Genomic DNA, 288,358 nt, shown 5'->3' on the forward strand with positions numbered 1-288,358 from the left:
TGTTCCCCTTGTAAGGGGTGTGTTGTGGAATCCTTATTGCTGTTTTGACAGTAAAGGTTTGCATGACATATTGAACCAATTCTCTGTGGATTTTAATTATCTCTTTGATTTGAACTATAGCTCCTCATCCGTCATATTTTCAATGGTAGGATGAGGTGTATAGCAGGCTCATACTGGCCATGTTGCTCTTGGTCTACCTAGTGCACTGAACCTGGTAATGTGATGCGTATGTTTTAGGGACCCTTTAAACCAGAGCGCATGCTCTTGGTATGTTAGTGGAATTTCAACATCCTTGAAAGGAATGTATTCCTCTGGGGCTTCAACTTCTGTAGAAGTAAAACACTTTTGTTACTGGATTAGCTTCAGGGAAGACTATTCATGAATAGAATAACTCTGTCTGATGTTATTCATGTGCCTCTTTCACAAAAACGACCCTACCACCTCCGGATGGTAGGCCATTTCTTATAAGTTTCATAGTGATGGCTTTCCTTAAAGTTTCTGGAATTCTTATAGCATCCGTGTTGGTCTCTTGGAAACCTGTAAAGTTTAAAGCTTGTATGGCTGCATCTGCTGTCGCTCCACCGGTTGCGATGTTGTCGCCGTTAATCGACATAGTTTAAAGAAAGTGCAGAGAAAGGAAACAAAGATATGGTGCACGATATTTTGGAACACTGTATCCTTCAACGTTGAAAAAACCAAACACTAATACATACGATTTTCGTCCTACTCAGTTATGGCGGATATTTTATCCCTTTACCCACTCCAGATGTCTATTGGAGTATTTTACGGGAAAAGGGGGTCTCTTAGAAAAGCACGACTCAGTTACTTTAGTATCTAGCCTTAGATTAGTGCCTTACCAAATGTTGGGTGCCATGTAGTGTAGTTCCTATATTCCCAATAGGTTCTGCGTATTGGAATAATATATCCTATAGATTAGACTTAGGACTGAGGGCGACTGGGTCTCTATCGAATACACTAAACTTAATAGTGAGTGTCAGCTAGCTCAGAGGTCACTAGAAACTTTCTTGAATTCACAAGAGGGGATTTGTTTCTGACAACTGCATAAACATGACAACCTTTGTTCCCCAAGAATAAGATATATATCTCTAGAGTCGCAGAAACAATAGATAGGTATTTCACTCAGTCAATCGTGCATGCTTCGTTTCAACAGAGTTGCAGAGAAATAGAGAGACGGGCGTTTTCAATGAAAAGGTTTATTGAACAGTCTTCTTTCGCATACAAGAGAAGTGAACTGCTACAATCATTAAGCAGACTGCAAAGTATAATGCGTACAGCGAGAATAGTATTATAAAATCATACTCTAAAAACATTGTATGGTTTCTAAGCCATATAAAATACATACATAAATAACATTGACTAAAATACTTAACAAGTGCTTCTAAATACGCCTACCCCAACGTACCTAATCTAAGTCTAGTACGCGGGTAGAAGTAAGTATTGTGTAGCATAGGTTTAGTTGTTTTTGCCAAGAATCTACCGAAGGTTTCTCTAGGTTCTAATCAGCTCCATACCTTGGTTTAGAATGAAGGAGGTCTGGTATCTCTGTCTCAGGACTCGATTTACCAACACCCCGCAAGGGGAGCTTGGAAACACTGAAGCTGGATTCTCGGCCAGAGAAGGGCAGCCTCTTGTCAGTGGGTCAGCTGGAGGGTCTGCTTCCTTCGGCACTTGCTGTAGCGAGCTGTGTCAGGCAAGTAGATAGTCGAACTGCTCTGAACCACCGTAGTTTGCCATAGCAAGTGAAGGTATATTTATACCTTGAAGGTGTTTAGGAATGCCATAGATTGACGTAAAGTTTTACATAATAACGTCAGGAAAGAACCCCTAGGGAATAGTTGTTCTTTGCAAAGTACATGGGTTCTTGGACAAATCAATATTCAAGCAAGGGGAACTTCCCTAACTGCTTAAGCCGATTTTCCAAGACGTGACGTGACGTGACAAGGTAGCGTACTGCTGCCAGGAGCGTTTTGCGCGCTCGCTGATTTTCGCATTTTTAAAACTATTTCTTTTGTTTTAGGTCTGCTGGCACCCTTGGTTTTAGCTCCCCCTCACTTGCACGGTAATTGTGACCTCACCGCCGCTTGGCGGGTCCGGTGCCTGGGGTGGGTCGCCATCTTTGAGTGGGGTAGAGGCGCTATCATCCGCCAGCGCTTTACTGCGCATGAGCCAGCGAGGGAACGCCTACTTAAGGCGAGTCCCAGGCTCTTCTCGCCCAGACAAGGTAGCGTACTGGTGCCAGGAGCGTTTTGCGCGCTCGCTGATTTTCGCATTTTTAAAACTATTTCTTTTGTTTTAGGTCTGCTGGGACCCTTGGTTTTAGCTCCCCCTCACTTGCACGGTAATTGTGACCTCACCGCCGCTTGGCGGGTCCGGTGCCTGGGGTGGGTCGCCATCTTTGAGTGGGGTAGAAGCGCTATCATCCGCCAGCGCTCTACTGCGCATGAGCCAGCGAGGGAACGCCTACGTAAGGCGAGTCCCAGGCTCTCCTCGCCCAGACAAGGTAGCGTACTGCTGCCAGGAGCGTTTTGTGTGCTCGCTGATTTTCGCATTTTTAAAACTATTTCTTTTGTTTTAGGTCTGCTGGGACCCTTAGTTTTAGCTCCCCCTCACTTGCAAGGTAATTGTGACCTCACCGCCGCTTGGCGGGTCCGGTGCCTGGGGTGGGTCGCCATCTTTGAGTGGGGTAGAGGCGCTATCATCCGCCAGCGCTTTACTGCGCATGAGCCAGCGAGGGAACGCCTACTTAATGCTCCTCCCCTAGCGTAGCGGGATCGCGTAGCGGGCGCGCCTTCGCGTGGCCGGAGTCGGGCCAGAGTCCTGCCCATCTGCGCCCGTCCACGCTAAGGCCGTGCGGGACGCTGCGGGTAGGAGGACTGCATCAGGCAAGACATCTCTACGTGAGTCGCGATGCTCACATATTCCAGAGAGAGTTTATGGTCCATCGGCAAGGCCATTCATCGGTGTAGGTCTCCACCTGTTCATCCTCTCTGTGGCCCATACCATTGCCCCTGTAATAGATGGATGCTTGACCTCTCGGGGTCTATCCACAGGAAGGGCACGCTAGCTGCCCCCCGTGCTAAGGGCTTGGTGCCCTTTTTGCGGGTACTGAATCTGAATGCGAGATCAGTGGCGAAACACCATCAAGACATCTATGACCCAATTAAGGATGAAGCCCCCGACGTCTTTGCCATCACAGAAACCTGGCTTCAGGACGCGGATGCGCCCATTATCAATCTAGCTTGCCCCCCTGATTATTCCATGTACACTCTGAATAGATCGACGGGATTTGGTGGTATAGCCCTTATAGTCAGGTCCTGTTTAGCCTGTAAGTGGAGTGGCCTTAACATCGCCGGCTGTGAAAGCGCCTCCTTCAAGATCTCAGTCAGCCCCCAGTTTACGTTCTCTGGGATGGTTGTCTACCATCCTCCAGGTAGCGATGTAGTGTTCAGAAATATATTTCCCGACGCTGTTAGTACATTAGCCATGGGATGTGCTAACTATTCCATCTTGGCCGATCTGAACCTACATTTTGATACTCCGACCAACCTGACGGTACGCAGTATCCTTGCTGACTTAGAGGCTCTTCAGCTCTCACAGCAGGTATCTCAGCCCACCCATGTAGGGGGACATATTTTGGACCCCTTTTTCACCAACTTGGTTGAGACTAAGGTTATATCCATCTCCCTCTAGGGTGGACAGATCATTTTCTGGTGACCATCCAATGCCCTTTACCTGAGACCCTCCCCACTCCTTCGGTTAGAAGGGTATCTAGGCGGCATTGGAATAAACTTAGGTTGGATGACCTTCACCGTCTCCTAGCGGTAGAGCCTCTGGGCCCATTGAATGATGTGGAAACGGGCTATGATCACTTCTGCACTTGGATTTCCAGGGCCTTGGACTCTCTGATTCCTATTGTTTCGAGTAAAGTCAGCACCAGAGAGTCGAGCCCCTGGTATGACAGTGCACTACGTGCCTTGAAGGGTATTTGTAGACGGGCGGAGAGAGCATGGCGGAAGTCTTATGGGGCTGATTTGAAAGCCGCATATGTTACCTCCGTCAAGATCTACCACCGGGCCATTTGTCGAGCCCGGGCGGCATTCTACGCCGCTGAATTTCGTAACAGCTCAAACCCGTCCAAGACCATATTCAAGGCCGTGAAAGATCTCTTGGCGAAGAGGACTTCCTCTGTGGCTGTGGGGTCTATCTCCGACTGTGAGTCCCTGGCCTCTTTCTTCTTGGGAAAGGTCCAGGCTATCTACCGGGCCTTCCCTAGTACGGGGCCTGACCTGGGAGTCTCAGATGGGGCTCAAATTCACCTTACCCTGTATTCTTTTCCCCCACTACTTCTGGAGGGGTTTGACAAACTTGCCTTGCAGGTTACATCTGGCTCTCCGTCGGATCCAGTAAGACCCGCTCTTTTTAGAGAACAGGCCTTTTTGGGACACTCTGCAGTATGTTCCCTAGTTAATCTCTCACTGGACTCAGGTGTGGTTCCAACTAAATGGAAGCAGGCGGTGGTTTATCCAATCATCAAGAAGCCTACTTTGGACCCCTCGAAGCCCGAAAGTTAATGCCCCATTTCATTGTTACCCTGGCCGGCGAAGATAGCGGAGGCTCATGTCAATCTGGCCCTGTCAGAACATCTTGTCCGGACTAATGCCCTAGACCCCACGCAGAATGGTTTCCTTTGCTGGGCACAGCACGGAAACTGCCCTCCTCGTGATGGTAGAGCATCTACGAGCGGTGTTGGATGCTGGTCAGACGGCGGCGCTGGTACTATTAGACCTCAGCGCCGCCTTTGACATGGTTTCCCACAGCATCCTATTGCACCGGCTAGAGGAGATCGGCGTTGGGGGTCAGGCCTTGCAGTGGTTCCGCTCCTTCCTCGACAATCGTTCTTTCTGTGTGGCCATCCCTCCCTTCAAGTCCAAATTCCAGCCGCTGGCCATGGGGGTTCCGCAGGGATCCTCGCTGAGTCCCACGTTATTCAACCTGTACGTGAGACCGCTGGCTGAGGTCGCTAGGCAGTGGGGCCTGACTTTGGTCTCATATGCCGACGACACTCAGCTGGCGGTTACTCTCAGCGGGAATGCAGAGCAAGATGCCCCCAGGTTTCAGAATGGACTGAAGGCGGTGGCCAGCTGGTTGACGGCGAACTGTCTCCAGCTTAATGCCACCAAGACAGAAATTATGATTGTCGGAAAGAGAGTGGAACTATGGGGTGACCAATGGTGGCCGTCAGAGTTGGGACCGACTCCGACTCCGGTGTCGGAATTAAAAAACCTGGGAGTCTGGTTGGATGCCGGTCTCACTTTCGTTGGCCACACCAAGAAAAGAGCAGCGTGCTGTTTTGGCCTCCTTCGGGGCTTAAGACCTGTCCTTAAATTTTTCGATGCCCCAACCAGGCAGCTGGTAATCCAGGCCACTGTCATCTCTCGCCTGGATTACGCCAGCTCCCTCCTGGTGGGGGCCAACCTGGCAGAAATCACCCGCTTACAACGGGTACAAAATGCTGCGGCTAGAGCAATAGTCGGCCTGCCCAGATTTTGACCTGTTTCAAATGTCCTCCGCTCCTTGCACTGGCTTCCAGTGAGGAAGCGAATCCATTTTAAGGTCCTTTGTCTGACCTTTAAAATTCTGAAGGGAATAGGTCCCCAGATCATGTCTAGCTTCCTGTCCTTTTATGTTCGTACACGCACTCTGCGTTCCCAGGGCCAGGCTCTCGCCGTGGTCCCTAGATTCAGGCTCTGTCGTGCGGGTGGACGCTCCTTTGGTGTCAAAGCTGCAACGATCTGGAATTCCCTCCCGGTTGAAATTCGCCTGCTGGAGGATCTTATGCTTTTTCGGAAAGCTATTAAAACATTCTTGTTTTAGTCATTCTTTTTAGTGGTCTTTCTCTGTTCTGTTCTTTGTTATGCTATGTCCTACCTTGTCACTGCGCCAGGACGCTCCTTCGCTGGAGCAGCTGTGCGCATAACAAATACCGATAACATAACATAACATAACGTTTGGTACGGGTGGAAGTAGCCATCCCTGTATTTGGTCTGCATGGGCTATGTCTAAATAAGGGGTTGATTTCTATGCCTATATAAGGGCAATGTGAATTGTACCTATATAAAGGCATGAATCAGGAAAATTCACTTGAACTCTAAACACCACATAACAGGAGATTAGGGGCCACAGTCACCCAGCAGATGGCCCAGCTACTAAAGAATTATCCTCTGCATCACTCATACTGTACCCATGAGTCAAATACCAAGCAAAAGACAGCAAGCTTCAAGTGTATACCAAAGAAGCAATCACTATGTAATCCAGAAAGGTAGTGTCAAAAACAACAAGTAAACCAGCACAGGCAAATACTCCTTGATAACCCCAGCTTGATGCTTGGTGATGCCATTCTCCCGTAGTGTACTTCCGTCCGCAGAAAGACAGGTGGAAGTGCTGGGACATGCACACAGCAAAGCCCTGAGGAGCAGAAATCTAGTCAGGCAAACGCTGCCCAACTGCCGAAAACAAAGCAAAATCAGCGTGAAAGTGCCAAGAGTGCCTCGCACCCTGCAAAGGATGTACATCAACTAAGAGAACAAAAAACAAATCCCTGAGTTTGTCCTGGGATATCCCGCAAGCCCCAGACGCCACCAAGATCGCATATGCCTAGTATATGTCAGCAGTCCTAAAACAAAACAAAAAAGCAAACAAAAAAAAGACTGCTATAGCAGGTCTGCCAATAATAAATACAAATAACATCACAATATACATACCTGTAGCCAAGATGGTAAGCAGATGCAGAAAAAAGAAACAGGAAGTCCTTTCCCTGATTTGATGTACTTGTACTCCATGGGAATGCGGATATCTTGGATTGGGTAAGAAAAGTTATGTTTTATGGAATTATGTTCTGCTTGAATGGAGATAAACTCATACATAAGGACTTTGAGAGGAAGATGGACAAGGAGGTGATAGGTGTATTATCCCCAAGCATTAGGGAATTAGTAGCAGTTAATTGCCTGCACACTAGTTATGAGTTATAGCCAAAGGCAAGAACACAATAAAATCACGTTGTACAATCAACTAACTGAGCTATTATCATCAAAGTTATTCGATGTGGTAAGATGTTAAATATGGAAGTCTGGCCGACATACAGCTATGGACCTGATTTTAAGTTTGACAGACTATACGCTATCCGTCTTTCCAGTAATGTTCACAGCACACCACTTATCACCAAATATATCACACAATAATTTTCACAAAAACATAAGACAATCCCTTGGGCTCTTGATGATTCCTTATTACTTTTCAATTTATTTTCTTAACTCCAATCCCTTAAACCAACACGTTTCACCGTCAGGGCTCAACTTTGTGTTACTTGTTGGGACCTTCTTGGGAATTATGCTTCACTTTCAGTGAGGATCTTTGGAGTTTCCATCATTTTTAAATCGTATATATCAGTATCTGCCAGCACAGAATATAATGTGCGGTGAAGGATTTTCTAATACTGCCGCCTTGACTTCCTGAATATTTATGCCTCAATCCAATAGATCGGTGAATTGCCGATCTTGATTTTTATGTACGGTCCTTCCACCGCCGCCTGCTACTCTCTGTCTCCGCCTAAAGTTAGGTGTACTGCTCCACCCGAGTACAGGCGACTCTATCGGTCACGGTGATGTAGGACATTACACCTGCACCCCAGGAGAACTACCGGCTGTAAAATTTAGAGGTGGCCACTAGCGCAGAGATTATCTTGTTACATTGACGGAAACTGCTGTCACAGTTGCTTCTATCAGTTTAACAAAATGATTGGTGGACAGCCACTGTCAGTTTGGACAGCTTTTCACTATACTTTTCTCAAAGTGGGAGTTTGTTTTAGATCAACAACAAAAAAAATGAGATTTGAGTTTTCTTCCTGATTATTTTTTTTCTGTCCCTCACTGCCAGGATTTCAGTGGATGGATTAATGTCCTTCACAGACAGCCCCAATTATGTCAGGCCATCAGAGGATGTATCCGTTGAATGCCATTGTGTATACTGTCAACGGAAACGTAATGATCTTTTTTCTTAAATGAAACGGACAAACCAAGGGGCAGTTTTATAAGAACTGATGCAGCGCTGCATATCAGCAGAGATGCGTCAGTTAATTTGTGTCACGCAAAAAAAACCTTGCACCACCATGGATGCGTCACATTTACAATGTGGCACACTGTGGTGCAAGGATTGACAGATGCGTGACGCATCTGTTGGCATAAAGGAAACACAATTCTGGAGTCATGTCGCAAGCATGACACAACTCTATCAATGCTCAGGAATGCCTATTCCTATTATTCTGTGTCACTCCTTACGCCTGCTTCAAGCAGACGTAAGATTTTGACGCAGTGTCTTCGTAGAAGTGACTCAGTGAAACCTTTTAGATTTCACTGCGTCACTTTTGCGAGGCTTTCTTGCATCAGAATGCCCACCCAGCATACATTATACCTGACACAGGTATATTGTAGATCAGGGCTTTACAACGTGACGCATCTCCCTAGATGCTTCACTTTGTAAATGTATCGCAACGTGGCCCATTGGTTACCCCGCCGCTGCGTCACAAAAGTGATGCAGCGGCGGCATAAAAGTGTTGCAAGGGGCTTGTAAATCTGCCCCTCAGGATTTGCCGCAGAGGGTGCTCTGTCAGGTTGTGACAGAGTACCCTGTCTATCAAACTCTAAATCTGGTCCTATATCTCCTACTCTTTCCCTGATTCCCTCATTTCAGGCATGCTTTTCTGGAGGTATAGAACATCAGGAGGCTCATCAGATTTCAGTAACCCGTGTGAGACTTTCCCAAATTCAAATGTCTTAATTTCCCCCTGAACCGTAACAGCTTTATTTCAGTTTAGTCGTGTGACTCTGTAGTTTTCTCTACCTTGTTGAAGTCTTCCAGTACAGTGAAGTAGCCCCGTATGATTATTGAAGCCACATGCCTTTTGATGTATCCGTGCATGTGGCACTCATTAATACTGCAGTCATGGGAAGATCTTATATTATAAAGCCCACTTACTGACTTTTAATTAAAAATCAATTTAGAGTTACTGCTCTTGTTTCTTGAGCAGGGGCACTCTCCTAAATGTCACAATTGCCCTTTGTGGTTTCCAGTGACAATCCCCAGTGTTTGTGTTTCTACCATAGCTAGTGTTTTAGATTCCTAAGGTTTTCAAAAGTAAGAAAACTACAGCAAATATGAATTTAAATGTTCCTGTTTACATTTTATTTACCCTAAGGTCATTTAGAACACAATTACTTTTATTGGCAAGGTGTTTAAAAAATGCATCCCATTCTGGCGGCATGTAGGTGCTGCGAGCAGCCTGTGGAATATTGGATGTTAAATCAAAATGCTTCTTTCATGTTTTTAAATTCAAATGCTTCAACATGCTGCATTAAATTATTAGAGCTCAGAATAAAATTTACACCACCTAGAGTCATAAAGAAATTGTAAATATCAGCGTAAATTGATTTATATTTAATCATAACTGCTATGTACTACTTCTCTACTGGCTTGCTAAAACCATAGGTGTAACCCAGACAAGGTTTTGACTTGATGGCCTTTCTGAAATACCGGTGTTGAATTAAGCCCTTATCTGCATTCAGTTTTGTAGAAAATTCACAGGTGTAAAATGTCACATTTCGGCTTTTCTTTATTTTTGGGAATTGTGGGGCATATTACCAAGGGCATTATCGCCGCATTAGCGGGACTTTTTCCCGATAATGCGGCGATAATTTTATCGCCCTATTACCAAGCTGTCGCTAACACCAGTTAGCGACAGCTTGTAGGCGATAGCGGGAATTTAGGGGCCCACTTTGCATGTCAGCGATAATTATCGCTAATAACATGCAAAGTGGGCGTGTCAAGATGTTAGCGACTGAAAAAAAGCTAACACCTGCTAAAAGCAGTTGCTAGCCATGTTATCCAATGGAAGGTGGATAACATGGCTAAGAGCATTGTCACGATAATGCATGAATATCGCTGATTTTTCAGCGATATTCATGCATTTCGCATGATTTTTACCGCTTTTGAGATAAACCTTGATAATATCAAGGTATCTCAGCGGTAAAAATCCTCGGTGCTCAGCGATATTTTTTTCCCGCTAACCAAGCAATAGCGATAATTATCGCTATTGCTTGGTAATATGCCCCACAATACTTCTTGCATATTCTCAGAATGTGGGTCTACTTATAGGTACATTCACAAGTTAGACTTACCACTTACAACTTGTTCATAGAGTTCTAATACAAGTGATGCTGTTACTTGTCTGAAAAACTTGGCAAATGGTAGTGAAGACCCACAAAGTGATGACAGTGTGGGCGTTTTCTACATTTACATATACCCTTACAATTTGTTAAGAGCAGGCACTGCATCACTAGGTGTCACTTGAGGCTGCATATAATTATGCTCAGCAGGAACATTTTACCCTGTATGTGACTTTGGCAGAGATCCATTGATGGCCCTTATTTCCACTCATTCTAAACTATATTATCTATGTTTGCTATACTCTGTTGTAGAAAGGGCTCCTTTTTGACATAGCCACCCCCATTTTGGCTTGGTGTTCGATGCCATTGTGACAGAAATGTACTGGGTTCTTGCAATCCAGGGGCCTTATTTATGAAGGCCTTGCGCCGCTGGTGCGTCACTTTTAACATGGGAAAAAGTGACGCACCTGTGGCGCAAGGCTTTCATAAATGAGGCCCCAGGTCCCCAGTGCCAGATCTCTTTCCATAACATGGTACAATAGTTCCTCCAATTGGCAATATATCTTGAACCCCCTGCAGGTCCCTTCTAAATGCAATCCCTGGTACCTAGGGCAGACAAACTAAAGATGTAGGAGGTATTGTGCCACCCAAATAGCCCCCTCACCACACTCACAAAAACTGCCATTGCATGCTGCTTGACATGGTGCAGACAAAAGTGAAGGCAAAATATGTCACATCTCCAGTGTGCCATGCATGCAGACACTGCATATAATATAAGTAAGTCACCCCTATAGCAGGCCTTACAGCCCTAAGGTAGGGTGCATTATATTACATGTGAGGATATATCTACATGAGCAGATATGCCTCTGTGATGTCCTTGTTGGTTCTTGGACATTTCCAGTGAACTGGGAAGCCGTCTTGAGTATATTTACTGGGCACTGGTGAGGAACACACTAATTACAGTGATGGATTTTTAATACATGGACTCAAAGGGTACCTTAGAGGTGCCCCCTGATAACCTACCAACTTCTACTGTACTGGCTGGATAGTGTAGCCCAACCTACAAACACTGACAGGTTTCTGACCCCCTTCAGGTGAGATCCCATGAAATCTATGCCTGCAATGGCCAGAGGTTTTGTCAGCTCCTCCAAACAAGGTGGCTAAGTTATCAGCATATCAAGGTAAGAGGCTTTAAAGGCTGCTGCTGCCTTTAATATGTGACCCAGGCATACCCAGACAGGTAAAACGCCAGGACCCCTACCTCGGGCCATTTGGCACTAGGACAGGTGAGGAAATTTGCTAGTCAGATTGGTGTTCCCTATCAGGGTAGTACCACCCCAGGGTGGGCTACCAGATGTGAACAGAAAACTAGAATTCCACCCCCGTTTTTGGTGGAATTAAGCTTACTGGGTCATGGTTATGCCCTCTCCCCACAGAAAGTGGTGATATAGTGTGTGCAGTCTCCGTAAACGTAAGTAGCCCATTGGCTACTTTCTATCACCCCCCGAACACCCCTAAATTGAGTATTTAGGTGGCACCCCTGATTTTTTTCTCGCAAAATGTATTGGGTTTTGTAGTTAATACAGTACATGATATTACTACAGCAAAGCACTTCATATATGACCATGCATTTTTAACCATTAACATATATCATATACAATGTCAAGATGCAGATCATTAATAGCCCTGTTAGAAATACAGAGTATGGTGTTCGTGCTTTGCAGTGTATATTGTTTGCTGTTATGTACAAATGATGGCAGTGGTTTCAAGAAAATAGCCAGTACCTCTGTTGAGTTTGCAAACGTAATCTTACTCAGTCTTAGGGTGTGCTCAGTGTAAACACTGTGCCACCAAAAGTGTTACCCAGTACATGCAGAAAGCTTTATCCAGACCCTTAATTTGAGAAGTTAACAAACAGAGCACAGCACAATAAACATTTCCAACTGACTATTTCGTCAGTAGACAATTTAATTTCAAAATTAGTAATAAAAAAACAAACAGTGTAACACAGTCTTGAACATAAATGAATCAGTTCTTGATATGTTGACACGTAGATAAACATACACACAGCAGACACATGTTTCGTCATTTGACGACTTTCTCAATGCTGTTGATAAAAACATATAGGGCCCGATTCACAGAACTAACTTAAGACAAAATCCTAAACTTACTACCATTTTGGTATTCACAGAAGGCACTTACTCATTTTGGTCTTCACAGAAAACACTTACTCATTTCGGTATTCACAGAAGTTAGGAGTCCTAACTTTAGGACTCCTAAATGCCTTCTGTGAATACGGAAAGTCTTAAAATTTGGATTTTCTTCAGTTTAGTAGTAGTAAAGTTAGGAATCCTAACTTTAGGACTCCTAAATGCCTTCTGTGAATACCGAAAGTCTTAAAATTAGGATTTTTCTTAATTTAGTAGTGGTAAAGTTAGGACTCCTAACTTTAGGACTCCTAAATGCCTTCTGTGAATACCGAAAGTCTTAAAATTAGGATTTTTCTTAATTTAGTAGTGGTAAAGTTAGGACTCCTAACTTTAGGACTCCTAAATGCCTTCTGTGAATGCCGAAAGTCTTAAAATTAGGATTCTTCTCAGTTTAGTAGGCCTTAGACAGTGTGTTGGGGCACACCTAGGAGTAGTAGCAGGTCCATGAGGTTATCATATGTTCACTTGACCCACACACCAAACCCAAGTTCAGGGAGGGGTCAAGGACAGCCAAGCAGTATAGCACAGTTTCACTGACTTCCCAATACGTTCCTCTAGTAATGTTGGTTTTCATTAACTCTGTGGGCAGATGACAATGTTCTTTATTGCTGGTCCTGATTTGTGCCTACGTAGGGGAAGACCTCTGTGGTGATTGAAGGGCTGGACCCGGGTGCCACCTACTGCTGTACTCACTGCAATGCACCTGTCTGCTTCAGGCCACCCCTGACGTTTTTACCTATGGTTAGCAAAGAAATTGGGGAAGTTCAGGACATGGCACTGGTAGGTTCAGATGGTCATAGCAACAAAAGAATATTGCGGTTGCTATGGGGTGAGAAGAAAGACGAAGGGGGATAGGTTAGTCAACACCCCTAATCTAGAGGGGTAGTGGGTGTATTACAATTTGGGAACTGGAGCCCTCAAACACCCAGTTGGGTGTCATGCTTCATCATAGGGCTTGCTCCTCATCAGGCCAGCGCTGCAGGGCCTAACGGGCACCCTATGAGGGACTCTTTGTAGGAGATCTTTTTCCCAAGCTGTATGGGTGAAGTGCATGTGAGGGGCCTTGTGATGTAGATGTGAAGTGATGTGTGGGAAAATAAAATGAGGTGAGATGATGCTCCAAAACAAGTTTAATCTGTGAGCTCACTCGTTTCAATTAAAACCAACAGGGAAAACACCATCAATTATAATGGTCAGATGTGCCTAGGTGTGCGTAGTCATGGTCAACATGTTTCTTGCCTTATGTATAAATAATCACTCAGCAATTCTTAAGGACCTAGAGAAATGCACTATCTAACCAGTGGTTGGTTATAGAAATGAACCAATCACTCAGTCGACCTAACAATGACGTACCTTGATTGATCAAATAGTAGGACCAACCTAATGAGATAAAAACAAAGGCAGGAACATCGATATATGAATAAGGTATTCACATACAGTAAATAAGCCTCCTAACAAAAGGTAATAGCATGCCACAAACACAAATGCATGAGTGGTTACTGCAATACAAAAAGTGTTTGGCCGGACAGACATAAAAAGCAAAGTTGTGGCACACGTAACATACAAAAAGCATTGAATTGTCATCAATGGTGACCAACCACTGTAGAAAATGGCTTGATAAAACTCTACCAATTCGGGTTCAAGGCACGCCTCATCAACTAGTAGGCAGAGCAACAAACGTTACTAATGAGTTAATGTCATGCTGGTTTGGGGAGGAAAGAGGAAGATAAAAACACACAATGGGTCTGGAAGATAGCAACTAGCTGCCCGCATGGGGCATTTTGCAAAAGCTGAGTGACAAGGGTCATCAATACAGGAGGGGGAGACAGGGTTCTCATACTTACAGTTCTCCTGGAAAACAGGTGCCAGGAACCTACCCCTCATTCTGCCTGGTCGGGAGGAAGGAAGGTAAGTGAAGCCAGTAGGAATAGGTAACCCACTTCCAGTCAGTGGAGCAATTGAACTAGAAGAGCTTGGGCAATGTGTGCAAGTGTGCGTGCTGGTACGTTTCAAAATGAGTGGAACATATGGTGGCCATCTTTGAAGGTTTTGATAGACATAGCCATAATAGATTAATACGCCAAGAGGCATGAGATGTTCGTGAAAGGTTGTAAGGAGTCATGTCAGTGTGTTAGCCCAACAACAGTATGTCATTGCGGGGCACAGTGAAAAAATAAACCAGTTGAAGAGAGATCATACATGTAAACCGGCTGTGTAACATCAATGTTACTGGAACAGGGGTGACGGGTAGCAGAATCTCTGGTCGAGGTGACACCCAGGTGATATATCACAAAGGGAAGGTGAATTGACATAGGACATAGGACTGCATAAGTCCAGTGTGGAAGCAACACTGGTGCATGAACAGATGTCCGATTGGCTGTCGAAGCACATGGTATGTAGAGGATACACTAATGACACAGGGGAGTACCTGCTGAGGGTGACACAATACAGTGGGAGTCCAGAGGAGCAAATGGTGAGTGGTGGCGATTCTAGTTTTTCACCTCCCGCCACACAATATTCTCATTCAGTCATTCACTGTCACAGGACAGTTAAAAATCCAGCATTTCTCCTTCCTAAAGAGTCCTTGTTTGTTGAGATTGTGTCTTAAGACGCAACTGCAACATCACCCTGGATTATGATGATGTGGCATCACAACTGACACATAACTTGATACAAAGGGATTACCCGGTACATAGCATTAACACAGGGAGAAAGAGGGCCAGGAACAATAAAAGGCAGGCTGTACTCAAAACGACACCCAAACGTAAGGAGGACTTACAGACCTGTGTATCCACATTCACCCCACATTTTAACAGGATTAAACAAATCATTAGCAAGAACTGGGGCATTTTACAGACAGGGAACCTGACACTAGCACCAGCCAGGTCTCCATTCAAACATACTATCAACCTAAAGGAGCTTATGGCCCACATATGTTCCCACAGGCCCGTAGCCAGGAGTGTATGTTTTGTGGGGCCTGGCTTCCAATAATGACAAGACAAAAAAGAGGTATCCTGGGGGTACATTCAAGTTCTGATATTTGTGGAGAGAATAGGGCAATAAGTGTAGGTCTTAACGCATTTGATGAATCATTGCTGCTATTCTACTCAAATACATAGAGCGTTTTCAAATAATGGTACCTTATGAAGCAGAATTGACCAGTGATTAAAATTATAGGAGTGTGAAGATGACTGACTTGCAGGTTTAAGTACCTTCTTTTTTGAGTGCAATGCCAGGTTTCTAATATTTCTTATTTAAAAGCAATTTTCGCGGTTACTGCCCTGTGCATGTGGGTATAGGAGGATTTTAATAGCCATATTAAGATGACAGTATAGCTTTCTGATTGACAGCACCCCGTACTGCCCAGTCAGTAGATAGGAAAAAACCAGCAGGTTCGAAAGTATGAAATCCCTGCACCCGATACGTGCTGCTGAGACAGTGGCCCTCTATTGTTGGATCTCACAGCCTCACTATTTAGAAAAGATCCCTTACAAGAGTTGTAAATATGGCAAAGTGATGAATAGGCCTCATAATGGAAATAGTGGTTGCTTGGAAACAAACACACGCTTTCTTATACAAGACTATTGAGTATTCCTGCACAAATAATATGTGCGCACTCGCAAGACAATATTGGTTCCCCTTAAAAAGGTTATCAGCAGAAACACAAAGTGCAAGTATAACTAAACCATTCCAAGATGGCACTGACAAGTCAGCAGGCATCTACGGTTCTTATAGAAAAGGTGACATCAGCACGTCAGCCTAGCACGTATAACAGGAAGACGCCTTTGGTGCAGTTCCACTTTGATTCTGGCAAAAGAGTTCGCAGCGGCAGGGAATCCGAACGGCGGCATCCACAATCCAAAGCCGGTAAGGAGATAGGAGGCTACTATAATTAGGGGCTTTGTGTAGCTCATAGAAGCATATAGTATAATACAGTTGCTCTTTAGATAAAGCCATGGATACCTACAATTGGATTTCTCTTACTCCATCTTCTTAGACTAAATAGGGCACTATGGTTAGATTCTTAGATATCTAAATAATAGTGACCTAGGATGGCACATAGACCATTGTAAAACAGCACCATAAAAGTACTAACTTTCTGCTTGCATTGTAAATATGCAACCATCTACCATCTTATGGATGGTAGCAATAATGACATCAGATCAGCCTAATAGATTACCTATGGGCTGTATCTGCTAACTCACAGTAGCCCCTGGTCATTGAATTGGCAGAAATGAGTGTGAAATAAAATAAGGAGAGTAAATATTCCAGGGCGGACTTGCTTTGAGGGTTTATATAGAGAGATTCAAAAATCTAGACCTCATTGCTAGAGTGCATCTTATACCTGTGCTCTGTGAGTAATGATAGTGAGAACTTGAAAATCTAAACCTCCTTACTGGGTGGCCTCTTATACCTGTACTCTATGAATATTGATAATAAGAGCTCAAAAATCTAGAACTCATTTCCGGAGGGCCTCTTATACCTGTACTATCTTATAGGTGGTGCCTTTAATCTCTACATGAAAACCATAAAATTAGGATGTCACAGATCCATAGTACATCTTCTTTAAGAGCAGTGAGCTAGCTAATAGATTTATGCATAAGCCATCTGTATCCTCCCAAGGGTAGGTGTTTAACTGATTTTCCATATTATCTCTTCATTCAGGCCTTCCTTAACCGAGTTAAGGGTAGCAATCCATAATGTTTCTCTCATTTTGCATATGTCTGTATCACTTTTGCCTGGTTTGGTTTTTACCTTCTCAAGGATGAGCCAGCGTAGATCTTTCTCTGTATGTGCCTTCTCCATACAATGTTGTACAAGAGGTGATGTTAATTTCTTTGTTTTGATAGCTGATCTGTGCTCAGAATAGCATAAGTGGAATTCTCTTCCTGTTTCCCCAACGTATCACTGATTACAGGGACAGAGTATGAGGTAGATCACATTCTGACTCCTACAATTGGTGTGATCTAGTAATTTACACATACGTCGTTTGTAGGTCCATTGCTCAGTGACTATAGCTGTTTCACAGGCCACACAGGTGCCACATCGGTGGTTACCTTGTACTGCAGGAAGGCCTGTGATGGACCTATCTGGAAGGGACTTTTTTGGTGGATCTCTGGAGTGAACAAACTTATCTTTTAAATTGGCATTCCTACAATACGCCAATATGGGTCTTTCTAATGCTTCCTGATCTCCCCTGACATTAAGGATGTTCCGATTCTTGTCAAGTATCTTTTTGATCTTAAAATTTAAGGGAGAGTGGTTGATGACATACACTCATTTTTCTTTCTTCTTACGCTGAGGTCCTGTCAGCAAAGCTTTGCAATTGGAAAATCTGGCCCTCTAAATGAATTCTTGACTAAGCGCTTGGGGTAGCCCTAAACAGTAATCTCTGTTTGAGTTATTCCCCATGTTTGTCATGTTCTGCTATATTTGAGCAGTTTCTTCTTACTCTCAGTAATTCCCCAAACGTGCCATTGTTAAGGTGCCATTGGTTAGACTTTATTAGAACTTCAAGGGGATTGCAAGGGGATTTTTGGGTACTGGCCTACAGTCATTTCCAGAAATTGTGTGCATGTTTTTATTTAAAAGTGCATTGGGTCACTAACATTGCTCAAAACCTGATAAACCTTCAATTCAGCCTAAAGACTCTCCTAGCTTATCTCCAATTGCCCTCTCGCTCTCTGATTTTGCTCCTTCTGGGCACCCTTTATTTCTCTATCATCTTTCCTCTTCAACTCTGTCTAATCTGCCTCTCTCTTCCTTTGTTGCCCGACCTCTCTCTGATTTCCTCTGTAAATGTCTCTTTTCCTTCTACTCTCTCATGATCTTCCCACCTCACTACTTTTCACTGCATCACTCTCTTTTTCTCCCATTCTTTCTCCAACTTTTTCAATCATACCTTCTACATCTTGTACATCACTTACATACCCCTCACTTGACCTTCCGCGTTCTCTCCCTCTTCTAATTTGTCCAATTTACGCACATTGTTTCTCCCTGAATATATATTTGTGCTTTCTAGTTCCTTCTCACTTATACGAGTTCTCTTTCTCTCTGTGTGTTACTTTTGCACGGACTCTCTTGTGCTTTGCTATATCCCTTTATCAATTTATCCCTCAGTTTTTTTTATCCCCTTGTATCTTCTTTTTCTCTCCTGCTTTTCCCTAGCACCTCTTCTATGTCTCACTGTTTCTCCGTTTTACACTACCATCCACATCCCCTTGACTTCCTCTCCATTTAACCCCTCTCCTCATCGTATGCTCCACCTGCATTTCTATTACTATTATTCGTAATTTTACCCCAAGAAAGCTTTAGCTGCAAGAAGTGACAGTGATTGATAGAATAAAACTGATATAATTAGGAAGGGCATTCCTCAACTCTTAATTGTATAAAACCACAATGCAGCACACGATTTCATTGGAGTTCCCTCTCCTACGCAGCCTTTGTCACTGGTATCTTATGAAAGTGTGATCTGGTCGGGTGGCACTGGTGACCTGCTTACTTTTAGGAGACAGCTCAAAACTTGTCTTTTCCGGACATAACGCCCATGCCTGCTGTAGTGTGACTGATGTGAACTCTGACTTCTTTTGTCTCAAATTGGTCCTGTAGCGCCGGGACACTCTGTTGAAGTAGCCACGCGCTTTATAAATACCACTTTTCATTTAATTTAATTTCATTATAAACAGCAGCTGTTCAGTACATTAAATGGACTCAAATATGACACTGCAGTGAAGCAGGCCTGTATCCCTTAACAAATTGTGCAGGGTCACCTTTTATTTCTTACTTTACTTTTCTGAGTACAGGTACACAAATCCACAAAATGATTATTGGAATGGACAAAAACAGTGACACGGCCTCTGTATATCCAAAAGCAGCAGTAAGACCTGCAGCGGTTGGCAAGAAAAGGCTGAACTATTGAGCACTTCTTTATACAGGAAATGGATCAAGGAGCATAACAAGGTAACAATAGACTTAACTAGACACTCATCCACCCAAGTTAGTTGTTCAGTATAGCAATATAGCAAACTCTGCAGCATTCTGATGTTCAGTTTAAGGACAAACTGAAGCATAGAGTCTCCAGAAATTGCCCATTCTTGGAATTTTCAACCATGTTAGATATATTTACTTGACAAAAAATCCCAACCTTACTGAATACAATATCAGCCCTCTTGAGACATCTCAATATTCTTCTAAAAAATGTATGACATCCCCTTATGAGAAGGGGTTAAATAATTCCACAGTGGCTTTCTTGGGAGAGGTACGCTGTCCCCTTGGAGGTTGAACTGTCCTGCAGAGAAGGGTCAGTGTTAGAGAAGTAGTTATACTGAATGTGTGGCAGGGCCTGCTAATAAGACTTATCAAAAAACATTATAATGGATGAGTGAGCTGGGAAGGGGTGAGGCAACACGTTAGATCATGGAGAAACAACACAACAGGCGGACTGTAGAGTAGCAACAAGAGAGCGAGAAAATCAGCAAAAGAGAGAAATGTGGAGCCCGGAGACACGTGTGAGAGAAAGCAACACAAGTGTTTGTTAGGGGAGAGAAGCACATGGGCAGAGAGAACAGGCAGGTGAGAAAAGCGCACAAAGGAGACAGCTGTTTAATACATGCACTGTCATGGAGTGCTTAAACAAAACAAAAGAAAAGTGGTGCCCTAAAAACAAATAGAGAAAGCCTAGAAACTAGCCAATCAAAGAGCTGGGAAAGAGGTAATGTTCCATGGGAGGGACAAACATAAGATTAACAAAAAAGCCATCAACTAAAAATTAGCCAAATGAGAGTGACAGGAAAGCCAAACCAATGGTAAGCAATTGACGTTGCCAAACCCCTGCATGTTTCTGGTAACCCCACAATAAGGGGCACATTACGATGGAGGATTTTCCGCATCCTCCGGGCCGGCGGAAGCCACCGCGGGCCCGGCGGATGCGGAAAAACCTCTGCGGTCCCACCAAAGACCCACCGCCACATTAGGATGGCTGGTGGGTCCTGGTTTCAGTCCGCTGCTTTTCGGCAGCGGTTGGCTTACAACTGCGGCGGAAAAGTCTAATATGGTGGCGGTGTCTCAGACACCGCCAGCCATATTAGGATGTCTGGAGTTCAATGCCTTTAGACTGCGGCATTTCCGCAGTGCAAAGGCATACGGATTCTTGTTTGGGGGCCTGTTGCGGGCCCTCAGGGGTGAAGGGGGGTAGGGACTGCACATAGGGGTACCTATGGTACCCCCCTGCATTTGCGTGCAAAGAGCGGCAGGCACCGCGCGGTGCCTGGGCTTTGTGCAAGCAAATGCACAGCTTTCATTTTTAACATTGCGGCTGGTGCTGCTTCAAGCAGCACCCGCCGCAATGTTAAAAATAGAGGATGTGACTGCCAGGGTGGTGGTCACATCCTAATTGCACAGGAGGGAACGCCGGAGCACATGCGGACGTTCCCTCCTACTCAGGGCTCACGGACGGATGCAAGTCTGTCCGCGATCGTAATGAGTCCCTAAGTCTTTCGTAACTATACAGCTAGCACTGTCTAGTAGTCTTGACCTAAAAAGCACAGAAGGTGCAAAACAATACTTCATAGATTTTAGAATACAACATATCAAAATCACAAATTATACCTCCTGATAATTAGATTTTTGGAATAAAATGCTTATTTTGGTGTTTAGTGTACAAAAATCTGCATGTTCCTGTAAATACTGGGTGGGCATGTTTTCCTTGATAAATATCACCCTATTTGCCTTGATGATATTTATCACAAAACGCATAATTGTGTTATGTGCCATAACAAGTGGTATTCTTGTATCACTATTAACTGGGCTGCTCGTAATGAAGGCCCCTTGTAAAGATTTGGTAGCAGGGATATTAATCTAACAAGCTATATTTCACATCAGGCTATAGCTGGAGAGGCAGTAGACTGGAGCAGTGACAGTCACATGAAAGACTGATTCTGACCCGACCCTACTTAATTATCAAAGGAATTATACAATGTGACACTTGGTAGAGTTTTTCATTGGACATGGCTTCTAAAAGATGATAGAATCCAGACCATGGAAGCCACAAGAGGTATGTATGGCATTGGAAATTTCATGAAAGGGTTTGTTGGTTTGTGAGCACAATGACTATGACTGAAACTCTTGTTTATCATGCCTGATCCAAAAGGTGAGAGGGGAATAAAGATTCAATGTGCAGCCTTTCAGCTGGAAATACCAATCAGTGTTAGTACTCCATGACGAACACTACTGCAAAACGTCTGGTGGGAGTCAGTGCTTGAAATGAAAATATAGAAGTGCAGGTACTCCTTTTTCCAGAGTACATACTTGTTGCTTAGAAGTGCCAGAACTCTCCCATTACAATGATTGGAGCCGTGCTGATAAGTGCCAGATCCCTTGCAATATAAAGAAGTGCAAGTACTGAGTGCATGATCGTACCTGCCCATTTAAAGCACTAGGGGCCTGACTATTAAAGGCAATGCAGCACCAAATGAAAAGAGTTTGCAGAGTAATGGTCTTCTAAGGAATATGGATTTTGTCCAAATGAAAGTATAACAGTCATGCTTTGACGTGCTGATGCATTAAAATTATAAGAGCCCAATGTAGAAGCAGAAGTACTGCTCCTTTAAAACTTAATAGCAGCCCTGCTGAGAAGTGAAGTTAGCATCCCTAGCTGCCCATCAGTGTGCCCAATACCCACTGAGGAAGAAATAGTGGGGGAAGGAGTTTAATAGTAGACATGGCATAAACTTACAGTACTTGGCTTCTCCACTTTTGATTGCCAGTAACATATTCTAATATGTAAACAGCACTATATGTTATTCTTTCTAAGCTCTGTATGGGCCTGAGTCATAAAGGTGAAAAACTTTAATAATTGGCATGAATACAGATGAATTACTTTAAAAAAGCTTTCCAGAAGTACTCTTGGAGTAAGTTTGTGAAGTCATGTTTTGTATACCAGAATATAGTCATATATTTTTCACACATAATAAAAACTAGCAAGTACAAACAAACATGCTAACATCTCACCCTGATAAGGAATGTATTCCTGCTGCTGACAAGAGTAAATCTCCCCAGGATACAAAATGATCCGAAATTGTGTTCTGACTACCTACATACATGTACGTTTGTGGATGTTCAAAAATGTCATTTGGGTTCCAGCCCTGGATCACCCAGTCACTATGCACAGGAAATTTACTCACAAGGACTTTATCATTTTATGAGACCAGTCCAAATTTCTGTGAAGTACAACGTTTGCATTACACTTGTAGAAAAAGATATATGCACATGCAAGTAAAATTTACAAGCCCAAACTGAGTTCTGATTAGAGACCCATATGGTCCCTGAAATAAGAAATATGACACCTTGGCACTAAAGTGAATGACTGAGGATCAAACAATGAAGTGCAATGAAGAAGCCAGTATTAGAACTCAGGTTGTCAACCTAAATATTGAAACATGCATGTATCCTTTTCAAGCATGTGTGATGTTACAAAACTACATCATCATAGTTGAACATAATTGTTTACTATTTAAAAATACTCTGATATGTGTTTTAGTGTCAAGGGTGTATTATTTGAAACAGTGCATATAGCTCCCTTGCCTTTCGGCTTTCCTTGGTCAAATGTGTCACACAAACTAGACCAGTGAGTGTCATAAATCGTTCTCTGCTGCTAGCAGGAACAGATAAGAAATAAAGCAGCACAGCTAAAATGCAGAAATGAAATTGTGTTTAATGTTTATCCCAGGAAAGTCTGCCAAGGTCATTTGAGGGGCCAAACATTTAAAAGGGATGGCTGGGCCCTCACAGGCCCCCTGTAGCTAGATTCCTGTGTCCCCGCCCTAGTCCACGCAACAATAACCAATCATCTTTATGGGGCTTACCTCCTGTCACAGGTCACTCTGCATGTGGCTCATGCTCTGTGTGGCAAAAAAAGAGAGAGTTTTCCCTAATAAACCCAGAAAGGACTGGGAAATGTTGTGACAAAAAACAAGATTCCTTTCTGTGTATTCTAGTTTAGATCTTGAATATAACTTGTAGAACCAGACACCTTCCTAGAAAACTATTCTGTCCGCAATTACTCATATACCAATCAAAACATAACATAGATTATATCAAAACCATATTTATTAAAAAAATGACTTGATATAACAATTTCTTACACATAAAATTTCATACATATTTCATCATAAATCACACAAAGTACTATTCAACACATCAATATGCAGAAAGTCAATTAAAAAAGCCAGTTTTGTCGACGCGTTTCGGTGCTTTGATGATTGGAACACCTTCCTCAGGACTATGTTAAAAACATCTTCATTTTAAAAAAGTATATATAACATTAATTAGTATACAGTATATGAAGTTTTTTACAGAAAGTTTTTTTCTAGGCTCATACAGTGTCAAAACCACGAGTAATCAATTCATCTTACATTTATAGCATTTTTCAATTTGCGATACCAGTCTTGATCCTGGAGTTGAGGTAGCCTTATATAATCTCCTACAACTCTGCTTTTTTCGTCAAAGGATCTGTATATACAATAATATTAAATTTAGAATTATGATACATCTATAGCTGTAGTGCATTGTATCTACATCATGACAGCCAAAGTGTCTTGCTTACTTTATAATTGTTCGTAGGGTCGTGCGAGTTAATGGATAAACTCCACAGGGCTTTGTTTTTACAGTTTATGCTGGTTATGTCCACCTTCCCACTCCTTGATTTATATTTGGGTTGTTGTGGTCGTCTTTCCTCATTTTACTTTGAGGCGAGCCTTATCATCTAAATAAACAATAAGAAGAATTTTATTAATTTTGTGGGCGCTGTGTATGGATTACTCACAAACAAGTTTAGAGTTGTGTACTATTTTCCTTTACCCGGATGTACAAAAAAGTGCTGAGAGTTTTTTATTATTTACACATTTGAGAGAAGGGAGGAGACGCCTATTGACTTCCCCTTCATTGCTATTTAGTGTTCTATTTAAGTACATCCAGTGTATACAAGGTCTTTTTAACATTAAGGGCTGGTGGCATACAGATAAGTATTAAGGCATGCTCTCTCGAGTATTGTTAATTTTACTCGATCTAGTGTTCAATCATAAGCCACTGTAATAAGTTGATGGAATCCTATGTGGTGCCAGGATTAAGACCAGTAACCCAGCCCCCTATCATCGTTAGCCCACAAAGTCTTCCTACCTCGGTTCGCGCCAGCACGCACCGTCTGCCCGGTCTCCCTGGTATCCAGTCTCAGTATGAACACTGTGGCGGTGCGGCTCTATTTATGTGTGCAGTAATTATATTTAATTAGATAATTATCTGCACCTTAGTCTTGTTAACTCAGAATACGTTCTCTCAAATGTGAGCGCCATATTTGTAGTTTTAGTTGGTGCGTGTATTAGATTTTGTACACATTTGAAGACGGACTAAACGGAAGACTAAACTTTTAAATTGTCTAACCTCCCTGCCTTTTCTAAGCATATATATATGTACTTTGTTTTCGGGGCCCCGTTAAAAGAAATCATGAAGTGGGGATGTTCGATTTTTTACTTTTAAATAATGTCGGGTGCCGAAGGATACACAACCGCTAACGGCGCTCGAGCACTCTATTCTTCTATCAAATTATTTTTATATTGAAGGAATATTATCTTATTTCATATTGTTAGTATTAGTTTGTATTATTCGACATTATTACAAATTCACTCGCGCAGGCGTGTACACTATATTGTCTCCAAATGTAGGTCCGCCATTTTTGTAGTTTAGTAGTTTACAGCTGCCGCATTGGAGCAATACATTAAGATTCATGAATTTGTTACTATTTAGTACAGATTTATAGAGAGAGGACGCTCGTGTTGTTGGGATCTGTGGTATGTAAACGAACCACCCAATGGACTGTTATGGACAATTTATACAGAAGAATCCAAATTCAGGATTAATTCAAAATAGGGCTCTATCTAGTATGTATATACGAATATATGTTAGATCTTATGCGTTTACTGCGTACATATGCCCTATGTGCATTGAAACTGACCTTGTATACACTGGATGTACCTATATAGAACACTAAATAGCAACGAAGGGGAAGTCAATAGGCATCTCCTCCCTTCTCTCAAATGTGTAAATAATAAAAAACTCTCAGCACTTTTTTGTACATCCGGGTAAAGGAAAATAGTACACAACTCTAAACTTGTATGTGAGTAATCCATACACAGCGCCCACAAAATTAATAAAATTCTCCTTATTGTTTATTTAGATGATAAGGCTCGCCTCAAAGTAAAACGAGGAAAGACGACCACAACAACCCCCATATAAATCAAGGAGTGGGAAGGTGGACATAACAGGCATAAATTGTAAAAACAAAGCCCTGTGGAGTTTATCCATTAACTCGCACGACCCTACGAACAATTATAAAGTAAGCAAGACACTTTGGCTGTCATTATGTAGATACAATGCACTACAGCTATAGATGTATCATAATTCTAAATTTAATATTATTGTATATACAGATCCTTTGACGAAAAAAGCAGAGTTGTAGGAGATTATATAAGGCTACCTCAACTCTAGGATCAAGACTGGTATCGCAAATTGAAAAATGCTATAAATGTAAGATGAATTGATTACTCATGGTCTTGACACTGTATGAGCCTAGAAAAAAACTTTCTGTAAAAAACGTATAAAATCCTCATATACTGTATACTAATTAATGTTATATATACTTTTTTAGAATGAAGATGTTTTTAACATAGTCCTGAGGAAGGTGTTCCAATCATCAAAGCACCGAAACGCGTCGACAATACTGGCTTTTTTAATTGACTTTCTGCATATTGATGTATTGAATAGTACTTTGTGTGATTTATGATGAAATATGTATGAAATTTTATGTGTAAGAAATTGTTTAAATCAAGTCATTTGATGAGAAACCCCTTTTTTTAATAAATATGGTTTTGATATAATCTATGTTATGTTTTGATTAGTATATGAGTAATTGAGGACAGAATAGTTTTCTAGGAAGGTGTCTGGTTCTACAAGTTATATTCAAGATCTAAACTAGAATACACAGAAAGGAATCTTGTTTTTTGTCATGCTCTGTGTGCCCTCTCACTGAGAGAACTAAATAACTCCAACTATTAACCAACTTTAGGTGGGTCCAAAAGTCACACACTAACTGCAACACCAGCAATTGTATTTACACCATCACCCGCCCGTGCAAGCATGGCAACAAGGGCAGTTAAGGTCAGCATTATGGAACATCGCAGCAATATCCGATTCAATAGACTAACAACAAAACTCTGCCAACACTTTGCTGAGAAGGGACATGCACCAGACATTTTAAGGTGGACTGTGATTGAGGCCCACCCCAACCTCAACAAACAAGGACTCTTTAGGAGGGTGCAACGCTGGATTTTTAGACTATCCTGTGACGGACTGAATGAGAGTATTCCAGGGGGGAGGTAAATGACTAGATTCTCCTCCACCCACCGTTTGCTCCTCTGGACACAGGTACTCCTCTGTGTCATTAGTGTATCCTCTACATACCATGGGCTTTGATAGCCAATCGGACATCTGTTCATGCACCAGTGTTGCTTCCACACAAGATTCATGCAGTCCTACGTGCTATGTCCATTGACCTTCCCTTTGTGATGTATCTCCTGGGTGTCAGCTTGACCAGAGACTCTAATACTCGCCACCCCTTTTCCAGTAACATTGATGTTCCATGGCCGATTTACATGTATGATCTCTGTTCTTCCGGCATATTTTTTCACTGTGCTCCGCAATGGCATACAGTTGTCGGGCTTAAATACTGACATGACTCCTTACAACCTTTCACGAATATCTCACATCACTTGGCATATCAATCCATTATGGCTATGTCTATCACATACTTCAAAGACGACCGCCATATGGTTCACTTATTTTGAAACGTACCAGCGCGCACACGTGTACACGCTACTCGAGCTCTTCCAGGTCAATTGCTCCGCCGACTGGGAGCAGGTTACTTAAGCCTACTGGATTCACATACCCTCCTTCCTCCCGACCAGGCTGAGCGAGGGGTAGGTTCCCTCAGCCTGTTTTCCAGGAAAACTGTCAGTAAGAGAACCCTGTCTCCCCCTCTGGGATTGATGTCCCTTGACACTCATCTTTGGCAAAACGCCCCATGTGGGCAGCTCATTGCTATCTCCCAGACCCATTGTTTATTTTTTATCTTCCTCTTTCCTCCCCAAACCAGGATGACATTAACTCATTAGTAATGTTTGTTGCTCTGCCTACTAGTTTGTGTTTATCTCATTAAGTTGGTGGTCTCGCAGATTAAACTTGTTTTGGAGCAACTCATTTTATTTTCCCTCACATCACTTCACATCTACACCACAAGGACCCTCACACGCACTTCACAGATACGGCTTTGGAAAAATATCTCCGACAAAGAGCCCCTCATAGGGTGTCCATCAGGCATTGCAGTACCGGCCTAACGAGGAGCAAGCCCTATGGTGTAGCATGACACCCAACTTGGTGTGTGAGGGCCCCAATTCCCAAATTGGGATACACCCACACTACTCTAGAGTAGTGGTGTTGACAAACCTATCCTCCTTCCTCTTTCTTCCCGCCCTATAGGAACTGCATACTCTTTTGTTGCTTTGTTGTATTAATTAGGGCCTGTAAACTGGACCTACAAGTGCCCCTTCGCCCACATTTGTATTAATAAAGGTTCAGAGGGACACCATGTGTTCCGGCGTATACAATTAGGGGTTCGAGGGGAAGTCCACATTTGTAGTACAGCCACTGGATTTAGTAGTGACCTTGCAACATTAGCAATACTTCTGAATGTCCATTATGGGCACCACCCTTTTAGATCTATTCTCTGGCTCAGTTCAATCCACCCAGGCCTATGCAGGAAATCAGCAACTGCCATGGCCCAACCATTGCAAGATAAGCAGGGCACGGTGCCCCCTGCACAACACACTGCAGAGTCAATCCTTCACCATGCGTGTAAGCCCACCTATGCTGGGAGGCTTTCATATCATGAGGTCCATGCCGTTGCCGCTTGAAAACAGGGCACTGCCATTCAGGTCCAGCCCAACTGCCAGCTCAGCTGAATTCAGGACCGGCCACTTGCCGCACCACTCGGGCCCTACTTGAGCACAAAGGATCCTGTCACCACTCCTCCTTCGTGTTATCAGCCACCAGCTGTACAATTGCTGCGAGGCCCACTATGCATCCGCACACGTCCACCCGGGAGCCAGCCCCTCCTGATCCAGCTTGGCCAGGCAATCAACTAATGGCCGCCGCTGCACCGGTGGGATCCCCAGGTCTGCTCCTCACATGCATGTGCTCCTATTGCCCCTCAGTCAGGTTCTCATCTGCAGTGACTGCTGTGTCTGTCTCCACTCAGGTAAGACCCAAAGGCTAGCCCACAGCCTTGCTACACCACAGGGTCAGGAATACCGGCCAACCTTGGCTTCAGGTCAGGGGTCTCTGCACACCCTCAACTCCAGCAGACAAAGCTCTCCGCCGCAGCCACACACTTCGGACCGCGTTGTTCAATCAGTGGTCCACCATGCCACCAGTGGAGTTGTATGTTGGTGTGTCTTTGAGTCCACTCATTTGCCACAGAGTCTGCAGTCATGGTATTTCACACATCTCAGCAATGGGAGGCAGTGGGACACAATTTCTAGGATGGAAGGCTGCCACAATTCAAGAATATGACAGGATTATTAGGCCCTGGGGCTTTTCCGCTATGAGTCTGCCATCTTTGACAATCAGCCACACCCCCTAGGTGGTCCCCTGATGCCAAGAACTCAGATTCAATGTACCACAAAAAATAGGACAAAGAAGAGCTGTGAGAAAATGAGAACTGAAGACTTGCTGTGGACTTTTGGAGCCTAACCCTGGCTGCCAGCCTGCCGGCCTGCTTGCCTGCCTGCACCAGTCTCGACAATCGAGACCAATTGACGTGTCCTACAACTGGGCATCTGCCAAGAACCCGAAAGACTGCCAGCCCTTCACAACTTGCCAGCAATCTCCCTTGGAGTAGGGAAGCTACTCCCCTGCAGGCCGCAGGCTCCAAAGATGCCAAGAGCGATACACTGCGTTGCTGTTCCTTGACCTGCCCGATGCAGCCACCGCCCAGTAAGAGGTACCTGTGCCCCAGAAGATCAGATCTGTCCCCCACCAAGTGAGCAGAAACTAGGACTAACCAGAGTCACACTGCACCAATACCCGGAGTACAGACCCCTTACAGCATCCAATGCTTGTTTGTGTCCAGCCGTCACTCTAACCACATCAAGATACTACGGAGGAAGACTATGACTCAGAGTAATGAAGAGTACCAGTAGGTAATTGAGTCAGTAATCATGAATCGAGTTTTAGCTGTATTGTTCCCTAGAAAGCTACAACTTGCAGTTACTTGGTAACACTGCTGTTTCTCTTGTTCTGTGTAGTTGAATTGTACTGCTCCATTTTTCAGGTCCGGCTTAGAGGGAGATTCAGTGTCTCACCAGCGTCACATATTCAACAAAAGTCTTAAGTAAAAATACCTATATTGATATGCATCCATAGATCGTGTGCTTTTCCGACCAGCCTCTTCATCCATTATTCTGTGAAACGGGTATTCACAATTGCTTTTTCCCACAACACTGTATAGTATAGGACAATGGGCCATCCATTTCAGCCACTGGCTGTCTGTTAGAACTAGGGGTTTCTAGTTGGCAGAGGTAGGTAGCTTTGACCAAATAGGGACCCTTGCTTCTAGTCAGGGAAAGGGGATTACACTCCTGGATAACGCCTGCTCACCCCCTTGGAAGCTTGGCATGAGCAGACATGCTTATCTTAAGCATTTGTCAACACATACAGTTATACAGCAAAAACACTACAGATGGACACCACACAAGTTTTATACAAATACATATTTTTTATTTAGACTTAACACAAGACCATAAACTACAAAAATCCACAATACTGTAATCAATAATAATTCTTCAAGATGGTAGGGATAGTTCAAAAATAGGTGATGATGGTGCCGAAACCATGGTTCCGTAGGATGTCACAATGACGATGGACTCTTGACCACCCACGTTGACGATTGGCTTCACGATGATGTCGGCTTCGGAGTTGATGCGGCACAGCAGCAGGCGTTGGGCCTACGTCGCAAGTCGGAGCAGTGTTCACGGCTCCGATGTGGATGACGGTGTCGCTTGCCAGCGTCGGTGTTGCAGAAATCCTTCTGTAGCGGCTAGAACAGCAAGTTCCAGATGCAGGTAAACAGGAGTGGTGAAGACTGGTATCTCTGAGACTTCGGTCAGGAGGCAAGCTCAAATCAAGCCCTTGGAGTAATATTCTGCAAGATGATGAAAGTTCTTAAAAAGTTCCTTCTCCTTTCCTTGGCAAAAAAGAACCCACTGCACTCCAACCCAACAAACAGCACACTGGTAGAGGGGCAGTCCAAACTCCTGCAGCTTCCTTGGTTCTTCTCCTCTGCAAAAGGTGTGTCTTGTGTTCCCAGAAGTGATCTAAAGTCCTTGGGTCTGGGCCCCAATAATTATACTGTAAAATCTTTTGTCCTTTGAAGGCAGAGGGTCCTGTACCTAATCCAAACCAGTTCTGTGCAGTCCTGGAGCACTTTGTTTACATGACTCTAAAAGATGTATTTCATCATCCTGAGTTCAGGCATACTAAATTCGAATTTCTACTGTGTTTCCTGGGTCAGTTAGGATTATAAGACGTTATAATCAAATTGCCCATTGTAACCTTGCAATAGTGAAAAACTAAAATGTCTGTAATTCACTATCAGGACATGCCACACACACCAGGGCATGCCCTACCTCTTACATACAATGCACCTTGTCCTAGGGCCTACCTTAGGGGTGTCTGATATTTAGAAAAGGGAGGGTTTAGGGACTGGAAAGTGGGTGCACTTGCCAAGCCAACATGGCAGTACTAGACTGCACACAGGCTCTGCAATGGCAGGCCTGAGACACACTTTACAAGCTGCTTCTGTGGGTGGCACAATCAGTGCTGCAAGCCCACCAGCAGACTCTGATTTACAGGCCCTGGGCACCCTGGTGTACTGTACTAGAGTCTGACAAGTAAATCAAATAAACCAATCATGGAGTCACTAATCAATACATCAATTTAACATAAGGAGCACCTGCACTGTGGAACTGAATAGCAGTGGCACAGTGCCCAAAGCATCTAAACCAGCAAAACATATAAAAAACAGAGGAGGCAATAAGTGAAAAATGAAAGGGAGACTCACGTCAATGGTACCAGGTCTAACACTGTCTTTAATGGTGAGTGATGGGCTTTTGCTTGATCTCATGTGCACATCTGCCTAAAAAGAAGCTTGCTTCATTGTCAGATCTCGTTGGCCAATATGTATTATTTTAATGTTTTTTCATTCCATTCATTATCCTTTTCCTGTTTTTCAATTATGCTTATGCACTTAAACTATAACTTCTGTTTGTGCAATTCAAATCCAGTAGGAACGTTTATTGCACCAGTAATAATTATAATTTCCTGTGATGTACATTAACATTACAAAGGGCTTTTGTACATATTCAAAGCACCCCTGCTAGCAGTAGGCACTCACATTCATCTATTATAATTATGCACAATGATTCTTTTTTAAATTTAAATATCTAGTTACAAGCATTTGAATGCCACACTTAGTTTTTTTTTTTTGCCGAATAGGATTGCAAGAAAAAAGTAAAAAAATTATGATCAACCATCTATTCGCATCGCCTTTGCTTGTTAACTTTGGCCTCCATTGCCCCCTGTTCTTCGTCCACATAACTCTCCCGCAATTTGAAACACCAACAGCGTAGGAATAAACTATCCCTACATGATGTAAAATCTAGATGCAACACATACCATATTGTTCACATTTTAGAAAATGCCACAAACATTTTAAAAAGACATAGGGCCTAATGTGCATCAAGCAAAATACTGGTCTCGAACGGGCCCATTCGCTGAATCAGCCCCTTTGCATCCAGAATTTTGCTATTTGGGTAGGGATGCATCAACCCAAAAGCAATTAGCAAAATAGGTAATCGTAAATTATTTTGATTGCCTATTTTGCGAATGCAGTTAGGAAATCGCAAATTGCAATTCCCCAAATGAGATGCATTATGTATTCGCAAATTTCATTTTTGCAATTTGGAATCGCAAATTACCATCAACTTAAAGTTGAAGGAAATTTGCATTTCTTTTGAAAAGTGCTACAAAATGCATTTTTCAAAGTGCATTGTGGTGCACACACCTGCCTATAGGGCATGTGTGTCCACCACATGTGCATACTTACCTTTTTAGGGGGAGCATCAGGATGGCCTTCGGGCCCCCTTGCACCCTTGTAATTGCATGCACAATTTGCGAGTACATATTTGGTACTCTCAAATTCGCTAATGCAGTCCCATTCATTCCTATGGGCCTCTAGCCCTTAAGAATGAATGGCAAACCATTCCTTAATAGCGAATCCCAATTTGTGATTTGCTATTAAGGAATATGTAGAAATCACAATTTATTTGGAGAAACCTATATGAATAGGTAATTTGCAACTCCTTAATAGTGATTCCTTAATAATCGCTATTAAGGACCCGCAATTCCTACCTTTGATGGATGTGCCCCCAAGTTCCTACATCCTTCCTAGTAAAATAATTCCTGACAAATATTGTAACCAAAATAGAGGTGTTATTTGACTTCTTAACGAATTATAGGATCCTGCACAGAAATAAAACTAAAGGTTTCGGATATCAAAATGAGCAATATTAACAATGGTAGAATAATGGTCAGTGTATTTACACATTTTTACCCTTTTTGCTAAACTAAATTGCCATCTTTTGTGTGATGTTTCCACAATTTTTGCCCTGTCAGTTTTGCTGGCTTTGGATTTCTGTGTACTTAGCCCTCGCTAAACAGGAGAAAGTGCCTCTGCTTCCACTGTAAACACATCAAAATTGGCTTATCCGTAATTGACGCATTTAACTTACTTATAAATCCCTGTTATATGGAAAAGATAGGCTGTCCTGCTATCAGCGTTTAATTTTTGTGTATTTCAGTTGTTTACAGGGCTAATAATGGATTGAAAAAACATAAGAGTGCTATATTCAAATGTTTTAAAAAGCAAATTCCTGGACACCGTTGAGGTCCTTCACCTACTCCTCATTGAATATTATGAGATTTTAGAGGTGGTCACCTGTCTAGTAACTTGTGAAACCTTCATAATATTGACTTACACCAGATTACTTTGTAGCCCTGCCTTCAAAGGAACCTGATACTCGATGCCTTAAACACACTTGCTACTGCTTTTCGGCAGTCTTTGCCAGACTACATTAAAGCAGGGTTGCTGTTGTGTGGACGTTCATAGCTGCCAAGAGTCCCCATGTCTTGGCAAATGACTCACTTATAGTCAGTTCTGACTTTTTAACAGATATCACATTGCATTCTGGACTTGAAATGTTCTTGTAAACATTGTAAGGCAGGGCTCAAAAACCCAGGGAGTAAAGTGCAGTTGAGCAAAAAGCCAGGTTTAACTGCAGGTATCACACATGGCAGGGAAACACTTTGCAGCTATGACTTTTCTTTGTATGTGGAATACCTTTTCCCTTGTGTTCAACACTATCCCCTGTGCATGCTGACAGCACTCTTTTCACAGGTATCTGCCAATACACATTCCAATGTTTACAGCCTAGGGTGATTAGAGGTTAACATGGTATCAATACTGACTTGTTAGAACAGGGGACTGATATAGAAAAGGGTTTTACCCATTCTGTGTCTGTAGAACAATGTGGTAGAACACATTGGCCAAGATACTAATCAGCCAGCCATTACACTAATCAGTGAAAAAATTAAATGTTGTAAAAAAATCACATATGACTTCATTATTCCAAGTTTTTCTACAGTATATGAAATAATAGACCAGACCTTAACCATGTGTCTAAATCCTACACCGTTAACCCCTTCACTGCGGCGGCTATTCCGCCGCAGTGCTAAGGGGGCGGGGCGGCCACGCGGCGGCCGCATGCTGGTGACGGAACCGCTCCGTCATCAGCCGCGGTTGGGCTGTGCTCATGACGGAGCGGTTCTGTCATGGCCCCGCCCACTCAATAGAACGCACCGCGCAGGCGTGAAATCACCATCACGCAGGCGCAAAATCAGCGCCGCGCAGGCGCTTCGGCCGGGCCATGACAGAACCGCTCCGTCATCAGCACAGCGCCACCGCAGCTGATGACGGAGCGGTTCCGTCATCAGCATAGAAAGGGTTAAATCAAGTGCGCGAGCTGAAGGAAATAAAAGAAAGGAGGAACAATATTTTAATGTCATCCCTAAACAAGTTACATTGCATTGGCCTCTTCATAAAAAAATGACACAATTTCTCTCACCTTTCTTTCTTGGAATTGCGTTTTAGTTTGTGGTTGTGCAGGTGTTTTTATATTTACGCTGATCAGGGCTATTTTCCTTTCAGTGTAGTTTTATCAATTACTACAGGTCTTAAATCTAAAACAGAATGGTCTTTGTATAGACAATATACTCCGGGGCTTGAAGTTAAATGCTACTTGTGGACTGGAGGACCTATTGTGCCATTCAATACAGTGCCAGGGAAAACATGGTTTCAGGACTTCCCTGTGTAGTGTCTGACTGCAGTAGCTTCGTTGCAAAGACTTGTCAAACAGTGGTGTAACATAAAATAATGGGGCCCCACTACAGATTGTGAAGACAGGTTTGTGAGTCTTCCATATCTCACAGATATTTACTGGCCTATGGTGGTACGATACCCTGAAGGGTTTGTGAACTCCTGAAGGACTATTGCTCTCTTGCGTCATAGGCCTGCTTTATGATCCTTCTGTCAAAATCACCCTTTTCTTAGGTGGAAAAAGTTGATTTTAAATATTAAGTATGTCACCCCTAATCACACCATGCTGTCTACACGGTTGAGTGCATAATTCTTAAAAGTGGAACATGTTTGTCAGTAGGAATGGCATGACCCCCCAGCGGCTAGGACCCAGATGACATTGTCAGTCATCAGATTGTAACTGGCAAATAGGAAACATCTAAATATGGATTATATACCTAAATCTTTCACTTTTGACCTGTACCACCTACAGACTTAACTATTTATTTTATATTAAATAAACATCCAATATAATGGTGAAGTCAGATTTTAATTTAATATATTGGAAATGTATCTTTTTTAAAGTACCTTTACCACACCTGAAGCTGCTGGTGGCAAATTAGCATTAGCTCTCCATCTATTACCCAGCCTGTACTTGGCTTGAATGAGGGGTGAAGGGGATGTCCTTCTCCCATAGCAGAGACAATGACCTGGGTACGCAGATGTGCTTTCTTCCCCTTGCAGGAAGACCAGTCAGGGTGGACTCAGTAACTAGATAAACTGTTGCAAGAAAATGTTAGGTGACACTTGGCCCAGCCATATCCCTATAGTAAGGCTCAAACAAAACCCAGTTGGAGGAAAGCTAAACCCAGAACCTGCTTTGAGTGGGCACAGAGAAAGAGACTTCTCATTAACCTTGGAAAACAGCCCTGGGTTGGTGCACAGGCTCTACACAAGTGAAGAAGGGATTCCCAATCTTGGACTTTGAGAATGAACTGCACTGTGAGATTTTGTGGGTAAACAGGAACTCACTTAAAAACCGGGTAGGTTTGGCACAATAAACCTTATTCCCATTGGTTAGTGAGGGCCCAGGTTGCATCCCCACCAACTAGTTAGAGCCAGGCATACATGTGGCATCCTCAGCTATCATCCTTATAACACTTTACACATCTACAGAAAATCAGAAGTGGACTGGGCTTGCTGTCTTTTATCTAACAGGTCACTGGATATTCTCCTCCTTGTAACTAGAACAAAGAAATTAACTCCAAGAGTCATTTGGCAGATCTTTGAAGTGGCTACAGCTACAGAACAAGTTTCAAGAGGCCTTTTCCCTGCCTACCCAACTCACCAGTGGCACAGAATGGACTTTGCTGTTGGCTTCTTCCTGGCACCCAGAGAACCTCAAATGGTCTCCCATAAGGCACAGTGCTCCTAAAAGTGCACTTCGATGGTTGTTTGGGCACCAGTAGAACATTTTTCACCAGAGCTCTAAAGCCTCAACGGGACCCGCCAGTGAAAGTATCTGACTGGAAGCTCTACCGTGTCAGATTGAATTCAGCCTCATCAAGGCTCCCAACAACTCAGATAAAATAAAACATCCCTTTTTGTGTTGAGACTTGAAAGCTTTTCAGCAGAAATTCTCTAAAGCTCCATGCCTCCAGTGGTGCTAACCTGCTTGAAATATCTGGCCTTTAAGATTCTATGGCAGCTGCTACAATTTCAGTGGCTGCCCATTCATAAGATTTTCTCCTCCAAAAAGTGATAAAGTTGTTTTCTGCAATTGGACTTTTAGGACATTTCAACACCTTTCGTCCGTGCCGTGACAACGTGCTTTTCTGAAGTGAGGCTCAGAAACTTCTTTGAACTTTTTAACTTTCATAAATTTCACCGGGACCAATTCACTTGTATCTGACCGGATCTCCATTGCAGAATGCCTCAAGCGGCACCTAGGTCATGGTCTGCTACTCCCAAAGATGCTTGGCCCTTTGTATCTTTTGGCTCTCCCTTTGTATTCAACATTTAAAAATGCATAACTATAGTTGCCTCATTGATTTTTTGTCATTTTGGTGTAATATTGTTATGTAGATGTAACTCTATTTCAGTGTGGGATTTTTATTGCTTGATAGCTTGACCTTCTTTCTGTCTTGGTGCTGCAAAAATGTGTTACATGTTACTCTAGGCTAAGACTGTTGTTCTGTGCCATAGCTATCAGGGGGGTGAGCTCAGATTAATTTAGTGGCTTTGGAGGTTTACTATGACATGGGTGTTATTTTTTCTTGAGGTGAGCTGTCACCCCCCCAAATAATAATTCACTTAATAATATTGTAATCACAACATGGAAGCAACCACTACATCTAAAGGATAAGCATAGTAAAATATGACCAATTTTACGGAAAGCAAACAGTCGTGAAAAACACAAAGGGGCAGATTTATGTCGGGCTTGCGCCACGTTTACGCCGCCGTTGCGTCACGCAACGGCGCGGAAATGTGGCGCGTCCCTGCGACCTATTTACAACATGACGCATCTGGGCAGATGCGTCACGTTGTAAAGCCCTGCGCCACATGAAACCTGCGTCAGGTTTCATGTGGGCGTTCTGTCGCAGGGTGGGCGTTCCCTCGTAGGAAAGCCCCGTAAAACTGACGCAGTGTAATCTACAAGATTTCACTGAGTCAGTTTTATGACGCTGCTGGGTCAAATCCTTACGCCTGCTTGAAGCAGGCGTAACCACGTTATGTATGGGTGGCCTCTGGACATTGCTGGAGTTGCGTCGCACTTGCGACACTACTCCAGCAATGCGCCCGTACACCACAAGATGCGTCACGCATCTGCCCTTCCTTGCACCATGGTGCGCCGCATTTTAAATGCGGCGCATCTGTGGTGCCGCAAGGAGGGAATTGCGTGATGCATCAGTTCTGGCGCATCCCTGCTGATTTGCAGAGATGCGCCAGAACTCATAAATCTGCCCCAAAGTAGATTGAATCCATATGAAAACCGAACCTCCGGACTGAGACTAAAAAGAAAGGCATGGAATCCCAGGATGTCTGCCAAAAATCGGAAGGCAGCGCCCATGCCCGGCTGTTGTGATTTATTTGTCCCCACTCAATTGTAGGAAGTTTTTGGGATAGAAAAGAGGTGATATCATTCATGCATTGATACAACACATCAAGAGAATGAGGCGCATTATGATAAATTACATGTCATTAGTGTAATTCGTGATTTTACCTCCATGAAGTACAATCGGCTGTGCTGGAGAGATTGTCCAGGGTCCAGGTAAAGGTGAATCCTTGAGAGACACCGTGTCCTATGGCCTTGAAATTTGACTGATATGGTGGAAGATGAGCCTCCTGAGGTCTATTTTTCGATGGCAGATTAAAGAAGTAGCAAAAGATCCAGTGACCCTTGCCTACCACCTAAGCACATGATGCAAGACAGACATTAACTGGGTTTCAGTGCCATGGGCAGTGTGAAATCCCGATTTTACAGGATCTGACACCTAATGGCACTCAATGAAGCTAGAAATCAGTTTTTGTCATATTTTGCAGTGGTTTGCAACGGGAATGTTAATAATGATACATTTCTCAGAAAAGATGGGTCACCATTGGCCTTTTTTCAAACAAAGAACCATCAGCACCATTTTCCATTTATCTGGCACCCAAGCTGCAGAAAGAGATCTGATACAGATAGCCAGAAGTAAATTGGCAAAGGCAGAGGACATGCATCTCCAAATACAGTAAGGAATTGGATCCAATGGCAAGCTGGAAGAGATAGAATTAACTATTTCTAAGAACACCTTAGGTTCAGTGGCTTAAATTCAGACAAGATAGGTACATCATTGGACAGCATCAAAACCCGCCCGAACTACATCTAGCTGTATACTAGTCCTTCACCAATTATGAAAGGTGTAGCTGTTTGAGCCAGCCGCCAGAGATTTTAATGATTTTTTCTCAAAGAAGTAATACAGCTTATCAAAAAAATATGATCTCTCTAAAATCCAACACTTTCTCTACTGTTGTTAACGTTGTAACAGTAAATCCAACCACTTCGAAGCCTAACACTTTCCCTTCTATTGCTCAGGTTGGAGTGGGAATAACAATTCAGATGACTCCAAAGTCCTACACTTTACATCCTGTTGTTCAGGTTGAGTGAGAATAGTAAATCTGACTTCTCCAATGTTCAACATTTTCCCTACTATTGCTCATTTTAGATTGGGTGTAGTGAATTTGAGCCTTCCAAAGTCTAATTCATTTTTATTTGATGGTTTTATGCATTTTATTTTTAAACTATTTTGTAATTTAGATTTAAAAGTTATTTAACTTTACATTTTGGTTTATGTATATTTAACATTTGGATTATTACTGTTTGTCAAATTGTTTGTTTAATTTTAATTATTGTATATGTTTATTTTAATATAACATTTAACCCTTTCCACGCTGATGACGGAACCGCTCCGTCATCAGCTGCGGTGGCGCTGTGCTGATGACGGAGCGGTTCCGTCATGGCCCGCCCGCCGCTCATGCGCGGCGCGAATTCTGCGCCTGCGCTGAGCGTTCTATTGAGTGGGCGGGGCCATGACGGAACCGCTCCGTCACAAGCACAGCGCAACCGCGGCTGGTGAAGGGCCTGTTCTGTCACCAACATGCGGCCGCCGTGCGGCCGCCCCGCCCACTTAGCGCTGCGGCGGAATAGCCGCCGCAGCGATGTGGTTAACATACAGCCTTTTAATTATTATTAAGATATTTTATTCATGCTGATGTAGTAATTTTAAATATTTACATGGTACGGGCCATATTTATAATGTAGTTGTGTCTCTTCTGCACCACACATCAGGGTGTATGCATGACACAACTACTAAATGCAATTTATAAGCTATGCAAGGCCACCTTGTGTGGCACTAAGTGGCATGATAAATTTAGAGTAATGAAATGCAACACAAATCAGTGTGTTGCGTTACACTGCAGGCAGGCATTCCATGGATTTTGGTGCATTCCCAGCGTTACCATAAGTGGTAGACCTGGGGATGTGTCAATACTGCTACGCATCCCCAGGGGAGTCAGGTCGAAGATAAATGTCTTTAGTTCTCCTCATTCTTTCCTCTTGAATTCTTGCACTCTGCAGCACACATAGAAAGAGGAAAATGCCTCAGGGGAATATTTTGTGCAAGAAGGTGTCCCTTCTTACACAAACACACTACTGCTTACAATATAGGGATCCTGGCACCATGGTAGAAGAGTGTCTGCATTGGTGCCAGGCAGCATATTGTGTGCAAATAATGGGAAAAGGCAGAAATTTACAGCATTATGTAAAATACTGCACATTCCTGCCCTTTCCCTGTCACACAGTGCAGAGCAGCAAGATTGCTTGCTGTGCTGTACTACGTGACATATAGATAAATGTGCCCCCAAGTTTAATATTTTTACATGCATTTTAAAGTATATATTTTTGTTTATTTTTACATTTATTTAATGTATTCCTATATGTTCTAGATTGCATTTAAGTTTTTTTTTAAATGTAATATCATTTTTAAATTATATATATTGTTAAAGATAAAATAATATAAAATATTTCAAATCTAGTATCCTTCCCTATTTTTTGATGATATTTGATACACACTGTTTTTGTAGTAAATGTTTTTGTATTTTACTCAGAAAGAATGGAAATATTTGTGTCCTCAATATTTTTTGACAATATTTTTTACTGCAATAATTTTGTTAGTGATAATATGTCATAGTAGAGGTAGGTGACAAACTAAATGTTGTACAATTGTATTTCAATACTACTGAATCAGATCTAGAGTCATGCAACCTAAATTAGTGCTTTAATTGCATGTTTTCTTTATAGAACCCTGGAAAACCAATGGAGCAGATTTACCATTATTTCACACAACACAACGCTTCAAGGCAACTTGCTGCACTACGTTGCGTGAACGGTAGAGGGTAGAAATGTTCCATATTTATAAAGATATGGGACATTTCTATTGGTTGTATGATACAACCACACATTCCTAAACCACACATTCCTTAACCACGCAGTCTTTACAATGAGTGCATCTTTACTACGCATGCCTTTATCACGTGTGCCTTTACAACAAATGTCAATGTAAAGGCATGATTATATGTGTGGTAAAGATGCCACCCCAGCCCCCCCTGTCCTGAGCCCTAGAATTCGGCCAGCCTGTGTTGTCATCTCTCTGCCCCAGCACCTATTAACTATCCCAACCCCCTACCCTGAGCCCTAAAATCCGGGCCCCTTGCCCAAAAAAACTACCCAGGCCCCAGCACCCTTGCCCTGAGCTGTAAAAACTTGTCCCCAACCCTGAAACCCTCCCTCCCACCCTGATCTCTAAAATTCGGACTCCTGCCCTAAAAACTACCTAGCTCCTTGCCCTGAGCCCTAAAACCAGCCCACACTCCTTAAACCTACCCCCACTTCCCCCTGACCTCAGCCCTCCTTCATGCCTTGATCCTTACGGTTCCTCTCCCCACCCATCTGCTCCGACAGCTAAAATACCAACTGCCTTAACCACGCGTATGTGTGGTTAAGGCAAGAGTTGTTCCGCTTCCAGAGAAATGGCACACATGCTTAAGCCCGCATTGTAAAGGTCCATACCCATTTCTCATCTCTCCTTGCATTGGCATACTGTGTGCTGCCTAGTGCCAACACAGGCACTCTTGTACCATAGTGCAAGAGTATCTGCATTACCCTTGCACTATTGCTTGTGTGCAGGACGGAACATCGTCCTGAAGAAAAATAATACTTAGCTGTATATTCCTCTTCCTTTGTGTGCTGCAGAATGCAACACATGTGGGAAGAAGAATAATGAGGAGATGTAAAGATATGTCTCCTCGTAACACCTCTTGGTGCAAACCCAGGTTTACAAGTCTTTGTTAATATGGGTTTGTGTCAAAATATATGGATGGCTGCATGGACACGTCCATGCTCCACCAATGTAATGTCTACCTGATGCAAAGTAAAACAAGGCAACGAGATGCGTTTCGTTGCTTTGCTTTTACTAAACCATGCAAAGTCTGGCAAATGCTATTTGCATGGCTTTCTAATTCCAGTTAAGGAATTAGGCTCCTTGTGACGACTTGTGTCAATCAAGGACAACGTAAGTCCTTAGTAAGTCTGCACCTATGTTTGCAAAGCAAAGCACATTGTATAAAGATGCGAAAAAATGTATTATCATAGCTCGTTGGCAATCAAGGTGCAATTGGTGAGAGTCAGAAGTTATGCCCCCGAGGCTTTAATGGGGACACAACAAAAGTAGTTGAAAATAAAGTGAATAGGAAGGATCAAGTGTAAATCAATTTAAGCCAAATTCATGTGTAATCTGGGCCTTGGCTCAGTTTAGTGACGAAGCCAAAAGTCAATTATTCTATCCAGAACTCTTTCAATTCTTGCTAATATGTGCTCGTGGTATTTAGAGTTATTCAGCATAGCCGAAGCTATCTGGTCAAGTCCTTCCAAGTGTTCTTACGTTTCCACGTAACCTCAAGTGGATAGACAAAGGATAGTTAACACTCGGAGTCCTGTTCACGAAGCTGTGGCTGCTCATATGCGAGGGCTTTCTGCAGCTTCTGTTTCAGTCGCCAGCCCTGATCCCGGTCAGAAGGATCATCAGCAGCATGCACTAGCAGTTACGGTCTGGGCCTCCAAACATTGTAAAGGAGCTCGTATGCTTCCACTGCAGTGCTGTGCACTGGCTGCTATGTGCCTTGTGACATGGTGATGCTGCCATCTTGATTTATTAGGATGCTGCCCCCACACATCCAAATCACACATTGATGCTCACTGACGTGCTGCCTGTATTGAGGCAGCCCTGTGGCTTCCTTTGAGGCATCCCTTTGCCTGTTTATAACTTCTGCATAGTGGGGTCCATGCGCCATGCACGAAATTTAGCACATGCCTCAGTGAAGGAGGGAAAAGTTAAAAAAGTTCTGTATTCTGCCCCCGTCGAAGAGTGCGTACATTGCATAAATTAAAGCTGCATGTGTCGACTTCTATATGTGCATTGTTTCTTGTGCATGTATACAATCTCTATTACAATTTGCACATGTGCAAAGTACACCAGGTGAATTGGGTCTGGTGGAGCTGATAACAGAGGGGGGAATAAATATAATGCTTATGCCATTGAAGAGTAGGGACGACTGTAACATTCCTCAAAGTAATATCTTTATGATCGCAGACAGCTTGTTTTTCATTGTACCATTCTGTATAATGTATTTCATAATCCTTAGCCATACTTGAAATAAGGGCTTTGAAATATTGCTTTCAGCATTATAATGGCCTCTTTCTTTAACAATATATATCTCCACTCGCTCTAAAAGTTTATTCCGTGGAGGGATACAATTTGCCCTGACGCTACATAATGTTCCATTAACCTTATCTCAAGTATATTTTCAGAGCAGATGACAACATTAAGAATCAGGACTAACGCCCCGTGATATACTACTTCTCCCCATGTTGTTTTTATGTTCAAACTGGTAGGGTAGTACTTTAATTGGTAATTGCTTCAGAAGAATGTGTAATTATGTGAGCAGTCTAGTAGTTGGGTGTGGGTGGAGCTAGGAGGTTGGAGGAAGAGGAGGAGCCAGGGCAGGAAAGGGTTAGTTAGAGTAGGGACAGGGACGAGTGAGGAGTAGATTAATAAAGCTCCTGTTGAATCAAAGAAGGTGTCTGTGATTATTGGCCAAGACACTACAGCTGGCGACGAGGGTGGGATCCTGTGACCTGCCATCCCTGAATGAACAACGAAACGTCCTGTCGCGGGCAGCACGAGAAACGTGGTCGCCGTCGCGACATGTGTGCCCCCAAAGAAATCGCCGCCTAAAGACCAAGGCCAGGGGTAATTGTATCAGCTCTGCGATTCACTGATCGCGTGGAGCCCTGCCTGACCAGCGTGATCGAGCGCTGGAAAAATTGCAGCCGAGCGCTACTTCGCGGCTAAGTTTGGAGCTCACCCCAGATGCGTGCAACTTGGCACGGCGTTGGAAATGGCCCGAGACTGAAGAAGTAAAGTCGGGAGCCCACCCCGATCCTACCTGGATGGTCCAGCAAGTGCGGGTGTGTGGAGCGTTGCCACTTTGTTGCTGCCTGCAGGACCGGCTATTCGGTGAGTCCCGGTGACTGAATCGGCGTGAGGGGCATGAATGAAGCTGATTTCTCGCGGGAACTGAGATTTCCTTAGCGGCAGCCATCTTGGAACCAGGCAGCCAATAGGCCAACCCCTCTGTGCAGATTGCAAGTGGCCATTTTGAGGTCAGGCAGTACAAGACATAAGCAAAACAAGCATTGGTAAATGCAAAACAAGCATTGTCGAAGACAAGAAGCAAGCAAACGAGCATTGGTAAATGCAAAACAAGCATTGGTAAATGCAAACAAGCATTCGCGAAGGCAAGAAGCAAGCAAACGAGCATTGGTAAATGCAAAACAAGCATTGGCAAAAGCAAGAAGTAGACAAACAAGCATTGGCAAAGACCAAACAAGCATTGGCAAAGACAAGAGGCAAGCAAACAAGCATTGATAAATGCAAAACAAGCATTGGCAAAAGCAAGCAAACACGCATTGATACATGCAAAACAAGCATTGGCAAAGGCAAGAAATAAGCAAACAAGCAGTGGCAAAGAGCAACAAGCACCAGTAAGTGGAGAAGTGTCAGTGATACACCTGTCCAGAAATGTCGAATCCACCACAACAGAATGGTGACGGTGCAGCAGCAACTGTGCCACCTGCGACTGGAGTTTCGCATCTGCGTCCCCCGGAACCACTGACTCTGGTTGCTGGAGGAAGCATGGGGCCCAGATGGCAAGAGTGGTTTGAAGATTTTGAGGATTATATTGAAGGATCAAAAGTCACGGGAGACAGAGACAAGCTAATTGCACTGCGCAACCTGGTGGGAAAAGAAGTCTGAAAAGTGATCAAAGATTTGCCGACAGACGATACAGGACATATGACAAAGTGCGAGACGCTTTAAACAAAAAGTTCTTACACAAAAGAAACGTGGATTATGAGCGATACATCTTCCACCAGGCCCGTCAAGAAAAGGAAGAGATGATGAGCACCTTCCTATCTAGGCTACGCCGACTGTCTCGGTATTGCAGCTTTGACGCATTCTCAACGGAGGATGCCATTCGATTGAGAGTCATTGATGGGTGTCACTCAGAGACACTTCGAAGGTGGTTGCTAAGGAAAAGCCATAATCTCGATGAGATTGAAGAGATGACCAGGGTGCATGATCAAGCTGAATAGCATGCCAAAAGAATGGAGACAGGGCATAGTGAGAGAAGAGAACAAGCATATCAAATGCAAGCCCACAGCACTCGCAGGAGATCAAAAGATTGACAGAGAAGGTCCCGACCAGCGTCCCATCATCAATACACAAGAGGCAGACGTTATGAGTCTGGTCGGAGAGACAAGAAACCAGATCGCTCAAGAAAATACTATCGATGTGGGTACGACTTCCCACACCTAGATGCATGTCCAGCAATGGGTCAACAATGTCGAGAGTGAGGACGGAAGAATCACTTTGAGGTGATGTGTGGAGTATATAGGAAAGAAAGAATGAGTGAAGCTACAAGGTCGTCTCGCCCGGATACAAGGCGACATCATGTGAAAGCAGTACAGGATGAGCAAAGTCATTCTCCGGCTCTTCCCACTCCAGCAGGGAGTCTCGCAAGTCCCAATGGATGAGAAGGTCGCCGAGAAGGTCGCCCTCGAGAGAATCTAGATCGGCGTCTCTGGAATTGGAATATACAGATGAATATGTCAGCATGGTAGCAGAGCCGGATCAACTAAAGAAATATCCTCGATTAGATATAAGTGTGGGAATGCATGCAACCAAGTTTGTTCTAGACAGCGGGGCGTCGCTAAACTACATCCCTGTGACTGAATACAATAAAATGAAGCCACCACCCCCACTGAGTCCAACGCATGTCAGAGTGTATACCTGGATGTCAAAAAAAACCTTCCCTGTCTGGGCAAATTTGCAACGACACTCAGGCATAAATCCACTTCGGTGCCGGCCTATATTCACGTCATCGAAGGTCCAGAGTCTTCTCAGTTTGCCCACTGCGGAGCGCCTCCGGTTGGTTGAGATATTATACCGAGTCAGTGATGAGCCGGACATCATAAACAAGTTCCCCAAGTTGTCCATGGGGCTTGGAAAAATGAACAAATGCCTGATTCGACTTCACATTAACGAGCAAGTGCGCCCTGTGGCACAACACCCCAGGAGAGTGCCTTTTCATCTTCAGCAAGCGGTGGAGGATGAAATTCAGGAGTTGTTAAAAGCAGACATTATTGAAAGAACTGACAGCCCCACACCCTGGGTATCACCTGTCGTCATTGTACCAAAGAAAGGCACCCCTGACAAGGTGCGTCTATGTGTGGACATGAGGCTTCCCAACATGGCCATAGAAAGAGAGAGTCACCCAGGACCTCATTTGAGTGACATGATATCTGCATTAAATGGAGCAAGAGTATTCTCCGACCTTGATTTGAACAAGGGGTACCACCAGCTAGAACTACATGAGAAGTCGCGATACATAACAACATTCGCCACTCATCTGGGTTTGTTTTGATACAAACGGGTGGGTTTTGGTATCTCCTCTGCGGCAGAAATATTTCAAGAAGTCATTCGTCAGACCATCAGACACATACCAAATACGCTGAATTATAGTGATGACATCTTGGTGTATGGGTCAAACACCCAGAAACATGACAAAGCATTAGATCGGGTATGCCATGCTTTCCTGGAAGCCAACCTTACCCTCAATAAGGAGAAGTGTGAGTTCCATCAATCCACTCTCAAATTCTTCGGACAGTGTTCTCTGGAGCCGGGATGAAGTCTGACCCTGAGAAAGTTACAGCACTCAATGACACCAAGAGCCCTCAGGATGTGAGTGACATTTGATCTTTTCTGGGCATGGCGAGTTATTGTGCCAAATACATAAAAGATTACGCCACCATCAGTCACCCCCTACGAGCTCTCACCAAGCAAGAACAACCTTTCGTTTGGACTCCCCAGTGTGAGCGGGCATTTCAAGAAATTAAATAAGCTGTAGAATCAGTGGACAATTTGGCCTATTTTAGCCCCAAGAGGAAGATGGAGATAACGGTGGATGCCAGCCCAGTGGGACTGGGTGCAATACGGGCTCAGTATGACAATGACACTGATTAACGACACATTGTGGCTTACGCCAGCCGCAGCCTATCAGACACTGAGAAGGCGTATTCCCAACCCAAAAAAGAGAGCCTGCCGGTTGTATGGGCCTGCGAACATTTCCATTTATTCGCCTATGGCAAACATTTTACCATGGTGACTGATCACCAGGCGCTCGTTGCAATCTTTGGAAACCCCAGAGCCAAGATGCCACCCCTAATTGAACGATGGGGTTTGCGCTGACAGGAATACACCTACACAATAATACACGAACCGGGGAAGTCAGCGAATCCCGCGGATTATATGTCCCGACATCCTCAAGCATCCCAGGTCTCACCTCCCTCAATAGCGGAAGAATACATACACTTTGTAGTGGGCCTCGCCCGGCCATCGGTGGTTCCTCTGGAAGCGATACAGGAAGCCACTGCACAAGATAACATCCTTCAGAAGGTTGTGCGCCGACTGCGAAGACATGACAGTGGAGACATGACAGTGAGGACGAAAGGAATGATCCTCAAGTCCACCAAGAGATGCAAGCGTTCAGACATATCAGTGAAGAGTTATCTGCCACCTCAGAGGGGCTCCTACTGAGAGATCATCGGATCGTCATCCCGAGGCAGTTTTGTCAAGGCGTTATCAAGTTAGCCCACGAGGGCCACCATGGAGTGGTCGCGATGAAGAGAGCTCTACGTGAACGGGTGTGGTTTCCACTGCTTGATCAAATGGTGGAGCTCACCTTAAAGGACTGTCCCCAGTGTCAATTGGTTAGTCACAGAGATCCTCCAGCTCCTCTCCAAATGACCAAGCTACCCAGTGGGGTATGGCAAGAACTTACCATGGACTTTTATGGACCCCTTCAATCCGGCAAATATGTCCTGGCAATAATGGACGAATACTCGAGGTTTCCAAAAGCACAGTTTGTATCCTCCACCAATGCCTCCAGCACGATTGCTGTGCTAGATGAAGTATTCGCTGCCTGGGGCGTCCCCAAGGAACTCAAAACAGATAATGGTCCTCCTTTTAACGGACATGAATTTAGTGAGTTCGCGAAGCACCTCAACTTCCGGCATCGCAAGATCAAGCCCCTGTGGCCACAGGCCAATGGCACTATTGAACGATTCATGGCCACTTTAAAAAAGACATTTCAACAAGCTACTTTGGACAAAAAGGACTTGCAAGTGGCTCTCAATGAGGTCCTGATAGTGTATCGGACGACCCCACACGCCACCACAGGAAAGTGTCCTGCCAGGCTCATGTTGGGGCGACCCATTCGAATGAGGATCCTGACCTGGGAAGGAGCGTTGCGACCAGTGTCTCCAGCATGTGCCCATCAAGAGCTGGTACTGGCTGATCGAGCCGGCAAGAGCAAAATGAAAACCTATGCAGACACTCGGAGGAGAGCCAAATCTCCATCCTTTCATGAAGGAGACTGTGTCATGGTTAAACAAGAGCAGCTAAAGAAAACGGACTGTAAATTCAAAGATGAACCTTTGGTAATTACTCTGCAAAAGGGTACCATGATTACTGCAGAGTCAGAGAATAGACGGATTACCCGAAATGTCTCGCACTTTGAAAGGTGCACCCCTGCCATGAAAGAGGTTCTTGACGGAACAATAGACCAACGAGATGCAGAGGGACCTGATCAAGTAGTTGCAGTACAGCGACCCGAAACTCAGATTGAAGCAGCATCTGGGGATCTCGGCGTGAGTCTCCCTCCTGGACGGAGCATTCAAAAGCTCAAGCAGCTAATTGAAGAACTCTGATCAAGTCAGTTATTTCATTTGTTAACAAAGGGGGAGATGTGATGATGTGAGCAGTCTAGTAGTTGGGTGTGGGAGGAGCTAGGGGGTTGGAGGAAGAGGAGGAGCCAGGGCAGGAAAGGGTTAGTTAGAGTAGGGACAGGGACGAGTGAGGAGTAGATTAATAAAGCTCCTGTTGAATCAAAGAAGGTGTCTGTGATTATTGGCCAAGACACTATAGAATGGTCACTGTAAGACTTAGGATACTGAGAGATCCCAAATTCAGCGAGCTAGCACATGACGCATGGAGATGGCGGATGTACTGGGCTTAATATAGCTACAAGTTAATTTATGGAAGAATAGTAAACAGGTACAACACAGTGGGAAGGCATTAGTATATTCGGTCATGAGGGATATATGGGTTGCTAAATTAACATAATCTGGGTTATTTGAAAACGATTAATATCTGTTTAGTCAACATTTCTCTTTGCTTTGTCTATATTTCTCAGTTCTCAGTCACCTTCTTGTCTGAGCTGCTTCTTTCTAACAAAAAGACTGGATCGTCTGAGATTATTTGTCATTTTAACAAGAAGGTGTATGCTTACTGCACTGCTACTAGGAAAATAATACTCTTCAAACTATCAGAATTTGTCCAAATAGATCAGCGATGCTGTTACTCAACAAAGAAAATCAGAGTCAGGCTCTAGCATAGTAATCAGTGTATTAGGCAAAAAAAGTTCACAACAGTACGAAAACAATCCAGACGAACACAGAAAAACATTTTTACATCGATTCCTCACCCAAGTTCCCTTCAGATAAAATAAGGCTGTTGTTCATTACATTGTTTGAACAACTTCAGTAGTCTCCTGGAAATTAAGCAGTTTGCCTGCACCCAAAGTGTATAATATTCAGAGGAAAGAGAGCACCCAGGGCCGTATTACAGAGAGTGCCCAAAGGGCGAAAAGGGTATTTGCATCTGCTTTGTGTGTCCCTGGGGCACTTTGGTATCACAGAAGGGGCCTTAGACACTTGTGTGTCCCCTTCTGTAATACCGATAGTGCCAGCTCTATCTGCAGGGGGTGTTCCCTCATTTGCATGGGGAAATCCCTTTTCTTCTGCACCCGCGCCATATTCCGTCGTAGGCGCAGAGGCAAATAAGCTCTTTTGAGGTGCACTGACAGTGCACCACCTAAAAGGTAGTGAACTGTCACTGCGCCCCCTGAGAGCAGCCCTCTGCAGGGAGTAAACATATCCTTCAAGGGGGATCTCTAATCCCTTTCAAAGTACAGGTGGGTTGCCACCTGCACAGAGAGAATACAGCCTTAATATGTACAGGGAGCACTTTCCCTTTTTGAGCCTGGCACACTTTAAAACAGGTGCTCCAAATGCAAATAGGGAAAGTACATCCTATTAAATTAAAGGTGCTGCCCCCAGGGCAGCTGCAAACTCGCTCTGTCCTGAGGGCAGTGCATTCCTGTGAAATGGAGAGCGGCTGCTTTGAAGCCGCTGTATGTTTTCACTGTGCAGGCAGCACCTCTTGCAATTTCAAAGGGGATTAGAGATCCACATGCAGGTGAGTCAAATCAAGTGATTGCATCCACCTGCAAGGGGATGTCTGGGGGTCCATATGACCACCTTTCTTCACCCCAGAGGGGTGCTGACCGTTCGCCACCTTTGGTGGTGAGCATCCTGACAGGTTTTTTGCCTCTGCGCCAGCGTCTGTATACGGCGTGGGTGCAGAGGCAAAGGGATTCCGCCATTGGCATGGGTCACGCCCCATGCAAATGAGGGAATGCCCATTATAGCTAATGCTGGTTATTTATTTGCGCTAGCGCTTTCAGTATTACAGAAGGAGCAGCACAAGTGTCCCCAGTCCCGTCTGTAATACCAAAGTACCCTGGGGGCACACAAAGTGAGCTTAAAAGCCTGTCGCTCCCTTGGGGCACTCTCTGTAATATGGCCCACGAAGCAGCTGTTTTAAAGCCTCTCTATTTTTCACAGGAATTTGCTGTCCCAGGGCAGCACAAGTTTGTGGTTGCCCTGGAAGTAGCATATTCTATGTAATAGGATGCACCTGTTTTAAGGTGCGCCAGGCGAAAACAGGGAAAGTGTGCCTTAATACATAATATGGCCCAGCTGTTTTGTCCCTCTACCTGCAAGAACTAGCACCTGTGGTTTCATCCTTAGAATTTTTAAATGCAGATGCCCTTTGCCATATATAAGCAAGGTTTTCGTTGAGCTACATTTCTGATTCAGGTTAGACCTTTATTCTAAAACACCTCGATCATGGTGAATATAACTTTACAGTGGAGTTCCACTTTATTGCACAGTCTATGGAGTGGTTTCCAAAACAATCCTGTTCATTGACTTGCATATCTTGGAGTTTGTCAGTGAGCTTTTGGGGCAAATTAATTTAGACCAAGTTGCACTAGTCCTGTTTTTCCATAATTAGTCATTTAGTATGCTTCATTTTCTGTTGGAGAGGAAGAACGTGTTTGTAAGACAACAATGTTTGGATGTTGATTCATTTAAAACAATGCCAGAAATGTAAGCCTATGTTTCTCAAACTTTAAGTTGAAATTGGGGTTGTTCTGAGTGTGAGAGGCCTCGTAAATGGGATCCTAAAGTTTTAGCTCTGCATAATAGAAGGATTTCAGTGCAGCGTCACAAATATTTCACTCGCAGATGATTGGATCAATTTAGGCATTTTTCGTAGCCTAAGAAAGATAGAATGCAGAAATTCATAACTGTCACATGAAATACAGTTTATAGAAAGTGTAGAATCATTTCCTTACTAGCATGAGGCACTGTATCAGATTGAATCCACGAGAATGCCTATGTTTCTCACAGTTGAAGAGATAGCTGGATAGATTCTTGAAGTGGCAGGGTGCAGACTGGAAGAACACAGTGCCAGTAAATTGTTTAATATGCTGGTGTTTAACTGGAAGATTTTTGGCCACCCTCCAGCTCACCATTGCTAATGCTGAGATACTGTTGAAGTTTTTTTTCTGATGCACAATTTTGGGTTACAATTTACATGTGCAAATCAATAAACTTAATGATACATATAGTCGTAACCAATGAATTAATATTTTTGCACATGAAATTATTTGATTTTTTTCAGAATTATGATTAATAATAAAGTATTGTTATGACATATTTTCATGTGAGACACCACTATTTTAAAATGTATGCAGTTTCTGGTGTCCCATCTTGCTCCTGTCATTCCCCCTTTTAATCACTAACCCACTGCAAGCCATCTTTCCCCACAGTCTCCACGTAGCATAGAAATGTTATGACAAAAAGGAGGAAATTGTATTAGAAAGTTGCTGAGGAAGCAAGTAGAAGATTCCTTTACCTTAAGAAATGGGTAAGAGTTCAGAAACTTTATTAAGTATGTGGGGGCGTGGCTGAGCCGAGCTGCAAGATGGCCGTTTGGTAAAGTGGCTCTGCCGGCCGTGCGCAAAATCGGTCATATATCCAGACTCAGAACACCAATCCTGACCCCAAATGCATCAGACCATATGCAGACAACAAAGCGGCGCACAATGATGTGATTTTTGGCAGTGGAGTGAGCGTGAAGGTAGGAGAAAACAACATCACAACAAACCTGCTGCAGGCGGCCGAGAAGCGTACTGCGGTGCTGACTGGCTGAGGCGCCCACGGAGAATGTGCACGCTTGGTGCTGCTCCGGAGCCAACCTACCCTCACCAGACCTGTGGGCTGAACTTGCATGGAAGCAGACGCCTGAGCAGCTGATGGGAGTGGCTGCGGGGAAGTGACGGGGCCCAGGACCATGTGTGAGGCCTACCGGCCTGCGCCTGAATGAGTGGCGAGCCCGTGGCTGTTGCTTTCAACTCTCGCTTGCGGCCTCGGAGTGGCTGCAATGGAGCAAGTCAGCGGTTGGGTCTGTGTGGACTCGAGGTGCCCCCGTGGTGGAGTCTTCTCCCCTCCCCCCCAGTGTAAAACGGAGTCCACTGAGCCGTGGCACCGGCGCTGCCTGCGAGACAGACCTGTGGTGCGAGCTGGACTATGCTGTGACAGAACATGAATAGTGGGACGGCCCAGGCGAAGCCGGAGAAGAAGAGACACAACGGTGCGCTGAGGCACCGCAAAGAGGAAACCGACGCCATGGAGTAGTCGACAGCTTGCGGAGATCGTGGTCCCGGTGCCGCATCTTCGGCCACTGGAAGCATCGCTGAGTAATAGCAAAAACTGAGCCATCACAGCCCAGAAACGCTCCCCTGGTATGCGCTACTCCTGCAATCGTGTCCCGAGAGCGGGCAGTATTGGGGCATGAGACAAAGCTTGGCATTAGGGGGTGCGGCAATAGCCCTGTGGCACTGATCTGTATGGGACTGGGCCTGAAAGTGCTGTAGCAATTGCAGGCCTCTCCACTTGCTTACGACTGTGACAAAGTACTTCTGTTGAATGAGTTGAGAAATAAAGTAAATAAAGTAATTTCGGCAGCACAGTCGCCCCCCCCCCCCCCCCCCCCCCCCAGAGACAGCAGGCCCCGGGGCACAAGAAGTGAGTGGCATCATAGTGAGGATGTAACAGCATTACTCGTACGGCCCTGGAACAGTAAGTAACAGCTGAGATATCGAACTCCAGGCGGCGCTGGCGCTGAAGCAGAGCGCGTCCAAGAACACAGATTATGTTGCACGCAATACCTTGAGGACCGAGCAGGAGACCTGGCTGATACTCGCTGATGGCCATACCTGCCTCTACACCAGATTTTTTCCACTGCTTCTGTGGGATTGGTTACTAGGCTTCAGGCTGGGGTGGCGTATATTAGTGACTACTTTCAGTTGGGGCAGCAACACCCTGTCTTGCAAATTGCGACTACATTTTGTGTCTAGCATTGACTGCTGCATCACTGCTCAGTTTGGTGTTGGCCCAGCTACCAAACTAATACCCTACCTTCAACAACACCAACTCGAGGTGACAGACTCCCATGCCCTGATTGGCAGAAGCTGGGTGGGAAGTCACAATGGGCAAAACTGACAATAAACAAACTAAACTGCAATTTGAAAAACGATCCGCCAGGCTCCACGACAGTGAGCAGGCATCAACAACGTTAGTGCCAGAAACAAAGTTAGAAATGAACCAAGATGACATTATCAAAACTATGCTATGGGAGGTAAAGTTTAGTCTGAAAGAAAGAGACTCCAAATGTGATTCATTGGCGGGGCGCATGAACCAGGTCTCCCAAAAGGTCAACAAACACGAAAACAGACTAGAAGCATTTGAAACCCAAGTATCCGATTCAGAGGACCATCAAGTAGAGTCCCGGGAGCACCTCCTTTGCATGGACAAAGTGTTAGAAGTCATAAAGGCGGCAAATGAAGATCTCGAAGCGAGAACTAGAAAGAACCAAGTACGTATTACGGGCATATCAGAATCCATGAACATACCATACATGGAAAAATACGTCGAAGGCCCTCTACAAGACCTATTTGTATCTGACCTACCGCCCATGTTCCTGATGGAGAGGGCCAACCTCACTTTCGGACCCAGGCCTCCTCCCGGCGCTGTACCCCATCCAATCCTGGCCCATTTATTAAAATACAGGGACCGCGACACAGTTCTCAAATTGGCACGTAAACGAGTGGAACAGCAGTACCAGGGCAATGCAATAGCACTCTACCCAGACTTCACGCAGGCGGCAAGAGTTCATTCCTGTGAAAAAACTCCTTCAAAGATCTGATACCAAGTATGCAATGCTGTACCCTGCGAAACTCCGGGTGCAGACCGGGGGCAAGCCCATGATCTTCACGGAGTCCAGTGCTGCTCTACAGTTTGCTAAACAGCATGTTAAGAAGCTCCAGGAAAACGCCAGAGAGACAGTTACTTCCTCACAGAGCCAGCTAAGTGACAATGATTAATCAATGTGGCCCACTGACTTTGTTCTCAACATTCTGTTTAGTTTAAAGATAAATAGCATCTGTGGAAGATTGACTTCATTTGGTTACTGTCTGCCGGATCTGTACATTGGTAGTTCCAATTATGCTCGGCCACCCTGTTATCATGTAAGGGGGTAGTATGCCGGTAAACCCGCGCCCCCTCTGGGATGATTCCCTTTAGCCCCATGTTCCAAGGGTACAAGTTCATAATGGGATGGTTAGTTGGTAATACGCAACCTGATTGGGGGTTGGTATGGGAGGGGCGGTGGAAGGAACGGGTTAATGTTTCTAGTTATTTGTTAAAATGCATTTTATTTCTCCGACTGCTTGTCTTATATACAGGGAAGCAGCTGCTTAAATCCAGTAGGATAAGAGCATTCCAGGTAAACTTCAAAAGTGTAGTACTTAGTGTATGCATAGGATTATACAATCCCAAGTCTGTCGTACTGCCATTGTGAAATATTTTACATGCTGTGCATATAACTGTCCAAATTAAATTGTATTACTTGGAATGTACGTGGTCTAAATGACCATCGCAAACCTAGGTTGGCGCAATCATACCTCACTAGACATGCCATAGATAAGACCCACCTAAGAGTAGCGGCACGCTCTAGACTGATATCCAACAGATGGAGTGAGGTACACACATCCAGGTACTCCAATTACTCACGTGGGGTGGCAACATTGATTAGAAAGGGAATCTCCTGGCAAACGGTGAAGCGATCAAGATGGCAGATACCTGTTATTATTGGGGAAATTGTTTCACCAACAAGTCATAATCGCAAACATATATGGTCCCAATGTGGACCCACCTTTTTGTAACAGTTATGGCACCAAATACAGTCTCAGGGAGACACAACGATTCTCCGGCAGGGAGATTTTAACACTGTCCTCTCACTGTCGGATGACAGAGCTGGACTCTCACGCACAATTTATTGCAGATTATAATTTACTCGATACATGGAGGGTATTCCATCCCAATGCCCGTGAGGGCACATGCATCAAGCAAAAACACATTGCATGGTCCAGGATCGAGTTCTTGCTCACATCCTGGGATTTACACTCCTGGGTCACAGAGGCCGCCCACCAAGTCGCAGACTCTCTGACCATGCTCCGGTCACATTAACCCTCTTGGTACCCAAGCCCGATATACAGCCGTTCACATGGGGCCTTCCTCCAAATGCGCTGCTAGACACAGCCTTCCGTGAAGGCATCAGAACATAAATCACAGAAAACTTTAAACATAAACAAGCACCATGTGGTAATCTGGGTCGCATTGTTGTCAGATGTGTGGGCCTCAACTATCATGGTGCATGCAAAGTAGGCATACATGAAGTCACACTCAGAAAGTTGACACTGCAGTTCACCACAATATCCCATTGATGAATGACCATGTGGAGCCTAACACATCTGGCAATGCGAAAGTACAGCAGGGAGGATCAGCTTAGTAAGGCTAGGGTGGCCCAATGCCTGACACAAGTACACATCACAGCAGCCACTCATTTCACACAGCACAGGATAGCAACACACGCACATCACATGGGTCACCGCTGCCACAGGCCCTGTACACATGCATCCACTCCCAGCTAAAGTCACCCTCCCCTGATACTCACCACCCCTGCCTTGCTGCTGATGCTCCTTCAGACACTGCCAAGATGCGGCCCATCAGTGGAGTCATGCTGCGCCGTGCCAAACGCCCTGTCCGTGGTAGCATCTCCAAGGTCATCTCTGCCTCTTGCGTTGCCAGCCGGCTGATGTCGTCCCACCTCTTGTGACAGTGGGTGTGTCGTCTGTTGGAAACCGCCAGGGCTTGCACCATTTCTGCAATGGCCCTTCACAGAGCCTTACGCTGGTGTGCCTAGAGCTGCAGGTTTGAGAGAAAAGAAGGGAAAACGAACAGTTACATAATGTCAGATAACAACATCAGTACAGTAGCAATACACAGACTCAGGACTCATTGTAACCTCCCTCCCTCCAAATCTGGGGGATCCCTCACAAGGGCACTCTGCATGGCCCAAACATTTGTGATTGCATGCACACGTTGGGGCGTATAGGGTCCATGATAATCTCACAAATGCAGGATGCCTCAACACAATATGCATCAACAGAAGTGTGTAAGTCTGAAATTATACAGGGCACAGATGGGGCATATCTACTATTCAGTGTGAAGGAACAGGAGCATGTAAGTCTGGTGATGTTTTATTGTTTGGGTGGGCAGGCACTGAACCTACTCTGTGGGTCACACTGACTCAGACTAGAGGGGCACACTGAAATATTCACACAAGCTGTCCTGGCACCTACATGGCTAACATCCGTTGGCTCTGTATGGCTGACAATGTAACACACCCCACTCACACATACAAGTACAGGCATAGAAAAGAGAGAGTGACATTGGGACACACACACTCCCTTGCCCTGGAGACAGCTTGTCTTTCGGTGTCTTACACAACCCCATACCCTCATGCATATACTGCAGCTGCACAACTACAAGTCAGAAACCCCCCTGCCCTACAGCTACCTTCATGGAGACTTACCCCTACATTGGGACAACCAAACAGCCTTGGGTACTGTGCCAGCACCTCGTCCACAAGGACCTCCAGCTCCTCACTTGTGAATGGACTGGCACGGATCTTCTCTGTCCTTGCCATCCCTGTGGACATGGAACACATGTGGTGGAAGTGAGTGGTCCCAGGCAGCAGCATGAGAGGGTCCCAGGCAGCAGCAGGAGAGGGTCCCAGGCAGTAGGCTCTTCAGGCAGCAGCAGGAGAGGGTCCCAGGCAGTAGGCTCTTCAGGCAGCAGCAGGAGAGGGTCCGCAGCAGGCTCTTCAGGCAGCAGCAGGAGTGGGTCCCAGGCAGCAGCAGGAGAGGGTCCCAGGCAGCAGCAGGAGAGGGTCCCAGGCAGCAGCAGGAGAAGGTCCCAGACAGCAGGCTCTTTAGGCAGCAGCAGGAGAGGGTCCCAGGCAGCAGGCTCTGTGAGCAGTGGAAATGTGAGGCTCACTCCCACAGATTTATAGCCCCCTGGGGTCGTTTGGAAGCTGTAAAGCAGCAACAATTGGTTGTCCAGGTCTGCCTCTTTCAAAAGTATCCAATGACCGCCTCCGCAGTGGCAGAGCACACCTTCTGCGATTTTCAAATCTGCATCATGCCACCGCAATCATCGCTCCCATTGGCTGTAGGCAATGCTCCATGGCAGTGACTCACCGCGAGTGCCTGGGGTGCGCTACCATGATGGTGCATCATTAAAAAATATCCAATTACCGCCTCCGCGTTGGCGGAGTACACCTTCTGCGATTTTCAAATCTGCATCATGTCACCGAGGTCATCGCTCCCATTGGCTGTAGGCAATGCTCCATGGCGGTGACGCACCGCAGGTGCCCGGGGTGCGCTATTGCGATGGTGCATCATTCAAAAATATCCAATGACGGCCTCTGCGGTGGTGGAGCAGGCCCACTGCCATCTACACATGTCCTTATGCCAATGGGTACCGCACTTGTGAAGGGGGTGGTGCTGGTGTCACACCGCCGGGGCCAGGCGGTAGGTACCACGATTCATGCGGCGGAGCATGCCCACCGCCATCTACAAATGTCCATATGCCAATGGGTACCGCACTTGTGAAGGGGGTGGTGCTGGTGTCACACCGTCGGGGCCAGGCGTTAGATACCGCCATTTTCGTAATATTAATGGCTATGTCCATCGTGAACACTGTATCAGTACCAAGCAGCAACATGGTGAAAGGCACCTCATTGTACATGCAATGCCATTCTTCCATGTCATCCACAAGTGAACGCACGTTCTGTGTGACACACTTTGGTCTGTGGTCCCTGCCATGTTAGTTATTCATTTGATGGTTGATGAGGCTTGACACTCTTGAGCTGGTGTCAATGATGTTGAAGAAATGAATGTGTTGTAGGTCAGTGCTGACCTTGATAAGGCTTGTGTCACTGTATGGTATCGTACCAGACTGGTGCTTTCACATCAGCTCATGCACAAACATAAAAATTTTCCTGCTACTGTGATGAATGTGTGGATGGATGTGTGCTGACTTTACATGATGCATTGAGGTGTGACAGGTACAGCAGATGGGTATGATACATTCATGGTAGTTTCAGACACATTTGCGGATGTTACAGAACCTGGCATGCACATGTGACATGTGTGGTTCAGTATGTGTGCATTCACTTTCACCAATGTGTTTGTGGCACTCGTGTATTGTTGGTGGAGAGGTGTGCCCTCTGTGTGTATCAAAAGGCCACCCATGTAACCTGGTGTGCCATGCATCTCTCAAGCAGTCTTTGTTTTTCCATGACATCCTTGATGGAATGTGCTGTGGCCATCTCATGATGGTTGTCACTGACATTTTCAAATTCACATCTCAACTAGGAGGAGGCCAAATCTCCTACGTCACCTGACAGTGCTGGAGGACATGGAGAATGTTGCAATAATTCGGAAATTCCGCCTCGACAGACCAACACTGAAGATCCTGTGTGATTTTTTGGAGCCCCACCCTCCACCTTGCCGTCATTATCCAACTGCATTCACACCGACATACAAGGTGATGGCAGCTCTCCACTTTTTTGCAACTGGTTCCTTCCAGGAGACCGTGGCTTGCACTGGAGGGATGTTGCAGCCCATGTTCAGCCAGGTGCTGAGGGATGTTCTTGCAGCCACGAGGCTCTATAGGAATTGCTACATTCATTTTCCTAGGGGAGCAGAATTGGCAGGTGTGAAGGGTGACTTCTATCCCCTTGGGCGCATACCACATGTTGTTGGTGCCATCGATTGCACCCATGTAGGTCTGGTGCCACCACAGGCAACAGAGCACATTTATAGAAACCGTAAACATTATCATTCTATCAATGTGCAGGTGGTGTGCCTTGCGGACATGACCTTTTCCCATGTGTGCGCGAGATTTCCTGGCTCTGCACATGATTCGTACATCATGAGGAACAGCATGGTGCCACGGATGATGGAAAATCTGCATCCCGAGCATGCTTGGATTGTGGGTGAGTATGCCTACTGATATGGCGTGCTGTGTGTTACCTGCTGCACTCTGGCTGTGCAACAGTGCAATGGGTGTTTGTCATTCACAGGTGACTCTGCATATCCCAGTAGGCCATGGCTGTTGAGCCAGCTAAGGAATCCCAAGACCCCGACTGACATCCGGTACAATTAGGCCCATGGCAGGACCCGACGTGTAATTGAGCGGACTTTTGGCGTGCTGAAGTCAAGATTTTGCTGCCTTGACAGGACAGGAGGGGCACTGGCATACTCGCCTGAGAAGGTAAGCAAGATAGTTGTGGCATGCTGTATGCTGCACAACCTGGCCATCCACAAGGGGATCCCCCTGCTCCTGGACGATGGTGAGGAACCAAGGCCACCACCTGCTCAAGGACCTCAGTCCTGTGATGAGGAAAGTGGAGAGGAGGAATGAGTTGACCTGCACCAACAGCTCATCAGCCGCTACTTCAGTTGAAGGTGGGTGAGGACGTACGACGTGTACATTGTCTGGTGTGGTTGCTGTTGTTGTGAAGGGCTATGCGCAGATGTATGCTGGCCTCTATTTGTTCACACCTGCAGCCCATTGTCTTGTATGCCAGTAGTGTCTTGTGTATGTTTTGTGTAGTGTTCTGTCTGTGATGCCAGAATGACACCAGTAACTGTGGTTCTGTTGTGTCTTCCTAGGTGCTTCAGAATAATCCTGCCCTACATTCAGTACATCATTTGGACACATCATGGACATTGTCAGCACTGTAAATATTGTACTAAAAAAGAAACTGCACAAAATCTGGTGCGTCAGGGATTTTATTTAAGCATAGGCTGAAAATTTGTTCCGTTTGCGGAATTTGCGGATTTTCCGCGATTTCGCGATCCACGAATCTCGCAAAATCGCTGTAAATTCCGCGAATTAGCAGGGACGAATTTTCAGCCAAGCACTTACAGGGTTACAGCAGCAGGTGCAAAAGTTGAAGCTAATTTTTTGTAACCTTTTACAAAAGGGTTACAAAGAAATTAACTTCAACTTGGGCACCTGATGCTGTAAGCCTGTAAGTGCTTCCTGGCGCCTCGTTGCCTACTTGCAACTATTCTCTGACCCTGCTCTGACCCTTGAAGCAGGGTCAGAGAATAGTTACAAGTAGACAATGAGGCGCCCGTTACGAAAATTAGACCTCAACAGGAAGCACTGACAGATATAAAAACAAGCATTTGCAATGCAATAGGACTCGCATTAGGAAAGTTTGAGCTATTGGTCTTGTAAATGACAATTTTTTTTTATTTATGTGTTGGTTTTGAAAATAGCTAAATTAATAGCTTTGTCATTTACAATGCCAAAAGTTATAACTTTCGCAAATGTGACACCTATAGCATTTATAATGCAACATGTTTTGTATTTACGTGACTTAGATGTATTGATATTACAAATTACAATGGCTTTTCATTTTTTTAAATAATTAATACTTAAATAAAAGTGATTTTAATTTATAATGGCAATAGCTTAAACTTTCGTAAATTACTTTTCTGAAGATTATGTTCAGTGTATTTTATTGTGACGCAAATCCAAGAACAGAAGTGAAATATTAACATCTTTTTGTGACATTTGTAATAAAGCTTGAAACATTGAGAGAACATATTTGAAACAGTTGTTGTTGAATGGTTCCGCAGATTGATGCTGGGTTGGCGCTGAGTGGTGCTGTGGTGGTGCTGAGTGGAGCTGTGGTGATGCTGAGTGGTGCTATGGTGGTGCTGAGTGATACTGGGATGGTGCTGAGTGATGCTGGGGTGGTGCTGAGTGGTGCTGTGGTGGTGCTGAGTGATGTTGTGGTGGTGCTGAGTGATGCTGTGGTGGCGCTGAGTGGTGCTGTGGTGGTGCTGATTGGTGCTGTGGTGGTGCTGAGTGGTGCTGATGTGGTGCTGAGTGATAATGTGGTGGTGCTGAGTGATAATGTGGTGGTGCTGAGTGATGCTGGGGTAGCGCTGAGTGATGATGTGGTGATGCAGAGGGTAGAAAGGCACAAAAAGCAGCCTAACAAAGGGCAGAAGGGCTGAAAAACAAGGGAAAACAAGTCTAACAGAGGGCAGAAGGGCACAAAAAACAGTCTAACAGAGGATAGAAGGGCAGATAAACAAGGGAAAAACAAGTCTAACAGAGGGCAGAAGGGCACAAAAACGAGTCTAACAGGGCGCAGAATGGCACGAAAACAAGTCTAACAGAGGGCAGAAGGGCACAAAAACAAGGGAATAACAGAGGGCAGAAGGGCACAAAAAACGAGTCTAACAGAGGGCGAAGGGCAGAAAAACAAGGGAAAAATTTGTCTAACAAAGGGCAGAAGGGCACAAAAACGAGTCTAACAGGGGGCAGAAGAGAAGAAAAACAAGAGAAAAACGAGTCTAACAGAGGGCAGAAGGGCACTAAAAACGAGTCTAACAGGGGGCAGAATGAATACCGCCCTGCGTGATTGTCCACAAAGATGCCACCTTTTTGTGCAATACCTCTACTCAACTGGAGTACTTTCTACTGTCTAATCAGTGCTCCCTCGTTGGCTAAATGTATAGGGGCAGATTTACAATAACTGGCACATCCCCAGGGATGCACCAGTTATTGTGCGCCGCAGCTCCGCCACCCAATGTGGTGCACCATGTGGCAAAAATGGCACAGATGCGTCACTCATCTGTGCCGTAAAAGCAGCGCATTGCTGGAGCTGCGTCGCAAGCACGACGCAGCTCCAGCAATGCTCTGGGGGGCCCTATCTCCCCAATGCTGCGTCAAACCTTGCGCCTGCTTCAAGCAGGCGCAGGGTTTTGATGCAGCATTGGCCTAAAAGTGACTTAGTGAAATCTTGTAGATTTCGCTCAGCCACTTTTAGGAGGCGTTCCTGCGCAGGAACCCCCTCCCCTGCGCCGGATCGCCTCCTGATGGCGCAGGGCTTAACAACGTGACGCATCTCTCAGATGCGTCACGTTGTTAATACCCAACACCAAGGCGCATCTTTTGTGCTGCTGCTGCATCACAAAAGTGACGCAACTGCGGCGCAAAAGAGTTGCAAGGGCTTGTAACTCTGCCCCATAGTGCTTTTACTACACTGTAGCTGCATAAAGGGCCAGAAGATGTGTCTCCAGTGACCATGTGTGCCTATGCCTTTGTTACAGGCACACATGGTCACTGGAGACACATCTTCCGGCCCTTTAAGCAGCTGCAGTGTAGTAAAAGCACTATACATTTACCCAATGAGGGAGCACTTACTGGATTAGCCAGTAGAAATGACTCCAGGGCAAATCACAAAAAAATCCGCGATTTCGCTGGAAAATTTGCGAATTTGTTGAATTTTTTTGCAATTTCGTGGGAAAATCCGCGAATTCGCAAATTTTGCCCATGCTTAATTTTATTAGGAAAGTGGACATGTGATTTGTGCGTGAATATTTACATGAAGGTGGGAAATAAGCAGTGAGTTGACAGTCATGGTCGATGAGATGCAAGAGTAGACACCACATGGATGTGGTGACCCAGTCCAACAGACAAGTGCCATTGCCAAAGAAATGTGGAGAAAGACAGTCCAAACAGTCAATGCAGTGGGGAAGAGGGTTGCCATCAGGGCTGGCTCCTTGACTGGCGTGTGGCAGGTGCTTTGCCTCCGGAGACTCCCAGGCTCTTCTTTGCACGCCCCCTTGATCTTTTTGGCAGTGGGGGTCTGCTGACTGGCCAGCGGCATCAGGGGACTCGCCCCTCTCTGTTAGCGCAGGGGAGGATGGTGCATTGTCATTCTGCGGCACAACAGGAGGGGGCGGAGGTGCTGTTTGGGACACAGGCCTGTCCCTCTGCAACACCACTTGCTGGCCCATGAGGTCCACCATCTGTCCAAGGCGGTTGTCGATGGACCTCATCAGCAGGATGAGCTCCCTTAATAGTTCATCAGACTGGCCACTTTGTCCCTGGACCTCTTGGTATGCCTCCACAACTCTGGTGAAGTGATCCAGGGATGGTGTCCACTCTTCCCGAGGTCTGGTGGTGACCCTGGCCCTCCCACCTGCCCTGCTGCCACGGACCTGTTGCCTCGCCACTGTGGGTCCACGCACACTCTCCCTACCCTCCACAGTTGCTTGTGTGGCCTGGTCATCCCCTGGGACCGGGAGGGTGCTGCAGGTGGTACTGGTGGTACTGATGGTGGTGGTTGTGGTGGCGGTGGTGGAGGCACAGACCGTGACTGCAGGGGTCTGCTGTGCTGTTGTTGTTGCAGCAGATGTGGTGGGGAGGATGGGGTCTTGGGACCTCTGGGTCTGTGGCACACCAGATGGGCTGGCCTGGAGCTCATCGTCCAAACTGTCATGGGAGTCAACATCTGAGAGTCCATGTACCGGGGGTGGAGACTGGCTCTGCTGTTAATTGTCGTGGTCCTCAGCAGTGAGTTCTTCATCACCTGTGGATTAGATGGGGAATGGTCAGTGTTGTGCACTGTGCAATTATTGTATCATCTGCATTTCATTGACTGTCTGTACACTACACAATTATGAAGTCTCCACTAGTATTATTGATGGCAACACTGTGCGTAATTTCATAGTTCAGAGGAACATCATTTACTCATACATGCCAGGTGTCAATGCATTGCATGCAATTGTTGCTGTGTGTAGGGATGCAGGTCACACACACACATACACATCAGGAAGAGTTAAGATGGCTACCTACCTGTAACTCTGTTTGTTGAACAGTGCAATGGCTGACATATGCTCCTGGGTGGGGGAGGCCTCCATGCTGATGGAGTGTGGGACAGGAAGCATGCTGGGAGTAGTGATACTGGCCTCCCACCCCCAAACAGTGCTCCATCACAAGATGGCTACCTACCTATAAGTCTGTTTGTTGAACAGTGCAATGGCTGACACATGCTCCTGGGTGGGGGAGGCCTCCGTGCTGCTGGAATGTGGGACAGGGGGCATGTTGGGAGTAGTGATACTGGCCTCCCACCCACAAACAGTGCTCCAATACAAGATGGCTACCTACCTGTAAGTCTGTTTGTTGAACAGTGCAATGGCTGATACAATGCTCCTGGGTGGGGGAGGCCTCCATGCTACTGGAGTGTGTGACAGGGGGTATGCTGGGAGTAGTGATACTGGCCTCCCACCCCCAAACAGTGCTCCAATACAAGATGGCTACCTACCTGTAAGTCTGTTTGTTGAACAGTGCAATGGCTGATACAATGCTCCTGGGTGGGGGAGGCCTCCATGCTACTGGAGTGTGTGACAGGGGGTATGCTGGGAGTAGTGATACTGGCCTCCCAGCCATAAACAGTGCTCCAATACAAGATGGCTACCTACCTGTAAGTCTGTTTGTTGAACAGTGCAATGGCTGATACAATGCTGCTGGGTGGGGGAGGCCTCCAAGCTGATGGAGTATGGGACAGGGGGCATGCTGGGTGGAGTGATACTGGCTTCCCACCCCCAAACAGTGCTCCAAAACAAGATGGCTATCTACCTGTAAGTCTGTTTGTTGAATAGTGCAATGGCTGACACATGGTCCTGGGTGGGTGTGGCCTCCATGCTGATGGAGTGTGGGACAGGGGGCATGCTGGGAGTAGTGATACTGGCCTCCTTCCCCCAAATAGTGCTCCAATACATATTTCTCACGGCTGCATTGCTTTTAAAACTATTTGTACCTGATTATTATCATAGCGCTCTATTGCTCGTCACCATCATTGCATTGCTCGCATTGCCCTAAAAGTATTTTTGTGCCTGATTTGTATCGTAGCACTCTATTGCTCATCACCTTCATTGCATTGCTCGCATTGCCTTAAAAGTATTTGTGCCTGATTCGTATCGTAGCACTCTATTGCTCATCACCTTCATTGCATTGCTCGCATTTCCTTTAAAAGTACTCGTGCCTGATTCGTATCGTAGCTCTCTATTGCTCATCACTATCATTGCATTGCTCGCATTGCTTGGTAAATTAATTAGTGCCTGATTGTGCCGGTGCCACTGCCCATAGCTATATTCCTCATTGTGCCCCAATATCGTCCTGTTTCGCTTTTTTTTTGCTGCCATTTTTTTGTTGTGCCTCCTAGCCCGTCTCTCCACCCCGCTCCCGCCTCCCAGCTGCTCCTCCCTCGCTCCGCCCCTCCACTATCCACTTATGACGAAGGCATTTGGGCGCAGCGTTCACTCGCAGCAGACGCACCCTATGCGCGCCGAAGGCATACCAAAGGTAAGCCCGTCTATGCCCGTCCGCGCCTGGACCGCGTCCAGCGCCAGACCCCCTGTTCCCCGTAATATCCAACCCACCCGCATAATGTACGACACCGCAACCCTCTCTGCACTCACCTCCGGCCAGCTCCCAGACTGCTACCAAGCCGTCCAGGACACACCCATGGGCCCTTCACCTGCCACTCCTGCAAGTTCGACTGCATCAGAACCCACACCAAATCCACTAACGCCAAACAGAACCCCGACACCAACCACCTGAAGTGCATCCTACTCAATACCTGCTTGGTCCACAAACATGCCACTGAACTATGAAACTTACTAGACACCACAACTCCGGACATTGCCTTTCTTACAGAAACCTGGATGAACGCCTCATCAGCGCCCGACATCACCATAGCCATCCCGGACGGCTACATGATCATCCGGAAGGACCGCATCAACCAAACAGGAGGAGGCATCGCCATCGTCCATAAGAACACCATCCGCATCACGACCAGTTCCGATGATAACCTCACAGCCGCCGAACACCTTCACTTCCAGATCCACACCTACCCTAACACCACACTCGGAGGCACCCTCATTTACAGACCCCCAGGACCCCGCACACAATTCAGCGAAGACATCGCAGACTTCATCAGCCCACACGCCCTCCCCTACGAGGACTATATTCTACTAGGAGACTTCAACTTCCACATGGAAAAGAACAACAACAACACCACCACCCTTCTGGACAACCTCGCCAATCTCGGACTCAAACAACTGGTAAACACCCCCACCCACTACGCCGGACACACGCTCGACCAATCTTCTCCTCCAGCAAGCACATCTCCTTCAATCACGCCATGGGTCTCCATTGGACGGACCACAGCTGCGTTCACTTCAACTACAAAAAGACCTCAACCCACCACCACCCACAACCAATCCCCCGCAGAAACTGGAACAAAATTACCACCGACCAGCTCCTCACATCGCTTTACCAAAACCCTCCTGCCAAATCATTAGACCCAAATTAAGCAGCCATCAACCTCACACAATGGATCACCCACAGCGCTGATGAATTAGCACCCTTGAAAAACCATCAAAAGAAGCCAGGTAGCAAAAAAGCCCCCTTAAGAAATCCAAGAAGATCTGCCGCACCCTCGAGAAAGCCTGGCGAAAAAACCCAACCACTGACAACATGACCACCTTCAAGAACGCCACCCGCAAACACCACCAGCTGATCCGATCCACCAAGAAATCAGCATTTAAGGATCGACCCGACAACAACGCCCACAACAGCAAGGAACTATTCAACATCGTCAAAGAGTTTACCAACCCCACCGCCGGCACCAACAACATCAATCCCTCAAAAGACCTCTGCGACTCCCTAGCCTTGTTCTTCCACAACAAAATCGCTGACATACATAACAGCTTTGGCGACCAGTCCACCCCACTTACCTCCGAACCAAAACACCCCTCCAACAACCTTTGCGCTTGGAACCCAATCACCAGTGAAGACACCATCCGCTTGATGAACTCCATCCACTCCGGATCGCCAACCGACCCATGTCCCCACCACATCTTCAACAAAGCAAACTCCATCATCGCCCCTCATCTCCGAGAAGTCATCAACTGCTCCCTCAACACCGCCACCTTCCCGGAAAGCTGGAAACATGCCGAACTCAGCGCCCTCCTGAAGAAACCCACAGCTGACCCCACCGAACTCAAGAACTACCGCCCCATTTCGCTCCTCCCATTCCCTGCCAAAGTCATTGAGAAAACCGTAAACAGTCAGCTCGCCGCCTTCCTCGAATCTAACGGCTCCCTCGACCCATCACAGTCCGGCTTCCGAGCCAAACACAGCACCGAGACCGCCCTCATCGCAGCAACAGACATCATTCGAACACTACTTGACAACGGAGAAACAGCTGCCCTCATCCTAGTGGACCTCTCCGCAGCCTTCGACACAGTCTGTCATAACACCCTTATACAATGCCTCAGCAACGTCGGAATACAAGGAAAAGCATTGGACTGGATCATCTCGTTCCACGCCGGAAGAACCCAGAGAGTCCGCCTTCCCCCTTTCAGATCGGCGGCCACTAAAGTCATCTGCGGCGTACCACAATCATCACTCAGTCCCACTCTCTTCATTGTATACATGAGTCCCCTCGCATCCATGGCGCGCCAACACAACCTCAACATCATCTCCTACGCAGACGACACCCAGCTGATCCTCTCCCTCACCAAAGACCCAAACACCGCCAAAACCAACCTACACGAAGGGATGAAAGAAGAAGCCGAGTGGATGAAGAACAGCCGTTTAAAACTGAACTCCGACAAAACGGAAGTCCTCATCTTAGGATCATCCCCCTCCGCCTGGGACGACTCATGGTGGCCACCGGCCCTGGTCAATGCACCCAAACCAACGGAACACGCACGTAACCTGGGCTTCATCCTTGTCGTAAATATTTAATTTACCGTCTTAATTTCTATGCAGGTAAGTACTTAATCAATAATAACTCAATCGGAAAGAAAGAAACAGAGTCCGTGGTGTTAGAGTTCTTAGGGGTTTTATTCCTTAAAAAGGAATCGTTCCGGAACTGGATATCAGGTTCCTGCAACCACAAAGGGTCCAGGAAGGGATAGAGCATACTTTATTGACATTATATTACTTTTATACTTAATATACATAATAGAAGTCAATGCAGAAGGCGTAACAGCTGGGAGAAACAAGATAAAACACACATGTGGTCATGATACGTAATTAGGAGGCGTGAACTAGGCGTGAACATAGAAGTGTGTGCTAGAAACGTCACAGGTAGGTGCCATAAGTGGGTGGCAACAATAAGCAGAATCTTGCAATGTCAGCAGAAATCTGAGGCCAGGATGCGCGCGCAGCTGCATGACGTGTAACTGAGGTGAAGCTGAAGGGTGCAGGGGACTTGACATTTCAACTAGCGGAAAGAGACAGGAGTCTGGCATGTCAGATCAACTTGTGCTTCTATCATATTTGATATCTGATGTTTAGGAACTGAGCTATCTGGGCGGAAAGGTCTCTGGAGCAGAAGCTATTCTATACTGACTGTGAGTGCGTGTATAAGCGCCTAAGTGTCTGCATGAGAAGCGTGGGGGCATGGGCCTTCCATGGTAGCGTGGTAACAGAGGCTATGAATTACTTGCACAGAGACAGTAAGGCCAGGCCCTTTTGCTCTACAGCTGGGGGAATGTTTACTTAAACTAGTAGGCAGGAATGCATCTTCGGAGAGGAAACAGATAACTTGAAGGTTGAATTCATTCTTGGCAGGCAGCAGGCTGAGCTAAGCGCGGTGGGCCGCGCTGGAAGTAAGGCAGAGTTCACAGGTACGGGGGCAGCCTGGGCAGCCTGGGCAGAGGTTTTCAGAGTCAGAAGGCAGAAAAAGCTCGATGGCAGAAATTCAGGGCCTACTTTGCCAGAGCTGAAAAACGTGTAAAGTACACCACAAAAAGACGTTGGCATGGCATACTTAGGAACGGACTATTCAACCCATTCAGGGTGGGTCGGAAAGAGGACATGTTAACGTTGGACGCAAATGTGTTTGCGTCTTCATAGCTGACACAGGAGGGAAGTCACCTGCACTTTAAACTCGTACATGGAGACGGTGGGGTACACGATAGGGAACATAACTTGGCCAAAAATTTATATTTCCTCATTCCCTCCTTGTTCCCTACGGACCCTTCATGATATCTCGATCATCATGAATTGATCAGTCTGTTCTTGTAACATAATTTGCTCGTCTTTCTTCCGTTGTCGGTTTGAGAGAAAACTGGAATGTTCAATGCACGATGTGGCGCACAGTCCACATATCGCCGGCCCACACTGTAGGCACAGGCAGCAACTGAATACTATGACAAGGCCAATGCCTAGGAAGGATAGGATCTTCCATCCCCAAGCGGACAACGTTGTCCAGAACCAACCGGACCAAGTCCAGGTGCCTGGATTCTGATGTATTAAACTTGCAATTTTGTGAAGACGTGTAATAGCTTTGTATACAGATGGCGCGTTTTCTGGAATGAAAACACAGCAACTTGACCCGATGACCTTACAAGCTCCACCTCTATCTGCCAAGATGACGTCAATAACGAGACGATTTTGAAGGACAACAATCCGCATAGCAGACTGCCCCTCTGTTAAGTTACCTAGGGCGGAGGCAGTTTCATGTACTACTGCTTCAAGGGTTCTAGTTAGTCTACGTATTAATTTACTGTTTTGGACGGGACCTGTGAAGAAAAAGAATCCTTTATTAAAATCTGTGTATTGCTCCCATGCCGTTTCAGTATAATCGACAATCGGGAGATCTCTTCGGAATCTATCTTTTACTAGATTTGTATTTCTATGATAATCAGGAGGAGCTAGGAAAACAGGGGGCAGAAGGAATGCAATGTGACAGGTACCATCCCAATCTGGAGGTAAACGTATGTATGCGGTATGGCCACAAACAAAGTAGGAATGACGTGTAGCTCGAAATGAGGACCTACCCTCATCAGTGAATTCGACCACAGTAGTACATTTACTATGACCTAAGTGTACTGAACCTTTCTTTCTAACACAAAGATGACCAGTGACTGGTAATACTGACATAGCGGGAAGAATGGGTGCAGCTTCGGACTCAATAGTAAGGATCATGAGGTTAACTGTGTAATTTCCTAATCCATATACTTCGTTTTCTAGATCAGTTCCTATTCTAACGGATCGTCCACTTTTATCAGGGTAACAGACGTCGAACAGAACTGAATTCAGGTTTCCCCAAACCCAGCCCCCTTCGCGGGTAACAGCAATATCAGAATCTAAAGAATTAATCAATCTACTCCATGCACCACAGGAGCCATTGTGAGTGAACGGATACGGAAAGAGGGGCAGAACTCCCTTGTATTTCTGATGGGGAGGGAGTCGACCACATATCCAACAGTTGGTAGCATTACTCGTCTGATGGGAGTGATGTAACATGCTAATGAATGTATTGTTGCGCAGCGCAAGTCTGTAAGATAATTTGTGAGGGGGTAATGTACTAAAAGAATGTTCAGCAGAAACATTGTAAGCAGATTGTTCACGCTTGAAAATAGGGTAATAGATAGGAAGCAGTATACTTGCAACAATAATCAGAAGACTTAGAAAAAACATAATTAATAATGTCCCTATACAGTGACTACGCAGTGATTTGCAATAGGTACGTTTCTTGAATTGTCTCTCTCTCTCTCTCTCTCTATCTCGATCTAGGGGATACATGTCAGAAACTATTTAACTGATTCACCTAGGGGAGGACTTAAACAATTAAACTGTCTGACTTGCTAGATCGAAGTTTCTGTTTATACTCCTCTTGGGGAGTTTTCTCTCGTTCGGGTACTTTAAAGTCACTAGGTTTAATACAGTCTTTGGTGGGGGTGGACGAGTCAGGGTCTGGTTTCAGTTCGTTGCATTGTTTAATATGACTCGTGTGGACCCACCCCTTTCTGCCCTCCACCTTCACTGCGGTCCTCGTAGTAAGAAGGACGGTCTTCGGCGCTTTCCAGCGGGGCTCCAGCGGACTTTTCCTGTCGAAGTTCCTAATTAAGACCAGATCGCCAGGAAGGACATCATGCGGCTTTACATCAGTGTTGTCAGGAAAGGCTGCGGCAACCTGTGAACAACATGATTGGAGTGCAGACATCAAGGAGGCAAGGTAATCTGTCAACATGTTACAATCAACATCAGTAATTTTCTTAGGAATGGGCGTCCCCCACATATTCGGTGGTCTGCCAAAGACCACTTCGTACGGGGATAGTCCTGATCTCGAATGGGCAACCATTCTCATATAGAACAGTGCAACTGGCAGGGCGACTATCCAGTCGACCCCTTTCTCCTGGCATATTTTGGCAAGGCGGGTCTTAAGTGTCTGGTTGTGCCTCTCTACAAGGCCTGCTGCTTCGGGATGTCGGACACAATGGAATCTCCACTGATATCCTAGCAGAAGGGAGACATGCTTCATGAGTTCGGATGAGAACGGCTGTCCGTTATCTGAGTACACGACACGAGGCAAGCCGTATCGTGGGAAGAATTCTCGAACCAGCTGCTTGGCAGTGGTCGGGGCAGTGTAATCTGAGACTGGGTATGCTTCGGTCCAACGAGAAAGTGCACAAACAACTACAAGGACATATTTGAATCCTCGACAACGGTCCATCTGGATATAATCCATCTGGAGGACTTCAAAAGGGTGATCGGGAGGATGAAATCCACCTTGCTCTACAGGAACGCTTTTACCTGGATTGAACTGACAACAGATCATGCAAGTACGCACTTTCTGTTTTGCTGCTGCTCGTAAGTGTTTGTTGTACCAGAGATTCTGTAAACTGTCTAACATAGCTTTTTCTCCTAGATGTGCAGGACTATGTGCTGTGTTTATCATGATTTGGACCATTGAGTCGGGGAGGAACCATGTAGATTTTCCCTTTGTGACCCATCCTTGATCTGTCTGGATCCCTCCTAGTTCAGTCCATTTCTTTATTTCATCTGGAGTGGCATGTGTCTGAATATCGATTACGTCTAGGGTGGGATCCCTGACTGACATACACTGAGTTGGTACTATTGTCTTTGTCACATCAGTAGTCTGGGTGTGAGTCAATGCTGTATGTTTTGCTGTCTGGTCTGCCAGGTCATTACCCTGGGAAACAGAATCTGTAACTTTAGTATGTGCTTTACACTTCATAACGGATATGCCTGAAGGCAGATGTATTGCTTCTAACAGTGCTTGAATGAGGGAACCGTGCTGGATCTTGGCACCATGAGAGGTCAAGAAACCTCTTTCTTGCCATAACATGCCGAAGTCGTGTACGACTCCGAACGCATAGCGGGAATCAGTGTATATGTTAACATTTCTGTTTTTGGCTAGAATACAAGCTCGGGTCAGAGCGATGAGCTCCGCCGCTTGAGCAGACAGTGTGTCAATACGGTGTGTTTCTTTAACTTCAGTTTCAGTGGTCACTGCATACGCGGCCACTAATTCTCCTGTACTTGTTCTCATGCATGAACCGTCCACATAAAGTGTCAGGTCTGGATTTGTCAGTGGAACATCTGTTAGGTCTCGTCGAGGTTTTGTTACTGTATTAATGATTTCTATACAATCATGCGGGGTTGGATCTGTCATAATTGTAGGTAACAATGTTGCGGGGTTCAGAATGCTACAGCGTCTAATTTCTATGTGTGGCTGGAATAGTGTCAATTCATAACCTGTCAGTCGTGCTATAGTCAAGTGTTGAGTCTGGGTTCTGTTTAAAAGAACCTCTACAGAATGTGGAACTTGAACTGTTAATGGATGACCTAAAACAATTGAATCACTCTGTCTGATTGCTAATGCTGTTGCTGCTACTGACTTCAAGCACGCAGGGAGTGCCTGAGCTACTGAATCCAGTGTACTTGAAAAATAAGCGCAAGGCTTATGTGAATCTGCTTGATCTTGAGTGCGGACAGACAATGCTGTACCCTCACGTTCTGTAACAAAAAGTGTAAAAGGTTTGCTGTAACATGGTGTCGCTAGAACTGGTGCTTGGCATAAAGCTTTCTTTAATTCTTCAAAAGCCTGTGTATGTTCCTGAGTCCAAGGGAGGACAGTCGAAGTCGCTGCCTCCTGTGTTGTTAACTGAATGAGTGGTTTGGCTAGAAACGCATACTGGGGAATCCATTGTCTGCAGTACGAGGTGAGGCCTATAAAGGCCCGCACTTCCTTTTGTGTCTGGGGTTGTGGCATATTTACAATTAACTGAATGCGATCGGGAGTGAGCTGTCTCCCCACTTTGGACAGCAAGTGACCCAAGTACACAACTTGCTGAACACAGAATTGCAGCTTCGAAGGAGACACCTTGTGTCCCTTGTCGGCCAGAAAATGTAAAACTGTCAGTGATGCTTGTTCACATTCGGGCTCACTTCGTGTGGTGATCAGCAGATCATCAACGTATTGCAGTAAAGCGGTGTTAACTGGCATTGTGATACAATCAAGTTGTCTTTTCAGTGCTTGGCTATAGATGCTGGGGCTTTCTGTGAATCCTTGAGGTGCGCGTGAAAATTTGAAACTTCGTCCATTTAAACTGAATCCGAAGAGATATTGGCTCTCTGGATCAATAGGTACACTGAAGAAGGCATTCTTGAGGTCAATTACAGTAAAGAACGCTGCTTCTGAATCAATAGCAGTTAATAAGGATGAGATGTCGGGAACCACAGGGTACTGTGGAATAATGCATTTATTCAGTTCTCTTAAATCAATCACCAGCCGATATACTGGCGGTGCATTGGGATCAGTACGTTTAAGGATCGGAATGATGGGTTAATTACAGATATTGGAGTCGGTTTCTACAACCACTCCTTGGGCAATGAGCTCTTCAATGATTTCCAGTAAAGCCACTACAGCATCGGGTGGTAACTTGTATTGTCTGATTCTGGGTAAAACTACACCTGGTTTGAGTGTAACACAGTATGGTGTAATGTGCATACAACCTACATCAGTTGGGCCTTTTGCCCACAAGTGATCTGGTACATTTTTCAATCTGACATCAAACTCACGTAACACATAATGACCCTTGAAATCCCGCAGAAAGAGTCTAACTCCCTCCGGGGAACAGCAGATCACGGCTCCTAGAGCCTTCAATGTTTTTATTCCTAACAGATTTTCTGGACATGATTTCGTGAGTAATAGGTCTGTAACACGTGATAATGGACCCACAGCCAAGGGAACTGGTTTCGATACCTCATTTACAATAGGCTGTCCTGAAAAACCAAGGGAAACATTCTGTGAGCCTGAGAGGGGTGCCCCTGGAACTTCATCGTGACTGATTGTGGTACGACTTGCCCCTGTGTCAATTAAAAACTTTCTGTCTTTTCCCAATACTTGACTATGTACATAAGGACCCTCTTGATCTACAGGAATCTCAATAAGAGGCAAGCCACCCTCCCTCTCTAGGCTGTTTCATGTATATCGTGGATAATCGGGGTAAGCGGACTGGGCATACTGGTACATCTGTTGTGAAACTTGCTGAGTTGCGGCAATGGGCTGTGGCTGTGATACCGCTACTGTCTGTGCTGTATGTGATGGAGCATGCATAGGCTGTGTATTCTGCATGGGCTGTATATTCTGTGAAAACTGATGCTGGTTATGGTCTTGTCTAGGCGGATGCGGTCTTTCTTTAGTTTTACCTGTCGCTATGTTATGTTTCAGAACTGGGCATTCGTGTACGTAGTGACCTGGCTGCTTGCAATAGTTGCATGTCCCTTTAACGGGAGCTGTGGCGTGACCTGTCTGGGTCGTACCCTTTCTCTGGCCGTCGGCTGGAACCGATTGGGCCACTAACATCTTCATTTTCGTGTCTTTCATGCGTTTCTGTTCCTGATCTTGTTCTTCTCTAATTCTGTTCTGATGGTATTGTAACATCTGTAACATCTGGGATGGCGTATTTGCCTGCCAAGTACTTTCAACTTTATACACGCGGTTCTTAACTAATGGCAGGGAATTCTCGACTAATTTTGATACAAAAAGATGCGGATATGACTCGCTACTTGGTTTAAGGCCACTATTAATAATGAAGCATTTCTCGAATCTTGAATAGAAGTCACTAGTATCTTCATCGTGTTTCTGTTTACAGGACGAGATGGCGTCCCAATCTTCCTTTCTGGTTGTCAATAATCTTGGCAGAACCTGTACTATCAAACCTGGTAATGCTTTAGTTTTCTCCCCAAGGCCTACCCCTGGGACACGTTTGTTCTCTTCGTCTTCTATTTCTGCCCATACAATCTTTTTCTCTCCCACCTCCCATTCTTTTTCCTTGAGTTTCTCGTAGATGCCCGTGGGCAGCAGTACCTTTAACATTTTCATGATATCTTCATATGTGTAATCCCCCATCAGTAACATGTCTTTAAGTTCTCTATGAAAACCTGCAGGGTCTTTATCATGACACGGTACTAGTTTCTTCATTTCTAACAGTTCTAACTTAGTCAGAGGCGTGTGTACATACACACGTTTCAAGTTATGATCCTCACCCATAACTGGATGCACTTCTCGTAAGGGGTTCTGACTTTCAATGCCATGCAAACGTTCCATATGATAAATTTTTCTTTCTGGGGGTGGAGCGGGAACATATTCGGAGCTTATGAAAGTGTTATATCTGTGGCGTTGTTCTAGAATTATTTGAATTAATTTGGTGCTTAAACCTCTCCATCTATCCATGAGTAGTTCTTCTAATGTATCGTGTAAGGGACCTGGATCAGAATGTTGCTTTCTATATAACGTGAGGAGGTGCTGAATCATGTAAACACCTGCTAATTTCTGTTCGTCTGGGGAAAGGTTCAGGAATGTCTGCGCTACTGTGTCATCATTATATATATCTGGGTTATTAGCCCATAATACTGCTGACCGAGCTAGTTCTTGTTCATCCATAGAATTGAGTACATGGTACCTCATTCGGTCTCGAAGCCTTTTATCGGTCTCCTGGAACTGATATTCAGTGGAATTCGGATTGGTTAAGCCAGAGAGAAAAACTCTCTTGCTTTCTGGACGGATGCCTTTCCTAAGGTAAGCTCCCTTACCTACATACGCTATCGTATCTGTAGTCTTTTCTGGTTCTTCAGGTTCTTCCTCCTCCCCGGAGGAGGCATTCTCCTTTTCTTTTTCTTTTTTGTGAATCTCTATTACTTCTTTTCTTATTTTCTTGTACATACTGGCTATGCAACCCCCTTTATCATGTTTTCCTTCAGATATATTTTGACCCCACTTGTTGAGTCCATCTAATTCATCCTGATCTGTCTCAGGCCTGTCTCGTTCTCTTATTAAGCAATTTATGAAAAAACGTAGTAGAGACGCTTGGGTGTCGACTTTCTGATATGCCATGGCTTCCTTAATACTGTCAGGGTCTTCCCCAGTCCGGACAAAATTGTATATTCTATCTAGGTACTCTTTCATTCCTGGGAAGTACAGTAGGTAATCGGTAGCTTGTCGTAAACGTAGTGATGCTAAAAACATCCTATTATCTTTACCGGGTACTGGGTCGTATCTGCAAACTTGAAGCGGTTCTTTGAGTAAGTCGAGACGGGGTGATTGGAGTATAAAAGGATTCTTTATATCCTTAAGGTGTAATCTACGTGTTGGCGGCGGGGTCTGGGGACCCCCGGACGCACCTCCTGAGGCTGAAGCTTGAGCGTTATCTCTTTGTGGAGTCTGTATCGGCACTTGAATTTGTCTTTTAGTAGGATCAGGTAGAAGCTGTTTCGGTAGATTGGTTTTAGGTGCGGGAAGTGGCGGAGGTGGTGGAACAGGGGGAATCTGTCGGGCGGGGGAACCTTGTTGTGGTACTGGCGGAATATGATCTTGGGGCGGGTTACCACCCCCATCCCCGTCGTTAGGCAGGGCGCGGACAGGCAGATTGGTGTAAGCGGGAGCTACATCCTCTAGATAGGAATTCAGGAATATGTCTTTAGTGGTCCTGTGAGTTACTTTAGTTGGAACTAATGGTGGCGGCAGATTTTTCGGTATTTCTGAAGTGGCTTCAGGCGAACCTTCGGCCACAAGATACATACCATTTACAAGATTGTTTCGTGCGCGGTCTATTTGCTCTGATTTTACTCGGATCCCTTCAGTAACTAATTCGTTTTCTTGAGCTTTATCTGATTCTTTAAGTCTGTCTTCTCTACGGAGTGCTTTTTCTGTACGCTTATGTGATTCCTTACGCCAGAATTCTATGGCGTCTTTCTGAGATTGTCTGGCTTTCTTTTTCCATAATGCTTCTTCTACCTTCATGATGCACTCAGCATCCCATGTTCTGGTAACGGGCCATCTGTGTCTTTCGTCTAGATGCTTAGTATAATCGGCCCATAATTCTAGATACAATATGGCATCTATGCCATGTTTCTGGTACATGAAATTTCCAGGAGTGTCCCTAGGGGGGATAGGAATTTCTTCCTCTAGCATCCCTTTCCTAGTTCCTATTTGCTTTAACTTGTTGAAAAACGGCATCTTGTTTACTTAATACTGAATGCTCAATCCTTGCTACTTATTACTGAATACAGCTAGTTACACAAGAACACAATAATGCACATAAAAAACAGTCACTCATACAACGACATTGACCACATGAAAAAAGACATTTAAGAACACTTATTACTACCCCCTATACCGGATGTACTGCTAAACAGCACAGATACACTGCTGAGAACAGTGCAAGAACTTGAATCATCGGATATACTGCTAAACAGTACAGATACACTGTCTAAAACAATGCAGACCGGACTTGTGTACCCAAACCCGTCTAGATACGTCCCAGCAATGGTACTCACCGGGAAGCACGGAAAACAGAAGGCCTCGGAAAATTCGACTGGACTGGACCGGACTCGACTCGACTCGACACGTGGATACTTCGGAAAACTGGTGGGCCTCTTGACACCTCGGACCTTGCTTCTTTCGGCTAGGCTCTGGTCGGGATCCTCCGCGCTCCTCACCGCCTCGTCTGGGTGCTAATTGCAGTCTTCGTCACCTCCGTGGGCCAGAGTGAGATACAGGAAATCCTGCCGGTACGCGTAGGTTCCGTCTAACTGATGGCAGGGGACAGAGTTTGCAACGCACCAACCGGCGCGTGAGGTGGGGGAGGGGTCCCTATTCGGGCGCCAAAATGTCGTAAATATTTAATTTACCGTCTTAATTTCTATGCAGGTAAGTACTTAATCAATAATAACTCAATCGGAAAGAAAGAAACAGAGTCCGTGGTGTTAGAGTTCTTAGGGGTTTTATTCCTTAAAAAGGAATCGTTCCGGAACTGGATATCAGGTTCCTGCAACCACAAAGGGTCCAGGAAGGGATAGAGCATACTTTATTGACATTATATTACTTTTATACTTAATATACATAATAGAAGTCAATGCAGAAGGCGTAACAGCTGAGATAAACAAGATAAAACACACACGTGGTCATGATACGTAATTAGGAGGCGTGAACTAGGCGTGAACATAGAAGTGTGTGCTAGAAACGTCACAGGTAGGTGCCATAAGTGGGTGGCAACAATAAGCAGAATCTTGCAATGTCAGCAGAAATCTGAGGCCTGGATGCGCGCGCAGCTGCATGACGTGTAACTGACGTGAAGCTGAAGGGTGCAGGGGACTTGACATTTCAACTAGCGGAAAGAGACAGGAGTCTGGCATGTCAGATCAACTTGTGCTTCTATCATATCTGATATCTGATGTTTAGGAACTGAGCTATCTGGGCGGAAAGGTCTCTGGGGCAGAAGCTATTCTATACTGACTGTGAGTGCGTGTATAAGCGCCTAAGTGTCTGCATGAGAAGCGTGGGGGCATGGGCCTTCCATGGTAGCGTGGTAACAGAGGCTATGAATTACTTGCACAGAGACAGTAAGGCCAGGCCCTTTTGCTCTACAGCTGGGGGAATGTTTACTTAAACTAGTAGGCAGGAATGCATCTTCGGAGAGGAAACAGATAACTCGAAGGTTGAATTCATTCTTGGCAGGCAGCAGGCTGAGCTAAGCGCGGTGGGCCGCGCTGGAAGTAAGGCAGAGTTCAGAAGGCAGAAAAAGCTTGATGGCAGAAATTCAGGGTCTACTTTGCCAGAGCTGAAAAACGTGTAAAGTACACCACAAAAAGACATTGGCATGGCATACTTAGGAACGGACTATTCAACCCATTCAGGGTGGGTCGGAAAGAGGACATGTTAACGTTGGACGCAAATGTGTTTGCGTCTTCATAGCTGGCACAGGAGGGAAGTCACCTGCACTTTAAACTCGTACATGGAGATGGTGGGGTACACGATAGGGAACATAACTTGGCCAAAAATTTATATTTCCTCATCCTAGACTCCTCCCTCTCAATGACCAGACATCATGCTTCAACATCCTACGTATGCTCCAAAAATCTTCTGATGGATCCCCACCGAAACAAGAAAGACGGTCACCCAAGCACTGGTCACAAGCCGACTGGACTACGGAAACAAACACCCTTTACGCCGGAACCACAACCAAATTACAGAGAAAAACTCCAACGCATTCAGAACGCCTCAGCCAGACTCATCCTAGACATCCCTCGCCAAGCTCACATATCTGGTCACCTGAGAGACCTCCACTGGCTCCCCATCAACAAGAGAATAACGTTCTGTCTCCTCACCCACGCACACAAAGCCCTCTACGACCTTGGACCCAAATACCTCAACACGCGCCTGACCTTTTACACCCCCACCCGCCAACTACGATCGTCCAATCAAGCCCTCGCCGCGATTCCACGCATCCAAAGATCCACCATGGGAGGAAGATCCTTCTCCTACTTAGCGGCCAAAACCTGGCATTCCCTCCCCACCCACCTCCGCCTTACACAGAACCACCTCTCCTTCAGAAAACAACTAAAACTTGGATATTTGATAAGTAACGTACCCCCTCCCTCAAGCGCCTTGAGACCCTCTGGGTGAGTAGTGCGCTATACAAATTTTAACTTGACTTGACTTGACTTGGTAGGCTGTGGTAGAGGGGGTATGGTTTGAGTTGATGTACAGACCTACCTCCCCCATACAGGCCTCCTAAGCAAGATGGCTAGCTACCTGTTGAGTGAGGGTGAACAGTGTAATGGGGTTTGGGTTGTGCAAGGAAGTACTTCTCAGTGTGTTGGTTGCCATTTGTTTGTACTTACCAGCCTCCGTTCCCCCGGCTACTTCTGTGAGACTCTCAGGATGCAGTATGGCAAGCACCTTCTCCTCCCATGGTTTGAATGTTTTCTGTGGGATGGGAGGGCCACTGCCAGTCACGTTCACCAGCTGCCAGTTCTTGCTCCTCTTCCCTTTGACAACCCTCTTGAGATCATGCCACTGCTTCATGATCTCCTACTTGGATCTTGTGGTGGTCCCTACTGCATTGACCCTTTGGACTATCCTTTCCCACATTTGTGTCCTCGTGGCTAATGGTGTCTGTTGGACCAGGCTACCAAACAGTTGTGGCTCTACTATCACTATCTAATTGACCATGACTGTCAACTCACTCTCTGTGAATTTGGGCATTTTCTGTGATGTCATGGTGTGTGGTGGTTGAAGTGTTTGTGGGTGCAGGTGTGTGGGTGGCGGTTGTGGTGTTGGTGTGTGAGGTACATTGTGTGCTGGGGGATTGTTGGTGCTGGTGTGATGGTGGTAGTGATGATGGTAGTGGATGTGTGTGTGTGCTGTGCTCTTTTGCCTCTCCTGTCAGATGTGGTGTATGGCCTTCTCTTCTGGAGTGTTGCAAAGGATTGTGGTCAGTGAAGGATGCTGGTTTTATACTCAGCTGTGTGGGTGTGTCTAAGTGGAATTTGGCTGTCAGGTGTGTTGGGGAAGTAGTCCTGTGCTTTTATATTTTTATTTACATTATTTATTGTATGTGTTTTCTTTTTTTGGGGGGGCATGGCTACTTTGATTTGTGCAATGTTAGGCATCACTGCGGTGTTTTGGAATCGTCCGCCATGTTTTCCATGTTCAGTCCGCTGCGGTGGCTATGCTGCTGTTCTTCTGCTATCTCTCCCACTCACTTCTGTGTGCGACCGCGGCAGTCGGCAGCAGCGGTTCTGACCACGAGACCCTCGGGGATATCCTAATTCCACGTGTGGTGTTTCCACTTTCCTTGCGGCGGGTTGTTGCTTTTCCGCCCGCTGTGGTCGGTTTTTTGCCGTCACCGCCCGCGTTTGAGGGTGCCTTAGATTATTTTTCTGACCCGTCCTTACACCGTCACCTGGATTTGACATACACGCTTCACACAGTTACTCGGGTTCGGCACTTTCCCTCCACGGAGGTACACCACCTATTCCAACATGGCGGACATCCCGACAGTCCTCTTTCTATTTACCCTTCGGGAACCAGTTTAATTGCAGCATGGCAAGTTCACACACACACACGCCGAAGACGCCAGCACGAATTCTTGCGCCCTACATCTTTCCCTGGTAAGACCAACCACTTGGCGGTTCACCACCCTTTCACCGTCCTGTCAAACAGTTTTCCATAAGAACCTATTGTTTACTTTTAATACCGTCAATATAACATCCCCGGCTTGTGACATTTTTCACCCGTGCACTATTGAGCATGTAACTTTAGAGTCCGACCTTTCGGAATGAATACCGACGACACAACATTTTGACTAAAGCTCTTCAGCATGAGACCTACTCAAATATCCACCCGTGCACACCCGAGCTGCCATTTTTTATCGCGCACTCCACGTTTCACCCACGATCAGTTACCAGCCATTCATTTTCCATGGTTTCTTGATTTCACCTTTGACTTAGAATAACGATAGTCACACCATTTTAAAATGTTTATGCTGTTTTGAGATGGAGTTCCCACTCCTGATTGTAATACATTTAATTATTCACAGATTGTGTGCCAGCCCCTGATGAAGGGCACATGTCCCGAAATGCATTGGGACGCACTTTGCCAATCGGATGATTTACTAAAGATGCATCAATGAACAAATGATTTATTGATTTGGATCATATCCTGATGAATTAAATCTGGATTGAATTTCATTGAATAAACTACTTGATGAACTACAACAGATAGTGATTCATTACGTCTTAACATGGAATACCAGAGAGAGGCAACGTCTCCACAGGAGTGCCACCAAGGGCACAGTGCCGTTTGGTTTGACACTGCATTCTCATTCTTTTTTTGGGGGGCATGGCTACTTTGATTTGTGCAATGTTTGGCATCACTGCTGTGTTTTGGAATCATCTGTTATTTTTTTCATGTTCAGTCCGCTGCGGTGGCTATGCTGCCGGTCTTCTGCTATCTCTCCCATTCACTCTTGTGTGCGACCACGGCGGTCGGAAGCAGCGGTTCTGACCGCGGGACCCTCAGGGATATCCTAATTTCCCGTGCGATGTTTCCCCTTTCCTTGCGGTGAGTTGTTGCTTTTCCGCCCGCCGCAATCGTTTTTTTGCCTTCACCGCCCGTGTCGGGTGGTTTTGGTAGGCCCACTACCGCCGCGGTTGGTCTTTTGTGGTGGTTGATCCTAATTTGGCCGCCGGTTTATCCACGGTCCTGGCGGGCAGTTGTTTTCCGCCTCCATGGCGGTCGGGGTGATTTTCCACCTGCTATCCTAATGGGGCCTATGTTTCCATTTTCTTTTTAAAATGTAACATGTTATATAAATAGTTTAATATTATATATTCTTTTGGGGTTAACATATTTATGGTCATTAAAAATACCTTTGCCCTTTATACTTGTATGTTATATCTTCAAAAAGATGGTGGTATTAGGACACTTCATCATTCTTGCTATCCTGTCATAAATGTAAGTACTATCAGTCTCGACATGTTTAAATTGGTATACATATGATTGCCAGATTTATTGCTCATGTTAGAACATTTAATATGCTACTACATTTAAGCATGGTTTGGAATGTAAATGTTATTAGTGTGCTTTAGCACACATAGTGCCACCCACTGCTCTGACAAAGCAAACATAAGACCAGGCCAGGAAATGTAAGCAGGTTGTGTAAGTTTACATCTTTCATTTTGCACTGTCACAATAAACAGTTTTGACAGGCCCAAAACTTACTTTAGTTGTAGTTTAGTTGTAGAAAAATGAACGTAAAAGTAGGTCATGTCAATGTGTACGTCTTTGCAATCAAAAAAGTGTTAAAAAAATTGTAACTGGTGCAAGGCTGGCTGTTGGCATAGGTAAATGCAGGATTACATAATCAGACCCAAGTTATTTTCTTATCAGGTACAAAAATACTTATATGTAATTTCAATTAGTTAAGATAACAGTTTATGATTGTTTGCTTTAAACATAAATGTAAATACACTTTGCCTAACATATTTTTGTCTGACTGAAGACTCTGAAGTTTTTTGATGTAATAATTTTCCACTATCAATTGGCTACTGATGGCTCCCCTGCTGGTAGTGGTGAACATCTCTCAGGACATGGACAATGATCCTTGAGTGTTGCAAGAAGATACACTTACCTTGACATGATGCTATTAAGGCTGAGCCTCGCTCTTCTGTGCACCTTAAAGGTGACTCCCCTGTCACAGACAGATGTACTGTGTATCGGACCACGCCTTGCCTTTTGTCATCTATTCACTCAGGCTGCAATCCCAGCAGAGTGTGAGATGCCCCTTAAATTGATTATATTGATCACCCAGGAGAGGTTTCACATTAACATACACACAGTGAGCTGTGAGTGCTGCCTTAAACATTAGTCTGTATAGTTTTTTATGGAAAGAGGGGCATTGTGGGATCCTTTATGTTAATACAGTATTGAGATGCTATTAAACTAGTGAGTGTCACCAATGAGAGCTTTCACAATGGCCTTATAATCTGCAGGGGTTTGTCTCAACCACAGTCTAGCAATGACGCTAAGTGGCCGATAATAATGTGGTCGGAAAAGGCTCCGACTATTGGTCGGAGCCCTTCCAACCGCATTGTAATAAGCCGACCGTCTCATTATGGTCGAAAAGGAATACGAACAGTCATTCTGACCGGGTGTTGGTCAGTCTCATGACCGAGATGATGACAAGGGGAGGAAACTTCGCCTGACATTGTAATCAGCACCTAAATGTTTTATTCCCTTTACCATTCTCTAAACACTACTGGCGATGTGGAAGGTGCACATAATGGACTTGTCCTATGTCAGAAGTAATAAACAATCTGGACCTGCCCTTCTTGTACACAGGACCACAGAAGAAAATCTGATGTTAATTTTAAAGCCTTCATGTTTGAGCAATAGAGATACAACCAGCTTCAAGAGGCATTATTATGTTTTTCATGCTGTTGACCTACAACTGAACATGACCTTGTTACTTCTGCTGGCCTCTGCTGGAGTGAGTCCTGACCAACCTACTTCTGTACCCAGGTTACTAAACCTTTTGTTAGCATCAAATTGTACTCCTCAGAGGCTATTCCTAAAACTGTTATGATAATATTCAAAATATATACCTATTATAATAGGCATGTGTGTGGAACAAACCTAGTCAGCATATCTGGCAAGGAAACATTGCCACTATGATTGGGATTTGTGCAACTTCCACTATGTGCTTCTTTAATGCAACAGCAAATATTTTTCAGCTTGTCTGTCATCAACCAGCATACAATGATGTAGAAACCTTTTCCCTGACATCATGAATTCGCTAAGTTCTAAATAAGATCTAAATAAGTAGTTAAACACTTTGCTATCTATGTATAACAAATCGTAGTGAATAATAAAAAATAACATTTATTATTGATAAAATATGACATGTTATTTGCACACATAAAACCAATACACTCTAAACACTATTTCCTAATAGAAACGACTTCTATCTGCATCTAATTAAAAATAGTATTACCCCTCATCCACTTAGTATCTCCCTGTACTTATTTACTAAACATGTAAAACTAACTACAGATTTGTAAACTACGTAAACATTTAGTAAAATATATATTCTATAACAAGAACTAAAACATTTTTCTAATCCCAATGCACATTGCTCCTTTTTGAAGGGAACCATGCACTCTACATAATTAGTACCTTTGATTCACAAAGGTTCTTTAACACAGCACATAATGTTGTTTTGCATAAACTTGCAACAGTTATGTGTTCTATGTGTGTACATGGGCGTTCCCTTGCAATAAGACATGGATTTTTAGTTAATCCTATTTTAAACTAGGCTTTTAAACATGTGTCAAGCAAAAAATTTGGATTTTTCCTGAGGCTGGCTTAATACGTACAAATTTACAAATTATTTGTTGGAATGTACTCTTCGCACATATGATTAATTCAGCAGTACACATACAAAAAGAAAGAACACACCAAAGGATATTATGTGTGCATGAATCAACTTATAAGTATTTAAAAAGTGCGCAGAACCAAAAAAAATGCACCCTTGCACCATTGACCAAGTGTGCCTGCATTTGAACTAGGCAGCAACTACTGTTCCAGTGCTTTGAAATAGGTAGGATAAACGCATCATGCGTCTCAATTTTTCTGTATAACTTTCATAGAAAAGCAAGTCAACTACTTTGGTTGCTGTACTGTAATATGTTAGAAATTCTGAAATATTGCTCAAAGTGTCTGTGAAACAGATAGGGTTAATTTCGTATTCATTTGCATTCTGGTTGCGCCACATATTTTGTGCAGTCATGATGCAAAATGCGTTTAATAATTTCGGAACCCAAGGAAGGTCCGAATAGCTTGGGCCTGTGCGAATTCTTTTTAAAAAGTAATGCGTCACACTGCACAACACTGCCCTGCATTTCCGTGTATGAGGTATCTGTCACATGGGTGAAGCATTGCTCTTCATGTGCATCCACCCATGCATTTTGAGGCTAACCTATATTTACTAAAGTCAGCACCACAGTGCACCTGCCTAATGCTGGTCTAATGGAAAGGGGCGACCATTCGATCCCCCCGAACGTATGGTGGAGTACCACGATCCCCCCGGGAAGCCATCTTGGGCGGGAGGCGAGTCTCGGCTGGTATGCCCGAAGCGGCGTAGCCGGGGCGCGCCTTTTTACCGCCCTAGAGTGGGCTGGCCTAGACGCCGACGCGGCCAGCCACGCCCTCGGAGGCAGGCGGGGGCGGGTTTACGCCCACCCTGAAGACGGATAAAAGGAGCGGAAGCCAAGAAAGCATCCTCTTGTTCCTGTGCTCTGAAGCTGCACCTCCCCGCTGCACGTGAGCTCGAGACGGAACGAAGAGCCAATTTTGAGCGTTGTAATCTTTCTTTTGTCTTACAGATATCCCATCTGAGAATGCCCAAGAAAGTCGTAAAGCGGGTCGGTACCGAGCAGATGCTCCGCATGCTCATGAAGGAGATAGCCGATCTGAAGAAAAAGGTGGAGGCTAAGGACGGGGAGGGAGGACCGAAACGGCCTTTGCAGGGAACAGTCCCCGGTGGAAAAAGCAAGAGGCCCAGAAGGGGAGCGCTTGGGGGAGACACCCCGGTTCCCGAAACCCCACGTGAGGAGCCAATCCCGGTGCCGAAAGAGGGGATTCCAATCCCTGTGGTGGTCACCCCCGTGAACAGGGAGGATATGCCCCCCGAGTTAGCGGCACAATTGGCAGCGTGGTTGGGAAACGATAGCGAGGGCGCCACGGCTGACGACGCCCGGGCAGTAATGAGGCAACTGCGGGAATCTAGGGAGGCTGCGAAGGCAACATCTTCTGTTCCCCCACAGGTTCCGGCGGCGGGAAGTACAGCAGGCCCAAGTTCGGCGACAAGCGCGGGGTCTACTTCAGGTAAGCGGCCATTGCCGATTGCGGGGGAGGGGTCTGTACCTTCTCGAAGGGAGAAGATTGCCCAGCACGTCCCACAAGAAATTAAGGAATTGATTTGGGCGGATAAGTATGTAAACATGTTTTCATTGCTTACCGACCATTACGAGATAGAGCATGTGAAGAGTCAAAAGGAGCTCATGCATCCGAGTGTTTGGCGCGTGAAAATGGCCGCCTTTAAGGTCGACGAGACCATTGGTACTTGGGGCAGAGCGTGGGGCATTTTTACCTCCATCATGGGCGAGCGCAGGCCCGAGTTGCTGACCGAGTTACCCATTTATCAGTCGCGTATTATGGAGTATTCTGTGGCATATGGGGGCAATCAGTGGTTCTGCTATGACAATCTGTTTAGAAAAGCTAAAGAACACAACCCATTGTTGACTTGGGACTGTTACGACTCCGTGTCATGGCAAAAAATGGAGAGTACAGGAATGTTGAAGGTACCATTGGTAGGGAGTAACGGGGGGGGGGAATCTTCCCGCCAAAACTCTGGGACACCCTTTCGGACGGGTGCAGGTAACGAGTACCACTCGAAGCCGAGTGGCAACACAGGTAAAAGGGGGATCTGTTGGAATTTTAACAGAGGGAAATGTACGAGGCCCCAGGGGTCATGCAAATTCAGACATGAGTGTGGAGGGTGTGGGCAGCCATCCCATCCTGAGTCCATGTGCAGAGCCAAAACGGGTGATAACGGTGGTAAGGGAGGCGCCAAACAGGTCTAATACAGTCCGAGGGGCGCCTTTACCTACCCCGATTGATACCATGGCAATGATTCCTTGGCTCAGCGAATACCCGGATCATGCTTCCGCTGGGGTGTTACGAAACGGGTTTTCATATGGTTTCCGCATCCCAGTGGGGGATTTTCAGGGTGTACCAAACTGTAAGAACCAACTGTCGGTCTTGCAGCACACGGCGGTGGTGCAGGTAAAGATTGGGAAAGAGGTGACTCGAGGTCGTGTCGCCGGTCCATTCGATTTGCCACCGGTTGCTAACTTTGTTTGTTCTCCTCTAGGGGTGGTCCCCAAGAAGGACCCGGGTGAGTTTCGGCTGATACATAATTTGTCAGCCCCACGTGGTCTTTCCGTGAATGACGCAATAGACCCGGAAGTGTGTTCGGTGCGGTACGCATTTTTTTCGATGAGGCCGTTGTCATGTTGAATCGCCTGGGGCCCGGGACGCTGATGGCAAAATCGGACATCAAGTCAGCGTTCCGGTTGCTCCCGGTACACCCAGACGACCAGCGTCTCCTTGGTTTTCAGTTTCAGGGTCGCTATTACATGGATAGATGTATGCCAATGGGATGCTCGAGTTCATGTGCCTATTTCGAGAAGTTCAGTTGTTTTCTGCAGTGGGTATTCACAAGGAAGACAGGTTTTCAACATGTTATGCACTATCTCGATGACTTTCTGTTTTTGGGGGCAGCCGGGGATTCTGAGTGTGGACAGGCTTTACATGAATTTTGTGTCCTAATGAATCAATTCGGTGTGCCATTGGCGCCAGGTAAGACTGTGGGTCCCTCGACCTTGATCGAGTTTCTGGGGATCGAACTCGACTCGGTGGAAGGTTGTTTTCGATTACCCAAGGAAAAAGTGTTAAAATTCAGGTTATCCCTTGAGACATGTATTCGTGCAACGAAAGTAAACCTGCATCAATTGCAACAGGTGGTGGGTCAGTTGAATTTTGCCCTAAGAGTGATACCGATGGCGCGCCCCTTTTCCCGCTCGATTGCACAATCCATGGTCGGATTGAAGGAAGCACATCACCGCACGAGACTCTCGGCAGAGGTTCGCCAGGACATGCGCATTTGGATTGCATTTCTGGCGGATTTCAATGGTCGAATTGTCTGGAACAAACCAGCGGTGTCTTCCGAGGAGTTGGGGCTTTGGACAGATTCGGCGGGGAGTATGGGTTTTGGCGCCATATTGGGTACACAATGGTCGGCTCAAAAATGGCCGTCATGGTGGCATGAGTGCGGGTTGACGAGTAACATTGCTTTTCTCGAACTGTTCCCTATTCTGGTGGCTTTGAAAACATGGCCTGAAGGGTTTAGGGATCACTCTGTGGTGTTCTGGTCTGATAACATGACCGTGGTTGAGTGTGTCAATAGTCAGGCAGCACGATGTAAATTGATTCTGAGACTGCTCAAGGAAATTGTGTTGTTATGCATGCAACTGAATGTACTGTTTAGGGCGCGACACGTGCCGGGGGTGATGAACCAAGCGGCTGATGCGCTTTCTCGTTTCCGTATGCAGGCCTTCTGGGGTTTTCTGCCCACAGCGGACCCGGTGGCGGCACCCTTTCCCGAAGCTCTCTGGTCTCTCGGTGCCCCGAACTACAAAACCTCGTGGGAGAGAGTTTAGCACCCAGGACGAGGAAGGCATATGAAGGGGCGTTCCGTTCCTATTGGGCCTTTTTGGGTACTGCCGGGGGGGAGCTTTGGGGTCAGGAAGAGTTTGTAGTGAGATTCCTGCTCTCTTTACATCAGGCAGGCAAATCAGTAGCTACGGCCCAGAGGCATCGGGCCGCCATTTCCTTTATGGCAAAGGCTCATGGGATCCAGGACCCGACAGCGTCTTTCGTTGTGCAGAAAGCGCTACGTGGGTGGCAACGCCTTGAGGGTCGCAGAGTAGACGATAGGCACCCGATATGTCTGGATAGGTTGACCCTGTTATTGTCCGTACTACCGGCAACGTGTTCATCCCAGTACGAAGCAGTGTTGTTCCGAGCCGCATTTGCACTAGCATTCCATGGGGCTATGCGGGTAAGCGAATTAGTGGCAAAGAACAAGCGAGATACAATGGGGGGACTGTGCCGGGAACACATTCAGGTCAGGGAGGAGACGATGACGGTCTCGTTCGTTAGGTCCAAATCCGATCAGGGTGCAATCGGGGACTGCGTAATCATTCAGAGGATCCCCGGGTCTTCCATGTGCCCTGTTGTGTGCGTAGAGGAATATTTAGCGCAGAGGGTGGCAGCATGGGGGGGGACCTTGTTGAGACACGCTGACGCCACCCCACTGACGAGGTTTCAGTTCCGGTGGGTGGTTGCGATGTCTATTTCGGCCGCGGGCTTGAACCCCGGCGAGTTCGGGACCCATTCCTTTCGGATAGGGGCTGCTACAGAGGCTACAGCCAGGGGTCTGAGTGTGGAGCAAGTAAAACGTGTGGGGCGTTGGTCCTCTAATTGTTATAAAAGGTATGTGCGGTTGCACATGTTGTGAAGCTGTAATGATATACTCACGCTTCTTGTCTCTGTTTGATTTTCAGTTACGCAAGCTTACGAAGCGGGGCGGACTGTACAGTCGACCCGACTCCTGGGGACCAGCGGTCAGAAATCACCGTCTGCGAATAAGGAGGTGTGGGTCGTGGGCCACTCATATGTGAGGCGTGCCGCGGACGTATTCAAAGCAGGTGATATGAGTCACATGGCTGGGGAATACGGGTACAGGGTGTCCTTCTACGGAAAGGGCGGGCTCTGTATTGACCAGTTTCAATTCTTTTTTGAGGGTTTGTTAGAGCGGACGAGGTCACCGCCGTCTATAATCATAGTCCATCTTGGGGGTAACGATCTGGTGGCCACTGGTAGACGACTTCTTCTTGAGGCAATGCTTTCCACAGTAAGTTGGTTGGCAAGAAGAGTTCCAGGGTGCACAATTGCATGGTCCCATATGATCCCACGGAAAGTGTGGCGGGGGGCTATTTTGGTTACTGCACTGAATCATTCAGTAAGAAAGATAAATAACAAAGTGAGTAGATTGTTTCGTTCAAATACACTGCATTCTGTTTCGCATGGTTGTATCAAAGGGGACAGTATGTATTTGGGGGACGGTGTTCATTTGTCCCGGGTGGGGAACGAGTTACTCATAGGAGACTTCTTAGCCTGGTTAAGGGGTTTACAGCATGACCTTTAGGTAGGAGTGTTTTGTGGGGGGTCCGGATAGCCGGTCAACTATCCGGCCTATGGCGGTAAGGTCATGATCGGTGAGCAGTAATTCGAAGATCCCTATGAGGGGGCGTCACCCATTACGGATGGGAGCGCTCGGGGGAGGTGGCCAATTGGCCCCTCAACGGGGAGGCGGTCCTGTCTAAGGAGAGGCCGCCGGAAGGAAAGGAAAGGTGGTCAAGGCCCCTTCCTGGATAGGAGGGGCTACTGCCCCTCCTGGGGAATTTCCCGGGGCCAGGACATCTGCGACGGCAGATGGGTAAGTTGTGTGGGGTGCGGGAGGGGGTTTACGCTACCTTTTAGACACCTCACACGAGTCCTCGAACGACCGTTAAATGGCGTCGAGTTTATTGGGGCCCCCGTCAAGTACAAAGGGAAATTGGTAGATGCACTTGAGGTACGCCTCTGTGCGGTCGCTCCTCTCACAAGTGAGGGGGGTATTTCTGGTTTAGGGATCTGACACCGGTTACGACCTTGCCGTTGGCCCTTAACGTTAGGATGTACAATTTCAAGTCAAATGTTTTGTAGGATGTTAGTTCGGCTAGGAGAACCTTTGTATTAGAGATCTGTTAAGGTTAGCCAAACATCGTAATGTGGAAATGAAATTGTACATAATATGAAACTGTTAATTTTAATGTTTTATTTTGTTTCATATTTTAATAAATACGGCCGGGAAGGGTAACTCCCTTCCCGCCTTCCAAAAGTTCAAGAACTGTTTCCGGTTTCCCAATTCTTGGGGATTGTGTTGAGAGGGGGTGGCGGGTATCTCAGCCATATGGAAAGGGGCGACCATTCGGTCCCCCCGAACGTATGGTGGAGTACCACGATCCCCCCGGGAAGCCATCTTGGGCGGGAGGCGAGTCTCGGCTGGTATGCCCGAAGCGGCGTAGCCGGGGCGCGCCTTTTTCCCGCCCTAGAGTGGGCTGGCCTAGACGCCGACGCGGCCAGCCACGCCCTCGGAGGCAGGCGGGGGCGGGTTTACGCCCACCCTGAAGACGGATAAAAGGAGCGGAAGCCAAGAAAGCATCCTCTTGTTCCTATGCTCTGAAGCTGCACCTCCCCGCTGCACGTGAGCTCGAGACGGAACGAAGAGCCAATTTTGACCCACCCACCAGCCCCTGAGGACAGCGATTCGTTGTGAATACAGTTGATATAGTATCTTGTTTTGTTTTCTCTGTTTTCTTACAGGTTGTAATGATTGTCGTGAAATTTCTTAAGATGCAATAAAGATTAGTTATTTTCAGTATGTTTTGCAAATAAGGTAATTTGGAACAAGGATTGATCAGTATTTACGCTTGGTAATGAGTGATGTTTGCTTTGTAATCTTAGTAACTTAGGTAGAATTGTCGTATTTATTTTGGTCGGGCGGTAAGGTCATGATCGGTGAGCAGTAATTCGAAGATCCCTATGAGGGGGCGTCACCCATTACGGATGGGAGCGCTCGGGGGAGGTGGCCAATTGGCCCCTCAACGGGGAGGCGGTCCTGTCTAAGGAGAGGCCGCCGGAAGGAAAGGAAAGGTGGTCAAGGCCCCTTCCTGGATAGGAGGGGCTACTGCCCCTCCTGGGGAATTTCCCGGGGCCAGGACATCTGCGGCGGCAGATGGGTAAGTTGTGTGGGGTGCGGGAGGGGGTTTACGCTACCTTTTAGACACCTCACACGAGTCCTCGAACGACCGTTAAATGGCGTCGAGTTTATTGGGGCCCCCGTCAAGTACAAAGGGAAATTGGTAGATGCACTTGAGGTACGCCTCTGTGCGGTCGCTCCTCTCACAAGTGAGGGGGGTATTTCTGGTTTAGGGATCTGACACCGGTTACGACCTTGCCGTTGGCCCTTAACGTTAGGATGTACAATTTCAAGTCAAATGTTTTGTAGGATGTTAGTTCGGCTAGGAGAACCTTTGTATTAGAGATCTGTTAAGGTTAGCCAAACATCGTAATGTGGAAATGAAATTGTACATAATATGAAACTGTTAATTTTAATGTTTTATTTTGTTTCATATTTTAATAAATACGGCCGGGAAGGGTAACTCCCTTCCCGCCTTCCAAAAGTTCAAGAACTGTTTCCGGTTTCCCAATTCTTGGGGATTGTGTTGAGAGGGGGTGGCGGGTATCTCAGCCATATGAGAAGAAACCGCTAAGTCTCTACTTGTTATTTCCTGTTTGAATGTGTGCCGCATTCTGCAGTGCACACAGAAAGAGTAATAAAGTAAGAATAATAGTTTTTTGTGTAGACCTTCCTGCACAAACAATTCTGGCCACAATCCAGGCAACCTTGCGTTGGGACATGAGGTAGCCTGCCTACTGCTAGGCAGCCACAAGTGTGACAAATGTACAAGAGACGAGAACTGGCATACATCTTATAAGATATGGTGCAGTTCTGGTCTCTACCTTTCAAACAACATAGCTGAGAAACGTTTCTTGTTGTGTTGCATTGTGTGAAAGTTTATTAAATCATGGTGATAATATCAGAAAAGACCTAGCATCTGCAACAGAAATGTAAATAGTAAATTGCAAGGCTTTTTTTCACGATAATCAAAAGCCTTACCATATTTTACTATTTATTAAATCCATGGTGATAGGACTGTTCAAGCCAAAAAATGTTTTATGTAACATAGGCCCTTATTACGATGTTGATCTGAGTTGCCTCGAACCAACATCTCTGCAGATGGGGAACCAACTGATCTCAGGTGGTCGCAAGCTTCCATTTTTCACTTGGAGCTTGTGAAGAGGGCCGAAACCGCCTGCAGCACGAGCTCCCACCAAAAAATTGAAGTTTTTAAACATCCGTACACCATGTGGCAGGCACCTTATGGTCCCTGCCACACGGTGAAGGGATGTGAAGGAGGCAACATAGGTGCCTCCCAGGGCCACATGCAAAGGGCTGGGGGAAGGGGGCACTGCAGGGGCCCCCAAAGACATTTTCCGACAGACAACAGTTCAATGTTGGAAAGGCCGCCATGGTACTGCTGTCGGAAAGTGCCATCATAATCCCGACATTGGAAAGGCTGTCCTTAAGGGATTATGAATCCTTTCTGAAAGGCTGATGGGCTCCTTGAGCCCATTGGAACTGAGCTGAATTCCAAACAGTTTAAACTCCGAAAGCTATCTTTGTAATACAGCAGTGGGAGTTTAAGTGTACAATGTCGGTCGGAAAGCCTCCAACCCGCTGTCAGAGGCTTTCTGACAGACATTGTAATTATTCACTTAATTTGAAAAATATTAAACACTCCTGAGTAGTGGGAAGATTTCAAAAGGAAGCAATTTCTGCTTCATCAAATGGACGTGAGACACCTATGAATAAGATGCAAACTACGTATACACTTTAAAACGTATATATTAATACATACTACAATTAGGAGAATGAGTCTGTTTTACACTATTTTTGTATCGCTACATTTTTTATAAACAATCCCTCTCAGAAGTTCAGCATTTTTTTCAATTCCTTACAATAATTAAGAAATATATAGTCATCTTTTTACTAACAAATGCACAAAATGATATCAATTATGAAGTATACTTGGTGCTAGGGATTGAATCAAGTGACATAGGGGCCGATTAGGATGGCGGATGGATTGCCCCTGCTGGGCTGGTGGTAGCCACCGCCGGCCCGGAGGGGGCAGTCTGTCCGCCATTCTAATCGGAAATGACCCCCCCACCACATTAGGATGGCAGGGGAGTCCGCTCCGGAAGGCAAAGCCGTCCGCCGCTTTTTCGCCGGTCGCCTTCCCGACCGGCGGTAAAAGTGCTTACATATTGTGGCGGTGTCTGCGAGACACCGCCAACCATGTTAAGATGCCTTCGGTCCTATGCCTTTCCACGGCAGCAAGGCATAAGGTCTTTGCTTTGGGGGCCCGTTGCAGGCCCCCAGGGTGAAGGGTGGGTGGGGGGTGCACATGGGGGGGTACCTATGGTACCCCAATGCGTTTCAAAGTACAACATGGCAGGCACCGCATGGTGCCTGTCATGTTGTGCTTTGAAACGAGCAACATGCATTTTTAGCATTGCGGCAGGCGGTGCTTTCAGCACCGCCCGCCGCAATGTTAAAAATGTGGAATGCACCCGCCACTGTGGCGGGTGCATCCTAATTCGACGCACGGGACCTCCACCCTTAAGGTGGACGGTCCCTTCCCACATCAGGATGGCAGACGGACAAAGTCCGTCCGCCATCTTAATCGGCCCCATAGTTTGAGAGTGACTATGTAGATGGCAGCCTAAATACTAAGCAACAACACAGGATGATGTTTGCAGAACAGCTCAATGTGTAGACCAGTTTAATAAAACTTTTTATATTACCTTTACAACATGTAACCAATATCATGATTTCTCAATATGCATCCAGCTAAACCTGTATTAAATTAAATGGGGAATGTAAGGTTATTTTGGTCAATGTTACAGTTGCATTTTAAGATCAACTATACTTTGAACACTTATTATGTTATATGCTGCCAAGGGTACAATAACAAAATATTGACGCCCAAAATATCCCCATACAAAAATATTTTGACCAAAATATTGATGTCAAAAATATCTACAACCTATACTTATATTGGTAAGTACAAAAAAATATCGGGGGGAAATAACGATGTCATAAATACGGTTGTACAAAATATAGTTTTTTATACATATATATATATGTGTGTGTGTATATATATATATATATATATATATATATATATATATATATATATATATATATATATATATATATATATATATATATATCAAATCAAATCAAATAATAAATATTAAACATATAAAATATTAAAATTAATTAAAAAAAATTTAATTAGATTTAATATACATTTTAACAAATATACCAAGCTTAATTTTAAGAAGTTAAACACCCATATATAATATGTATTTATACATACAACAGTGTGAACAAGGGCGATCTAGCCCAAAACGCGTAGCTGTTATCTGTGGTAAAATAAATAACATAATTGCTGCACCTGGAGGTCCGTCTCCTTCGTCGCCGGCGTGGCGTGCTTGTCTGCCTGCTGCTGGAAGTTGAGAGGAGCTGATTTGTTTATGGATATATATATATATATTATTCCAAAGTCGACCCATTTACACGAAGTCCACGGCCCGTGGGCAGATGGCGAGATAAAGCCGAGCAGGTCTCTCGGCGGTTAATTACTCCACCGATGTGATCAAGACATCCTTTGCTGTCAAAACGCGTAACCTTTGCATAAATAAACTGTGGTATATCCTGAGCGCGAGTATTTTCTTTGAAGAAAAATGCTGTGGAGTATATATATATATATACATATATATATTTATATATATATATATATATATATATATATATATATATATATATATATGTATATGTATATGTATATATTACCTACTGGCGGTTGCCAGTAGGTAGTTATAGTTAGGATTTTTTTCAATGTTAAATCTCAAAATTCTATTTGGAATAACTTTTGCGCCGGTTGACAAATCTGCCTGAAAATTTCCTCAAAATGGCCTCGTCGAGCTCAGGTCCTTCCCTGAAAGTTTGGGGGGGATGCGTCAAGCGGGGGACTGAGATAAAAGGGGGGTCCCAAAACACATTTTCCCCATGTTAATTTCCATAGGGTGGTCGGCCTCACTTTTAGCCCGAACGGCTGAATGGATTTCCACCAAACTTGGCAAAATTGTAGGGACTGGTAGCCCGATGTGCCTTTGCTATGTCTCAAGATATGTGCTCCAGTGGATTTTGAGTAATTTAGGTTAAAAAATATATATATATATCTGTAAGCGCGCCCCGGTACGCGCACCGGGGAGCGCTCCTGGCGCGACACACGACTTGCGCACGTAAAACTGATTGGCTGTCGGATGTCTGTAAACATTCTAAACAGTCCGGAGCGGCCGCCATCTTGTGTCTCGGTAGGATCGAGACATGAGAGGTGGCCAAAACAAAGGGGGAAATGACCATAAGGGGGCAGAGTAGACCCTTCTTGACCCCCTAGGTTTGATGTGGGGGCTTTAAAAAGGCCCCGCGGGCCAAAAAATAAAAAGATTTATTATTTTTTTTTTTTGCGGGTGGAGCGCCTGGTACAGGCACCGGGAAGCGCACAACAGAGAAAAAAGAATGCCAGAGTTTAAAACACTTTGGCAATATTTTATAAATGGGAGGTAGTTCTGAAAAGAACTTTTTTTTAATTCTTTTTGTTGTTTTATATTTTTTTTTATATTTTTCTGAACATTTTTTATTTTTTTGTGTTTTTGAACAATTTTATATTTTTTTGGCTTTTTTAAGGGAACAAACAAAAAACAGGGACTTGGAAATAGCTCAACAGGAGCAAAAAAATAAGAAAAGAATTACTGTTTTCTTTCCTTGCTGCATTTGTGGTTGTCTATAGCATTATTTATTAAGGTGACGCTAAGTTCACCATAGCATAAAGTTTTGCCACAGAAAATGCAAAGAAATTTGACCTTGCCAAATTTTGGCTGAATATTTGGCACCATTTGCCGTTCTTAAGGACCAGAAAGTGAGGGTACTGAAGAGGAAGTGCTGGCCACAGGGGGTGGGTTGGTACGAAGTTCTTGGACTTCAGCCTGAGCTAAATTATTGGGATGCCACCTCTCCATGTGGCGGATCATGGTATAATTACCAAAAGAATATTTCTTTGAGGGATTGCCCCTGGAGAGAACTTTGTCACATATAAGACAGGTGACTTTGGGGGCGTTCACCTTTTTTTGGTCATCTGGAAAAGAAAATAATTGCCAAATGAAGTGCACTTTAACGTGCCTTTGTCTGGGTTCTTCTGGGAGGAAGCGCCTTCGTTGTTGATCCTCCTCCCCCTCTTCTTCCTCCTCTTCTTCTTGTCCTCCAAGAAACTGTGGTGGTGGACCTTCTTTTCTTGGTGGTGGGGGTGGACCAGCTGCAGCAACAAGTGAAGCCATTGTCTCCTCCAAAATAGCTCTTGCTCTCTCAATGAAGAAAGTAAGAATGAGGAAAAAAGGAGGGGGCTTTCATTATTTGGAGAAAAAAAATGATGAGAACCAATGAAAAGTGTTATTTTCAAGTCACATGACCCGATGCGCTTACGTTATGCGCTCCGGCGCGCTTACGTTACGTGCTCCGGGCCGCGCCGTGGAGCGCTTCCGGTTTTGTTTACGCAGCGCGTCATAAGACGCATCACGCGGCTACGCGATACGTCACGCTTACGCGACGCGTCAAGATGTTGTTTTCGATCGCGACATTGGCGCTAACGGGACGCTTCCCGGTTCGCGCACCGGGGCGCTTCAAAATACTACGCTTTCCGGGGCGCTCACCGGGGCGCGCACCGGGAGCGCTCCAAGACAACAAAAAAAAATATTTTTTAAAAAAAATGAAAAATTGTAAGGACTGGTAGCCCGATGTGCGTTTGCTATGTCTCAAGATATATGCTCCAGTTGTTTTTAAGAAAATTAACTTTAAAAAAATATATATTGGCCTACTTTGGGCTTTATACCAAATGTAGCCCAATGTAGCCCAATGTAGCCCAAAGATGGCCACCAGAGACAAAAAAATACAAATGTAGCCCAAATATCAGCCAGATGTAGAGCAAGTATAGCCCAATGATAGTATGTACCAGAGTGTTCTAAAGAACAACTAGAGCGCTAACAGTCTTACTTATAAAGTGAGACTTTTAGTTAGGAATTAGCATTAAAAAAACCTTTGAAATTCACTGAAAAAACCATACGTTTCACACTAGTTATAGTTAGGAATTAGCATTTAAAAAGCCTCTTAAATTCACTGAAAAAAACATAGATTTCACACCAGTTATAGTTAACTGGAAATTTTACTGACATAAAACCAATGAAATTCCCACGTTATAGTTAGTTGGACTCACTATAACTCGCGCGTGTAATGCACTGCTGATGACATCACATATTACATCACTCATGACATGGTCAGTGACATCACTCATGACATCACTGATGACACCATCCTTGTGACAGAATGACTGACCTCCTTTCACTGTAAAGTAACCCTTGAAACACATATTCAAAAATAGAAACTAACATTTACAAAAAAGTGGAGATACCTATACCAGTTACAACAACCAATTCAGTAATTCCACCATTTATATACACATCCACTCATTCACCAACAGTTCTATATAGTCATTCATACATATACTCACTTATCATATGTAGTGAGACACCTTTACATCCGTTAACACACCGACAGTCTTCCAAAACTTGCTCACACACATATTCACACATGCAAATAAAATATTGAACATCCATTTTTTTGCATATACAGCTATGCACACACTACCACCTTACTTCTAAGGAAACTTACACATACTTACTCTCTTAAACAATCACTTATAGAAACACATACTTATTTAAACAAGAACTCTTTCAATCTCTGACTCTCACATATACTCACTTATATACACCAATACACACATATATAGTAGATTAAAACATGTGTAGTTACTAATAAAGACACTAGTGAGACAGTCATTCACTCCCTAACACACACATATACACACTCATCCACCCATACAGTCCTGCACATATGCTGTCTTCAAAACACATACAGTGAGTCAGTCATTGATGCATCTATGTGCTAAGTAACACCCCCACCAAACCATGCAGACACTCATACTGATACTAAAAAAACATCTAATAACCCATATACACACACATGTAGCTACTCACCAACCCATGCAGCCACTTATACACAAAGTGAAACACTGATACATATATTTAAATATTTAAACATTACTCGCTAATATATGTATTCACTAAGATACACTTAATAAGCCAGTTAGCCTATCAATTTTTTAAAAAACATCCATTTAGACACTTATTTAAACATTTATTCTTCCATCGACCTTTACATATACATAAATAAAACATATTCATTTTTCAGAAAGACACACATTCACTAGATGGTGTCATCAGTGATGTCATGAGTGATGTCACTGACCATGTCATGAGTGATGTAATATGTGATGTCATCAGCAGTGCATTACACGCGCAAGTTATAGTGAGTCCAACTAACTATAACGTGGGAATTTCATTGGTTTTATGTAAGTAAAATTTCCAGTTAACTATAACTGGTGTGAAACCTATGGTTTTTTCAGTGAATTTTAATAGGTTTTTTAAATGGTAATTCCTAACTATAACTAGTGTGAAACCTATGGTTTTTTCAGTGAATATATATATATATATATATATATATATATATATATATATATATATATATATATATATTACCAAACCAAAGTTCCCCTTGCACAAAGACAGCTCACAGCTTGCACAAGGAACACAATGCACGGACCAGATTTTGCGGTGCTTCAAATTTTCTTTAATCGCATGCTGGCATCATAACGTTTCGGCACACAGGTGCCTTGCTCACATGACAGTGACCAATGGTGAGGGTGAATAATTTAAAGTGCAAGTGCTTGACTCTGATTGGGCTCAAACAAATAGAGCTAGAGAACAGACTCAATACGAATCATCATTAAATACATAACAGTTACGAATCCTTCAGGTAAAATACACATAAATAATCTGTAAAATACATTGATAATACTGAAAGATATCGAACATATCTCATATGATAAAAAAATTCAGAATTGTCAATTATCATATAGAGAAGTTACTAAATAGCTGTAAAATACATTATTTCTTAAAAATGTTGATCGTAATTGATTCCATTATATTAGTCTGTACAGGATAAATATGTCGAGATCTTTGTCTAAAGTAGAGCCCATATCACTAGGGGTTGGAAAAAGAAAGTGCTCATTAGTGATTCAAAAAAAGTGCATTGTGCTTCATAATTCATAAATTAAACACAATTACCATCAATTTGCCTCATAGATACCCCACTAACTGAGCCCAGTTGATGAAGTACACAAGGGGTGACCCAATAGCGTATTCGCTTAATACATGTCACGGAATCAATGGGCAAGATAGGAACAGTATGAAAGAGAAATATACATAGTAAAATACATTTGATCCATTATCATACATCTGAAATCAAAAAGGTTCAATCATGCCTGGATCTAAAACCGTATATATCCAAAAAAGCCTTAACCAAATCCAAATACAAATAACAATAGTACTGCATTTTCCATTGTATCATGTTTTACAGCCAGTGTTGCAGCGAAGGTCCATCATACAATTAAACCAATTTCTAAAAATCCATAATTTTCCTGTTGTTTAAAAGAATATCATCCGTGTTTGTAAACAGTACTGTAGGGGAAAGAAAAATAAATAACATTCCCTTAATGATGTCTGCTGTGGACCCAAGATTTATCATAGACATATATGGTAAAAAAGCCTCGAGCTCGGCGGAGAAGGGTAGGTCATACCATCCGGACACATGAGATTAGAGCTAAAACCCAATGGCTCATCCTTGATGTCCTGTCCCGCCGACCCCTCATGTGGCTTTGTAGTTCTTGACCAATAGGCATAGGACAACCCACAGAGGTAAACATACACTATCACACACATGACACCAGCATGTTGTTTTTCACCTTTCTAAGGTCCTGATGAATCGCGGGCAATTATCACCCATTGCGAGAAACATGTCGACCATCTTCACCCCTAGTCTCATCTAGGGTCACCTGACCTAACTTGTTGACACCTAGTGAGCTAGTCCCTTGTTTTTAATTGCAGCCAGGGGACCCCCAGAATAAAGTGAATTCCGGTACCCCTAGCTACATTTTAATTTCCTATTTCACTGCCATACACCAATTTTTGCCCACACACCCACACCTCACCATAAGGCTGTTGGATAAAAAGATCTCCGCCAAAGAGCCCCTCTTTGAGGTGAGCCCGTCGGGGATTGCACCGCCTCCCCGACGAGGAGCAACCGCCGATGATGAAGCATGACACCCTTCTGGGTGTGTGAGGCAAATCCATCCAACAAAATGGATGCCCCAGGGTGTTACTCTTACACCTTTGGTCACGCCAGTTAAATCTTCCCCAGTTCTACATTGGAACAGTCCAGCAACCCCCTGTTGTTGCATTCTTAGATACGGACACACGCTGCGACTGGACCTTCCACTAACCCGAGTGGTAAATAGTGTCTGTTGATCAAGTGATCACTTTTTCTTCCTCCCTCCTTTTGACAATAAAAAAGTCTAAATGTCATCATTCAGTGAAACTTTACTACAGAGAAGACCATTTTATAAGCATTAAAACCTCTATTTACAATTATTAAAATCCATTGCAAATAAGGAAATAAATAAGATAATAAAATATGCTATGTCGTTTTCTTTATATAGGTAATGACAAACTATATATGGGTCCTTCCAACCACAATTCTGTATTATGGACTGATAGATATTGCAAATATGATATATTGATATTCTAATGCAAACAAGTATATAGGTCCTCCGTTACATTTAAACCATTAGGCTGTTTACTATTCATTTGTAGAATATATCTTGTCTCTAACTTCCTTAGATTCGCCTCTCTATCGCCTCCTCTTCTGCTTGGCATGATAGAATCGACCACAAAATATCAAAATATGTTAGGTCCTTGTTGTTGCTATTGTGGTGGGTTCTAAAATGACGCGCCACAGGGTAAGTATTATCTCCTGACGTGATGTCCCTCAAGTGTTGTAGGATTCTTTTGTGGACAGGCAGCTTAGTACTGCCCACATATTGTAGTGGGCAAGGACATTCCAAAATGTATATTGCGAAATCAGTTTTGCAAGTTAAAGTTTTGCTGATTTTGTGCTGCCTGTCACTGAACCCATCCTGATAACTTGTGCGGTTCACCCCATGGGTACATGCCTTACAAGACTTGCATCTGTGGAAATCCCCTCTAGTATGGTACCACAATGTTTTAGCAAGTACTTCTGGTCCGATGTCCACCAGTCTGCTTCTCATATTGGGGGCCCTACTGTATGTTACAGAGGCTCGCTTGGGTAATTTACTTCCAATGATGTTATCTTTCAAAACTATGGGCCAATTTTGTTGATAATTTTTCTTACTTCCTGATGTTGGGAGGAGAAACCAGTGATAATTCTAAATGCTTCAGTCTTAGAATTACTGGCAGAGTCCACTATAACAGTACCTGGTTCCATGGTCGCCAGGGAGTTAGATTTTGTCAACAAAGAGAGGCGATCTAAGGCTTTACTTTTGTGGATGGCTTCATCAATAATTTTCTTGGAATAACTCCTGTCACGAAACCTGATGGAGCTAGAATTTTGTGCTTCAGCTAAATCTTTCTCCGTACTGCATAGTCTACGGAGTCGCAGCATTTCACCATAAGGAATACTCATGATGAGGTGGCGGGGTGTGCACTGTCAGCATGGAGTGTTGTGTTCCCACCTGTTTTTTTACGATACAACTTAGTTTCCAATTTGTTGTTATGTACATAAACTAAGGTATTCAAAAAAGGGACCTGATGTTGACTGAGTTCCCCTGTAAAATGTATATTTAAAGCATTGTCATTAAGATGATCAATAAACAACAGTGCTTCTTCCTTGCTCCCCCTCCATACCACAAAAATATCATCAATGAATCTATGACAACTGATGACATGATTTCTCATTTCCTGCTAAAATTGCGTATGGAGGACCAGTTCCTCCCAAGCTCCCATGTGCAAACATGCAAAACTTGGGGAGAAACTGGCCCCCATAGCAACTCCTTGTAGTTGTCTGAACAGTAAATTGCTGAACATAAAAACATTGTGTTCCAGACAGAATTCAAGCATTTGTATCAACATTGCATTATGGTCATGAAAAATAGGATCCCTTTTCTCTAATAAATAATGTATTGCCGCAATGCCGTCCACATGACTGATGATGGTATAAAGGGTTGTTACGTCAAGGGCTATTAGCCAATCTCTCTCACGTATCTGTATAGTGGAAAGCTTAAGCAAAAAGTCACCTGTATCCTTAACATAAGAATCCAAGCCCTTCACATAGTTCTGCAGGAAATAGTCGATATATACCGACGTTTTTTCCAATAGGCTACCTCTGGCAGAGATAATAGGTCTGCCGGGGGGATTGTTAATGTCTTTATGTACTTTGGGAATAAAGTACATAGATGGTATTACCGGAAAATCAGTTTTCAGAAAATTGTACTCCGGTTCAGCCAGTAATTTTGCCGCTTTCCATTTTAACAACAATTTATGATATTCAAATTGATTATTTTTTACTACATCACCTTTTAGTTTTTCATAATGACCCCTGTTGTTCAGCTGTTGAAATGCCTCCTTCTCATAGATGGTCTTGCTGAGAAGCACAATGTTCCCGCCCTTGTCACTGGGGTGGACAATGATATTATTGTTTGCTTTAAGTTTTTGTACCAAGGCCTCATAGTCAGATGTTCGTTGGTCATATTTATATTTCATTTTGCTGATTTTGCTATGTAGTTCCTTCGGATTGCTAACAATGTTCTCATGGAATACGTCTATAGAATCCCGTGGCATGATAGGGCAAAAGGCAGATGAGGGTCTGAATGGGGTAAGAGGTTTAATGTTTGTAGACAATATCGGGGGCTCACGTGATCCCGGTATATGTGTTCCATTGTATTCCATAGTCAAGCTGTCATTTCCATAATTCGTCCATAGTGTATTAAGTTCTTGAGTTAAGGACGGATTTGTGTTGACTATATTGTTATTTCCCATTTCATTAGCTTTCGATAGATGACATTTTTTCAGCTTTAGTTTCCGGGTGGCTTTGTAGAAATCAGTGCGAGTAGCAGTGTAGTTTAAATTGGTTCTAGGTGCAAAAGATAATCCCAGACTCAAGATATTTTCCTCCTTGGCTGAAAGGGTTACATTGGTGAGGTAGATGAGGTTGATGAGGTTGATGTCATGAGTGATGTCACTGACCATGTCATGAGTGATGTAATATGTGATGTCATCAGCAGTGCATTGCAGGCGCGCAACTAACTATAACATGGGAATTTCAATGGTTTTATGTCAGTAAAATGTCCAGCTAACTATAACTGTTTTTTTCAGTGAATTTAATAGGTTTTTAAATGCTAATTCCTAACTATAACTGGTGTGAAACCTATGGTTTTTTCAGTGAATTTCATAGGTTTTTTTAAATGCTAATTCCTTACTATAACTGGTGCAAAACCTTTGGTTTTTTCAGTGAATTTCAAAGGTTTTTTAATAGCAAATTTCTATAGCTATGAAATGTAATATTTTATATAATGGATCCTATAATGTATATTTATGTAATACTATTTTTTTAAGTACATTGTTCATGTTTTTTTTTTTTGCCCTGGAGCGCTCCCGGAAAGCACAGTCTTGCGGCACGCCCCAGGGCGCGTACCGGTGAGCGTCCCGTTAGCGCTTTTGCCGCAAACGAAAACATCATCGGGATGTATCGCGTAGCCGCGTCCGTGTGATACGCACGGCGTAAACGCACCCAGAAGCACTCGAGCGCATACGATCGCGCAATGTAAGCATCCGACGTGCCCGGGGGCGCGTAGCGTAAGCGCGCCGGGTCATGTGACCTAAAAATAACACTTTTTATTGGTGCAGGACAGTTTTGGTTTCCAAATGATGAAAGCCCTGGTCATGTGACATGAAATTAACACTTTTCATTGGTTCAGGACAGTTTTTTTTCCTAATGATGAAAGCCCCCACCTTTTTTCCTCATTCTCACTTTGTACTTTGAGTGAAGAAGACCTGTTGAAAGACCTCTCTGTACTTTTTCGGACTGAAAAATGGCTTCAGTAGCAGCAGCAGCAGGAGCATCTCAGCCACCACCACCACCAAGAGGACCACCACAACACCACAGTGGTGGAGATGAAGAAGAGGAGAAGGAGGAGGAGGAGGTGAGGAGAACATTCCTGCCAGAAGACAATACCCAATATAGGCCAAAGCAGCACATTGTATGGGAGTTTTTTTCCATCCCACGTGGCCTCAAAAAGGTGAATGCCCCAAAGGTGACTTGCCTAATCTGTAAAATTGAACTTTCAAGGGGGAACCCTAACAAAAAATACTCATTTGGCAATAACACCATGATTCGCCACATGCAGCGCAGGCATCCCAACAACTATGCTGCAGCAGAGGTCCGAGAACTGGCCACAAACCCTCCCCAATCTTCACCCAGCACCTCCAAAAGAAAGCAACCCACTCCATCGGGACCAGAGACAAGGGAGATGGTCCCAAACATACAACCACAGTTTGGGCAATACAAGATCACTTGTATATTTTGTGGTAAGACCATCACCTATGGTGAGCAAAGCATAAAGCTCATCAACCGTGCTGGTGACAACTACAATTGCCCCAAAAAACAATAATTTTTTCCTGAATTTTTTTTGCTCCATTTGAGCCATTTACGATTCCCTGTTTTTTGTTTCTCCCCATAAAAACAACAAAACAAATATAAAATTGTTCATAAAAGCCAAAAAAAGGACAAAATGTTCAAAAAAACATTCATAAAATATAAAACAACAAAAAGAAGAAAAAAAACAGTTCTTTTTAGAACTACCTCCAATTTATAAAAAAAGGCTACATTTTTTAAAAACTCTGTCATTCTTTTTTCCCCATGGTACGCTCCCCGGTACACTCCCCGGTGCGCGTACCGGGTGCTCCCCCCGCGCAAATCGAAAAAAAAAATAAAAAAAATGATTTGCCCCGCTGAGACCTTTTACGGCCCCCACATCAAACCTAGGGGGTCAGGGGGGTCTACTCTGCCCCCTTTTGGTCATTTCCCCCTTTGTTTTGCTACCTCTTGTGTCTCGATCCTACCGAGACACAAGATGGTGGCCGCTCCGGATTGTTTGGAATGTTGACATACACCCGAGAGCCATTCAGGTTTTCGCACGCGAACTCGCGTAGAGCGCTGGTTCGTGCCCCTGTGCGTGTACTGGGGCGCGCTTAAAGATATATATTTTTTTTTTAACCTAAATTACTCAAAATCCACTGGAGCACATATCTTGAGACATAACAAAGGCACATCGGGCTACCAGTCACTACAATTTTGCCAAGTTTGGTGGAAATCCATTCAGCCGTTCGGGCTAAAAGTGAGGTCAACCGCCCTATGGAAATTACTATGGGGAAAACATGTTTTGGGACCCCCCTTTTATCTCGGCCCCCACTTGATGAATAACCCCCAAACTGTCAGGGAAGGACCAGAGCGCCACGAGGCAAATTTGAGGAAATTTTCAGGCAGATTCCTCAACCGGCGCCAAAGGTATTCCCAATAGAATGTTGCGATTTCCATATTCAAAATAATCCTAACTATAACAACCTACTGGCGACCGCCAGTAGGTAATATGTATATATATATACACAGAAAAAACCATAGGTTATAGACGATATATAGTTAGGAATTTGCATTTACAAAACCTTATTTTACTCACACAAAACCATTGAAATTCCATATATAGTTAGATGCGCTAACTATATATCGCGCACCCGCAATCCACTGCTGATGATGTCACATATTACATCATTCATGACATGGTTAGTGACATCACTGATGACATCTCAAATGACATCACTGATGACAATATCCAGTGACTGTATGTTTCTGTAAAGTTAAAATATGTCTTACATATTGAAGAATGAGTGGATGTATAAGTGTCTGGAAGAAGGATTTAGTAGGTGCATGACTGACTGTATGAGAGAATGATTAAATGTGTCTTAATGAGTGCATGGGTTAGTGACTAAACTATCTTAATTTGTGCATCATTATATCTGTTGTTCTACAAACTGCTGCATGTGTTGATCAGTAGCTATATGAGTAACTGTATGGGTAATTGATTGGTTGTCCAAGTATTTGTATGGGACACTGAGTGTGTGTGTATGGGTGGCTGGGAGGTGTGTGACTCTGTACCTAGATGTGTGAGTAGTTGATTCACTATATGTATGGGTTCAAAACTGCATATGGAAACAGCTGTATGGGCGGCTGACTGTGCATGAGTGTATTGGTGAGTGAATGGATATCTCAGTGCTACATGTCAAAGTAAGTACATATGTAAAACACAGTACATGTGAGAGTTGACATATATAAATAACTGTGCATAAGAGCCAGTGAATGTGTGAGTGGCTGTATGGATCATTGTGAACATGTATCAGGGATTGTATAAGAGAGTAAATATGTGTTAGTATATGTTTGAATAAGTAAGGTGTGTATAACTGTATAGTTGAGAAAATGGAGGTGTGATTGATTTTTTGAATAACTGACTAGGTGTGTGAGTAACTCCATGGATGAGTGACAGTCTGTGACTGTCTGTTTACACTGATTGTATCTAAGGTTATATTAGAGTCTGAAGAGGTTCATGGTATTATCACATGAATGATATCATCAGTGATGTGATCAGTAATGTCAAATGAGATGTTATCAGTTATTTTATCAGTGATGTCATTTGAGATGTCATCAGTGATGTCATCAGTGATGTCACTAACCATGTCATGAATGATGTAATATGTGACATCATCAGCAGTGGATTGCGGGTGCGCGATATATAGTTAGCGCATCTAACTATATATGGAATTTCAATGGTTTTGTGTGAGTAAAATAAGGTTTTGTAAATGCAAATTCCTAACTATATATCGTCTATAACCTATGGTTTTTTCTGTGAATTTCAATGGTTTTTTAATAGCAAATATCAAAAGCTGTCAAATGTCAAGTATGTGATAGGTAAAAACTTTTTCGTGTTTATGCACGCTGATGTGCTTTGAACGCTGCCCCCCCCTCCCCTCTTTTCTCTTAGTAGTACTCTCTCTTTGCAGATAGTGAAGGGTAGTTAACGCAGGCCTTTCCCCCGTTGTAATCCGTCGTGCCTGCTTGTCTCTCCATTTGATTGATTGTTATCCAAGCATTTACTGTTTTACAATTGATTCTCTTTGGTTCATTCTCTATTTCCAAACAAGCAAGTCGCAATACTCTGTTTAGTCTTTGCAGATAGTGAAAAATTGTGAAAAATCGTGTAAAAAAAATAAAATTAATCGAGCAAAATCAGTAGGCCACTAATTGGATCTCTTTTTGACCTCGCTAAAATAGAAATATTAGGAACAACCCTTCATGAGAAATACGAAAATAGTGAGATGAACTGAGCTCCACACCATGAGGGCGGCAAGACAGCTCGGCTCCGTCACCCACCCCGCCCAAAATAACGACAAACCCTATGCAAATATTAAAAATATATACAACACACCATCAAAGAAACAGGGTAAAACATTTTATTAAATAACTATTTACATAACTATTTTATACTTTTTATTGCCCGATCCGGCTAGCTCAATCGATCGAGCATGAAACTCATGCACTCTGATAGCAAGCGTTGCTACTGATGCTATGCAGTCCAAAACTGGTTTTCAGTTTGTACATTTTTCTAGATTTTTCCATCCAAGGTTGGTTGAGTTTGTAGAACGATGGCTTCAGATTTTCAACATACGGTGTGGTGGCGCGGACTGGGAGGGGGCGCTTCGCTCCTGCCCCCTCCCCAAGTAAGATTTTCATACGTGAAAATACGTTAATGGTTTTGGTCCCTGAGTTGCTTCGATGTCACTGCCATTCTCAAATGGCATAAGTTCTGGATGTTGGGTGCCATAGTTCAGAGTTCTGAGCAGCGCGTGTAACACTGTCTGAAGCTTATTTCCACCTACTGCAGCTTCACTATTCTCAAAGTAAGTGAGGGTCGTTTGTGGACCTGACTGCATTTGAAAACAATGTGATATGGTACCTCCCTAAACCGCTTGACGGAGGCCCCCGAGGGGCGGTGTGATGGCACGGACTCGGAGAAGACGCTTGGCTCCGACCCCCTCCCCAAGTCTTATAGCACCGGTTTAGCCTGAGATCGCCCCCGACATAGGCGGCCGGCTCCCGGGGTCCGGGGGAACTTTTTGCCTTTTGATGACTCTTCTATTCTGGACCTTGTCCCACAATCCGTTTGACCTGAAGACACGCTGTAGTGGGGCGCCCCTTTACCGTTTTAGTTGCCATTCCGCCCGCTTTTGCTACACTGTGCCTCTTCCGCCATTCAGCTGTTTACCGCCCGCTCTTGCGACTACAGCGTCTCGCTCACCATGTAGTTGAGTTGCTCCCGCTCTTGCGATGCAACGATAAGCGACTGCCACAGGACTCTCAAAATGGCGGCCGGCTCTTCAGATTTGGGCGTGGTCCACTAAAATGGCCCTGGGACACCTTGGAACTCGGACGCTTCCCTGATAGGGCTTGGGTCCCATTCTCGAAAGCGTCCCCTCAGCCGTGAAGATTCTACAAAAGTCTTGGGGGCCCCCGACTCCCGCAGGCTTCTGCTGGGGAGCGGCTGCCATGTTTGCTCGTGGAATGGCCACGACGGACCTACGAGATGGTAGTGCTCTCATGCTGACGCCAGCTTTAGTCTGAAACATCCAGAAACACTGTAGAATACCAATTCGATCAGTTCCGGTAGCGCCCCAACATGACCCGGTAGAGAAGAACTTGCCCTCCCCTCTTTGACTGATGGTTCTTGTTGCCTGTCCCCTCTGTTGTCATTTAACAGAACTTTTTGGACTGCTGAAAGGGGTTGTGTTCCGAATGCTGGTTGGTGGAGACATTTTGACTATATTCTTGACCTACGTTGTCGCGTAATGCGTTATATGACACGCCGCGTTAGCGCACCCGGAAGTGATCCGGGGCGCGGCGCGCAGCGCGTAACGTAAGCATAACAGGTCATGTGACTTGTTAATAAAACTTTTTATTGGTTCATTTTACTTTTGTTATTTTAATAATGAAAAGCTTGGTAAAATATATTCCTTTTTTGAGAAAAAGGGCGTTTCTTCGTTCCATGACGGAGCCGTTGAGTAAAAGAGACTCGGCCTGCTGTCTTAGTCGCCGATACGCCTCATTATCAGATTCTTATCGATCACTTTATGTTGCAGGAGTGGAAAACACAACTGCCCTTGACCATTTATCTTTACTGCGTTCCTACGTATTATACCTTTTATCCGTCATGTAATTGGACTGCTTTATTTCACTTGCCTTTTACTGATTCGAAAACAGTGACTAAAAGTAAAAACTTTACCAATGTAAATACTACTACCATGTTTTGTTTTAAAAACCTTTATTGTGAAAATGTCAGTATACAAATACGGGCCTATAACCACGTGGGCCGGCCACGGAACAAACTGAAATCGTATATGATGAGGAGACATTTACATTATAGAGGAACGTAACGAGCGGGCCATTAGGTTGCAAGAACTAAGGTGTCTAACAGTTGCGGAATCGGTGGACGTACATTTTGTAATTAAATTACGACAGGGCCAGTTACAAAAAAATTATCTAGATATACATTTACGGGCAAGTACCATGGGTGACGTTAATTCGAACTTTCAATACTACAGTAATCAATAACACATCAGAACTTAATATCAATAGGGATGTCAAAATATTCAATCAATTCTCGTCCCTGTCCGCCATGAGCATCAAAACTGCATTCATATCTCGTGATATCAAGGTTGTTCAACCAGTACACAACAAGGAGTTACGAGTCCCATTTATACCGGCGCCATTTTGGGCGAGGCCGGGCATGTCCAAGATATAGTCAAAATGTCTCCACCAACCATCGGCCAGACCAGAACCCATTTCGGCCCTTTATGCTACAAGATGGTGTCTTCCATTCAGAAAATATTGTTGGCAGCATTTTGAAAGGAAAGATAAACAGCCGTTCTCCTAGTGAGTCTCACATTGTTACATTTAGGAAGAATGTTGAAGAGTAGTATGTGAAAAATCTGAAGCCATTTTTCTACAAACTCTCAATCAGCCTTGGATGGAAAAAAAATCCTGAAGAATGTACAAACTGAAAACCAATTTTTGTCTGTATAGCATCAACAGCAACGCTTGAGTCAGCTTTGTGTGAAGCCGCCATTTTGATTCAATCAATAACGTCCCCCTGCACGCATTCAGGGACCTGGTCGTGTCTTCAGGTGAAACGGATTGTGGGACAAGAAGCAAAAAGGAAAAGGAAAAAAGTTCCGCCGGACCTCGGGAGCCGGCCGCCTATGTCATGTGCGATCTTTGGCCACACCAGGGCAATAGTGAAGCTGCAGCAGGTGCAAATAAGCTTCAGACAGTCTTACAAGCACTGCTCAGAACTCTCAACTATGGCACTCAACATCCAGGACTTGCCATTCGGATCTTGGCGCCTTGTGCTGGTTCCGACCTATTCACACATCGGTCCACTACTGACATCACCTCATAAGCCAACGGGGCACCCCACGCCGACAGCATTGTAGGATGGCCACACCAGTGCGGCAACTTGCTGGACACCACCTCGGTACCATCCGGATCTCGGCGCGTTCGAGTCACTGTACCGCAAGAGTGACCGGAACTCAGCTGGACACGCCGTCTTTCGGCGCAGCATTGTAGGATGGCCACACCAGTGCGGCAATTTGCTGGACACCACCTCAGTGCCATCCGGATCTCTGCGCGTTCGAGTCACTGTACCGCAAGAGTGACCGCAACTCAGCTGGCCACGCCGTCTTTCGGCGCAGCATTGTAGGATGGCCACACCAGTGCGGCAACTTGCTGGACACCACCTCGGTGCCAACCGGATCTCGGCGCGTTGTGCTGCCTTCGGCCTACTGTAGCCGCAAGTGCGGACGCAACTCAGTTGGACGGCGAGTGAAACGCTAGGGGGCGCTCCACTGCAGCCGAGGAGCCTCCATCTTGGGGGAGACGCACAGCCCCCACTGACTGACGTGACCTCACAGGCCAATGGGGCGCCCCACGCCGACTTTCGGCGCAGCATTGTAGGATAGCCACACCAGTGCAGCAACTTGCTGGACACTAACTCGGTGCCATCCGGATCTCGGCGCGTTGTGCTGCCTTCGGCCTATTCGCACATCGGTCCGCTACTGACGCCGCCTCACGTGCCAACGGATTTTCTACGCTTTTTGTAGCCCTATGCTGCATAACAGGTCATGTGACTTGTTTATAAAACTTTTCATTGGTTCATTTTACTTTTGGTTTCCTAAAGATGGAAGGCTTGGTCATATGACCTAAAAATAACACTTTTCATTGGTTTAGAACATTTTTTTTTCCCAAACGATGAAAGCCCCACCTTGTTTCTGGATGATTCAGACTGAAGCTGGCGTCAGCATGAGAGCACCACCATCTCGTGGCTCCGTCGTGGTCATTCCGCGAGCAATCATGGCAGCCGCTCCCCACCGGAAGCCTGCAGGAGTCGAGGGCCCCCAAGACTTTTGTAGAATCTTCACGGCTGAGGGGACGCTTTCGAGAATGGAGCCCAAGCCCTAGCAGGCAAGCGCCCGAGTTCCAAGGTGTCCCAGGGCCATTTTAGTGGACCAGGCCCAAAACCGAAGAGCCGTCCGCCATTTTAAGAGTCCTGTGGCAGCCGCCTATCGCTGCACTGCAAGAGTGGGCGGAAGTCAACTACATGGTGAGCGAGACGCTGTAGCCGACAATTTTCGGAGCAGCATTGTAGGATACCAAAACCAGTGCGGCAGTTTACTGGACATCACCTGGGTGCCATCCACATCTCAGCGCGTTCTGCTGCCTTGGGACTATTCGCACAACAGACCGCTACTGACGAGGCCTCCCCCCGCACCACCCGGGACGCCCCACGCTGTTTTTCTGAGCTGCATTGTAGGAAACCAAAAACCAGTGCGGCACCCAGGTGACATCACCTGGATGCCGTCCAGAACTCAGCACGTTGTGCTGCCTTGGGACTATTCGCACAAAAGACAGCTTCTGACCATTGTTGTTTTTTTTTGTTAAAAAATGTTTAAATGTATTTACAGTTTTTGTTGCGTTCGTTATATTTAAAAGTTAATAAAGTTTTATAATCCTACTTTGTTGGAGTGCTATATATTTTTAAAAAATCGGGTGAATGGGGCCTTGAATCGGGTTATTGTCATGTGTGGGCTTTGCAAGTGTACTGCTACAGGATCGGAAATTTCAAACTCAAATGCACGTTCTTTTTCTTACCTTTCCGAAGCATGGAGCGCAATAGCAAGCAGAGAAAGGGTGATGCAAGTGTTGAACACTGCCTGGCCTGGCAAGTTGCTGGCAGTGCCCTCCCCCCCGCCCGCTCCTGAAAGAGGACACACACACACCGCCGCCCCGAGTACTTCACAGATCTTTAAAAGACCATGCGCTTGTTCATGAGGCTTAAATGGTTTATCACCCCTTCTAGAACCCCTGCATCGACCCTCTGACGTTTCCTGGAAGAATTACCACGTAACACAATACCAAGCCCTGTCACCTGAAACCCCCGAGGAATCGTGGGGCATATTATCAAGGGGGTTTATCTCCGCTTTTTTGGCTTTAAAAGCCAAGAAAGCGGAGATAAAATTATCTACCTATTACCAAGCTGTCGCTAACACCAGTTAGTGACAGCTAAAAGGAGATAGCGACCATCTTGGGCCCCGCTTTGCATGTCAGTGATATTTATCACTAATGACATGTAAAGTGGGCGTGCCAAGATGTTAGCGACTGGAAACAGTCCCTAACATCGCTATCTCCTATTACCAACTTTTGGAGATATTCGCGCTAAGCGCGAATATCTCCAAAAGCTAACACCTGCCCTGAGCAGTTCTTAGCCATGTTATCCAATGGGAGGTGGATAACATGGCTAAGAGCATTTGCTCGATAATGCATGAATATCGCTGACTTTTCAGCGATATTCATGCATTGCGGCCGTTTTTTATCGCATTTGCGATAAACCTTGCTAATAGCAAGGTTTATCTGCGATAAAAATCGCCAATGTGCGGCGATAATTTTTGTCTCTAAACAAGTTAGAGACAAAAATTATCGCTAGTTGTTGGTAATATGCCCCCGGGTTTTTGCTTGCAGAAATCGGGAGGCGGGAGACTAGCACTGAAATCAGTAGTCCCACGCCTGAATCGGGAGGGTTGGCATGTCTGGATTCTCTATAGCTGGGGCCATAAACTACATCCGCAGGGCTAGGTGATAGCCTGGGACCGGCCTGGCATCTAAAATGGCTGCCGTGCACGACAAAATTGTGGCATTGGAAAAAAGGCAAGATGGCGCAGACAATGTTTATCAATAAGGATTCATTTATAACAAAATATTTTATCGCACTGACAAATTGGCGGTCAACACTTCCTGATTTCCATCGAATCGAACGTTAACAGACGTCACGCAGCAAAAAAAAAAAAAGCTCACGCACAGCCGCTGGAAGACATGTATCAACATATATGAGCCTCCTCAGCCACCCTCAGAAAACATAAGGGATCAGGATACGTCTCCCGCACCCCCTTATACCTAGTAATTTAATTAAAACAAAACACAAAATGGTGAATTCCCGTTTCGCTACCAGTTTGCGGCCCGGGAAGCGCTTCTACCGTGAAAAATCAATTTTTTTTCCCCATGGGACCCTTTAATAACCCCAACATCATTCCTAGGGGGTCAAGAGGGGAATACCTTGCCCCCTTTCATTAAATTCCCCCTTCGTTTTTCACCTCTTCTTCTCTCTCGATCCTACCGAGAGACAAGATGGCGCACGCACAGCCTCTGGAAGACATATATCAACATATATGAGCCTCCTCAGCCACCCTCAGAAAACATAAGTGATTAGGATACGTCTCCCGCACCCCCTTATACCTAGTAATTTAATTAAAATGGAGCACAAAATGGCGAATTCCCGTTTCGCTACCAGTTTGCGGCCCAGTTCGCGGCCCGGGAAGCGCTTCTACCGTGAAAAATATATATTTTTTTATTTTCCCCACGGGACCCTTTAATAACCCCAACAACATTCCTAGGGGGTCAAGAGGGGTATACCTTGCCCCCTTTCATTAAATTCCCCCTTCGTTTTTCACCTCTTCTTCTCTCTCGATCCTACCGAGAGATAAGATGGCGGCCGCTCCGGACTGTTTAGAATGTTGACAGACACCGGGGAGCCAATCAGCTTCGCATCGCAAAGTTCCGTTTCGCGAAAAGTAAGCGGACCGGAGCGCAGCGCTGTTACAGATATATATCTTGTTTTGAACGTTAATTTCTCAAAATCCACTGGAGCACATATATTGAGACCTAGCAAAGGCACATCGGGCTAACAGTCCCTACAATTTTGCCAAGTTTCGTGCAAATCCATTCAGCTGTTCGAGCTAAAAGTGAGGCCAACCGCCCTATGGAAATTAACATGGGAAAAACGCATTTTGGGACCCCCCTTTTTTCTCGGCCCCCCCTTGAGGAAACCCCCCCAAATTTTCAAGGGCTGCTCAGAAACAAAATGTGCCATTTTCCTGAAAATTTCAGCCGATTCCGTCCACAAACGCCAAAGTTATTAGACATAGAATTTTCAAAAGTTCCATAGACAAATAATCCTAACTATATATACCTACTGGCGAACGCCCGTAGGATATATATATATATATATATATATATATATATATATATATATATATATATATATATATATATATATATATATATATATATATATATCTACCCACATATGTACGTGACACCAAAGACTTCCTGGACAAAATCAAGGATGTCAAGTGGGAAAAGGACTTACTGCTCATTACATTAGATGTCAGTTCCCTTTATACCTCTATAGAACACACTCAAGGGATAGAGGCAAGTGCCAGATTTTTGAAAACTCGCGACATGAAGTACCTTGGGCATACCACTATGATCTTGGACATGATGAGGCATTGTCTCACTAACAACTATTTCCTGTTCAATGACGATATCTATGTCCAACTGTATGGCACTGCGATGGGCACATGTTTTGCTCCGAGCTTTGCCAACCTGTTCATGGGCGCATGGGAGGCTGACATCAAAAATAGACCAGATTTGCAGGAAGATTTCAGGAATGTCACTATGTGGCTAAGATACATAGATGACATTTTTCTAATCTGGAAGGGCAGTAAGAACGCAGCCATTGAATTCATCTCCAAATTGAATACCAACCATAACAACATCACCCTTACTAGTAACATCAGTAACAGAGAGATTGAATACTTGGACACTAAGGTGAGAGTTCAGAACAACAAACTCAAAACTATACTGTTCCGCAAAGAAACAGCAGGCAACACCTTACTGCATGCCCTGAGCAGCCATCCTGACCCCCTGAAGTGGAGTATCCCCTATGGGGAACTACTCAGGGCGAAACGCAACTGCAGTACCATTGATGATTACGAAAGGGAAGAAGCAACAATGGTACAAAGGTTCACCAACAGAGGTTATCCGAAATGGGTAATCAAAAGAGCAATCAACAGAGTGAAATCAGTGGAACGTAAAGACCTCTTGATCGACCAAAGGAAAGATGATGAAAGCATTGAGGATGAAATGGTCACTCGCATCATCCTTGACTATAATGGCAATCATAAACAAATAAAGAAAAGTATTGCAAAAAATTGGGACATTCTGAAGAATGATCCCATAATTGGCAATACCATACCATCTAGACCGAGTATCACCTACCGCAGGGGCCGCAATTTCAGTGATCTACTAGTACACAATCTAATCAGTGATATCATACCCCGGGGAATAGATCTTCCTGGATTTTTTCCTTGTGGGCATTGCAAAGCCTGTGCGAACAGTCAGATGGTGAAAGAATACTGGAATCCTAGTACCAACAAGATGGAAACCATCAAACAATTTTTGACCTGCACCACCACATTTGTGGTATATGTTCTTGTATGCCCATGTGAACTCAAGTACGTGGGCAGCACCACAAAAATGGCCAAACAACGGATATTGGAACATACCAGGGCAATAACGAATAAAGACAAGCAATATCCCATTGCCAGACATTTCGAAAGTCATCATTTTTCCAATGCCAAACTCCTGAGGTACTATATTGTGGAACAAGTGATCTTATCCACTAGAGGTGGCAACCGAGCATTGAGACTAAGACAAAGAGAGTCAAAATATATCATTGGTCTCTGCACCCGTTTTCCGAAAGGGCATAACCTCGATGAGGAATACAATGTACATTTACATCAAGAATGACATTTTGTTAAAATTAATGTGATAACTTAATTTCAACAGTACATTAGTCCTCATATGCTTCCTTCCACAGGTTGAAAGGGTGGGACTATGTCTCAGGTCCATGAATTCAGCAACCCAGTCCTTTCAACACTGGCCTTCTCCATTCTTCAGCTCAAGTATGGTCTTTTTATATTTTTGTTGAATCACATTGCACTTTATTATTTTTTGGTGGTTGGAACTGGGTTTTTTTCAATGCAGATCCTTAACATAGTTCTCAATCCTGCTGTCTATGTGTGAACATTTATACATTGTGCCAGTACTTTTTGATCGGGACAGTCATGATAGCTAGTGTCCGATGGCTTCCCCACTAACAAGGGAACTGACAATATGGACCTCAATTAGAAATACACAATTGCTCTCGCATACCCACTATCCAGGGGACATTCAGATACCCGTGAGCTTTCATCCAGGCAGCCCAGCGCAGTTACGGGGTCACTAGATACACGTATTGTTTACTGCCAAGCAAGTCAGTTACCAAGGGAACCATAGGGGGTTCCATTGGCCAATCACGCGCTAACATCACAAGCACGTGATTGGATAACCGAATCACATGGTCTCCACTCTGTGTTAGTTCGAGTGGGATCGAGGGAGTTCCTTTGGCCAATCTATCGCTCTCATAATAAGCACGTGACTGGATAACCCAAACATCAGGTCCACTTTCTAAGCCAGTTCGAGTGGGTCTGTTTAGAAGTATTTGCAAAAAACACCTCGCAATATGGATTATATGCATGAATTATAATATAAGTCCAGGCGAATGTATATTTATTGTAAATAATGTCGCAATGGGATGACGACTTTAAAATGTGAATTTTTTGCACATGTATATCAATTTAGTTGTATATAACAGGTAACTATTGTATGGTATAAATACAAGTGAGAATCTGTATATATGTCGTATCTACCATCCAGGTAAACCCACTGAAAGATGGCGCCTCCAATACCAAGGTTAGGCGTGTGAGTCCATCTTTGATGTTTAGTATGCACACATGGTAAATACAGCGTTTGTTTTGAGAACTATTGTGTGAACAAGCACTCACGGAGTGCGAAACGCGTCACGTAGGGCTTATGGCGTGAATAAACCCTACTTGTTGGCAGACCCGATTTGTTGGTGTGGTTATTGCTGTGCCTAAGTGCGCGCTTGGGACGCCGTTTTACTTTGCATATTAACTACCGGATACCTCACCGGCAGCGCGCCACCCCCACGAGACGACGGATGCCCCATTGAGGTAATCTTTGGATTCATATATATATATATATATATATATATATATGTATATATATATATATACTTTTTATTACCACAATTTATTTAGTGTAACAACAGGTCAGCTGACCACCTGGCCTGTAGACATAAAAACATACTGCTGCCTAGTCTCAATACCGATGTCATTACTAAATATCACATTGATACCGGTGTCATTAATAAATATCACTTTGATAATATATACATGTTATTTTCATCAATTTTATGAATTTTACTACCCCTACCCTCTTCCTCACCCCCGGGCATTCAAAAACCAAGTATATACGTTTTTTTGCCTCGTTTCTCATTTCAAGTAAACAGTCAGAGATGTATATATATTTATATACACACATATACCAATAACATACATCTATTTAAAAAAAATCGATTATAAATGAAAGAATGTAACTATTTAAAAATCTTTAAACTTAAATATCCAACTCCGGTAACTGTAAAAATAGGGAAGGTGTTGGATAGCGGAGAGGTCCAAATTACTATTCACACTCCAATGGGTGCAACAGTAGGGATAGTGTTGGATAGCCGAGAGGTAAAAATTACTTTTCCCACTCCAGTGAGTGCAACAGTAGGGAAAGTGTTGGAAGGGAGGAGGGGTAAAAAATACTATTCCCATTCCAGTGAGTGCAACAGTTGGGAAAGTGTTGGATAGCGGGGGGTAACAATTACTATTTCCACTCCAATGAGTGCAACAGTAGAGAAAGTGTTGGATTACGGAGGGGTAAACATAACTATTTCCACTCCAGGGAGGGCAACAATATGGAAAGTGTTGGATAGCGGAGGGATAAAACTTGACTATTCCCACTTTATTGAGGGCAACAGTAGGGAAAGTGTTAGAAGGGCGGAGGGATAAAAAATACTATTCCCACTCCAGTAGGGAAAGTGTTGGATCGCAAATGGATAACATTTTATATTTCCACTCCAGTGAGTACAACAGTAGGGAAAGTCTTGGATAAGGGAGGGGTATAAATTACTATTCCCACTCTAGAGAGTGCAACGGTAGGGAAAGTGTTGGATAGCGGAGGGATAAAAAGTACTATTCCCCACCCAGTGAGTGCAACAGTAGCGAAATTGCTAGATAGCTGAGAGATAAAAAATCACTATTCCCACTCCAGTCAGTGCATCAATAGGAAAATTGTTGGATTTAGAATGGGTAAAATGTACTATTCTCCCTCCAGTCAGTTCAAAATTAAAAACAAAATATCATCAGCAAAATAATAATATATATTTTTTAAGTAAATTTAAAAATATATAATAATCACAAATACCTACAAATATTATATTTACATTTTTTTTTTAAATTTAAAACAAATAAATGTATTCATAAAGTTAGTCTATTTCCCATCCTTTAACACCACTCAACTTGCAACCCACATCGGAAACAAAATGTATTTTCATAATTGACATAATTAATTATCAATTAAACAAATATTATTAATTAAAAAATAGAGAGCCCCTTCTGCTGGTTTCTGACCTGCCTTGCCCAAACCGGACGGATGGGGGGACTACTGCCCCCAGCTAAGTATTGGCCCTTTGCTCGAAAGAATATTCAGACTAGAGTTAGCTTTAACCCCTTCGCTGCTCATGACGAGCTCAGCTCGTCATGCAGTACACTGGCCGTGTGCTCATGACGAGCTGAGCTCGTCATGAACAATGGGGATCCTGGAGTAACAGCACTCCAGGGGAATTCCTTTAGCACTGATGTGGTTAACAAAGCTAGCTGCTGGGCTTGATCCACGCAAGGATGTCTCAAGGATGTCATGAACTCAATTTGCTCCTCGGTTGGGATGCCATCCTTACTTGGAATATAGCAGGTATTAGGGACAAACTAGAGGATCCTAATTGGTTTAATTTAACTTCTGAGTTCAATATCATTATTGTTAGAAATGGGGGTCTCTAGTTGGCAAGGGCTTGCACATTTGTCCAAGTAGGGACCCTTCTACCTAGTTAGGCGAAGGAAGTTACACTCCTAAAATAACCCCTGCTCACCCCCTTGGTAGCTTGGCATGAGCACTCAGGCTTATCTTAGAGGCAGTGTGTAAAGCATTTGCACATAACCGACAGTAATTCATTTTAAGCACTACAAAAGGACACCACACCAGTTTAGAAAAATAGCCAACATTTTTATATCCAATACCAAAAACAAGAAGAATCCACACTACAGTACCTAAAAATAAGCTTTAAAAACAGTTCCTTGATGTCAATTGCTCCATCCGGGTCTATCACGGCGTGTGACCAAAGATATCCAAACAGTTCAGGCTAGTCGCAGTGTCACGGTCCCGCTACGGTGTCGGGAAGAGCCGCAAACAGTACCTGTTAAAGATGCAGGACGCAGAGGCCTTTGAAATCACTCGCATTGCAGGTCGAGCTCCTTTCTGTTGGGATAAGGAGCACTGGCATGAGCAAGTGTCAGGTGTTGCTGGGCAAAGTGCAGAGGTGCGGTGCCCTCAGGTTGTGGTTCGAGGAGCGCTCTGTTCAGGGGTCTGAGTCCCAGTACATGCATCCAAACATCCTTTGATCCGATAGGCAGAGGGTATCTGTGGCCAGCCAGAACCAGTTCTGCCTTCTCTGGTGTGATTTCCTGGCAGGGGGTGGAGGCGGCATTGTCAGAGGCAGACCAGGCCCTTTGAGGTGCAAGGAAATCTCCTCCCTCTTCCCACATCACAGCCATGGTCTATTCAGCCCTTTCCTGACCTACCTAGACTATCAGGAGCCATCCTTGCTCCTTAGCCATCTGTCATCCAAACCCCAGACAGGCAATCCACATTCCAGCAGGGGCACACAGGATGACTGAGCACGAAAATACCTACTTTCTAAAAGTAGTATTTTCAAACACAGAATGTAAAAATCACCTTTCCTAAAGGATGCATAGCTAGATTCGGAGTTCAGGCATACTAAATGTTATTGTCCCACTTAGTTCACAGGGCCAGTTATGTTTATAAGATGTTATAAACAAACTACCCATGTTGTCCTATGGGGAACAGATAGCCTTGCAATAGTGAAAAAACTAAATGGGCTGTAATTCACTATCAGGACATGCCACACACACCAGGGCATGTCATACCTTTCACATTCACTACACCCTGCCCACAGGGGTACGTTGGGCCTACCTTAGGAGTGCATGATATGTAAGAAAATGAAAGGTTAGGGACTGGCCAGTGTGTGCACAGGCCAAGTCGACATGACAGTTACAAACTGCGCGCTGACTCTGCAATGGCAGGCCTGAAGTACCTTTTCTGGGCTACTCACGTGGATGGCACAATCCGAGCTGCAGGCCCTCCCATAGCATTTGGTTCCCAAGCCCAAGCACACTCAGTGCACTTTAATAGGGGCTGAGAAGAAAACCAAACATCTAATCATGGAAACACTAATCCATAACATACTTTACCACAGGAGCACTTGCACTTTACCACTGGCTAGTAGTGCGAAAAAGTGCGCAGAAGCACTACGCCAGCAAAAACAGAGTCAAAACCGGGAGGGCAGAAAGCAAAAAATTAGGGGAAACACACCGAAAGATGCCAAGTCTAACAATTATGCTACAGGAGACTTGGGCTCTTGACCCGGTTAGCCGCGGGGGCCTATTCATCTCAATAATATTTAAGGCTAATCTAAGAGTTTATCCAATCTCCGTCAAACATAGTAGCATTCAGATCAACTAGGTGTTTATTTCTAAAAATTTCAACTTTTATTTTATGAATTTTTATAACTCGCTTGCGGACCCAAGGTGCCAGATCGAGGTGGTTTTTGAAGGAGTATCACGCCTTGAGCTTAAATCATATGCTTATCTCAAATCCTTCAGTATAATAATAGGTGGGGACTTTAACACTAAGGTGAGTCACACATGCCACAAAAGTAACCCACTTGTGCAAGAAGATCTTGTGATCAGTGACTCCAACTCCAATGGCTAAAGTGAATAAACATGTGGTGACACAGAACAATGCTATCATCATGGAGCTCTGGAAACATCAACCTCCCTAGTGGTGGCAGCCTTCGACCAGCTAAATCAATCCACTATTGCTACTATAGGAGATATGGCGGGCAAACCCAGGGCGCCAAGCAAGGCTGGTTCAATATAACATGCAGCTCCGCTGGCATTTATTTGTGGAAGGTACTAAAAACTGTGCCCTGCAACAAAGAAAACATTAAGGAGGCCAGGATGGTGTACAAACGTGCCCCGGGGAAGGGGAAGGCGGAGCTCAAAGAAGCTTCTTGGGACCGGCTGGTGTCTACATGCTCCTCTAGAGGCTCCAGGGGTTTCTGGGCAGTGGTAAATGGAAGGCCACTTAATGTGCCTGCTCAAGATGACATAGGCTCCTCCATCGCTCCAGCGGTATGGGTCATATATTATCCAAAGGTCCATGCACTGGACAAATACCTCCCTTCTATCTAGGGTAATGGAGATAATTTGTATCCTTTGGAAATTAGGATTGAGTTTGAGGAGGTATGCAAGGCACTCATGGGCAGCCCATCTAACAAAGATGGAATGCATATGGACCTCTATAAGGACAAACCCCATCTCTGGGCTACAGTCCTGGTTAACGTTCTTATTGCTGAATCCCAACTAGGTCGCCTGTCGATTTGGAAATCAGCCACCAAAGTCCCGTGTTTAAGAAGGGGAACCAGCTGTACCGGACTTGTTACAGAACAATCTCTCTCTTATGCTTAGTAGTAAAAGTGGAGGGCGTATTGTCCTTCAATGCAAAATTTGGGCTTGGGAAAAAGATATCATCTTACCCGTCCAATATGGATTCAGGGAAGAGATGGGCATTGTAGAACAGTGCTTGAACCTAAATCTCATTATTGGGAAGTATGCCGTGGCGCAGCAGAGATCCATCTTCCTTGCATTTATGGACCTCAGTAGCGCTTTCGACAGGGTGAACAGGTCCAAGCTCTGGGACATCCTTGGAGAGATGGGTCTGTCTACTGACCTGATTAACATCCTTAGAGCTCTGGATATGGACATAAATGTCCCGTTCTTGATATACGGTGATGATGCTGTGTTGATGGCTCGGATGGCTAAAAGCTAAAACTCCTGGTTGATCGGTTTGTGATGTTCATGGACAACTTGGATTTGGACATCTCCTAGACACACTACATGGTCTGTGGGAGGAGGTTAGCTAAGATGAGGCCCATTGACATTAAAAGGCAACACATCACTAGGGTCTCCACTTTTCCCTATCTGGGGATTTAATTTGACCACCAGAGCAACTGGCTTCCTTGTATTTCTAGCCGTTGCTCTAAACTTACCCAAGTCTGTTTCTCCCTATTTAGATTCTCATTGTCAGTCGGTAACAAGCCAGTTCTACCCCCTGCAACAAATATACAAAATGAAGTGCCTCCCAGTTTTGACATAGGGAGCAGCGATTTGGGGATACCAAAAGTCCAAGGGAATCCAGCTGGAAGAGGACCGTGTTTGTAGGAAACTCCTGGGGGTGGGTCCAAACAGTCCCTCATTTGTTACCCACAAGGAATTGGGGTTAAACTTTGTGAAAGACCAGGTCAAACTGGCTCCATTGTTACTATGGATCTCTGTCTGGGCGAATGAGAGCATGTGATTGATGATTGTATGGAATGCACGTATGCCAGAAGATTCCTTGCATACACTACATAAAATCGATTGTCCATTCCCTCGATCACATGGATACCTTCGATTGCCCAAACTGCCTCAAAAAGGGCAACCGCAGGCTCCTAACGGAAACTTTTTTAAACAAGGCCAAAGAGGAAAGGGAAGCCCGTGCGCAGACAAAACATTCTATCAGATCTTTACTGTTGCTGAAATCTGTTAGTGACCCTAGAAATTATCTAATTGCAGTTAAGCACCTGTGGGACAGATCCTTACTTTCTATTGTGTACTATTTGTAGATGATTTGCTTCCCTCCGGGTCAGTTTGATCCCCAAGCCCTTTTAACTTGCCCTTGTGATGCCTGTTCCCCCAGACTCTAATACGCCTGGTCCTATTTTGTAAATATTATGAATTTCTTCACAGAAGATACCTTTTGCCATTTTTTAAAAGGCTAGGTTTTACTCAATTCCATCCTACTTTTCTATTCTTACAGCTATTACAGGATCAGGCGATGATGACGGCAGTCATCAGATATTTAAAAGGTGCTTTACACTGAAATAAAATATTGTGTGCCTAGTAACAATGATGTACATGATAGGCCGGGGATTTATTTGATCTTAAATGGATTTTAAATACTCATGAAATTTTTAATTGGTTAAATTGATCTGGCTAGTGTTTAATAACGGTTTTCAATGTTTTATGTGTTTCTTTTTAACATGTGTTTTTATCTTTTCTGATTATCATGTACAATTGAATAAACATTAATATCAATCAATCAAAAACAAATTAAAACATATAAAATGTAATTAACTTCCCACTCTTTTCACCTATAATCCGACAACCCACACCTAGAATTAAACTGTAAAAAATTAATTACACAATTAAAACACTTTCAATCAAATAACTAATAATTTTTAAAAACTAATTATAAAGTAAGTAAATTGAATTTACTCCCCACCCTTCACCCCTATAAACTCACATCCAACACCAAAAAATAACCAAACAATTACACTAATTAATTATCAATTAATGAATCAATATTAATTATCAACTAATCAATACTTTATTAAAAATAAATCACTTCCCATCCTACACCGCTATAAACCCCACAATCCTCACCTAAATGTATTTATACAATTACCATAAATATCAATAAATTAATATTAATTAACAACTAATTATTAATTCATTAAAAATAAATTACTTCCCACCCCTTACCCTTATAAACTCCAAAAACTGCATCTAAAATTTACCCCAAAAATTTAAAACACAAAGAACACTATAATTATCTCAATTATTCTTTTTTAATAAATAGATATAATCATTCATTTATTATAATTAAATTACTTTCCACCCTATTCCCTGATAAACCCACAATCTGTAACGGAACTAAAAAACAGAAAAAAATGTAATTAAAATAAAATTAATAACCACTAAAAATTTAACACATATATTAAAAAACATAAACAGTACTTTAAACCAAATAATAAATCACATACATTTAAAATATGTACTAAAATATATAGCACTAAATAAAAAAATCAATACTTTAAATATCTATATTTTAGCAAACGTTAATAATGACTTCTATATTTAAAGAAACTATATTTCTTACCTTAAAGTCGAAATTCTTCACCACAATATTCTTGCCGTACCACAATATTTAAAACTCGATATTAGTGGCAGTTGACATTTCAATCTCCATATTTTGACTGAATACAGCTGCCAAGCCATGCAAACAATGGTAAGCCATGCAGGCCAAATATGAATACAGCTCTATTCTGTAAGAAACAACACAACAATTTCAATGTAATTGTGTTTTTTCTACTTTCACATCAATGTGAGATTATTCTGCTTATTTCATTTTAAATCATGTGTAAATCACATGTTGTCTGATCTTTACATAATGTACAACCACACAAGAGACATTTATAGAAACCCTAATTTTAACTAGCATGGGCCCTGTTTTAGAGACTATCATACGGGAAAGACAGGGGCAAGCCTAACAAACATACACAACTGTATATCTCTTCCATCATTTTTGTTGGCAACTGTGCAGCATAGCACATTATTAATCTAAACATTATAAAGGAAGAAGGGTTTAACATGTGTGGCAAGGACACAAATAATACTAAAACATTCTTGCCATTAGCATACACTTATTTACTATTTATTGGAAATGTGCAAGCACTAATACAAGTTAAATATTAGTGCAGCGCCACATAGATAGAACAAGCTAAAACTGCTAAACTGTGAATTTAAAAACACACAAGGTGATGGACGGAATGTTGCACGTTGGCAAAACATTCACCCCCCGTCACAGATCTGGGTTTAATCCATTGTTATTTTGCTCACCACGCCACTTCAGTTCAGACATGGCCATATGCAAATCAGTCTTGACACTGTGCATCATGGGAACAGTCCAGCCCGAACTGCCAAGCCATGTCTTCCCTGGACCACAATCAAGCATTCTAGGACCGGTTTCTGGCTATCAGCCGTCATCAGCCAGGGTAGCTTGACTCCAGTGGCATAATGAGCACGGGACCCACGTCTGGGCACACCCTTCCCACATAGGGCGAACAGCAAAACACACAAGGTGATAGACATAATGTTGCACATTGGCAAAACATTCACCCCTAGTCACAGATCTGGGTTTAATCTATCGTTATTTTGCTCACCATGCCACTCCAGTTCAGACATGGCCATATGCAAATCAGTCTTGACCATGTGCCTCACGGGGACAGTCCAGCCCAAACCTCCAAGCCATGTCTTTCCTGGACCAGAATCAAGCATCCTAGCACCGGGTTCTGGTTATCAGCCGTCATCAGCCAGAATAGCTTGACTCCTGTGGTGTAGTGGAACGGGTATGCTCAGACGTGAGTCCCGTGCTCTCCATGCCACTGTATCAGTTGTGGCACTTGTTTAGAAAAACATTGGTGATAGTTTACAAAATAATTATGATTGTTTTCAAAACATCTATGATTATTTTAAAAATATATTGAGTCTAGAAAAAACCCTGGAGTTACCACTTTGGTATAAAAGACCTTCACTACCCCCTACAAATTAGAGAAGTCCTTCCAAGCTGAGACGGGGATCTTGCATGCCGAATCTTTGACACACAGCGGCGCTCTGACATCCCTTTTGGATTGTCATCCTCAAAGCAGAGACTGAGTCCTTCTTTCTAAACCCTCAGGTGAGGGTACTGGTTCATCCTTAGGTGTTTCTTGGCTACAGATACACATAGCTATGCGCATATACACCTTCACATCCAGATAAGGCTAGGTACAATTTAGGGAATTACTTAGGGTGCACATTAGGAATATGTAAGTGCTACTCTTTTTATCTGAACTGTTTCTGTTCATCTCATTAGCACTATGGTAGAAATGTATCTTCTATTCACTATATTGGTATTCGAAATCTCTTTTGTATGCTTCTGTCTTCTGATTGTCGCAGCACAAATGTTTTACACAATAGTGTCACTGGACCAATAAATATTTATTGAAACGTCCTAATCCCCAACCTGTGTATGTTCTGAGAGGAAGCAAGGACGAGTGTCTTACCAAAACGTACTGTACTGTTTTCCACGATCCCTGAGGAATCAGGGTTGTCATGTTCAGTGGTTACCAGAGACTACCTGCACCACTGTAGAATATGTGTGGGTGGTAGTGGGACGGTAGAGCTGGCTGGCCTTACACTGACAAATCCTGTGGGGGTGTCTAGAAGTGGTCGGGACACCAAGCCCTCAGTTTAGGTCATCCAAAAAGCACAGGTCCTGGGGATTCCGAGGAACTACACGACAGCTGGTCTTCCTCTCAGGAGACAACATCAGACAAATTGGTGCTGCACTTGCTGTCCTATGCGATGTGTTCTGGCAACATCAGCAAAGTAGCATTGTATCCTATTACAGCAATGCTTGCGCTCCTCATAAGGGTGACCATAGCGATCTCAGCAACTAGATGCTAGTATGTTAGGGAAGTAGTGGACGACAAGCCAAACAATTTCTGCAAAACTAAACCCAATACTATCTCCAAACTACCCTAAACACACCCCAGAAACACATAATTTAAAACACTAACAAGATTTACTACACAGATTTATAGATACATAAAAAACCACAAATCCATTGAGACAAATCCTTAAAAAAGTTGCAAAATAACGAAAATAATCATCCACAACACATTTTCACAAGCACAGCTCGCAAATTGCCAAAAAACATCACCAATTTACGCAATTCACTCCAAATGCCACCAGCTCACCAGCACACACAAAAGAAAGTGAAAGTAGTATGCAAAAACATGTTTTATAGTCTTCACACTCTTTGCGTCATTTCAAGAGTGCATAATGATGATTTGTACTGTGTGGCTTTTTAAGTGCAATGTCATACAATAAGTAGACAGGTGACTGTGCATCTGAAAAAGTGATGCATCATCAAGCCAGTAAGTCAAAACATTATGAAAATTTTGAAAAGAATATTCAACACAATATATGCATATCTTTACTTTAAAATGTCATATAGTGTGAAATCAAATAAATACGTTCTTAATGAATGTACAATAATTATATGATATAAAATATGTTGACATTGCAAATACATTTTATATAATGTTTTGTCATATGCTTTATAAAAAGACGTTTATGAAATTGTTTAAAAATGATAATAAATAAAGTGATGACATAATACTAAATATGGAAAGGGGCGACCATTCGGTCCCCCCGAACGTATGGTGGAGTACCACGATCCCCCCGGGAAGCCATCTTGGGCGGGAGGCGAGTCTCGGCTGGTATGCCCGAAGCGGCGTAGCCGGGGCGCGCCTTTTTCCCGCCCTAGAGTGGGCTGGCCTAGACACCGACGCGGCCGGCCACGCCCTCGGAGGCAGGCGGGGGCGGGTTCACGCCCACCCTGAAGACGGATAAAAGGAGCGGAAGCCAAGAAAGCATCCTCTTGTTCCTGTGCTCTGAAGCTGCACCTCCCCGCTGCACGTGAGCTCGAGACGGAACGAAGAGCAATTTTGAGCGTTGTAATCTCTCTTTTTGTCTTATAGATATCCCGTCTGAGAATGCCCAAGAAGGTCGGAAAGCGGGTCGGTACCGAGGAGATGCTCCGCATACTCATGAAGGAGATAGCCGACCTGAAGAGAAAGGTTGAGGCTAAGGACGGGGAAGGAGGACCGAAACGGCCTTTACAGGGAACAATCTCCGGTGGAAAAAGCAAGAGGCCCAGAAGGGGAGCACTTGGGGGGGAGCCCCCGGTTCCCGAAGCCCTACGAGAGGAGCCAACCCCGGTGCCGAAAGAGGGGAATCCAATCCCGGTGGTGGTCACCCCTGCGAACAGGGAGGATATGCCCCCCGAGTTAGCGGCACAATTGGCAGCGTGGTTGGGGAACGATAGCGAGGGCGCCACGGCTGACGATGCCCGGGCAGTGATGAGGCAACTGCGGGAATCTAGGGAGGCTGCGAAGGCGCCATCTTCGGTTCCCCCACAGGTCCCGGCGGTTGGAAGTACAGCAGGCCCAAGTTCGGCGACAAGCGTGGGGTCTACTTCAGGTAAGCGGCCATTGCCGATTGCGGGGGAGGAGTCTGTACCTTCTCGAAAGGAGAAGATTGCCCAGCACGTCCCACAAGACATCAAGGAATTGATTTGGGCGGATAAATATGTTAACATGTTTTCATTGCTTACCGACCATTACGAGATCGAGCATGTGAAGAGTCAAAAGGAGCTCATGCATCCGAGTGTTTGGCGCGCAAAAATGGCCGCCTTTAAGGTCGACGAGACCATTGGTACTTGGGGCAGAGCGTGGGGAATTTTTACTTCCATCATGGGGGAGCGCAGGCCTGAGTTGTTGACCGAGTTACCCATTTATCAGTCGCGTATTATGGAGTATTCTGTGGCATATGGGGGCAACCAGTGGTTCTGCTATGATAATCTGTTTAGAAAAGCTAAAGAACACAACCCGTTGTTGTCTTGGGATTGTTACGACTCTGTGTCTTGGCAAAAAATGGAGAGTACAGGGATGTTGAAGGTGCCATTAGTAGGGAGTAACGGGGGGAATCCTCCCGCCAAAACTCTGGGACGCCCTTTCGGACGGGTGCAGGTAACGAGTACCACTCGAAGCCGAGTGGCAACACAGGTAAAAGGGGGATCTGTTGGAATTTTAACAGAAGCAAATGTACCAGGCCCCAGGGGTCATGCAAATTCAGACATGAGTGTGGGGGGTGCGGGCAGCCATCCCATCCTGAGTCCATGTGCAGAGCCAAAACGGGTGATAACGGTGGTAAGGGAGGCGCCAAACAGGTCTAATATAGTCCGAGGGGCGCCTTTACCTACCCCGATTGATACCATGGCAATGATTCCTTGGCTCAGCGAATACCCAGATCATGCTTCCGCTGGGGTGTTACGGAACGGGTTTTCATATGGTTTCCGCATCCCAGTGGGGGATTTTCAGGGGGTACCGGACTGTAAGAATCAAATGTCGGTCTTACAGCACACGGCGGTAGTGCAAGTAAAGATTGGGAAAGAGGTGACTCGAGGTCGTGTCGCCGGTCCATTCGATTTGCCGCCAGTTGCTAATTTTGTGTGTTCTCCTCTAGGGGTGGTCCCCAAGAAGGACCCGGGTGAGTTTCGGCTGATACATAATTTGTCAGCCCCACGTGGTCTTTCCGTGAATGACGCGATAGACCCGGAAGTATGTTCAGTGCGGTACGCATCTTTCGATGAGGCCGTGGCCATGTTGAATCGCCTGGGGCCCGGGACGCTGATGGCCAAATCGGACATCGAGTCAGCGTTCCGGTTGCTCCCGGTACACCCAGACGATCAGCGTCTCCTTGGTTTTCAGTTTCAGGGTCGCTATTACATGGATAGATGTATGCCAATGGGATGCTCGATTTCATGTGCCTATTTCGAGAAATTCAGTAGTTTTCTGCAGTGGGTATTCACGAGGAAGACAGGTTTTCAACATGTTATGCACTATCTCGATGACTTTCTGTTTCTGGGGGCAGCTGGGGATTCTGAGTGTGGACAGGCTTTACATGAATTTTGTGTCCTAATGAATCAATTCGGTGTGCCATTGGCGCCAGGTAAGACGGTGGGTCCCTCGACCTTGATCGAGTTCCTGGGGATCGAGCTCGACTCGGTGGAAGGTTGTTTTCGATTACCTAAGGAAAAAGTGTTAAAATTCAGGTTATCCCTGGAGACATGTATTCGTGCAACGAAAGTGAACCTGCATCAATTGCAACAGGTGGTGGGTCAGTTGAATTTTGCCCTAAGAGTAATGCCGATGGCGCGCCCCTTTTCCCGCTCGATTGCACAGTCCATGGTCGGCTTGAAGGAAGGACATCATCGTACGAGACTGTCGGCAGAGGTTCGCCAGGACATGCGCATTTGGATCGCATTCCTGGCGAATTTCAATGGTCGAATTGTCTGGAATAAACCAGCAGTGTCTTCCGAGGAGTTGGGTCTTTGGACAGACTCGGCGGGGAGTATGGGTTTTGGCGCCATATTGGGTACACAATGGTCGGCGCAAAAATGGCCGTCATGGTGGCAGGAATGCGGGTTGACGAGTAACATTGCTTTTCTCGAACTGTTCCCTATTCTGGTGGCTTTGAAAACATGGCCAGAAGGGTTTAGGGATCACTCTGTGGTGTTCTGGTCTGATAACATGACCGTGGTTGAGTGTATCAATAGTCAGGCAGCACGTTGCAAATTGATTCTGAGGCTGCTCAAGGAAATTGTGTTGTTGTGCATGCAACTGAATGTACTGTTTAGGGCGCGACACGTGCCGGGGGTGATGAACCAAGCGGCTGATGCGCTCTCTCGTTTCCGTATGCAGGCCTTCTGGGGTTTTCTGCCCACAGCGGACCCGGTGGCGGCACCCTTTCCCGAAGCTCTCTGGTCTCTCGGTGCCCCGAACTACAAGACCTTGTGGGAGAGAGTTTAGCACCCAGGACGAGGAAGGCATATGAAGGGGCGTTCCGTTCCTATTGGGCCTTTTTGGGTACTGCCGGGGGGGAGCTTTGGGGTCTGGAAGAGTGTGTAGTGAGATTCCTGCTCTCTTTACGTCAGGCAGGCAGGTCAGTAGCTACGGCCCAGAGGCATCGGGCTGCCATTTCCTTCATGGCGAGGGCTCATGGGATCCAGGACCCGACAGCGTCTTTCGTTGTGCAGAAAGCGCTACGTGGGTGGCAACGCCTTGAGGGTCGCAGAGTAGACGATAGGCACCCGATAGGTCTGGATAGGTTGGCCCTGTTATTATCCGTGCTACCGGTAACGTGTTCATCCCAGTACGAAGCAGTGTTGTTCCGAGCCGCATTTGCATTAGCATTCCATGGGGCTATGCGGGTAAGCGAATTAGTGGCAAAGAACAAGCAGGATACGATGGGGGGACTGTGCCGGGAACACATTCAGGTCAGGGAGGAGACAATGTCGGTCTCGTTTGTCAGGTCCAAATCCGATCAGGATGCAATCAGGGACTGCGTAATCATCCAGAGGATCCCCGGGTCTGCCATGTGCCCTGTTGGGTGCGTAGAGGAATATTTAGCGCAGAGGGTGGCAGCATGGGGGGGGACCTTGTTAAGACACGCTGACGCCACCCCACTGACGAGGTTTCAGTTTCAGCGGGTGCTTGCGATGTCGATTTCTGCCGCGGGCTTGAACCCCGGCGACTTTGGGACCCATTCCTTTCGGATAGGGGCTGCTACGGAGGCTACAGCCAGGGGTCTGAATGTTGAACAAGTAAAACGTGTGGGGCGTTGGTCCTCGAACTGTTATAAGAGGTATGTGCGGTTGCACATGTTGTGAAGCTGTAATGATGTACTCATGCTTCTTGTTTTTGTTTGGTTTTTCAGTTGCGCGAGCCTACGAGGCGGGGCGGACTGTCCAGTCGACCCGACACCGGGGGGCCAGCGGTCAGACATTACCGGCTGTGAAAAAGGAGGTGTGGGTCGTGGGCCACTCATACGTGAGGCGTGCCGCGGACGTATTCAAAGCAGGTGACATGATTCACGTGGCTGGGGAATACGGGTACAGTGTGTCCTTCTACGGAAAGGGCGGGCTCTGTATTGACCAGTTTCAATCATATTTCGAGGGTTTGTTAGGGCGGACGAGGTCACCGCCGTCTATAGTCATAGTACATCTTGGGGGCAATGATTTGGTGACCACTGGTAGACGACTTCTTCTTGAGGCGATGCTTTCCACGGTAAGTTGGTTGGCGAGAAGAGTTCCAGGGTGCACAATTGCATGGTCCCATATGATCCCACGAAAAGTGTGGCGGGGGGCTATTTCTGTTTCTGCTCTGAATCATTCAGTAAGGAAAGTTAATAATAAAGTGAGTAGACTGTTCCGTTCAAGTACACTGCATTCTATTTCGCATGGTTGTATTAAAGGGGACAGTATGTATTCGGGGGATGGTGTTCATTTGTCCCGGATGGGGAACGAGTTACTCATAGGAGACCTGATAGCCTGGCTAAAGACTTTATGACATGACCTTTAGGCAGGAGTGTTGTGGGGGGTCCGGATAGCCGGTCAACTATCCGGCCTGTGGCGGTAAGGTCATGATCGGTGAGCAGTAATTCGAAGATCCCTATGAGGGGGCGTCACCCATTACGGATGGGAGCGCGCGGGGAGGTGGCCAATTGGCCCCTCAACGGGGAGGCGGTCCTGTCTAAGGAGAGGCCGCCGGAAGGAAAGGAAAGGTGGTCAAGGCCCCTTCCTGGATAGGAGGGGCTACGGCCCCTCCTGGGGAATTTCCCGGGGCCAGGACATCTGCGACGGCAGATGGGTAAGTTGTGTGGGGTGCGGGAGGGGGTTTACGCTACCTTTTAGACACCTCACACGAGTCCTCGAACGACCGTTAAATGGCGTCAAGTTTATTGGGGCCCCCGTCAAGTACAAAGGGAAATTGGTAGATGCATTTGAGGTACGCCTCTGTGCGGTCGCTCCTCTCACAAGTGAGGGGGGTATTTCTGGTTTAGGGATCTGACACCGGTTACGACCTTGCCGTTGGCCCTTAACGTTAGGATGTACAATTTCAACTCAAATGTTTTGTAGGATGTTAGTTCGGCTAGGAGAACCTTTGTATTAGAGATCTGTTAAGGTTAGCCAAACATCGTAAAGTGGAAATGAAATTGTACATTATATGAAACTGTTATTTTAATGTTTTCTTTTGTTTCATATTTTAATAAATACGGCCGGGAAGGGTGACTCCCTTCCCGCCTTCCAAAAGTTCAAGAACTGTTTCCGGTTTCCCAATTCTTGGGGATTGTGTTGAGAGGGGGTGGCGGGTATCTCAGCCATATGGAAAGGGGTGACCATTCGGTCCCCCCGAACGTATGGTGGAGTACCACGATCCCCCCGGGAAGCCATCTTGGGCGGGAGGCGAGTCTCGGCTGGTATGCCCGAAGCGGCGTAGCCGGGGCGCGCCTTTTTCCCGCCCTAGAGTGGGCTGGCCTAGACACCGACGCGGCCGGCCACGCCCTCGGAGGCAGGCGGGGGCGGGTTCACGCCCACCCTGAAGACGGATAAAAGGAGCGGAAGCCAAGAAAGCATCCTCTTGTTCCTGTGCTCTGAAGCTGCACCTCCCCGCTGCACGTGAGCTCGAGACGGAACGAAGAGCAATTTTGACCCACCCACCAGCCCCTGAGGACGGCGATTCGTTGTGAATACAGTTGATATAGTATCTTTTGTTTTTCTGTTTTCTTACAGGTTGTGATGATTGTCGTGAAATATCTTAAAGATGCAATAAAGACTGGTCATTTTCAGTATGTTTTGCAAATGAAGTAATTTTGGACAAGGATTGGTTAGTATTTACGCTTGATAATAAATGATGTTTGCTTTGTAATCTTAGTAACTTAGGTAGAATTGTATGTCATAATAATGTTTTGTCATATGCTTTATAAAAAGACGTTTATGAAATTGTTTAAAAATGATAATAAATAAAGTGATGACATAATACTAAATATACACATTTTTTTAATTTGAAGTGCTTTTCAGTGCTCAAAAATGTATATGAAAATGACATTAACATATCAGTATGCCTTGTAAAATTTGAATTGTGTGATGCAAAAATAATATTGAGTGTAAACTTTGACTATGATTTTGCATTAATGCTAGTGCGTTGTTAAAGCTAAGGCAATTTAAAAGTAAAAATATAAAAAGTGTTTTTTAAGTAAAATTAATGCATAATGGAAATTCATTAATGTATTAAAGATAGGTGGAATTGTGGAATTCCATATTAACTTTAGGAGAAAAAAAGTGTGTGTTTATGAGTACTTTAAGATTCATTTGTAAAACCTTAGCTTCACAGTATGTATAAATTAGAAATGCACAGAAATTATATGCTGTTTTAATTACAACATTTCACACTGAAGGCAGCAGAATGTAGCCAACCTGTATAGCACAAGGGCATATAGCATTGCTTTGACTGACCACTCCAAAAAATATATTGCACTTCCTCAACTCAGACCAAGCACAGCAGAAATTTTTATTGAACAACAACTCACCATTGTTGTGTTAAATATTTGATTGTTAGCAAAAATAAAACAAAATCTGGACAATACACTCCCTTGTTTGTCTTAGCCTCAATGGTATGTTCCATGGCAGGTGCATGGTATTCATATGCAACCACCAATGGGTATCACCAGAAAGATCTGTCACCAAATATTTACATACAAGGGTTATTGTTTTGAAAATGCACCTCCTTGAGGCAGTTGAAACAAGGAGAAATCTTTATATTTCACCTACGTTTACCCACACGAAGCATATGTACTTTATTATACTACACACATACAAATTGTGAAAAGACATGACAGATATAATTTGTAAAGGAAGAGATACCACCCGGGAACAAAACTATGCTTAGCATAAGGCAGACACTCCTGGAATATGATGATAGGGTGTCTGCATTGCCATGAGAAAAACACATACGGTCCCATTCTGATCTCTCTTTGATGCAACACAGCTCCCCAACTACATTTATTCTGTGCTGTGCTGGTTACATATTTTGACATTATACAACACAGGGGTTTAGTCTCTAGAATGTGTGATAACTACCGCAAGAGTAGCTTAATGCAACTTTCAACATCCCAGCCTATCGCATAGGAAAATAACCCTGTGTCAACTCGGAATTAACAACGCGGCAGTAGCATGAGACAAACACCAGATAACATGTCAAATGTCCCCTTGAAAATCAACGCCACACTGCAAAAATGCGCTACGCGAACGAAAAAAAATAATGCGATGAAGCCAACCGCGGAACAAAAAGTAGCAAAAAACAGCCACCCTGCCTGCAAATCCCTCGTGTCTGGCGGGACAATGCACAATAAAAACCACAGAAAAAACACACCAGAAACAAGCCAAAGCACGTAGCAACATGGATGCACCCCGACACAGTGCAGAGGCCAACTTGAACCCCAAAACATCCACAGACTACCAGCAAGGAACAACAGTGTGGGGGAATGCCAAGGAGAAGAGGGAAAGGATGCCACATCCTCCTCTTACTCCTCTCCGTGCAACCACTAGTGTGTACTCTGCCATTTGTGATTCGCAACTAGGTGCTGGATGTGAGAACTACTGGTTTGCAGGGTAGTCCTGGTCCCTCATCCATGTGTCGCCGGCTGGCTTTTAATAGAGTTTGTGGCAGCACGTGTCACCGGCTGGCGTTGAACAGGGTTTGTGGCAGCACATGTTGCCGGCTGGCGTTGAACAGGGTTAGTGCCAACATGTGTTGCAAGATGCCCATATGGAACTATGCCTCACTACTGGGCCGCAGAGGACGCCGGTGGAATATGTAAATGAGGAAGGAGAAATGCAGGCCAGAGTTGAGGGGCTGCTGATCGTCTGAGAGGCAGGCAGGGTAGTGGGACTCAGGCTTGGAGCTTATGCAGGCACATGATGGGCCCTCCTTGAGACGCGCCAGGGTTGGCAGGTGATCAGCGTGGCCTGGCTGCGCAGGGTCGGGTCTAAAGGGTAGGTGGTCCAGCGGGCCGGGGTACGGCAGGTGCACATGATCGCAGGCAACTCTGTTAACCAGGACAGCATCTGCCGGGGGTTGCAGGCATCGCCCTGGCAGAGACGTTGGCCATGCCCAGGGCTACGTGCTTTTTATTCACACCCCTACACTGACCTGGCGTACGCCATGCCATCCCACTCTGCTCACGCTTACGGGGGGCGTAACAGGCAACATTTCTGTGAGTATCCCCACTGGCTGGGGTGACATGTTTGTGTCCACTGTCCACTACACTCCATACACCAGAGGTGTATGTTGCCGTGGATATGGATGTGTTCTGAATACTGCGGTCTATTCAGCACATCGTCAACACTCTTGGCATTGTGTACTTTCCCAATCATGGTTCTACTGCATCCTTCACACATGCCTGGTTGCCACCTCTTCCCACATTCGGCTTTTGTGTGGCTGAGGTGTCATGCCATTGATTGGTCATGTTCACTGTTTGCCCACCATTGCTTACCATTGTAAGTTGTTCTGTCGCGTCTGATGGGTGGGCATGTTGTTGTACATATTGGGTGTGATTTTGTGACGTGTGCATTGCCAGAGTTGTGGATTGCATGGTAGTGGAGTTGAGGGGAGTGGAGTGTTAATTTGGAAATTGCCAAGGGGTTGTGCGTTTCCCTTGGTGCCATCCTGGGAATGCTGGTTGCTGATGGACTGTCGGAGGGTAAAGGGATTATGCACACTGGCTGTGTATTTGGTGGCGAGATTGGTGAAGTTCCCACGGTGTTATGATGTTGCCTGCACGATGATGTGTGATGTGTGCTTCCTGTTGTGGTGATTGTGTGCTGTGTCACCAGGGGGCTGAGGTTGGACATGTGTTCAGTGGATTGTCCCCAACACGTGCATGCATACAGCTATAGCGTATGGTCCTTGCTTGGTCTCCAGTGGTTCCTGGGCATTGTGTTGGATGTATGGGGACTGTGGTGCCAGGGTGATGGTGATGTGATAGCCAGGACAGGTGTAGAGGACTTAGATGTGGCTGGTTGTGAGACTCTGCCGACTCTGGTTGTTGGTAGAGGTGTGCCAAGGGCCAACTGGTCCAGCACAGCCAGCAGCTTGGTGTGGGGTGGGATGTTGGTTGTCCACTGTGTTGGTCCCATTGGCTAGTTAGGCGATGATGGTCAGGATGCGTAGGACAGTTGTCCCTTTCAGCCAGTAGTGGACAGTGACATTGTCAGATGTTGGGCCTATGAGGGAGGTGTGTTTCCTGTGGGTCACTGTCTTTGTCTGCTCTGTCTCTGTGGTGGTCTGGGGGTGGTTTGCCAGGTGGGTTTTGTGGCCCTCTTGGGGGTCCGGGCTGCATGATGAGTGGCTTCATGGCATCTGTTGCCCTTCCGATGATGCCCTGGGCTGGACTTCCTTTTGTGGTGCAAGCTGCCATCCGACTTTACACCAGGTCAGAGCAGGTGTTAATTTCCTTGCTAATGCGCCTTCTCGCTTGTTTTGTGTTCTTATCGCAGATCTGGCTGGTCATTGTGAATGTTGAGGTGTCGTGTTTTTGCAGCTTTTTGCACAGGAAGGCCTACTTTTCATCTCATTAGCGATAGTTGCGGAGGTCCTCTGTGGGGATGTTTTTTGCGGCTGCTATCGCGGGTTAACTGGTACTGTGAGCTGTTAACACCATCTTGTGAATGGGGAGGTACATTTATCAAGACTTTGTCTGCGATAAAGTGCCATTATTAGGCGATAGTTCCTTGTAAATATGCCCCACAGTGTAATAAAAACATATACCCTGATGAGAGACATTTGAAAGGTTCAATTAAGAAACAAAAGTCGTTTGGGTATTGTAGTGAAAAATAATAACCATTATGGTGAGAGGCAAATCATCAAAGTCTTTGTAGGTGGAAACACAGTTATTTATGGTGAATGACTTTGTTTGACACTTACCCTAAGCAGTAGGTAAAATCTCTAGTGCAGCGGTGTCTGTACACTCGACTATGGCAACCAACTCTGTTGAGATGACCACTATATCCTCCAATTGGGTCAACTCCTCCTAGAGTTCTGGTCCTCCTCCTGTAATAATTGCAGCCTTTAGGTTCCTGCCAGTTTCTCATTAGTCCTGTACTTATGATCATGCCACATTTTCTTTCATTCCACTACAGTCCTTCTGGTTGGTGTTACAGTATTTATTTTGTCCTCGATTGTTCGCCACATAGCATCATTCTTAGATAAGGGTAGTTTGGAGGTGATAAAGAGATCTTTTACTTGCTTTCTTTTTCTAGAACCCCCGGGAGAGCACCTCCCACACTGCTTTCACAGTCCTTTCTGGTAGGCTGAAGAATATTAGCATGTTGTTAAGGGATTGCTTGAAAATGCATCAGCTTTAGTACTATAGCTCGATGCTCTTGGCTTTTACGTGATGCAAATCCAAGTTGCCTCACACAATTCTGACTTGCAGCACACAACCTGATTTTGAGTAAAGTAAGGAGTTGAATTATGGAACATTGTGACACGAAAGCAACTTTCCATATGTCTGCGTTGTGCTTTCATTGTCCTTACATCATTGTGTGTGGTATAGTAAATATGGTGCATCCATAAGGCAAGAAAGCCGAATAACACAGTACATCTTTCTTCAGCACAACATTGCATAACACAGCATTATGAAACGCTTAGTAAATCTGTAGCTTAATTTGGAAATTCTACGAGTTAATGCATGAAGTGCAAACAGCACAACTCGCAAACATTGTGAGAGAACCACTTCTTCCTCTTTCCAAGCTGTGTTCTCTAATGCTTGTCAAGAGACTTCATTTTTTTCACTTTAGACAGTGCAATAACTTAAATACGAAAAAATAACTTTGCTCTGTGCCAGAACTGTTTTGAGGTGTGAGCAAAGTGGTTAGTTGTCCAGAGCACCCACCTTCCAAGGAACCCTAGGTAAAGTGAAGAGGACAGCGAGGAGTTTCTCTATCTTGTTCCTCTATCTTTCACTGTAAATGAATCTCTCCTTCTTTATCTAGGACTCCTTTATCTCAATCACTTCCTCACCACTAAAAATGCCTTTCTATTCCTCTCGCACTTCTCACTATATTGTCATGGTAAGTATACATCGGGAAATTTAGATTATAATTCTTAATTTCACATTTACTTACACTGATGATGCAGTGATCGATATTGTGAATACCAGGGAGCCTATTTTGTATAGAATGCACTTTCCCTGTTTTCCGCAGGCGCACCTTAAAACGAGTGCACCTGGCGCTAACAGGAAAAGTGTCCCATATTACTTAAAATGCACTGCTCCCAGGGCAGCCGAAAACTCATGCCGCCCAGGGGGCAGCACATTCAAGTGAAACAGAGAGCGGCTTTGAAGCCGCTGCTCTGTGTTTCCCAGTGCCGGTGGCAACCTGCCTGCACTTTTAAGGGGGATTAGAGATCCCCTTGCAGGAGGGTGCAGTGAGTGACTGCTCCCCCTGCAAGTGGATATCTGGGGATCCCCTTCCTTTTCCCTTTCCCCTTCCAGAGGGCTGTCCCAGAAGGAGCACAGAGCGCCACCTTTTAGGTGCTGCACTGTCATTGCGCCCCATGACAGCTTCTTTGCTTACACCCCTCATCTATAATATGGCACAGGTACAGAGGAAAGGGGATTCCCTAATTTGTATGGGGCCACGCCTCCATGCAAATGAGAGAACGCCGTCTTGAGGAAGCGCTGGCGCTGTATGTGCACCAGCGCTTTCTGCATTACAGAATGGGCCACACAAATGTCTGCTGCCCCTTCTGTAATACCAAAGTGCCCCGGGAGAATAAGGTGGGCACAAACGCCTGTTGCGCCTCCTGAGCACCATATCTAATACGGCCTCATATTGTTTCAAGATAATATTTTTACACTAATGTTGTTTTGCCACACTGTCACATTTTAACACATAATTCAATATTTTTGGCACCATGAGAGCTTAAATAAGCGGATTCTGCATAATAATGTTAAAGCTGTTCCAAGAAGTGGCCTCAAAATATGTCATGTCTGGGGACTCAAAAACCGTTAACATGCCAACCGCCACCTCACAAGACTGGAGCAAGCACACTAGATTTTAGCTGCAAATTGGCACTGAAAAAATACAATGAAAATAAAACAATCTTGCGCCAATTTTAGGATGATTTGAATTCTAAAACAGCTTCTTATTTGAGAGCCTTTAAGCGGAAGTAATCAGAAACTAGCATTTAAAAAATGACTTCAAAAGCAGCTAACTAAAGTCGGATTGACAACGTGAGTTACTTTGGAACCAGCGTTATCAGTCACGGAAAGACAGGCGTGATAATTACTTTCCAAAATCTCCTTTACAAGTATTTTAGTCGAAATGAACATGGCACAAAATATATTAAAATCGTAGTTCGAGAGTTGGTTGTGACATCTACAGTTACGGATCAGCTGACACTGCATATGATGAATGATATAAAGATAATGGCAAATTCAATACCATAGCAGGATGGTCCACAGCGTTAAATCTATAGACTTAGTGACTACCTAAGGGAGAGGCAGGAAAGTAATATGTATGATGGATGGGCTGCTTTTGATTATACGGGGAAAAGGCAGAACCGGACTGCAGTTTATATCAACCTGAAAGCATCAGGGAGTTAAGATCCAGATGCTACCTACCGTCCTTCGTTTTAATGATCAATAATCACTGGCCATAATAACTTCACGAACACAATAATCACAGGCCTTCTCTAGGCCAGTTTGAAATGTTTCTATTGCACATGCATTATTTGATTAAGGTACACACGTTACGCCAATAACGTGAAATTTTGCAAACATTTTTGCTACAGAGTACTGACTGGTGGAGAAAATACCTCGCTGGACACAAGTTTGAGAAGAAAAGGCTCTGCAGTAGACATTTTCTTTGTGAAACAGTCTCCTTGCTGGTATCTTCAGTTACTTTTGAATGTAAAGTAATCAGACAAAATATGGTACTCACAATGGATACATAAAATTATGCAATTACAAGCAATAAACGCAACTAGAAAGGATCGTCAACTTTGTACAAAAACAAAATAAAGATGGCATCCTCCTGCTGCACTAGCATTATGGTTTCCATGTTTGTTGTGTGAGTTATGGATGGTCGTCCTCATTATAACTTCCAAATTTCAGTTTCTTTTAATCATATACCATATTCACGCCTAGTATACTGCTTCCTCCCTGAGTGAAACCGCCTTGGCCATTGCAATAGATGACATCTGGACCAGCCTTGATGATGGTGTTGCGGAGGAAGTCATACTGCTTGAGGTTTCCATCACCATAGAAACTGTGGATCATGTACATCTGATCCAGACACTGGCTAAGACAGGAATCGGTAACATTATCGGTAAAGTCATCCTGTGTGCCCTGTGCTCCCCCATTTTTTGCTGACTGGTACTGGTGATAACTGACTCTCTCTATCACTGGGCTTTGTCTAACCAGCACCAGGGCCAGCTCTATATTGAAAACACACACACACACATGAGGGTACATTGTATATTAGGGTACACTTATAATTGGCCTGACCTACCCTTTATGTCCCTAGTAGAAAATAAGGTAGGGGGGTCAAAACTACCTATAAGACCCTAGTATATAATTGGGCCTTGCAGTTTAGAGTCCAGCAGCCTTTTCAGCACTTGCATGTGTTCACTGCTGAGAGTCTAAGTTCATTTTAAAAGCAACCCTGTGTTGCAGCACTGCTTCTAAATGAATATTGTGGCCAAACTCTACTTTGGTGGTAGAGGCACTTAAAAAGTGATAAACTACACTATTTGGGCATTGTAGGTGCCCCCAGGGTCTCCCCTAGGGGTCATGTCATTATAAGGAGGGCCCTTATAAAAGATGTTTGATATGCACATTTCACTTTCCCCATTGTGGTGAATAGTCTCCCCAAATCGACTTTGGTGCTAGGAGCACTGTGGAGTGAGGATGTATACTATTTTGCCATATTCAGGACCCCTAAAGTCTCCCCTGTGTGTCTCAGTGGTGGGGGGCCCTATACCTTTAAGCAGGGGCATTAGGAAATATGTTTTATATGCTCTGATGATGGAGAAATTGCACATTGCCATTTCCCCATTGTAGATGCCTAGCCCCATAGGATAAAATGGCAATAGTTTATGAATGCATGGAGTTGGATAAAATACCATTCAAAGACTATGGAGAATGGTATTGACAAATCCAATAATATGCCAGTGTGCCATTTATCCTAAAGTATACAGAAAAGAAGTTATAAGACTTCCTCGTCTGTAATCCAAAATTCAGCCTTCTTGTGCACGTCCCTGATTGGTTAGAGTTAACAAGATTAGCCAGGCTGCTTTGATGAAGTGATAAGTGGCTCAACCAAGGAGAGGCCCTCTGGTAGAGAGAACTCTGCTACACTGTGATGCTAGAGCAGAGGGGAGGGTTGTAAACCATGGAGCTTCAAAGGGGGAATAGGACAGACAGGGAATGCCAGGTCCATATTCCCACCAGCCCCTCTGACCCGGCCGGATGGCAGACTTAAGGCAGGAATTTGCAGATGGTAGGAGGAGAAGAGCTATTGAAATGAGCCATACTGGAGATTGGTTTAACTAGTTCTTGCTCCTCTGCTGTGATTTCAGCCATACTGAATTTTGGAAGACTAATGATTTCTGGGAATAGATTATGCCACACTTTGGAGGAAGTGGTCACGCTCTGGGAGTTGCACTGCACCTCATTGAACGGGGGTGCTCTTCTGCTTGAACCCAGAGAATACTGAATACATATGTGAGAGGAGCTGAGGCTCTCAGCTCTGCTGCTTGAAACTAAGAGAAGAAGAAGGATTGCCCAGCTGAAAACTTAATGTGCACAAATGGAGCATGCCTTCTAACTCACTGTGCCTGCTGCATTATCTGGAACTACAGCCCAATGGATGTACCTTGCTTCATGGGGAATAAAGAGTGGACTTCCTTTAGGCTGTAGGTTAACAGAGGTCACCTGCATCAACTCCACAAAGAGTCCCCTGCCTGAAGTACATCCAATGGACATTTAAGGGTTTTGTCCAGGTGCATTGGGGGAATTGTGGTCCCAAACTTTCATGGACCATCTTGGAGCTTCCAGAACCTTGGATCGTGTTTTGGACCATTTGGACCCTCAGGAGGAACTTCAGAAAGAAGTCCCAGAAGTTTGGAGAAGTTTGGAGCAACTTTGGGGAAAACTCCATAAGGTAACTATGTGCTAGAAAATGTTAAATTTTTTAACAATTCATATCTCCAGTTCCCTATAATGGATGTTTGTCATTTTGGTGTCATTTTAAAGATAGACATATTTACTATTTTTATGAATTGGTGTTGAATTTTTATTGTGTGTTGTGTCTTAATTATTTACTGAATTGGTGTTTTAAAATGCTTTACATACCTATCTCCTAAGTTAAGCCTGCCTGCTAGCAGCCAAGCCACCCAGGGTGGAGCATGGGAATAATTTATTAAGACCTGTACTAATCTCTTGACAGTGTTAGTGGCGTTATGGCCAGTGGTAGATGGATATTTACCATTACTAATACCCCACTTTCCAACACACATTAAGTTGGTTTCTATTTCATTTTAAAGGTTTTTCCAGGCTCTGCTATTTTATTCCAAGCTCAAAAGGCTGGCATTGCAATGTGGATACTCTCAGTTCTACTCCTGGTCACATTAGCTGTTGAAAATGCTATTTAATATTAATATATGCCCATAACTTACTTCAGTTAGTATGTTTGCCAAAACATCTTTGTTATAAGCATTTAATGGGTAACTGCCTTTGTCGCGGTAGGCAGGAACCCACATCACTGATGACACCAGAGTATTATTTGTCTGCCATCCAGTAAAGATTGGTTCATAATTTCCGAAGAATTTTGCTAAAGAAGGGGGATGCAACAAAACAGGCTGAGTAAAGCACTGTGGATATTTTGCATGTGTGCTTTTCTAATGTGATTTCTAAAAAAAATGCATATGGGTTATTCTTGTCTGGCATGTATCCTTGTGACACATATTAATGCAATGTCCTGCTTCTACTGCCATAGTTCACACTTTCTGAAGCAATTTTATGTGATGGTGGTAGCCTACCACATTTTGTAATGTGTTAACAATCTAAATACTTCATGCTAGACCTAGTATCATTGGCATGAGCCTCCCTTCCATTTCTTTACAGATTGCCTCCTCTATTTAGGTCTCCCCTAGCGACGCAGCACCTGCGCTGCTCGCCTTGGCTAGACCTATAGTCGCCGGTTTCTCTGCCGAAGTGAGATAGGAGGTGAAACGTGCGGACAGGAGATGTGCGTGTGTACGGACAGGAGATCAGCACTCCGTATGGGTGCACATCTCTTGTCCCCGTCGGCTGGAGTAATACAGCGAACGCATCGCGCACTTTCACTTTCCCTCCCCCCATCGGCTCCACGGACCCAGCTTGTTTTAAACCTGTCATTGAAATGATGTGAAAAGATGTGCGTTTAAATGGGTTTCACAGAACTTGGAAACATTTCTCGAGTCCTGCTTATGACTCACTTATACTGTTGCCACTTCCAATTCAACCTCAGCATTTTAATGCCATTAAAATGAATGCGTCTGTTCCAAAGAAACTAAAACAGACGACGTCCCTGACGTTTAGTGGACTCTACATGCAAGACAGCATCTTTTCCGTCAGCAGCGAGTATTGTTGTCAGTAATGTCTGTGTTATGTATAGCCAGTGTGGATGGGCTCATCTCTCTGTAAATGGCTGTAGGAATAATAATAATACAATCACGTAATGCAAAGTAGATACTAAGATGAAAAGCCGAGTCAGGCAGTCTAAACAAGTCTGGGCCGGTAAAGATCTCTGTGGCTCTCAGCAATGTTAAGGAACCCAAAGCAGATGTGCACTGAGGGCTGGGGCTTGCCTGTCATTATCACTGTATTTATCTATGCAACGATCTCCTTCTTTAAAACAATATTATATTTTACTGCAGGTTTCCATCTTAAGTTGCTATTTCCTATTGAGTAATGTTCGGTTAAAAATAAAACGATACCCCCCTCCCCCTGCCGTCATCTACTCTGCAGAGACCTTCCAACCCCCTCCCCCCACCACAGAATAAGCATCTGCATATTGATAGACACTGCTTGTGAAAGGATATTTTAAACTTCGAAAGACGAGACCCATGATGACCCAAATAAAAAGACCACACTGCAATCTTCACCCTACTCAGTTCAGCCTCCACTCTCAACCAGGCCTTAGCCCCCAACCCCCAATTATGACCATAACAAACTGTCCCGACAGCGTTCTCACCCAACTGCAATGTCGAACCGTAGTGAAAGCCTGTTCTACAAAACAACATCAGCGATAATTGTCCGACAAGCCCACTCAACATCACTTTCAAACACTCATCTGCCAAGAACTGGCACTCCCATCACTGTGGAATACTCCAGAGAGCCTGCACAAGCAGCCAAACTGCACCTCTCTTCTGAGAAAGCGAGGCAGGCGTCCTGATATTATATTTTCACTGGTCGTCATGTGGCCATACTGTGGTGCTGGCATCCTACTAAAGGATACGGGTTTTGTTCCTGTTGGCATCGGCTTGCTGTGTTCAATAAAAGATACCCAACAATGTATCCATTTGCCCGTGCATGTGGCTGTAAGTGGAAAGGGATGGGCATGAGTGTTTGCACAAGGGTAGAGTCAATTGCAAGCAAAGTGCTAAATAAGAGCATTTAAAACACAGGGAGTGCTCCAGTGGCAAAATCATTTTTGTGAAGCGCTGACATTGCTTGCAGTTTTCCAGTGAGAGATATTCTGCAAAGGAATTGTAAACCTTCTTCTTACCCCTCGTCACCGTCTGTAGCACATATGCCTATCCTCCTGCCTCAGTTTCCTTAATCTATAGGTAGGGCATAAATTACTTCAGTTTTCCTGCCTCTGTCGAATCATGCAATGTTTTCACCCAAAGCGATTTACAGTGTTCTGTGCTAATAGATCGTATGATCTTCCGGCATTTCTTTTTTTATTGAGCAAGTGCCTTAAGGATGAAGATACAGGGTCAAAATGGGAACAGATACAGTCCCAAGAAATAAGAAAAAACACTGGCCCTTATTTGCGAACTGTCACCTTTTGCTCATTTTGTCCGGTTAGTATGGGGAGTAAACCATGAAGTTAACGGGGTGATGAAGAGGACACACACCACGAGTTGAGAATGTGCAGTGAGGGAACAAAGTAAATTAGTTTGAGGATATAGTTCCGAAAAGTGGTCCAAACGTGGACAAAAAAAATTTATAATTAAATACAACGTCATAGAGATAGTATAACTGAAACGGGCAAGCTAGTAAGCTATCTCACTTCCATAGAATCCTTATAGCGGTCCCTTTGCTGTCAGCAATGACACCTTTTTGTGGGTACATAGAAAGCGCTCAGCTCTTTATAAGGGATCGTATTTTTGCAGACGGAGAAGCACCACTGGACTAATCAAACCAGCTCAGCACCATGGCACAGAGACACATACATACTGCTACTTGGCTCACCCCTCTTCCAGTTACCCTGTCTGCTGGATAGCCCTCAGCAAATGTCCTCTTCCAACTACACTAGGCTCGGACTGGCCTATAGGCAGGGCCACTGGAATTATGCAGCAGGAAATGGCTAAATTATGTGGCAGGGTTGAGTAACATGTGGCAAGAAAAGGCTAATTATGCGGAACAATGAGGCCCATTTTGTAATAGTACAACTTCATTATTTCACCATTTTAAACTTGGTAACACTCTCTGGGCATTGGTTGCACCCCATTAGTACCACTTTAACATCCAAATATAGCAATATGCAATGGAAAGGTGACCAGCCCAGCTTTGTAAATGGATTCCATGGCATGGCAACACGTGTCATTGCATTTTTAGTAACTTTTGGACCGTTTGAGCAAGAATCACATTTTTTAATGTTATAATCTGCAGATAAAACACCAGATGATAGATTATGTGGCAAATGTATAATAATGCTAGAATACCTGGAGCTGCACAATCGCCTAATTCCAGTGGCCCTCATCATAGCGCAATCAGGCAGTGCCTAACCTGTCCGACAAACCAGTGTCTGGGCCAGTTTCGGGCTGTTTGTGGGCCTATTTTATTGTCAGTCGGGCCAGTTTTTACAGTTGATTTCCTTGATATTAAAAGAAACATTGGCTGCAACAATCTCCAATCCATGCAGTCTTCCATATCTCACATAACACCCATACTGTGGATCTTTACAAGTTCAAAACTTCCCCAATTTGCAAACATGGAGGTGGGGGGGGGGGACACACCCACACACCCACACACCCACATACACACACACACTCACTTTTTTCTTTTTAACGTTTCTAATTCACTAATGGGGGTCACCTTTATTTTGGTGCCCTGGCCTATTTTCTGTCCCAGTCCAACCCTGAGCATCCTTTGCGGGTTTGAACTTGCATTTTTTGGACTGAAGAGATAACTTGGGTGATGGTAAGAGTCATGTGACTATCTTCCCTCTAACGCAGAATGGATCGAAGTAGGATTAGGAGGATTAAGAGCAAGGACAGATTCAGTTGCTAGGGTTCACTCGCCCTCCACACTATCTCTACCTGGCAGTTTAGTCCATACCCCCTTTCTTCTCTTTCCAGCATCCCTCTCTCTCTCTCTCGGTACAGTGACCTTGAACACTCTACTTGGCCCACAGATTTTTTATGGTAAGAATAGAAACTCATAGAGCTATCTTAGATAGTACATCTGCTCTCCAAGTGGCAGCAGCTAGCATAGCTCAGTGGGTCACGGCTCCCTCTGTCCAGTTCCGCAGCTATATAGCAGGTCTTACTTCCAAATACTGCTGCGCGCTCAATGTTTCATTCATTTGAAAGGTTTATTCATTTGTTGCACAGCTCAGTAGAACCTACAAGTTAGAAGATCCAGTTAATTTAATGTGGCTCACTGGCTAATGCACCTGATGTCGAGACATGTGATGCACAGGGTCCAAAAATGGAAATTAGCTACACAAATTTAAGCTGCTGTCCTTCAGGGACTGAAAATGAACACATCTAAAGTTAGTAATAGTACTTTTAAGCACAAATGCACATTTTTTGGACCTACATGCATATCCCTTTTCAGCACAATTATTAACCAATAAATGCAGTGCATTACATGTATTGCGCATTGGGGAAGTTCTGCTATTTGACCCAGGATGCAGCATCTCTTCAGTATTGACTTCTGGATCCTATTTTCCTGCACATTTTTAGGTTGAGCTTTGGGCAGCACATGCAAGGCATGCTGTGTTTGAGTATATAGTTGAAGCCCCGCCCACTCTCTGCCCATATTTGTCATTGGTTTGTGTCATTGTCCTTCCTAAATGCTGGATACTGATTCATTAATAGGCTTGTTAGTCCCTCTTTAGTACCGCCTTGTCTTAATTTGTAACCTTCCATGAGGACTGGCCCTTTTACTTCAGTTGTTACACGATATGTCCTATTTAGTCTGTAAGCACTATTTTCTTTAATGATTTTCTCCTGCAACATTCAGCGCGTCATTCACACTTTCACTTTCCGAGCAGCTCGGAACAATGGCAGTACTTTCTTTGAAATTAAATAGGTCTCGCATTTACAAGAGTTTTAGCCATTGGCATTATACATAACAATGCCTTTTATTTATGTGTTAATTATCAAAACTGACAAATAAAAGGCATGGTAATTTACAAGGCCAATAGCTCAAACTCTAGCAAATGCTAGATCTATTGCATTGCAAATGCTTGTTTTGATCTGTTTTGCTGGTTAGATGCTTTGGGCACTGTTAGAACTCGCTATTTCTGGTAGGCTAGGGCTGACGCCAAAGCCAGGCAGAAACCACCATTCTAGTCAGGGCAAGGGAGTCACACGCCAAGATAACCCCTGCTCACCCCCTTGGTAGCTTGGCATGAGCAGTAAGGCTAAACTCGGAGGCAATGTGTAAAGCATTTGCGCCAGCACACAACAGCAACAACATACTAGGCACACCACAAAAGGAACTCCACACAAGGTTATTATAAAATAACTTTTGTATTGTAATAACACACCAGATAGAAGTCACACATGTACATTGTGCCAACTGGCACAGGCAATATTCACACGGGAATATTTACAGGACAGGGCCACATGGGCCACTGTCAGAATCAACACTTTTAGAAATTAGAATGAGTATAGCACAAAATAACAGTTATAAATCAGATCCAGTAACTACTGGAAACAGGGAAGTACCACCTGTACTGGAAAGAACAACCACCTAAGTATCACACAGCACCTAGGGGTATAAACAAGAACACATTACCCATGATGCATGAAACACATTCAGAGGAGTAGTAAAGGAAAACACATGATGCCTAAAAACATTCAGAGGTGTACGGACAACCACCTAAGTATCACACAGCGTTCAGGGGTCTAGGAAAGAACACATTACCCATGATGCATAAATATACATTCAGAGGAGTAGTAAAGGGAAACACATGATGCATAAACCTACACATTCAGCGGTGTTAAGAACAAGACACATGATGCATCACAAACACATTCAGAGGTGCAGCGCTAGGAGACACATGACGCCTAAAACATTCAGAGGTGCAGCGCAGGGAAAGAAAGACACATGATGCATAAACACATTCAGAGGTGCCAGAACATAACTCAATAGAGCAAAAACACCTTAGCAATTACTATTAAAAACACAGAAATCCCATTGCGCAGAAATCACATACCAGCCCCCATCTAATAAAGGGACTAAAGAGCCCTGTGTCCAGAATGTCAGGGCACGCTGCCAAGCAGTGCCAGTCAGGGGTGCACCACTGGCGCAAAACCTAAACATAGCAGGTGCCCACTACTTGCTGGGCACCTGAGGACAATCACAAGACCTAAATGGTTCAGCTGCCTACTAATTGCTGGGCAGCTGGGAACTTCAAACATCGACAGGGTCCTCACTGACCCTTAGGCGCAAACAGCGCCCACGCTGGAGGAACACAGGCTCTGGGCACATCACATGCCACAAACGTTGGAGCCACACAGGCTCTAAAACAAAGATGCCCCCATGAGCCTCTCTGGATCTTAAAACAATGGCACCTCGAGCCTCATTGGGCTTGTAAATCAATAATGTGGGCAGGGAACCTCGGGCTCTACAACAAAGCATGCCCCCAGAGCCTCTCTCCGGCTCTCAGTAAATAAAAATGCCCATGAGCCTCTCTCAGGCTCTGAATACCCAAACTGGCACTTGAGCCTCTCTGGGCTCGACAACGAAGAGGCTGGGGACGAGCCTCGCAGGCTCGGACGGGAACAGGTAGGCGGAGTCCCTCTCGGGGGACTCGATATCCCTGGGGGCCCCACGGGCCCAGGAGCACAACGAGCAGCCCACTGGAGGGGAGGCGGGCACCGGCAATGTGCCCTGATGCCCCCTCCCCTTCTCTGCACTCACCGGGTCGGCACACCGATCTTCTCTCTCTCCCCTGGGCTTTCCCTTCCCTCAGGAGCCCCGGGACAGACCAGGCAGGCGGCTTCCTTCCGGTGGCAGTGCGGGGCTCTCCCAGTCTCATGGGAGCCCCGCGCCATCTCCCCTCGCACTTCTTCTCTTTCCCCAGGCTGCAGGGGGCGGGACTTCCGGCCGGGCAGTGCCGCAATTGGCCGGCCGGCCAACAGCTTCCGGGTCGTCGCGGGCAGCGCAGCGGCCCGTTTCAGGCACTTGTAGGCTGGGGGACAATTAACCAAGGGGTGGGCTCCCTCGAGTTAAATTAAAACATTTAAAAATAGTGGCCAGGCCCCTGGCAGGGTGAGCACCTGCCAGGAGATAAAATCATAAAAAGTAAGCGAGGTGGGCACTTGCCAAATAATAAAATAAATGGGCAAAGTCGCAGGGTAGGCACCTGCCAAACCTCACGCAAAATGCGTGATAGCGACACGCTCGCTATGGGTCAAAATAAAGCGCTCTCCCAGCGCTATAAGCACTAAAGCAGCCCCCATGAGTGAAGGGGGCAGGAGAGCCAGGCAAAGGGGTCCCCAAAAGTCCTGGGCAGCAAAGTCCAGCAAAAAGTCCTTTAGGGGTCCAGGACAAGTCCATCAGGGGTCCAGGACAAGTCCAGCAGGTATCCAGGGGCTGGGCAGGGCCCAGGGATTCCCCTGGCCCCAAGCAGCAGCACGCCCCTGGTAGGATTCAAGTCAGAAACAAGAACATTTTGGAAGGGGACACAGCCCCTTTTTATACTATAAAATCCATTGTCTAAAGGGTGCAGGCAGTGTGAGAACCAGCTAGAACTGGTTATAGGGAACTCCTTTCAGTGTGAGGGGCAGAGGTGACAGTCGCACAGCAGGAGGTGGAGCCAGCATTGTGGCAGGCAGGCACAGCCCTCTTCACTCCCAGGTTCCATCTCCTCCCCCTTCCCTGGCAGCAGATGCAGCCTTTCATCCACGGGCTGACTCAGACAACCTCCTGGGGCTCCCCAGCCCCTGTCACCCTCAAACCAGACAGTCAATCCACAAGCAGGCCCAGGCACGCCTGGACCAGGCTCACTAGCCAATCACACGCCAGACATAAATTACACAAATATGCCAACTTCTAAAAGTGTCACTTCTACACTAGACACAGTCATGCCGCATATATCATTACGCAGCATTCAATCTCACAAGTTCGTACATATCAAACTCGACCCTGCACTCCCCACACATCAGGAACTACCATGGGCATACATATTCCCCATTCATTCCTATGGTAGGGCCGGTCACTCACCACACATACACAGAGAGCTCAAGCACTTTACACTGTACCACAGTAAAAAGTGCGTAGAGGCCTAAAATCACCAACACCAGTTCACAGAAACAGGCTAGGAAAAAGCAAAAAGTTTCGGGGTGAACCTGCCAAAAGGGCCGGGTCCAACACAACCCCCTTCCAACCAAAAATGCAGGGTCGACCAATCACTCCACTGATGGGCTTCCCTTCTTTGGGCGACAAAACACGGACACAGACCCGCACGGCAGGGACACCTTCCAGTTTTTCGCCACACTGAACCCACCTGGTTACCTCCAAACCAGAACTCTCTTCTCCTACCAGATCAGGACCTCACTCCCTCACTGGTCTACCACCTGGAAACTATTTCACTTCTGAGGTACAAAGCACACAGCACAGTTCCTCTTCAAGCAGGTGGGGGGACACAGCACACAGCAAAGTCCCCTTTCCTCTACCTTAGTGGAAACAACAAACTGCAGGTGAGCCCCATATCACACAGCAAGGGCAGCCCCCTCAGTCTCTTCAGCTGATCCACTTTGGTAGAGATTCCTCTTGACCTGGAAGCTTCCTTAATCTCCCAACCTAGGATCTAAACCCTCAGGTTGCATCGGGGTCAGAAGTACACCGTCCCTCTGCACCCCCTTCCAGAGTTCTGCACCCTCCCACCTTGGAGCTGTACCCCTAGAAGCCAAAAACCGGTCAGGACACTGAGTACAGATGCCCTTTCCCTCCAGGTCAGGCTGAACCTGAACCTGGCCTCCCCCCTCCTCGGGGAACAACCTCCAGAGGCCCCACAAATGGTCAAGCACTCTAGACGGTCAAATGCTCAGCGAGCCAGGACTTCTGCACCCTCCACTTAGGAGCGGTACTGCCCAACACTAGGACCGCCGGAGTTCTGGTTACAGACACTCCCCGTCCTCTAGACACAGGAAGATCCTCCTCAAATGACCTGTATGTACAGCCTAGGCCCCTGACCTGGCGCTCCCTTAGGGAACCCTCAAGGCCCTGAGATAGGGTTTCGGGCCAACGTGGGACACACCGTCCCACACTCACTCCGCCTCCACTGAGACAGGGCGTGAGCCCCTACACCCCTACCATACTACTGGGACCTAGCTGGGTTACACATGAACCTCTTCCCCTTCACAGGATCATCAGATACACAAGCCACTCCTTTTAGAATCACTCCCTCATGCCTCTGCAAGACATCTAGCACACCGCCAGACATCCACCTTCTTGTCCAGTGCCTCTGCAGGACCTCCTGCACACCACCAGAGGTACACCTCACGTGCAAGCTCCTTAAAATAAACTTACACCAACTCCTCTAGTTCAAGACACCACTCATTCACACACTCCCCCCCCAGACTGGTGAGACAGTTACTCACTGCCTCTGACTCTCAACCTGTACCCCTCTTACTGAGCACCAGGTACCATACCTGGGAACTGGGAATGGGACTTCACATGCACTGGACACATTTTAGCTGCCACCACTGGATCCTACCATACTGGGGAATCCAGACACACACACTTCACTCAGGCGATAACAACTCTCCTGAGCTAGTCATTTCTCCTCCACACTCCCTCTCTTCCATCTACCCACACAGGGACAGGAACAGGATTGGGCACTGGACCCAGCAAGGGATTCCTAATCTAAGGGAACCTCCCCCTCTACTGGCGTCCCGCCCTGTCAATTTCTCTCATCTGCCACTAAACATAAAGTGCAGGAACACATTTGAAAATGACACTCTTGAGGAAAAACAAAAATCAAAAACAATAATCCCAAACATATGACTATCTATAAACTGCAGAGTTTTGTAATGTAGCCAGCTGTCGCTGTGGCACTGCGCAAACACAAGTCCTAATCCACACCGCTGACCAACAATGTTAGAACTGGCTATTTCTGGTAGGCTAGGGCTGACGCCAAAGCCAGGCAGAAACCACCATTCTAGTCAGGGCAAGGGAGTCACACGCCAAGATCACCCCTGCTCACCCCCTTGGTAGCTTGGCACGAGCAGTAAGGCTAAACTCGGAGGCAATGTGTAAAGCATTTGCGCCAGCACACAACAGGAAAAACATACTAGGCACACCACAAAAGGAACTCCACACAAGGTTATTATAAAATAACTTTTGTATTGTAAAAACACACCAGATAGAAGTCACACATGTACATTGTGCCAACTGGCACGAAAATATTCACACAGGATTATTTACAGGACAGAGTCACATGGGCCACTGTCTGAATCAACACTTTTAGAAATTAGAATAAGTATAGCACAAAATAACAGTTATTAATCAGATCCAGTAACTACTGGAAACAGGTAAGTACCACCTGTACTGGAAAGAACAACCACCTAAGTATCACACAGCACCTAGGGGTATAAACAAGAACACATTACCCATGATGCATGAAACACATTCAGAGGAGTAGTAAAGGAAAACACATGATGCCTAAAAACATTCAGAGATGTACGGACAACCACCTAAGTATCACACAGCGTTTAGGGGTCTAGGAAAGAACACATTACCCATGATGCATAAATATACATTCAGAGGAGTAGTAAAGGGAAACACATGATGCATAATTCTATACATTCAGCGGTGTTAAGAACAAGGCACATGATGCATCACAAACACATTCAGAGGTGCAGCGCTAGGAGACACATGACGCCTAAAACATTCAGAGGTGCAGCGCAGGGAAAGAAAGACACATGATGCATAAACACATTCAGAGGGGCCAGAACATAACTCAATAGAGCAAAAACACCTTAGCAATTACTATTAAAAACATAGAAATCACATTGCGCAGAAATCACATACCAGCCCCCATCTAATAAAGGGACTAAGGAGCCCTGTGTCAAGAATGTCAGGGAGTGCTGCCAAGCAGCGCCACTCAGGGGTGCGCCACTGGTGCAAAACCTAAACGTAGCAGGTGCCCACTACTTGCTGGGCCTCTGAGGACAATCACAAGACCTAAACGGTGCAGCTGCCCACTAATTGCTGGACAGCTGGGAACTTCAAACTGCGACAGGGTCCTCACTGACCCTTAGGCGCAAACTACGCCCACGCTGGAGCCACACAGGCTCTGGCCATATCACATGCCCCAAACGTTGGAGCCACATAGGCTCTAAAACAAAGATGCCCCCATGAGCCTCTCTGTCTCTTAAAAAAATGGCACCTCGAGCCTCACTGGGCTCGTAAATCAATAATGTGGGCAATGAGCCTCGGGGCTCTACAACAAAGCATGCCCCACGGGCCTAGGAGCACAACGAGCAGCCCACTGGATGGGAGGGGCGGGCACCGGCAATGTGCCCCGACGCCCCCTCCCCTTCTCTGCACTCACCGGGTCGGCGCGCCGGTCTTCTCTCACTCCCCGGGGCTCTCCCTTCACTCCGGAGCCCCCGGGCAGACACGGCAGGCGGCTTCCTTCCTGTGGCAGTGCGGGGCTCTCCCAGTCTCACGGGAGCCCCGCACCATCTCCCCTTGCACTTCTTCTCTTTCCCCGAGCAGCGGGGGCGGGGCTTCCGGCCGGGCCGCGCCGCAATAGGCCGGCCGGCTAACCGCTTCTGGGTCATCGCGGGCAGCGTGGCGGCCCGTTTCAGGCACTTGTAGGCTGGGGGATAATTAACCGAGGGGTGGGCTCCCTCAAGTTAAATTAAAACATTTAAAAATAGCGGCCAGGCCCCTGGCGGGGTGAGCACCTGCCAGGGGATAAAATCATAAAAAATAAGCGAGGTGGGCACTCGCCAAATAATAAAATAAATGGGCAAAGTCGCAGGGTAGGCACCTGCCAAACCTCACGCAAAATGCATGATAGCGACACACTCGCTATAGGTCAAAATAATGCGCTCTCCCAGCGCTATAAGCACTAAAGCAGCCCCCATGAGTGAAGGGGGCAGGAGAGCCAGGCAAAGGGGTCCCCAAAAGTCCTGGGCAGCAAAGTCCAGCAAAAAGTCCTTCAGGGGTCCAGGACAAGTCAATCAGGTGTCCAGGACAAGTCCAGCAGGTATCCAGGGGCTGAGCAGGGCCCAGGGATTCCCCTGGGCCCAAGCAGCAGCACGCCCCTGGTAGGATTCAAGTCAGAAACAAGAACATTTTGGAAGGGGACACAGCCCCTTTTTATACTATAAAATCCTTTGTCTAAAGGGTGCAGGCAGTGTGAGAACCAGCTAGAACTGGTTATAGGGAACTCCTTTCAGTGTGAGGGGCAGAGGCAACAGTCGCACAGCAGGAGGTGGAGCCAGCATTGTGGCAGGCAGGCACAGCCCTCTTCATTCCCAGGTGCCATCTCTTCCCTATTCCCTGAAAGCGGATGCAGCCTTTCATCCATGGGCTAACCCATACCACCTCCTGGGGCTCCCCAGCCCCTGTCACCCTCAAACCAGACAGTCAATCCACAAGCAGGCCCAGGCACTCCTGGACCAGGCTCACTAGCCAATCACACGCCATAAAGTGGCACTTCTACACTAGACACAGTCATGCCGCATATATCATCACGCAGTTCGTGTACATATCAAACTCGACCCTACACTCCCCACACATCAGGAACTACCATGGGCATACATATTCCCCATTCATTCCTATGGTAGGGCCGGTCACTCACCACACATACACAGAGAGCTCAAGCACTTTACACTGTACCACAGTAAAAAGTGCGCAGAGGCCTAAAGTCACCAACACCAGGTCACAGAAACAGGCTAGGAAAAAGCAAAACATTTCGAGGTGAACCTGCCAAAAGGGCCGGGTCCAACAGGCACTGTGCCAAAGCTATTCAGTGCCACAGTGCAAGTGCTTTCTGTGTTAAACTGATGTATTGATTAGGGTAATCCAAGTTTACTCCGCATCTTTTTTTCCGCGGACTTTGACCCCTCATACCATTACTCCGCGAGGTCTTTGACCTTGCATACCATCACTCCGCATTTTTTCACAACGCGTGTACATTTACCACGCATGCCTTTACAACAAATTATGTTGTAAAGGCATGTATGGTTAATGCACATGTGTTGTGAAACAAAACCAGACTTCATGAAGATGGAACCAGGAGGAGTGTGGAACCACGACGAGAGAGAGGTAAGGGGGTTTGGGTTATTTTTTTAGGGGTGGGGGGTCGTGCTGGGGTAGTGATTGTGTAGTGTAGTGTAGTGTTTGTGTAGTGTAGTGTTGTGGTGGTTGTGTAGTGTAGGGTCGTGCTGGGGGTAGTGTTATAGGATTTAGGGTAGTGTTGTAGTGTTTGTGTAGTGTAGGGTCATGCAGGGGTAGTGTTTTAGGGTTTAGGGTAGTGTTGCGGTGTTTGTGTAGTGTAGGATTCAAAACGGGGGTGGTGATGGACAGAGTATCTGAATTAAGCAAGACACTCCTACAAAGTCAACAGATCAGGGCTTGATCCATCACCGTTTTTTAGCTCACCACACCATCCCAGCTCAGAACCTGGCTACATGCAAATTAGTCTGTCCCTGGCCCAGTGCATCATGGGAACAGGGCAGACCAAACTACCGAGCCAATTCTTTACCAGCAAGGAAACAAGCTTCCGGGGACCGGTTTCTGGCATTACAGCCGTCTTCGGCCCGGCTTGCTTGAATCCTGATGGTGCAGTGAGCAAGGGACTCACATCTGAGCATACCCTTCCACACTTGTGGTGGCCAAAACGATTCAAAAAGGGGGTGGTGATGGACAGAGTATCTGAATTAAGCAAGACACTCCTACCCAGTCAACAGATCAGGGCTTGATCCATCACCGTTTTTTAGCTCACTGCACCATCCCAGCTCAGAACCTGGCTACATGCAAATTAGTCTGTCCCTGGCCCAATGCATCATGGGAACAGGGCAGACCAAACTACCGAGCCAATTCTTTACCAGAAAGGAAACAAGCTTCCGGGGACTGGTTTCTGGCATTACAGCCGTCTTCGGCCCGGCTTGCTTGAATCCTGATGGTGCAGTGAGCAAGGGACTCACATCTGAGCATACCCTTCCACACTTGTGGTGGCCAAAACAATTCAAAAAGGGGGTGGTGATGGACAGAGTATCTGAATTAAGCAAGACACTCCTACCCAGTCAACAGATCAGGGCTTGATCCATCACCGTTTTTTAGCTCACTGCACCATCCCAGCTCAGAAACTGGCTACATGCAAATTAGTCTGTCCCTGGCCCAGTGCATCATGGGAACAGGGCAGACCAAACTACCGAGCCAATTCTTTACCAGAAAGGAAACAAGCTTCCGGGGACCGGTTTCTGGCATTACAGCCGTCTTCGGCCCGGCTTGCTTGAATCCTGATGGTGCAGTGAGCAAGGGACTCACATCTGAGCATACCCTTCCACACTTGAGGTGGCCAAAACGATTCAAAAAGGGGGTGGTGATGGAGCTAAAAAACGGTGATGGATCAAGCCCTGATCTGTTGACTGGGTACGAGTGTTCTGCTTAATTCAGATACTCTGTCCATCACCACCCCCTTTTCTGAATCGTTTTATCCACCATAAGCGTGGAAGGGTATGCTCAGACATGAGTCCCTTGCTCATTGCACCATCAGGATTCAAGCAAGCCGGGCCGAAGACGGCTGTAATGCCAGAAACCGGTCTCGGAAGCTTGTTTCCTTCCCAGTAAAAGAATTGGCTTGGTAGTTTGGTATGCCCTGTTCCCATGATGCACTGGGCCAGGGACAGACTAATTTGCATGTAGCCAGGTTCTGAGCTGGGATGGTGCAGTGAGCTAAAAAACGGTGATGGATCAAGCCCTGATCTGTTGACTGGGTACGAGTGTTCTGCTTAATTCAGATCCTCTGTCCATCACCACCCCATTTTCTGAATTGTGTAGTGTAGGGTCATGCTGGGGGTAGTGTTTTAGGGTTTAGGGTAGTGTTGTAGTGTTTGTGTAGTGTAGGGTCATGCAGGGGGTAGTGTTTTAGGGTTTAGGGAAGTGTTGTAGTGTTTGCGTAGAGTAGGGTCATGCTGGGGGTTGTGTTTTAGGGTTTAGGGTAGTGTTGTGGTGTTTGTGTAGTGTAGGGTCATGCAGGAGGTAGTGTTTTAGGGTTTAGTGTAGTGTTGTAGTGTTTGTGTAGTGTAGGGTCGTGCAGGGGTTGTGTTTTAGGGTTTAAGGTAGTGTTGTAGTGTTTGTGTAGTGTAGGGTAGTGTTTTAAGGTTTAGGGTAGTGTTTGTGTAGTGTAGGGTAGTGCAGGGGTAGTGTACTAAGGTAGTGTTGTAGTGTTTGTGTAGGGAAGAAAAGTGGTTTATGGTAGTGTTGGGTGGTCGTGCTGGGTAGTGTAAATGTAGGAAAAGGACTGTGTGTCGAGGATGGGTTGTGCAGGGGTACTACATTAGGGTGTAGGGTAGGGTAGAGTAGGCTACTCTCACTTACCTTTAAAACTTTTACAATGAGTATACCATTAACATGCATGCCTTTGCGTTGTAATGGCATGCATGGTAAAGGCATAGTCGTTGTAAAAGTTTTCATTGTGATGATTTGCGGGGTGTTTGTCTTTACGGAATATTAATTGCGTAGTGATGGTATGCGGGGTAATTGTTTGCGGAAAAACGTCACATATTCATTGAATAGTGACTCCATAATTGGGTTAATCAAATGCTGCTGGTGGGCTTGCAGCACTGGATGTGTCACCCACAGAAGCAGCTTGTAAAGTGTGTCTCAGGCCTGCCATTGCAGAGCCTGTGTGTAGTCTAGCACTACCATGTCGACTGGGTAAGTGCACTCACTTTCCAGTCCCTAAACCTTTCATTTTCTTCATATATGACACCCATAAGGTAGGCCCAAGGGCAGGGTACATTGTAAGTATAAGATAGGACATGCACTGGTGTGTGTGGCATGTCATAATAGTGAATTATAGCTAAGTATGAGCTCAAAATCCGTTCCGCTCGCGGATTTTGCGAATTTTCGGTAAATTCGCGATCCGCAAACTCCCGCGAATTTACCGAGAATTCGCAAATCCGCGAGCGGCGGATCCGGGGGCAAAAGTTGAAGCCTGGCCTGTTGTAACTATTTTACGATGGCGCCGGCAAGCTGCCAGTGCCATCCTAAAATAGTTACTAAGTTAGCTTCAACTGGAAGGTCTAATACATAAAATAAAGCAGGTGCTCGATTTTATCTATTAGAGCTTCCTGTTGAAGCTAATTTAGTAACTATTTTAGGATGGCGCTGGCAGCTTGCCGGCGCCATCGTAAAATAGTTACAACAGGCCAGGCTCTACCGTGGAACATCAGCTGTGATGCTGGATAGAGGCCTTTGCATCCTTGACTTTCACTAGCGCAATACCTGTGCTGTTCTTGTGACCAGGGGCTTCTTTCTCTTCATCTGCTGAACTGATCTTTCTCTGACCTTTTATACACACAAGAGGCATGTGAACTCGCATTGAAGCCCCCCACGTTTGGTCCCGCTCACACACTCGCGGTGTGCACCGTCTTCCCGCCATTTACCCACTATGATGGACAGCTCACTCAGGGACCCCTGCGCCCTTCGGGGCGATTGCATAGTAACACACACATGGTCGCTCAAACTAGTTGAAGCTCAAATTCAGTGACTCATTCATTAGCCCAAAAATAATCGTGAGCGTCGTCGAGGCAGGTGTGCCTTCATCCCAAATCTACCGTGGAACATCAGCTGTGATGCTGGATAGAGGCCTTTGCATCCTTGACTTTCACGAGCACAATACCCGTGCTGTTCTTGTGACCAGGGGCTTCTTTCTCTTCATCTGCTTAACTGATCTTTCTCAGACCTTTTAAACACACAAGAGGCATGTGCACTCGCATGGAAGCCCCGCACGTTTGGTCCCGCTCACACACTCGCGGTGTGCACCGTCTTCCCGCCATTTACCCACTATGATGGACAGCTCACTCAGGGACCCCTGCGCCCTTCGGGGCGATTGCATAGTAACACACACATGGTCGCTCAAACTAGTTGAAGCTCAAATTCAGTGACTCATTCATTAGCCCAAAAACAATCGTGAGCGTCGTCGAGGCAGGTGTGCCTTCATCCCAAATCTACAGTGGAACATCAGCTGTGATGCTGGATAGAGGCCTTTGCATCCTTGACTTTCATGAGCACAATACCCGTGCTGTTCTTGTGACCAGGGGCTTCTTTCTCTTCATCTGCTGAACTGATCTGTCTCAGACCTTTTAAACACACAAGAGGCATGTGTACTTGCATGGAAGCCCCGCCCCAAATCCGCGGATCCGCAAATCCGCAAAATCCGCCGATTTTGCGGATCCATGATCCGCAAATCTGCAAAATTCGCGGATCTTGGATCTGCAAAATCCGCCCATGCTTAATTATAGCCATTTTTGGTTTTTTACTATTGCATTGCTACCTGTTCCCATAGGCCAGAATTGGTAGTTTGATTATAACATCCTATAATCCTACCTAACTCAGGGAACATGGTAGAAATTTGAATTTAGTATGCCTGAACTCAGAATGATAAATTACACCCTTTAGTAAAGTTGGTTTTAACATTCTATGTTTGAAAGTACCACTTTTAGAAAGTTGGTATTTTCTTGCCTAACCATTCAGCCTGCCTCTGCTAGCGTTTGTATTGTGTGTCTGGTTTTATGAGTGACAGGGGTTGGGGAATTTCAGGAGAGAGGGTGAGTCAGCACAGGGCTGAATAGACCTATCTGCATGCATGTAGCGATTACCAGCAGATGCAAATACAGAGGGAGAAAAGGCCGACATCGCTGCGGCACTACAACTCCCAGAACGCCCTGGGTCTTTGCGAACCGGAACACACCTCCCGTGCAACAATAAGAACACTCCCCTGATGTTGCCGGGTGCTTGTCAATCCTTCCGGTAGCTGTGACTGAGCTTGTGCAGATTACTCCTCGAGTGTAAAAGTGAGGGTGAGCGGATGCTTTCCTTCCTGCTGGAGGACGCCGTGTGTGAGTGTGGGCGGACGCTTTCCTTCCTGCTGGAGGACGCCGTGTGTGAGAGTGAGCGGACGCTTTCCTTCCCGCTGGAGGACGCCGTGTGTGAGGGTGAGCGGACGCTTTCCTTCCCGCTGGAGGACGCCGTGTGTGAGTGTGGGCGGACGCTTTCCTTCCCGCTGGAGGACGCCGTGGAACCAAAGACTGATTGCCGCAGACGTTCTATTTCCCGTGATTAAGAGGTAGGACCTCTTACTAAAGCACGGCCGTGCTAGTATTGTTGTTGGGTCCTTCCTGATCCTTTATTCTTTGACCCTGGTGGAACTGTATTATATATTTCCCTTTGACTTTGGAACACTTCGAACCTTGTTTGCCAGTAGTGACTTTAACTACTTGGGGGTGTGGAAAGCTATCCTGTATTCCTATTGGTTTGTGCTGTGGTGGAACAGCTACAGACCCTCTCAAGCCCACGAAAGATACGACAACGAAATCAGGCTATCGTAGCGTGGGCATTCAGTAAGTGTTCTCTTTACCATCAGATAACCGACAGAAGGGGCGTATTAGCAAACCATAAACTAATCAGTGGCTCTTGTGTTTTCTAGAACTGTTGTGAATCCGAAGACCTCCGAGACCTTTGACCAGACCTTGAGGGGTGTCTTCTCAACAACCTCCCTGATTAACCCTTCCCCCTTCCCGGAGTACTACCTGTCCCTGGTGTGTAAGCTCACACAGGGAGGGTCTGTGCTATTTGGGTATCGGGAAGAATATCGTCACGCTGTGGTCCCCGCTGGCTAGATACCTCAGGTTAGTGGCTTGTGTGTTCTCTTCTTGGGTGTCATTTCCGCTGCTAACCGCGACAGATTGACAAGCCCAAGGAAAGAAGCCTAGCCTGGACCATGGACACGAGTGAGGCTTTGGCCTCACTGCTTGAGAGCTTCAGTGTACTTCAGCAGGAAGTTCATGCTTCCCGAGTGGAGAATCAAGAACTGAGAAAGGACATGAATACCATGCGCAGGGAAGTCGCTGGCATGTCACGTAAAAGCCTTGGAGCAGGGTCCTACATTAGGGAAGCCACGCTCCCCCCTCCCGGTCATACAGTATCACAGCCTTCAACCCCGATGGCAACCGGGGGAGGGTTCTTTTCCCCTTCAGCCATACCTTCGTCCTCCACTGACCACGCCCCAACGGTGCACGTGATACAGAATACTGGAATTCCTCTAGCTCCTGAATGGTTTTATGGGGATCCCAAGAAATTCGAGACTTTTTTGAACCAGTGCCGTCTCCACTTTCTTTGCAAACCTACTGTGTTCCAGGACGACGCGGCTAAGACAGCATTTATGATGTCTTATATGGGCAGGAACGCAGCAAGCTGGACAAGACCCTTAATGGAAAAGAACAGTCCAGTTCTACACCATTTCAATGATTTATGTTCTGCCTTAAAAACTGTTTGACCGAAAGACACATATGTTGTCCTTGGATAAAGAACTCCTTACGCTGCGCCAGGTGTCACAAGACCTATTGTCCTATATCACGTCCTTTTACAGACTCATAGCCAAAACCGATTGACCGCAAGAGAAACGGACTTCCTTGTTCTATCAAGGACTAAGAAGCAAATTGAAGGACGTCCTATCGCAGGTAGTCCAGTTGCCGGCGACTTGTGAGGAACTAATTGACCTCACAGTGCAATTAGACCAACGCCTGTTGGAGAGAAGAGGAGATCTGAACAGGAGTGAAGGAAGAGGATGGTACCTTAAACCGAAACTCCCGCTGGAGGACAGCACCAAAGGTACAGACGGGACCGAACCAATGAAAATCGGAGGAATCCAAGGTCCCCTGTCCTCTGAGGAACGAGATCGACGACGCAAGATGAAACTATGTCAGTACTGCGGCAAAGGAGGACATTTCATAAGGGAATGCAGGGCGAGGGCCCAACAATCAGAAAGAAGTCCGGCTCCTCGAAAATCTGCCGTCATGGGAACCAGAGAGACGTCGGAAAACTAGAGCGTCCGAACCAGGTGGATGTCACTGGGGTGGACGTACGACAGACATCGATCTCCTCGCTTCTCGCAAATACTATGATGCCCGCAGTGGCTCATATCAAAATGCAGTGTCCTTGTGGACCACGGAGGACAAGGTCACCCATATGAATGCTCTGCTGGATTCCGGAGCAACGGGCAATTACATGGACATAGTCTATGCAACCTCCCTAGGAATAGCATGGGAGGAGAAGGACGAACCTGAACATTTGAAGGCTGTGGATGGTTCCGCGTTAACTTCCGGACCTGTTATAAAGCATACTCTCCCTCTGCGCATGCAGCATGAAGAACACTCGGAGTATATTCAATTCGATTTGATTGCGGCACCTCAGTTTTGTCTTATACTAGGTATGCCCTGGCTAACGCTACACGACCCTGTTGTGAGCTGGTCCGCACGTACAGTGTCATTGAACTCGACCTACTGTAAGGAACATTGTCACAGTCATCCCATTTTGGCAACGGAAGGCGAAGTGTTTCCCGGTGCTCGCCACCTGGCTATGTCGTGTACAGGGGAACACATCTGCAGCGCTACCAGCCTGCCCGAGGTCTATGAGGGGTTTCGTTCCCTTTTTGATAAACAGAAGGCTACCCGGTTACCCCCGCATAGGGTATACGATTGTTGCATTGACCTACTCCCAGGGGAGGCCAATCCATGCAGTCGTGTCTATGCCCTTACCGAACATGAAAACCTGTATTTAAAGAACTACATCGAGGAGAATCTGGCTTCAGGGTTCATAAGTCATTCCACTTCTCCAGCTTCGTTGTCCTTGTTTCTCACACCGAAAAAAGACTGTGCCGAGCTGAGACCGTGTATCGATTTTAGGGCCTTGAATAACATCACGGTCATGAACCGATATCCCCTTCCTTTAATTTCGGTATTGATGGACCAGATAAAAGGAGCTTGTTACTTTACCAAGCTGGACCTTCGTGGGGCCTATCATTTAGTCCGGGTCAAGTGGGGCGATGAGTGGAAGACGGCGTTCCGAACCAAGTTTGGCCTATTCGAGTATAAAGTCATGCCCTTTGGACTCTGCAACGCCCCTGCGGCATTCCAATACTTTATGGACGAAGTGCTCAGGGGCCTACTGGATACCGTATGCATGGTTTACATCGACAACATCCACAACTACTCACGTACCCTCCAAGAACATGAGCAACATGTCACGGACGTATTAAGTCGTTTACAACAACACGAATTGTACGCCAAACTGAAAAAATGCCTTTTTCATGCAACTGAAGTGTCCTTTCTAGGGTACATGATAAATGCCAACGGCTTTCAGATGGAGAACGGAAAAGTCGAGGCCATCACGAAGTGGAAAACCCCGCAAAGCGTCAAATCTGTGCAAAGTTTTCTAGGCTTTGCAAACTATTGTAGGCGCTTCATAAAGGACTTCTCCAGGATTATCCACCCCATATCCAGTTTACTAAAGAAAAACATTCCATTTGTATGGGGTGATGAAGCCGAACAGTCATTTCGAATCCTCAAGGAATGGTTCACCCAAGCCCCCATCTTGCGCCACCCGGACACCCAGCTTCCATTCATTTTGGAAACCGATGCATCACAATATGCATTGGGAGGGGTGCTATCGCAACGCCATCCTACAACAGGGCAGATCCACCCGGTTGCTTTTTACTCCAAGAAACTCAATCTGAGTGAAGTCAATTATTCCATCACCGATAAAGAGCTGCTTGCCATCAAACGGGGATGTGAGGAATGGCGACACTACCTGTTGGGAGCCCGGCATACCATTGAAATCTTCACAGACCACAGGACCTTGTTGTTCCTGAAAACAGCAAAGGCCCTCACACCCCGACAACTTAGATGGACTCTTTTCTTCTCAGATTATGATTTTGTCATCAAATACCGTCCCGGCCCCCAAAATGGGAAGGCCGATGCCCTCTCTCGGAATCAAGACACCCAAGACACTCAGTCAGTAGGCCCCGTGGAACCACCTTCTATTCTGCCTGAGGGGTCCTTTCCCGAAAGCACCATTGCCTTGCTCACGTCCACAGACTTCATCGAGGACATCAGGGTGGCATTAACGGAGGTCGATGCCCAGGCCTGGCTCCAGGATGAGCCCCAATGGTGGTCACAAACTGACGAACTCTTGTACTACCGCCATGCCTTGTATGTACCTGACCCTGGTTTACAAATGCAGGTGCTTAATTGGGCACATGATTCTGTGTTAGGGGGACATTGGGGTGTGTACAAAACAATAGCCACCATCGAGCGATCGTTCTGGTGGCCTACCTTACGAAACGATGTCAAGAAATACGTCAGGAACTGTTCGGTGTGCACCCAGAGTAAAGCGAAACATACCAGACCTACGGGTCTACTCCGTCCTATTCCCATTCCCCCTAAACCGTGGCACACGGTCTCCATGGACTTCATCGTGGAGATGCCATTATGTCAAGGAAAAACAACAATCCTGGTACTCATTGATCACCTGACCAAAATGGGCCATTTCGTGCCATTGGATGGACTACCTATGTCAGCTGAACTGGCAATGGTGATACTTCAGCACCTCGTCAGAGCACATGGCATTCCAAGGGTCTTCATTACGGACAGAGGATCGCAATTCACATCCCGTTTTTGGAAGGCTCTTTGCAAATCCTTAGCCATCGATGCCAGGCTTTCAACAAGTTACCATCCGCAGACGGATGGTAAAACGGAACGGTTCAACCAGACCATAGAACAATATCTGCGTTGTTTTACCTCACAAAACTCGACGGACTGGGTCACCCTCCTGTGGTTAGCGGAATTCACATATAACAACTCCGACCATTCCACCTTGGGTTGCTCCCCGTTCTTCTGCCTTCTGGGGTATCACCCGAATATTCTCCGCTTCGACTGGCCGGTGTCTTCAATTTGCCCAGCATTCAGGAACACCATGCACATCTTCAGGCTGTTCGAATTGATGCAATGCATCATTTGTCGGATGCTCAAGTCTCACAAAAACGCTATGCTGACAAGAAATGCAGTCCTGAACCGGTCTACCAGGTGGGGACAAGGTATGGCTCTACACTAAAAACATACATCTCCGGGGTATTAACAAACTGAAGCCTAAATACATTGGTCCCTATAGTGTAGAGGAGGTCATCAACCCTGTAGCACTGAAATTGGCTATCCCCCGTTCCTGGCATATTCACCCCGTTTTCCATGATTCTCTACTCCTACCCTGTCCCGTGGACACTAGATTGCTCGTTCATCCTCCCCCAGTGCTGGTGGAGGGTTTGGAAGAATATGAGGATGAGGAGTTGTTGGATTCTAGGCTATACCAGGGTAGAGTCCAGTACCTGGTGGGTTGGAAAGGTTTGGGGGTCGAGGAGAGAACTTGGGAACCGGAGCAGAATCTCCATTGCCCTGACTTGGTTGTGCAGTTCCATCAGTTGCATCCAGGGAAGCCTGGTCGACCGCCGGGTCGGCGGTCCTTGAGAGGGGGTTCTGTAGCGATTACCAGCTGATGCATATACAGAGGGAGAAAAGGCCGACATCGCTGCGGCACTAAAACTCCCAGAACGCCCTGGGTCTTGGCGAACCGGAACACACCTCCTGTGCAACAATAAGAACACTCCCCTGATGTTGCCGGGTGCTTGTCAATCCTGTCCGGTAGCTGTGACTGAGCTTGTGCAGATTACTCCTCGAGTGTAAAAGTGAGGGTGAGCGGATGCTTTCCTTCCCGCTGGAGGACACCGTGTGTGAGTGTGGGCGGACGCTTTCCTTCCTGCCGGAAGACGCCGTGTGTGAGGGTGAGCGGACGCTTTCCTTCCCGCTGGAGGACGCCGTGTGTGAGGGTGAGCAGACGCTTTCCTTCCCGCTGGAGGACGCCATGTGTGAGTGTGGGCGGACGCTTTCCTTCCCGCTGGAGGACGCCGTGGAACCAAAGACTGATTGCCGCAGACGTTCTATTTCCCGTGATTAAGAGGTAGGACCTCTTACTAAAGCACGGCCATGCTAGTATTGTTGTTGGGTCCTTCCTGATCCTTTATTCTTTGACCCTGGTGGAACTGTATTGTATATTTCCCTTTGACTTTGGAACACTTCGAACCTTGTTTGCCAGTAGTGACTTTAACTACTTAGGGGTGTGGAACGCTATCCTGTATTCTTATTGATTTGTGCTGTGGTGGAACAGCTACAGACCCTCTGAAGCCCACGAAAGATACGACAACGAAAATCAGGCTATCATAGCGTGGGCATTCAGTAAGTGTTCTCTTTACCATCAGATAACCGACATAAGGGGCGTATTAGCAAAACATAAACTAATCAGTGGCTCTTGTGTTTTCTAGAACTGTTTTGAATCCGAAGACCTCCGAGACCTTTGACCAGACCTTGAGGGGTGTCTTCTCAACAACCTCCCTGATTAACCCTTCCCCCTTCCCGGAGTACTACCTGTCCCTGGTGTGTAAGCTCACACAGGGAGGGTCTGTGCTATTTGGGTATCGGGAAGAAGATCGTCACGCTGTGGTCCCCACTGGCTAGATACCTCAGGTTAGTGGCTTGTGTGTTCTCTTCTTGGGTTTCATTTCCGCTGCTAACCGCGACAATGCAGATGGGTGGGAGGAGTAGCACCTGGGTCTGAATAGGGCTATGCCTGCCTTCCACATTGCTGGCTCCCCCTCCTGTTGTATGTTTGATGACCCTGGCCCACCCTGCCAAAGGAAAGCAGGAGTCATGTAAACAAAGTGCTCCAGGACTACATGGAACTGGCTTGGATTGGGTACAGGACCCTCTGCCTCCAGAGGACAAAGGATTTGCTAGTATAAATATGGGGATCCAGACCCCAAGACATTAGATCACTTCCGGAACAACAATACAAACCTCTGCCAAGGAGAAGAACCAAGGAAGCTGTAGGAGTTGTACTGCCCCCTGCAAGTGTGCTGTGTTGCTGGGTTGGCCTACAGTGGTGTCTTCAGTGCCAAGGAGATGAGAAGGAACCTTTAAAGAACTTTCATCATCTTGCTGAATATTACTCTAAGGGCTTGAACTGGTGCTTGCCTCCTGCTGAAGTCTCAGGGACAAAAGACTTCCCCACCAGCTTTTCTCTGAATTTCCTTGCTGGGAACTCTGTCCGCAGAAGCCTGTGTGTCGCTGGTAGCTGGAAGCACGATGCACCAAGAAGAAGAGGGACGCAGTTGCAACTGTTGCCGTTGCATTGTGGGAGAAACGTGTGGCAGAGGTCGTCGCCGCATCACCGGAAAAGCGTACCTTCGTCAAAGCTGTTACCCCCAGCTCCCCTCTGAATTTCCTTGCTGGGAATTCTGTCTGTAGAAACCTGTGTGTCGCTGGGAGCTGGAAGCTGTTGTAGTAGGATATATATAAAATAATCCAGAGAAAGGCCAAGTATAAGTATCAGTATTTATTGGAGCATCCACCTTGTAGAGGATCAGCAAAGAACAGCAAAGTAACTGACAACTGCCTGATCTAGTTCACATAAGAAAACAAGCATTTTCAAAGAAACACAAATCATGCAGAGAATACAGAACAAGGAATATTCTAAATAGAATTAACAAGGAGAATTCCAACCGGAATTCTCATAACACAATACTACACATCCCCTCCCTTTATTAAAATGAAGAACATCACACAAAAACAAAATTAATTATAAAGAATAAAATCATCAATTTTTTTAGGAATACGTTTTTGTCTTTTAGAAAAACATTGAATATCAGCAGAATCCATTGGTACACGTGAAGATGAAACAGAATCATTATAATCAGAAACTTCATGACCAACTGTATTAGATTTTAACTCATCATCAACATTTACAGTATCACTAGAAAAATCTGGATCAAGAAAGGTATGACGTTTGAAAATAGAAGAATGAACTTTGGCAATTTTAGCGATGTTCCACCAAAATCCATTATCCAAAAGAACAGAAGTCTTGACAATTTTACATATGACAAAAACATTTGAAAACTTGGATTGACCTTTTTTTAACAAAAATAGGTAATTTTATTTTAACTTTATCACCTACACATAACTTCGGTTTAACTGAAAAAACAACATTATAAATGCACAAGAATTTTACTTTGCCAATTTATAAATAGTGGTCATATTTGACTTTGAATTAGATTTCTCAAGCCAGGAAAGAGATATTTCTTGCTGTGGATCTCTACCTTTAAATAACAAAAAAGGGGAGAATTTTGTAGACGAATGTGGTGTACACAAATAAGACCAAAGTAAATCAGCAACATGAGCTTTGACATCAATATGAGATTTTATAGCCAACTGTATACCTTCAACTAATACCTTGTTAAATCTTTCAACAAGACCATTCATGTTAGGAAAATACAAAGCTGTTTTGATATGTTTAATAATAGTTTTTTTAAGAAAAGCATCAAACAAATGAGAAGTAAATTGTTTTCCATTGTCTGATACTTTGATCAAAGGAAAACCTTCTCTTTTAAACATTTCCCTAAGAAAATCAATTATGGAAGAAGAATCAACTTCAGATAACCATTTGTATTCAACCCATTTGGAGACATAATCAATGACAACCACAATATATAATTTGTGAGACTGAATACCCTCAGAAGGACCTAAAATTTCAATCGCTATTTTTCTCCAAGACTTGTCCGGAATTTCAACTCTCACAACATCAGAATGTAAAGGTCTTAAAACGTTGTCCGAATTGGCACACAAAGTACATTTTTTGACAAAATGAACAATGTGATCCTCTATATAAGGCCACCAAAAAATTTCCCTTACTTTTTTAATAGTACTAGACTGAACTAAATGACCCAAATGAGCAATGGAAATTATTTTTTTCTGATAGAATTAGGAGGAACAAAACAATCATCTTTTAAAATCAAACTATCATTATACACCAATTCATCCTTTACTTTCCAAAATACAGCAAGCTCTTTCGACAGATTTCTCTCAAGTGGCCAACCATCTACAATATATTTTTGGACCAAAGAGAGATCTTCGTCTAAATCCATTGCTTTAGACCATTCATCTTTTGAAATAAGGTCAGACATAGAAAGAACAACATCATCTACAGATGCTACCACACATTCATTAAAGCATTCAGAATTATTAACAATCTCTAAATCAGGCAATAATCTAGACAAACAATCAGCTCTAGTGTTTTGAGAAACAGGAATATAAATTATTTCAAAATTAAATTCATAAAGTTTGGCCAGAATACGCACACGTCTTGAAGAAGCTTTACCTACACCGTTGTTGGTCAACAAAGAAATTAAAGGTTTGTGATCAGTCTTTATTTTAAAAGGCTTTCCCCAAAGATATGTCTTAAAATCTTCAACCGCCCAGGAACAACCTAATGCTTCCCTTTCAATAGTGGAATAGTTAGATTCAAAAGTTGACAAAGGTCTAGGCGCGAAAGCAATTGTAAATTCCTTGTTACCCTTAACTTGACTTAACACAGCATCAAGACCGGTAGCACTTGCATCAACAGTAATTACACTGAGAGCAGTAGGTGACAAGGGAGAAAGGGAGAAAGAGGTTTACAATCAATAATAGCCGATTTGATAGCAGAAACTGCACTCGAATGTTCACTGGACCAAATAAACGTACATCCTTTTTTAAGTAATAACCTTAAAGGTAAACAATATCAGAAAAATTCTTTACAAACCTAGAATATTATTTGCATAAACCAAAAAATTATTTAAGTGTATCTTTGTCTTTAGGCTCATTCATATTCTTGATGGAAGAAAGAAGATCTTTCTTAGGAAAAATACCTTTTGAATTAATCATGTTTCCCAAATACTCAACCTCTGATGCAAAAATTGTGCACTTATCAAAACGAATGGTCATTCCTCTATCATCTAAATACAAAACAAACCTCTGCCAAGGAGAAGAACCAAGGAAGCTGTAGGAGTTGTACTGCCCCATGCAAGTGTGCTGTGTTGCTGGGTTGGCCTACAGTGGTGTCTTCAGTGCCAAGGAGATGAGAAGGAACTTTTAAAGAACTTTCATCATCTTGCTGAATATTACTCCAAGGGCTTGAACTGGTGCTTGCCTCCTGCTGAAGTCTCAGGGACAAAAGACTTCCCCACCAGCTCTTCTCTGAATTTCCTTGCTGGGAATTCTGTCCGCAGAAGCCTGTGTGTCGCTGGTAGCTGGAAGCACGATGCACCAAGAAGAAGAGTGACGCATTTGCAACTGTTGCCGTTGCATTGTGGGAGAAACGTGTGGCTGAGGTCGTCGCCGCATCACCGGAAAAGCGTGCCTGCGTCAAAGCTGTTACCCTCAGCTCCCCTCTGAATTTCCTTGCTGGGAATTCTGTCTGCAGAAACCTGTGTGTCACTGGGAGCTGGAAGCTGTTGTAGTAGGATATATATAAAATAATCCAGAGAAAGGCCAAGTATAAGTATCAGTATTTATTGGAGCATCCACCTTGTAGAGGATTGGCAAAGAACAGCAAAGTAACTGACAACTGCCTGATCTAGTTAACATAAGAAAACAAGCATTTTCAAAGAAACACAAATCATGCATTTAATACAGAACAAGGAATATTCTAAATAGAATTAACAAGGAGAATTCCAACCGGAATTCTCATAACACAATACTACACATCCCCTCCCTTTAATAAAATGAAGAACATCACACAAAAACAAAATTAATTATAAAGAATAAAATCATCAATTTTTTTAGGAATACGTTTTTGTCTTTTAGAAAAACATTGAATATCAGCAGAATCCATTGGTACACGTGAAGATGAAACAGAATCATTATAATCAGAAACTTCATGACCAACTGTATTAGATTTTAACTCATCATCAACATTTACAGTATCACTAGAAAAATCTGGATCAAGAAAGGTATGACGTTTGAAAATAGAAGAATGAACTTTGGCAATTTTAGAGATGTTCCACCAAGATCCATTATCCAAAAGAACAGAAGTCTTGACAATTTTACATATGACAAAAACATTTGAAAACTTGGATTGACCTTTTTTAACAAAAATAGGTAATTTTATTTTAACTTTATCACCTACACATAACTTCGGTTTAACTGAAGGAACAACATTATTAAATGCACAAGAATTTTCCTTTGCCAATTTATAAATAGTGGTCATATCTGACTTTGAATTAGATTTCTCAACCCAGGAAAGAGATATTTCTTGCTGTGGATCTCTACCTTTAAATAACAAAAAAGGAGAGAATTTTGTATACGAATGTGGGGTACACAAATAAGACCAAAGTAAATCAGCAACATGAGCTTTGACATCAATATGAGATTTTATAGCCAACTGTATACCTTCAACTAATACCTTGTTAAATCTTTCAACAAGACCATTCATGTTAGGAAAATACAAAGCTGTTTTGATATGTTTAATAATAGTTTTTTTAAGAAAAGCATCAAACAAATGAGAAGTAAATTGTTTTCCATTGTCTGATACAATGATCAAAGGAAAACCTTCTCTTTTAAACATTTCCCTAAGAAAATCAATTATGGAAGAAAAATCAACTTCAGATAACCATTTGTATTCAACCCATTTGGAGACATAATCAATGACAACCACAATATATAATTTGTGAGACTGAATACCCTCAGAAGGACCTAAAATATCAATTGCTATTTTTCTCCAAGACTTGTCCGGAATTTCAACTCTCACAACATGAGAATGTAAAGGTCTTAAAACGTTGTCCGAATTGGCACACAAAGTAAATTTTTTGACAAAATGAACAATGTGATCATCCATATAAGGCCACCAAAAAATTTCCCTTACTTTTTTAATAGTACTAGACTGAACTAAATGACCCAAATGAGCAATGGAAATGAGTTTTTGTCTGATAGAATTAGGAGGAACAAAACAATCATCTTTTAAAATCAAACTATCATTATACATCAATTCATCCTTTACTTTCCAAAATACAGCAAGCTCTTTCGACAGATTTCTCTCAAGTGGCCAACCATCTACAATATATTTTTGGACCAAAAAGAGATCTTCATCTAAATCCATTGCTTTAGACCATTCATCTTTTGAAATAAGGTCAGACATAGAAAGAACAACATCATCTACAGATGCTACCACACATTCATTAAAGCATTCAGAATTATTAACAATCTCTAAATCAGGCAATAATCTAGACAAACAATCAGCTCTAGTGTTTTGAGAACCAGGAATATAAATTATTTCAAAATTAAATTCATAAAGTTTGGCCAGAATACGCACAAGTCTTGAAGAAGCTTTACCTACACCGTTGTTGGTGAACAAAGAAATTAAAGGTTTGTGATCAGTCTTTATTTTAAAAGACTTTCCCCAAAGATATGTCTTAAAATCTTCAACCGCCCAGGAACAACCTAATGCTTCCCTTTCAATAGTGGAATAGTTAGATTCAAAAGTTGACAAAGGTCTAGATGCAAAAGCAATTGTAAATTCCTTGTTACCCTTAACTTGACTTAACACAGCATCAAGACCGGTAGCACTTGCATCAACAGTAATTACACTGAGAGCAGTAGGTGACAAGGGAGAAAGGGAGAAAGAGGTTTACAATCAATAATAGCCGATTTGATAGCAGAAACCGCACTCAAATGTTCACTGGACCAAATAAACGTACATCCTTTTTTAAGTAATAACCTTAAAGGTAAACAATATCAGAAAAATTCTTTACAAACCTAGAATAATATTTGCATAAACCAAAAAATTATTTAAGTGTATCTTTGTCTTTAGGCTCATTCATATTCTTGATGGAAGAAAGAAGATCTTTCTTAGGAAAAATACCTTTTGAATTAATCATGTGTCCCAAATACTCAACCTCTGATGCAAAAATTGTGCACTTATCAAAACGAATGGTCATTCCTCTATCATCTAAAATAGACAAAGCACTATCAAGAGTTTCTTTATTTTTTTCAACAGATTCTGAAAAAAACAAAATGTCATCTTGAAAGGCAATACCTTTTCCAGTATTTTTAAACAAAGGATTCATCAACTTTTGAAAGACTGAGGCTGCCGAAGAAAGACCAAAAGGCATCCTAATATATCTGAACGTACCATCAGGTGTGATAAAGGTCGTGATGTCCCCAGAATCTTCAGTTTATTCCACCTGATGATACACAGATTTAAGGTCTGTAGTACTGAAGACTTTTGCTCCCTCTAATTCATCCAACAAATCTTGCATTTTAGGCAACAGATGACATTCCATAACAATTTGTTTATTTACAGATCTCAAATCCATGCACATCCTAAGCTCGCCATTTTTTTAAACTAATACTATGGGAGAAACCTATTCAGATGCATTTACAGGTTCAATAACACCTTCAGAACATAGCTTTTTAATCATTTCAGACAACTCACTCCTGACCGACAAAGGAACATTTCTTAATTTATGTTTGGAGGGTACTGCATTTCTTTTTAACACAATTTTGTGTGAAAATCCTTTAACCTCTCCAAGTTCTTTCTTAAACACATGTTTATGCTTAGTAAGTATATCTGACATACGATTATCAGTGTCTTTACACTCAACACTATTAATATGCAAATCTTCAACAAAGCATTCCTGTGTTTTGGCATTGGGACGTAAAGTAATGTCAAATTTTCCATGATGTTTCCAACCAAGTACTTGTAGACCATCAATAGCTACATAAACTTTTCCATGAATGTTTTTTTGTTTGAAAGAAATGTCAGAAACAAAATAACCCAACATATAAATAACCTTACCCCCAAAACCAAAAACACGAATATCATTAGGTTTCAATGGTTTGTTATCCCAAGATTTATAGAAGAAGGCATCAGAAATAATAGTATAAGGAGAGCCAGAATCAGCCATGACCTCTATATCCTTGCCTTCAACTGAAACAGTACACATGGGAGGAACGCATGGTTCAGAATCAATATCCTCATCATCAAGCACACCTTGACCTAATTTGTGAACCTCTGTAATAGCAAGAATTTCATTTTCAAACGACTGTTCATTAGATGTTTCTTCTTGAATCTCAAAATCCGAAATAATTGCTACTCTTTCATTGGATAGACAATAATTTCCAAAATGACCTAACTTTTTACATTTAAAACATTCCTTACCTCTGGCTGGACACTGTCTAAATTGAAAAGAATGTGATTTTGACCCACAACAATTACAAAATACCTTCTTTCCAGTATTCTGTTGTTTATAATTACTCTGTATATAAGATCCTTTGGAAACTGTTTTACTATTAGCAATAACCTGAGATTTAGAATTGGAATCTTTAACATTAACAGCAGCCACACGCGTGGAAAGTTTTTCAACATTAATTGTATTGAACGAAATAATAGAACGTTCAACACTCTTTGCAATTTGGATAGTTTCCTCTAAACTTGGGTTACGTTGCATAAGTAATTGCTCTTGAATTTTTTTTATTTGAACAGCAATAATTAACTGATGCCGAATATATTTGTCTCCCAAATAACATTCTACAGCAAGAACCCTAAAACATTCAACATAAGTATCAACAGGTTCATCAACTAATTGATGTCTTGTATAAAAATTATATCTTTCCATGACAATATGAGGTTGTTCGGTAAATCTCTTTTTGAACCTGTCAACAGCTTCAGGAAAACAGTCATAATCACCACTATCCATACCAGTAGAAGCAGGAGATGGTGGTAAATGTATAAAAACATCTTCTGCATGACCACCTAAAGTGTTTAATAGAAAAGCTAATTTCCTAGAAGGTCTGAAACTGCCACCATCAATCGCTAATAAATGAGGATCAAATAATCTGTGCCACTTTTCCCATTTCATACTGGGTTGACTAGGTCCTGAGTAAAAAGGAGGTGGAGGAGTACCACATACAGTACTCATAATGATGAATTAAATGAAAATAAAATTTTAATTACCAATAAAATTCCTTATGTGAAAGTACTAGTGTAACAATCATTCAACAATTGTCCTAATTTAATTGCCCTGAAAACAAGTAAAATTATCGTATAACATGAGAATTAAATGAAAATGATGTAAATTTGTGCAATTAGTAAATATATAATATAGTAATAAACATTAATAACTTTTCTTACTAATTAGCCAAGAAAATCCCACGTTCGTGTGGTTGCCTAGTAACAAAAGAAACATAATGGCCGCTCATAGGTGATGATGTTATCACGTGATACAGGAAATGCAACAGACAAATCAATGGTGTGCGTGTCACCGAGACGCACACGAGATGCTGCGTGGACTGTTCGCTCGAGAGTTAGGCAGTACAGGAATGCGTCATAAAGAGGCACACGAAATGCTGCTTGAACTGCTCGAGCAAGAGTTGGTAGTACTGGAACGTGGAGCTCACGAGAGAGGTAAATTCTTCTTTCGTAAATAAATAAGCAAACAATGCCAAAGTCCGTTGTCCACTGTTCGCTCTCAACAGGATAATCCGCCGGTAGTAATCACCAAATGCAGGAAATCATTCTCTTTGAAAGCAAAAGCTTAAATAATGTTGCTTACTGTCATCAATATATGTTCACCAAATGGTCTCTCAGGTAGTATTCACCAATAACGATAATGGAGGGAGGTAAACAAGTATCAATGGTCCAAATGCTTTTGTTGTCTCGGTTGAAAATCGTCTCATTGGCAATCAAGGAAAACGGTTCCACACTTGAATTGCAGGCACAACCCAACCAAAGTTTGTGAAAAATAATACAAATCCTCCAAAATCAAAAACAGAGTACCATAAAGCAATAGGTGAAGAGTATACAGCAATTAGATCCAGACAGTCAATAAATTTTAATATGGAAAAATGAATATTTAAATAATATTCATAAAATGACAAAAACATTCCATAAAATAATCTGTTGATGCTCCAAAGCGATGAAATGAAAATCCCAATCGTCGCCAATATGTTGTAGTAGGATATATATAAAAGAATCCAGAGAAAGTTCAAGTATAAGTAGCAGTATTTATTGGAGCATCCACCTTGTAGAGGATCAGCAAAGAACAGCACAGTAACTGACAACTGCCTGATCTAGTTCACATTAGAAAACAATCATTTTCAAAGAAACACAAATCATGCAGAGAACACAGAACAAGGAATATACAAAAACAGCTAGGAGGTCTTTTAGTATTCCAGAATTACTAGGCGCACTGCCCGGGTGGCCGAAAGGTGATGAAATTAAAAGGGTAATGAGTGTAGGCAATGAGGCGAGCGGTAATACCTCACAACCGCTCCAAGTGGACCAGCAAGCTAATCCACACAATCAGAAAAATCAACAATGCCCCTGCACTAAACACATACAATAACAGACTGGTATGAATGTAAGTCTTTGTAGAACTGCAGTAAAAACATGTAATAGTTAGGGCAGATCTAAACAAATCTTGGTTCTCCGAGAATGAATATCAAGAGGTGAAAACACATGGATGGATAAACAGTCCGTTCTTGGTGTAGACACTATTGTTTATTGTTCCAAATCAAAAGCCAACACGTGTTTCATCGCTAGTGATTTGGGGGGAAGGAAGGACTGGTCAGTGTGTAGAATCTGTTCCGTATCCTCGTTGAAACTCTAGAGATTCCCCTCTTTTGGTCTCCCGGTGCCGCGTATCTGGTTTTCACCTCTTGATATTCATTCTCGGAGAACCAAGATTTGTTTAGATCTGCCCTAACTATTGCATGTTTTTACTGCAGTTCTACAAAGACTTACATTCATACCAGTCTGTTATTGTATGTGTTTAGTGCAGGGGCATTGTTGATTTTACAGAACAAGGAATATTCTAAATAGAATTAACAAGGAGAATTCCAACCGGAATTCTAATAACACAATACTACAGAAGTGTGACGCATCAAGAAGAAGCATGTCACAGCTGTTGCTGTTGCATTGCCGGAGAAGCGTGTCTCCGCCACAGAGGTCTCCACCGCATCACCAGAGAAGCATGCCTTTGTCAAAGATGTTACCCTAAGCTTCACTTGAGAAGCATGTCACCATTTCAGAGGTCGCCGCCGCATCACCGGAGAAGCGCGTTCCAGGGCCTGTCGCGACTCCAAAGTTACAGAGTTCGCCGCACGGCCACCGGGCGTGCACGCATCATCTTAATGTCATCACATCAAGGGCGCCATCTTATCGCATCACACCAGATTGTCACATCCCATCAAGGCGCCGTCTTACCATATCGTAACCAGGCTGCAGTACGAGAAGGTACGCATCACCTAGTCGCCGGTAAGGACCAAGACGCATCCCCTACTCTGCGCAAGCATTGAGGCACGAGGCTTCATCTCCCCCGAAGCAAGGAACCAACACATCTCCAACTCTGCGAGTCTTTGTTTTGTTTTACGTTACGCATCCAGGTACTTTTGTGAGAACTGTGTTTGGCTGTACCATCAACTTGAACTAAGTGACTTTCTACCATCTTTAAAGTTTATTTTAAGTACAGTATTGTGAATTTTTGTAATTTGTGGTTTTGTGTTAAATCTATATCAAGAATTCTTATTTTTATAAAACCTGTGTTGTGTCCATCTGTAGTGTTTTCACTGTATTACTGTGTGTGTTCACAAATGCTTGACACACTGCCTCTGAGATAAGCCTATCTGCTCGTGTCAAGCTACCAAGGGGGTGAGCAGGGGTTATCCAGCAGTGGAATCCCCTTTCCCTGACTTAGTCCCTATGTGGTCAAAGGTGTATACCATTGCCAACTAGAGACTCCCAGATCTAATAGTTAATATTTGGGTTTTCTCAACATATGCTTTTACCAAGTTACAACATGTTCAAAACTATCCAGGAAGGATTCTTCAGCAATTGTGGAAACTTGACTACGAGTCACATTTTGCACAGTACGAATTTAACAAAGGATGCTAGTTAAAAATTTTAAACCTTTAAAACCATAAAGAAAAAATCCAAATCTAATGGTGTCTGTGCAAAAGATTCTTTTAACAATCGGAAAAAAAAAAAATCTTCGAAATCACAAAACATATCAGGAACTCTCAACACAACAAGGTGTGATCCAATACAACACTGAATGCAAGAACCTTTAAATCGTATCTCTCTGTAAAATGTGATCTCTCAAAGAATCAATGATTCTAACAATCTCAAACACCCCACTTACTTCAACCCTGATGCAACTCTACAAATATCTCTGAAGAGTAATTATCTAAACTAGTTAAATCCCACATAACAACCTTGTTATGTACGAGCACTCTCACAGACTTAATAATTAAAAAGAATGTTCAAATCTTCTGAAAACATTTTGCCAACAATTCATTTTTTTCTTATCAGAGTGTGTCTCCAATTACTTTTTACAACTAGGTTATGTATTAACCAGTTTTGTTGCAACTCGAAAATATCACTGTAACCAAGAAACTATTCGTACTGTATCAGTGTGGCTTAATATATTACCAAAAATACTACAATGAAACTAATTAACGACATGTATGTAAGAATGGTGGCATGTGGCTCCCCTTCCTTGTAGACCTCTTGGCCACATTGAATATAATCACCCATCATAGGAAGATACAAATTGTGCAACCTCACATGAGCTTTAGTAAATGGTATTCATGTTGTTCACATCATTCCTAAAGAACTGCAAGCAGCTTGTTAGGATGGAGAGGTTCTCAAACGTCCCTGGCTATTATATGCAGCAGACCCTCAAGCATCCATTTCCACACACATATTATTCAGTTTATGTATAGAGCTTGTAAGAAAACTCATGAAGGAGTATGGAAGCACCATTCACTAACAAACAAATGACTCAAATGTATCTACGATTTTCCAGCATTGACGGCATTCTTTAAACATGTCTATCAAATCACCACAGCTGGATGTTCACAATCCTAATAGTCAACCCTGAAATACTGAATTCATAATAGTATCAATCCAACCTCTGGCATATTTAATGGTGAACTAGAGCTCCGTATTAAGGGCCTCATTAGGATGGCAGACGGACCTGCGTCCGTCCACCAACCCCGAGGTGGAGGGACCGTCCGCAGGGGCAGAGGCGGTCCCTCCGGTGCAATTAGGATGTGACCACCACCCTGGCGGTCACATCCTGGATCTTTGACCCCGCCGCAAGGTTAAAAAAGCATGTTTTACATTTACATGCACAAAGCGTTAGGCACCACGCGGTGCCTGCCGCTTTGTGCATGTAAATGCAGGGGGGTACCTAAACCCCCCATGTGCACCACCCACCCCCCCTTCACCCTGGGGGCCCGCAACGGGCCCCCAAAGCAAAGACCGTATGCCTTTTCACGGCGGAAATGCCGCCGGCATCATAATATGGCTGCCGGTGTCTCGCAGACACCGCCACCATATGTATGCACTTTTTCTGACGGTCGCGAAGGTGACCGGCGGAAAAGCGGCAGACGGTCTTGGAGAAGTGTGGCTCACTGGTTAGAGCAGGCAGACCCTGAAGCAGAGGTCAGACCCGGAACCAGGGTTCGATTCCCGACGCGGCAGGATGTTGAGCTCAAATGTCCACGGACTCGATAATTCTCGCTTCGGTGCCTGACCTAATCATGGGTTCACACTCTGCAACTCTGGGCATTAAGCTTGCTTAATCTCCACAACGCCCCCCCCCCCCCCGCGGCGGGATGCCTGGCTTTCACCTTGGGGATGCCCTGTAGGGACTATCTCACAGGGAAAAACCAGGACGGGTTCCCAAGGCAAGCGCGGAGATACCCCTTCGGGGTTGATTCTGGCACTATATAAGAAACATAATAATAATAATAATTGCCATCCGCCGCGGACCCCCCAGCCATCCTAATGTGGCGGGGGGGCTTTTCTGTGAGGATGGCAGATGGATTGCCTCCGCCGGGCCGGCGGTGGCTACCGCCGGCCAGGCGGAGGCAATCCGTCCGCCATCCTAATCGGCCCCTAAGTTATGACCTACTCCAAAGTGAAATCCACAGATGTCTGGATTGATCATCATCTGTCCTTGAGTTACAAATTGAACGATGTGAAAAATCTGCAAGAACTTCGGTAAAAACATCTTGCTTATCTTCCATCAAAAAAATAAACTTTCAGGCAGCAAGAAAAATATAGGGGCATATTACCAACAACTAGCGATAATTTTTGTCTCTAACTTGTTTAGAGACAAAAATTATCTCCTCACATTGGCGATTTTTATCGCAGATAAACCTTGCTATTAGCAAGGTTTATCGCAAATGCGATAAAAAACGGCAGCAATGCATGAATATCGCTGAAAAGTCAGCGATATTCATGCATTATCGAGCAAATGCTCTTAGCCATGTTATCCACCTCCCATTGGATAACATGGCTAAGAACTGCTCAGGGCAGGTGTTAGCTTTTGGAGATATTCGCGCTTAGCGCGAATATCTCCAAAAGTTGGTAATAGGAGATAGCGATGTTAGGGACTGTTTCCAGTCTCTAACATCTTGGCACGCCCACTTTGCATGTCATTAGTGATAAATATCACTGACATGCAAAGCGGGGCCCAAGATGGTCGCTATCTCCTTTTAGCTATCACTAACTGGTGTTAGCGACAGCTTGGTAATAGGGAGATAATTTTATCTCCGCTTTCTTGGCTTTTAAAGCCAAAAAAGCGGAGATAAACCCCCTTGATAATATGCCCCATATAATCTGTAAAATATTGAGTAAAATATTGTAATGATATATTGATTTCAATGGTTTGTTCACCCACATCAGCAACCTTTTGGGAGAAGTTTAAAATATTTAAAGAAATAAATAAATTGTCTTCTAATGGATCTAAGGTGTCAGGACTGACAACTGTGTACTGATTTTTGTACCACTTACAACATTGTGCTGTGAAAACTTCCTTTTTTCTTTAGAGTACCTGGGAAAAGACTGGAGTATTGTGAGTATGTTTTTTCAGCTTCTTAAGGGCAAAGTATGAAAATCCTTCTTCCCCGATTATCTTAATTGCTTTCTGGCCTTTTGATATCATCCATCCTATGAAGTTTGTTATGGCCCCTCAGATGTGTATCTTTAGGCCTGTGAGTTATTGTTGGCCATGTTTTGTCGCTACCTTTAGGGCTTGTCTCACTTGGTTATAACTCAGGAAACATACTGTGGTCGGTGAACAACACTTACAACGCAAACTTTTACAACGCATTGCTCTGGGGGGGGCGCTCTAGGAGAGGGAATAGGTTACTTTACTATCCAATAACCTTCCCTAGTGTCCACGGGGACTGGAGTTGGAATAGTAAATTAAACTATTCACTATCCAGCACCCCAAAGCACTATGCGTTGTAATGGACTGCGTTGTAATAATTGCGTTGTAAAGGCATGCGATGTAAATGCATGCGTTGTAACGTCATACATCCACTGTGGTCATATGCTCTGCTTTCTAAAATTCCAGCAGTGACTTGAGTTCCATATTAAGATGCAACCATAACAGCTTGTTAAAAAACCCTATCATGTAACTAAATCAGGTTGCCCCTTTCCTCTCGCTCGTATAATCCAAAGAGGCTTACCTTGTCTCCTTGGTTCCTGCCCTGAAGTGCAGTGTTGTTTCTGTGCATGTTCCACAGCTTCTGTTCGCAATCAGGCCTGTTGTTTGATTGTCATTCAAGTGGGGCCATTCTCCAGTTAAATCGTGTCCATCCACACAATTATAGAACAGTAGATAAAGATGTATCCCTGAATAGATTGTGCCTGTCTAATCATCTTTGAAGTTTCCTCCTTTAATAATCCACTGGACTCTGACACATTTCATGTCTCACATCAGAGTTCCGATGGCTTCTGCCAACACGGTAATAGACACATGAAGCTGTCCTGTCATACCATTGGCCTCTGACTCCATGATGTCTTATGTGGACAGAGGACGATCTTGGTCACCAGTGGGACACAATCTGCCTGTTGTCACTGGCAGGTGCAAGCTCCTCTCAGCATCCGATAAGTTGTCCCAATCTATTAATATCAGTATTCTTGTTGTCGCCAAAGTTCTTTTAAGAATATATTTTGCTGTGGCCTGCGAGCATGCACGCCAATGGGAGGCAGGTGACATTTGGCCATACCGATCCACTGGGGCTGATTGTGTGTAGTGATCTTAGCAGACACAGCAGTGGCTCACAGCTGCAGCTCTCTTGTGTGGGTGCCTCACAGGGTGATTTGTGGAAGTCGGGTTAGGAGTCACGGCAGTGGCTTCGTGGTGTGATTGCAAATGTAGATGGCTCGTGTGCTTTGGTCAATTGACGCTCATGGAGCGCCAAAGACAGCATTCATCCAGAGTGGTGTTGGGTTTAGCTGGGCACGTGTAACTCCAGGCAGCATCCGAGGCTTCACGAATGCTTAATCCCCATTTCTCTCGTCTTGTGTCACCATCTCTGACACAAATAATTAGAATAAATGGCAAAAAGCGAGTGTAGTGCTCTCTGAGCTCAATGTCATTTTAGTGCATTGTATTCTTGTGCAAAGGGAAATAAATAATAAAATAAACCACGTAGACATTTAGATTGTTTTATTTGGGTGTATAAGGCCTAGTTTGACCTCAGATGTAAATTACTCATAACAACAATAAGAATCATAACAATAAGAAAAACAAGACAAAATCTAAATAATGATCATGATCACATTAACAAAAGTAATATACAATGGTAAAATAAAAAGATGTTTCAATGCGGCATTATAGAAAACAGCTAGAATAAAGGTAATTCTTTATTTTTCAGTCATTTCCGCCATCTGCCGCCCATGTCAACAGTGAGTACCAACAAGTGTATATATTATAGTAAACAGTTAATAAAAGAGTACATAAAACCTGAATCACTCTGAATGTAGGAGGCGAAAACCCTAGCTTTTTTAAGTAAATGAATCTGGGGCATTTGATAATGTGACCAGGATTTGCAGAACACAGTTTGAATGCATTTTTTAGAGGCATTCCCCTCCAGCCTTTGTCCCCTCGTTCTGCCGTGATTCTATTGCCTAACTTTGGAGAGGAATAGAGAACAGCTTCCCCTGGTCTCGGCATGAGGGCATGAAATGAATCTCAACATTACTGGATATAAATTTACTGTGCATTCCGTGGATTAACTACACCCCTTTGTTCATGTGCTTTGGATTCTCGGCCAGGAGGGGTCATTTCAAGGTAATGGCGGGGGCAGCACGCGGTCAGGGTTGCTGCCCGTCTATCAACGCTCGCTGCAGTTACCCAACGGGAACGGGTGAGCGGTGAGACGGCAGGGGCTCTCGGGGTGCAGGGCCCCGCTTCCTGCCAAGCTGCCACAGGTCGCTGCCATCGTCGCCTGGAGTTGGCATGTTGAGGCCCCCGCTTCCCTAAGTCCCTGCCCAACCTGCTTACAGTGAGCACAATTCACAAAGCATGTGCCCATGCAAATTCAACATACATGAGGAAATGCCTCGATTTCGGAGGGCGAGGTTCACTGGCCTAACATTAGCTCAAGCAGCCCCTGCGGTGCGGGGGATGGGGGATCTCTAGGGCCCCACCCCGCACTGTGTGCAGGGACCCCTGGCCTGAGCGCTCTTGCTGAGTCCGGGGTGGAGGGCAAGGTGTACTTTACGGGGGAAGGACTCAAGGGGGCATATTACCAAGCAATAGTGATAATTATCGCTATTGCTTGGTTAGAGACAAAAATTTACCACTGAACTGCGGCGATTTTTACCGCAAATAAACCTTGGTATTACCAAGGTTTATCGCAAATGCGATAAAAATCGCTGCAATGCATGAATATCGCGGAAAAGTCCGCGATATTCATGCATTACCGAGCTAATGCTCTTAGCCATGTTATCCACCTCCCATTGGATAACATGGCTTAGAACTGGTCAGGGCAGGTGTTAGCTTTTGGAGATATTCGCGCTTAGCGCGAATATCTCCAAAAGTTGGTAATAGGAGATAGCGATGTTAGCGACTGTTTTCAGTCTCTAACATCTTGGCACGCCCACTTTGCATGTCATTAGTGATAAATATCACTGACATGCAAAGTGGGGCCCAAGATGGTCGCTATCTCCTACCAGCTGTCGCTAACTGGTGTTAGAGACAGCTAGGTAATAGGGAGATAATTTTATCTCCGCTTTCTTGGCTTTTAAAGCCAAAAAAGTGGAGATAACCCCCCCTTGATAATATGCCCCGTAGTTCGTTACGCCTCTATCACGGCATTGGTAATCCCTCGCAATTCAAAAGGCCTGTCTTTTATTCCCGTGTAGTTTTACCCCACTATGGTGCCAAGTAGAGCACAAGCAAGCTCACTACAGGGATGGGAGTGTGGCATTACAGGCAGACATTTCAGGGAGGGTTTCTGAATAACTGGTCAGAAATTTACTACTGTGTGTTCTTTCACTTGTCAGAATGGGCACAGAATATTTCCAAAATTCGTTGTGGTCTAAGAGCGGTATAATGGAAAAAGAGTGTCATAAAAAAAAAAATGTTTTCCAGTTGATAGATATAAAGAAAAATATAATTCAATTGCACAAATGTGATAGGATTCCACTGTGCACAATGTGCAATAGCATATGCGCAATGCCTTTGCTTTGTCACAATCACATCAATCACAAAATACATTTGTTAGAACTGGGGGTCTCTAGTTGGCAATGGCTTCCACCTTTGTCCAAAGAGGGACCCTGGCTTCTAGTCAGAGTAAGGGGGCTACTCTCCTGAAATAAACCCTGCTCAACCCTGTGGTAGCTTGGCACAAGCAGGAAGGTTTTTCTCAGAGACAGTGTGTACAGCATTTGTGAACACATACAATAATACAGTGAAAACAATACAGATGGACACAACGCAGGTTTTATTTTAAAAAAAGTATTCTTTATATAGATTTAACACAATATCCAAAGAACAAAAACCCACAATACAGTATTAAGAAAGTGACTTTAAGATGGTAGAAATAACTCAGTTCACTTTAGATGGTAAATGTGACATGTTTCTCACAAAGTACCTTTGGATACATCATGCAAGATAAACAAAAGGTTCCCAGGGAAAACGATGCATCGTTTCTTGCTTCGGGGGAGGCGATGAGTCTGTTCCTCAGTGCTTCCGCAAAGTAGGCAATGCCTCTGTTCCTTACCAGAAAGGAAGTGATTCTACGATCTCGTGATGTGTACCGGTTGCGATGCGACTAGATGACACCTCGATGTGATGCAACGATCCGGTGCGACGATGCGAGAAAATGGCGCCCTTGATGCGATGCGACGATGTGAAGGGGATGCGTGCACGCCCAAAGGCAGTGCGGCGACTCTGGAACTTCTGAGCCGCGACAGGCCCTGCGACATACTTCTCCGGTAATGCAACGGCAACCCTTGCAGTGGCGACACGATTCTACGGGGATGCGACGATAAACAGCTGGGACAATGGATCAAAGATGTATTTTATCATTTTGAGTTCAGGCATACAACATTAATTTTTCTACCATGTTCCCTGAGTCAGTTAGGATTATAAAATGTTATAATCAAACTGCTCATTCTGGCCTGTGGGGCCAGGTAGCCTTGCCATAGTGAAAAACGAAAATGGCTGTAATTCCCTATCAGGACATGTCACATATATCAGGGCATGTCCTACCTTTTACATAAAATACACCCTGCCCTTGGGTCTACTTTAGAGGTGGGTGACTAAAATGTAGAAAAGGGAAGGTTTAGGGACAGGCAAGTGGGTGCACTTACCAAGTCGTCATGGCAGTACTAGACTGCACACAGGCTTTGCAATGGCAGGCCAGAGGCACACTTTACAAGCTGCTTCTGTGGGTAGCATAATCAGCGGTGCAAGCCCACTAGCAGCATTTGATCTACAGGCCCTGGTCACACATGGTGCACTGTACTAGGGTCTGACAAGTAAATCAAATAAGCCAATGATGGAGTCACTAATCCATTACAACAATTCACAATAGGGAGCCCTTGCACTGTGGCACGAAATAGTAGTGGCACAGTGCCCAAAGCATCTAAAACCAGCAAAAAATATCAAAAACAGAGGAGACAACAGCAAAAAATGGAAGGGAGGGTACCAGGTCTAACAGCATTCATAAAACTAAAAATGTGTTTTCAAAGCAGGAAGATAGAAAAGAGCTTGAGGACATTTCATAACCTATTTTCGCCCATTGCTTGCTCACTGCAAGATTGGATTAAACCCCATTATATTTTTTGCAAATGGTTCATGACTTGTATGTGATAATAAAAATAGATAAAAAATTACATAAAACAACAAACAATACACACATCATCAAAACTTGATAACATTTCTTAAAGTGCCCATGTGCACTGTGTACAGTATTGGATGTGGAAATATCTTTGCATTACAACTGCAAATTTACAAAAGCTTTACAAGAGTACGTCTGGAAATCTGTAACTCCCACAGATTTGACATTATTAACTATGACACGTTTACAAATTGTTTAAATCTACACTCTAGTGTGGTAAGAAGTGTTTGGGAGTGGGTTTATTGTATTTTTTGGCTTGGCTTTACCCAAGGGCTTTTCATTTTGCTAAAATGTTAACTTTAATTAGGGCCACTGGAATTATGCAGCAGAGGAGGACCAAATTATGGGGCAGGGTGGGCTCAATTATGAGGCAAGAAAAGGCAAATTATGCCACATAATGCAGCACATGTTGTGATTGTAATGCTTTATTATTTTGTCATGTGTACACTTGGTAGTAGTGTCTGGGAAAACCATTCAACTTATTATTACCAATTTAACACCCAAATGCTACTCAAATATTTCCAAATCAACCTTTGCAAAAAGCCTTCCAGTGTGCAGGAACCCGAGTTGCCATATGTTTTGTAACTTTTGATCCTCTGGAGTTAGAAACATGTTTGGGTTAAAATTTGTAGAATATGCAGCAGATGATGGATTATGTGGCAAATATCATAAATCCATAGTGATGTGAAAATCGCTGCAGCCAACAGAATCACATAAATCCGGTGGCCCTGTCTTTAATATACTTCTGCAGGGTTTCAGCCAGCCCTGCTCATCTATTAGTCTGTTGTTGTGGCATTCACAATATACTTCCACCCACTTCAACATACAACATTGGGCCAGCTACCAGCCTACTTCAGCCAATGGTTAACTTTACTGTAAACAACAACCTTTTGCTCTTCAAAAAATGGAAATCTGTAGTTTTTTTCGGTGCCAGGGGCTGCTATGGCAATGTCGACTTTTTGAAAGCAAAACCATTGGTTTTAGCCAATGTATAATATTGTTGAAGTCCCCACAGCTCATAAAGCTTTACAATTTTCTTGACAAAACAAAAGGAGCATTGGCAAAGCCTAATGGCTGCCAGCCAAACCTAGAGCTATTGACTTCCAGCCAAGCCTAGATCTATTGACTTTGCGAATGTTTGTTTAAATACTGGGCCTGCAGTGACTGTACACCACGCACCTGCACATTTAAAGACAAATGTCGGACAGATAGTTCAGCAGTCACACCTGCTGCTGCCACCATGCATCCCTAAAACACGGTGCTACCATCTCATTCCACCAGTGTCTAAAGTAGTTGGTTGGCATCCTCCTTGGCCCATACCCAGGGCCACTGTAACTATGCGTCAGGAGAGGGCCAGATTATGCGTCATGGTTGACTGCATTATGTAGCAAGAAAAGGCAAATTTTGTGGCATGAAGCGGCACATTTTCTGATATTATTAGTTCATTGTTTTCTCATGTGTACACGTGTTACCACTGTCTGGGCATAGGTTACACATCATTAGTACTAGTTTAACACCCATACATAGCACTAAGCAACAGAAAGGTGACCAATCAACCTTCTACTGCACTGGAACATGTCTTGCTGCAATTTTAGTATATTTTGAATCATTTGTGCTAGAACATTTTTTGTTGTTAAAATCTGAAGAATTATGCAGAAGATGAAGGATTGTGTGGCAAATGCGGCAGAGCCACAATTATGTGAAAAACGCAGCAGCTTCAAAATCGCAAAATTCCAGGGGCCTTGCTCATACCTACCTACAATGTTTGCATGGTCTCCAGCACAATTTTCCATCACGCACCGTCACCTTCAGGCGCAGACAGCCCTGCCTGATTGCCCTGAACCGGCCCCAGAGTGTCCATCTTCTGAAGTACAGGGGGCAAAAATGTGACGCCATGATTCCTAAGCATCCAGAAAAAACAACTATCTCTATCTTCTGCAACGCTTAGCATATGCATCTCCATTAATTCATGTTATTGTACTTTTAGCTGTCAGACAGAGCCCTCTGAAAACCAGCATTTAAAAAATGTCTGTAACCTAAGATAAATTTGAATATGGAGGTCTCAAGTGGCCAATAACCTTTAAATAGTGCTGTGACATCATTCCAAAACTGCCAATTAGCCACGACTTTCAAAGATCATTTGTGTCTGTTCGCATTTGCAAGAACAATTCTTAAATATGCATCAAGGAGATGTGAACTCGGAGGCAATACAGAGCTAGAAAAGCATGCCCTTAATACAGCAATGTCCTTAGCCTCCAAGGTCAAGATTAGACGGGATTGCTAAGGAGTCTGATGAAAGTGGAAATGCAGAAGTTGCGAAGTCAAATCCAGATACTCGGCTCGTTCTTTTTCTAAATATCTGTGTTCGTTTTCTGGTGCAGTAATTCTTCTAGGCGACCAGTTACGTAACTGTTCCCTGGAACCTGCATTAGCGGCGCAGGCAGCTTACCGCAGGTCAATCTGTTCCTTGATAAACGTGGCCCCGGTTTGCTAAAAGAGTTTTTGCCAAAGAGCAAAAAACAGCGAAGAAAATTTCGAGTGAGCAGGAAACTATGAAATCAGACAAGCAATAGCGAGGCTCTTTTACCGGGCATTTGGCTTACTGGGCAAAGCCTGGCAGAGAGGATTAACGGAGATAACTCGCGGACCAGATTTAGTTAAAGGACTGGAAGCCTAATTCTATCATAAATAATATTTTAAGGGCTGGGGGGAGGGCCCTCGCTGAAGCATTTTTTTTCTCCGTTTCCTCCTCTTCATTACTGCATTTGAAAGACAGGCCTTTGTTTGCATGTTTGCCCATCCGTCGAACAATCCGGCCGTGCGGAAAAACAAAAGACACTTTTAATAGAGGAAACGTTGTCGCCCCATATTAGATTTCGATGCCAGCCTGCTTGGAAATGGCCTCATTTTTTTCAGAGTAGAATACAAAATGATAGCGTCTCCATTCGTCATTTCGCGTGTGTGGCCTCTCTCCTTGGGAGTCTGTTTTCCGGTAATAGTAGCACGGCAGTGGCCGGGTATTACGTTTAATCAAGCCCTACGATCTCGCATGCAATAAATTAAATCCCTTCAGGTCTGACCAGGCTTAATGCCCTCTGGCAGGCGCATAAGCGCTATGTGTTAAATTTAATCAAACATTCTCTGCGAGGGATTTGAAGCTCACCAGCAAATAAGATGGATCTTCAAAAATTGTAGCTTAGCTGCTTGTGGTTTACAGTCTACAAATATTCAAAATCTTTGACAGTTTGTCCAAATATTCCAGGCAGATTTTTTTTTCCTTTGAATGTGAGGAAATGAGGCGAGTGCGACGATTATACTACACAGGAAGAGAGAATACTGTTAAGGCTAAAGTAATCCACACAGATTCCCAGAACAAAAAATCCCCACACACTACACACACACTCGCACTCATATGCAACCACGTACACGCACTTGCGCACATCATTCCATGACATAAATAAATCATTGCATTTTTAAACCCACATATGAGAGAAGAAAAAGTCGATTTAAATGCTTAGTGTATGTGTCTGAGATAATTTTAAAACCAGGTAAGAAATGCGATGTGGCTCTTATTTAAAGTCACAACACAACTGCTGCACAACTTGAGTTTGGTCCCGGATTTGTGTGAGGGCCACTTACTCCAGGTAATGCCTGGACACATGTGAGTAACCAAAGCCCAGCAATAAGGGGTGTACAGTGAATGAACACCAATAGCAGACCCTTACTGTATGTCATTCCTTATAACCATGGCTGGGGGCATGGGCGTAGGAAGTGGGGGGCGGTGGCTGCATTCGCCCTGGGTGTCATCAATGAAGGGGGTGACAAAATGGCAAAAATAGGTGCTTTAAACACATATTTTTGCCATTTAGTCACCTCCCTCAGTGAAAAAACTTGTCACCCCCGGCTTGACAAAATGACAAAAATATGTGTTTTAAACAATTTTTGCCATTTTGTCAAGCCAGGGGTGACAAGACATTTTTCGCACCTGGTACCACCTGACCGTGCCCCGCCACTGGCTGGGGGATCGGGAAATAAAGTGCAAAAGCAGACCTGATGCCACGCATTAATGCTTTAATCACTTACTGGTAAGCCCATTACTCTGTTTCTACTTCCCTGTGGGAGTTCGAACATCATGAGGTGTGTCTCCACTTTGGAGAGAGACAACTCCCTGCTGCTCGAAAAGAAGACAATCAAATGCTGTCCCTGGAGTTGTCCCTTAGTAAGACCACCTTTAACAAGATATTACCTGAGTTGACTAAAACAGCAGCCCAATAAACATCAATCAAAAACTGGCATGGTGGTGGGAGGCGGGGGAGTGGTGAAGAGGGAATATAGCAAGGCTGGGATGAGGAAGTAGAATTGGAGTAATGACATTTCTTTTTTTTTTCTTTTTTAAGTTTGATTTTATTTGAGAAAAAAGAAAATCAGAAAGGAAGGGGGGAGAAGAAACAGGAAATGGGATATGAGAACAGTATACATCATACAGAGAAAACAATTGCAATTGCAATGGGGGGATGTACAATAAAGAAATATCACTGGGAATAAATTACAATAACAAAGAAATCAATGAGAACATTTTTACAACAAGCATAAAAAATTCCAATCCAGAAAATAAACAAGCAATGATATAAAATAATAGAATAAGAAAAAAGTTACCTATGATGGGGAAAAAAGGCAAAGGGGGAAATCAAGGTGGCTTGCGTACTTCAGCTGAAGCAGGGTCTGGGGAAGCAATAGCAGGAGCAGGCGGGGAAAGATAATTTACCAGGGGAAGCCAAAGTAAGTCCTGTTTAATGAGAGTAATGACATTTCCAGTAGGAAAAATAAGCATTACCCCTCATGACTCCCTATTCACAGTTCTTAAATCATCAGAATCTACCAAAGAAAGTGTGATTGTCATTGATCCCCAACTCCAGTTGCCAGCCAAAAAGAGAAAACTCCAGTCCCAACGTAAGAAGGACCGAATGTAGGTGACCAACAAAGTCTTATGTGTCACTGCCAAATCGAGGCAAAAAGTGCAAGTAGAATAGGAGAACCAAGGAAGCCCAAGGCAGCTGCCAGTCAAAGAACACATAGTAAATGACAAATAAAATGAAAGCCAGAAAGAACCAAAAAGCAGCAGCACCAAAGCCTTCCAAAAGCAGGAAAATCACAAGCAAAAACAAGAGCCAATGCGAGAGAACATCACCAAACTCCCTGTGGTAGAAAAATAGGAATGCTAAACGAGAAGGCTCCATGCTAGGCAGGAGGCAAATGCAACCGGAAGAAATCCTTCCCTTGGGTGAAGACCAGACGCAAACCAAACGAGAAGCCAGAAACCGAGCAAGCAGAACAGTGCCCAGTACTCAAAAAGGGATGACACAGCCCCACGGAACATGCACGCTAAGGTAAAACATTCCAGTAAGGCCCCACAGGCAGCAAACCCCACACAAAGGCCAGGGCCTGGCATGCCACTGAAGGTGTTGAACCCAGGAGGTGATAGGAATGCATTATGGTGTCCCTAGCTGCACAACATGAGAGCATAGACGAGACTAGTCAAGTGATGGACTTCAAAAAGACATTAACAAAGAGATAGAGGAACGTAGGGGAACCTGCATCAGGGAACTGAATAATCCTAGCCATAAGCAGGCACAGCTTCTGTCCAGTGCCCAATAGGTAGCCTGTCAAAGCCTATGATTAGCTACCGCACCAAGGAGTTCAAAGCATCAACAAAAAGGTAGGAAATGCAGCCTAACAAGGATCTCATGGCGAGGACACTTCAAGAGGACTCGGAGGTAATAGACACAATAGGAAAGTGTGCAGTAACCAGAAGAAGCAGGTAAGGGGCATCCCTCACCCCAAGCACCATCATTCAGAACCCCAAAAAAGCCTTCAAGATACCGAGGGAAGGCCCTTGACTAGATCAGCAGACAAATTAACCTCTTGGGGAAATGATCCAGCAAGCATCACACAGACGAATGGACAGGACCACAGCTGGAGACACTAACGCCACAGCCGTTGCACACTGAAGGATAAGGGGATGAACAACTAAAGACATGCCCCCCCAACTTGGAGCAACCCACATCCAGAGCTGCACATACTCCTTCAAAGACCCAAGCATAAGAAGACAGGGGTAAGCCACAAGGGCAAGAAAAACAGTCACAACAATAAGGAGGCCAAAAGCATCTCCACACACCTAGAAATAAACATCAATGGGAGAATGGAGGGAGGCAGACCAAGTTATGAGGAACAACCAAGACACCAAAAGAACCAAATGCCCCAAACCGAAGGCCCAGCACGGAAAAAGGTTACAGAAATGGGGGTGGTGGTTGAATCCTGATGGTGCAGTGAGAAAGGGACTCATGTCTGAGTATACCCTGCCACACCTATAGTGGCCAAAAACGTTACAGAAATGGGGGTGGTGATGAACAGAGTGTCTGAATTAAGCAGACCACTCTTACCCAGTCCATAGATCAGGGCTTGATCCATCACCGTTATTTATCTCACTGCACCATCCCAGTTCAGAACCTGGCTATATGCAAATCAGTCTGTCCCTGGCCCAGTGCATCATGGGAACAGGGCAGACTAAACTACCAAGCCAATTCTTCACCAGAAAGGAGACAAGCTACCGGGGACCGGTTTCTGGCATTTCAGCCGTCTTCGGTACGGCTTGCTTGAATCCTGATGGTGCAGTGAGAAAGGGACTCATGTCTGAGTATACCCTGCCACACCTATAGTGGCCAAAAACGTTACAGAAATGGGGGTGGTGATGAACAGAGTGTCTGAATTAAGCAGACCACTCTTACCCAGTCCAAAGATCAGGGCTTGATCCATCACCGTTATTTATCTCACTGCACCATCCCAGTTCAGAACCTGGCTATATGCAAATCAGTCTGTCCCTGGCCCAGTGCATCATGGGAACAGGGCAGACTAAACTACCAAGCCAATTCTTCACCAGAAAGGAGACAAGCTACCAGGGACCGGTTTCTGGCATTTCAGCCGTCTTCGGCACGGCTTGCTTGAATCCTGATGGTGCAGTGAGAAAGGGACTCATGTCTGAGTATACCCTGCCACACCTATAGTGGCCAAAAACGTTACAGAAATGGGGGTGGTGATGAACAGAGTGTCTGAATTAAGCAGACCACTCTTACCCAGTCCAAAGATCAGGGCTTGATCCATCACCGTTATTTATCTCACTGCACCATCCCAGTTCAGAACCTGGCTATATGCAAATCAGTCTGTCCCTGGCCCAGTGCATCATGGGAACAGGGCAGACTAAACTACCAAGCCAACTCTTCACCAGAAAGGAGACAAGCTACCAGGGACCGGTTTCTGGCATTTCAGCCGTCTTCGGCACGGCTTGCTTGAATCCTGATGGTGCAGTGAGAAAGGGACTCATGTCTGAGTATACCCTGCCACACCTATAGTGGCCAAAAACGTTACAGAAATGGGGGTGGTGATGAACAGAGTGTCTGAATTAAGCAGACCACTCTTACCCAGTCCAAAGATCAGGGCTTGAGCTAAAAAACGGTGTTGGATCTAGCCCTGATCTCTTGACTGAGTGAGAGAGCTTTCTGCTTAATTCAGAGACTCTGTCCCTCACCACCCCTTGTTGTAAATATTTTTGTCCACCCTAAGCGTGGAAGGGTATTCTCAGATGTGAGACCCTTGCTCATTGCACCATCAGGATTCAAGCAAACCGGGCCGAAGACGGCTGTAATGCCAGAAACCGGTCCCCGGGAGCTTGTTTCCTTCCCAGTGTAAGAATTGGCTTTTGTAGTTTGGTTTGCCCTGTTCCCATCATGCACTGGGACAGGAACAGACTAATTTGCATACAGCCAGGTTCTGAAACTGGGATGATGCAGTGAGCTAAAAAACGGTGTTGGATCTAGCCCTGATCTCTTGACTGGGTGAGAGCTTTCTGCTTAATTCAGAGACTCTGTCCCTCACCACCCCTTGTTGTAAATATTTTTGTCCACCCTAAGCGTGGAAGGGTATTCTCAGATGTGAGACCCTTGCTCATTGCACCATCAGGATTCAAGCAAACCGGGCCGAAGACGGCTGTAATGCCAGAAACCGGTCCCCGGGAGCTTGTTTCCTTCCCAGTGTAAGAATTGGCTTTTGTAGTTTGGTTTGCCCTGTTCCCATCATGCACTGGGACAGGAACAGACTAATTTGCATACAGCCAGGTTCTGAAACTGGGATGGTGCAGTGAGCTAAAAAACGGTGTTGGATCTAGCCCTGATCTCTTGACTGGGTGGGAGCTTTCTGCTTAATTCAGAGACTCTGTCCCTCACCACCCCTTGTTGTAAATATTTTTGTCCACCCTAAGCGTGGAAGGGTATTCTCAGATGTGAGACCCTTGCTCATTGCACCATCAGGATTCAAGCAAACCGGGCCGAAGACGGCTGTAATGCCAGAAACCGGTCCCCGGGAGCTTGTTTCCTTCCCAGTGTAAGAATTGGCTTTTGTAGTTTGGTTTGCCCTGTTCCCATCATGCACTGGGACAGGAACAGACTAATTTGCATACAGCCAGGTTCTGAAACTGGGATGGTGCAGTGAGCTAAAAAACGGTGTTGTATCTAGCCCTGATCTCTTGACTGGGTGAGAGCTTTCTGCTTAATTCAGAGACTCTGTCCCTCACCACCCCTTGTTGTAAATATTTTTGTCCACCCTAAGCGTGGAAGGGTATTCTCAGATGTGAGACCCTTGCTCATTGCACCATCAGGATTCAAGCAAACCGGGCCGAAGACGGCTGTAATGCCAGAAACCGGTCCCCGGGAGCTTGTTTCCTTCCCAGTGTAAGAATTGGCTTTTTTAGTTTGGTTTGCCCTGTTCCCATCATGCACTGGGACAGGAACAGACTAATTTGCATACAGCCAGGTTCTGAAACTGGGATGGTGCAGTGAGCTAAAAAACGGTGTTGGATCTAGCCCTGATCTCTTGACTGGGTGAGAGCTTTCTGCTTAATTCAGAGACTCTGTCCCTCACCACCCCTTGTTGTAAATATTTTTGTCCACCCTAAGCGTGGAAGGGTATTCTCAGATGTGAGACCCTTGCTCATTGCACCATCAGGATTCAAGCAAACCGGGCCGAAGACGGCTGTAATGCCAGAAACCGGTCCCCGGGAGCTTGTTTCCTTCCCAGTGTAAGAATTGGCTTTTGTAGTTTGGTTTGCCCTGTTCCCATCATGCACTGGGACAGGAACAGACTAATTTGCATACAGCCAGGTTCTGAAACTGGGATGGTGCAGTGAGCTAAAAAACGGTGTTGTATCTAGCCCTGATCTCTTGACTGGGTGAGAGCTTTCTGCTTAATTCAGAGACTCTGTCCCTCACCACCCCTTGTTGTAAATATTTTTGTCCACCCTAAGCGTGGAAGGGTATTCTCAGATGTGAGACCCTTGCTCATTGCACCATCAGGATTCAAGCAAACCGGGCCGAAGACGGCTGTAATGCCAGAAACCGGTCCCCGGGAGCTTGTTTCCTTCCCAGTGTAAGAATTGGCTTTTGTAGTTTGGTTTGCCCTGTTCCCATCATGCACTGGGACAGGAACAGACTAATTTGCATACAGCCAGGTTCTGAAACTGGGATGGTGCAGTGAGCTAAAAAACGGTGTTGGATCTAGCCCTGATCTCTTGACTGGGTGAGAGCTTTCTGCTTAATTCAGAGACTCTGTCCCTCACCACCCCTTGTTGTAAATATTTTTGTCCACCCTAAGCGTGGAAGGGTATTCTCAGATGTGAGACCCTTGCTCATTGCACCATCAGGATTCAAGCAAACCGGGCCGAAGACGGCTGTAATGCCAGAAACCGGTCCCCGGGAGCTTGTTTCCTTCCCAGTGTAAGAATTGGCTTTTGTAGTTTGGTTTGCCCTGTTCCCATCATGCACTGGGACAGGAACAGACTAATTTGCATACAGCCAGGTTCTGAAACTGAGATGGTGCAGTGAGCTAAAAAACGGTGTTGTATCTAGCCCTGATCTCTTGACTGGGTGAGAGCTTTCTGCTTAATTCAGAGACTCTGTCCCTCACCACCCCTTGTTGTAAATATTTTTGTCCACCCTAAGCGTGGAAGGGTATTCTCAGATGTGAGACCCTTGCTCATTGCACCATCAGGATTCAAGCAAACCGGGCCGAAGACGGCTGTAATGCCAGAAACCGGTCCCCGGGAGCTTGTTTCCTTCCCAGTGTAAGAATTGGCTTTTGTAGTTTGGTTTGCCCTGTTCCCATCATGCACTGGGACAGGAACAGACTAATTTGCATACAGCCAAGTTCTGAAACTGGGATGGTGCAGTGAGCTAAAAAACGGTGTTGGATCTAGCCCTGATCTCTTGACTGGGTGAGAGCTTTCTGCTTAATTCAGAGACTCTGTCCCTCACCACCCCTTGTTGTAAATATTTTTGTCCACCCTAAGCGTGGAAGGGTATTCTCAGATGTGAGACCCTTGCTCATTGCACCATCAGGATTCAAGCAAACCGGGCCGAAGACGGCTGTAATGCCAGAAACCGGTCCCCGGGAGCTTGTTTCCTTCCCAGTGTAAGAATTGGCTTTTGTAGTTTGGTTTGCCCTGTTCCCATCATGCACTGGGACAGGAACAGACTAATTTGCATACAGCCAGGTTCTGAAACTGGGATGGTGCAGTGAGCTAAAAAACGGTGTTGGATCTAGCCCTGATCTCTTGACTGGGTGAGAGCTTTCTGCTTAATTCAGAGACTCTGTCCCTCACCACCCCTTGTTGTAAATATTTTTGTCCAGCACGGAAAAAGGGCATAAGGCTCAAGAGGTATAAGTATTCAACACATAAAGAATATAAGCATACTATCCACTGCCGGACTGGGAATGCAAACCAGCCCTGGCAATTAACTTGGACCAGCCCTGGGGGAAGGGGGCTGCTGGTGGCAACACTGCTGCTGCTATACTGCTGCTTCTTTTGCTACAGACGGCTGGTATTGCAGCCCAGTGGCAAAATCGCACCCCTGTAACAAAAATGCCCCCCACCCTTCTGGCCCACAGGCGAAATGCCCGGTGCCCGCTATGGCCAGACCGGCCCATGTCCTACCTGAATAATCAGGACATCTGACCAAAGTCCTGTAAATAGCATGTAGGGCAAAATAACACGAACCCCTCAACATGCCCTAGACCGCACCATGCAAGGCAGACAGGATCACATAACACATCCTTATCCCAGCAACATACAAGGCAGTTAGGGTCACATAACACATCATTACTCTGGAAGCCCTGGGAGCCACAAGAGAGGGGGGAAACAAGCTAAAGCAAGATATTTCCAAGGGTAAATAGGGCCGGTTTGCCCACCAGGGACTAAAGGTAGTACCCCCAACAGTACAATAGCTTCCCAACCCAAATCTCAGCAGAGTGGTAGGAAGTAGCACAAAGGAGCATGAAGCCAGCAAGCAGCCATAAGCTGTAGATCCATTAGCAATGGCGAGGAGCACACCCACAAAAAAAGAAGGGACAAGGAATCTAAAAAGACACATGTGTGGGGCAAAAATGCAAAAAATGCAATTATCTTCACAGAGGTCTGCAGAGTGAGGTACATGAGCGGAGCAGACAATTTCCAAAATCCCAATTAAGGGAGAGGGTGGGCACCCACCAAGTGAGAATTCTGAAATAACCCCCAAAGGAGTTTTGGGTGATGTTAAGAATTGGGTTGTTGGTTGAATGGGGTGTAAGCCCTGGTCAAGCTGTAACCACAATCCTAGTCAGAGTAAGGGCAGGCAAACCTCAAATTAACCTGTACTCCTCCTCTGGTAGCTTGGCACAGAGCAGTCAGGATTAACTTAGTATCAATGTATAAAGTATTTGTGCAATACTTTACACAGTAAAACAGTAAAAACACCACACAAAAAGAACCCAAAACGAAGTTAGAAAAATAGATCTGACTTTAATAAATAAAACAAGACCAAAATGACAAAAATCCAAACAGTAGAACCATAGATGTTGGTTTTAAAAGTTCATAGTTCCTAAAAGCGCTATTTGGGATTTCTAGTCGAGTTTGGGCAGGACAAAGTCAGAAGTTCAGGCTGACCATAAAGATAGCTTGGCACAGACCAGTCAGGATGAACTTAGTACAAATGTATAAAGTATTTGTGCAATACTTCAAACAGTAAAACAGTAAAAACACCACACAAAAGAACCCAAAACTAAGTTAGAAAAATAGATCTGACTTTAATAAATAAAACAAAAACAAAATAACAAAAATCCAAATAGTAGAACCAGAGATGTTGATTTTAAAAGTTCCTAGTTCCAAAAAGCGCTATTAGGGATTTCTAGTTGAGTTGAGGCAGGACAAAGTCACAAGTTCAGGCTGACCACAATGATGCGTGGGCTGGCTACAAGGACCCAGTTAGGCCCACTGAACAAATCCTGGTTGCAAGTAAATCCTGGTTACAGGGTGTTGTTTGGACTTACTTTGAAGATGCGTTGTGCAGCAGAGCAATGTATCAGGTCCGTGATGTGGTGAGGTTGTGGTGCTAGGTCCTGTTGCCTTAAGGTTTAGGATACTGTTGACAGGACTTGCGATGTGAAGTCCGGTGTTGAGGATGTGAAGTGCAGCAGAAGCAATGCGTCAATTACGATGTGTGGTGACGCTGCATTGCTGAGTTCTGTCGTTGCTGCCAAGTTGACTTTGATGAGAGATTCAAGGAGCATGTGCCGGGAAAAACTTTATGCAAGAGTGGTTCCGAAGGTGATGCTTCGGCCCCAGGATGCAGGAGGCAGTGTAAGTCAGAATTTTGAATTGGGATCCAGCAACATCAACATGTAATCAGTTATAGCTTCTCGTTTGTAAATTATACTTTTAAAATGTAATAAGGAAATCCCAATGCTATCCTAAGGGAGATATGGGCCTTCCAGTGGTGAAAAAAACGATGTAGAGAGTTTTTCACTGCCTGGACATGTAAAACCTGAAAATTAATTCACCAAAAAGTGGATAGTAAAGGCAAAATGTTTGAGGATGGCTCTGCAAAAACTGCTATTTTCAACAGGCGAGGAACCAATAGGAAGCACAAACCAGAAGGAAAAATCCAGAGAGCAACCCTCAAATACCAAGCACCAAAGGCAGTAAGGAATACACCAACATAAAGATAATTAACACATTTTTCCAGACCAAGACACAAGTGAGTACCTGCTGGGACAAACCTTGCTCCTTTTTGAGCACATAGATTAGTCCATCAGTGAACAACACCCCAGCAAAAAAGGGATGTGGCAGAAAGGACAAACCAGTCCATCAGTGAACAACACCCCAGCAAAAAAAGGGATGTGGCAGAAAGGACAAACCAGAATTAAGCACCCCTACACTGAGAAGGAGGCATCTTCAACACACATCACCCTAGAAGGAAAAGTAAGCAAAAGGGCAGGGGCAACACGGGAGACCCAGGTGTTTGAGCTGAAGCAGGAATACAAAATAAAAAAATGATACTTTTAAGGAGAAATAAAACTTCGAAAAAATTATCTCCAGACCTGTGATTATCTAAATGCTGGGTTTTTAGTGCAACCAGTTGTCGCTGTGGTATTGCACAAATGCAAGTCTTTTCCTCACCGCTGACAACCAATGTTAGAAATGAGATGTCTGGTTGGCTAGGGCATGCACCTAAGCCAGGCAGAAACCACCACCCTAGTCAGGGCAAGGGAGTTACACGCTGAGGATAACCCCTGCTCACCTCCTTGGTAGCTTGGCGCAAGCAGTCAAGCTTATCCCAGAGGCAATGTGTACAAGGTTTGTGCAACACAGACACATAGCAGCAACACACTAGGCACACCACAAAAGAAACTTCACACAAGGTTACATAACAAATTAGCCTTTGTATTATCAAAAACACATTAAAATCATTATCACACATATACACTGTGCCAACTGGCACTAGAGAATATTTACAGGGGATTATATACACATGACAGGGCCAATAGGGCACTGTCAGAACCTTTTAGAAAGCACTAGTAGCAGATATAAAACACAACCAGTGACTACGCGTAAGATACTGTACTTCCCAATATCACCTGCAGCATAAACACAATATGCGTAGACTAAGCATGGGCGAATTTTGCGTATTCGCGATCCGCAAATTTGCGGATTTGAGAAATTCACGATCCCCAAAATTAGCGAATTTGTGCGAATTTGCGGATTTTTGTTTTTTGCATGTTCGCGGGGTTTTTTGCGTGTTCGCAGGGTTTTTTGCGTGTTCGCGGGGCTTTTTGCATCTTCGCGAGCCGCTTGCATAGCGAACTTACCCATGCCGTCGTTTATGGGAGAGGGAGAGAGAGATAGATAGATAGATAGATAGATAGATAGATAGATAGATAGATAGATAGAGAGAAAGAGAGGGAAAGAGAGAGGGAGAGAGAGAACGAGAGAAAGAAAGAGAGGCCGGATCTCTGAAGGGCCAGATTCCTGAGTTGCCCCTACAGAACATACAGCTTTTTATTTTTAGCAAAATGCATATGAAAATTGTGCTGTAAAGGTCTCTTTTAGTTTAACCCCTCCTGACAACTCAAAATGGGTGTATTTGCCATCCTCTCCCCTTTTCCTGTTTTTTATATCTGTAAGTGCTTCCTGATGAGGTTTAATTCCTTGGACAGGTGCCTTGTTGCCTACTTGTAACTATTCTCTGACCCTGCTTCAAGGGTCAGAGCAGGGTCAGAGAATAGTTGCAAGTAAGCAACGAGGCGCCAGGAAGCAATTAGCAGCAGGTGTCCAAGTTGAAGTTAATTTGTTTGTAACCCTTTTGTAAAAGGTTACAAAGAAATTAGGTTCAACTTTTGCACCTGCTGCTGTAACCCTTGCGTGGCTGAAAATTCGTCCCCGCTGATTCGCGGATTTTACCGCAATTTTGCGAGATTCGCGGATCGCGAAATCGCGGAAAATCCGCAAATTCGCCCGCGAAACGGATTTTACGCCCACCCTTAGAGTAGACCTGATAAGCATAAACCCATTACGCAATTGGCATCATCCTAAAACATCATAGCATGACAATAGGCATCAGCATAAATACATTATGCAACATCACATGAGGCCTAAATAAGCAGTGCCCCACAGTAACACTACCACTATTTGCATACATCACCTTACAAACTAACCCCAGGATAACTGGCCTTTCACTGGGGCTCAAAATGCCAAATGTCCAGCAAAGTCACGGCTCTAAATGAGGCCTCTCGAATGGCCCCATGCTGCCTCAGCAGCGAAAACACAGTGCAGAGACGCGCTGGGTAATAGGGGGCAACTCACCCCTTCCTCAATAAAAGAAATGGCCCCCCAAACATTGCAGCCGTCTGAGCTCTCGCGGTGCAGCTGTGATCAGCACTGGCACTACTTTGCCTCATGAGTCCCCGTTACCGGGACTCTCCCAGTGCCACTGCAGTCACCGCAACTCTTTAAAAAATGAATCAGCACTCGTGGTGCTCTCAGGGGGAGCCCCAACTCAGGTAATTCCTAGATCAAATGGCCCTCACGGTGCAGCTGCCCGCAACGGCAGTGTAGCTGTGTCCACCAATGAAGCTCTGCTCTCAGTCCCACTTACCAGGGTGCTCGAGGACTTCTCCAGGACCTCCTCTGGGCTAACGCACAGGAAAGGCACCAACAGTGATCTTTGGTCATGTCTGTGGCCACCAGAGCCTGGGAGGCTCCCACTCTGTCGTTTACCTCCCGATATAGTAACACGCAGGGCTTTCCTCAGCTCACGGGACCCCGCTCAGCAACAGGCCATGACTTTGCCTGTTCTTCCGGTCGGCCGTGCTACAATTGGTGGCCTCTGCAGCCTCCTTCTGTTGGCCCCGTCCAGAGTCAGGCAACCTCTGACTTATTTCCGGCTCGGGCCGCGCCGGTTGCTTCTCGGTAGCTCCTTTCTCCGGCTCAGCAGTGCTGGGTGGGCTCCCGCCTGTCACTGAACACCAATACGGGGTGGGTTCCCACTAATTCAATGTCATAAAAGCAGGGTGGGCTCTCGCTCTTAGATGAGGAGCTCAAAAGATGCAGGCTGGGCTCCTGCTGTGCTTGGAAGCACGGGGAATCCTTACGGGGGGTTCCCTCCAGGCACATTGCAGCCTCGCTCTGCAGACACCAGCTCCTCTCTCCTTTTTGGCAATGAAGATATAGCGCTCACAAGGTGCTAGAGTTCTCAAAGGTCCCGGGGCAGGGCTGGGCCCAGGCAGGCCAGCACACAGGGCCCTCTAGCAGGGAGGCAATCCCTCATGGTGGTTCCTCCTGGGGCCCAGCAGCAATAAGTCCTTCAAACAGCACAGGAACCTAACAACTTTCATGGGTTCACAGCCCCAATATTTATACCAACATTTCCTTTGTCTGCCCTGGCACGGGGCTTGATGGAACCAGCCTAAACTAGTTTTGGGGATTTTTGGAGCACTTTGTTGACAAGGCTCCTCTTTCCCTTTGTCAGGTGGTGGCTCATCATCAGACACACCACAGGGAGGCAGAGCCAGCATTCACCTAAGCAGGCACAGACCTTTTCAGGGTCAGGGGACTACTCCTCCCACTAATCCAAATGCAGATCCCCTATTCAGCCTAGTGCTGACTCACCCTGCCCTCCCTGGAGCCACGCACACCTCACCAGTCCCTGTCACTCCAAAGCCAGACATGCAATCCACGCCAGGCAGGCAGACACATGGCACATGAAAATACCAACTTCTTAAAGTGGTATTTCTAAAATAGGTACAATAAATCTGCGCACACCATTGCGTAGCATGTATTATCAGTATTCCAAATATACTAAACTTGACCACGCTGCTCCTCTCATATCAGGAATTACTACTGAAACACTTATCAGGAAATCCCCAATGCATTCCTATGGGAGGGCAGCCTCACAGCAGTGGAATACCAAAATGGCTGTTTGTCACTACCAGGACATGTCACCCACTTAAGGTACATGCCCTACCTTTCACCTACAATGCACCCTGCCCATACGACTAGCTAGGTTCTACCTTAGGGGTGACTGACATGCAGTAAAAGGGGGGGTCACAGACATGGCACACACTTTAGGTGACATATCACAGCAGCAGTAACACTGTGTGCGCAAGCCCTGCAATGGCAGAGGCCTGGGATAGGTTTGAAAGGCTACTTTGTTGGGTGGCGCATCCAGCGCTGCAAGCCCACCGGTAGCAGTTAATTTACCAGCTCCTGATACAAGAGATACCACATTACAAGGCACTGACAGGTAAATTAAATATGCCAAACAGGTGTAGACCATTCTTTGCCATATTTACCACAGAGAGCACACTCACTTAACACTGGACAGGAGTGCTAAATTGCCCAGCGTCCTAAAACCACAAGTACCATGTCAGAAAAAAGTCTAGGAGGAAGGTAAAAAGTTCAGGGATGACCCTGCAAAAAGGGCCAAGTCCAACAATGTGTAACCCAGGCCCAAAATAGAACAGGGGTGTGTGCATTAACCTACCATCAACTCTAACACCTAACAGAATGGGTTGGGTTTGCAGAGTGGAATAGGGAGACTAAGCCCAATTCCACAGGCTCTGCGCCTGACAGTCACAAAGCCTCATGACAAACAGTGATCCATATGACTAAGAAAGTATGGGGTTCTTTAGGACTGTAATACAGTAGGGAAACCCAAGTCACACGAACACCTGATTTAGTCAGTGTGAACCCAGCTAAAGTCCATCATAAAGGCAGACAATAAAAGGTCAAACATCAGAACCAGCACCACAGAGCCACATCAAGCACAGCCGAAAAGCAGGGACAAAAGATCCATAAGACTGAGAGACAGATAGGGCACATATTGCACAAGACTCAAACCATGCTTGGAGATCGGGATAGCCAAAAACAAGCCAGCATCCTGGTAGAAGGAGGGCATTCACCTGTCCAAGTGAAGGGGTCCCAGTGTGAAATACAGTGCAAGAACACATCAGCTCTAGGTCCAGCAGATAACACTAGGTTGAGGGCCCACATTAAGATCTCTAAGGTTGGGTGGGATCTCTGTCCATTACAGAGGTTTAACACTTGATCAGTCAGAGGGAACCTAATACAACCCCAAACCCAGCAATGAACACCTCATAGCCCTCAAAAAGACAAATTGGGAGGCTGGAACTCAATAGTCAACTAGAAGTCATGATACAGGAAAGCCTGTTGTAACCCACAAGCTCCATGTCCAGCTGGAACGGAAGGCAGACAGTAATCCAGGCTAGTCTGGGGGAGGGAGGCAGTGGTAATCCACATCCATTGACAGGGGTGCACAACAAAATCCAGATGAATAATCACACCACCAGGGCAAGCCTGGCAAAGAAGGGCAAGCCAAATACTGGCACCAGCAACACACATCAACAGAGGTGTGTGGCTACACACGATATCATTGGAAACAAGGACACAGTCTCAGCAAGGTCCCTGAGAGTCAGCAAAGCAAACAGACTCTACAATATAAACAAAGAAGCAGAAAATGTGAAAATAGGAAATACGAGGTAATCAGGAACTCTCAGATAAACAAAACAAGCAGAGGCGGACAGGAGGCTTCTGGGTTGAGATGGGCATTAATAAGCATCTAAGAAGAGGGAGAGGTTTCATTTATATTTTTTCAAGTAGATTGTATGGTACCTGACTACATCTTATGAAATAAGGACTTGGACAAGAAAGTGGCAGAGAGGTAATGTTAATCTCCTGAGCAGGTTTTGCTCCCGAGTTTTTGTTCACACTATGAGTCATTCATAGTATACATTTGCAAGAGCGAATTTCTCATTCCTTCAGAAACTACACTGGGCTTTTTGTAGTGCCAGCTGGACCAAATATATTAAACTCTAATAAAAGAGAGAGGGACCCTCTACCAAAGGGATGGGGTACCAACTGTTGACTTTGTCAAAAAAGCAATTCCCTTTGGCCACACTTATCAACACAACATAAAAAACAACTGACAATGCAGACAAACTAAAGAGCAGTGCAGTGAAAACCCAAATTCTGAAACAACAAATAAATTACCAAATGTACAAGTTTATTAAAATATCATTAAAAACCAAGTAAAATTAGGTATAGTCAAAATCAAGGGAAAACAGACAATAAATGGAACATACAATCTTCACAGTTCATCATATAAGTTCCTACAGTTCCAAAAGAAGGAGGAATTCAATAAGGTTATATTCAGTAACAATCAGAATAGTCCTTAGCTAGTCATATGAATTCTCTCCCCCAGTCCTCAACGCGTTTCGACGGGCAGGTAGAAATGCAGCCGTCTTAGGGGGGCGGAGCTAGCCGGCGTCGATGGCGGACGCGTGAGCCCTCGGCTCCTCGCAAAGCTCCAGAATTATCCTGCTTAAATATCCTTGATGAGCTCGAATTGGCTATAGCTTGCCAGATACCATCTGCTGGCACCCCGGGCACACCGAAGATCCTTTTTGGCAGGCTGCAGAGCGTGAATTCCCGTACATCCCGGGGCATTGTGCCTGGTGGCGCGCCAGTGGCGGACTAGGCCGAGAGCAGCGGGCTATCCTGGTGAGGTGGCCGGGCGACGTCACTGTACGTGCGGCCATACCTCCGGCGGCTGTCGTACGCCGTGCAAGCCGAGGCAAGATTGGCACGAACACTGATTTGTGAGGCCCTCTACCTTCCTGCCCTGCCCTGCCCTGGTGGGTAAGGGGACTGGAGAAGCAGCGGAGCGACGACACACCTAACCTGAGGCACCGCGCCACGTGGTGGGGCGACATCGAGCCTTGCGTGGTAACCTGGCTCGCTTGCACAGACCGCGGGAGGCTGTGCCTTCCCCCCTGAGGCTGCGGAGGGACGTATCACCTGGGACAGCTGAAAAGGACAGGTCCCTGTCTGGCACCGGGCCGTTCTGAAAACTGCGTACGGAGAGGCGCTGTCCGCCATTGTCGCCGCCATTTTCCTACGCATCGGATACCAGACCGCTGGCACCGAGGTGTCGAGAACTGTGGTGGACACTTCTTTGCACGGCGCTGCCACGCACCGTGATCACAATGGGGAAGAACGATGTGAACCAGGGGAAGATTTCCTTTGAGCGGCGCCGTCCGAAAGGTGCAGAAGCTCCGGCACCGGACTCGTCGCCGAAGGGTGCGGCAGCGGTGCCGACCCAGGCTCCGACGGAGCTCCGGGACATGTTGGCAGCCATGGAGAAAGGCATTCAGGAGAGTATTGCGGCGGTGGGCACCAAAATAGACGCTCTGTCGTACAGAATGGACCGTATGGCAGAACGTGTGGACAAGCATGCGGAGCGCCTAGACATGGCGGAGCGTCGGCTCACTGAGGCCGAGGAAGCCCAGATGGAGTGGGACAAGGAGCGCAAGCAATTCGACAGGCTCCTGACAGTCATCAGGGACAAGACAGAGGACCTGGAGGCACGTTCCCGCAGATCCAATCTACGTATCACGGGAGTGGCGGAATCCACGCAAACAGGGAAAATGGAACTTTATGTGGAGAAACTCCTGAAGGCACTACTGGGAGAGGAAGTCTTTTCCCCCATGTTCATTGTGGAGCGCGCCCACCGCACGCTGGGCCCGCAGCCCCAGCCTGGCTTGCCACCTCGCCCCATAATCGCGAAACTGCTCAACTATCGCGACCGGGACACTGCTCTTAGAGTGGCGCGAGAGAAGGGCAAACTCCAGCATGAGGGCATGAACATCTCCCTCTACCCGGACTTCACAGCCAAGGTGCAGGAGGAACGGCGGCAGTTCGCGCCCTACAAGAAGCAGCTCAGGACGCTAGGCCTGGACTACGCCATGATGTACCCGGCCAAACTTCGGATTAATACTGGCGGGAAGTCGTACTTCTTCACAGACCCGAAAGAACTGCACAAGTCCCTTAAGACCTGGATGCGGGAAAGGAAGGAGAACCGGAGTGGCCGGGAAGACGAGGAGGAGGTCTCTATGGAGGAACAGGATTGAACGGCGGCGGCGGGAGGGACCGACCCTCCACACACGACTCTGATTACGGACCCAGATGATATGGGCACCCCGGCCTCACAATGGCACCTGATCCACGATTTTGGAAAGGACATCATGATTACCCTATGGTGCTGGTAAGGAGATGTGTGCCTTGTAGCAGTATACACTGCGCCGGGGGAGCCGGACAGAGGGGTGCTGAGTGACACTTTTCAACTTGCCATGAGCAATGACTCTTGAATGGAGCTGAGGGGGGGCAGTACTTGCACTAGTTTGGAACAGTTGGGGTGTACTGCATTGGTGCGCTCTGCCCTCGAGCTTTTGGCTGGTTCTGTTCTCTGAGGGGTGGGTGTCGGACTATTTGACACTACACCGATAGGGGGAACATGGGGGGGGGGTGTGGGGTCTGCCTGACCAGGTTGGGGGAGGTCGGCTGTGGGTGGGTAGTTGTTCTTGGGGTGGGAGATGACCGCGGAGTGGGGAGGGGGGGTGTTTGGTTGGGGTTGTTGAAGGGGTCTGCCGGTGAAGTGTGTGAATTGAAGTGTTCTGCTGTCCTTGTCTGCGAGCGCCGGAGGGCGTTTCTGGGTCGAGGTGTCCTACTGTGTCCTACACTATCCCATCTTATGGCCCACGATCTGAACCCACTTAGCAATGGCTGATACAACACCAACGTTGAACGCACACACCCGGAATGGGCTGAATTTAATGACTTGGAATGTGCGGGGTCTGAACGACTTCCGCAAAGTAAGGAAAGTCCTTAACTACCTTAGCAGACACCACATTGACATAGCTCTGCTGCAGGAGACACACCTACCACTCTCCAGCAGAATGCTCAAATCCAGGGGATTGTCGGGTAACACAGTGGCGGCGGGTTTCACTACGCATGCCCGAGGGGTGTTAATTTGGGCCAACCCGAAGTCACAGTTGCAACTCATACCGGTGCACTCAGATCCAGATGGTAGATATGTCCTGGCGAGATGTGTGGGTAAGGGGATGGACATACTGATAGTGAACGTCTATGGTCCTAACTATGACCACCCTGAATTCTATAAGACACTGGCAGCTATTGCAAGAACGCACGCACAGCCTTGGGTACTGTGGGGCGGGGACTTTAACTTTGTGTTTGACCCAGCACTGGACCGCTCTGCGGGCCCTGCCCGGAGGCCCGTGGCCTCGGCCACGTACATGGCGGCTGAGATGATTAAATCTGACTTGCTGGATGTCTGGAGGGAAAAGCATCCGAGGGCGGGTGGGTTTACACACTATTCTGCGTTTCACGACGTACACACCAGGATAGACTACTGGCTGGCTACCCCCCTGGCACTTCATAACATTCACATGTGCACGGTCCTCCCACGCACGCTCTCAGATCACGCCCCTGTTCTCCTCCACCTTGCTACGCCCAAGAAGGGGATTCCGGCCTTCACATGGCGGTTCCCGCCCTTTGCACTGCTAGACGAGGCCTTCCGGGGGGACCTGGCGGAGGCAATAGAGCAGTTCTTTACTACTAACATAGGCACAGTGGATGACTTCTTTACGGTATGGGAGGCATTTAAGGTATACATCAGGGGGGTGGCGATGTCGAAACACTCGGGTGTGCTGCGATCTATACGTAGGGACCTATCTGCCCTGGAAGCGAAGATGGCGGACTTGGAGGCGGAGCAGCTGCGGCCGGGCGGCGAGACGGGAGATGGAGAGATGTCCCGACTCCTGTCTGAGTTTCAAGCGCTGGCGGATAGAGAGGTCCTTTACATGGGCAAATACGCCACAGCAAGACAATATGGGGAGGGTGAGAGGCCAGGAGCGCTCCTGGCACGTATGGCTCGTAACACCAGACGACCGCTGGTCATAGAAGGTCTGAGAACTCCGGAGGGAGACACGGTGACCGATGAGGAGCAGATACTCCAGACGTTCAGGAGCTACTATGCGGAACTGTACCGAACTAAAACACGGGGAGTAGAGGGTGAGATGGAGGATTACCTAGACCATATAGCCATGCCGTTCCTCAAGGACTCGGACAGGGAATTCTTAATGGCCCCTTTCCACCAAGACGAAATAGTAGAGGCGCTGGCTAGCATGCGCTCGGGCAGTGCGCCGGGCACGGATGGCCTCACGGTTGGGTTTTACAAGGCTTTTAAGGACATGCTGTTGCCACACTTGATCACCCTGTTTGATGCCATCTGCGAGAACGGTGAAATGCCGACCACCATGCGCGAGGCACTACTCATCACCATACCCAAGCCCGGTAAACCTCCTGATCTCTGCGGCTCGTATAGACCCCTTAGTCTACTTAATGTAGACGCAAAAATCTACGCAAAGGTCCTGGCTACTCGCCTGGCCCTGTTGGTGCCCGAGTTGGTCGCCCCAGAACAGTCCGGGTTTGTCCCATGCAGGAATCTAACCTACAACATCAGAACAGTGTTAGGCACGATGCAGCACATTAAGCAAGAGAATAGCGCATTGGCGATATTTCTTGACATGGAGAAGGCGTTCGACTCGGTTGAATGGCCCTTCATGGTTCGGGTATTGCGCAAGTTGGGGTTGGGCGAACAATTCCTTCAGCGGGTCGGCGCGCTGTACCATCGACCCTTCGCTAGGCTCCGCCTGGGTGACAGGGTGACGGACCCGGTAGACATTAGCAGGGGCACCCGACAAGGCTGCCCTTTGTCGCCGCTGCTTTACGCACTGGTAGCGGAACCCCTGGCGTGTGCCATGCGAGAGTACCACAACCTGGAGGGGGTTAGCTTCCCCACATATAAGATAGGGATATCCACCTACGCGGACGACACGCTGTTGTACGTCAGAGAGCCGGAAGTTAATCTGCCTGCGGTCCTTCGCGAGGTGGTCCGCTTCGGCTCGCTTTCGGGCCTGAAAGTGAACTGGGACAAGTCGATTGCGTTCCCGCTCACTCCGGTGACGCGACAATTCGACATGGACTACCCACTGCAGTGGACCACCGACTCAGTTCGCTACCTGGGCATACAACTTCACTCGGACCCGGAAGTGCTCGTTCGAGACAACTACGGGGTGGCCTATAACAACCTAGTGGAGGACGTGGATAGGTGGATCCGCCTCCCACTCTCCCTCTCGGGTAGGATCGCACTAATAAAAATGGTGGTGCTCCCCCGATTTCTGTTCCTCTTCCTGAATTTGCCGGTGGTTTTATCCAAGACCTTCTTCCGACAGCTCACCTCGGTGCTGGTGAAATTAGCTTGGGGGGGGAAGCAGCCCAGGGTTAGTTGGAAGACTTTGATTCTACCTTGCGAAATGGGGGGACTGGGAGCACCGGACCTGGAACGGTATTACAGAGTCGCCCAGGCGTCACACTTATACTCATGGGTGCACGGCGACGCACGGACCCCGCACCTTATACTGGAACGGCTATTTGCAGATCCGCTCCCTCTACCTGCTACTGTCTGCCTGCCCACAGACCGCACAACTGGTCGGATGGTCTCGCTGAAAGCGACCAACCACGCCTGGAATTGCCTGGTGCGCTCACGGGGCTGCACGCTGCTTTACTCCCCACTGTTACCGGTGGAATGGGCCCTGTGGCTCGACCCGCTTGGTGAGAGGGGAGTGGTCACTGCGCTGAGTTCTCTTGGCGTAACTAAACTGGAAGACCTGTTTGAGAGCGGTGTGCTTAAAACCTGGGACCAGCTTTCAGTCGCCGGGGCGGGACACACCCTCTTACAAAAATTCCAATATCACAGGCTCCGCTCGGCCTTTCGTGCACTACTGGGGCCGGATTTGGAGGAACCTGTAGAGATCCCGGAACTGACCTATATACTGAAGTCCACCTCCGCGGCGAAACTCATTACACGGCTTAACAAGCTGGGTGTGACACAGCAGTGTCTGCAGCCGTCGAAGGCCAGAGAGGCCTGGCAGGCGGACCTACAATCCCCCATAGACGATGGAATGTGGCGCTACTGCTGCACAAGCACGCGCAGGATCTCCCTAAACGGACGGCACCGCCTGGTGCATTTCAAATATTTACAACGAGTGTATTATACCCCTGCTCGCCTCCATCGCTATGGCCTTCGCACCTCACCCGAGTGCGAGCGCTGCCGGACTCCGTCAGCTGATTTCTTCCATTTGGCATGGCTATGTCCAGGGGTGCAGGCATTCTGGGGGGAGGTCTTTGCGGAACTAGATCAAATGTTAGGGGAGCCGTTGTCTCGTGCCCCGGCCTTGGCGCTACTCGGTTACTCGAAACCACTAGCTCCGGGACTGCGTCGTCTGGTGGATATGGCGTTGCTCCTTGCAAGGCGGGTGGTTGCGACCTGCTGGATGAGGGGGCCCCTCCCCAACAAGGCTAAATGGCTCCGAGACCTGCAGTACTGCTGTACCCAGACGGAACTGTATAGCGATCTTCTTCCGCCCAGGAGCAGGCCCAAGAATTTTTGGGACCTCTACAAAGAGTACAAACAGATAGGCGAGGAGGATGATACTGACATCGCGGAGGAGGTGGAACTGCAGGATAGAGTGGTAGAGATCGAAGTCAATACTGAGCACGGGGACACGGGGGAGGCGGAAATGGGGAGCCCCCGGGTTGACTGAGGGCAGCTGTGAGAACCAGTAGACGAGCTGATGTAGATGGTGGAATACGGGTAGGTTTCTGGGGGGACGGGGTGGGGACACGGGATAGAGGCACTTGGGAGGTGGTATAGACGGGATGGGTCAGGCAGGCACTCAGACACACACTAGCGGGCGGGGGGGGGAGTTTGTTGGGAGCTGTTTAAATTTTCATGGTAAACTAGACGTTGGATCGCTGACTAGCATGTAGGCAATTGATTGCCAGTTGACACACCCCTACGGTACACTACCGGCACTGGGTGCCCTTGATTTGGATTGTTGTGCTATTTCTTCCTACTTTGCCGCCAGGCCTCCGGGATGCTGGCACTAAGGCTGTGTATGATTAACATCTAACAAGTACTGTGTATCCGGTGTCGATCCCGGTGGTAATTCATGCACATGTGATAATGCTGGTGATGCCAATGGCTTTGCTGTCAATAAAGATCTGTTAAATAAAAAAAAAAAAAAGAAATGCAGCCGTCTTCTTCAGGAGAGTTATTAACTGTATTCCCCAGAGATACTTTCGAGTGGGCGAAGAAGAGCAGACAGCTTCTGCTTAGTCTAAAATGGGCAATTTTCTCTTCTGAGCCAAGTATACGTATAGAAACAAGTATTTTCTTATATGTTCCTCTCATTGGTCGGAACACTTAATTCTCTAAGCTTGAACTCAGGAACAATTCTTCGTAGGGTTATGCCTCGAATAAAATCTTCTAGTATTCTATGCACGCGGTAGGTTAGATATATCGATTAAAACATCCCAAATTTGAGAACATTTAAAAATGTTAGCGCCAGCTAGTAAGTGATGTGGGGCTGCTTTCGTCCTCCCATTAAATCACATAGAATCATACAGTCTAGTGTGCACGCGGTAGTTCCGATGTATAGATAAAAACGTCCCAAAAATGGAAACAATAAGATAATCTTTTCACCGACTCTTCAATGATATGGGGCTGCTTACGTCTTCCCATTCAGTGGTGGCTGCTATCTCTCTTCCTTCAATCCGGTAAGCTTTCCGCGTGCCTTAACCATCAAGGCACGCGGAAAGCTTACCGGATTGATTCCATTTTTGGGACGTTTTTATCTATACATCGGAACTACCGCGTGCACACTAGACTGTATGATTCTATGTGATTTAATGGGAGGACGAAAGCAGCCCCACATCACTTACTAGCTGGCGCTAACATTTTTAAATGTTCTCAAATTTGGGATGTTTTAATCGATATATCTAACCTACCGCGTGCATAGAATACTAGAAGATTTTATTCGAGGCATAACCCTACGAAGAATTGTTCCTGAGTTCAAGCTTAGAGAATTAAGTGTTCCGACCAATGAGAGGAACATATAAGAAAATACTTGTTTCTATACGTATACTTGGCTCAGAAGAGAAAATTGCCCATTTTAGACTAAGCAGAAGCTGTCTGCTCTTCTTCGCCCACTCGAAAGTATCTCTGGGGAATACAGTTAATAACTCTCCTGAAGAAGACGGCTGCATTTCTACCTGCCCGTCGAAACGCGTTGAGGACTGGGGGAGAGAATTCATATGACTAGCTAAGGACTATTCTGATTGTTACTGAATATAACCTTATTGAATTCCTCCTTCTTTTGGAACTGTAGGAACTTATATGATGAACTGTGAAGATTGTATGTTCCATTTATTGTCTGTTTTCCCTTGATTTTGACTATACCTAATTTTACTTGGTTTTTAATGATATTTTAATAAACTTGTACATTTGGTAATTTATTTGTTGTTTCAGAATTTGGGTTTTCACTGCACTGCTCTTTAGTTTGTCTGCATTGTCAGTTGTTTTTTATGTTGTGTTGATAAGTGTGGCCAAAGGGAATTGCTTTTTTGACAAAGCCAAATATATTAAAAGCAGAATAGAGTAGCATTAAGTCATAATCATCGCCATCTGGTCATGCTGCTGATCATGATTGTATACAAGCCTGGCGAAAAGGCTGGCACGTAGTATGCAATTGGCAAATACCTTCAAGAAGCTACCTGGCCATAAAATGCACCATGCAAGTGGTTTTTCGTACATAACATTCTGTGGAAAGTTGAGCCTAAAAAGCAGGAACACTTTGTGGCCCAATTACACACTGAGGGACTCATTTACAAGGAATTAACACAACACAGTACTGCAAGCCATTTGACTGTGCCACGCTGTGTTAATTCCAAAGCACAGGGATGCTTCATATCTACAACGATATGACAGATTCCTTTGCTCTCCCCTTCGCTGGCGCACAATTTGTTGCCATGCACAGACGCAGGCACCTTTGCACCATAGTGCAAGGATGCCTACGCTTTGGGGAATTCTTTTTTATGTGCTGGAAGGTGTCTGTTCCTGCATATAAACAATCTGAAATGGCATGAAATGGTACCGCTCGCAGCCGTTGTTTGTGGACTGTGTCTTTGGGATAACCCTCATCTGTGCCTTAGACGGATTGCTGCCTGAACCGGGAGGAATTGCTGAGTGGGGGAATTTGAACGCCTGCAGCAGGGGCCGGGACTGCGAGACCCAGGGTGTATTGCGCCTCACCAACACAGCGCACCTGGTGTCTCTTCCCGCCCCTGCCTCCTCCCAGCTCTTTACGGCTCGCGGCCCCCGCTTCGCGGTCGCCGCTCTCAGCCATTGTTTGTGGACTGTGTCTTTGGGATAACCCTCATCTGTGCCTAGACGGATTGCTGCCTGAACCGGGAGGAATTGCTGAGTGGGAGAATTCGAACGCCTGCAGCAGGGGCCGGGACTGCGAGTCCCAGGGTGTATTGCACCTCACCAACACAACGCACCTGGTGTCTCTTCCCGCCCCCTGCCTCCCCTTATAATCACGCCCCACTACGCGCTCGTGGGACGTGCGCGGGCTGGCTCCGGGCTAAGCCCGGGCAAAGGGCGGGCCGTTTGAGGCCGTTTGAGAACGGTCGAGACCAAGATCGGGCCACCCCCCTTGCTGCTATTTTTGAGTTTTACGATCCTACTCCAAAACACGAACTATGGGGACCAGAGAAACTAGAAGCAAGAGCACGCTGACCGCGGGAGCAGCAAAAGGTACTTTGGACACTTATTTTGCTAAAGCTGGGTCTCTTTTGATCGACGAAATATCGATACTTGAACGGTGCATATCCCAAGAAATAGAATGGGTTAGAAGATCTTCTATGGGGCCCATAGCGCATGTAAAGACTCCGCAAAATAGACTGGACGGCATTGTTTCAGACAATAGGGAAAATGCGGTTGATGGGGCACTAGTTTTATCTAACTCAACTAATTCTACCTTGTACAATATTGACAATGATATCAGTGCTCCCGATGGGTTTAGTTTTCTACCCTTACACCAGACCCAAGCGCAGCAGACCCTCCCCCTTCCCACTGCCACCATGGCTAACTCGGATGACATCAATGAGAGTGCAGGCTGCCTTACGCAGGGGGAAAGGGACGGTGCTATTCCAAAAAGGAAAAGAGTGGCACAAAACACTGGTGGGCGAAAGGCGAAAATTGCTAAGCACAACAGTACAGTGGCGGGTAGTAGACAAGGACCAAGTAAAAAAGGACCCACTATATCAGATAAACCCACGTCCTCATCCACTGTCACACTGTCTCCGCAGATACCAAGTTTGCCAATTCCATCCCCCAGTGTAAATAAAGATGCTAGCGATCTTACCCTTTCCAACATTGAAGCACTTTTTAAAACATTATTAAGTCCTTTAGAAACACGCCTACTAAAAATTGAAACCAGGCAAGTGACGATAGAAAAAACAACTGGCCTCCTTGCTGATATGTTCAAAATAAATAATAACATAGCCAAAGGTGGGGCAGAGTCTAGGAATAAGAAGGTTACACCAAAGCCCCCCTGAAGGAGTCTGGGCTAGCTTTTAAGATACCATAAATTCAACCCCCTACAGCACACATTGCCATCCCCCAGGGGACTTATTGTATCCCACAAACACACCCCCCCACAGTACACATTGCTACCCCCCAGGTGACTGATTGTAACTCCAGATCCAGCCGCCTAGAATAGGAAACCACTGGCATGCAAGGAGCACATGCAATCATCCTAAAACCTAGGCCAATGAAACTCCCGCCAGAGGCGAGCCTGTACACAGTAATCTTGGCTGCTGTACCAGAGTTGAAGCCCGATTCTAAAGAATCCGTCTACGCTCTGAAAAACAAGGTAATCAACTGGCTTACCACAAATAGACCTTTACCCCATGGAATTTCGAGCGAGGTCCTTATGGTCAGGAGAGTCCCATGGTTGGGTAATACAAGGAAATCAATCAATGGAGATTGTGTTATAATTAATTTTAGGGATCCCAGGACTGTCTTCCATATATGCAGTTGGTCACACTCTGAACAGGGGACATCCATCCAGTGCTACCCCTATCCTTCTTTTATCCACCATTGTCTAATTCATGTGAGGAGGAGGGCTGGCACACAATTCCTAGGAGCGGGAGAGGTTGGGATGATAGAGATAGAGGTGACTTCTACCGCCCCAGATTCCAGCAGCCTGATTTTTTTCCAACATTTAATAGGTACAGCTGTCTGGATATGGTGGACTGACACAACCGGGGCAGGAGACGGGAGGAGGGTGACCCATGTAGGGGTCGCAAAGAAAGAAACACTAGTCCCCACTCTGCACGCCATGCTAACACCTTGGACAAGGACCACTGTGAGGAGCAAAACAATAATAAAGTGGCCCATTCAAACACTGAAGGATCCCTACTAAATTCTAACGAACCCCGAGTTGAACCACGGGAACGAGCTTATAGCGTTATACCACAGTTGAGTCCAATGGACATAGTCACATCTAGCGCTCCTCCCCTGAACCCCAGATTACCCTCACTCAAGATACTGTCCTGGAACGTTGCCGGTCTGGGGAACAAACTCAATTGTCCGGATTGGAGTTTGTTCATTGAGGGCAAAGATATATGCTTGTTCCAGGAAACGTGGGCTAGGGAGGCTGCTCCCCGAACTGGCTTCGCGGATTTCTAGATTCCAGCAAAGTGGGGGGACAAGGGGCGTCCCTCAGGAGGCCTCGCAACCTGGGTGGCTGCCGACCTGGGCTGTGAGGCTACACCCCTCCCCTCAGCTTCCGAGGATATCCTTGGTGTTTTGCTGGAGTGCCAAATTCGAGTAGACTAGCTGTGGTAAATGTTTACTCCAGGCCGGTAAACATCACACAAGAATCACACACCATCGAGGAACTCTCAGTCTTTCTCAGTGATATCCCCAGGGCATATCGTTCTTGGTGGGAGGTGATTTCAACTGTCACTTCGAGCCCCTCCCAGGCCTACTGGATGGACTATCCCAAAAGGAGGATGCCGCGTGGCTGGTACCTTCTTCCGTAGCTCCTCCCCCCAGAGCCTGGACTCCTCTAGCTCTCCAAATCACTGCCCTAACTCTGAAGCATGGTATGCGGGCTTGTAAGGGACGCATAACCTCAGACATTCCACCCAAATGCACATATCATAGAGAGGGCAGGGAGACCAGACTGGACTACATCTTGGTCCAACTCTCCCTATGGTCCCACATTACTAACTTCCAGGTGATACTTAGGGAAGATAGCGACCACAACGCGCCGGAGTTGGAATATGCCAATCCCGGCCTAGTAGACAGAAGTGCCGCGTTAGACGAGGTTGCCCCAGGGTTGGCGCTGACAAACAATAGACGGAGAGTGAGGTGGGAGAAGCTAGCCTCTAATCCAGAGAAGGTTTGTGGTCTTTACGCCCGGCTCATTCCTACCCTTGAAAAGGTTTGTCCAATAATGGAGCGCCCCACCTCCCAGGACACTCACAAGGAACTATGGCTGGCACATGAGAATCTTATCGAGTCTGTGGCTGAAGTTCTTTTTACCATAGGAAAGAGCAGGGGTGGTCGCTATGACCGCCCCAGTTGGTATAACCAGGTCTGCCGCAAGGCTAAATCAGATCTCTTGACATCAATTAAGGAAGTTGTAGATAGGTCTGTAATCCAGGCTAGGAGAAGGGTTTATAAGCGACTGATTACCCATGCCAAAAGTGAATGGGAACACAACAAGTGGGAAAACCTCACTACGCTATTGGCTATCAAGGAATCGGGTAAATTTTGTCGCACCATTAACACGGGGTCAGAGGAGCTTGCCTCAGCTATTGAACCTAACATCACAGCCAAGAACTGGCAGGATCACTTCCAGTCCCTCTATAGGGTCACCGATGATGCCACCAACGACAGTACACCTATTATTACTAATGTACCAGTGGAAGGGGATCCCTTCACAGAGAAGGAAGTACGAGCAGCATTCGCTGGATTGGCATCAGGCAAAGCGCCAGGATTGGATGGCCTGCCAGGTGACTTAATTATGCATCACGCATAGAAAGAGGAAAAAAGAGGAAAAATGAAAAAATTTCTCCTTTGTGCGCCACCCTATGCCTCTCCTGGGGAGGAGTAGCATTCTGATGCATTTCCAGGTTGCCAATTTCTTGTAAATCTGGAAATGTGGCAGAAGCCATGGGTGGTATGTGGGAACACCCACAGCAACACTCATGGCACGTCCCTTCCACGCAGAGTGTTGCATGAAAAGGGGCCATATTTACAAGGACACAAAAAGCCATGCAGGGTGGCTTTAAGTGTCCTAGTGGATATGGGGCATCAGGTTTCTCCGCAGGTGTGTCACATAAAGTGGTGAATCAGCGGCGCAAGGGGCTTGAAATAAGCCCCCGACACTGTCAGTAAAAAACATGTGTATTGCTCAGAGTTTGGGACAGAGTGGAATTAAGTGAGGAGGAAGACATTAAAAGGAAAACGATAACACATTTTTATTCAAAATTCAACAGCTTTCTACAGACATGAAAACAGTTATAATGCACAGAAAAGTGGATATGATGACAGTGGAATTTGATTCGATTGCAAAAGTTGGAAGTGTGTATGTCAAATATGACAATGCAATCAGTAGTTACATCATGAGCAGAAGAAGTTTAGCACGAGACAGACAGGTATAGTTTGTATATACTGGGGGTGTGGTTTGGCACCCAACTGACATGGCGGCGCCCCTGTGAAGCTCTCCGAAGTGTCCGGGCGGCCGAACCTTCTACGCGGTGCTTCGAAGACACAAGTGCCAGTTTTCAACGTCGGAAGACCTGCTGATCATGGCGGGATACTTGCGGTCTTTTATTCTGAGGACATTATGTGTTTTCTGACGACGTGAGTTTTCCTCGGGGGCATCGCTGCATCGCGACCACCATTTTGTTTCTGCTTGTGCCTCAAAACTTTTTTCAAGGTGTTTCCTGGAGGTCTGTGGTAATTTACACAGTTTTGAAATGCCTTTTTGTTCCTCTCATGTTTATACCTAACGCCTCCCTTAAATGACAAGATGCTTTTAATGTTGTTATGAAGAATCTTTAATAGGAGGCTTTACTGACAGGAATTATTTTTGGCAGCCATTTTGTGGATTCCTCTTCTTTATGCAATACAGAAATCTAAGGCCATTTTTTTCTTTTTCTTCGCAAACAGTGCTATGTTTTTCTTCACTTAATAGGCGCCTCAGATACCATTGTTTGAAGTGACTTTCTCTGTTATACAGTCAGTTCTTATTTAATAACTGGCATTACTCTCTCCATATTTTTGGCTGTATCAACTGCTGCTATTTAAACTACTTCTTATTTGATACCTCAGTGTCAAGCTCCTTACTTTGCCTTCTTTGCACATCTTTTATTCGGATGCTGTATCTTTTTGTGATTTATGGGTAGAATAAAAGGGGCTCTTCCTACTAAGGCAATTGCGAAACATATGTTTGTTAAGAACTCAATTTTTTTTACTGAGTTCTCCAAGCTAGAGGATTCTTTGTCTTCTACATCTTCAGACACCATGGCAACTTTGGATCCATCAACAGCAGCATCAGGGAAATCCATCTCCAAACACCTAAAACAGAATCCTCCTTCTCCGCCTAAACCGTCCTCACCTGTTTCTCTAGAAATTCTGTTGGAAGAAATTAGGGCCTTGCGTCCCTTTATGGAAGTGACAAACACAAAATTGCAGGTTCTCACTGACAACTGGTCACAACTGGATACAAGAATCACCGCAGTTGAGCATAATATGTCTTCCGTCACAGAGTACTGTGCCAAAGTTTCCGCACTTCAATCTCAAGTTTCAGTGCTCCAACGTCAAGTAGAGGATCTTGAAAATCTCAATAGGCGTAACAACCTACGCATTTATGGCCTGGCAGAGGGAGTGGAAGTGTCTGAGCCTCCTATGTTTTTTAAATCCTTACACCCCAAGATACTCCAAATGCCAGAAAGTACTGTACTTTACATTCAAAGAGCACATCGATTGGGTCGCCTTTCCTCATCTGCCTCATTCTCACAAAGACCAAGAGGTGTTATCTTGTACTTCTTGGAGTATACAGACCTATTAAAAGATTTATCAGCGGTTAAATCATCTCAACGTATCACCTGGTCAGGTTCAAATTTATTTTTTGCACAAGATTATGCTAAGGCTACTGCAACTAGAAGAAAGGCTTTTCTTAACATGAGATCTGATCTTCAATCTATGGGTGTCCATTATGATGTCTTCCATCCCTGCCTCTTTAAAGTTACATACAATAAAAAAACAACGACTTATGAAGATCCACTGGGCCTACAAAGTTTCATAAACGCTCATAAAGTGGACACTAAGGATTCTTCAGGCTCTTCATCTTCTAATATAGTTTGATTCCATGGGTTGTTCTGATGGTGTTGTGATACCTGTCTTGTCACTCTGATAAGCTGTTCAATCCTTTTTTATTTCTTTTATTATTTTTCAGAAATTTTTGAATTGTTTTCCATCTCCACAGCTCTCCCTTCCTGTTGATGTGCTGCCCCCGGGCCTCTGTTTGGTTGATTCCGGTTGTGCTGTCTGTTCTGTTGGCTCCTCCCTCCCCCTTGCCTCCCTGAATCCTCCTTTTGTAGGTATGTTCTATTTTTATATGCCCTTCAGGTTCTGATTATGTGGTCTTTTTTCATTGTTTTCCTTTGTATCCTCTCACTCTCCCTTTATCTTTTTCTCTTTTGCTTCTTCCAACTCTTCTTTTTTCTTCCTTCCTTCCTCTTCTTTCTTCTCTTCATTTAATTACCTGCACTTTTTCTCTTTCATCAATTTTTTCCTTTCCCTTTGCTCTTGTTAATACTACTCTTTTTCAGAATACGTCCTAGTCTTTTTCTGTCTTAAACTGTACTGATTATTTAGTATTAAATTTTTTTTACTTTTGAGATGGCTCATTATATTGTATGTTTTCTATTTTATAATGTTGCCTCATTTTGGTTAAATTCAGGCTTACTACATGGAATATGAAAGGATTAAATAATCCTATTAAAAGACAACACGTATTATCCCATTTAGATAGATAAAAACTGATATTGCTATGTAGCAGGAGACTCATTTATCTGATGCTGAAGCTTTTAAATTAAAGACATTTTGGGTAGGGAATGTATTCTCTTCCCCAACATTAGGCAAGAAGAATGGTGTCCTAATTTTGTGTCATAAAAAATTCAATGTTTCTGTCACCCATCAAGAATTTGACTTGGATGGTCGTTGGGTGATTGTAAAATTGGTACCATTAGTTCTTTTTAATGTTTATGCTCTAGTCTCTGTTGATAATACTTTTTGGTTACAAATTTCGGATAAGTTACTCTTGTTTGATGATGAATATATAATTTTCGGTGGTGATTGTAATCAAATCTATGACCCCATTTTAGATAGAAGATCCCCTGTTAAGTATGTCAACACTAAAATGCATACGCAATTCACCTCTACCATTCATCGGAAATCTTTAATTGATATTTGGAGACTTTGTCATCCAGACCTTCAAGAATATAGTTATTTTTCTCCCCCTCAAAGAACACAGTCTCGCATTGATTATTGCTTCTTAAGTAAATCCCTTACTCAACATGTTCTCAATTCAGATATAGGTTCTATTTTATTTTCAGTTCATTCCCCAGTTTTTGTTGATTTTGATTTAATTCCTTTTCTCTTTCCACTGGTAGATGGCTATTTAATAATTCCCTGCTTTCTGATTCTAAATTTTCTAGCCAATTCAGTTCTTTTGCTCTAGAATTTTGTGCTAATAATAACCCTTCTGACTCTTCTCCAACTATAATTTGGGACTCTTTCAAAGCTACCTCAAGAGGCTTCAAAATTAATTATGTTTCCCAGAATAAAAAGCATTTTGAAAAGCAATCCATTCTATTGCTCTCAAAATTAAAAAATTAGAATATGCCTATTATCATTCCTCCACAGAAACCTCTTTAAAGGATCTCATTTCCGTTAAGGTCACTTTAAACAAACTTTCCACAAAAGCTACAGCCTCTTATCTCCTGAAAAGTGTGCCTGATATTGTGAAGGCCAGAATAAAATGGGAAAACTCTTGGCTAATTATTTAAAAACGCGTCAAGATAGAACTAGAATCGCCTCCCTAACAAACTCTACTGGTGCTACTTTATTTAAAGATGAGGATATTTTCCTTTGAATTCTCCAAGAAAGGAGGGATCTTTAAGAAGATAAATATTGAAACGCCAGCGACAAGACTTAGAAAATAAGGAAGAATGGTCTATACTAATTAAACCAGGAGCGTGATCAGAAATAAGAATAGAGCTAATTTCTGCATGCAGACGTAGGATAATATAATACATTCGAGATGTATAATTATGAGTAGGGGAATAAAACATATGTTCTAAGCTATCAGGGTTCAATATTCTTCATGGATCGACTAAGCCCCTTGTACTAATAGTCCTTTTCTGCATTTTATTGGGAATATATCTAGAGGAGGATTTCCTATCTGTAAAATTATCCATAGCTTGATTACAGTCACCACCAACTATGAGATTAGAGTCAGAACATGCATGAAGAGTATGGGACATGGATTGCCAGTAGTGTGAATCAATGCCTGTTGGGCCATAAATGTTAAGCAAAGAAACATAATAATAATACAGATGCTTATAAAGCGCGAACAGCTACCTCAGGTGAGGTGTCCCGGCGCTAGCGAGTCCTACAGCCAAGAGCGAGTAGTCAAGGGGAAGATCAAAATTATTGCATAAAGAGCCAAGTTTTTAGGAGCTTCCTAAAGCTAGCTTCTGTTGTGGCAGATTGGATGACAGGGGGCAAGGTATTCCATAGTTTAGCCGTGCCAACAGAAAAGGACCTGCCTCCAAGTCTAGCTTTCCTCACACGGGGAGTAATTAGTTTGACCAGGGAGTTTGAGCGGAGCTCTCGTTCTTGAAGGTAACGGGGGAGTCGAAGTTTTAAGTAGTTGGGACAAGAGCCTTTTAGTGCTCTAAAAGCCAAGGTAAGCACCTTGAACTTAATTCTGCTGGCCACTGGCAACCAGTGCAGCTCGTGCAGATGCGGAGAGATATGCTGCCTGAAAGGGACCCGTTTTATCAATCTCGCAGCCGCATTCTGCACGATCTGTAGGCGTTGCACCGCATATTTGGGCAGTCCAAGAAAAAGGCCATTAGAATAGTCGAGACGTGATGTGATTGTTGCGTGAACAACTGTTTTTCGACACTCGACTGGTAGCAGGGGCAGGAATTTTCGCAAATTTCTGAGTTTGTGCAGGCAGCCAGCGGTAAGCTGTTGTATATGCGGCAAGAAGGACAGGTTCTCATCCCACCTTACTCCTAGGTTTTTTGCATGGGTACCAGGGGATGGGGCAGGGCCCATTTCCATAGGCCACCAGAGGTCTGGAGGGGGGTGTTTGAGATTTCCAAAAAATAAGACCTCTGTTTTGCTCGCATTCATTTTGAGTTTATTAGTGTTCATCCATTTGGCCACGTCTCGAAGACAGCCCCTGATTTTACTAAAAGCTGCCTCTGACGTGTCTGTATAGGGGAAGACCAATTGAGTGTCATCCGCGTATGATATTGCCTTGACCCCCCATTTAGCAATCAAGGTGAAAAGCGGGGCCAAATACACATTGAACAACAGAGGGCTGAGTGCAGACCCCTGTGGGACACCACACCAGAGGCTTTTAGGTTCAGAGGAAAAGGGGCCCAGAGCCACTTTCTGGGACCGCTTTGTGAGGTAGGAGTGTAACCAGTCAAGTGCTTTATCTCCAAGGCCAATGTCCTTGAGTCGAATCAGCAGTCTGCTATGATCTACCGTGTCAAAAGCAGCGGATAGATCCAGGAGCACCAGCATAGCTGATGCCCCTGAATCTAAGGACCATCTGATTGACTCGGCAACCTCAATGAGGGCCGTCTCGGTGCTAAAGCCGGCCCTAAAGCCAGATTGAGTTTCATGTAGGGCACCGCTTTCTTCAATAAAGCTGTTAATCTGCCGTTGGATCAGTTTTTCGAGCATTTTGCCAGGGGCTGCTAAAAGGGAGATGGGTCGGAGATTGCTCAGGTCATCCGGCGCGCCTTGGGGTTTTTTTTTTAGCGGGAGAAGAGTGGCCTGTTTCCAACAGTCCGGGAACATGCCTGTTGTGATGGACGTGTTCCATATGTGTAGGAGGGGGACTGCGATTGCGTCAGACATTAATTTCCAGAGTTTAGGTGGGCATGGATCATCAGGTGCCCCAGATTTACATTTATTTATTTCTTTCAGTGCCTCCAAGAGGGTGATGGGCTGAAATTGAAATTGAAATAAGGAGGAAGCGGGTGGCTCAGAAACTCTAAGCTCATCCATAGATGTCGGCTCGGGATTCGTGAAAGTATCATACACTTTTAATATTTTGGTGTTAAAGAAATCAGAAATGGTTTCACAGAGTCTTGCGGATGGAATAATATCCGTCTCAATGGCTCTTGGCTTAAAGAAAGAGCCATTAAAGAAAGATTTAACTATCTTAAAAACTTCTTTACTCGGTTGTTCCGCCTGCTGGATTGAGGTCGCAAAGAAGATTTTTTTAGCTTTATTTATGGATAAATGTAAGGCATGGAGGGCTTTTTTATAGCTGGTTTTGGCTGATTCGCAATAATTTGCTCGCCAAAGGCGCTCCAGCTTTTTGCATTTACTTTTTTCGGCCATCAGCTCAGGGGAGAACCACGGAGCAGAGGGAGATTCTCTGCGTGACGTAGCGATTCTGGCAGGAGCGATAGAATCCACTACATTGCTAATCCACGAGTTCAGTGATGTAGCATCGGAGTTAACGTCCGAGGTAAGGGGTGGGGGGTTTGCTCGAAGTGCCAGGCAGAGATTGTCCGTTGTTAAATTAACCCAGTTTCTTCGCATATAGGAGCGTTTCCCTGTGATCTGAGACTGGGTGGAGATTGAGATGGATAAAGTAGTTAAGTAGTGATCCGTCCAAAGCAGTGGTATCGGGGAATTAGCTGTTGTGTTCGATATATTGGAAAAGAAAAGGTCCAGCATATGCCCTGCACGATGCGTAGGGCCTGCAATAGCCTGAGTTAGATGGGCCGATTGCAGGGTTGAGATGAGGTAAGTAGCCTGTGGACAGTCAGGGTTGTCGGCGTGAAGATTAAAATCACCGGCTACGATATAATGCGGGTGGGCAAGAGAGTTTAGGACTATAAAGTCCATAAGCTCACTCAAGGATGAGGCCGGGCAGTCCGGGGGTCTGTAGATAATTAGGCCTGTAAGAGACAGTTGGGGGGTAATTTGGAGACAAAAGTGTAGTCCTTCTGTGGTAGGAGTGGAGGACAACAAGGTGTATTTCTCGTTGTAGATGAAAGCCACTCCTCCACCTCTTCGGCCTCCTTTTCTATTGGAGAAGCTCAATTTAAAGCCTGGCGGGGTTGCTAGTGAGACGGAAGCCAAGTTGTCCTCATTGAGCCATGTCTCCGTGAGGCACAAGGCGTCCCAGTTAGAGTCCGCTATTAGTAAGCATAAGTCGTCAGCATGTTTAGGAAGGGATCTGCAATTTAGTAGACCGATCCTAAGTTTGAGAGAGGAGGTGTTGCGAGAGGGTTTGCTTGCTTTTTTAAAAGGTGCTACTATTTGGGAAGAGACGGAGCCAAGAGACTTTTGGCAGCGTAGGCAGTGGTGCGGGAGATCCTGAGTCGTCAGATTAAGCTCAGGCGACTGACAGGGAGTGGCTGCGTTCAGTGACCGTAGCTCCGCACTGGACCAAACAATCCTTTGATTGTGTGAGTGGACACAGGCAGCATGGCTGGCGCTGGACGCGATCTGGTCGCGGACGGGCGCAGACGGGCTTGCCTTAGGCGCGCCTTCGGCGCGCAAACGGCGCGCCCGCTGCGCCCGTCCGCTGCGCTTCCGAGGGAAGCACATATTTATGTATTGAGGGGGTGTGGCCTGGAGGGGGTGGGCGTGGCCGCAGTCTTCCCTCACCCAGCGCCGGTGTGACAGAATCCCTGGTGAGCGTTCAGTCGGCTCGTAGGGGAAGTGCAAGAAAATAGCAGCAAGCTTATTGTTAAAACACAAGTTATCACAGGCAAAGCTTTAAAATACAATTTTAAAAGAACTCCTGGCTTTTCGCCTCAGGAGCAGCAGGACAATGGCCGCGCTAAAGGATCAGCGCGCTCTTTTGTAACTACGGGTAAAAGGGGGCGTGGCCTGGAGGGGGTGGGCGTGGCCGCAGTCTTCCCTCACCCAGCGCCGGTGTGACAGAATCCCTGGTGAGCGTTCAGTCGGCTCGTAGGGGAAGTGCAAGAAAATAGCAGCAAGCTTATTGTTAAAACACAAGTTATCACAGGCAAAGCTTTAAAATACAATTTTAAAAGAACTCCTGGCTTTTCGCCTCAGGAGCAGCAGGACAATGGCCGCGCTAAAGGATCAGCGCGCTCTTTTGTAACTACGGGTAAAAGGGGGCGTGGCCTGGAGGGGGTGGGCGTGGCCGCAGTCTTCCCTCACCCAGCGCCGGTGTGACAGAATCCCTAGTGAGCGTTCAGTCGGCTCGTAGGGGAAGTGCAAGAAAATAGCAGCAAGCTTATTGTTAAAACACAAGTTATCACAGGCAAAGCTTTAAAATACAATTTTAAAAGAACTCCTGGCTTTTCGCCTCATGAGATCTGTTAATACTAGTATGAAGAAGAAGCCAATGGCCATCCTCTTCCTTTTCCTCTTTATCTATCATGAGGGATAAAGATTTATGAAATATTATGACTACTCAATTTTTTCAGTCTTTAGATGGAGAAATGTAAACATGGCCCACCCATTGTTTTTTAATGAAGTTCTTGTCATTCTCATTGAGATGCGTTTCTTGTAGCATTGCTATTTTACATTGGAGCTTAGAAAGATGTGTAAGAATCTGTTGTTTTTTAACTGGGTTGCACAATCCCTTTACACTCCTTGATACAATCCGAACATTTTCATTCATTGTAAGGGAAGGAAAAACATTAGTACTGACAAAAACATAATGTAATTCAGCAAAAATATAAAGTCACTGTAAAAGCTATCAAAAAGAGTATAATTGATGCATGTAAAAGGAAAAAGGTACAAAAGGATGATTTAAAAGGGTGGAGAAAAATTGAAAGACAGAGAAGATACTGCCAAATGATCAAATAAAGAGAATATATGGGAGGAAAAACAAGTAAATACAGAGGGTAAGAAGGGGAGAATGAAAGAAAGAATGATGAGAGAAAAAATAACCAAAGAGGAGAGCGGAAAGAATGAAAGGGTATGGGGAATAGAAGATATTGAAAGATCAGTTGACTAGAAGACGAGAGACTTCAGTCAAGAAGAACAGAATAGATATCCAGAGTAAAGGAAATGACATCTGGGGCCCGGAGCTGCAAGAGAGGACAGATGGCAAAACCACCTCGGAAACCAAGATCCAATGAATCCCCTAGATAAAAAAATAATTAGAGAAGAAAAAGTCTAATATACAATAATAAATCAAGGGAGTCTAACAACATTAATTTAAATTGAAATAGCGAACAACAACGACCAAGTTATCAAATAGAGACTGAACACTTACCAGACATAGGGAGCAACAGTGAGCCTAGGGAACGGGATGAAAGGGCTGGAAGGAGGGATACATCTGGGGAATGGATCGGCACAGGATAAATAACAACTACAAGGAAAGACAAAGAAAAATCACAATATGTAGTGGCCATGCAAAAAATTACCAGGCCCTAATAATCTAGAGAAAACAACAACAACGGAACGTAAACGACAACATCATAAAAGATAAATATCATCAAAAAAACTTTGAACTTAAAAACAAATCACAAGAGAAGATCAACAAGGCTACTCAAGACCCTCCAAAATCCATCAAGCCCCCTTTATGGCTAGAGATTACTTGTCTCAAGTCTTCAGGACGATCGAAGGAGTAGGACCTCTCTTTATAGGTAATTTTGAAGAAGCAAGGATGAACTTGACCATATCTGGCATTCATGGATCGAAGAGCCGGGCGAAGTAAAAGGAATTCTTTGCGACAAGCTGCAATGCACAGGGCACATCCTTAGAGAAGAAAACATTTTGACCAGACCACAACATTTGTTTTCTGGATTTAGCCTCTGTAAGGACCATTAACAGGTCAGTGTATTCCAGAAACAGGACAATTATCCCTCTAGAACAGCATGCTGACGAAGAAGAAGATAAACTTCCAGGGGCTTATATACAAGGCCCTTGTGCCACTTTTACATAATTTTCCCCATATTAAAAATGACGCAAAAGTGGCGCAAGGGCTTTGAAAATCTGCCACCAAGTTTTAGGGTCGATAGAATGGGCACGCTGTAAATTGAGGGTCGTACTATCTTTAAAACCAACCATTTTGGGAATGAAAGTTTTTAGAAGGCCAACATGTCAGACCTATCCTCTCGCTCCAGAATACCATAAATACGAAGGTTATTGCATCTATTGTGATTTTCTAAGTCTTCCGTTTGCGTCTTGAGAACAGCAATTTCTTTAGACAGAGCCTCAACTTGAGGTATCACATCATGAGCATCACTGATGCATTGTTCCATGGCAGACACTCTTGAATCCAAGTTAGACCATTTCTCGTACAATCTTTGAAAGGTGGTGTTAGTGTCCATGACAAAATGTTTGCGTACCTTTATCTCTTCCATAAGGTCTTCCATTCATATGGCTAGTGGCGACTTGGTAAGTGAGTTAGGTTTCTTCTTATGGCGTTTGGGAAGAGCGGCCAGATTAGGATCTGTGCAAGAGGAAGACATATTTGCTCAGAAACTTTTCTGACACGAAGAAGAAGAAGGCTCCATATAGGTGTACCTAATTAAAGATTGAGGACAACAAAAATAGGCCACGTATACATCAGAGTATGAATCCGTCAGCAGCCGTCGAGATTATGTTCCTCGTTTCGAGACAGCAAGAGTACTGTCACTCTGCACCGGAAAGTATCCTCCAATCAATTAATTAATAAAACCCTCAGAATATAAAGAGCCTGACTCAGTCCATCTGCCTAGAAGGAAACACCAGTGAAGAAAAGTGTGTGAGCCACCTAATGAGGCTAATTAGGCGGATGTGACCTGTTTTGCATGACAGTCCAACAGTGCGTCACAAAAAGATGTCCCTTGTAGAAGAGCAGATGAAAAACATAACTCAGAAGGTATGGCGATTCAGTTGAACAAGCATGTGAAGCCTGTGGTGCGGCTAATAAATAGAGCAGATTCAAGGCAAATTCATAAGAGAAGAGCAACCTTCATAAGCTTAGGCTTCGAATAAAAGTACTTCAAAATAGGAATATAACCAGCATATTTTCATTGAGACAAAACATATTAGCGGTCTTTATAGCTTAGATGCGGTTAAGAAATACTTATTGCAGGATGTTGCACATATATTCATTTCATGTAGAAGCCAGTGTTATCCATAAGAAATTATGACTTAGGGCTGACATGGGAGATGCCATTAACCAAATAATCACAATACATCCAGATAATAGTTTGCACAAAAGAGAAACCAAGTAGAAAAACATTTCCTTGGTTTTATGAGCAGCTAAGCTCTCGCAACCACAAATAAAGTTTCACAATTCAATTGATTGGTGATATACAACACAAAAAGTAACATAGAAGCAGATCCTTTGGTGTGAATCCTGTCCCAGCAGGATGGAGTTTTAATGGGTCCAGACTTGAGAAATAACAGTCAGCCGACACGTGTTTCGTCGTGTGCCGTTGAGTCAACACGACTCTTCAGGGCTTAGAGTCAACCCTTACGATGGGGTTGAGTGAGGTCTGGGCCTTATAGCGGTGTACCCTGTAGGTAAATTGGCGAGATGCACTAGGAGTAGTAGAATTTTAAGAAATTTAGTTGCCAAAGGATGGATTATCCTGTAGTCCCGAAAATAAAGTCACGTGCTACTCGACTAGTGACGTCTGTTTCTTAGTGGAGTCAGAGATTTCCTGGTGCAGGGCCTGAATTAAGTTATGTAGATTACGAAAACCGGGAGGGGATCCATAAAGAAGAAAACCATGGAAGACGGGTGTGCTTCCTGATTAGCGGTGAGCTATTAATCGGTATCCCTCCTCCGTGTGTTCCCGGTGGCCGTCTGTCATGAGCGGACTTTATTTTCGGGACTACAGGATAATCCATCCTTTGGCAACTAAATTTCTTAAAATTCTACTACTCCTAGTGCATCTCGCCAATTTACCTACAGGGTACACCGCTATAAGGCCCAGACCTCACTCAACCCCATCGTAAGGGTTGACTCTAAGCCCTGAAGAGTCGTGTTGACTCAACGGCACACGACGAAACACGTGTCGGCTGACTGTTATTTCTCAAGTCTGGACCCATTAAAACTCCATCCTGCTGGGACAGGATTCACACCAAAGGATCTGCTTCTATGTTACTTTTTGTGTTGTATATCACCAATCAATTGAATTGTGAAACTTTATTTGTGGTTGCGAGAGCTTAGCTGCTCATATGTGTATGGTCTTTTGACTCCTTAGACGGTTAGGGGTAATTTTCCGTCTGCTCTTAACGCACCACCCATTCACCATCTATGTTCTTCCATACTTGAACGTTTAACCTGAGGTAGTGCGCCCAGATTATCTGAACCCTAAAATTCCCTTCAGTAGTATATTTCCTTGGTTTTATTTTATAAAATACTAAGCCTTTTTGGACAAAATAAATAACCTCTTCAGGCATTACAACTGTGAAAGGAACTGTCACTCAGGCATAAGTATTGCAGCGGATCCAAAATGGCAGTCACATTCTCCACACGAAGCACGCTGCAAAGCAAAGGTAACTTCAGAGGGAATAGAAATATATATTCTTAAAAATCAATTTGTCCCAGTTGTCCTTACAAAAATTATAGGCATTGTATTTAAAGTGGCATACCTCTAGTTGGTTATCTGCTGCTCTGAGGCAGAGCTGCGATAATGACAAGATGGCGGCTGCGGTCCTCTCAGGAAGCGCACCGCATGTCTAATGCGAATTGCGTCAAAATGCAGGCTCACTCTGGCGTGAAAGGATTGACATCCAGGTTAGCAGACATTCCACTGGCGAAATATATGACTAATAGCCGCCGCAAAGCACTCTGTCAGCCACCACTCGTGGGTTGTCTCGATCTCAGCATGGAGCGAGATTAACTAGCTGCCATCCCCGTCGGTGCTCAAGCCACGCCCCACCATCTCTTATTCTTGATCGGGTTGCACAAGGTAACAGGTATTTCTTTATCTTAAAATGAAATTTAACTACTGTAGCTCAGTATAATCATAGCCTCTGGTAATTGTCTTGTAAGACGGTAGGACTGAATATTGACATCAAAAATACTCTGGCATACTAATATCAAAGGAAGAATATAAAGGGACAAAATATCAAAAGGTAAGTGCATATGGGTAAGTATAGATTTTCTCTTCCTAACTTCACACCTACGATAATATATACCACATAGGTACATACATGTGGAGTTAGGTATAGAAAATCTAGACTTACAATCCTGTCAATATTTTCTTTTCGTTATACTATCCCCACGATTCTATCCCATCAAAATGTTGATTCAATAATCATGGATCACCTTGTGATGTAGTAGTGTCCATTTAAGTCCTTGTCTCCTCAGTACTATCTAAGCATAAGGAACAAAAACACAGAATATTTAAAAAAAATCAAGAAGGAAGACTTAGAGTAAATAATGCAAAATAGTTACCTTTTTTACAAACTATTATTAGGGAAGCCGCCAATGTCAAGGAAATTGGCAGAGTATTGCACACCATCGTAACCATGCATGTGGATGGATAGAATAAAAGATTGACTTGTACTTTCACCATCTCCTTTCCACTTAGAATCTAAAACCCAGTGCAGCATGAGAACAGCTTCAAATGATACCACAGCAGGAATGTACAGGCCATTCACTGCATTTCCTCGTTGAGACAGAACCCTTGGAGGTCGGTTTTACAAGCCCACACTTCTGGTGCCCCAGTTACTTTCCCCAGGACTCCATGATTTATTGAAGGAGGCACAGAAGGTTTCAAGAGAGGGACAGAGAAGGAGAGAGGATAGAGAGAAAGCGATTGAGAAGAGGGAGAGGGAAGGAGAGAGAGAAAGGACAGATAGAAACAGAGTGATAGCCCTAGAAGACGAAGGTAGTGGGGCTGGTTAGAACATATTTGCCACGCCTGCCAGTAAATCCCAGTACCACTGACATGTATTTACTGGTTTGGGGAGTGAAACATGGAATTCCCTTGGTGGTTGATTACTCTATCTAACAGCTCTGTATGCTGACTCTATAGGTATCAGCCCCTGTCTAACACATTCCCAATTAAAACTACATTCATACAGAAAATAAGTAAAAAACTAGTATTTAATTTTTTTTAAACCATAGACATCATAATATTAGACATTTGACATTAAATTCAAAAACTAATTACAATATTACAAATACCTCAAATAATTTTGCAAATTATGGAGTAATAGCTCATCAAGCAGAGGGGGGGAAAAAACAGTTCTGTACCAAGACTACATGAAATATATACTGACAAGCAAGTGACAGAGACACAAAAAAGACAATATATTTTGCCATTGGAGACACACATCAGGGTAAACAGTTTTTCTTTGCTGATCCTAGATATACTTAATATTTTTTATCTATGGGATGAGCTGTTCTCCTCCATTGCGTAAAAAGCAGCGTTGACGCGTTTCGATAGTTAGAACTGATATTCCATCTTTTTCAAGACAAAAAATATACGTCTCTCTTATTTAAAGGCACTAGTTGGTTGCCAATTTTTCAGATTTTTACTGGTTTGGGACCAAAGGTGCATTGTAGGAGTAACCATGTGTATGTAAGCTAATGCTGTAATCTTTCTGTTCTAAGCTACTGAATTTATTACTGCCCTATGGCTCTCTAATCACACTTCAAGAAACCCCAACATATCCACAGAATTGCACTAGTGTTCAATCAGGAAACTAGTTGCTGCAGCAGTTCAAGTTCAAGTTCATGGATTTATATAGCGCACTACTCACCCAGAGGGTCTCAAGGCGCTTGGGGAAGGGGGGGTTCAATTTTTGTCGAATAGCCAGGTTTTAAGTTCTTTTCTGAAGGAGATGTGATTCTGAGTGAGGCGGAGGTGGGTGGGGAGTGAGTTCCAGGTCTTGGCCGCCAGGAAGGAGAAGGATCTGCCACCCATGGTGGATTTTCGGATGTGCGGGACTGCGGCGAGGGCTTGATTGGACGATCTGAGTTGGCGGGAGGGTGTGTAGAAGGACAGTCGAGTGTTGAGGCATTCGGGTCCTAGTTTGTAGAGGGCCTTGTGTGCGTGGGTGAGAAGACGGAATGTAATTCTCTTGTTGATGGGAAGCCAGTGGAGGTTTTTTAGGTGTCCGGTGATGTGATCTTGGTGAGGGATGTCCAGTATGAGTCTCGCTGATGCGTTTTGGATGCGTTGGAGTTTTTTCTGTAATTTTGCTGTGATTCCGGTGTATAGTGTGTTACCATAATCCAGTCGACTCGTGACCAGTGCGTTGGTGACAGTCTTTCTTGTTTCGAGGGGGATCCAGCGGAAGATCTTTTTGAGAATACGAAGTACGTTGAAGCAGGAGGATGAGACTGTGTTGACTTGTCTGGACATCGAGAGAGAGGAGTCTAGGATGAAGCCCAGGTTGCGAGCATGGTCTGTGGGTGTGGGTGCTGTGCCCAGGGCGGAAGGCCACCAAGAGTCATCCCAGGCAGAGGGAGAAGATCCTAGGATGAGCACCTCCGTTTTGTCTGAGTTGAGTTTTAGGCGGCTATGTTTCATCCATTCGGCTACTTCTTTCATGCCTTCGTGAAGATTGGTTTTGGCGGTGTTAGGGTCTTTGGTGAGGGAAAGGATTAACTGGGTGTCGTCGGCGTAAAAGATGATGTTAAGGTTGTGTTGACGCGCGATGGAGGCGAGTGGACTCATGTAAACGTTGAAGAGGGTGGGACTGAGTGATGATCCTTGTGGTACTCCACAGATGACTTCCGTGGCCTCTGAGTTGAATGGGGGAAGTCGGACTCTTTGAGTTCTCCCAGCGAGGAATGAGATAATCCAGTCCAAGGCTTTTCCTTGTATGCCAATGTTGCTGAGGCGTTGTATAAGGGTGCTGTGGCAGACTTTGTCGAAAGCGGCGGAGAGGTCAAGTAGAGTGAGGGCCACTGTTTCTCCGTTGTCCAGTAGTGTTCGGATGTCATCTGTCGCTGCAATGAGGGCGGTTTCGGTGCTGTGTTTGGCTCAAAATCTGGACTGAGAGGGATCGAGGGACTTGTTGGATTCAAGGAAGGCGGCGAGCTGTCTGTTGACGGCTTTCTCAATGAGTTTGGCGGGGAAGGGGAGGAGGGATATGGGTCGGTAGTTTTTAGGTTCATATGGGTCTGCTGTGGGTTTCTTCAAGAGGGCGCTGAGCTCGGCGTGTTTCCAGCTTTCTGGGAAGGTGGCAGAGTTGAACGAGTAGTTGATGACATCACGGAGATGGGGTGCGATGATGGAGTCTGCTTTGTTGAAGATGTGGTGGGGACAGGGGTCGGTTGGTGAGCCAGAGTGGATTGAATTCATTAGGCGGATGGTGTCTTCAGTGGTGATTGGGTTCCAGGCGCTGAGGTTGTTAGTTGGTGCTGTATGGTCTGAGGGTTGTTCGCAGGGAGTGTTCTTGAAGCTGTTGTGAATGTCTGCAATTTTGGTGTAGAAGAAAGAGGATAATGCATCGCAGAGGTCTTGGGAGGGAGTGATGTCGATTGATGCTGCGGCGGGGTTGGTGAATTCTTTGACGATGTTGAAAAGTTCCTTGCTGTTGTGGGCGTTGTTGTCGAGACGATCCTTGAATGCTGATTTCTTGGTTGATTGAATCAGTTGGTGATGTTTGCGGGTGGCTGCCTTGAGGGTGGCCATGTTTACAGTGGTTGGGTTTTTTCTCCAAGTTTTCTCTAGGGTGAGGCAAAGCTTCTTGGATTTTTTAAGGTCATCATTGAACCAGGGAGCTTTTTTGCTGCCTGAATTGATCTGGTGCTTTTTCAGGGGTGCTAATTCGTCAGCGCTGTGGGTGATCCATTGCTTGATTTTGGTGGCCGCTTGGTTTGGGTCCAATGAGGGGGTGGGTAGGTTTTGGTTGAGTAATATGAGGAGTTGGTCGGAGGTGATTTTGTTCCAGTTTCTCCGAGGAATAGGTTGTGGGCGGTTGTGAGTCAAGGTGGTTTTGTAGCTGAAGTGAACACAGCTGTGGTCCGTCCAATGGAGAGCTGTGGTACGGTCGAAGGAAATGTGCTTGCTGGAGGTGAAGATAGGGTCGAGCGTGTGTCCGGCTACATGGGTGGGGGTGTCAACAAGTTGTTTGAGTCCGAGATTGGCCAGGTTGTCCAGAAGGGAGTTGGTGTTACTGTCGTGTTTGTTTTCAAGGTGGAAGTTGAGGTCTCCTAATAGAATGTAGTTCTCGGAGGCGAGGGCATGTGGGCTGACGAAATCAGTGATGTCATCGCTGAATTGAGTGCGGGTTCCTGGAGGCCTGTAGATGAGTGTGCCTCAAAGTGTGGTCCTAGGGTCGGTGTTAATCTGGAAGTGGAGATGTTCGGCGGTTGCAAAATTACCGTCGAGGCTGGTCGTGATTTTGATGGAGTTCCTGTGGATGATGGCGATGCCTCCTCCTGTTTGGTTGGTGCGGTCTTTTCGGATGATCTTGTAGGCGTCCGGTATGGCTATAGCGATGTCGGGTGCTGATGATGTGTTCATCCATGTTTCTGTAAGGAAGGCGATGTCCGGTGACGCAGTGTCGAGTAGGTCCCAGAGTTCAGTGGCGTGTCTGTGGACCGAGCGGGTGTTCAGCAGGATGCACTTCAGGTGGTTAGAGTCAGAGCTGTGTTTGGAGGAAGTGGATTTGGTGAGGGTCCTGAAGCGGTCCCATCTGGGCCCCGGGCCTTTCCTTTACTGCTTTCATCCAGGGCCCTTTTAACTTCAGACAAACTGACAGGTTGAAGAGAGTGCTACATGGGATCTGAGCCTTGGGTCTTTTGGGTCTCATGATTTCCTGCACTGTTTTGTGTTGCTTGATCCATGCTTGTGAGAGGGTGGTTATAAATGGCTGTAAAGTGGTTAACCCATGCCTTCTCTGCGATGTGCATGGGGCCCCCTAAAGTAGTTGTTGTTAATCACCTTCCAACAGGATTGACTCTCTTTAAGGGCACTGGGCTGTATCAAATCCTCCCATCCTATTATGCAGTTTTTCTCGATCGTCTGTTTAAAATGCACACTCACCAACCTAACTGAAGCCATATCCTTTGGTTGCTGCTGTATAGCTGTGTGCAGCTGCTTTCTAGCTAGGGCACACTCTGAGTCAAACCAACCCCTCTCTCTGGCTTGCAATGGGTGTGACCTACGACCCAATGCCTGTTTAACACAAAAAGTGATGGTTAAAACAGAAGAAATGATTTGTAATGGGTCAGCCTCAGGATATGGGCATAGCTTTATCTCATGTATAGCGTACGGTAATATGGATGGGAGAAAATCTAAGAGATCTACTATCTCCCACTTAATAGAATACCCATTTGTCGCTGCTAGGATTTGGTTGAATGATAATCTTGCTGTCATTTTACTTTTCTTGTCTAGGGTCACCCTGACCTCTAACATTGCATGATCGCTATAACCCATGATAGTGGTTTCAATATCTTTAATAACTGGGTCTAAGGCTTCAGAGGCCATGATAAAGTCAATGGTGGACTCGTAATTATTTCTAAAGAATGTGGGTGCTAAACTTTTACTCTCGTTCAGCTTACTATTTTGTATCCTGTGGCTTAGCTTCACCATTAGACTATTCAGGGCTGTTCCATAATTATCATGTTTGAAGTGTGCAAGTGCCTCCCCTTGTAGGTCTGTGACCCTGCAAATTAATTTGTCTATGACTGATTAATGATGTATATTAAAATCTCCTTCCTAAAATTATTCTCACAGGTTGAAAATGCGAGGACGTTACTGTCTGGATGAATGACTCCAGATCCATAACCACTTGGGTTCTCGAGCTATAAAAAGAATAATTTTAAAAATGTATTAAAAAAATGTCTCATGGGTCTCCCACCTCACATAGCAATAAATGAAAATAGGGACATTCATTGATGAATTTCAAAATTCTCCAAGATATAGTGTTCATGATATAGATCTCTAGACTCCCCTTCACCCTACCCATCACAGATGATTTAGCCAGGGTAAAAAAATATGTATGCATCAACAGGATGAGCCATTAACTCCCATGTTTCCTGTGAGTAAAGGATATGGGCATCAGACATAAACATGTGCCAATCAGGTACATCAATCTTATTTTTGAGCCCAGCCACATTACATGATAAGAGTCCCACCCTGAGTATGTAGATGCATGTAGATTTATGCCATAGCCTACAATTTCTTTCGCCCAAGGGTATGTGGTGGGCTTAGAATTTCTAATAGTAGTCATATGATATTTGTTAATGATCATTGGCTCAGGCATTTTCCTACTATATTGATCTCTCATATCTATAAAATTACCTAATTTAGGGTCAAGTCAGTTCTGATCATTCAAATTAGATAGGCACTCAAAGCTAGTACTCACTCTCCATGTCACGTTACTAAAACCCTAAAGTTGAACTTCCCCTGACTGTCTTTCTTTTTCCTTGCTAGCATCCAGGGCATCCAAGACTCCTGTGGGGATAAGACTGCCTCTTTCAGTCTTTTAAAGAAGCTGAAGGACACCCAGCTGTGATGTTATTTGGTGCCAATTATTTTGGCCCACCTGCATGTAAAACCCTCTCAACTATGGAAGGGTTGCGGAAGTTAACAATCACAAAGTCAACTGCAATAGATTTCTCTCCTCTACGAACCCAGCTCACCCATCTGACCATTATTATGTTATTAAATAACTCACTCATCCTCTTCAGTCTAGCCCTTGTCCCTATCCAGTGAACACGTTCATTTTTTAACACACACCATGTTTCATTCTTATCTATGGAGATCAGGGGAACGCCTACAAGGGCAACCGCATACAGTACATTATCAGATGGCAAATCCATAGTCCTGTGAGTAAATAATCTATTACCCATTTCCTCCTGTTGCTTTGACACTGGTCCATGTTTGGTAGTTGTGTTAATATATAAATCCAACCAATTATTCCATGACCCAGCATTTGATATGATAACCTCCCTCTTAGAAGTCTCTTCCGTTTCGCCCCCTGTTGTCGCTTTTGGGCCTCTTTGGTTTCGGACAGCATTATTACATACATCCTCCTTCATGAACTGGTCCAGAACTCCACTATGAGATTGGAATAAGGTCTCAACCGAGGTCAATTGACTAGACATCAGTGAAATCATGGAGGACATCCTCTGTTCCATAATAACCAATATATCCTTAATGTCTCTATGGGTTGTTAACATTGTTTCATGTCCTCCCTGTACATCCCCGTTGGACACACTCTTTTTTTCTGTAGCTCCAGACTGACACTTCCCCATCTTGATATCAATTTTGGGATGACCCATTTGTGTGCCCTTTCGCTTTATTTTTTTCTTTGGAGGAGATATGGCACAGAGCCCTGGAGATTAAGGGTACCCCCTGGTGACTGAGCTGCTCTGGGGTGCTTGTCTAGTGGGGTGCTCTCCTGTGTGGTTGCTGCTTGCACCATAGATGCAGGAAGCTCTGTAATTAGAGTAGCTGCTTTTAAGATTGCCTCTAATTTAGCCTTGGTGTGTTTTATCTCATTTTTATTAACTCCCATTGCACCTGTTAGATATTTTTCTAGAGGGCCGGTAGTTATGTTAAGTTATAGTATGTATATTTCTAAAGCACAGCTGTTACCTCAGGGTGTCCTGGACCTAGCTACTTCCATCTGAACAGAGGATGGGAAACCTATATACCGAAAAGCCATGTTTTCAATCCTTTCCCAAAAGCCATTAGATCTGTGGCATTTCTAATAAGGAGAGGGAGATCGTTCTAGGCTCTTGCAGCACAGGCAACAAAACTTCTCCCTCCACAGTTGATTTTTTTAAAAGAGGATAGCAACACCCTCAGTTATATTGAGTTTCCTTTTCCCCATGATCTCTTTGGTACACTTCGGTCTCACCCAATTAATCCAATGGGGAATCAATCAATTTAAACTCCAAAAGCTACCTTAATATTGAAGAGCGAAACCAAGGGGGTGGCCCGGTCCGGCCTCCTCAATCACTGACGGGCGCAGATGGGCCCGCTCTTGGCCTGGTCTAAGCCTGGATGCGTCCTGCACACAGCTCGACCTGCGGGACACCTCTGATCTACTTAAGATGCTACAGCATCTGAGGGCTGCGTCACGTCCGTGGCCAAGGTTTCTGGGGAGTGTAGTCCTCCTCCCAGCCATCAGCAGGCAAACAAGCGAGGGCCCAGCGCTGTGGTACGCCTTTGATCAACTTATGACACTCTGGCTTGTGAGGGCTGCGCCACCTCCCTGGCTAAGGTTGCTGAGGAGTGTAGTCCACCTCTTGGGCAACTACATGCAAAAAAGCGAGGGTCCTGCACTATGGAAAGCCTCCAATCAACTTAAGGAACTCTGTGCTTAAGGGCTGTGTCAAGTCTCTGGCCAAGGTTGCTGGAGTGTATGGAGCCCTTGGCGGCTCAGCTGCGAGAAAGTGGAGCAGACTGGGGCATATCCCTGAAAGACAGCCTCCACACGGTATCCCTATATGCTGATGACCCGTTGCTGTACATGAGACGCTTACATAATATACCCCAGGTATATCCGACATATTTCGTTGGTTTGAGGAAATCTCAGGCCTTAAGGTAAATTGGGCCAAATAGGGCGCTTATTCTTTTTGCAAGAATGTGCAGGAGACTGATATAACGATAAATGATACAGCGCTTGCCTGGTACCCGACAATGTTTAGATATCTGGGCATATACATCTATGGATCCTCTACAGATATACTGAAGGGCAACTTAGTTTGTGCCATCTCCTCCATACGGGCACAACTACAATTTTGGAAGACTCTGCCCCTTAATTTGATGAGTCGCATCACCCTAACTAAGATGATAGTATTACCCAGGCTACTGTACTATTTTGCAAATCTGCTGGTATATGTCCTGGTGCGACTGTTTCGGGAGCTGGAAGGGCTAATCAGAGGTCTAATATGGAATACAGGAGGCCCAGAATAGCACTGCAGAAATTGTATGCACCACCGGAAAGTCGGGGTTTGGCAGTTCCTCACCTAGAATTGTATTACTTAGCTGCGCAACTGCAGTGGGTTGCGAAGTGGCTAAGTGGAAGGAACCTGGAAGATACCGCACTGTGTCATGTTCGTGGTCACAAACACAAATCTACGGCTTATCTCATCCACTTGGGAAACTTCCCGCCTGACACAGCTACATATTGAGTTAGCCCATAAATGCTACTGAAGATGCCTCCAACTTACAAAAAAGGCTATTCCCTATGCCCCAGCACTGCCTCTGGTTGGTACGCCTCGTGGCAGGTACTTTGTACCGGAAGCAGCGCTGACGCCCTGGACTGAGGTAGGAGTGGAGACGTTGGGGGATCTGTACGCTGATGGTGCCTTGGTATCTTTTGCAACCCTGTCAGTGGACACTGGCTTGCCGGTGGGTCAGTTACTCCTACATGCAGCCATCATGCGGACATTGACACTAGCGTGGGGGGATTTGTCACTTGAACCACAAACACACCAGTTGTTGCAGTATCTGCATGTGATGGGGAGGGGACGCACGTGATCCATTGGCTAGTGCAGGCCCTTCTCACGCACGTGTTAATGCCACCACAGAAACTTCAGGCGAGATGGGCTGAGGCTAGAGGACAATCATGGACAGATAGCGACTGGGGACGTGTCCTAGCCAGTGCCACACACATACCACGTAATTCACATTTCAAACTCATACAAACGTATATATTGCACAGGGCGTATCTCTCGCTGGACAAGATTAATAGGTATTTTAATATCATTACCTCCGCTTGCCCAAGATGCCATTTATTAGACCCTGGCCTACTACACATGCTGTGGCACTGCCCCCGACTCCACTCCTACTGGCGCACAATAACGACAACTCTTGCCAGCAGCACCGACATAGAAGTGCCACACACGTGGGAGGTTTGCATCCTAGGGTTTTACTGGCGTACGAAAACTAGCAGAGTAAGCTCCAAATTTTGCGACTTAGGTTTCATCACCGCAAAACGATTAATAACCAAGAGATGGAAACACAAGGACTCTGCGGAGATATCTCATTGGCTAAAATCACTGGAAAACTGGGTGCAGGCAGAGAGCACCACTCTTCATAGGGAAGAAATGGCTAGGCTGCGCAAGTTTCCCATGGCACAGGCCTGGGATGACATTTTGAAGGCTCTCTTACACACTAGCGCAGCATTATGTGCCCCCCCACACAGCAAGCAGGAGATGATACCTGAAGTGCTGCCCGGATGGCGTGCATAGGCCGTGGGCACAAGACACTCTTGAACATGATTGATAGGTTAGACAATGACCCCACATTCCTTCATGTCACTACATGGATGTAACCTTAGACGCATGACACCTTGGCATCCATGCAAACACAGTTTGACCAGGTAAAGCAACCCAAAACTGTTAAAAAGTGAGCAACTCTCGGCAGGTCCTTACTCGAAGGCATACAATACACAGGATACATGTTTCACTGTGTATTTGATGTCTCTTTCACTTTTGCATTCGTATTAAGTTTATTAGTTATGACTTCAAGGTAAAAAAAAAATGAAGATGTCCTGCAATCAGATATGTTGCTCACTTCTTATCTCCCATGCTTTATTGTCTACTGTTATTCAACAATTGTATTGCAAACAAGTTAATGTAATTGTGATAATGGACATGTTCGCAATTGACTACTCGCTGTACGGAGAAGATGTATATAATAGATAGGTCCTGCCCCTCAATTGGAGGTGACGGTATACGGGAGTCATATACCCCAGCCAAATTGCCAATACACGTTGCCTACTGCGAAACAGAGGTAAATTGTGCTGTACTTGCCATGGGGTAACATCCGGAACAATATATGTAACGACACAGCGATATTGATTCTGTATTTAAATACAATATATATCTGTGCTTGATTGGTTTACACTGAGGAACTGAGAAAAATAATGCAATAAAGATATTTTAAAAAAAAGAAAACAAAAATGTTGCTGGAGTGTAGTCCTCCTCCCGGGCAGCTCGAACACACTGTTCAAACCTGCCTCTGACCAATATTCTCATCATACAGCTGCCATGTTAGCAGTTAATTACTCCATCAGATCATCCGCCATTCAATGTCTGCCATCACAGAGAAGCAAATCACACAGGCCCACAGTGAATGCTCCCTGGGCGTGGGGCATATTTTTCATGGTTTTCATATAAGGGGGTGCTATGGCAAATCAAAACCTAAAATGAAATTTACCAACACATGCAAGGTCACCTTGCCTGGCCCTGTGTGGCTTGGTAAATGTGGAGTAATGCCGGGCAGCGTATGTAGCTGCTTTGCGTCTCTCCGCCCCAGGTGGCATTCCATTTGTGGAACTTGGATGCTCCCACGCATCCACCCATTGATTTTGGCGCATTCACAGATTTTCCATTTGTGGTAGAACTGGGAATGTGTCAAAATACAATGCCTCTCCAGGAGAGGCATAACGAGGAGAAATATTCCTCCTCTTCTATGTGTCCTGCATTCTGCCACACCCTTAGAAAGAGGAAAAGCAGCACACATATCAAGATATATAATTGTGTTTGTGCAGGAAGGTGTTCCTTCCAGCAAAAACACAATCCTGCCTACAACTCAGGCACCATAGTGCAACAGCGCCTGCATTAGTGCTAGGCAGCAGTGTGTGCGCCGGGGCACATAGAGAGCATGAATGCACTGTACAATGTTAAATATGGCGCACTCCTGCCCTCTCCCTTCCATGCAGCTAGGTGGCTTGTGCTGTTGCATGAATATTCGATAAATAAGCCCCTTTATTTCTCCAAAGCCACTTCCACCTATTCAAGGTTACTGTGACGAAGCTAATTGCCAGACTTCCCTGTCTTTAATCTTGTTTTCACTTCATACAGGAATCACTGTGCTCATGGGATGCCGCACAAACCAAGTGCTTCCTGAGAAGGAATTAGGATAACTGGTCTAAATCCGTCGCACATCTCTGGGCTGCAGGAAACGTCACAGCACTCCGTCTCTAGTGCGCAGTCACCTGAGCTATAGAGGACTGCATCTCATTTCAACTTAATCATACGGACACCAGACAGCTCCCGAGAGCCCCGACAGCGTCTGTGAGTCATCCATAACTGTAATGCATTGTACTGTAATAAGCTATAATTTACTGAAAATTCCATTTACAGCTTTGATTTGCTTGTGTTTCATGAAATCAAATGGAAGAGCTGGGGCTCGACAGAAATGTGTGTGTGTTTTAAATGAAGTAAGTTTGGCGCGCACAGCTTGTCTCTCTGGGCTCCATCTGCTCAAACAGGACTTTATTTTGAATTAAGATCCAGGAAAGCACCAGCTGACCTTTCTAAACATTGTTGTTGCTGCGTCCCTGGAATAATTAAATGGAATTCTACTGCGTTAGCTAGTTTGATTTCTAGCCAGATGCCGGTGGACATTTGAGTACATCTGACCCTAAGCCTTGCAGTCTTTAATTATGACAATTGATATTTACCCTTAAGCTCGTGCATGGCCTGAAATGTGCTACAAATTCAACTGATATTAGGAACAGAAAAGAACACTGAATGTGAAAAGCGTGCAGCTGCACTGCATATATGCAGTAACAATACAGGAGACCTGGGCTAAATTTAGTTAGACACGCAGAAGCAAATGAATGCGCTCATTTTATCAACCATGAGTAAAATGTGCTAGAATTTTATTGTGTGATTTGTTGCATTAAGAGCGGCAGAATCCCAGTATGAGTGTATTTTTCATATGTACTTTCATGAACCTGCATAATGGCCAAACAAAATAAATGTGGTTGTGTTGCAGCTATTATTTACTCCCATGTTCATTAAACATCTATGAGTAGATTGATAAAATGCAAATGTTGCTCTAAAACTACAAATATTCTCTTGGCAGGCGCCACCCACACCTAGGGGCATGGCGCCCCTAGTGGCATCTCGGGCGGGAGCAGGTCCTGCCTTCCAGTTTTTGGGAGGTAGATGGCGCCAGAATCATAGGTGGGCAGATATGGATGTTATTAAGGTGCGGAGGTCCCCACCCGAAAGAATAAAAGTGGAGAACAAGTGAAGGAAGCCCTCTTTGTCCTCTCCAGCGGATGCCAAGGCACCAACAACAAGTTAACCACCCACCCATCTCTGAAAATAAAGGACTGGTTCGTGGGGTCCTGGGCAAGAGAAAAGGTGAGGACTCCTTTTTGGCATGGACTGTCTGGCCCTGGAACAAGGTGGGCCTTCAACAGTGTCTCGGGCTGGCAGGAAGGGGGACTGACCTGCTGGTGATCCTGGACTCTCCTGCACAACAAGCATCAAAGGGTGTCTCCGGAGATCCTGAAATGTAAATATAATCTCCACCTGTTGCCAGAAAGGTATACTTCACAAGCCTAATTTGCTTACTCTAATATGTGTCTTGGTTTTAGATTTTCGCATAAAAATTGGCCAACAGTCAATCAACATTTAAAGATTGCGTTATTTGAAAGTGTAATAAAGACTATGCAGTGAAGACCAACCATTTGCCTGATGTTTTCTGTGGGGCAAAGGGGGTGAGGTGGTCAAATTCTGCTGGGATGACTTGCATGTTGTATGCACACAATAGAGACTTTCGGCCTTATTTAGAAAATGGCAGGAGTAGTTTCTATCGGGATGGTTGAGGCCATCACCTCTGTCATCTCAGAGGGTACTCTGCCCACCACACTTAGAGATGACCTCTGACCTTGCAGTCACTCAGGTATCACAGAATGCTTACAGAGTTTGGGATCAAAACTTGTGCATCAAACGGTATAACTACTACACCCTCCTCTGGAATTCACCAAAATTCCCGGAGGTATTCCATGACAAAGGTTGTCTTGCATGGGCGAAAGCAGGTGTGGAGAGGGCAGGGGATTTCTATGGACAGGGCCAGGTGAATATATTTGAAGAGTTACAATCTAGATATGGATTGCCAATGCATGGCTTTTTAAGTGCCTTCAATTAAGAGATTTATTGACCAAATTAGACAAGGAGGATGTGTCAATTGAACAGGTAAAGCTCCTAGAGCTGCTGGGCTGCCTGGGAAAGGGCAAGATCAGGCAGATTTACAGAGTGTTGAGTGACCTGACTGCTGATGACTTGGACCAGCAAGAGGATGAATGCGAGAAGAGAATGAGTATTGAAAGGTCACGCTTCAAGTCACTATTTGATCTTTACTACATTCCAGTAAAATTGCTGTGGAAAATGGGTGGACTATATGAAAGGTATTAGTCAATTTCTGGGATCAGCTCTTTTTTTTTATTTGTTCGGAAATATCAATTTATTATGTTAGAATAAAACACAATCAAACAATGCTGTAATTCTGAAAGGAAAACACATTAAGATGAAAAAGTAATACATTTGTAGCAAGAGGAGAGAAAAAGGAGGACTCTACACATGGTTCATAGCAAGAAAAATCAGATAATATACATAGGATAAATAGTGATAAATATGGAATGATATTTAATAATAGGATTTAATATTGTCATAAACGGAGAGTCATGGAGGTTGAAAAACGTCTTTTGCATGAGGTGGGAGAGCAAATGATGGTTGTTCATGTTTGTCCAGAAAATCTGTACCTGGGGCCCAAAGTTGTTGCTTTTTTAAAACTAATGATATCGGATGCATATAAGCAGTATCTAATTCATGATTATGGTAAACGGTATACCACAACGCTTTGAATGACAACTGAGGGAGATCTTTCCAGTTACTTGTTATTTGCTAGAAGGCAATTGCTATACACTATAATATACTCATGTTCCAAGCATTGTTTGTCTGATATGATTCCTGGAAAAATAATATAAATAGAAAAGGGAACATTTCAGTGAAACATTAAATTGCGATTCCCTATTTTTGCGATTGCATTTAAGAAATCGCAAATTGCGATTCCTTAAATGCAATGTCAGAAGCACAATAGAAAATGCAATTTGGCCTTACGGAATCGCAATTTACCACCAACTTCAAGTTGGTGGTAAATTTTGATTTCACTTAAAAATAAACATTTTTGCATTTTTGAAAGTGCCATGTGGCAAACATACATGCCCTAAGGAAACATTTCAGGGGGGCAACAGGGTGTCTTTTTGACACCCTGGCACCCTTGAAAGTGTATTCTCAATTTGTGAATCTCTAATTGAGAATCACAAATTGAGAATGTCTTCCCATTCATTTCTATGGGCCTCCTAGCCCATAGGAATGAATGGGATGGTATTCCTTATTTGCGAATCTCAATTTGCAATTCATAAATGAGGAATATGTGGGATTTGCAAAATCACTTGCAATTCCCACATCCGTTGCATTTTGCGATTTTCAAATTGCGATTTGTGTGGCCCCCCTCCCGTGGTCAATTCCGGGCACCGAGGTCCCCACCCCCCCCGGGGCATGGCTAATTATATATTATTATTTTATGGAGGAGGGCTTCATAGCCCCCCTACTAAAGCCACTTCAAGGCCCCGGGGACCCCATTCCCCGGGGACGGCCTTTTAAAAAAAATGTATTATGGCCGTCACCGTTGAGGACCGTGCGAGGGTCTTAAATTCCCCCACTGTCTCACCGGCACCCCACCTGCTGCAGGAGCTGGTCTTCTACCGACATCTGAAGTCCATCTCTGTATTTACCACCTACGAGTTGCCTTCACCTTGCACATGCACGTTTGTGGTAGCGCATCAGTGTTAATATTACGTATGCGCACAATACGTCCCACCGTCTGGCTATGTACCCCTAACATATTTCATTTTATTTGCGCATGCTCAATTACAACATGCCCAATCACAGCTCTCACACCCAGTGACATCATGCTCAACCAATCATCCTTCTGCAAAGCATTTATAAACTGCCAACCTTCTCGAACTTTTCCTATTCCGCAGTCACAGCCATTGATAGTGTTTCACTTTTTCATAGGTGAGCACTTTTTTTAAAATAATAATTAAATTAATTAATCTGAATGATCTTTAAATCCCATGTAAATGCACATTTTTGTTCGATTATAACAATGTTGTTTTTAAGCTCGCTTTCCTGCTTTTTTATATTGTTAAAGTTGACTTTGTAACTTTTGTTTCTGAGCAAATCAATTAATCCTGCCGCCTTCAATTTTGTAAGTAGTGCGCCATGTGCTGCTTCCTCCCCATGCAGTGCACATGTAATTGATTGGCCAATGTTGTATTTTAGAGCGCTCTCCATGTTTTTTAATAACGTTAAACTTGATTTCTTATCCTTTGTTCTGTGCAAATCAGTTAATCCTGCCATGTTTCTTTAATTTGCCAATCACCAAGTGGCCCTTCCCGCATCAGTGTGCTACGTGCTGTCAACTTAATGCAATGTCGTTTTTCTTGTGTAAGTAGTGCATTACGTGCCCCATGCATTGCAAAAGTAATGTTTTCGGCAATAGTGTATTATAGCACGATTTCCAGCTCTTATACCTCAAATATGTTACCTTGGTAGGCTATGTTTCTAGGCAAATCACTTAATCCTGATGCCTTCAATTTTGTAGGTTTAGTATACAAGGGAACCCAAAATAATGGCCAAGGACCATGGGTTAAGTTAATAATTTTATATTACAAAGGTCCTAGGTTTATAATGATATCTAAAGGATTAATTTTCACAGGCTAAAAATAAAGACTGTGTTTTTTCTTCTGTGTCCAGCCGGACCTAGAAGTATTTATTTTCAAAGTAGTGAAGATAAACAGCATAAAGCGAAAACATTTCGCACATTGATAACTGGGCACAAGCCTGTACCAAGTCAAGGGGAGACAATACAGAAGGAAAGGACAAAGAATTCACAGGCAAACAAGGAGAACAGGATGGCTTATAATACAATGCAAGAGGTTCTTGAATAAGCACAAACCCACAGTAACTGCCGGGAAATTAAAAATCATATATCGGGCAGTACTGCAAAACAGTCGACGAACGTTTCGATCCCTATCTCCAATAATATAGTGGGATCATCTTCAGGACTAGAATTGATTTTGCCTGAGTAGTCAAGTGAGCCTGTAGGGTATAAACAGGAGGAAAAAGAAAAAGAAGGATTTTTTCTGTATCAATTATTTACAGTGTAGGTGCTAAAAGGCTAAAGTGCTAGTCAACAACCGTTTTTCCATGCAAGGTGCAACGTATGCATATGCAGCCGGGTGTTCCCAAAGGGCACGGATCTCATTGTGCTCGTGTTTGGGATGCATGACAACAGAACAAACGAACAAGGCATACCGCGTTTTTTTATGTGGCAGTGGTGCTAGGTGGCGGGGAATATGTTGTATTGGTGGTGGAATATCGTGGTGATGGGAGTGAATAAGCGGAGGATAATTACCACGAGCTGGGCTGAATGGGCCAGTTGTGGATGAACAAGCTTCCAATCAGTTCCAATTACTGTTGATACCTGAAAGGATTTGTTGTGGTTATTATTCGTGTGTGGCAGGTAATTACAAACACTGCCTATTACAATTAAAAAAATCACAATTACCGGGTGACGATTCCAAGGTACCAAAATGAAGGTAAAAACCGGCCAACAGCGATCGAATTTATTCGTGACCTAAAACGGAGGTATTATAATCCGAAATTAGAAGTGCTGCAATTATACCTAAGTGACAATTTTTGTGCAATGAGAGTAAAAAACAACATTACCGGATGAGCCTAGCGTTTAGCGTGGGCTCGGTACAGGACTTCAGTTAAAAGGGGGTGATGGTCTGTGAACAGAGACACATGGTTTGAGAATAGGAGTGGGGGCAATTGGCGAGTGAGTGGTGATGAGTGAGGACAAATAAATTACCGTAACCGGAGATCGGTTTACTAGTAAGGCGCTCAATGGAAATGGCCTCTTCCGTGCGAGCCTGCAATGAAAACGCACATGGATTATGTCGCGGATGATACCGGACTCGTTCGAAGCCATAAGGGGGCCGCGATTCTAACGGGAGCTTACCTTGAATCGCTCGTAGAGGGGCTGCAATGGGGTCCCGTCACTGCAGCGCAATGGCCGAATGGTGAGCGTCTGCATGCGAAGACGCCCAATATGTTACATTGAAGCAAGAGTAGACAGTGAGGACGGGCTACAAGCTAATGGCTGGTGTCGGTCGCCATCTTGGAATGGTGAACTCTCCGAGCCAAAAAATTCCGGAGTAACCAATGCAGGGGCCTATGCTGGGTATGCCAACAGGGAAAATCAGCTTATTAAGTTAATTACGGGCTGGGGTGCCCGTCGTGCCCCGTGACAGTGATGGGCAACAAACGACTTAACAGTGGGTTGTGCCGGTATGGGCGCCATTTTGGAGTGGTGAAGCACAGATGAAGTGAAAGAGAAGGGGACAGGCTAGTGAGGTTGCCATCAAGTGGTTCGCAGTGCCCACGGTCTCAAGCTCGTTCTGTTAAAAATCAGACAATTACAAAACAGACTGACATTTCAAGGATTGTTACATTCTTAAAGACAGACAATTATTTTGTGTGCTCATGCTTCGAGGGGATCATAATGAACAGATTATATTAGGCTTGTCCAGTCCTCAGTCCTGTTAAGGCCATCCTGGATGGAGTTGAACTGTATGATGGACTTCAGTTCTTCTTTATTCAGTAATTGTCCCATATTTCCACCTCTCGGAGGCAGTTTCAATACTTTCAGCACTGTCCATTTCAGTTCATTATCAGCGTGTTTTTGAGCTGCAAAATGTTCCACCAATGGTGCATTCGGGGTGCCGCACCTGATGCGGCTCCTGTGTTGTCCAATGCGAATTTTTACCTTTTGGCTGGTCTGCCCTATATACACTTTCTGACACGGGCACAAAATTAGGTAAATAACATTGCATGTGTTGCAATTGGAGAAGGAACGACATTGTATAGTGATGTTGTTAAAAATGAAACTTTTTCCTTCTATCGTGGTATCACAGTTATTACATCCGCCACATTTTGCATGCCCAACAATGGGGGACAGACCCCATACATTTTCAAGTGTAGATGATGGTAGAGGAGCAGGTAGAGCAGCTCTTACAAGGTGATCCCTAAGGTTTCTACTCTTTTTGAAGGCAAATACGGGTTTTTCCATGGAGAGGGCACCTGTATTTAGTATAGGCCAATGCTTGAGAATACTTTTTCTTAGTTGATTTGAAATGGGTGAAAAAGTGGATATGCAAGGTATGCGTTTAGAGGTAGTCTTTTCCTTTGGTGTAAGTAAGACTTCCCTCGGGCAATACCATGCACGCTTGGTGGCGTTTTTGACTAATTTCTTTGGGTACCCCCTATCTTTTAGTTTGGTTGCCAAGGTGGTAGCTTCTCGGAAGTAATCCTCTTTACAGGAGCAGTTACGCCTAATTCGCAAAAATTGCGAATATGGGAGTGAGTCGCGTAATGCTCTCGGGTGGTTACTGTTGTAGGCCAGAAGAGTGTTTTTTTCAGTGGGCTTCCGGTAGAGACGTGTCAATAGGGAACCTTCGCTATGGTAAATGGACAAGTCCAAAAAGGAGATAGAGTCATGGTCAGTGCTGATGGTAAAGGTGAGGCCCAAACAATTATTGTTTAGCCAGTGTAGGAATTGGCGTAGGCAATCATCACTTCCAGTCCAAATGATGAAAATGTCATCGATATACCTACGCCAAAACCTAACTCCTGGTAAGAAGGGATTGGTGGGGTTGTTAATGACATTAGTCTCTATTTCATCCATAAACAGAATCGCCAAATTCGGAGCAAAAATTGCGCCCATGGCGGTCCCCTTGATCTGTTCATAGAAAATGCCATTGAAGAGGAAAAAATTCCTCGTAAGGCACATCTCTAGGAGTTGGAGGATGAACATGCTGGGTACAGCATGAGGCCGAGGTCGTGAATCCTAAATTTTTTTGATGACTAGCAATGCTGTAGTCTGTGGAATATTAGTATATAGGGACTCAATGTCCATGGTTACAAGAGTTTCAGTCGCAGGATTGTATGGATGATGCTCGATCATGTTAATCATGTGCATTGAGTCCTTTATGTAGCATTGTGTGGAAGGGACAAAGTCTTTAATAAAAAAAGTCTACGTAAGAACCCAATGGTTCCAAGATGGAGCCGCATGCCGAAACAATAGGACGGCCTGGCGGTTTTTTTTGATCTTTATGTATTTTGGGTAACGTGTATATCACCGGAGTTCTAGGTGATTTTACATTCAGAAAATTGTACTCTTTTTTCGATAGAAAACCGGCTTCAAGTCCCTCTTTCGTGATATTTTGTATTAGACTCTGGATTTCTTTGGTAGGATTATGACTCAGTTTCTTGTAGTGTTCCTTATTGTCAAGTTGTCGCATTATTTCTGAAACATATGCGGCTTTTTCTTGCAATACGATACCTCCACCCTTGTCGGCACTTTTGATTATGAGGTTATCATTAGTTTTGAGTTGGGAAATGGCATTTTTCTCTTCCCTAGAAATGTTATAGGGTATAAACATTTTCTTGTTTTGGAGTTTTTGCAATTCCTTCAGAATTACCTTCTCAAAAGTAACCACCTCTGTGGGAATCATACTCGCAGATGGTGAAAAAATAGATGGTGGACGAAAAGGAGTATTGGTGACCCTTTCAGGTGTGGGATGCAACTGAAAAAAGGCCTGTAGACGTATGCGTCTAAAGAATCTCATTAATTATGCTTGTAGATCCATGTAGTTGGGTGGGATTGTAGGCACAAAAGAAAGCCCTTTCATAAGTAATGATAGCTCTTCTTGTGCAAGTGTGTATTTAGAGAGATTAAAGATAGGAATGCTGTCAGTTCCCTGGGGCGGAATATGTGTTCCGCTCACCATTGGTAATAATTGTTGCGAGTCCTGCGCTCGCCAGGAGGATTGTGCCATCGTTGGGTTTTCTTCACCTTCCCGCGCTGCGGTGGGTCCTGGCCGCCTCTGGCTAAAAAAGAATTCTGATTCAGACCGCCTCTTCTTAACCCACTGCCACCTTCCCCTGGGTCAGAACTATCGGAAGATTCGGCAGAGGTGTCTGAGAATCCCACCAAATTCTGGCGTCTGTTATAGCGGCCCCAAGGGCGGCTATTTTGGTAACGGGGATAGGTTTTGTTAATATAAAAATCTTTCTGCAGGTAAGGGTAAGTATTCTCAATATTGTATAGTTTCACGTCCTTTTTGATTTTATTTGATTTTTTATTTTGTTCAATCCTGTGGAACTCTGCCACAGTTTTGTCAATTTGCTCAGGGAGTTTTTTTGCATCTGCACTGGGATCAGAATCTGTTAATTGTTTGAGGAGGTCTGCGATTTCTGTTTCCAGAGATTTGAGGGTTTCACTCGCAATATCTATGCCAAGGGCTAACCAATGGCGTGAGCAGGTTGTACCTATAAAGCTGAAGTTTTGGATGTATTTGGGATTATCAGTAAAGATTCCCGGAATATTTCGAACTTGTAAACCCAATGGGATTACGTTAGCTTTTAAATAATCTGTCAGCATCTGCAGCACTTCTAATTTCGGATTATAATACCTCCGTTTTAGGTCACGAATAAATTCGATCGCTGTTGGCCGGTTTTTACCTTCATTTTGGTACCTTGGAATCGTCACCCGGTAATTGTGATTTTTTAATTGTAATAGGCAGTGTTTGTAATTACCTGCCACACACGAATAATACCCACAACAAATCCTTTCAGGTATCAACAGTAATTGGAACTGATTGGAAGCTTGTTCATCCACAACTGGCCCATTCAGCCCAGCTCGTGGTAATTATCCTCCGCTTATTCACTCCCATCACCACGATATTCCACCACCAATACAACATATTCCCCGCCACCTAGCACCACTGCCACATAAAAAAACGCGGTATGCCTTGTTCGTTTGTTCTGTTGTCATGCATCCCAAACACGAGCACAATGAGATCCGTGCCCTTTGGGAACACCCGACTGCATATGCATACGTTGCACCTTGCATGGAAAAACGGTTGTTGACTAGCACTTTAGCCTTTTAGCACCTACACTGTAAATAATTGATACAGAAAAAATCCTTCTTTTTCTTTTTCCTCCTGTTTATACCCTACAGGCTCACTTGACTACTCAGGCAAAATCAATTCTAGTCCTGAAGATGATCCCACTATATTATTGGAGATAGGGATCGAAACGTTCGTCGACTGTTTTGCAGTACTGCCCGATATATGATTTTTAATTTCCCGGCAGTTACTGTGGGCTTGTGCTTATTCAAGAACCTCTTGCATTGTATTATAAGCCACCCTGTTCTCCTTGTTTGCCTGTGAATTCTTTGTCCTTTCCTTCTGTATTGTCTCCCCTTGACTTGGTACAGGCTTGTGCCCAGTTATCAATGTGCGAAATGTTTTCGCTTTATGCTGTTTATCTTCACTACTTTGAAAATAAATACTTCTAGGTCCGGCTGGACACTGAAGAAAAAACACAGTCTTTATTTTTAGCCTGTGAAAATTAATCCTTTAGATATCATTATAAACCTAGGACCTTTGTAATATAAAATTAGTAACTTAACCCATGGTCCTTGGCCATTATTTTGGGTTCCCTTGTATACTAAACCTACAGTTAGCGCAATCGCTAGATTGCAAGGGTTTCTATTCCCTTGCCCACCTCTCCTTGGGGGCGGGTCAGTCCTGACACCTTGTCTTCCCTATCACTCAACACTAGTAATCCCCTTCCCACACTTATCTCTCTAATATGTCAGTCAACACACCTCTCTATACAGACGACTATTTGAAACAACTATGCTCACGCCCATCTCTATTGTCAGAGACCCCAGAGGCCCCAATTTCGGTAAATGACTCTATTCCAGAACAATTAGAAAAATTGAAAAAGAAGCAAGTTAGGCTGGAACTTATGATTTTGATGCTGACAGATTATTTAAAAGCTAACGTAATCCCATTGGGTTTACAAGTTCGAAATATTCCGGGAATCTTTACTGATAATCCCAAATACATCCAAAACTTCAGCTTTATAGGTACACCCTGCTCACGCCATTGGTTAGCCCTTGGCATAGATATTGCGAGTGAAACCCTCAAATCTCTGGAAACAGAAATCGCAGACCTCCTCAAACAATTAACAGATTCTGATCCCAGTGCAGATGCAAAAAAACTCCTTGAGCAAATTGACAAAACTGTGGCAGAGTTCCACAGGATTGAACAAAATAAAAAATCAAATAAAATCAAAAAGGACGTGAAACTATACAATATTGAGAATACTTACCCTTACCTGCAGAAATATTTTTATATTAACAAAACCTATCCCCGTTACCAAAATAGCCGCCCTTGGGGCCGCTATAACAGACGCCAGAATTTGGTGGGATTCTCAGACACCTCTGCCGAATCTTCCGATAGTTCTGACCCAGGGGAAGGTGGCAGTGGGTTAAGAAGAGGCGGTCTGAATCAGAATTCTTTTTTAGCCAGAGGCGGCCAGGACCCACCGCAGCGCGGGAAGGTGAAGAAAACCCAACGATGGCACAATCCTCCTGGCGAGCGCAGGACTCGCAACAATTATTACCAATGGTGAGCGGAACACATATTCCGCCCCAGGGAACTGACAGCATTCCTATCTTTAATCTCTCTAAATACACACTTGCACAAGAAGAGCTATCATTACTTATGAAAGGGCTTTCTTTTGTGCCTACAATCCCACCCAACTACATGGATCTACAAGCAGAATTAATGAGATTCTTTAGACGCATACGTCTACAGGCCTTTTTTCAGTTGCATCCCACACCTGAAAGGGTCACCAATACTCCTTTTCGTCCACCATCTATTTTTTCACCATCTGCGAGTATGATTCCCACAGAGGTGGTTACTTTTGAGAAGGTAATTCTGAAGGAATTGCAAAAACTCCAAAACAAGAAAATGTTTATACCCTATAACATTTCTAGGGAAGAGAAAAATGCCATTTCCCAACTCAAAACTAATGATAACCTCATAATCAAAAGTGCCGACAAGGGTGGAGGTATCGTATTGCAAGAAAAAGCCGCATATGTTTCAGAAATAATGCGACAACTTGAAAATAAGGAACACTACAAGAAACTGAGTCATAATCCTACCAAAGAAATCCAGAGTCTAATACAAAATATCACGAAAGAGGGACTTGAAGCCGGTTTTCTATCGAAAAAAAGAGTACAATTTTCTGAATGTAAAATCACCTAGAACTCCGGTGATATACACGTTACCCAAAATACATAAAGATCAAAAAAAAACGCCAGGCCGTCCTATTGTTTCGGCATGCGGCTCCATCTTGGAACCATTGGGTTCTTACGTAGACTTTTTTATTAAAGACTTTGTCCCTTCCACACAATGCTACATAAAGGACTCAATGCACATGATTAACATGATCGAGCATCATCCATACAATCCTGCGACTGAAACTCTTGTAACCATGGACATTGAGTGCCTATATACTAATATTCCACAGACTACAGCATTGCTAGTCATCAAAAAATTTTTGGATTCACGACCTCGGCCTCATGCTGTACCCAGCATGTTCATCCTCCAACTCCTAGAGATGTGCCTTACGAGGAATTTTTTCCTCTTCAATGGCATTTTCTATGAACAGATCAAGGGGACCGCCATGGGCGCAATTTTTGCTCCGAATTTGGCGATTCTGTTTATGGATGAAATAGAGACTAATGTCATTAACAACCCCACCAATCCCTTCTTACCAGGAGTTAGGTTTTGGCGTAGGTATATCGATGACATTTTCATCATTTGGACTGGAAGTGATGATTGCCTACGCCAATTCCTACACTGGCTAAACAATAATTGTTTGGGCCTCACCTTTACCATCAGCACTGACCATGACTCTATCTCCTTTTTGGACTTGTCCATTTACCATAGCGAAGGTTCCCTATTGACACGTCTCTACCGGAAGCCCACTGAAAAAAACACTCTTCTGGCCTACAACAGTAACCACCCGAGAGCATTACGCGACTCACTCCCATATTCGCAATTTTTGCGAATTAGGCGTAACTGCTCCTGTAAAGAGGATTACTTCCGAGAAGCTACCACCTTGGCAACCAAACTAAAAGATAGGGGGTACCCAAAGAAATTAGTCAAAAACACCACCAAGCGTGCATGGTATTGCCCGAGGGAAGTCTTACTTACACCAAAGGAAAAGACTACCTCTAAACGCATACCTTGCATATCCACTTTTTCACCCATTTCAAATCAACTAAGAAAAAGTATTCTCAAGCATTGGCCTATACTAAATACAGGTGCCCTCTCCATGGAAAAACCCGTATTTGCCTTCAAAAAGAGTAGAAACCTTAGGGATCACCTTGTAAGAGCTGCTCTACCTGCTCCTCTACCATCATCTACACTTGAAAATGTATGGGGTCTGTCCCCCATTGTTGGCATGCAAAATGTGGCGGATGTAATAACTGTGATACCACGATAGAAGGAAAAAGTTTCATTTTTAACAACATCACTATACAATGTCGTTCCTTCTCCAATTGCAACACATGCAATGTTATTTACCTAATTTTGTGCCCGTGTCAGAAAGTGTATATAGGGCAGACCAGCCAAAAGGTAAAAATTCGCATTGGACAACACAGGAGCCGCATCAGGTGCGGCACCCCGAATGCACCATTGGTGGAACATTTTGCAGCTCAAAAACACGCTGATAATGAACTGAAATGGACAGTGCTGAAAGTATTGAAACTGCCTCCGAGAGGTGGAAATATGGGACAATTACTGAATAAAGAAGAACTGAAGTCCATCATACAGTTCAACTCCATCCAGGATGGCCTTAACAGGACTGAGGACTGGACAAGCCTAATATAATCTGTTCATTATGATCCCCTCGAAGCATGAGCACACAAAATAATTGTCTGTCTTTAAGAATGTAACAATCCTTGAAATGTCAGTCTGTTTTGTAATTGTCTGATTTTTAACAGAACGAGCTTGAGACCGTGGGCACTGCGAACCACTTGATGGCAGCCTCACTAGCCTGTCCCCTTCTCTTTCACTTCATCTGTGCTTCACCACTCCAAAATGGCGCCCATACCGGCACAACCCACTGTTAAGTCGTTTGTTGCCCATCACTGTCACGGGGCACGACGGGCACCCCAGCCCGTAATTAACTTAATAAGCTGATTTTCCCTGTTGGCATACCCAGCATAGGCCCCTGCATTGGTTACTCCGGAATTTTTTGGCTCGGAGAGTTCACCATTCCAAGATGGCGACCGAAACCAGCCATTAGCTTGTAGCCCGTCCTCACTGTCTACTCTTGCTTCAATGTAACATATTGGGCGTCTTCGCATGCAGACGCTCACCATTCGGCCATTGCGCTGCAGTGACGGGACCCCATTGCGGCCCCTCTACGAGCGATTCAAGGTAAGCTCCCGTTAGAATCGCGGCCCCCTTATGGCTTCGAACGAGTCCGGTATCATCCGCGACATAATCCATGTGCGTTTTCATTGCAGGCTCGCACGGAAGAGGCCATTTCCATTGAGCGCCTTACTAGTAAACCGATCTCCGGTTACGGTAATTTATTTGTCCTCACTCATCACCACTCACTCGCCAATTTCCCCCAATCCTATTCTCAAACCATGTGTCTCTGTTCACAGACCATCACCCCCTTTTAACTGAAGTCCTGTACCGAGCCCACGCTAAACGCTAGGCTCATCCGGTAATGTTGTTTTTTACTCTCATTGCACAAAAATTTTCACTTAGGTATAATTGCAGCACTTCTAATTTCGGATTATAATACCTCCGTTTTAGGTCATGAATAAATTCGATCGCTGTTGGCCGGTTTTTACCTTCATTTTGGTACCTTGGAATCGTCACCCGGTAATTGTGATTTTTTAATTGTAATAGGCAGTGTTTGTAATTACCTGCCACACACGAATAATAACCACAACAAATCCTTTCAGGTATCAACAGTAATTGGAACTGATTGGAAGCTTGTTCATCCACAACTGGCCCATTCAGCCCAGCTCGTGGTAATTATCCTCCGCTTATTCACTCCCATCACCACGATATCCACCACCAATACAACATATTCCCCGCCACCTAGCACCACTGCCACATAAAAAAACGCGGTATGCCTTGTTCGTTTGTTCTGTTGTCATGCATCCCAAACACGAGCACAATGAGATCCGTGCCCTTTGGGAACACCCGACTGCATATGCATACGTTGCACCTTGCATGGAAAAACGGTTGTTGACTAGCACTTTAGCCTTTTAGCACCTACACTGTAAATAATTGATACAGAAAAAATCCTTCTTTTTCTTTTTCCTCCTGTTTATACCCTACAGGCTCACTTGACTACTCAGGCAAAATCAATTCTAGTCCTGAAGATGATCCCACTATATTATTGGAGATAGGGATCGAAACGTTCGTCGACTGTTTTGCAGTACTGCCCGATATATGATTTTTAATTTCCCGGCAGTTACTGTGGGTTTGTGCTTATTCAAGAACCTCTTGCATTGTATTATAAGCCACCCTGTTCTCCTTGTTTGCCTGTGAATTCTTTGTCCTTTCCTTCTGTATTGTCTCCCCTTGACTTGGTACAGGCTTGTGCCCAGTTATCAATGTGCGAAATGTTTTCGCTTTATGCTGTTTATCTTCACTACTTTGAAAATAAATACTTCTAGGTCCGGCTGGACACTGAAGAAAAAACACAGTCTTTATTTTTAGCCTGTGAAAATTAATCCTTTAGATATCATTATAAACCTAGGACCTTTGTAATATAAAATTAGCCTTCAATTTTGTAAGCAGTGCGCCACATGCTGCTTCCTCCTCATGCATGTAATCAATTGACCAATGTTGAATTTTAGCACGCTCTTCATGTTTTTTAATAACGTTAAACTTGATTTGTTATCCTTAGTTCTGTGCAAATCACTTAATCCTGCCACGTGTTTTTTAATTTGCCAAGCGCCACGTGGCCGTTCCCGCAACAGTGTGCTACGTGCTGTCAACTTAATGCAATGTAGTTTTTCTTGTGTAAATAGTGCGTCACGTGCCCCATGCATTGAAAAAGTAATGTTTTCGTCAATGCTGTATTTTAGCACGGTTTCCATCTCTTATACCTCCAATATCTTGCCTTGGTAGGCGTTGTTTCTGAACAAATCACTTAATCCTGCCACCTTTCATTTTTTTAAGTAGTGTGCCACATGCTACTTCCTCCCCATGCACTGCACATGTAATCGATAGGCCAATGTTGTATTTTAGCAAGCTCTCCAAGTTTTTTAATAACCTTAAACTTGATTTGTCCCCGTTCTATCTAAATATACAGATATCTCAACCATGAGAAGTACTGGTTGCCAAAAGCTGTTTATTCCTGACCATGCACTATGCCAGAGGTTGGTCAACCACTCGACATACCAGATCCACTGATTGCTCTCCATATGCTATCAGATCAAGACCAGGAATTTGTAAATGAAGAGAGTGACCAATCTCGGCCTAACATTTGTATAATGCAATGCAATTTTTCTATTTTGCTTGCCAAATATAACCTCTGATGATTGCTTTTCAACCCCAATCCTATTGAGAACAAATGTTTTTATGTACATTTAAATTAATCTTTGACATATGTACAACATATCATTTTTAACTCTTTTTTCAGTTTGCAGAATGTTACATAAATCAGAAGCAAATTGCCGAGGTTGAAGAAAAGTATATCCTCCTGTTCCAGCTGATTACACCGATGTCTCAAATATGGCATGAACTAGGTGTCTGAAGCCATGCAGATGCACAGATTCTAATGGATAAAGTTAAGGTAAATATTCTCAATATGAGTAGTCGACAAAGTTAAAAAGTAACAGATATAAGTACTTGAGAGATTTTTGATGTCAGATAATGTGCAATATACACTTGTACGAATCAGTCTGATACAGGGTGGATCTATGTATAACTAATGGATGATTAGGTATAAGAATGGCATACAAAGCTCCTAACCTTCTTACTTTTTCTCTTAAAGGGTTCCAAATTGGGGACAAATATTAGGCTTTGCACTAGAGGTTGATGATGTTGCTCCACTGGTATTTGGGCCTTCTCATGAAGCAGGAGGAGCCTCTCAATCACCTTAACTCTTCCCTTCCAAAGTTGACCGGATTCTTAGTCTGCAAGTCCTTCCGCATACTTGCAGTTCCACACCAGTACTCTTTGTTGGGGTCTCCTCTTCAAAGCAGTCTTGCATATGCGGCAAGTAACTTTTCTTGCATTCACCTTTTTCAAGACTTGTGAAATTTAATTTAAAAATATTTAATAAATATGGTGTCACTATGCATTGTGTCAAATGTTTTATTAAAAATATGCCAAAAATGTTCCCTTTAATTGTTGTTAACGTCTTTACAAGAGAATTTGAAAGGAAAGAGTAGGGGATGAATAATAGAGGTAGGATGTTATATTTCAAACCGCAAAAATGTATAAAATGGGTGGACCAAAGTCTGCATGTACAATGGCAGTGGAAGCATTTCAGGCACACTGCAAACATTTAAAAAAATATAAATATTGTCAAGTGGTACTTTGACTTGTAATGTTTGACCTCATTTAGTCACATCAATCTTCTTTTAAACACTAATTTTCTTTTTTGTTTTGCAGATTAACTACAATACTTCTTTTGGACTCCATATTGTATTTTGTTTATTATATTGTTTTGTTAGTTCTAGTTCTAGTTATTTATTGTATTGTTATATTTTAGTTCCAGTTCCAGTTATTGTTTTAATTAAAGTTAATAAAGAAGTACACACCTCGGTATTTTTTTGTGGGAGTTGCAGTCATCAATAGAAATGATATTTATAATTTGAAGTATAATTCTGAGGCTAACTCATTAGCAACATAGTGCGGTTAACTTTTAACCTATGTGCTCACATAAGTGTTCCATGAACTGTTACTATGGTAAGAGGCAGAAAGCTGTTTGTGGGTATGGTTAAAAGTTACTGGCTGTACACAAACCGTTATATTTACCCAGGATCTTCTACATCATAGAAAGGAAAGCAAAGTAAAACAAAACACTGTGTACCAGATTTACAACCCCCTTGCACCACTTTCGTGTCCAACCCCCCCCAACAACATTACAAGTATGTGGGCTTTAACGACACCCCCCAAGCCCCCAGAACCACCACCCCCTGAAATTTGTATATTACGGGACGTAAACTGCGGGCCTATGTTTATATTTATTCACATGCCACTTTGTGTGATGCACCACTAGGATGCAGGAGGCCTTCTACCCCAGGAGACGCAGAGTCAACCTGACCGAGACCCAGGATAAAAGTTGAAAGATCAGAATCAGAGCCTAAATATCCCAAACCCGCTGTTCAGAGTGAAAAATCCGAAACTGCGCCAAGTCCGATGAAGAGGAGCTTCTGAGAGGGGCACAGATGCGAATTCAGCGCGTTGATAGACAACCCCAGCAGGTGCAAGAGGTCGACAGTAGTCTGGAGGTGGGAGACGACTGTCTGGGGCGAGCCCACCTTCAACAACCAGTCGTCGATATAGGGAAGACTGGAACACCTGATCTGCGCAGATAAGTGAATAAACATGTGAATAAATCTTTCTACTTTTCTACGAGACTATAGAATATTGTCCATATTCCACAACATTCTGCGTTTCAATATGCATGGCATTTATTAAAGAGATAGTGTACAGTTTACGAGTCTTCTTCATGAACTTTAAACTCTGCATCGGTACTTACTTGTAATTACTAAAATCTCTCAATAAACACAAGGGCTCTTTGTAGAACCACCCTGCATCTATACACATAAGCTTGATATATATCTCAAAAATGCATGCTTCGTTTTTTTCAGCTACAAAATGCGTGGATCCTACGCAAATCTCCGGACTTTTTTTGTAAAAAAAATGTCTTACATTTTTTGCCCTACGCATTCCTTTCAAGAAGCCAACCACGCACCACCGCACCCAACAGCTGCCCCGCCTCTGCTGAGGCAAAGTGACCAAGGACCAGCTGGCCTCCATCCTCGCCCTGAACCCTCCTGGCGACCCCACCGACCCAGACACCGCCGCCCGGAAACTCAGACAATGGATCGAAGACTGAGCCAACACTCTCGCCCCGCTAAAGAAACCACCCATCAACCTTCCCAGCAAAAAGGCCACCTGATTCACTGAGGAACTCTGGACCTCCAAACACACATGATGGAAGCTGGAAAAGATCTGGGTCCATGAGTGCACGCCGGACAACCACACTGCCCTCAAGGACGCCACCCGTAGACATCACCAGCTCATCAGAACAACCAAAAGATCCTCCTTCAAATCCCGCCTGGACAATAACGCACACGACTGCAAAGAACTCTTCAGCATTGTAAAGGAACTCTTGAACCCCAGCACCAACACCAACAACATCCCACCCTCGCAATAACTATGCGACTCACTGGCCACTTTCTTTCAACGCAAGATCATCAACATCCACGACAGCTACAACATTCCGACCACCCCGACCTCGACAGACCCCACTCCGAACAACACCAACATTCTGACCTCATGGGCCCACGTAAGCAACACTGAAACATGCAGGATCATGAATGCCATCCACTCAGGATCACCAGCAGACCCCTGCCTACACCACGTGTTCAACAAAGCAGACGCTACAATCGCACCCCAACTACGGAAAGTCATTAACATCTCCTTTGACTCAGTGACATTCCCGGCGAGCTGGAAGCACGCCAAAATCAACGCCCTCCTCAAGAAGCCCAAGGCAGACCCCAAAGACCTCAAGAACTTCCGGCCCATCTCCCTTCTCCCCTTCCCGGCGAAGGTCATCGAGAAGGTCGACAACATACAGCTGACCTGCCACCTTGAAGACAACAAGATCCTAGACCCATCGCAATCAGGATTAAGACGGAACCACAGCACCGAAACAGCCCTCATCGCAGCCACAGACTACATCCGACCGACGCCAACTAGACAACGGGGAAACCTCTGCCCTCATCCTCCTGGACCTGTCTGCCGCCTTCGACACGGTCTGCCACCGCACGCTAAGATCGTGCCTCCAAGAAGCCAGAATCCGGGAGAAAGCCCTGGACTGGACATCCTCCTTCCTCATGGGGAGAAGCCAGAGAGTCCACCTCCCACCCTACAGAGCAGAAGCAACCGACCTCATCTGCGGCGTTCCCCAGGGCTCATCCCTTAGCCCAACGCTGTTCAACATCTACATGGTCTCCCTCGCACAAGTGGCCCGCCAACATGACCTGAACATCATCTCCTACGCCGATGACACCCAGCTCATCCTCTCCCTGACCAAGGACCCGCACCCCGCCAAAACCAACCTCCACGCGGGTATGAAGGCCATCACCGAGTGGATGAGGAACAGCCGCCTGAAGCTGAACTCGGACAAGACAGAAGTCCTCATCCTCGGCTCATCTCCGTCTGCCTGGGACGAATCCTGGTGTCCAACTGCACTAGGAACAGCTCCGACACCCACGGACCACGCACGCAACTTGGGATTCATCCTTGACTCCTCCCTCTCCATGGCCAAGCAGGTCAACGCCGTCTCCTCCTCCTGCTTCAACACCCTCCGCATGCTCCACAGGATCTACAAGTGGATCCCGATCGAAAGCAGAAGAACGGTGACCCAAGCCCTCGTCAGTAGCCGGCTGGACTACGGCAACGCACTCCGCCGGAATCCCCACGATACACCTACGACAACAACGCATCCAGAACGCCTCGGCCCGCCTGATCCTCAACCTCCCCTACCGCAGCCACATCACCCCTCACCTGAGAGACCTGCACTGACTCCCCTTCAAAAAGAGGATAACCTTCAAACTCCCTACCCACGCACACAAAGCGTTCCACAACTCTAGACCAGCTTACCTGAACAGCAGACTCAACTTCTACACCCCCCCCGCTAGCTCCGTTCTGCAAGCCTCCTCCACGCCACCATCCCCCGAATTCAACCAAGCACATTCGGAATCAGATCCTTCTCCTTCCTCGCCGCCAGGACCTGGAACACCCTTCCAACCCACATACGGCAGACCCAGGACCTGCTCGCCTTCAGGAGGCTCATCAAGACCTGGCTCTTCGAGCAGTAGCAGCAGCCCCCCCATTTAGCGCCTTGAGACCCTCACGAGTGTGTAGCGCGCTCTATAAATACTGTGATTGATTGATTGATTGATTGATATGTCACACCCTGAGCAGGCCTAGGGGGTCAGGGCGTGTCTAACATATTTCAAAGACTTATTCACCCTCGCATCTACCGAGGCTCAAAAAGGCTGCCAACAGTTCCTGGTTTTGAATGTTTACAACTGCTTGACAGCCAATTGGTATTTAGTGCGTGATCGGAACGGTGCGCTTATCCTACGAGGCCAATCCTTGTACAATCCGCAGATCCTCTGCTCCCATAGATATATAAATGACTTTAATCATAATATTCTCAGGAACTACTGAACAGATTAACACCATTTAAGCAAAAGCCACAAGTCTGAACTGAGGACTACCTCTTTGCCAAATTTCGTGTAATTCCGAGATAGGCCATTTTGTGCCTCGGTAGGAGTGAGGCTGAGGAAGTCAGTGGAATATGTGTGCAAAACCTAGAAAGGGGGCAGGGTAGACATAATGTGACCCTGTAGACTTGCTTAGGCGGTCCCAGAAGGGCCCCCAGGGCCCACATTAAAAAAAAAAAATACGGCAGGTGCGTGTAGGGTGTGCAGACTCTGCTGTAAAATAAATAAAATAAAACTGAGCTTTTTTTTAAATGGGCTCCCGGGGGGGTAAATACTGGCAGCAAAATTAATATATTTTATCATGGGCCCTTATAATTAGACCTCGGGGGGGGCTAAATGCCAGGAGCAAAATTATTAAATTGTATGGGGAGCCCCGGGGATCGTCACCACCCCCCCGTGGTTAAAAAGAAAAAAATGGTGGGGCGAGGGGTCTAAGGTCCCCAAAGCCATGGGGATCACCACTCCCCGGGGCATTATATATTGTGGGAGGGCCAGCTCCTGCAGAGATTGATTTTCTACATGGGGAGCTGTATATTAGTAGCTTCCGATGTGGAAAAACAATGCAGGTTCCCGAAACGCGTAGAAGTTGCGCAGCAAAGGTGCTGGATTCGTGCACCCTACAGATTATGAGTCATGCATGCAGCGCATGCACACCAGGGGACCGCAATGCCAGGGCTACAAAAAAATGGTTGGGGGGCTGCAAGGTCTCAAAAGCCCCGGAAACCACCACTCCCCAGGGCTTTATGTATTGTGGGGGGCCTGTTCCTGCAGTGTCCTGTGGTGTCCATTCTGCCCTCCCATAGCAAGAAAATCTGTATGAAAAGGAAAAGGTATGAAAAGAAAAGGCTCTATGGAATTCCATCGAAGCCCATGTTAGATGTGAAGGACATCTAACAAGAGCTTTGACTGGAATTTCATAGAGCCTATTATCAAGCCCATTATCGCCACTTTAGCAGCAGTTTCCTGCCGATAAAGTGGCAATAATTTTATCGTTCAGGCTTGATAATATGGCCCTAAGTTTGCTATGGGAGGGCGGAAAGCGCGAGACTCACGCCCTCTCATAGCAAACAGCAGTGTCCCGGGGGGTCTGGGAGTGAAGCGCATACTTATTCTGGAAGAAGCCTTTCGGGGTCTTGCGAAAGCAAGTCATCTTTAATAATTGCCTCTTGCTGGGTTTATTCGCAAGGTCATCTGATTTGCTCATATGTTAAAAACAGAAACTTTCTACACCTCTTTTTCATTGGCTGTGTAGCATTGTAAGAAGACGTATTACCGACCAAACCCTTTCCTTGCGCAGATTTTGAAAAACATTTTGTTAACTCTACCTTCCAGATCCTAATGTTGATTGGCTTATTTGTTTCTATGTGAGGTTACGATACCCTCACCATGTGCGTAGCCCATTTTGTGAAGCACTTTATTTTACAATGCGTTTCAAGAACTAGTTGTAGTGGGGTGTTTTTAACTTAAACTTTGTACTCTGCTTTTTAGTTTGTTGACTGTAACGGTATTTAAAAATATTATTCTATTTTTTATTCTATCATAATTGTGCTGACTTTTCTCCTTTAGCGTGGAGTACTTTGTCCTTTCATTAAATGTATAATTCTTCAAACCATCCTTAAAAGAAAAATGCACAATTTAAAAAAATATTTTTATTGAATCTTTTATATTCATTGCATGGTTGAAATGCAAAATCTTTTTTTCCTTCATTGGTATCACGTGTTGCACCATATTTTTTTATTTTATCATAAGCACCCATTCCTTACGTTTATATTATTTTTTATTCTATCATAATTGTGCTGACTTTTCTCCTTTAGCGGGGAGTACTTTGTCCTTTCATTAAATGTATAATTCTTCAAACCATCCTTAAAAGAAAAATGCACAATTTTTAAAAATATTTTTATTGAATCTTTTATATTCATTGCATGGTTGAAATGAAAAATCTTTTTTTCCTTTATTGGTATCACGTGTTGCACCATATTTTATTTATTTTATCATAAGCACCCATTCCTTACGTTTATATTATATAAGTGTTGCCCCATCATCTTTATTTAAATGTTTGGGCTTTTTTACTTTCAGATAAAGTAGAATAGAAGTGCTTTGACAAACACTCCCTCACTACTTCATCTTTCTTTTTTTATGTACACTTCATGTTATTATTACATTTAACAATAATTTAAAAAATGGAAAGAATTATTAACATTTGAAGATACAATTATATTATTTTTTTCAAAAAAAGTGCTTGCAACGATAATCCTCCTGTTCTTCTAAAGTGAAAATTGGGAAAAGCACTACTCAATATAAATACTTTAAGTCCATATTCACTCTAGAAGATAAAGAGTATTTTCCTTTATTTCAAAGTATTTCGTCGATAGTTTATTTATAGTACATTTTTCAATCATTAAGAAATACTTGCATACTAAACAAAATATTATTTATTAATGTATGACATTCTCGGTTGAGAGTCATCCAACTCCAGTTGAAGGATCATAAAGCTATATATAAATTAAAATATACATTAACAATATGATCCCTCTGTGGAAATAAAAGATACATTGAAGTTAATGGCATCGCTGCTAATCATTACTTTGCACGTAGTAATTCCTTAATTAAACTATATTTCTTGTAATTATATTCCATTTAAACTTAATCATACCACATTCTATAATCATTAAATATTTTTGCTTTGATTTTTAAAAATATCAAACATATACCCATTCAGATAATTTACCTCTCTTCGATATTCTTTTCTTCTTTCGTCAAAATTCATTCAACTCATCTAGTAGGAAGATAATGTTTAATGAATTTTTTTAAATATACATTAACAATATGTTCCCTCCGAGGAAATGAAAGATATTCTGAAGATGCTTCCGCTGCCCCGAATCATAACCTTGCTCGTAGTTTCTTCTTAATTCTCTGAAACGAAACTAATCATCCACTTGTGTGGTTTATATACTTTTTGGTTACTTAACACTCTATGGGATCAATTTATTGCTCCTCCCACTTTTAAGCCACGTTTTTCAGTTGAGAGGTGTTCTCATTTCCACTGTTTTAGTGCGTCACGTGTTTATGTAAACGTGCCTCTTTCCATACTTTCGTATAATTTCTAAAATGCTTTATTTAAACTCATTTTTCTTATTAAAGCATTTTTATAGGTTACTTTTTTTAATACGAGTATTAACATTCATTCCCCCTTTCTTTCCAAATTATTATTCTAGTAACTTCCCTTTTTTTGTAAAACTAGTTTTAATATTCTTTATTACCGTAAACCCCTATTTTCCCTGCATCCCGTGCAAGAGGCACTTTCTATTAAACTTTTTATGCGAGTATTAATTTATTTAATTCCATTACTCCGAGTTTTAATACATTTATTTATCTAATATTTTTAATCTTTCTTTATACACTACAAGGGATACTATTATTGGTGTAGAATAACACTATGAATCAGTGTCCATTTGGTAAAATTGCGAGATTGGTTTGGTTGGTTTATGTGTTTCCAGTTACATAAGTACATACACTCTTGCAGTAAGCCATGCTTTAGGGTATGCATTGCTTCAAACTATTATGCATTATGCATGCAGTGGTGTAACCACCTTCACATTTGTGCTTCAGGCCTACAATTCCCCAGTAAGTATCTACATACACCAGCAAATACAGTGTGAGTGCTGTTGCAATTTCAAAATGACTCTTTTGGTACTAGGTAGTAATTCATTCAGTAAAGTAAAAGTGAACCAATTAAGAATTCACCCAGTGTCTTTACTTATATTAATGTAATCATTCAGTCAGTAAGCATGTACTCATGCAGTGAGTGAGGCTTTAGGGAATGGAGTGATTCAAAGTGCTATGATTTATGCATGTAGTGGTGTAATAACCTTCACATTTATGCTTGAGGACTACAATTCCTCACTCACTATACATACCAGGGTTCTCCAACTAGTAGCTTTGGAGCTACTGGTAGCTCACCAGCACCCTGAAAGTAGCTCTCAGAGGTGAAGCCGAACCAAACCAATCTCAGAGATTCTGTGTATATTAAAGAAGGTAGCATTGCTCATTTCACTACCCTTAAGAGTTACAGACAGCGAAAGCAATGGCAGGACCTGTTCATAACACTCAAACTCAAACTGTGGTGGTGTATTAATTAATCAATTAGGGATGTATAGAGCTCACTACTCACCTGTGAGGATTTCCAGGCGCTAGGGGACTATATGGAGGGGCTTTGTGCAGCTTTGGTCAGTCGAAAAGGCAGGTTATTTGGTCTGCCTGAATCCTTTCAGTGTGGGGGTTTATCTGATGCTGAGTGGGAGTTCATTCCAGGACTCGGCCATGATGTACGAGAAGGGTGTGCCTCCTGTCTGGTTATACGAATACAGAGGATTTCAGGCAAGGCCTGGTCAGCAGAGTAGAGGTTTCTTTTGTGGGTATAGAAGGAGATTGAGGTATTGGAGTCCGGTGATATGAAGGGCTTTATAGGTGTGTGTGAGCAGCTTGAAGGTCACTGTTTTTTTGACGGGGAGCAAGTGGAGTCCTTGCTTATGCTGGGTAATGTGCTCTTGTCGTGGATGCTGAGGATGAGTCTGGCTGCAGTGTTCTGGACAGTCTGAAGTTTGTGGAGTTGAGATTTATTGATTCAGGCATAGAGGGCATTCCCGTAGTCCAGCCTACTGGTGATCGTTGCTTGGGTGATGGTCTTCCTTGATTCATGGGGTCGTCTACTTGAAGGTTTTGCTGATTATGTCGAGGTTGTTGAAGCATGTGGAAGCTGCAGCGTTGGCCTACGGGTCTGTCACATGAAATATGTTTATGCATTTTAAATCTAAGTTGGGGAAACTTACTGTTGTGGTAATACCATTTGTTCCACACTGCATGTGATGAGTTCAATTTTACTTGAATAGAAGCATTTAATATTGATAAACGTTTTCCTAGCATTCTGCTGATAACTTCATTTGGCATTTTTTGGAGGTTACTACTGACAATTGTGCTTAGGGTGGTGTTGGAACCGGCATCGTGGCGTGGTCCGCCCCCTCCCGCGTGGCGGGTCCCGGACTACCACTACCTCTGTTCCCCGAACGAGAGCCGCACCTTCCGCCCCTCCGGGCCGCCCACGACTCTTCCCCGACAGAACTCAACCTCAGAGCCACCACCTTCTCGGCAGACCCGGGGCCTTTCCCGAACCCCTGTCTCCGGGCCAGCCGCCATCTTGGACACTCCACGACCAGGCCTCGTGGCCTCGGGTCGACCTCAGCCTCGGACCAGCCAAGCCCCGACATTGAGGCACCACCATCCACCCAGGGGATAAAGAGACCACTTGGCAAGTCAATGGGAGAAGGAGTTTCGATGGCCCCTATCCGCCTGGTTTCGATCGCCCCCACCCTCCCTGGGCGCTGGCTCCACCCCCCTGCTGGGTGTCTGGACTCACTCATCCCGGACCCCGCGACCTCCAAGTGCAAGGGTCCAGACATCAAAGGGCACCAGACCTATAACTGGGGCAGCTCCAGAGAAGGAAGTCAGTTGTATCCTGGAGTCGAGAGACACCGAGACGTACTCATCTTCTTGAACATTCTTTGGAGTCCTGCTGGCGCTGCCGCGGCTCATCGTCGTGAACCATCTTCGAAGGCCTGCTGGCGCTGCCGCGGCCCCTCTTCGTGAACCATCCTTTGAGTCCTGCTGGCGCTGCCGCGGCTCATCTTCGTGAACCATCTTCGAAGGCCTGCTGGCGCTGCCGCGGCCCTTCTTCGTGAACCATCCTTGGAGTCCTGCTGGCGCTGCCGCGGCTCATCTTCGTGAACCATCTTCGCAGGCCTGCTGGCGCTGCCGCGGCCCATCTTCGTGAACCATCCTTGGAGTCCTGCTGGCGCTGCCGCGGCTCATCTTCGTGAACCATCTTCGAAGGCATGCTGGCGCTGCCGCGGCCCCTGCCAGAGAAACCACCAGCTTGAGGATTGAGAGCTGTGCGCCAGATATCCTTGTACCCGACTGGTACTGAGACTATCCCACTACCCCCTTCCCCCAGAGAGTAGAATTGAAGGGATCCCGGTATCCTGTTCCTTCTGTAGTGTGAAGATAACCTGCTTACAAATACCAATAAAAGTGTTACGAACCTATCTTTGTGTGGTGTCCATCTGTGGTGGGGGTGTCGCTCGTCCGTACGATCTGAGGAGAGGACCCTCGTCAGGAGGTCTCTCCCCCTTGCTCGGCAGACCTTCAGGGGTCCCGTCTAACATTGGTGGCCAGCGGCGCGATTCGAGCCGACGCAAATCGTACGGAGAGTAACTCGCCCCACTACAAACGAAAAACACACAGCGACCATGCCGACAAAGGAAATCGTGACAACAGCAAAATTCCAGATGGAACAGCTGGAAGAATACAGTCACAAGGAATTGAAGCAATTCTGCATAGACTTGGGTATCGCTACCACAGGACTAAGCACCAAAGACGATCTCAAGCATGCTTTACAGACTTGGGTGGAGACAGGAGCGGCCCCACCCCAAAACGAAAGCACCACGACCACGGCAACCATTGCAACCCTTGAGGAGGAGAGAAGCGCGGGCCTCTCTACCGAGGAGGCCCAAGAACGAGAAAGGAGCCGGCTCCACGAGTTGGCTAGACTCCGCTTAGATGGGGAACTGAAACTAGCGGAAAAAAAGATAGCCCTGGAACACTTACGATTACAGGGAGAACGAGAAGAGAAAAAAAGCCAGAGGGAGCTGGAGGAGAAGAAGCTCGCGTACGAACACGAGCGCGGTTTAAAAGAACTAGAAATTAGGAAACAAAACAGGGACCTCGGCGTCTCCGAGAACCAGAGCTCCACTCCCTCTACAGACACCAAGGTCCACATCCCCAAAGATGTCGTCCGAGAGTACTACAAGAACGATGACATCCAGCAATGGTTCAAGGCCTACGAAGTAGCCATGACCTCCCACCGTGTTCCGCGAAAAGACTGGGGGGCCGGGTTGTGGGGGAGATTCGTTAACGAAGGAAGAGATGCCCTGCTACAGCTCCCCGACGCTGAGATGACCTCGTACGAGCATGTGAAGGCCGCCCTTCTCACTCGCTATGGGCTCACCCCCGAAATGCACCGGCAGCAATTCCGAGACTGTAGGAGGATACCCGGTACCACCTGGGTGGAATATGTGAACATTTTTAGCAGAGCCTTAGAGGGGTGGATCAAGGGCAGCCAGGTTACCACCTACGAACAATTGGTCGATCTCATTGTGTGGGAGCACCTCTCCAATAACTGTTTCGTTGAACTCAGGCAGCATCTCCTCGACAGCAAGCTGACCGAGCCCAGGAAACTCGCCATTGAGGCAGATAGATGGGAGAGCACCCGGATCCCCAGAAATTGGGCGGGTGACCAGGGCTGAACCTCCCAAGGGTCCCACCGCCCGCGAGGAGGAGGAGGAGGAGGCCAGGGTCGGGGCAGGGACACCGCCACGGTGCCCCCCTCCAGCACTCCCCCGTCCGCGGCCGGAAGAGAAAGCCCTCCGACACGACCGGGATTCCGCTCCAACATTGTCTGCCACAAATGGCAGCGACCCGGTCATTACGCCAATGACCCCAACTGTCCCAAGAACCAGCCAGGCCATGCCTCGGGTCTGCTGAACCGCCAGATCACTGCCGTCGCCCTGGGAGAAGAACACAGTGAAGAAGAAGCTGAAGATTGTGAACAATACCAGGCAGAGTGGGAACCCGCAGCCATGTCCCTGGTGTGTCTAGGGGAGAGAGACATGGTCCTACGGGCCCCCATCCCTGCCAACACGCAGAAGTACAGCCAGTGGGTCACCATCAATGGACACCGGACCGAAGCCCTCCGCGACACGGGAGCCAGTGTGACAGCCGCCCGTTGCCATCTGGTGACCCCAGACCAAATCTTGCCCAACGTACTATGCCCAGTACGGTCTGCCAACAACTCTGAAAGCCTGTGCCAGATGGCCCGTGTCCCCTTCGAATCGGGGGGAGTGTCGGGCATGCTGAAAGTGACAGTTCGAGACGATGCCCCCGTGGACTGCCTCCTGGGGAGCGACCTGGAAAGCTCCCCCTAGGTGGCCATTGAACGAAGGGAGCACCTGGGGATGCTTGGCCTTCCCGAATGGGTCTGTGCGACGACCCGATCTATGGCCGTCCGCGCCATCACCTCCACTGAAGAACCCGAGTGGCCCGAACCTCCACCGCCCGTCACCTTGGAGGACACCACCCCGGAGGCTGGCCCACCGGGGCCCGACGACGAAGTATCGGAGCCACCCCGCGACCTCCCGGAGCTGGCCCAGTGGCGCCAGGAAGGTGGTCCCACTCAGGAACAGTTCCGCCAAGAGCAGAAAACGTGCCCCTCCCTCGAGGGGATCTGACAGCAGGCCACAGCCCAGAGCGCAGGGAATGCCTCAGGGGCCCACTGGATCTATTGGGACAATGAGCTCCTTTATAGTGAACAGAAGATTGCCGAGCTAGGGGCCAGCCAGGTGCTGGTAGTCCCCCTCCAATTCAGAGACTTCCTCCTGAACCAGGCTCATGATGTCCCTCTCGCTGGGCACCTGGGACAGGACAAAACTTACAGCCGCCTGGTGACCCATTTCTACTGGCCCAAGATGAGGAACGATGTGATCAATCACTGCCGAGCCTGCCCCACCTGCCAGGCCAGCGGGAAGAGCGGCCGAAAACTGAAGGTCCCCCTGCAACCCTTTCCAATCATCAACACTCCCTTCGAACGGGTGGGGATTGACATCGTGGGGCCCTTGGAGCCCCGGACATCGCAATGTCACCGGTTCATACTCATCCTGGTGGACCATGCCACCCGCTATCCCGAAGCCATACCTCTCCGGACCGTGACAGCGCAATTGGTGGGCGGGCCCTGATGGGGATCTTCTCGCGGGTGGGCTTCCCCCGAAAAGTCGTCAGTGATCGGGGCACGAACTTCATCTCCCAATACATAAAGTCCCTATGGCAACAGTGCGGGGTCACCTACAAATTTACGACCCCCTACCACCCGCAAGGGAATGGACTAGTGGAATGCTTCAAACGCACCCTCAAGGGTATGATCATGGGCCTGGAGGAGCCCCTACGATGCCAATGGGACGTGTTGCTGCCCTGCCTCCTATTTGCCTACCGGGAGGTCCCACAGAAGTCCCTGGGATTCAGCCCCTTCGAACTATTGTATGGGCACCCCGTCCGGGGTCCCCTAAGTCTGGTCAAAGAGGGATGGGAGGTGACCCCCAGAAGGCTCCTCCGGATGTGTACAAATACCTCTTGACCCTCCGGAACCAGACCCGGCGGTTCAGGGAACTTGCCAAAGCAAACCTCGAAGCCAGCCAAGAAGACATGAAACGTTGGTACGATCAAAACGCCTCATCCATCGAGTTCGAGCCGGGGCAACAGGTCTGGGTCATGTTCCCGGTCGAACCTTGCGCCCTCCAGGACAAATGGACCGGACCCTTCAAGGTTGTGGAGCGCAAGGGCCCCGTCACCTACCTGGTGGACCTGGAGTCCCCCAGGAACCCCCTCCGGGTCCTCCATGCCAACAGACTTAAGCCTCACTTTGTGCGTTCAGAACTTAGCCTCCTGATGGCTACCGACAGTGGGGCTGAAGAGGACTCTGAGCCCCTCCCCGACCTCCTGAAGACCCTCAAAAAGGACGGCTCCGTGGAAGGAGTCAACCTCTCTTCCGCCCTGACCCCAGCACAACGCCAAAGCTGCCAAGACTTGTTACAGCAATTTGCCGATCCGTTCTCCCTCACCCCTGGGGTCACTCCCTGGTGCCTCCACGATGTCGACACCGGGGATAGTCCCCCTATCCAGCACAGAGCCTACCGAGTGCCCAATCGAGTACGCGCCTGCATCCAGTCCGAAGTATCCAAGATGCTGGCTCTGGGAGAGATCGAGCCCTCCGACAGCCCATGGGCCAGCCCGGTCGTGCTGGTCCCCAAGGCCGCTGCCCCTGGCGTAGCCCCCGAACTCAGATTTTGTGTGGACTACCGGGGCTTGAACGCCGTCACCCGAACAGACGCTCACCCCATCCCTCGGGCTGATGAGCTGATCGACCACCTGGGGGCCGCCCGCTACCTGAGCACCATTGACCTAACTGCGGGCTACTGGCAGATCGGCCTCACCCCGGAGCCCAGGAGCGATCCCCCTTCTCCACTCCGGATGGCCACTATCACTTCAAGGTGATGCCCTTCGGGATGAAAAACGCCCCCGCCACGTTCCAGAGGCTCGTGAACAAGGTACTGGCGGGGCTTGAGGAGTTCAGCGCCGCCTACCTGGACAATATTGCCCTGTACAGCCTCCACTGGGCCGAACACCTCCAACACCTCCGGGAGGTATTGGCCGCCCTCCGGCGGGCGGACTAACAATCAAGGCCAGCAAGTGCCAAATCGGCCAAGGGTCTGTGACCTACCTGGGGCACCAGGTGGGGAGTGGCCAGGTGGCCCCCCTTCAACCCAAGATCGCCGCCATCCGGGCCTGGGAACCTCAGGTCACCCAGACAGAAGTCCGAGCCTTCCTGGGGCTCACCGGATACTACCGGCGCTTCGTGAAGGACTATGGCAGCATTGTGGGGCCCCTCACAGAACTAACGTCAAAGAAGCACCCCCCGAAGGTACACTGGACCCCTGAGTGTCAGGCCGCCTTTGAGACCCTCAAGACAGCAATGTGCACCGCACCCGTGCTCCAAGCCCCCGACTACAGCCGGGAATTCGTAGTGCAGACCGATGCCTCCAATCACGGCATCGGAGCCGTTCTCTCCCAGATCAATGCAGAAGGAGTTGACCAGCCTGTAGCCTTCATCAGCCGACGTCTGCTAGCCCGCAAACAGCGCTGGAGCACCATTGAGAGAGAGAGGCCTTCGCCGTGGTGTGGGCTCTCAAAAAGCTCCGGCCCTATCTCTTCGGTACCCACTTCCGGGTGCAAACTGACCACCGGCCTCTACAATGGCTGATGCAGATGCGAGGGGAGAATCCGAAGCTGTTGCGCTGGTCCATCTCCCTGCAAGGGATGGACTTCACTGTGGAGCATCGCCCCGGCAACGACCACGCCAACGCAGATGGCCTGTCCCGCTTCTTCCGCCTCGGCGAGGAGACTACCCAAGAGGATGGGTGACTCTCCCTGCCTTCAGCTGGGGGGGACGCATGTTGGAACCGGCCTCGTGGTGTGGTCCGCCCCCTCCCGCGTGACGGGTCCCGGACTACCGCTACCTCTGTTCCCCGAACGAGAGCCGCACCTTCCGCCCCTCCGGGCCGCCCACGGCTCTTCCCCGACAGAACTCAACCTCAGAGCCACCACCTTCTCGGCAGACCCGGGGCCTTTCCCGAACCCCCGTCTCCGGGCCAGCCGCCATCTTGGACACTCCACGACCAGGCCTCGTGGCCTCGGGTCGACCTCAGCCTCGGACCAGCCAAGCCTCGACATCGAGGCACCACCATCCACCCAGGGGATAAAGAGACCATTTGGCAAGTCAATGGGAGAAGGAGTTTCGATGGCCCCCATCCGCCTGGTTTCGATCGCCCCGGCCTCCCTGGGCGCTGGCTCCACCCCCCTGCTGGGTGTCTGGACTCACTCATTCCGGACCCCCCGACCTCCAAGTGCGAGGGTCCGGACATCAAAGGGCACCAGACCTATAACTGGGGCAGCTCCAGGGCAGGAAGTCAGTTGTATCCTGGAGTCGAGAGACACCGAGACAAACTCATCTTCTTGAACCTTCTTTGGAGTCCTGCTGGCGCTGCCGCGGCTGGTCGTGGTGAACCATCTTCAAAGGCCTACTGGCGCTGCTGCGGCCCCTCTTCGTGAACCATCCTTGGAGTCCTGCTGGCGCTGCCGCGGCTCATCTTCGTGAACCATCTTCGAAGGCCTGCTGGTGCTGCCGCGGCCCATCTTCGTGAACCATCCTTGGAGTCCTGCTGGCGCTGCCGCGGCTCATCTTCGTGAACCATCTTCGAAGGCCTGCTGGTGCTGCCGCGGCCGCGGCCCATCTTCGTGAACCATCCTTGGAGTCCTGCTGCTGCTGCCGCGGCTCATCTTCGTGAACCATCTTCGAAGGCCTGCTGGCGCTGCCGCGGCCCCTGCCCGAGAAACCACCAGCTCGAGGATTGAGAGCTGTGCGCCAGATATCCTTGTACCCGACTTGTACTGAGACTGTCCCGCTACCCCCTTCCCCCAGAGACTAGAATTGAAGGGATCCCGGTATCCTGTTCCTTCTGTAGTGTGAAGATAACCTGCTTACGAATACCGATAAAAGTGTTACAAACCTATCTTTGTGTGGTGTCCACCTGTGGTGGGGGTGTCGCTCGTCCGTACGATCTGAGGAGAGGACCCTCGTCAGGAGGTCTCTCCCCCTTGCTCGGCCGACCTTCAGGGGTCCCGTCTAACAGGTGGTGATAGTGTAATGTTAATACTTACCCCCAGCACAACCCCTACACTTCACAAACACCACTACATGACCGTAAACACTAAACACTATCCCCAGCATGAACCTCTACAGTACATAAACACCACTGTACTACTCTAAACCCTAAAACACTATCCCCTACAGAAGACGAACACCACTGGACTATCCTAAACCCTAAAACACTACTTTCAGCACGACCCCCTACACTACACAAACACCAGTGTACTACTCTAAACGCTAAATGTACCATCAACATGACCCCCTACTCTAGACAAAGACCTAAGCACTACCTTAAACCCTAAATCTATCCCCAGCACAACCAGTTCACTACACAAACACCACCACACTACACTAAACCCTAAAACACTACCCCTAACACTTATACAAACAGCACTTCATTTATTTACATAGATAATAACTCACAGTTAGTGTTATAAAATCACAAATACAAGTATACAGTTATCTATACAGTTACTGATGCAATCGCTGAGTCATATGTATACTTCTTTATATACAAGAAATGTCACATACGTTGCCTTTTAGTTTTTTTTACTTTATTGCACATGTACTATTGAGAGATATATTTGCTCTTTACCACACCCATAAAGATGTTAACTCACCGAAACAATTGTTATAACATGTAGTCTTAACGTCATATACCTACTGAATCAACTATTCACACATCTTTGGGCAGCCACACATCCCCACCGAACCACACACACATTCATTCTCCCATACATATACTTAGTTAAGTAATCAATAAGTAATATAGACATGGCAGCAGCTAGCTGAGCTGCTGCCGTACTCTGATCTGAGTTACCGTCCGACAGCACTGAGGATGTGTGGTCGACTTGTCAAGCAGTGGATATGCTCGTGAATGTCTTACGATTCTGCTATCCCTTTTTATGACCTTTTTTTACACTTTCGGATTTTCTCTGTAGTCTCCGTTCTTTCGCTCAGCAAATGCCTGGTTTATGGGTCTCTCCATGTGTGGCGACAGGGCGTGCCTGACTTGCCCGGTGTTCTCTGCCGAGTCTGTTACTGCCCTTTCCCCGCCTTCTAAGCCTAAGCCTCAGTCTAAGCCGATTCGACCGCAGGAGCCTGCCATCGAACCCAGCACCGCTTCGACCGCCGATATCTCCTCAGAGCTCACGGCAGACTGTTTTGGGTGTGCAGCTTTGGTGCTTGGCAGCGCTGGAGCGCCGCCAAGGGAGGAAGACCCGCAGCCTCCTTTTGGGACCCCGAGGAGGCTCAGTGGGGTCCGGTTCCAGCTCCGGATCTGGCTTCTTTTCGCGCACCAGCAAGGGATGTCTGAGAAAGGTGGAGGAGGAGGAGCAGACGATAGAGGTAGGCTACGAGACGGTGACTGTCACGGCTGGGGGAGTACAACCGGTGGTTCAAAGTAAAGTTCAAAGTAAGCAAGGGGGCCTAGATGTGCATAGCATTGATCTAGCATCTGAAAACCCAGAGGATCCTGGCTTGCTGCTATCCCCAGGGAATTTTCCAAACTCAAAGCATACAGATAGCAGGAGAGAAAAGGGCATTCCTAGTAATGAGGAGGTTAGGAACACTGGTAAATTAGGGTCCAAGCCTGGTATAGAATTAGAGCTCTGTAGTGGCAGTAGTCACCTGACATCTGACTCAAGTCAGACAGCCTCGGTTAATCCCTCAAAGAAGAAAATCTCCTCATATCTATCTGGAGAAGTCAAAGCAAAACGAGCATTTACCTGCAAATCAGTAAGGTGCTCTAAAAGCTCAAAGTTAACTGCTAGAACCGGGTCAAAGATAACACCGTCGTTGCGGCCCTATTTTAAGGTGATCCCACAGATCCTGCGTCTCTCAGAACAGCAGCTTTTTAAAGAAACCTCTCACCTAATGGCGTCATTGGAACCCTCCGGAACTAATGCACCAACCACTCCTGATACTGAAGGAATAATCTCTTCCATAGCAAACATGACACAGGATACAGTTGAAAACGCTGAGGTTGATGCCATTACTAATAAACCCAGTGAGATCAGGATCCCCCAATGTGGGTCAGAGGCTGTAGGTGTGAGGGAGGCTGAGGTTGAGATAGAGGTTGACTGGGAGGTTGTTAACATTATGGAAGGCCCTTCAATTCCGAGTGAGAACTCAGTCGGCTCGCTCATTGTTAGTCCTATTTCTACCACTACCCATAAAGCTATAGAGACCTTGTACCCTGTAGGGTCATCGACTCTTCACCTACTTCTGCATTATATTTAGCTACACCATCACTGCTACCTCATCTGGCCCCGCTCCCACTTGGGCTCTCACAGAACATGATGTCTCCAGAAGCTGATCTTCGGGGGGCAACGGCCCTCCCGGATACCGGTATCGATAGTGGTGTTAACCCAGCCTTGGCCTCATACCTACAGTCGATGTTCTCGTCCTTGTCTGCTGACATCAAGAAAGGTTTTGAGGCGTCATCTGCCATACAATCTGAAATTCAGAACTTTTGTGAGTCCTTGAACAGCAAAGTGGATGGCCTTGCCTCACAAGCAGAAGGGCTGGAGGATACAGTGACGGGTCTTTCATTACATTTGGATGAAGCCAAGGCAGACATAGTTAATCTCAGGAAGGAGGACCAGATGTTGGCGGATAGAATGGAGTCATTGGAGAACAACGCGCGTTGTAGCAATCTCCGCATTCTCAATGTCCCAAAGGGCAGTGAGGGGTCGGACATCAAGCAATATATCATCCAACTGCTAAAAGACGCCTTGAGACTAGATCAATCGGTGGAAGAGTTGTCTGCGGATATCCAACGGATACATAGAGATCCCTTCAGGAGGAATCCTCAAAGAACAAAGCCGAGGAAAATATTAGTGAACTTTCATACCTATACTCTCAAAGAGACCATCTTAGGCCTGGCCCTCAAACAGAAGTCTGTGAGTGGGAAGGGCTTTAACTTTCAAATTAGGTCCGACCTCTCGAGGGCCATGCTAGACAAACAATGGGAGTTTGGGAGGAGGCTCAAAGCTTTTAAGAGCCATGGGGCGGTAGCCCAACTAGTCTTTCCGGCAGCTTTGAAGGTTATGCATAACAATACAATGCATAATATCAGATCGACACAAGCAGCCGACGAATTGCTGATGTCCTTGGGGAGAGAAAAAGATAAAGACAAAAGTAAGTGGTCTTCAAGTTAAAACAGGAACATTTCTAGGAGAGCAGTATGCTCGGGAAAAGAATAAGCTTGTTTAAATTAAGAGTTGGTGAAGAAAGGAAGAGAGAGAGGAAAAGAAAAAACATAAATGGAAAAAAAAGGGAAGATGGAAGGAAAAGAAGGGAAATATATAGAGAAGGGCAAGGGAAGAAGGAAAAAAGCTACTCTAGGCTTTAAGGTTACCATAGTAACTAACAGCGATATTATGAAACAAGAATAATGCTAACCTAAAACATATGTCCTTGCTTCTCTTCCTGTGTGTACCCCGGAGCAACAGGGGCGGGAGGAGGGGATGGTTTCGGAATCAGTACACCCCTGGCCAACGTCGAACTCGGAACCAGTACTACGAATGGTAGAAAATAACAACTCCATTCCCATATTTAACATCTCGAAACATGTACTGACAGAACCAGAGGCAAAAGTCCTATCTGCTGGTTTATCTTTTGTCCCCACTAACAGGAATAATCTGTTTCAAACAAAATTGGAGCTATACAGATTCTTTAGAACTGTTAGATTAAAAAACTTCTTTTTTGACAAAACATCCACAATGGAAAGAAATGTCACAGGTCTACATCCACCCTCAACCTTCTTTCCCCCCAACAACATGGTGGCTAAAGAAATTTTAACTTTCGAACAAGCAGTTTTGATCGAAACAGAGAATCTGTTCAAACAAATGCCCTTTGCTAGAAACAACCTTAGCAAGAATGAACTGACAGCTCTCAAAGCCCTTGAATCAATGCCAAATACCTTGATCAAGCCCGCAGACAAAGGGGGAGGCATTGTCCTCTGGGATAAAGATGCCTACAGAACGGAAGTTCTGAAACAACTCTCTGTCAGTGAGAATTACAAACGACTCCCAGGTAATCCCACAACCAGACTTCAAAAAGAAATTTCATCTTTAAGCCAACAAGGCCTAACAGGAGGGTGGCTCTGTGAAAAAGAAGCAATGTACCTGGTAAATAAAGCACCCACCGTACCGGCACTATACATTCTCCCAAAGGTACATAAGAACACCACTGAACCACCAGGGAGACGTATAGTGTCGGGTTGTAATTCGATACTAAAACCCCTTGCTGAATATTCAGACCACTTTATAAGACCTTTTTCCATAGAGTCAGACACCTACATCAAGGATACAACATCTGTCATCAACAAATTGGAAAACCATCACTTCAATCCTGACGAAGAACTGTTGGTAACTATGGACATAGAAAGCCTCTATACCAACATCCCCCAACTTGAGGTATTGGCTATTCTTAAAGATCTCTTAGACAGCCGCGTCAGTCCCCATGAAGTACCAACTAACTTCATCCTTGATTGCATTAAAATACCCCTATGTGAAAACTTTTTCCTGTTTGAGAAAACCTATTATCAGCAACTCAAGGGGGTGGCGATGGGGGCAATTTTTGCCCCTGATATTGCTAACATCTACGTCGCTCACTTCGAAAAGAAATTCATTTATCATTCACTGAACCCCTACCTGGCCAACATTTCCTGCTGGCTCAGGTACATAGACAACGTCTTTTTAATCTGGAAAGGCAGCAAAGACCTCCTATTGAGCTTTCATACTTGGTTAAATGAGAGAAATTCCAACCTCTCATTCACTCTTGAAAGCAACAACTTGCAGAAGAACTTCCTGGACATTACTGTCAAAGTAGGTGACAACAACACGCTTTACACCACACTATATACGAAACCCACGTCCAGGAACACCCTCCTCAAATATAACAGTCACCATCCAAAGGCCTTGAGGGATGGCCTTCCATTCGGGTAATTCCTTCGTCTAAGAAGAAATTGCACCAAAAAAACAGACTACTTTCAGGAAGCAAAGACTTTGAAAAATAAACTTCTGGCTAGGGGATATCCTAACAAACTTCTCAAGCAATCATTGAAAAGAGCATGGTACAACAATCGTGACATGCTACTCACCAATCGTACACAAAATGACAACAACCCTCTGGTTTGTGTAACGACCTTTGGTACCCTTAGTAATCAACTCAAAAAGGTTGTATTAAAACACTGGCCACTACTATCTGAGCTACCAGAACTCACTGACAAACCTTTGTTCTCATTTAAACGTGGTCGCAATCTGCGTGATAGATTGGTGCACGCATATGAGAATGATAAACAAAATCTGGTTGAAAACATGAGACAACTGACCCCCCTGACTGGTCACTATAAATGCAATAAGTGCACTGCTTGCGGTACGACTGATAACATCAAAACATTCAATTTGAATGGTAAGACGTTTCAAATAAGAAACTTTTCCAACTGTCGTACGAAAAATGTGGTCTACTGTATAGAGTGCCCTTGTGGCATGATATACATTGGAAAAACCACGCAAATGATCAAACAAAGGATCTTACAACATCAATCCAGAGTCAGGTGCAAAACAAAGAATGCACCCTTAGTTGAACACTTTGTTCAACTTAAACACAGTGAGAATGATATCAAGTGGTGGGTCGTTGAAGTAGTCAAATCTACCATTAGGCAAACCAATGTTGACAGACTGCTGACCCTCAAAGAGAACCAATGGATAGAGCTTGCAAATAGCGTAAAGAATGGTTTGAATTCATCTACTGAATGGCACACTTTAGCTTGTCTCACCTGATCTACTATCACACTCTACAGATTGTGAGCGTTCTATGTGACAGAATGGTCATCTGTATTTCTCCTTATGTACCCCTTGGCTCTATGTACTCTATACTGTGCATTACTATTTGGTATGAATTTCATATGTGTTCATAATAGGGAACTTTGAAGTCCGTCATCCATATATTTATAAATGATCAGTAAAGAATGTGCGCGCGCATTATGCGACAGGGACTCCCTCTCTAAGTGTCCAATTGAAAGATCTTCAAATCACCCTATCAACAATAGCCCAGACGATATTCAAGTTTGGCGTCAAACAAACTCATTATCCTTATCTTCACCAAACCACAACGTGGGTTTTGATAGAGGCATAAGTCGACATAGCCACTACAAGATGGCGACCATTCCAGTTCACTACCCTAGCCTCCCGGCCGTCCAACTAAAAGATCTCTAAATCACCCCATTAATAATAGCCCAGACGATATTCAAATTTGGTGTTAAGCAAACTCAGTATCCTTAACTGCACCAAACCACAACGTTGGATTAGATAGAGGCACAAGTCGACATAGCCATTACAAGATGGCGACTATTCCGGTTCACTTTTTCAGCCTGCCGGCCGTTCTATGCCACGTGACTAGGCCACCCAATCTATTATTGCTATATATTGGCCCTTTTGGCTCTGTCTTGTAGCTCACCTCTGATTGGATACAGGATAGACGCTTCGCGCCAGTCACTCGTTTCAGAAGTAAGTTTGTATACGCCGCCTTGTCAATTTCACTTCTAAACCGCTGTGCTTATCACAACTTTTTCTGAGAAGCGAGCACTTTGACTCTTAGTCTTTGGACGCTGCTTTTATCATTAAACTCCTCACCGCTGTTGTCTCCTGAACACGGCAGCGTGATTTTTAATAGTTGCTATTTTTCAACATTGTTAACCGCCAGCGCTATAACTTGTTAAATACTTGGAAGGCTAAATGCTTTCAGGCACTGCGATAACGACGCTCCCTCTGACTCCTAGCGCGTCATGCATCTACCCATTACTAAAAGCTAATGCATGCTTTGTGTGCTGCAATACCCATTTAGCACTCTTTCCCAGTCACTCCACAGAGACACGAATGGCTATCTTTACTTTCCCTGTTGCCGTCGTGTCACACAAACGCTTGAATGCACGTCCCTATCTGCACTGCTTTTAGCATTTCCTCGTAATACAGAGAATATGTTCGAGGCACTGTCTCACATATGAATAGCAATAGCTTTATTTTTCACTAAGTTTTGAATTATATGTTCCTCACTTGATATTAAATCTTTGATACAATACCTCTTACAGCTATCTCGGACCCTGAGATTGAAACCACAGGTTCCCTAAAGATTCAAAACGTTTTTGGCTTGATTATTTGGATATCACTTCGGGGCAGACTTAAAGCTTCCCTAAGGTAAATAGGTTTTCTTACTTTCGATTAAACCCAATACAATCAATTGATTAATAAAAATTTCCTCAGCTTATCGTGATATCCTTCCCCTCCCTACAGGCAATAAATTGTTTATACTCAGCGCGAGTTCATCTACAGCTTTGTTTCAGTCATGAAATAAGTAAGTGTATCTGCCTGTTCATTTTCCAAATAAGACTTGCCAGTCATCCTTCTGACTACCACACTAACTGGTTTCAGCTTTGTAAATATTTATCTTAATTTATACAATGTGTCTAATGCAATTATACATGCTTCTCTACATCTCTATGGTCACCACACTGACCCTTCTGCTAGACTGCATTCTTTGTATATAATTCACTAAAACGTGCATAAATGTCATTTATGTAAACATATGCTCTATTTGTACCCATATGACAGCAACACGTTCTAGGACCAATTGTTAATTTTAAATATGTTTTTTATAGGGGTCATCCTTATTGCATTATTCTTTTGTCCTGATGATGGTCTCTGGATTACTCCACTGAGACCGAAACGTCGACTCTTCAATCCAAGTCTCCCTTCGTGTTTTACATCTGGCTTTCTATTTACCATCTTGGAAAGAAGTCAATTTAATTTAATGTATTTCTGACTGGATTGCTTTCTTCTGTATTTATGGATTGTTTTTTTCAGTTCCATTTACTTTAGAAACACATGCAATTGTTTATAACTGTACACCCTTGATTTTCATTGATTTATTTCAATATAAAAAATAATTTTTTCCAAAAATTAATCTTCTCGTGTTGCTTCACTTGTTCTCTTGTGTTTCATTTCTCATTCACTGCCAGAAAACACAAGTTTGTTGTTGAATTAGAATCTGTCCAAATCATTGCATTTCTATGGGGCTAGTGTGGTAGTTTCTATAGTTTTGGGCTGACAGATTCATAAGATTTTGAACAGTAACTGTTTCATTCAGCTGCCAAGTCTAACTAATACAGACTGCGCTATACTGTCTAACACAGATCCACAAACAAACCCCTTGCTGGCAACTTTTTTCTTAAAACAATTCTCTTCCTGTGTAGTCTTTTTTTTTCTCCCTCTAGGCACGACCCAAAGTTAAAGTCTAGATAGGACGGGAACTCAGTAGGGGTACTATCTTCTGAAATTTCCAGATATATAGAGCAGGGGTTTCCCATGGGAGGGGGGAGGCTTAGAAGGGCATGGGGGTGTGTGGCAGGGGAAATAAATTCTTTAAAAAGTCCTCATTTTTTGCTC

The sequence above is a fragment of the Lissotriton vulgaris genome, chromosome 3_1, assembly GCF_964263255.1.
Source record: "Lissotriton vulgaris chromosome 3_1, aLisVul1.2, whole genome shotgun sequence".
In the NCBI taxonomy this organism is placed as follows: domain Eukaryota; kingdom Metazoa; phylum Chordata; class Amphibia; order Caudata; family Salamandridae; genus Lissotriton; species Lissotriton vulgaris.